The 288,358-nt window shown below is 45.1% G+C and overlaps 2 protein-coding genes and 2 long non-coding RNA genes across 9 annotated transcripts; 1 reads left to right on the top strand and 3 right to left on the bottom strand.

Moving 5' to 3' along the window:
- Positions 1-65,692: 65,692 nt before the first annotated feature.
- LOC119954518 lies at positions 65,693-73,167 on the bottom strand. Of its 2 annotated transcripts, XR_005458254.1 has the most exons (4): positions 72,221-73,167; positions 69,729-69,821; positions 69,097-69,139; positions 65,693-68,182 (listed from the first exon to the last, which is right to left on the bottom strand). It is a non-coding gene; the product is annotated as an uncharacterized LOC119954518 (long non-coding RNA). The 2 variants fall into 2 exon arrangements; XR_005458253.1 differs by lacking the exon at positions 72,221-73,167 and having other exon boundaries at positions 69,729-70,260.
- Positions 73,168-76,921: 3,754 nt separating this feature from the next.
- Positions 76,922-164,611, bottom strand: sumo1 (small ubiquitin like modifier 1). 2 transcript variants are annotated; one of them, XM_038778441.1, is made up of 5 exons: positions 164,502-164,611; positions 88,863-88,934; positions 88,668-88,745; positions 82,664-82,735; positions 76,922-79,646 (listed from the first exon to the last, which is right to left on the bottom strand). In XM_038778441.1, the coding sequence occupies exons 1-5, from the start codon at positions 164,517-164,519 to the stop codon at positions 79,578-79,580; spliced, it is 309 nt and encodes a 102-aa protein (XP_038634369.1). In that variant the 5' UTR covers positions 164,520-164,611; the 3' UTR covers positions 76,922-79,577. The 2 variants fall into 2 exon arrangements, with proteins under 2 accessions (XP_038634369.1, XP_038634370.1); XM_038778442.1 differs by lacking the exon at positions 164,502-164,611 and adding an exon at positions 107,303-107,431.
- Positions 164,612-164,739: 128 nt separating this feature from the next.
- Positions 164,740-287,582, top strand: moto (minamoto). Of its 4 annotated transcripts, XM_038778437.1 has the most exons (8): positions 164,743-165,011; positions 171,134-171,259; positions 173,821-173,969; positions 213,109-213,213; positions 213,624-215,544; positions 230,644-230,778; positions 272,207-272,387; positions 285,327-287,582. In XM_038778437.1, exons 1-8 carry the CDS (start codon positions 165,006-165,008, stop codon positions 285,569-285,571), a joined length of 2,868 nt encoding a protein of 955 aa, XP_038634365.1. In that variant the 5' UTR covers positions 164,743-165,005; the 3' UTR covers positions 285,572-287,582. The 4 variants fall into 4 exon arrangements, with proteins under 4 accessions (XP_038634368.1, XP_038634367.1, XP_038634365.1 ...); XM_038778439.1 differs by lacking the exon at positions 173,821-173,969 and having other exon boundaries at positions 164,742-165,011; XM_038778438.1 differs by lacking the exon at positions 230,644-230,778.
- On the bottom strand, positions 233,425-274,717 carry LOC119953860. Its single transcript, XR_005458127.1, has 5 exons — positions 274,667-274,717; positions 270,778-271,013; positions 257,885-257,980; positions 253,672-253,792; positions 233,425-233,960 (listed from the first exon to the last, which is right to left on the bottom strand). It is a non-coding gene; the product is annotated as an uncharacterized LOC119953860 (long non-coding RNA).
- Positions 287,583-288,358: the final 776 nt, after the last annotated feature.

The raw sequence follows: 288,358 nt of genomic DNA, 5'->3' as shown, positions 1-288,358 counted from the left end.
AGTCCACAGTCTCTCTTCCAGTTCCGCTCGTCATGTCTGTCCCAAGCCTTCTGCCCTCACGAACGCCTCAGCCGCCTCCGCTGTCTCAAAATAAAAGCCTTTGGCGTTATACGTGACCCTCAGCTTTGCCGGGTACACCATACCAAATCGCACCCCCTTTTTGTACAGTGCCACCTTCACTCGCCCGAACACGCTCGTCTTTTTGCCAACTCCACCGTCAAGTCCTGGTAGATCCGAACTGCAGTACTATCCCACTGCACCTCGCACTTCTGCTTCGCCCAGCTTAACACCTTCTCCTTCATGCAGAACTTATGGAAGCAGATAATTACTGCTCTTGGTGGCTCGTTCACTTTGGGCTTCGGCCTTAATGACGATGAGCTTGGTCTAGTTCATACCAAGAGGGGTTCTCGCCCTCCCCCATCAGCTCCGCCAATGTCTTAGCAAAGTATTGTGTTGGCCTTGGGTCCTCTGACCCTTCGGGCAAGTCCACAATTCTCAAATTGTGCCGCCTTGAGCGGTTCTCCAAGTCTTCGAGCTTTGCTCGGAGTCCTCTGTTGACCTCCACCACCCTCCGCAGCTCGTCCCCCATCGAGGTGACCTGGTCGCTGTTCTGTGACACGGCCTCCTCCACTTCCTTCATCTTCTCGCCCTGCTCTCTAACCTCAGCCGATGTCTTTGCCACCGCCACCCTCAACGGGGCGATTGCCTCCTCCACCAATGACTTCAATGCGACCACCGTCTCCTTCCTCAAGTCCTCCATGTGCCTCGCAAACTGATTTTCCAGCTCCACCGCCATCACCTCAGTCATCTTCTCCACGGTAAGTATTGTGGTTCCGCCTTGCGGTTCAGCTTCCGCCATCCTGTCAGCACTTTTGCTCGTTCTCTCATTCAGCGGCGAACCCGCGTTTCCTCCTTTCTTCGACGCTGCTCTTCGCATCCTTTCGCGGCTTATTGTTTTTCCTTTCTTTTCTTTCCCCTTCCACCCTCCTGTCCTTCATCAATCTGAATTTTAAAAAAAACTATTTTCTTCCTTCACGCAAGAAAAAGGGGAGTAAAAAAAACTTTCATCAAACTTCTTTAAACCTTACTTCTCTTCTCCTCTACATTCCCCCAGAACTCCCCTGGGACTGGACTTCAGCCTTCTTACTTCATCCCAGGTGGGAGCCATCCGATGTAGGACATCCCACCTACATCGTGCCCTGGCCTTGGGCCTGCCGCCTCGGCCTCCTTTTAGCTCCGCCCCGGCTGCTCCGACGTCCGCGACGCGCTGGTTCCAGTGCCTCAGTCCCCGCCGCCCGACACCCCTGCGGGGTTCTTCGCCAGTTTTTAAACCGGCCCCGCTAGCTGCCCGTGATGGCCCCAAAGGCCAACGATAGTCGGGGGGGGGTGAATGATGACTCGGGGAAATCCCCGAAAGTGCAGCAAATCGTGGCCACCGGCAGGAGCCGATTGATGTGGCTGCTCTGCTCGCATAAGCCAAGGGAAGTCGATTGATTTGTTTTTTTGCATTCTGGTGTCCGTTGTCATTACTGAACTTCTGCCCTGCTAGGGCTGTGAACATATTTTCAATCAATGGTAATGGGTATTGATCCGTGTATAGAACTGGATTGATTATTGTCTTTAAATCATCACAGATACAAACTGTGCCATCCTGTTTCATTACAGGCACAATAGGGGTTACCCTGTCACTAGTAATGATGGGTTTTAAGACTCCTGTTTCCACAAGTCTCAATAGATCTGCTTCGACTTTTAGATGTATGGCGCAGGGTACGGATCTAGTCTTGTGACATTTTGGCTGGCTATTTTCCTTAATCTTCACGGGCACTTGTACGCCTTTCATGGACCCCAGTGCGTCTTCAAAAACACTGCTGTATTTTCTTTTGATCGTCTGTAAGTCCAGCTGTGAATCAACTAAGCTGTTGATAGCGCTCCAATTCAGTTTAATTCTTTCCAGCCAAGGGCAGCCAAAGAGAGCTGGAAAACCTCCTCGCACCACATGGAGGGGTAACTCGGTAGTTTATCCACTTAGCTCAACCTTAACTGTGATATAACCTCTCTGTGGCACTATCTCTTCAGTATAAATCCTCAAGATCACATCTGCTAGTTTTAAAGTTAGCTGATTAAGTTTCCTTTCATAGATGGTCTAAGGAATTAAGGCGACGACAGCCCCCGTATCTACCTCCATTTTTATAGATTGTCCATTCAGTATAGCACTACCCAAAAATGGTGTGACTCACTCTGGACTAAGAGCATTTTCAACTTCAATTCTTCATCAGAGTGCTTCATGTTAATTGTGGCTATTGTCCTTTTCTTCCACATTTTGAATTTTCTTAGTTGAATTCACTTTGTTTCATCCTTTAAATGAGTTCCGTATCTTTCTTTGAGGGTTCTTCTCTGGAGAACTCATTTTATTCCAGCAAGCTCTTGCTGTGTGGCCAGTTCTGCCACAATGTTTACATCGGCGGTCCTTGTTCCAGAAATCAGCCTGTTAATGGCCTGTTTTTGCACAGCAATGGCACACCTGTTGCTGGGTAGACTTCTTCCGGGCAGCAGCCAGTTTATGGATCCTTCTGTTTGCCCCAGGCCGAGAAGTTTCTTTAGCTGTGAGCTCCATTGATTTAGAACACTGGGCTAAATCGCTGGCTTTCAAAGCAGACCAAGGCAGGTCAGCAGCACAGTTCAATTCCTGTACCAGTCTCCCCGAACAGGTGTCGGAATGTGGCGACTAGGGGCTTTTCACACTAACTTCATTTGAAGCCTACTTGTGACAATAAGCAATTTTCATTTTTAATTTTCCTTTCAACTTTTACCCCAAATTCCTACTGGTTCCCATGCCAGTGATTTCTGACTTTCTGTCAATCTGCTAATCAATTGATCTGTTGAAGCTATTGATCTATTTTCTGCTGATCCTGCTGCAACATTAGACTAACAGTACAAAAGAAATAGATTGCCATAGCACGTGAGTTTTTTTGCAAGATCAACAGAGGTTTAATGAATTGGTCTTCACTGTGCAAGGTTTGAACTCTCCAAAAGCCAGTGAAGTAGCCAATGATGTCATGCATGTCACGTGATTGGGTTCTTAAAGAGACATTTCACACAACTACAATAACCCACGTCTCCAACATTTCTCCTTTCCTCTCATGAAGGGACAGGTTACTGCTCGTGCTGGCTGTCCCTTCATTATCTCAATCAGATAGTCATTCTTCATGGTTAGACTATGAGCATTGATAGAGCATTCAACCATGAGAAGACCTGTAAGCAAATTAGCTGTTTGATTTAGCCAACAAAGTACTCATCACAACCCACACCAGGAGAGCTTGCTGATAGCCCCTTTGTCCTGGGGACTTTGGAGCCATTTTTGCAGCTTAGGCCTCAGGCTGCATAATCTAAACTTGATCACTACATTCAGATATAGAGGACCATCAGATAACCTAGCCTTATAAAGGAAAACCCCGAAGCCGAGTGAATGCTGGAGTGGTAGCAGTCCAGATTTTTTGAAGGGCTTGAAGCATTTAAACGTGACCTTTTCAGCACTACCTAGCCATGGTGTGCACAATGCACATTCAGGCCAGTTCAGTCCTCAAATGACTGTCAAACAAATGCGACAAAGGAACTTGATTTGCATATTTAACGATGTCTACCATGTGAAACAAGCAGGTGGATCAACGTCTTAGCACTGGGCCTCTGTAAAATGGCAGTGGGAAGAGCATTGGTGTTAACAGGGTATTATTTCTACCAACTCCATTTTGAGGCAGTTGCCTCCCCATTAATACCAATTCAGCAAATTATAATTGACCAACCCACTCACACCACTTCCCCTACCCAGAATCTAAGCACATGACCCAGGATGATGCTTCAGTACAGTTCTGAGGGAGTCCTGTATTGTCAAAGGTGCTGTCTTTATAAGCAGAGCTTGAACTGAAGCTGCCGTCAATACTCTCAAGGGGACGTAAAAGATCCCATGATATGATTCATAGAGTAGGGAGTTTACTCTGTACGCAAGGCAATGCTTATGCCTCAATATCACGACCAAAAATAACTAAGCTGATCATCTACCACTTTGCTCTTTGTAGGATTTGCTGTTGTATTTGCTTACATAACAACAGTGAATTGGCTGTGAAACATCTTGGGAGCATCCTGGCAACATAAAAGGTGCTATATAAATGCAATTTCTTCATTTCTCAATACCCAACTGCATACACCTACAACAAACTGGTATCTACTTTCAGTGGAATGTTTGTCCATCTGTACAGAGCAAATTCTCAACCATAATACTTTCATATGAAAATCTGAATTGTATTTGAACCAATGGCTTCCACCATCTGCTGGTCTCCTTTGGGCTGTTTATGCGGAATGAATAGATAGCAATGTCGACACAGGTATATTTAACAATATTTTAGTATTCCGGGATTCATCCATGTGGGCCATTGTTGATATTTAATTTTAGCATACATTAAACTTGGTTTTGAACTCTGCAAGTTATGCATGATTTTACAAAGGATGGGAAATATGCCAGTGTTAAGTAGTGGCACTGGCAATATCTGTCAAAGTACATGTATAAGTTTTCCTTCAGCATCAATAAATCTATAACAAATCTTGAGCCTCTGCAGATATTTCAAAACTGGAAATCTAACTGGCATTTGCCTCCAAGCGCAAGTAGATTGAAATATTTCCACAATATTAGGGAAAAAATCCAATTTATAAACACTGGCGCTTTTTCCAACATTAATTTAAAAATATATTTATTATCAAGACCATTTTCTTTCCTTGTCTTCTGAAGGCAATGATCCTTACTGGGTATTGTTCCATATATGTCACAGCCATCCAGTAGTTTTCATGGGTGAGATGGCATTGTTTCACCCAACACATACATGTATACTTCCCTGCAGAAATCACAGAAGGCTGAGAAGGAGTGTGAGCCTGGTCGTTCTTCTCCCTTACCTCAGGGCACTGAAGCCACACTGTCACGTTATTATGTTTGAAATCGCTAACGCAATTCAGCTAACGAGATCAAACTCAAGACTTGTGGGTATGAATGAACCTTTTGGCCACGCGGGGTCACGTCCTTATCCAAGTGGCCAATGGCCAACCTCAAGCTATGTTTTCTAAGAATTTGTGAATGGGGAACTAGCATGTCACCCAATCTATTGCTTCCCGGACAACATCATTGGCAATGTGATTATGTAATGATACCATTAATCAGTTACATAGGCAGGGTGGGTATAGAGGGAAGTGGGCCAAATGTGGGCAAGTGGGACTAGCTTAGCGGTAGAAACTGGGCGGCATAGACAAGTTAGTCCAAAGGGCCTGTTTCCATGCTGTAAACATCTATCACTCTGTGAATCTATGACTCTATCATGATGACAGTTAATTCAGGTATTTTGTCATCCTTAATCTAAATCTGCTCCCCCCCCCCCCCCCCCCCCCCCATCTACTAACATCTACTCATCTTAATCTTGGTCCCTGGCCTCCAGCAATGATGCTCGGTAGCCAGAAATAAGGCTGATCTGAGTTAACTCTTCCGCCAGTTTGTCACCGCGGCTCGACTGTTTCTGGCACCAACGGAATGCCTAAGCTGAAGAGCTCTGAGGGGAATGTTTGGTGTTTCAATTGTAGCGATTTGTTTCAGTAATTCCAAGAATTCGCTGAATTGGGACTTGAAGGAAAGCATTTTTCTCATTATCTTTATACAATTTATAAATTGTGTTGACCCTGTATCATGTATCACTGAACAATTTACAGAAGATTGTTCAAACATCACATCAGCACTGACCTTGTAAAAGGAGGAAGTGATAGTGAATATATTAATTAAATATTAGTATAAAATGTAGTGAATTTCTCCTTTATTTAATACATTAGGTTATAACTGTAGATTAATGCAACAAAAAGCACAGTAGGCAATATTAGATTTTTAATGCTTTGAAAATATGTCTTTAATTACAACAAACGCTGTGTATAATTGGGAAGCTTTTGGGCAGGAACCAAATATCTATCATATTTACTAAGAAGGCACAATATGGAATGTTCACAGCATGTGGCAGTGAGATATATCATTAGTCAGTAGATCAAAATAATTTGAAATGTAGGCAATCCATAATGAGTGCATTAAGGATTATTTGTATGTCATATGCCCGTCACACTTAATCAAATCCTTGCATCTATGTGGAATATTGTAACGCAAAATTCGTAAAATAATAACTTGGATTCTAATAACCCCACTATGGGAGGCCGAGATTTGTCATGTTGATAATCCTTTTGAGAACTAAAATGAACAGACAGCTTTCAAAATATAAACCTCCTTGCTTTCACGTGTGGATTCTTAACATTCTGATCTACAAAGTATAGCGAGAGAAGCGTATCGGACCAAAGAATGTTTATTAATTCAGGGTATTCACGGAATTACTGAAAAAATGTCTTTTATTATGCTTTTTTCCATTTGAGTGTACTGATAAGGGCTTAAGATCTACGTTCCACGTTTTTTACTGATAGCAATTTCTTTCAAACTTTAATTGTGAATAATAGGCAACTTCAATCATCTGAGTTCACTACTATTCGTTTCCTCTTTGCTCAAGCGCATCATCAGATTGACTGCTGGTCCAAATAACCAGCAATAATAAGGCACATACCGGCTGGTCACCACTGTTCATTTCAAACTATTTCATTGCCCTAACACAACACGCCATTCCACCAGAGCACTATATAAGGGCAAAGTGGTACAGTGGTTATATTAATGGACTATTTAGACAGAATATGAGTTAAATTCCAGCACGGCTGGTCCGATAATCTGGAAGCTGAACCTGCTGTGAAAATCCAACTATTTTTATGAAAGGGAAACTGGAGGCCTTACCCAGTAATTCTAGACACACAACATTGTTAACCCTCAATACTTCCCTAAGCGATCAAGCTAGATGTCATAACCCACCACACGGGACCTACGGGGTGGGGATGGTTGTCTTCCCCGTGTCCCCTGCGGAGTACGAGCTCCCTCATTAACAGGGTGGGTTAAAAGGTATCCGTATTGTATATAAGGTCGGCCAGTTCGGCACTGACCAGAATAAGACCCGGTTGGGACCTACCAGGAGCTGTGTTTTGTAAATAAACCCACGTTTCTTAAATGCAACTCGGTATGGATTCTCCGTGACCTCATAAAACTGGCGACGAGGAGTAAATTAGCTTTCAGTCGACGCTGCATCCCTGTTGGTTGAGCCACGTTCCTGACTGGGTGGATCCAGGTTGGAACCCGTTTCTTTCACCATGCATTTGTTTGGGCAGTTGGTTGCGTTCAACGCTGGAGTCGAGGACTGGAATCAATATGCAGAACAGATGTGCTCCAGCCATTTAATTGCACAAGGAAAATTCAGGATGAAAAATAAATGCCGTGGATGTGATGCTCACATCTCAAGAATTATTAAAGGAAAATAAATCCTCCATTATGTTCATATATTTCTGGAATAGTGTAATATTTTCCAGTGTTGGTTTATCGAGGCTATCAGTCATTCTTAATCCAGTTGCGGAGCTGCCATTTTTATTTTTTTAAGTTTTCTATGATAATACTGCAGAGAACAACATTGTAGGACTTTCAAGTTCTAAACCCAATCTATTTCTCATGAAGTCTCTTATTTAGAGCGTTTAAATACTATCAGTCATTTTGTTTGCACTAATGTTAGCATAAGTTTTGTTTTCATTGGTGCTAACGTATAGTTGATGGAGAGGGGTCATTTTCCAAGTGGATGTCAACACAGTGACTTATGATCATTTTACCCAAAGCAGTTGGGAGAAATGTTTGCTTAAATTGTGGGTGCATATCAGAGCGGTATTAGGAAGCTAGTTCTCATCCTATCAACATTTCTGAGGCATTTCTGCAAATCAGGACTGCTCACTTCAGCACCAATTTTAGATTTCCATCACCTCCAACAGGCAAACACAAAATTGTCACTGACTCCATGGCAGTACATAACGATTTATGGAACTTTTGTGGTAACACATTAGTGTGGACTTGTCCTTGGGTCCAGAATCTGACAGCGCAACCAAGCACCCGAATCTGGCCTGAAATTGGGCATCTGTCCTTATTTCAAAAACAAAATAAACCAGCGGTGCCTCAGGTGTGGGTGACCAGTGAACAACAACAGTGAGAGGGGAACTGACAGCTTGCAGACTTGTTTGGAAACAGAACCTTGCAGCTGTCTAGCCCCTCCTGGCTCCATATGATTTTTTAAAAGCATTTTTAACTTAACCTTTTTGCAGTGTTGCATCCACAGCTGGAAAGCCTGAGCAAAGCAGGCCCAGAGAAACCCAATTTCTTTCAGGATGCCTAAAATAGATGTCAGGCCACTCATTTACACATGCTGAGGAACCCAGCCATTGATTGTGTCTGCAAATCATCTGAAGCCAGTATGACATTGGATGTCATTCAGATTTGGATCAAGGAGATAGCCCTGTGATAGTGATCATTCTTGGCTCTGCTTTCCGTCTGGAAAAATGGGTATAAACATTTCTACCCTATGATCCTTTTGAAGTTGCAGACTTTTAACTTATTGGCCTTACCCCTGAAAGCCTCACTATCATTTGTTCCTATTGCTGAGCTAATGATAGAGGGAATTTTTTATAGTCAGACAGCAACTGTCATTGGCTCCAAAGATGTGCACACATTGTCTTGGAACTGGAATTGACGCTTTCCTGCTTAACTACATCTACAGCCCCTCAGCCACTGAGGTTTCTGAATCTCAATCAAAGGAATAAAATTAACGAATTAAGTCTGGTCCACACACCCAGCAGGGTGCCAGCATTTGAGCTGTTCGGGAGAGTAGGCATAAGAATTGTGTCCTCAGTATTATAACCCAACTGACCAATTCTCCACATGGATACAGCTCCCAATCCAGAAGGCTAGTATCGTAGAATTAGCCTTTTACAGGGTTGTCCTCTGTGAGAGGCTCAGAAAATTATCTGGAATTTAGAAGAATGAGAGGTGGTCTCGTTGATATACAGGGTGCTTGACAGGATAGACACTAACAGATCATTCCACAATCTCAGGATAAGGGGCTGATTCTTCGGGACCGAGGTGAGGAGGAATTACTTAACTCAAAAGGAATTCTTTGCAATTCTCCATCCCAGAGCATTGTGAATGCTCCATGGTTGAATCCCAGTTAGGGATGGACAGATTTTGGTCTCTCGGGGAATCAAGGTATATGGGGAATGGACAAGAAAGTGGAGTTGAAGTCCAAGATCGGCCATGATCATATTGAATAGTGGAGCAGGTTCGACGGGCATTTTGGCCTACTTGTTTCCTGTGTGCTTCCACTGTTTGACTGGAATAATTCTCCAGTGCTAACTGCATTTGTGATAGGCTATGATTTATTCACACTGATTTTTATTTTTACCTTTGTCTTTTTTTTTTAACCCTGAAACTTCTTGAGATGTCTTCCCAGCATCTCTTCGTACATAACCTTGCATCGATTTCTATATGATGCTCTCCCTCACCTACTTCATATTTCAGGACATTAATGGTTTGTCCTCTGCTCAAAGAGAGCAATCACGTCACTCAGCTATCATGCCACCTTCTATGATTCACAGACCCAAACCTGCGAATCTTTATTTAGGCCATCTGTATTGAGCTATAATTAATAGGTGCCTGTTCATGCTTGGTGTCACATCTGATCCTGAGATGAGCATCCAAACATCTGTGTCATTAAGACTGCCTATTTCCAGCTCTGCAACATCACCCTGCCCCTGTCTCAGCTGAAATTCTCACCCATGCCTCTGTTTCCCCTGGACCCATTTAGAATACTGTGAGCAATTTTGGGCCCCACACCTCAGGAAGGACATACTGGCACTGGAGCGGGTCCAGCGGAGATTCACACGGATGATCCCAGGAATGGTAGGCCTAACATACGATGAACACCTGAGGATCGTGGGATTATATTCATTGGAGTTTAGGAGGTTGAGGGGAGATCTAATAGAAACTTACAAGATAATGAATGGCTTGGATAGGATGGACGTAGGGAAGTTGTTTCCATTAGCAGGGGAGACTAGGACGCGGGGGCACAGCCTTAGAATAAAAGGGAGTCACTTTAGAACAGAGACGAGGAGAAATTTCTTCAGCCAGAGAGTGGTAGGTCTGTGGAATTCATTGCCATAGAGGGCGGTGGAGGCCGGGACATTGAGTGTCTTTAAGACAGAAATTGATAAATTCTTGATTTCTCGAGGAATTAAGGGCTATGGGGAGAGAGCGGGTAAATGGAGTTGAAATCAACCATGATTGAATGGTGGAGTGGACTCGATGGGCCGATTGGCCTTACTTCCGCTCCTATGTCTTATGGTCTTATGGTCTTATGGATCCCAGCACACTCCTGGCCAGCCTCCCACATCCTGCTACCTGTAAACCTGAGGTCATCCAAACCTCTGCTACCTGTGTCGTAACACACACACCACATCTCATTCCCCGCTCACCCCATTGTGCTCGCTTGTGGACTTTAGTTTTAAGGCCTTAAGCCCTGGAATTGTCTCCCCAAACCTCTCTGCCTCTTTACCTGACAACCTTCCTTTAAGATACTCCGTAGAACCTACTTGCTTGGCCATGCCTTCCGTCATCTGCCCTAACTCTATACATGGTTCAGTGTCAAATGTTGGTTTATAATGCTCCTCTGAGGCAACATGGAATGTTTTATTATATATATATAATACATTTTGCTGTTGTTTTGTGAGTTAAGTAATATTTCTGCCTGTGCTTTCTGATTGTCATTTAATTATATGTTACTTTTAACTCAATCTAATGCATACAAACTTGCTGAAAACACATTAGAGACTAGTTCCTATAGAAAATTGGAAGAAAATGTTTAACTACCAGTCAAATCATTGCCCGTGCAGCAAGAATAACTTCACTCCAACCCCCATTGGGAGTCCTGTCTAGCTCTCTCTGTGGTATTCTGTCATTTAAGGCTGTTTACAGATAGATTTTTCAATCACCAGAGACGGATATCTGATCTTCCTTTGTCAGATGCGGACTGTTCATTTTCAGTGTTTTCTGTTTTAATAGCATTATCTTGTCTGACTAGCTGCTACGGAGGTGGCCTTTACTGCAGGCCATTCAAGTAGCAGTCAGACACTGACTGTGGTTATTGTAGCCAAGTTATTACCAAAGTCAGGTTTCAGTTTAATTGAAAGTAAAATATTCAGACACCTTCTACAGGAGATCGCCCATCTTACAAATCATGAAGGGTCACAATATGTCATGGGAAACCAAATATTATTGTCTGAAATAATGTGAGACTGCGAAGAATGTTACAACTCAAAATATGGGAGCCTTTACACTGCACTGGTATGGCGGCCCCTATGGATTATTTTGGTCCTGTTCTATTTCTTTTCAAACACACACGATTAGCAATGTCAATTATTTAAAATGAAACATTTGTTCACTATGTAGCTGATGTTTATCGCTGTTCTACATGGGAAATTAGTACGTTCACAGCATGTTTTATGTCAGACAATTGTTGGCCTTTTGTTCTGTGGATACATTTCCAGCTATTTGCCCATATGCTAACTTTGAAGCTGTTACAATTTAATACACTTTGAATTGGAGAGGGATAGGTGCGTGCAACAGGGCAAGGTTTATAATTGGGGGAAGGGTAAATACAATGCTGTCAGACAAGAATTGAAGTGCAGAAGTTGGGAACATAGGCTGTCAGGGAAGGACACAAGTGAAATGTGGAACTTGTTCAAGGAACAGGTACTGCGTGTCTTTGATATGTATGTCCCTGTCAGGCAGGGAAGAGATGGTCAAGTGAGGGAACCATGGTTGACAAGAGAGGTTGAATGTCTTGTTAAGAGGACGAAGGAGACTTATGTAAGGCTGAAGAAACAAGGTTCAGACAGGGCGCTGGAGGGATACAAGATAGCCAGGAGGGAACTGAAGAAAGGGATTAGGAGAGCTAAGAGAGGGCATGAAAAATCTTTGGCGGGTAGGATCAAGGAAAACCCCAAGGCCTTTTACACATATGTGAGAAATATGAGAATGACTAGAGCGAGGGTAGGTCCGATTAAGGACAGTAGCGGGAGATTGTGTATTGAGTCTGAAGAGATAGGAGAGGTCTTGAACAAGTATTTTTCTTCAGTATTTACAAACGAGAGGGGCCATATTGTTGGAGAGGACAGCGTGAAGCAGACTGATAAGCTTGAGGAGATACATGTCAGGAAGGAAGATGTGTTGTGCGTTTTGAAAAAACTTGAGGATAGACAAGTCCCCCGGGCCTGACGGGATATATCCAAGGATTCTATGGGAAGCAAGAAATGAAATTGCAGAGCCGTTGGCAATGATCTTTTCATCCTTGCTGTCAACAGGGGTGGTACCAGAGGATTGGAGAGTGGCGAATGTCGTGCCCCTGTTCAAAAAAGGGAATAGGGATAACCCTGGGAATTACAGGCCAGTTAGTCTTACTTCGGTGGTAAGCAAAGTAATAGAAAGGGTACTGAGGGATAGGATTTCTGAGCATCTGGAAAGGCATTGCTTGATTAGGGATAGTCAGCACGGATTTGTGAGGGGTAGGTCTTGCCTTACAAGTCTTATTGACTTCTTTGAGGAGGTGACCAAGCATGTGGATGAAGGTAAAGCAGTGGATGTAGTGTACATGGATTTTAGTAAGGCATTTGATAAGGTTCCCCATGGTAGGCTTATGCAGAAAGTAAGGAGGCATGGGATAGTGGGAAATTTGGCCAGTTGGATAACAAACTGGCTAACCGATAGAAGACAGAGAGTGGTGGTGGATGGCAAATATTCAGCCTGGAGCCCAGTTATCAGTGGCGTACCGCAGGGATCAGTTCTGGGTCCTCTGCTGTTTGTAATTTTCATTAACGACTTGGATGAGGGAGTTGAAGGGTGGGTCAGTAAATTTGCAGATGATACGAAGATTGGTGGAGTTGTGGATAGTGAGGAGGGCTGTTGTCGGCTTCAAAGAGACATAGATAGAATGCAGAGCTGGGCTGAGAAGTGGCAGATGGAGTTTAACCCTGACAAGTGTGAGGTTGTCCATTTTGGAAGGACAAATATGAATGCGGAATATAGGGTTAATGGTAGGATTCTTGGCAATGTGGAGGAGCAGAGAGATCTTGGGGTCTATGTTCATAGATCTTTGAAAGTTGCCACTCAAGTGGATAGAGCTGTGAAGAAGGCCTATGGTGTGCTAGCATTCATTAGCAGAGGGATTGAATTTAAGAGCCGTGAGGTGATGATGCAGCTGTACAAAACCTTGGTCAGGCCACATTTGGAGTACTGTGTGCAGTTCTGGTCACCTCATTTTAGGAAGGATGTGGAAGCTTTGGAAAAGGTGCAAAGGAGATTTACCAGGATGTTGCCTGGAATGGAGAGTAGGTCATACGAGGAAAGGTTGAGGGTGCTAGGCCTTTTCTCATTAGAACGGAGAAGGATGAGGGGCGACTTGATAGAGGTTTATAAGATGATTAGGGGAATAGATAGAGTAGACAGTCAGAGACTTTTTCCCCGGGTGGAACACACCATTACAACGGGACATAAATTTAAGATAAATGGTGGAAGATATAGAGGGGATGTCAGAGGTAGGTTCTTTACCCAGAGAGTAGTGGGGGCATGGAATGCACTGCCTGTGGAAGCAGTTGAGTCGGAAAAGTTAGGGACCTTCAAGTGGCTATTGGATAGGTACATGGATTAGGGTAGAATAATGGAGTGTAGATTAACTTCTTAAGGGCAGCACGGTAGCATTGTGGATAGCACAATTGCGTCACAGCTCCAGGGTCCCAAGTTCGATTTCGATTGGGTTGCTGTCTGTGTGGAGTCTGCACATCCTCCCCGTGACTGCGTGGGTTTCCTCCGGGTACTTCGGTTTCCTCCCACAGTCCAAAGATGTGCAGGTTGGGTGGATTGGCCATGAAAAGTTGTCCAAAATTCTATGATTAACCTAGGACAAAAGTTCGGCGCAACATCGTGGGCCGAAGGGCCTGTTCTGTGCTGTATTTCTCTATCTATCTAATACTTTAACACGGTAAAAATACTGAAGCATTTACAAATATATTGAACGAGTACTGTGTGGCATATTGAAGGCTCATGCTAGTGTAGGTTGTTCAATCCATTTGTATTTTCTTTGAGCCTGAGATAGGCCAGCCTGTTTCCATAGCAACACATAGTTCTGACAATACAGATAAAACAAATATGTACTCTGAATGCAAGAGTCTCGCCCTCAGGAAACCAGAGATGGGCACCCTCGAAATTCTGTCCATTAAAATTGCATATTGATCTATGATAAGTAACAGTAAAAATAATGAGAATAGTGCATTATGAAATGAAGCAGCCTTTTTGAAATAGCCCAAGTAATGGGTAAACAAGAGCAGTCTGGAACTGAGTATATACCTGGCGGTAAGGTGAGTGGGGTCGTTAGGTGAGAAGGGGAAAGGACGTGGTCCTTTCCTTTTACCATTTCTAACTATTTCACCCTGAGGGAGCTGGTTCTTACTCGACCACATGGAAAGAAGCAATCTGTTTGGTAAGTATCGAGCAAGTGGTTATGGTCTGTTCTATTTCTAAAGTTTAAACTAGAACCGGAACTGGTGGCAAATTTAATAAAATATATGAAAAAGGGAAATAAGTAATTGAATAATATTATTAATTAGCTAATTATAAGGCATTGAGGGTGCGATATGTCATATGTCATGTGGGATGCCAGTGTGATTCATGGCAAATACGTCTGCAGTAAGTGTTTCTGCCTCGAGGATCTTTGGCTCAGAATCAGTGAGCAGGAGGCTGAGCTGTAGACACTGTAACACATTAAGGAGGCGGAAAGTTACCTGTATGCTTTGTACGAGGAGGCAGTTATAACCGCTTCTGATTTGGTCACTGGTCTGGAACAGGAGAGGGTGACTGTGAGTGAGGCAGATAAGGGGACCCAGAGGGTAGGAGTGCAGGAGCCTCAGCCTTTGTCATTGTCCAATAGGTTGGAGGTTCTCTCAGTTTGTTTGGATCAGAGTTGGGGCTGATGAGTTGGGTGGTTGAGTTGACTGACCATGGTATTGAGTGAAAGGAAGCCCTTGAAGTGGGGGAAGCAAAAAGAAATGTAGTAGTAGTGGGGGACAGTACAGTGGGGAATACTAACACGGTTCTCTGCAGCAAAGAGCAAGAATCCAGATGTTTGTATTGCCTGCCTGGTGCCTGGCTTTGGGGCATCTGCTCAAGGTTGGCGAGGAACTTTCAGTGGGGCAGGAGGATTCAGTCATTGATCCATGTACGTATCAAAGGGTGGTAGAGGATGGAACTCTCTCTCACAAACAGCTGTTGAAGCTAGGGCTGGTTTAGCACACTGGGCTGAATCGCTGGCTTTTAAAGCAGGTTAAGGCGGCCAGCAGCACGGTTTAATTCCCATACCAGCCTCCCCAAACAGGCGCCGGAATGTGGCGACTAGGGGCTTTTCACAGTAACTTCATTTGAAGCCTACTCGTGACAATAAGCGATTTTCATTTTTCATAGAAGAGTTGTTAATTCTAAATCTGAGATAGATAGATTTTTGTTGAGCAAAGAGATTAAGGGATATGGGCCAAAGGAGGTATATGGAGTTAGGCCACAGATCAGCCATGATCTCATTAAATGGCAGGACAGGCTCAAGGGGCTGAATGGTCTACTCCTGTTCCTAAGTTCCTATGTTCCTACCAACAACATGGTTCAACTACAAAAGAGGGTCTGCATGGGGAGTATGAGGAGTTGGGCACTTCTTCAAAAGTAGAACTTCAAAGGTAATAATCTCTGGAGCCACATGCAAATTGGCAAAGAGTGCCGAAGGAGGACATTCTGCCCATTGAGTCAACATTGACCCTCCGAAAGAGCATACAACCAGGCCCCTACCCCATCCCTGCAACGCCAATTAACCCATACATCCCTGGACAATAAGGGGCAATTTAGCATAGCCAATCCACCTAACTTGCACACTGTGGACTGTGGGAGGAAGCCGGAGCCCCCAGACAATCATAGAATCATAGAATTTACAGTGCAGAAGGAGGCCACGGCCCACCGAACCTGCACCAACCTCTGGAAAGAGCACCGCACTTATGCTCACGCCCCCACCCCATCCCAGTAACCTAGCAACCCCACCAAACGTTTCTGGATACTTATGGCAATTTAGCATGGCCAATCCACCTAACCTGCATATCTTTGGACTATGGGAGGAAAACGGAGCAACCGGAAGAAACCCACGCAGACACGAATGAGACTGCATGTCAAATTACTACCGGAAAAGTTGCAGATTGTGGAGGAGTCCACCATAACTTACGGTGACGGGGGTGTTCTGGAACAGGGCAATGTCACAGTTCAGGAAACTGTGGAGGATATGGTCACCACAATGGAAACTGCAGCTGGACCGATGCGGCCCCGGTAGTGGCATCTCACAGAGGTGTTCTTCCTGGGGCCATGCGAGCTTTGGGGTCCGTCACCTCCTTCATCTTGGACAGGCTGGTGGTTTGAATGGACCCAGACTTCACTCAGATCACAGCTCTTCATTGATCTACTCTTCAGCAGATCAGTGCTGAGCGACAGTCCCATAACAGGGGAAGTCAAGTGATAGTAATCAACTTGGAGGGGTTTCGATGCTCCATCGCTGAATGTACTTAAGGCTGAGATGGAAAAATGTTTCTTAAAGAATCAAGGGATAAAGGGAGCATATGGAAAAGTGAAGTTGAGGCAGGAAATCAACAGTGATCTTATTGAATGGTGAAATAGGAGCACGGAACCTTGTGGTCTACTCTTGATCCTATTTCTTTTGTTCTTATGGAATGTGTTGCCCTCAAAAGACAACACATCTGCATATGGCCCACCCCTCAAACTAGTGTCCACTTTGATCCAGAAAACCAGCTGTTACAACCCTGGCACCCATAAATGCTGCCGTCTGTAATGCTAGGGTTCACCGTCCTTGAGGATGCCAGCCATGTGAATTTCTCAAGACTCCACAGTGACCTTCAAAGTCCCATACAGAAACCATTGGGATGCAGTACATAAGAATACACAGTAAGAAATAAATCCCTTAAAAAAGGCACCAGGGTCACACTTATTAAAAGTCTCTCTCTTCCTTCTCATTGTATCCTGAATGTCTCTGGTCATCCATGTTTCTCTGGGCTTGTTACTCCTCCCTATTACCCAAGAGGGAATATGTTGAGCTTGTATCCTCCCCATTTCCTTTTTTAATGCCCCACACTGCTCTTCTATAGATGTCCCCACAAGTAACTCTTTCCGGTCTACATTCGCCAGAGCCTGCCTTATTTTACTAATATCAGCTCTCCCCCAGTTCAAAACTTTTTTTTGCAACTTGTCTATTTCCTTGTCCAGAACTAACTTAAATTGTACCATGTTATTGTCGCTAACACCAAAATGCTCCCACACCAACACATCAATCACCTGTCCGGCTTAATTTCCCAGAATTAGGTCCAGCACTGCTCCTTCCCTTGTTGGACCCTCTGTGTTGAGCTACAAAGTTCCTTGAAGTGTTGGCTAGTGTAGACTTGAGAGATGAACAGACACTTCCAACACTGATGAAGGTTCAACTCAATTTTATTAACTACTTCTAACTAACTGACACACGATGACTGTGGGTCTAAATGATGCTAACTTAAACTAGAGACCTAAGCCTTGTCTGAACCAGTTGATTCTCTCAGCACGTGGTGTAAGTCTGTGCTGGGCTGGATGAGTTCCTGTTACACTCAGAGGCAGCACCCAGAATGAGCGGGAACCGTGGTGCCCTCTGCCTTTATAGTGTGTGTATTCTAACTGGTAATTGGCTGCGGTGTTTGTACATGTTGATTGCTCCCTGTGTGTGCCCATCAGTGTGTGTCTGCACCATGATATACTGGTGTATATTATGACATTCCTCTGTATACATTTTAAGAGCTCCACTCCATCTAAACCCTTAACATGATGACTATCCTAAACGATGCTGGAAATGTTGAAATCACCTAATATCATTCCTTTATTATTATTATTTTTACATACCTCTGCGAATTACGCACATATTTGCTCCTCAATTTTCCACTGAGTCTCTGGGGGTCTATAATAAAGACCTAGCAATGTGGCCGTCCCTTTTTTATTCCTAAGTTCTATCCACAAATCTTCATTTGATGCCCCCTCCAAGATGAAGATGCAGGAGAGCATGCCAGGGGCAGCACCAGGCAGACTGAAAAATGAGGCATCAACCTGGTGAAGCTACAACACAGGACCAATTGTGTGCCAAACAGCATAAGCAGCAAGTAATAGACAGAGCTAAGCGGTTCCACAACGAACGCATCAGATCTAAGCTCTGTAGTCCTGGCACATCCAGCCGTGAACGGTGGTGGACAATTAAACTCACTGGAGAAGGAGGCTCCACAAATATCCCCATCCACAATTATGGAGGAGCCCAGCACATACGTGCAAAAGACGAGGTTGATTAATTCACAGCAATCTTCAGCCAGAAGTGTCGAGAGGATGATCCATCTCGGTCTCCTCCAGAGGTCCTCAGCATCACAGATGTCAGTCTTCAGCCAATACAATTCACTCCACGTGATGTCAAGAAACGGCTGAAGGCGCTGGATACTGCAAAGGCTATGGGCCCTGACAATATCCCAGCAATAATACTGAAGACTTGTGTTCCAGAATTGGCCGCACCCCTAGTCAAGCTGTTCCATTTCAACTGTAACACTGGCATCTACCCGGAAATGTGTAACATTGCCCAGCTGTGTCCTGTACACAAGAAACAGGACAAATTCAACTCAGCCAATTACCACCCTGTCAGTCTACTCTCTTCATCACCAAAGTGATGGAAGGAGTCAATATCTTTGAAATGCAAAACAAGTTCTCCCGGTATCTGTGCATCTGAATATTCTTTGGACTATTCCTTAATCACATGGTAGTCAGACAGTGCTATCAAGGGGCACTTACTTAGCAATAACCTGCTCACGGTCACTCAGTTTGGGTTCTGCCAGGGTCACTCAACTCCTGACTTCATTACAGCCTTGGTTCAAACATGGACAAAAGAGCTGAATGCCAGGGGGGAGGTGAGAGTGACTGCCCTTGATGTCAAGGCAGCATTTGACCGAATATCAAGGAGCCTTAGCTAAACTTGGGGGAAAACTCTCTTCTGGTTGGAGTCATACCTGCCACAAAGGAAGATGATTGTGTCCGAGGCCCAACAATCTTCAGCTGCTTTATCAATGACCTCCCTTCCATCATAAGGTCAGAAGTGGGGATGTTTGCGAATGACTGCACAATGTTCAGCACCATTCACGACTCCTCAGATAATGAAGCATCCATGTCCAAATGCAACAAGACCTGGGAAATATCCAAACTTGGGTTTGAACCAAGGCTGACAAGTAGCAAGCTACATTCACACCACACAAGTGCCAGGCAATTACCATCTCCTGCAAGCAAGGATCTACCCCCCGCTTCATGACATTCAATGACATTACCATCACTGAATCCCCCACAATTAATATCCTGAGGTTACCATTGATCAGAAACTGAACTGGACTAGCCATATTAATACTGTGGCTACCAGGGCAGATCAAAGGCGAGGAATCCTAAGGCGAGTAACTAACCTCCTGACCCCCAAAGCCTGTCCATCATCTACAAGGCACAAGTCAGGAGTGTAATGGAATACTCTCCACTAGCCTGGATTAGTGCAGCTCCAACAACACTCAAGAAGCTTCACAGCATCCAGGATAAAGCAGCCTTCTTGATTGCTCCCCTTTCCACAAACATTCAAACCCTCCACCACTGATGAACAGTGGCAGCCATATGTACTATCTATATGATGCACTGCAGTAACTCACCAAAGTTCCTTAGACAACACCTTCCAAACTGACAACCACTACCATCTAGAAGGACAAGAGCAGCAGATACATGGGAACCCCACCACCTGGAGGTTCCCCTCCAAGTCACTCGCCACCCTGACTTGGAAATATATCGCCGTTCTTTCACTGTCACTGGGGAAACATCCTGGAATTCCCTCCCTAACAGCACAGTGGATGTATCTACACCTCAAGAACTGCAACAGTTCAAGAAGGCAACTCACCACCACCTTTTGAAGGGAACTAGGAATGGGCAATAAATGCTGGACCAACCAGCGATGCCCACATCCTGTAAATTAATTTTTTTAAATAATCTCTCCTTCCTGTGGTAACTAATTCATTAACTAATAATGCAATGCCTCCTCTTCTTTTACCCCCCCCCCCCCCTCCCACCCCCCCCCCGCCTCTCCTGAAGATTCTATATCCTGGAATGTTGAGCTGCCAATCCTGCCCCTCCCTCAACCACATCTCTGTGATGGCTGCTATATCACAATTCCATGTGTGAATCATCACCCTTAACTCATCCGTTTTACCTGTAATACTCCTGGCACTAAAGTAGAGGCCATCCAGCCTAGTTTTACACTCTTGAAGCTCGCTACCGTATTTCCTCTGACTTGATTATTTTTCTGTGTTATGCTGTGTCGCTATTCTGCTAACAGTCTGCGTCCCCTCCGCCTGCCGAGTTAGATTAAACTCCTCCCAACAACACGAGCAAACCTGCCAGCAATGATGTTAGTCCCGCTATGGTTCAGATGTCGACCATCCCACTTGTACAGGTCCCACATTCCCCAGAAACACTTCCAGTGGTCCAGGAATCTGAAACACTTCCTCCTGCACTAACTTTCAAGCCGCGCATTAATCTGTGCTGTTCTCCTATTTCTGTATTCGTTGGTATGTGGCACTGGGAGTAATCCAGGAATTACAACCCGAGAGGTCCTGCTTTTAAGTCCACAGCCTAGCTCCCTGAATTCTTGACCAAGACATCATCCCTCTTTCCACCAACATGTAACATGACCTCTGCCTTATTTCCCTCCCCCTTCAGGATGCCCTGCAGCCATTCAATGACATCCCGCACCTTGGCACCAGGGAGGCAACACACCATCCTGGAATCACGTTGATGGCCACATTAGTGCCTATCTGTTCTCCTGACTATAGAGTCCCCTATTACTATTGCTCTTCATCTCCCCCCCCCCCCTCTCTCTCTCTCTCTCTCCCCCCCCCCCCCCCCCCCCCCCCCCTCCTTTCCTGGGCATACAGGCTGCTTGTGGTGCCAGAAGCTTGGCTCTGTCCCCAATCCCTGGAAGAACCAGAATCTCAGGAGCTGTGCTGAGAGAAAGTATGGTAGGTTATTGCAATATGAATGTGTCACAGAAGCTGCCAGGGACATGGGCATGCACTCAGATGATGCATTGTTGCTGATCACACAGCACATTGATGGAGTGAAACCTTTTTATATCACAAAAGCAGTGAGCTTGTCTGAAGGAGCTTGCAGGATAAAATGGGTGCTGGCAATGGTGTGCTGAACTGGAGAGAAGTTTGTAATGTGAACAAATTTAAGAGCTTTATCTTGCTGTTTGTAGTTGTCCATGGGAAATGTGATGAAAGTGTTTTTATTAAATTCAGTATCAGTGAACTGCTTCACGCAATCATGGACAGCCAGTTAATGTTGCCGCCATCTCCTGTGCTGTCTGGAAAAAGTAAAAACAAACAGGCTAAATTCAATCCGAACAAGAACCACCCCATCAGTCTACTTGTGCTCATCAGAAAAGAGAATGGAAACTGTGACCAACAGTGGCATTTACACAACAATAACCTGCTCACTGAGGCTCTGTTTGGGATCTGCCAGTGTTACTCAGTTCCTGGCCTCATTACAGCCTTGGTCCAAACGTAGACCGAGATATTCTAGCCCCATTGTGGCAGCACCACATAATTCGAGAATCTGCAACCCAGTCATAACTCCACTGACTTTCAGCGGGACCAGAAGATCCTGGCAGTGGGTGGGGCTGGAAATGCCCATCCATGAACAAAAGAGTTGATCGCAAGAGGTGAGGTGAGAGTGACTGACTTTGACATCAAGGCAGCATTTGCCTGAGTGCTGGCAAGGAGTCCTGGCAAAACTGAAGTCAATGGGAGTCAGAAGGAAAACTCTCCACCTGTTGAAACCATAACTTGAACAAAGAAAATGGTTGTGTTTTTTGGAGGCCAATCACCTCAGAACTAGAACACACAGCAGGAGTTCCTCAGGATAATGTGCTAGGCCCAACCATCTTCAATTGTTTCAGCAATGACATTCCCTCCATCATAAGGTGAGAAATGGGGATGTCCACTGATGGTTGCACAATGATCAGCATCATTCATGGTGTAGCAGATGATGAAGGAGTCTGTATCCATGTACAGCAAACCTGCACAAGTAACATTCATGCTACACAAGTGTCAGGCAATGACCATCTCCAACAAGTGAGTACCTAACTATTTCCACTTGAATATCAACGACACTACCATCACTGAATCCTCCACTATTAACATCCTGAGGGTTACCATTGACCAGAAACTGAACTGGACTAGCCACATAAATAACTAGGTCAGATGCTGGGAATTCTGCAGTGATTAACTCATCTCCTGACTCCCCAAACCAGGTCCACCATCTGCAAGGCATAAATCCGAAGTGTGATGGAATACTCTCCACTTACCTGGACTCATGTGACTGCAACAGCGTTTAAGGTGCTTGACACCAGTCAGGACAAGCAGCCCACTTGGTTGGCACCCCATCTACCACCTTAAACATCTCCTCACTCTCACTGGCACACAGTAGTAGCACTGTGTACCATCTAAAAGATGCACTTGCCAAGCCTCCTCTGACAGCACCTTTGAAACCTGTGACCTCTACCAACTAGAAGGACATTGGTAGCACATGCATAACAACACCACCAACTGTAGGTTCCCTTCTAAGTCACTCACCATCGTAACTTCAGCATCGTGACTTAGAAATATATTGCCATTCCTTCACTGTCGCAGGGTCAATATCCTGGAACTCCCTCCCTCACAGCACTGTGGATGGACCTACACCACGTGGGCAGCAGCACTTCATGGAGGCGATCACCTCCAACTTCTCAATGGCAATTAGGGACGGGCAATAATTACTGGTCAAGGGCAGCACGGTGGCGCAGTGGGTTAGCCCTGCTGCCTCACGGCGCCGAGGTCCCAGGTTCGACCCCAGCTCTGAGTCACTGTCCGTGTGGAGTTTGCACATTCACCCCGTGTCTGCGTGGGTTTCACCCCCACAACCTAAAAAGATGTGCAGAGTAGGTGGTTTGGCCACGCTAAATTGCCCCTTAATTGGAAAAAAATAATAATTAGGTACTCTAAATTTTTTTTTAAATAATTACTGGTCAAGCCAAAAAATGCTCATGTCCCACCAAAGAAGAAAAAGAATAGCAAATTGAAAGCAAAAAAAATAACTATTTCAATGCAGCAGTGCCAGCAGTGGTATGGGGTGAAGGTAGCAGTACAGGAGGTGACACAATTCTGTGACAGTTTCCCTAGAGAAGTGTGGCCTCCTTATGCAGTCCTCCTCAGAGAAGTGCAATTTTGTTACCTGAGCCTCTACACTCTGTTGCGAATGCTAAAGATTCTTGTGAGCTGATCTCCCTCTGATTGGGCTCCTTGCAACTTCAACTTCATACATCCCTCCCAAAAATTGCTGGTTCTCCTCTTCTTATAGGCAGAATGGAATTGCGAAGAAGGATGTCCATTTTGGCAGGGGAGCAGTTAAAATGGAGTGGCTCCATTTTCCGCTCTGTTCCCGCTAATTCCCGGGAATTAGGTTCTCACTGACTACATGGGTGCCTCACTAATACATGAAAATCAGGATCTGGCACAATTTTAACCCAATCCTGAGTGGAGTGCATGTTGAGACTGCCCAGCAGACAATAAAGTCATAAAACCAACCAAATCAAATAAGGTTGCTATCATAACCCCCATGAGGGCCATGGGGAAACAATCATTAATTTCCCCTTGGGACTCACGGAATATGAGCTCCCTAGGTAGGGGTGGAGGCCAACCACTTGGGGCTTTTCAAGGCAGGGGATAAATGCAGGCCCAACTCAGGGCCAGATCAGATCTATCCTCCCAGTGAGGTCAGAACTGGGAGGGCGATGCTGTGCTATAAGCATGCAATTGTAAATATGTAAATAAATTCACCTTCGTTTCCAACAGCTTCCTTATGAGTTATTATAGTTACTTTTTAAAAAGTCTTTCTTCATGGAATCCAAAAATAAAGTCAATAATGTTTCTGCTTCCCCAAGGCTCCCACTATCCTTCACCACCCCCAGTCACCATCACCTAATAACCCTTGCAACATCTGCCCTCCCCTTCTCTTTGTCACTTTCTGCCGAAAGCAAACCATACAAATCAGCAAGGCCTGCAGCCAAGGGTGGGATTTTCCGGCCATTCCCGCCAATGACCAGCCCCCACCGCGGATTCCCCAGCAACAGAGGATGCGAACAGCGGGAAACGCCGTTACAGTGGCGGGACTGGAACATCCCGCCATTGGCCGAAGAATCCCCATGTTACACCAATAGCCATCCTGCCTGACTGACTCCCCACCTGAACTTAAAGTCAGCCTTTACTTTTCCTCATAATGCCGTGACTGAGAAAAGAAAGACCTTTAACTGCAGTGAACTCAAAACATAGAGCGAAAACGAAATACATTCATTGTTCAGCTTTCATTGTAAATAACGGAGGGAACAGTTATTCCTCCTCTCGCCTTCTTGAAAAGCAAATTTAACCAGTTTCAATTGGGGGGGTGTGACTAAAATGAAAACCAGAGTTAACATCAGTCCTCCAGTATACCTTAGAATCAGAAATGTTATCAGAGGGCAAACAGGACTGCGAGCATCCTGCTGACGTACGGTGAGAGATCATACACACCACAGAACCCTGAGATTGTTATGTTGTGTGGAGGCTCATGGAATGATAGGTGCAGGGCAAAATGTAGGGTGTAATCTTTCGGCCGCTCCCGCTGACGGGATTGTCCAGTCTCACCAAAGCAGCAACAGGGGCATAAAACTTTGCCAATAAACTTCGAGCCCTGTTTATGCACAAAACGTAAAGCAGTAATAAAGCTTCATAAACCTAAAAAATGCAGGTTTATAATTCAAACCATTGCCAAATATGTATGTGTTTGTGTTTTTTTTCGCATTGAAATCTTTTTTAAGATTAACCATAGAAATTTCAGTCACTGAGGAAAAGAATGATGGAAAAAGTTTGAGTAATATATACACTTAATGTAGGCCAATCAGCTGCAAGTGTTTGTAGCATAAATGTATAAAATAATAAATTTAATTACAATTAAATGTTACCTTGAAGCATTATGCAAAGAATGTTACAAGTATACTTTGCAAATAGATACTTCCCTTTGTCTTGGCTGCCCATCATTCGAGAGGGGATGGGCAGAATTTAATGGCCTCCCCTGTGGAGAGCTTGGTGGCGAGGGCAGGGTGGCATTTAATCAGATGGGTGAATGGCCAGTGCGGATCCCATCATCTCCCCACCTCTCTCCCAATTATGTCCACAGTGGGATAGTCTGAGAATGGCCTTCCTCCCCCCCCAATGCCAGTTGAGGACCTTAAGTGAACAGTTAATGCCCACATTAGGGCCTTATCCTGTCACAGCTGGAATTAGCCCAGCGACAAGCTGGGGGGCTCACTTTCCAGGCAGCATGACGAGCAAACCTGAGTGCTGGTGCTTGAAGGATCCCGGAGCAGGGGAAGGGGGATGTGCCTCATGCAAAAGGACCCATTAAGGGACCTTAATTGGATCCCTTAATTGGCCTGATTAAGGGACCTCACATCAGCCCTTGCTGCTGGCCTCGTCCTGAGACCCCCTACCCTGCAAAAACATCCGCCATCACTCATCTATCGCCTGGGATCCAAGACTAGTAGCAGCCACCTATTCATGTACTGATAGATGCAGGCCAAAATATAACCTTCAAGCCCAGGCCTATGGCACTGCCATTCATAAAGCTGGCTGCCGGATTCTAATTGACTGCTCTCGGTGGGTGGTATCTCCGCCCTCAGGGTCCTTGATCCCAGGAGAGGTCTGCTGCTGTCCTTGAGTGCATAAGTGACACTAAATTCAGTGGCCCATCCCTAAGAGAGGTGATGCAGGTCTGCCAACAGCTCTCCAGCCAGTGGCTGAGACCCAAGTCGCCTTTATTAACTCCAGCCTGATGTGTGGACCAACAGGCCCCATGGGTTCCCACTGAAGATTACAAAGTTTGGCGAAACTAAGAAAAATGGGAGGAAATATACTAAAAGGAAGGAGGGCTTTGAAAAATTAGAACAAATGAAAAGTAAATGAAGAATTGAGTCAAAAGCAAGGGAAAAATAAGGGGCAGCACGATGGCGCAGTGGTTAGCACTGCTGCCTCACTCCGTCAAGGATCCGGGTTCGATCCAGGCCACGGGTCACTGTCTGTGTGGGGTTTGCGCATTCTTCCCGTGTCCGCATGGGTCTCACTCCCACAACCCAAAGATGTGCAGGGTAGGTGGATTGGTCATGCTAAATTGTACCTTAATTGGGAAAAAAAGATTTGAGCACTTTAATTTTATTTTAAAAAAGCAAAGGGAAAATTAATCAATAAAAATATAAGGAAATTAGACTGGCTGGAGGGTTTGCATTGCATATAATAGTATCTTGTCTTGTTTCTTCAATATCCTGGGCTTCCTGCCAGATGAAAATCTCCTGTATTATTAGTTACAGTTTATTTAGCACTGACACATCTAGGTTTGTGTCACCCTGAGCATTAAAAGGGAATATATCACCCTGGAAATTAATCCTAAAGCAGTAACATATCACAGAGACCCTCTGACAGCACTGCTTCAGAACATCGTCATTTTAGCCACATTGCTCTCTAAATAGTTTTAGAAATGGGATCTAAATTATAATGTTTCCATGGCTGTTGTAAGGTGTTATCACTTGGACAATATGTTCTGTAAGCACTTAGAACAGTGCGATCAGAAATGTGATCATCAAAATTCCAAAAGCTTATCACTCGACTTTTCATTTGTAGCACAATCGCTTGCAATACCAGCACTCCCCATTGAGCAATATTAAAACATTACAGCCAAACATTTGGAGTCCGTTGGTTTAAGAATGAATGCTAAGCTCACTAAACACGGAGATTCTATTTGCCATATCCTCTTATCCCACATATATTTGTCATTTTATTAAAATTAAGGCCATATTTGTATCACTATCATGTCCAATTAACAGAGATGTTACTGTTAATTCCAATCAAACTCTTATTGCAGGAGTAAACTTGGAAAGTATTCAAGGATATAGAGACTAGGTGCATGCACTTGAGTATTGTCCTGGATTCTTAAAAGTGATATCCTGCAGACAGGCTGACAGATGGATTTCAACCATGCAAGGGGCCCTGTTTTGGTAAGCAATACCGAGCATTCCACTCATTCTTCAAGTGAATAAGTGGAATTTAGACATTTTTTGAGGTCTGGAGGAGCACAATACCTTCCTTTCCATTGTGATTTCAGCAAGCCATCTGTTCTGATTATTGTTAAGCTGAAGAGTAGCTGAGATTCAAAGTATGATTTTGTCTCAAAACATGTCAATAATAATTGATACATATCAAAATACAATTGACAGTTCATAGATCCAGATTAAAGAAATAGCATTCCTTTTAGCTTAGTCTATATTAACTGCATGCTGTGCATGCTTCCTGATGTAGTTTCCAAGAAGCGTCGAGCTTGAATAAGTGTAACAGTGGTGAGAAAAACCTATTAAACTAATCTGGCTTACACAATCCATGTATGAACATTCTAGCATAAACCTCCTGGGCCAGCATTTATTGCCCATGAGGGCATTTAAGAGTCACATGTAGGCCAGACCAGGTAAGGATGACAGATTTTCTTCCCTAAATGACATTAGTGAACCAGATGGGTTTTTACAACAATCGACAATGGTTTCATGGTCATTTAGACTTTTAAGTCCAGATTTTGATTCAATTCAAATTTCACCATCTGGGTTTCAAACCCAGGACTCACAGCACCCCACAGGTCTCAGGATTACTAGTCCAGGGACAATACCACTACACTACTGCCTCTCCTTGTCTAATCAGAAGAAAACTGATCTCTATTAGAAGGAAAACAATGGAATAGAATAGAATAGAATAGAACAGTACAGCACAGAACAGGCCCTTCGGCCCTCGATGTTGTGCCGAGCACGTATCCACCCTATACCCTTAACACAAACAACCCCCCCTTAACCTTACTTTTTTTTTAGGACACTATGGGCAATTTAGCATGGCCAATCCACCTAACCCGCACATCTTTGGACTGTGGGAGGAAACCGGAGCACCCGGAGGAAACCCACGCACACACGGGGAGGACACACGAATAGTTGCTGCTTTTTTCCTATTAGCTATTCAAATGCAGTCTATGAACATCAGCTATGAAACATGATCATTGGAATATACGAACAGCCTTGGAAAGACACCAAATTGTTTTATTATGCTGTGCTGTGAGAAAATAAAATAAACTGGATCGTGGGAGGTTTATCACCAATACTAATCCACAGGAAGAATATCCCTTAATTACACTGCACCAGCGCAATGTAAATCAAGGCCATTCAGTCCATCGAGCCTGCACTAGCTCTTTCCCAATCCTCTTCTTTTTCTGTGCACCCCAGAAAGTTAATCTCCTTCAAGCTTTTATCCAATTCCATTCTGCAAATAAGCCTTTCATGAGTTTAAACAGCTTCATCAAATCTCCTGTTGGTTATCCCAGCTCATAGAACAATAAAGTTAGTCAGTTAGAAGTAGTTAATAAAATTCAGTTGAACCTTCATCAGTGTTGGAAGTCTGTTCATCTCTCAAGCCAACACTAGCAAACATTTCATGATACCAGGAGTAGAGGAATGCTCGCACTTCTGAGACCTACCCTTCAGTGATCTGCCTTCCACCAATCTCGCGCCATCCTACAGAATGGACTCCGTTCGCCCGCCGCCGCCTCTCCGCATTGCCGGGAATCTGGGCTCCAACTGGAAACTTTTCACACAGCGCTTCCAGCTGTACCTTGAAGCCAGGGACATTGAAGCTGCCTCGGACGCACGTAAGATTGCCCTCTTCCTCTTCACAGCCGGTGACCACGCTCTGCACATTTACAACTCGCTCACTTTCGATGAGGGGGGGGACAAATCGAAGTTCAAGACCATAATTCTGAAGTTCGACAGCCACTGCGCGGTCAAGGTCAACCAGAGTTCGTCGCCCACCTCAGAGACTGAACTTATGAACTCTGTGCTCATGTGGGCTCTCTGAAATGTTTTTTTCCCCTATATACTTTATTGTTGCATTTGTTATCCAGTTATTTGTAAATAGATTTGTTAGTTTTTCCAGTTCATGGTAGTTATCTGCACCAGGCACCTTCCTCTGTAAATAGTCTTGTTCCCTGTTTATAGCTTTGTACATATGTCTTCGCACCTCACACGTAGCTAGGTACATTCTCCACACACCCACACTATTTATTATCACATGCCTAGATCAACATTTTTTATAAAAGGGGGATGTCATAATATACACCAGTATATTATGGTGCAGACACACACTGATGGACACACACAGGGACCAATCAACATGTACAAACACCGCAGCCAATCACCAGTTAGAATACACACACTATAAAGGCAGAGGGCACCACGGTTCCCGCTCATTCTGGGTGCTGCCTCTCAGTGTAACAGGAACTCATTCAGCCCAGAGCAAACTCACAACACGTGCTGAGAAAATCAACTGGTTCAGACAAGGCTTAGGTCTCTAGTTTAAGTTAGCATAATTTAGACCCACAGTCATCGTGTGTTAGTTAGTTAGAAGTAGTTAATAAAATTGAGTTGAACCTTCATCAGTGTTGGAAGTGTCTGTTCATCTCTCAAGCCTACACTAGCCAACACTTCACTTCCTACCAAAATGCACCCCACAGTTTTATATGTTGAATTTCAACTGTCTTGTGTCTACCCATTCCACTTGTATTCTCTTGAAGTCTATCACAATCTTCCTCATTGTTTACTGCATCTCCAAGTTGTGTCATCGGTAAAGTTTGAAATTGTACCCGCACAAGTCCAAGACATTAATGCAGATCAAATACCAATAGCTTTTGGTAATAGGTGATAGAGAAAAAAATTATTGGTGATAATCACCCAGTTGGCCTGACATCTGTTGTCTATAATTGAGGATAGGGTGACTTGAACACCTTGAAAATGTTCCGCTGATCAGAGAGAGTCAACGTGGATTTGTAAAGAGTAGGTCATGCCTGACAAACCAGATTGAACTTCCGGAAGAGATGACTAAAGTAGCAGACAGGAGAATGCCTCTGGATGTTATTAATATGGACCTGCAGAAGGTGTTTGTTAAAATCCCCAAATGCGAGGCCGTTAGCTGAAGTTGTAGCTCAGGGAATTGAAATTAAATTATTGGCCTGGTTCAGAAGTTGGCTGAACGGCAGGAGTTTCAGGGTAAGGATAATGAGCAGCGACTCTAATTGGCAGGAAGCGACTTCTGCTGTCCTGCAAGGATCTGCATTATTAGGCCCTCAACTCTTCTGTGTATTTATTAACAAATGAAATGAAACCCACGTATTCAAATTTGCTGGTGTGACACAAAAATAAGCAGCATTGTGAACAGTGTAGCTATTTTTTTATATAAATTTTTTTATTGGGTTTTTGAACATAGTATATTTACAGTTATGCACACAGATTAAAATATATAGGTAAAACAAAACTGATAGGATATTGTACACCAGCTCAAAAACAGCAACTCTGTGCAGTTAGCAATATTACGTTTAACAAATAGGTAGGCACATGTTGGGGGGGGGGGGGGGGGGGGTCGGAACTGGGGAGGTATATATACATTTGGGTGCCAGATAAACAATTACAATAGTTATGTTGCTGCTGTTGTTGTTGCGCGTTCACCTCCACTTCGGCCGTTAACAGTGTAGCTATAAATATAACATTACAAACAGTTATTGATAGCTTAGGTGAACGGGAAAAATTGTGGGCGCCAATGTGGGAAAATGTGAGGCCATCCACTTTGGATCTAAAAAGGATAGAACAGGGTACTTTCTAAAAGGTAAAACTAGTAGAGGCCCAAAGAAGCTTTCGGTGTTCCGACACATAGATCTTTAACATGTCGTGAACAGGTAGAGAAAATAATCAATTTGGCAAATGGAATGTTGTCTTTTTTATTTAGAGGACTAGAATGCAAGAGTCTAGGTAGATGTACAAACCCCTGGCTAGACCACACCTGGCGGATTGTGGGCACTTCTGAGCAAAACATCTTCTGAAGGGCGTATTGGTCTTGAAGGAAGAACAGCATGGTTTACCAGGATGATCCCTGGACCTCAAGGGTTAAATTGCAAAGGAGCAATTACAGAAACTAGGGATGTATTCCCTGGAATTTGGTTGAGGGATGATTTGACAAAGTATTCAAGATGTTAAGGGAAACAGATAGGTAGATAGCGAGAAACTATTTCTGGTGGTTGGGGCGTCTGGAACCAAAGGGCACAATCTATCAGTTGCGTTGTGCCCCCGGAGGCATTTTCTAGAATCTACCAGCTCACCTTGCCTCGCGAGATCTAATGGGATTGCGCAAGACATCGCGATCAGTATTTAGCAAATCTGCAAATTAGAGTGAGTAGTTAGTCTCACTCTAATATACATTTCGCCTAAACTGCCCCCAAAGGGGACCTAACCCCTTCCCCTCAGAGACTTTAGGTGTCTGCCTTCAGGACTGGTCCCCACATATGGGTACCGTGCGGAACGGCACTTGGGGGGCCTCTGGGCAGGGCAGCACCCTGACACTGCTGGTGCCACCTGGACACCTTGGCACTGTGAGCCTGGTACCCTGGCAGTGTGACAGTCATGGCACAGTTGGCACTGTCAGGCTGACAGGGGCACTGCCAGGGTGCCAAGCTGACAGTACCAAGGTGCCAGGCTGGCATTGTTCCATGCCAGGGATCAGGCCTGGGGTGCCCTGTCCATGTGTGTGTGTGGGAGGGTGGGGGGGGGGGGGGGGTGCAGCAGGGGGCCTGAGGCCCTCCTTATAGGTGAGTTGGTGCTTCAGGGGGTCCTATTTCCTGCACTGGGGATCTCCGTTCGCAAGAACTCCTCAATGCAGGAGGAGATTGAGACGACATTTTTAAATAGCACCCTGATCTCTCAACCCCCTCATCAGGGAACGCTCCACCAAGGGTTCAATTCTGGCCTCGGGTGACTGTCTGTGCGGAATTTGCACATTCTCCCTGTGTCTGCGTTTTCTCAGTGCCTTACAGTAAGTGCACAAACGTTAAAATGAGCTAATTTGTGTCAAACTCCAGATGTCAAAGAATAATATTTTATGCCATTTCATCATACAATCATTAGTAGAATCTTATGTTTCTATCTATTTTTTCCCCTCGTTTGAAGAGTAATGAATTGTCATGAGATAGTGCAGGCCATGAATGTCTTCACAGCTGTAGTCCATACTCCTGAGTAGAACAACTGCCACCAGTTCTTGCTGAGTGAGGTGAGAAGCTATTTCCGGATGCGAATGTATCCCCTTAAGCATGTTGCATCACCTAATAGCCTGGCCAAGATGTAACACAACTCTACAAAGTATGGAAACTCTCATCAAGCAAAGATCATCCCAGGCAATTTGAACTCACAGCCATCTGGTCAGGAGGCAGGCTCCCCACCAGCCATGTTCCAGGCCTCACTTGAGTCATTGTGAATATTTAACAAACGGAATTCCAGTTGAATTATTTTTCTTGTTGGACTTTAAATTTCCTTTATAAATAGTTCTGTCATAGATAGCTCTGTTGTAATTGGATTTTAATGTGCAGCTTGTAACGGCCAGATGTGATATTAACTCCTGGAACACACGGGAAAGCAAGCCACATTGGATTTGCTAATGAGCGGTGAGTCAACTTCAGTTAACAGCCTAACAAACGTGTGAATATTTACCTGGTTGCGATTATTATGTTGGAAAAGAGAAAACACGAAAGAGATGCTAATATTCGAGATTTAGGTAAGGGTGGCTTCAATGGGACGAGACGGAGACTGTTCAGAGGAAGCTGGACAAATCTATCATTGGGATGATAGAACATAGAACATAGAACATAGAACAGGCCCCTTGGCCCTCGATGTTGTGCCGACCAATGATCACCCTACTCAAACCCACGTATCCACCCTATACCCGTAACCCAACAACCCCCCCCCCCCCTTAACCTTACTTTTTAGGACACTACGGGCAATTTAGCATGGCCAATCCACCTAACCCGCACATCTTTGGACTGTGGGAGGAAACCGGAGCACCCGGAGGAAACCCACGCACACACGGGGAGGACGTGCAGACTCCGCACAGACAGTGACCCAGCCGGGAATCGAACCTGGGACCCTAGAGCTGTGAAGCATTTATGCTAACCACCATGCTACCATGCTGCCCACAAAGTAAGTCATGCCCACTTTTTGTTAGAGTGAGGGGCAGGGTGGAGGGATGGTGGTGAGGAATGGTGTCTCTCATCTCCCTGGGGTAGAGGTGGATCTCAGATGATAGTGGGAGGTGTTCAAATAGAATTAAACCTGATACAGAATGAGGTCATACTTGAAAGGGGCAGAAGATCAAATTGCTGAAAGAAAATAAACATGGATGACAAAAAGAAAGCATAAAACACTTGCAACGGTGCAAACATTAGCACAGATTCTTGTGACTGCGAGAAGTAGAAAGAACAAAAGGTGGTAAAACAGATAACAAGACCCACGTACATGGATTTGAAAAGAAAGTTAAAAGGAATATCAAATTTATTACCAAATCTTTTTACATTGGGCAAAAGTGGAATGTCGGGAGCAATGGGGGGTCTTTGGAAACTAATAACAATTATATTGTAAATGAAAATAAGGAAATGGTGAGAAGGCTGCAGATTTCCTGATTATACTCTCCCAAAGTTCTCGGTATTCAGGAGCCGTTCCTCCAGATTAGACATTGTGACATGTCAATCCACTATGTAAGAAAGTCGAGGAGGGGCAGCAACAAAATTATAAATAGTTAGCCTACATCTCCTTTGCTGGGCTGGTAGTAGAGTCTTAAATAATGGATAGACTGATTTTTTTTCAAATGGTGACTGGAAGCCAGCGTAGATTTGTAAAGGGTTGGTGATTGTCATAAGGCTTCTTTACTCTTGGTCAACTCCAGTTTCATATGCTTCTTTCTTCCTAATTCACACACGGGTTTCACTTTTCCAACATAATAATCGCAACCAGGTAAATATTCACACATTTGTTAGGCTGTTAACTGAAGTTGACTCACCGCTCATTAGCAAATCCAATGTGGCTTGCTTTCCTGTGTGTTCCAGGAGTTAATATCACATCTGGCCACTACAAACTGTACATTAAAATCCAATTACAACAGAGCTATCTATGACCGATCTATTTATAAAGGAAATTTAAAGTACAACAAGAAAAATAATTCAACTGGAATTCCATTTGTTAAATATTCACGATGAATCAAGTGAGGCCACGGGTACCGAGGGTAGGGACCCAACGGACTATGAGGGCCAGATGCTGGGCAACCTGGTTGGAACAGCTTCCCCAAACCGTCGGAGATGAACTAGCTACATAGATCACTCTGACCGAAGCCCAAAGCGGGGGAGCAGCCAAGGACAATAATTGCCAATAATTGCTTCTGTGTGAGGACCGAGGCAGGATCCTATGGTGGACACAACAGATAAAGGCGAGCAACTGAGAAGGACACAGACTCCGTGTGTACATTAGGGCCGACCAGGCAAAATCGGCCCTGTACAAGAGCGGAGTAAAGTTTGGAATGTTATTCCCAATCAGGTTTTGGGTCACGTTCCAAAATAAAGAACATTATTTCGACACCTCGGCAGAGGTGGGCGAGTTCATGCGAATGAACGGCCTGGACAAGGGGCAGGCGCGACACCGCTGAGGGTGAAACGGAGGAAGGAAAAAAGGAGAAAGAGAAAGAACTTACAGGGTGAAATGTTTCCTCGATGGACTGGACATGCCAGTCGTTGGGAATGATAGACAGAGGGAGCTGGAAGCACCAATAGAACTTGGAGAGGTCATGTAAAGCATCAGCTCCCTGCAGACAAGGAAGGCGCTGGGACCTGATGGGTTTCTGGCGGACTTCTATAAAAACTTCACACAAACCCTGGCCCCCACATCTACAGGAGATGTTCACAGATTCGCTAGCGAGGAGCACTCTACTTCCAACATTAACACAGGCCACTATATCGCTGATACACAACAAAGACAAAGACCTAATGAATGCAGATCATATAGACCAATTTCGCTGCTCAACAGAGACAGGAAAACACTTGTGAAAGTCCTGGCCAAGACACTGGAGAACTGCGTACCAGAAGTGGTCACAGAGGACCAGATGGGCTTTGTCAAGGGTAGACAGCTAACTGCGAACATCAAATAGCTGCTGAATGGGATACTGACCCCATCCAGGGAGAGAATACCAGAGGTGAACATCTCCCTGGATGCAGAAAGGGTCTTCGACAGAGTCGAATGGAAGTACCTCATCAAGATACTGGAGCTGTTTGGGCTAGGAACGGGGTTCACATCATGGGTGAAACTCTTGTACAACACCCCCAAGGCGAGCGTTCGTACCAATAACACCAGCTCTGAATACTTCCAGATGCACCGAGGCACCAGGTTTGATTCCTAGCTTGGGTCACTGTCTGTGCGTAGTCTGCACGGTCTCCCCATGTCTGCATGGGTTTCTTCCAGGTGCTCCGATTTCCTCCCACAAGTCTCGGAAGACGTGCTGTTAGGTGACTTGGACAATCTGAATTCTCCCTCTGTGTACCCGAACAGGCGCTGAAGTGCAGTGACTCGGGGATTTTCATAGTAACTTCATTGCAGTGTTAATGTAAGTCTACTTGTGACAATAGTAAAGATTATTATTGTGATTATATCAGTGATTTTCTTTCACACTGTGGCCATGCCACCCTGGACTATTTGTGGTACCTAAAAATCTTAGGGCACTTGCAGTTTTCACCTTGATAGTACTCCCCACATTTAAGCACAGAAACATGCACCAGAAGGAACCTTGGACGTCCCCTGTGTAGTCTGAATCTAAACCTCATCACTTGCCCAACTTTCCTCTCCCCCCCGCCATTGCCCAGAGGTCAATTGTGCCATTTGCAACAACAGCCTTTTCTCATCACCGGTGCCATTTTCCCAGGGGCAGGGGTGAGCGGCTCTCCACTGCTTGGGGCAATCACCTGGTGAACCTCGGTGACCCCCAGTGAGCTTGGGAGGAACCCTTCTATCGGCACCCTGTGGCCCATGCAGATACCCCACTGCATTAATGGTTGCCTATATGGCAACAAACCTCTCCCTCCCTCGCTAACTTCTGAACCCCTCACCCTTTCACTCACTAGGACCTGCTCAACAGTCCTGGCCACCCCAACCCCACTTACATTGTCCTGAAAGTGGCATCTGTGCTGCTTTTTCAGGTTGGGTTCAGTCCCATGAGTGGAGCTCCCATTGGCACCACTGGGACTGAAGAGCTGCCAGCCCTCCTTTGGCCCTAAAAGGATGGGAGGCCCAAAGAATCTGGCTGGAATTCTGGGGAATGTTCAAGGCAGGGTTGCCTCCCCTGGCTTTCAGGCCCAGGGTTGGGACTACCACCAGGCCAACAAAATCCAGCACTGTGTGTGCACACACTGGGTTTCTGGTGGATGTTCCTCAACTGTCAGTGCTTGATATTTCTGCACCCATTTATATCGTGTCGCTACTTTGACGGATTCCACTTATTGAATGGTTTACAGTAATTCTCAATGAGAGCAGAAATTCCTACCTAGAATAAGCAGCACGGAGAATCTTTTCAACAGACAGGTTTGACAGGACATGTTTATAGAGAGAGGACAGAGACCGGCCATGGTGCTATAGACAGGAAAGCACCAGCATTAACAGAGTGGCTTGAGGAGGAGGAGAGGAATCTCATTTTGAACTAAGAACATTGAAAGTGAGAAGTTTCAGTTTGAACTAGGAAATCAAGAGAAATGTCAGCTTGACCTTGGAGAAATTTATAGAGAATAAATTTACAGAGGGTAATTTTGACTTTGTGTGAATCAGATGATAGTGAATTGGCAGCCAGTTTTAATTACACTCACTCTCTCTTCTCTAACCCTCTCGGTTCATAACTGCACTTGTCCCCCTTTCTCTCAATTCAGGAGTATCCCAAGAAGAGACATTGGGCAGGTTTTTCCCACGGGCTTCGGGACCCCAATGTTGGGACCAAATGGGGTTCTGAACCCACACCTGACGGCAGTGAGACAAGCAGAGCAATCCTCCTGGACGTGGTCTCCTACTAAGAAAAGCGAGCGGGCTCCCAATGTTGCTGGCCTAATCAGAGGACTGGAAGCTCCAGAGCTTCAGCAACCTCACTGGGAGATCTGGAGAGGTGGGCACTTTTGAGGTAGGCAAGGACGCCTCAAGAACACAAGAAGTGGCTGGTGTGGTATTGCCATAACTGTCAGTACTGCAAGGGGTAATGAAGTGTTGCGAGTAGCCACTAGAGGGAGCTACAGTTACAACTATATAAGGCAGTGATGCTAAGCCTTGTGGGAGAGTATGTGCAGGAGTTAGCTAATGAGAGTCAGAAATACAGATAGTGTAAGTGAGTATAGATCAGGCATTGTCAAATTCAGGGGCGGGACCCGCAGGTGAGTCGCAGGCGGGTGTCGGGAGGGTCGCGGAGCCATCCATCGCGGCGCTCCCGATCGCGCAAATCCGCGTGCAACAGCCGCAGCAGCCGGCTTTTAATAACACCGGCTGCAAGCGGCCTTCAAAATGGCCGCAAACTTGTAAAAACAAATTCGGCCACACTGCGCAAAACTATACGCATGCGCCGGTGATCCGGCACGCATGCGCAGTGCGGCCGCTTTTTTTTTCAAACAGCCGCAGCTATTTTTGTACAAGTTCGGTGGGGGGATATTCATTTTGCTTTATTCGTTTTATTTTTATCTTTTACATTTATTTAATTCACCTTATTTTTTTTTTACAAGTTCAGGGTGGGTTTATTTGAGAAACCTTTACAGGAAAAAAATGCAGAACTTTGGACAGATGGAGACTCCATACTTTCTGACACTGGAAGGCTTCACTTTCATTCAACAGGTTCCATTGGAGGAGCGTGTACGAGGGCCAAAGGGACCCTAAACCATTTCCTCCATTTTTGTCAGCAGCAAACAAGGTAAGAGAAAATGGTGGGTCGCCCAGGTCAGCTGGCGTAGGCCGCGAAGGTCAACTGGCGTGGGTCGCAAAGGTCAGCCAGCGTGGACCGCGAAGATCGGCCGATGGCCCGTGAAGGTCGGCCGGCGTGGGTTACGAAGGTCAGCCGGCACGGGTCGTGAAGGTCGGCCGGGTTGGGTCCCGAAGGCTGGCCAGTTGGTAAAAATGGGTCCCCGGAAAAAAAGTTTGAAAAACACTGGTATAGATCATAGTTTAAACCAGTAGTGAGATTAGCTGTAGGTGAGTGTAGTTCAGATGTTATTAATCAACTGTGCATTCTTGAGGAGTACGTGTCGAATCCAAGTTAGTACTGTTAATAAAGTTATAGCTTTGTTTAAGTTCAAGCTATTTTGTAAACACTACGCCAACCATCCTGAAATAAGCAACACATTCTATGTCTAAAGCACAGCATTGGAGGAAAAGTATTCAGGAATGTGATTGTGGCTTTAACTCCCTTTCCGGACATCCCCCCCATAACACTTAACTCCCTAGCCAATCAAAAATCTATCTACAAGAATACAACATAATTAATTCTGCAGGAAAATGTTAAAGTCGTGAATGATATGTACTGCTGTCAGGAAGATTCAAACCTGCATGAAGGGACTCCAATGAAGTTTAAATCCATTGCCTCAACCACTCGAACATGACTACAGGCCCTCAAAATGGAGATGCCGACAGAGGCATAAATTTAAATGTATAATTCAGAGGGGCCAAGGTGCTTGTAGCGGAAGGGAAACCCCACCGGTAAAAACGTTTGAGCCATGCGTGCGCCTTTCTTAACTGCAGCATGTTATTTGGGAGATGGAGACTCCAGTTCCAATTATCCACCCCCCAACCCGTCATCTCCCAGCCTGCAAGAGGGAGGCCTGCTCTAATGAGCTAGTGGCCTTCACTGGTAGGGGGAGCGAAATGCCATCAAAGCCACAAAATCGTCTCTGTTGGAGCCCTTAAGTATGTAAATTTGCTATTCATCGCCTTCCAATGGGCTGGCAATACACTTCATAGGCCACCCCTGGGCAATTTCCACAGTGGTGGGGATATGTCGGGGAGCCATCCCAACCTATCTCCCATGTATTCTTCCAGCAATTGCAACTCTCCCACCGTGCCTCTCCCCGCCAAACCCCTCCACTCCCAACTCCAAGCCTGCCATTATGGGGCCAGGATAAAGATCAGGACAGCATCTTTACAATGAGGGTGAGAACAATTGAAAATGCCTTCAGAATTGCAAAAAATATAAATCAGTGATGTGAGACAGTGAGACTGCAGTGAATCTGCATTTGTTTTTACAGAAATGCCCTCTTTCACTGGTGATTTTGATTAAAATCAGCCCAGAGAAAAGGGTGAGTGTTTCCTGTCTTTTAGGGCTGGTCAGTGTTACAAGCACAATGAGCACTGGAATGTTTTACTCTATTCCCAATGGGCATGAGTCTGTAGCACAGAGGTATTCAAAATCGGACCTCATTTTTCAGTTTTCAGGCAGAACTGCGCTATAAGTATGGCACTTTAAGATCAATACACCAAACAGAGAGTTTTAGGTGCAGGCTTAATACACTGAAAGGTATTTTTAGGCACACATTTAAAATAAATCGAGTAACACTTTCCTAAAAACTGAACACTAAGAATATGATTTATATGAATGTGTTGAGCATTGCTACCTAAACTTCGCAAATTGGAAAATACATCTGTTATGTATTTCATGATAACATTTTCACCATCTCTGTTCAGCTATATGCTCATTTATAAAGGTAGGTTAATGTTTGGGCATTAAAAGTGAAGTTCTTGTTGTTTTCAGGTCTTCAGGATTCGCAGGTTGATTAAATCTGGCAGATAACAACCTGAATGCTCCATTCATGGCCAGAATCACACTTATGCCAACCCATTGGGCATTTTTTTTTTATAGTGCGGGGAATTTATGGAGACCCACCATTCACAGAGCGAGGGAGGTGACCCACACCCACCCAACTTGCGTATCCTACTGGATGTCAAGACAGAATGCACAGCCGGACATCCAGCCTCCACTCATCTGCATTATTTGGAGAAGGGTTTGAACTTTGCATTTTCTGACACAAGAGGTGCTACCACAAAGCCAAAGGTTTGCTCTAAAAGAAAGATGGGGAAGAGGGATGGAGGCATATATGTAAATATATGGATGCTGCTGTAACTCACTTTGAGACGTTCAGTCACTATTCCTATTCTGGACTCCCTAGTGCCACTCAGCTCTTGTTTGCTCCCAGTCTCATGTTCACTCTCTCCAGCTCCAAAAATCCTAATCCTTTGCTGTCTATGGAACAATTAGCATTCTCAAATTGAGGAATTTACTAATTCTTGCATGTCTTTACTGATTGATGGAGGCTGTAGGTTTTTTTCATGTTATTTGGTTACAAAGTAGAGGTAGTATCTTATATGTGTATCACCTTAAACGCAATTAATGGTACAGCAACTTGTATATTCTTTGGTTAAGTACAATAATACATTTAGCACTTCTTGATTCTTGAGCAGGATTAGAATATGCACACCAATCCAATAATTAACCCTCAGGCAAGATTCCAAAAACAGACCATCTGGTCATGGGGCACGATTTTACAGCCACGCTGCGCTCTAAGAGCAACACGCCACAGCACAGTGTGGGCAATACAAGCCGAGAGACCCGGCTCACAATGCCTCGCGAGATCCATCTCCTTCGCCTTGCAGACCTTGGGAAAGTGTCAATCCGTATTGGTCTCTACATATGGGGACCAGACGGAATGGCACTGGTGGGCGTCTCCCAGGGGATCTGAAGCCCATAGGTGCATGCCCTTTGGTCAGGGTGGTACCCTAGCACTGCTGATGTCACCTGGGAACTCTGCCACTGCCACCTGGGTGCCAGCCTGGCACTGCCAAGGTGCCACTGTGGCACTACCAGGATTCCAGATTGGCACAGCCAGCGTGCCCAGGTGACACTGCAGCTGGCGGGTGCACTGCCAGGCTGGCACTGTCAAGGTGCTAAGCTGACATTTTTTGCATGGTGGCGATCTGGCCGGAGGTGCCCTGCGTGGGTGTTGGGAGGTGGGGGTGGGGCGAGCGGAGATCCTAAGTGCACAAAACGGGGCTATGTGCGGTCTTGGCCGCGCGTTCCCCGCTGTGCGTTCCCCGCTGAGGCCCCCCATCTAACGTGACTGCCATTTTATAGCATTGTGCTTCTCAGCGCTGCGGGCGCCAGGAAATACGCGGCTAAATGTGCTCGCTATGTGATTTTGTTCCCATTTAGTTAAATCCCAGGAGCCCATCATCTTATTGCTGATGTAAGATCATGCTGAACATAAATTGACTATGTTTCCTACATTACAGCAGTTACTACACTTCAAAAGTACTTCATTGGTTATAAAGTATTTTGGAATGTCTGTGATAACCCTCACAAAGGCAACGGGGTGAAAGCGCTGATCGATCGGCCCACAGGCTTTGTAAAATACAAGTTCACATGGTGAGCGGACAAAGGCCCACCCAGCTGGGACTCGTTCGTGGGACCTTTAAATGTAGCTCCCACACCTGGACCGGCAGTTCTCGATAATTCTGGGCTGGGGCATTTGTCTTGTGTGCCGTGGGAGCAGATTTATTTTCAGCTTAAAATAAACCAGTTTGGCCTTTCACTCCTGGAATTATTACAGTGTTCAAAGTTGTGAATGTTACTTTTTACATAAAATACTGTTTTCTTTTTACCAAGCCAGCTTTTGCTCAGAAAAGTTTAGACTAAATTGAGTAAAATGGGTGGAAAGTCAATTATGATTCAGTCGGATATTATGATACTATTATACTGGGGGCTGAGGGTTGTACATTAACTGCATACCTTGTAACTGGTAGACTACGTTTCCAGTCCAATGGTGTGTAATATTATCACTAAAAATATAGTGAAAAAAATCATTCTCCATAAATGTGGAGGAACAAAGAAAAAATAAGCAAATGCATTTTTCTCTCTCACTCAATATTACATCCAAAAGCTGGGCATATGACAGAATCCAAAATGGTCCAGGGATTCCTCCAGTCACAATCTATACATTTTGAATACTTCAATCTGCATCCAATTACCCCTCTTGTTCAGAGGAGAGGAAATTCATCATTTCTTGTATATTTGTGTACATGAGATCCATGAATTCTGATCTGCTTTACTGACAGATGACTGCCTTTGGCATGGGAAAACAGACTTTCCTAATCAATTCAGTGACAAAGTTCCAAAGAGGCTCTTTTAACAGATCATTTAACTTGATTTTACTTAAAACAATCTCTACTCAAAGCAGCTGTTTCATCAGAACAAAGGGTCATGAAGTTTATTTTTGAGCTCGAAAGGTTTTTCTCAGGGGTACAACAATGGGTGATTAGCCATATGTTTCTTGCCACAGGAGAATTGCACAAACGTTCACTTTGAGAGTGTTTATCCTTTCGAGAAATATTTATTCGAATGCCAAACGCGGTGAATGTAATTTAAAAACTTTGGTCTGATCAGATGTGTGGTTAATTGCTCCTAAACAAATATGTTAGATAAATTGTTCGCTTCAATAAATAAGTCAGATATGTTTTATCAAATATCACCTGTTCCTCTATTCATACCTGTTGATTTAATGTTTTTAGCTATGAACATTTTTCATGTCATGAATGCATTCCTGTTCATACAATGTTAAGTGAGAGCCCAATTCTATTTTAAGTGCACGTATGATCATTTATTGTATGACAGCTGCAACAATCTGGACAGATAAGAGTATAAAAATTTGGGATGAATGGATATTAATAATGCTGTCCAATTTTTACAGCTTGCAATGTTAATATTGGCTGTGGTACTAAAAGATAAAACCTTACAGCATTCCCATTGCGTTCCTCATGAATTAAAATTAGAGTAGGCAAAAGCATTCTACATGACACCACAAAACTGGACCTTTCTATTTGGATACAGAGTAGTTCTGAACTGCCTTGATTTTAGTACTTTTCTCTCTTTCCGATTTATTTTGCGGAGTGAGTCCAGTGTGCAAAATGCACTAAAAGTAAGTAATGCTGAGAACATTTAGCAGGTAGAATAGACAAGTTAATGATCCATGTGTAACACTTCATCTGAACTATGTAAGAAAAACTTTGACGTGCCACAAATGTGGTCTTATTGGCCCATAGGTGTTTATGGTTGTGGCCATCCTGAGAACCAGTTGTGGAGACATCTTTATTGTGGAACAAAAGCCTATTGTCACAGACAGAATTTATACATTATTTTTTATTGCCCCGATGAATATGTAAAAGGTGTGTGTGTGTGTTCATACCCTCATAGTGGTTGTATAATTTCCAGCAACAAGCTTTTTTGTGAGTTTAAAAACAAACAAGGTTATTTATTATCACACACTTGCACCGGAATTTAAAATGTGACGTCTCATTCACTCGACTTACGTGCACTAGCACACAGACAAAACTAAGATTAGGCGCAGATGACAAGAAAACAATACAGTTACAATTATGACAGTCTCAGTCTCTTTCATGTCAGGCCTATATTTTCTTTGATGAGTTCATGCTTTAGTTCAAGTGAAGGTCTTGTATAGCAGAAGATTCCCAGTAAGCTACAAGGCTTCTTGTAGCCATGTTTCTCAGGAGGTTGGCTCTCAGGTGACTCGAAGTTGCAACAGGTTGGTAGGAGCCCTTCCCTTACTTTCAGCATACTGCTGTTTATTACTTTGGCTGCTGAGATAATTTACAACTGGTTTGATGGCTTTCGGATGGAGTTTTGTCTGCAGGACAGCCTCTTGTTGTTATTCTAAGTGCAAACAGAAAGGATGGTTGTCACATCACCTGACCTGTTCCAAGCCCAAAGTCCTTTTCCAAATAAGATGGGTGGTTGGATTGATTAGATATCGGGTGTTGTGAATTCCATACCTTCAGAATTTGAGACAGCCAGTGTCTTTGAATGCTAATGACCCATTCAATTTGAAATTACCCTTTTAGATTAGTTTTAGGAAAAAAGCATTGGATCAACATGAGCTGGAATTGAACCCAGTACCCTGGAGCTGTGGGGCAACAGTGCTAACCACCGTGCCACCCCCTAAGGGTGAAGAATCCATTTAGCACCCAGAAAACAGAAACAGCACAACCTAATTTCTGGGCCAATATTTCTTCGGTTTTAAGGATACCATTCTTTTTGTTTCAAAGTCTATTTTGGGTTCAGGGAGATTTAGTATTTTGGGTCCATATTTCCCCATTGAGTTTTTCTGGTCATGTGGATCACAGGGTTGGCTGAGACAGCTACACCAATATTATTGAGAGCATTAGATTAATTCAGAGATGTTCAAATACTCGAGTGGATATGCTTCTTTGTAGGATGAGACAGCTCCAAATCAACCCTCTTCTTCTGGAGGTTTAGTAATAAATGTGGGACACTGCCTTGACCAAGATTAGTGGAGCAGAACACAGATCAACAATGTCTCTTCCAGCTAAGTCTATAAATGAATGCAAATAAAAGACAAATTTGCCGAAGAGCGATGCTGCCACTATGTCCATTTTTCACTGGCCCACCCTGGCTTTCAAATCGTTGCTGGTTGCCAAGTGTTTTTTTTGAACTGTTGGTTCAAACTGATTTATCCAATGAGAGGCAGAGCGAGATATAGGGCTACTCTGGACAGGGATTATTCCCCACATCTATCCATCTTCTTTAATGTAAATTATAATATAAATAATATGATAAAGAATACCAACAAACTATAGATAATAAATTTTCTGCGATTCCTTTTTCAATTCTACGAACCAATTCTACTCAAGGCTAAGAGTCTGAGAAGTACTACATTACAAACTTCCATTCTGGGAGGCTTCCCAACATACAGTATTGCTTTAAATCAGGTTTCATCAATGGTATTATGGCCAATGAAAACACACCTGTCTTTTGCTTTATGACCTTCACTGAAATATAAACCTTATTATGTATGAATTATAAAAAAATTCACTGTACATTGTAAATATTGCCAGATGTGTCTCAGTGACATTAATAATGTAATCCAATTTTGGGGTTCATGGACAAGCCCTTGATTCTAACTGTCTCTCACGGCTCATTTCTTTAAAGAATAAGCTCTTTGAATGGCATTTGAATTGAGGGAACTGCATTAAAGGTCCCAAAATGTTCTGTAAGTAATTTAAAGTACTGTCTCAAAGAATTCTGTAATTTTAATAATACCTCTGTTCCAAACACACAGAAGAAGGAAATACCCTCAACATCACCAACGTTCAATACAATAAGGCACCAAGGAAGCCTTGCACAATTGAAGTCAATGAGGGTTAATGAGAAAACCCTCCAATGGTAACTGACACAAAAAAGAGGACTTTGGATGTTGGCGACCAGTCAGCACAGATCCAGAACAATAGGAAGTGTCCTTTCCCCATCCATCTTCAGCTGCTTCATCAATAATCTTCCCTCCATCGTAAGGCCAAGGTTAGGCTTGTTTGCTAATGACAATGCTTGGCATCATTCACAACTCCTGCAATAATGAAACAGCCTGAGCCAGTCGACAGCAGGATGTATATCCTGGCTTCAGCTGAAAAAGGGCAGATAACATATATGTGCCACAAATGGTAGATAATGACCATTTCAAACAAGAGGAAGCCCAATTCTCCCCACTTGAAATTCAATGGAACCATCATGGCCAAGTCCCCTGTCAACAACACCTTGGATGGTCATCATTGACTAATGAACCAGCCCCAATAACGACAAGAACAGGCAGAAACTGGAGACTTTTTAGTTCATCCAGTCACCCATTCAGACCTCTGCATCACTGAAAAGGTCCAAAGCAGGAGTGTGAGGGACCACTTATTATTCACCTGGATGGCACAGCTGCAAAAACACTTGATAAGCTCAACAGAAGCCAGGACACAGCAGTTCATTTGAACAGTGCATCTGCCACTCGGCTCAATATCCACCAAAATTACTTCAACATCCCTGCAAATGTCTGTCGCCAGAAGGAACAAGAGCAGCATCAGGCGAATACCATCACCTCCAGCCTCCCCTTTAAGACACAAACTTGGACAAACATCAATGTTCTTTCTTCATCACTGCAGCGTTCTGAAATACTCTATTTAACATGATTGTTGGTGCACTGTCGCTATAGACACTGCAAGGATTCAAGGAAAAGGCCAAGTAAATTTCCTTAAGACAATTTAAAAAAAATAAATTTAGAGTATCCAATTCATTTTTTCCAATTAAGGGGCAATTTAACGTGGCCAATCCACCTACCATGTTTATCTTTGGGTTGTGGGGACGAATGTCCAGCGAAAGGGATACATTGTTCCAATTGTGGTCAACTGAACAACTTCGCAGCAGTGTCGTTTATCAGCAACTGTTCTAGTAAACAAATTTAAACAGTCGTATAGTGATTGCAGGCGGATCCAAAGTGTACAAAGTGCAGAGAAAAAATACAAAATCACAGCGGATACAGAGGATTTCTCACTATATTCAAAGAACAAAGAACAAAGAAAAGTACAGCACAGGAACAGGCCCTTCGGCCCTCCAAGCCGGTGCCGACCAGGTTGCCCGTCTAAACTAAAATCTTCTGCACTTCCGAGGTCCGTATCCCTCTATTCCCATCCTATTCATGTATTTGGCAAGATGCCCCTTAAACGTCACTATCATTCCTGCTTCCACCACCTCCTTCGGCAGCGAGTTACAAGCACCCACTACCCTCTGTGTAAAAAACTTGCCTCGTACATCTCTTCTAAACCTTGCCCCTCACACCTTAAACCTATGCCCCCTAGTAATTGATCCCTCTACCCTGGGAAAAAGCCTCTGACTATCCACTCTGTCGATGCACCTCATAATTTTGTAGACTTTCGGATACCTTCATGATTGAGCTATCACTAAGATTGATTTACTGGATCGCAAAGAAAGACCAGTAAAAGCACTCTCATAGATAACAAAGAAGTGGACTGTCTCATTAGAAATAAATGGAGAATAGATCCCATTTAAGATACAGGAGTGCACGCAAGTATTATCAGGTACCGATCTGTAACGCAAACAATTCTAAAGCCTCTGATAAAGCAGTCCACATGTAAACTCATAGATTACAATGGTAACACGGTAGCCACAAAGGGGTCATGCTGTCTCGTCCTGAAGAATGGGGACATCGAGATACCCATGGCCTTCGAAGTGGTAGAGGGTGAGAAATTGTCATTAATTGGAGTGGATGCTTGTGAAAGATTGCAGCTAGTTGAAGTATTCACTCAATCAGTACTTCAGATGACCAAGGTGAAGAATCCAGGGGAGACTTAAGTGTTATGAACGACCTCTGCAAAGTTATCACTGATGCTGACATTTCAGAAAACAGGGCAACTACTGATGCTGAAATATCAGAACACGAGTTAGTCCAAAGAGTAGAATTTCAAGCTTGTTTAATTTCCGAGATACGACCAGTATCTGACCACAAACTACAGATCATAAAAGCCGAAACTGAAAAGGACTTGACGCTCCAGAAGGTGAAATAATACCTCAGAGAAGGATGGCCGGCTGGATGCAAATCACCCTTTCAAGATAGAACAGATGGTCTTGCTACACGGGCAGCACGGTGGATCAAATGGATAGCACTGTAGCTTCACAGCGCCAGGGTCCCAGGTACGATTCCCCGCTGTGTCACTGTCTGTGTGGAGTCTGCGTGTTCTCCCCGTGTCTCCGGGTGCTCCGGCTTTCTCCCACAGTCCAAACACGTGCAGGTTAGGTGGATTGGCCATGATAAATTGTCCTTCGTGAACAAAAAAGTTAGGAGGGGTTATTGGGTTACGGGGATAGGGTGGAAGTGAGGGCTTAAGTGGGTCAGTGCAGACTCGATGGGCCGAATGGCCTCCTTCTGCGCTGTATGTTCTATGTACAATTGCTGGTGTCCTGCTAAAGGGAGATATGCCAGTTTACGTTTAGGGATTCTGCAGCAGATTCACAAGGGTCATCAAGGCATCGAAAAGTGTCGTAGCCGAGCCATACAGTTGGGAATAAACAGAGATATTCACCAGTATGTTCAAGCATGTCCAATTTGTCAGATGCATCAGCCTACAGACAGCAAAGAAACCATGCAACAGACAGAAATTGTTACCAATCCATGGAGCAAAGTCAGCATGGATTTATTCTATTTCCAGGGTCATGACTACCTGATAGTCATAGATCATTACTCCAACTTTCCAGAGGCGATGATGCTGAAAGATTTGACTGCCAGATCGGTGATAAAGGCAACAAAATCGATTTTAGCACGCCATGGTACACCTCTTAATGTTGACTCTGACAATGGTCCACGTTTCTCATGTTTGGCGTGGACGCAGTTTGCAGAGCAGTATAATTGCAACCATTTAATGTCTAGCTCGTGTTATCCTCAGTCTAATGGGAAAGCAGAGAAAGAAGTAGGGCTAATTAAGAAGTTATTCCGCAAAGTGAGTGAAGATGGTCAACACGTGTCATTTGCATTGTTAGTATACCGAGCAACAACATTATCAACGGTTCTCTCACCTGCTCAAATGTTGATGGGGAGAAGACTAAGAACCACTTTACCAAAAATCATGAGTCCAGAAACTGATAAGAAGAAGATACGTGAAAGAATCACGACAACAAAAAAGAAGCAACAAGAGGTTTACAATAGATATAGAGATCTGGGGCTGGTTTAGCTCACAGGGCTAATCGCTGGCTTTTAAAGCAGACCAAGCAGGCCAGCAGCACGGTTCGATTCCCGTACCAGCCTCCCCGGACAGGCGCCGGAATGTGGCGACTAGGGGCTTTTCACAGTAACTTCATTGAAGCCTACTCGTGACAATAAGCGATTTTCATTTCATTTCATATACAATAGAGGGGCTGTTTAGCACACTGGGCTAAATCGCTGGCTTTGAAAGTAGACCAAGGCAGGCCAGCAGCACGGTTCGATTCCCGTAACAGCCTCCCCGGACAGGCGCCGGAATGTGGCGACTAGGGGCTTTTCACAGTAACTTCATTGAAGCCTACTCGTGACAATAAGCGATTTTCATTTCATTTTTCATTTCATTTTCATATACCAAACCTCTGGCTGAACTTGAAGAAGGTAACTTTCTGAGAATTCAGAATCCAGAAGGTGACTGGCAAAAAGGTTGCAATGGTTCTGAAACAGGTAGAACTTAGGTCCTACTTAGTGCAAACAGAACAGGGATCACTGCTCAGGAGAAGCAGATGAGCATCGCTGCATATCAAGCACAAGGAGTAAAGTCAACATGTAAATGTTGTAACACGTGATGACATATTCAAAGACATTGTCTTTCCAGATCCGTACTTTGCACAAACACAGCTAGTAGATGTGGCAGAGGAATTGAATACCTTGAATATTCCACTGAGATGATCTACGAGAAGAAGATGACCACTAGAACGTGATTGTATAATGAACCCATTATCATGTGAGAGTACCTTTAAGAAATGGGTGTTTAAGAAATGTACCTTTAAGAAAAGGGTGTTTATCAGTGATGTCAGAATGTGGGTGGAGCTGAGCTGTCTGTCAGCTTTTTACTTTTGTTTTAGGCTGTTTGCTACGGGTGTATTTTAGTTTTGGTTTCAGTGTTGAAGCTGGAGCCAGAACAAGCAGGTGTCCTGCTGTTCTCTCTGCCATCAAAAGACTATCTATTGATCATTTGGTGAATTCAGAATTATAAATGTTCTCAGTAGTGAGTGTAAACCTAATGTGGTTCTGTTGAAAGGTGTTTCTTTTGTCTTCTGGAAGTTGTTTGGGAAGTTATTAAGCATTACTTAGTGTTGTATTCTCTGGGGGTTGTATTTGAATTAATGGTTGCTGAGATGTTCACTGTATGTTTTAAAAAGGTTAACTTGAGTTCATAGAATGAACATTGTTTTGCTATAAAAATACTTTTCCATTCCTGCTGTACCACACCTGTAGAGTGGGCCGTGTGCTCCCCATACCACAATCAAGTAAAAGTTGTGGGTCAGGTGAACTTCATGATACACTTTGGGGTTCTCTAAACTCTGGCCCATAACACTATACTCGTCTAAGTGATGTAATAGTCATTACAAATTACTGTAGTCATGATAGTTACTAACTATTAGTCAGAAATACACCTGTAAGGTCAGGGTGATAGAAAATATCACAACCAATGTTATAATAATTTTCTTTTACGTAGAAAGGGGGATGTGGAATTGTCATAATGATCAGCATTACAAGGGTTAATGTAGTGTCAAGAGTAGCCACTAAAGGGAGCTACAGATACAACTATATAAGGCAGTGATGCTAGACCTTAGGGGAGGAATGTATGCAGGAGTTAGCTAGTGAAGGTCAGAAGAGCAAATAGTGTGAGCAAGGTTAGATTATAATTTATATCAGTATGAGATTAGCAGCAGATGAGTGTAGGTAGATGTTATTGATCAGTTCTGTATTCTTAAGGACTAAGTGTTGAGTCTCAGTTGAAATAAGCAACACAAAGAACACCACAGACTCCTCAAATGGTCAATATGCTTTTTGACAGTCCTTCCATTTACATTCATCACGTATTACATGGGCCCAGACTGGGACATAATCCATCCAGCTAACCATAGTGCCCCTTGAGACAAAGCTATGAACCAAGACTAGGTCTCCCACCCAGAATTATCTGTTGCCCCTCTGCATAACTTGCTGACGTCTTTGGGTCTCCACCTTCCCCACCAAGTTAGGAAGCACTAAATCCAAATGAGCTCTGAGACAACACCCATCAGCAACTCGGCAATTGTGACCCCCGTGGTGGTGTCGACTTGTATGATGACAAAACACTAGCAAGCCATTGGTGCAACAGTTTGTCAGATTGTTTCTTCATGGTGTTTTTAAAAGTCTGAATGGGACTCTCAGCCAATCCATTGGACGTAGGGTAGTATAGGGCCATCCTAGTGTGGAGTATGCTTTTCGCTTGAATGATATTCTGCACGTCCCCTATGAAAGGGGTGACCTTGTCAAAAACAATGGATTCTGTAAATCCCTGTATAGCAAACACTCGGCATAAAGCGCCCACTGTAGCCGCTGAGGCTGTAGTCCCCTTGTCCTGTATCGACAGCCACTTGGAGTGGGCATCCACCAGAATTAAAAACATCATGACCAAGAAAGACCTACACCATTTCTCAGTCCATTGATTCTGGTCCAGTTCTGAAGACCGTGCCCAGCACTCTGCTGTGCCCGCTGATCGTGCCGCACACCACGCAGCCATAACGCCCCATACTTAGTTTGCTTCCCCTTCAGCCATGCTTTGGAGCTCAGTGGCACCATTTTTTTTGGTACACTCCATCGCCTAAGCTCTCTTGTTCACTTTACCCAACGTTATGGTGGTTTCAGCCAGGAATTTCTTTTGGATGTTGAGATTATGGATTCCATAAACTAACCTGTTATGCAGCAAGTCATTAGGCATATTCCCAAACTCAAAATACTCAGTGAGCTGGCAAAGTATGGCTATGAAGACTGAGATGAACACCTCAGAGTCCCTAAGAGTAGAGTTAAATGGATATCGTCGGAGGTTAATGGGTTAACTTTGGGTTAAAATGTTCCTTAATTAATTTAACTTTCTGATCAAAAGTGTTTGAGTCGGGTGCCTCTGGGGACATGAGGTTCCTTGTCAGATTGTAAGTTTGGGCCCCACAAACTGTCAGCAGTATCACCTACTACTTATCTTCCCATGTGATCTAATTTACAATGAAGGAATAGTGAAATAATTCGATGTATTCGCTCCAATCTTCACCCCCTTGGTCAAATGAGTCGAGTTTACGCATTAAGGCATTTATTTTTACGATTTGATGAGTCTTGACTCCGTTGCACCTTCTCTATTTTTCCAATAGCTTTTTCCTTTGAATCACAAAGTACTGCAGGCTGTGATCGAAACTTTCACCTCATCGCCGATGTAGTAGCTCGAGAAACACTCAGGAGGTTTCCAGTAGTAACGGAAGGGTTTATTGATGAAAGGCCAAGCCTGGTAACAATACAGGGACAGACACAGTAGGGTGGATCTAACTCTTCGGCTCCAGGATCCACACTACCCGGGGCCCTGCTCCCTATGCTAACTCGCTATTGGCCAGGGTTCACGTGCTCCTGTGTGATTGGTCCAGAGCCGGTCAAGTGGGCTGCCAGGCCCGTCCACACTACCAGATAAAGAATGTCACAGACAACTCACTGGCCAGAAATAAATCAGTATTCACAGGAAATGTCAATCATTTGCATGATCTGATGACATAATGCTGGGTAATAGGATGTATCCTCATATTCCACCCTTACGCTAATTTGACATAACACTGGAATTCTGTTCTTGGAGAAACTAGTTGTTTTCACACCAGTTTTGCATAAGGCAATGTGGCTTAGAAGCATCTTGGTATTCTCCTTCCAACGAAACAGACACTGCTTCAGCTGTATCAATGACTAAAGTAAGTTATGAATCTCTGACTTTCATTTTTAATGTGGGTGCTGGAATTACATCTTTAGCCATTTTATAATCCGTGTACTGCTTTTCTTTCTTTTTAACTGGCTGCAACCCTTGATACACTTCCTGCTCAATGTAACATAAACCATTGTTTGAACGTCTGTCATATTCACATTCAAGGACTTCCAAACTCCTGAACTAGCTTTCGATCTACCATGACCTTGACCTAATGCATAGCTATCACATGAAAGCTTGCATCATTATTTCCTCTTCTGCATGGTGTCTGTATATGACCGACTTTCCCACACTTCGGCTGCAAAAAAGGGTGTTTAAGTAGTTGGTGGCTTCAATGCCAATGGTGGCACCTAACATTCTGATTCTGAGACAGTGAGCTTGGCTGCTGTGGCCTGGTTCTCATTGAAATCTGGTGGATTATGCCTCAGAAAAGAACTCCCTTCCAACCTGCAACTGCCTCTTTCTGCCATTTCCATGGATGTGAACTCATCACAAGCCTCCTTCCACATCAGCTTATTGTCTTTGCTCAAAAGATTGACCTGAAATTCATTATTCTTTAGGCCTCCTGCAAATGTGTCTCTAAAGTCGATTTTTAGGTTTGTGCCATACGAACAGTGATGAGAGTTTCTTTAATTCGAGGATGTAATCTGCAAAAGTCTCACTTGACAAATGCTTCCTTTCGCAAAATGCAACTCTCAGTGCAATCTCACTCTTAGTTATGCCTTAACATGAGTCCAGATTTTCATTAATTTCAAGATGGTTCTTTGATCTGGGGTCTTTTGGACAACATCAATTAAAAACTATGACAAAGTCATCTGACCCCATTATGGTGAGGAAAACATTTATTTAATCCTCATCACCTATTTTATTTGCTTTCATGTAAATGTAAACCCTTTGTAATTATATCAGACCTCTTTGTTCGAGATGCATCCCCCCCCCCCACAGTCCCTAAATATATCCTCAACACCATTTTTAAAAATATATGCTGAGCCACTGTGCACCTGCACCTGAAGGGGCTGGTTTAGCTCACTCAGCTAAATCTCTGGCTTTTCAAGCAGACCAAGCAGGCCAGCAGCACGGTTCGATTCCCGTACCAGCCTCCCCGGACAGGCGCCGGAATGTGGCGACTAGGGGCTTTTCACAGTAACTTCATTGAAGCCTACTCGTGACAATAAGCCATTTTCATTTTCAACATATTGTGCACATGGAGCAATCTTTCAAACAGCAAACATTCTCAACTTTAGAAGTTCCAAAAATGTGTGACAATATTCTTCAATACTTAATTTCTCAAATGAAATGAAAAATAAAAATTCTATCCCAGTCTCATCACCATCTTTCTGTTGAGTATTGCACTAAACGGGACAAACACATGCGCAGCTGCAGGCAGCCATTATTAAACTAACTTTATTTACAGCTCCCAAGTAGAGACGGCACTGAAGAGGAATATGCAATAAAATGCTCAGATCTTGCAATATACTACAATGTGGGAAAGAAATGTTACTTCTAATCACGAGTCTCATTTGACTCTTATAAATTTTACACTGAAAAATTAGGGAAATGGTGTAAATACAAAATAAGCAAGGCTTGAGATATTAAATCAAAACTAAAACAATGATATCAAAGTGGGATAACAGAGGCCAAATGATATTTTTGAATTAAAAAAGATAAATTTAACAGAAAGGTAAATTAAATATCTCACTGGAAGAGTTTACTCCTGCATATTTACCAGTTAAGGTTGCTGAGTGACTCAAGTTCTTGTCAAACTGCATCATTGTGAATTGGCTGCAGATGGTCTGATATCACATACACCTGGAGAGAATGCTCTTGTTTTCCAATTTTACTGTAGAAGGCATTTTTCCAAGAATGACCATTTTATCCACCTCAGGCTTTCCGGCTTAATGCTGCCTAAGAGCTATGACCACCCCCTGGTGGTAGAGTAATTGGTACTGCAGGGAAACTTGCATAATATTGAAAGTGGTACAAAGGAGAGCAGAGTTTTGTCCCAAAAAATTAAAGAATGGTGTTTTTCAATGTAAAAATCATGATGGCGATGAAAGTGAACGCAGTCTCTTATATTGATGTAACAAAAATCAGATTTGTGTGACAATTGGTATCAAGAAAATGAAAGAATATGTACACTGGCACTCTCTCTCTTTGTAGTATCCTCATTGATGAAGGGCTACTAATCATGATACCACTATGGAGCAAGGCAAGAAGGTAGGCCCCAAGAAGCATCTCAACCGGTACCATGTTGTTGGCATTAGTCATTTAGATCACTAACCACCTACACTGATACTAAATATCATTAATCAGGACTTTAACATTCCTAATTTCATTAGCAGTTTTGCTATGTAAATCACAACATTTGCAAGGTTGTAATATCTGTGATCTTCTTAACACATCAACAATTTAATCCTGATTTTAGCTTCATTAATTGAATTAAGATGAAACTGGTTTACTGCAAGATCATACCTGCTTCAAATGACACAAAAGTTCATTTTCAAATGGATATGATTTTGTGAATTTGGTTATTTTTATGGATGATTTAGTATCTGTTCGTTAATATGAATTTTATCTTTATCCTAAGAAACAAAGGTTTTTGACCATGTTTTACTTATATTTTCTTGGCTTGTACAGTCATCAAGGACTCAGCGGTAGTGTATAGTTAGAACTCAGTCCTCTCACCTCTGGGAACATGAATTTGAATTCAGCCTAGACTTATGGAATGAAAGTTTTCTCTTCCTCTCCACCCACAAGCAATAAATTTTGAACCGTTTCCTTTCGGTTTCTAATGGTTGCATGTCTACGCCAGAACATTAATCATAATTTGGTAACAACTGGCTTTAAACTGTATAGTAGCGGGTGATCCAGAAGTTTCGAAAACGTAATCATTCAGCACAATAGTGGAGACAGTAGAGGGAGCTGCACTCAACACAGGGCCCATAGGTGACACGTGAGTACCAATAGCTGAAGCTGGACACACAATGGAAACCGTTCCTTTCCGGCATTTTACGATATTCTACAAAATAAACACTACAAGCTAAATTCGCAGAATTTTAACCCCAAACTAAATTTCCAGTCTATCAACACATGTTGATATAGGCAACTAACCAACCCTTTATTAAATCAAGTGTTCACTACGGGATATTGCTTCCCACCATTCTAACGAACAGGTAGAGCAGGTAAATCTAGAAACATTCCTGGGCTTCAGAATTTGACATTGACAATGAAGCATTCCGTTTAATCAAGGAAGAACTACGTAGATATTTAGGAGTACAGAGGGAGGAACGTAGATTTTTTCACAATGGAATATGTTCTGAGTCAGAATAGTTTAATGCAGTGACCGATCATTTGTCAATATGGACAACATAGCATTAGTCTGTCAGTAAACCAAATCAGATCATCAAAACGTGAAATGCTTTATGCTTCAATTAACCGCTGTGCATTTACACACAGTAAAATTTAGTGTTTGGTACATTTTTTTAAACTTCTTCTTGGGCAGTCCCTCAGCTTCGCGGATGACTTGCTTCCACTCTGGGGAGATGGGGACTGTGGTGGCTGAATTGTCCGATCCTGGATCCACAGACTCTGCCACTGGTTTGGCAGGTGGTGCTGGAGGGGTGAATGGGTGGAACACTCTGGATTCTGTGCTCGCCTTCCACCTTTTGCGCTCCACCTTCGACACAAGAGATGTTTGGAGCCTTCGCGGATGCTTTTTCTCCAGTTTGTGCCTTCTAAGGCAAGCGATTCCCATGTGTCAGTGGGGATGTTGCATTTATTTCGGGAGGCTTTCAAAGTGTCCTTGTAGAGTTTCCTCTGCCTCCTAGTGACTGGTTGCCATTGCGGAGATCGGGGTAGTGCACTGTTTTGGAGTCTTGTGTCGGACATGTGGGAAATGTGGCCAGCCCACTGCAGCTGGTCAAGCCTGACCAGTGCCAAAGAATGTGGAATCATAAGTAATTCAGCCTCTCTCCTGTTATATCATAGAAGGAAGATCATTGCTGAAATTGTTGAAGATGGATAGGCAGACAACCCCCCACTGATGATTTGGTGTGCTTGGGGTTGCAATGATCAGTGTCCAACTGCTATAAGTATTTATTTTTTCATAAGACTTGTCACTGGTTACTGGAGGATTTTCCCCTTGACACTAGTTGATAATTGCATATCACTGTGCCCCAACATTGGTATGGCTATCCAACCAGCAGCACAGGACTTATCAAGGGTTGGGAATGGAGGTTTCTGGATTGCTGGTTTATAGGTATGATTATGTGAGTACCTCCATATCAGATCATTGCTTAACGAGACTTTGCAACAATTCAAAAGGCTTTATGGGGAAACTGCAAACTCTGCGACTGAAGTCAAACACCTACCAGACAGGGTAAAGGGAGCAGGCTGCGGAAAGCAAGTGGATCAGATCGGTTTTAACAATTTGGACCCTTTCATTATAAATTTATCTGCCGCTAAACAATGTTTCTTCTTAACTGCAAGCCAATGTGGAATTGTTACAACACCCTGGGTTAGTGCATGGTCAATTCCAGTCCCACGTGCCCAGGAGAACACATAGAACATACAATGCAGAAGGAGACCATTGGGCCCATCCAGTCTGCAGTGACCCACTTAAGCCCTCACTTCCACCCTATTCCCGTAACCCAATAACCCCTCCTAACCTTTTTGGACACTAAGGGCAATTTAGCATGGCCAATCCACCTAACCTGCACGTCTTTGGACTGTGGGGGGAAACCGGAGTATCCGGATGAAACCCACGCAGATATGGGGAGAACGTACAGAATCCGCACAGACAGTGACTCAGCGGGGAATCGAACCTGAGACTCTGGCGCTGTGAAGCCACAGTGCTAGCTACTTGTGCTACTGTGCTGCCCACGAAGTGGGCACAAGTGGATTAACTAAGAATTCTTATGAAAATACCTGATTTTCTTTGGCCCTTGGCTGCCCAATAATTACAGTCACCAGGTTTGTAAATTTAAACACAATTACTATTTATTTATAACAGGAACTATGATGAAATATGCAGCAAATATAGCTGGAAAACTATTAACTAATACTTACTTCCTACTTTAACCTGCCCCCACCCTCTACACACACAAGAGTTAGACAAACACAGAGGAAAGGGATAAAAATCAGAGTGAAAGGATAAAAGTGTATTTGTTTCAGATGATGGTTCTTAGCGCACATTTCTTCACAGCAAGCTTGCAGATTAAAGTCTTTTGTTTACAGCCTGAAATGACCTTCCTTGTATATTCATTCATTCAGGTTCTCTGTCATTTAGAAATACATTACTCACAGCTTTTGCTGGAAAGCACCTTATTTCCGTTCAAACTTTGCTTTCAGTTCGAGATGAGCATTCAAGCTTCTGTAGTTTCAGGAAAACAGCAATCCGGCCTTCTGGAGCGTTACAGCACTCACAGAAGGCTTTCTGGACTTTGCGTACACAGCCTGTAATGGTTCTCCTGTAAATATATTCATCCAGGCTCTCTGCCAGTTTAGAAACACAACCTTTCTGGAGAGAAATGGAGAGGTTCTTGCCTTTATGCAGCCAGGAGTCAAACAGAAGCCTTGGACTTCTGAAAAGCATCCCAATGGGATCAGGCAGAGCACAGGCCTTTGGGCCAATTCATTGGCCACCAACCAAATCAATCAAACTGAGTCCCAACCCATCTCTCTCTTTGGAGCCAGCAAGTCTGTAACTTCTGTTTGAACCAGCACAGCCTTCTGGATTCTTGTGTTTGAATTAAAGATGCAGGCTGCTGGCCTTAAAGACACATGTCCATTAATCATCCATAGACCAAAAATGTAACAGGAAAAATAACAAAGGGGAAATAGGGGAATAAACAGGAAGGACCCTTACAGCGTGCGGCATCATTAAAGGGCTTGCGCACCTAAATGAATAGGCCAAGCACAACAAAAAAATTAGAAGGGATGTTAGTGTTAGCCAATATTTCTTTGTAAATGTTATTTGCTGTGTGGTCCATATTTCTTTCGATATGTGGTCCTTTTATATATTTTATATACATTTGCTCATCTGCACACCCACAAAACTTTTTTTTATTAAATATTTTTATTAGGGTATTTGCAATTTTTATAATAACAATAACAGCGACATAAACAATAAACATTTCCATCCCCATCACAATTTGCACACACTCCAACCATAGAACAACAATCTGCACCCCCCGCCCCCCTCCCCTTTGGCATTCTGCTTCTGCTGACATTTTAATTTTCTCCGAGAAAGTCGACGAACGGCTCAGCGCCACCTCTGGGTGAATCCTAACATTGACCCTCTTAAGGCAAACTTTAATTTCTCGAGAATGAGAAACCCAGCCATGTCACAATCCCAGGGCTCTGCACTCGGGGGCTTCGAGTCCCTCCACATTAATAAGATCCGTCTCCAGGCTACCAGGGAGGCAAAGGCCAGGACGTCGGCCTCTTTCGCCCCCTGGACTCCCGGCTCTTCCGACACCCCAAAGATCGCCACCACCCACACAGACTCAAGGAGACATTGCTGCTGCCACAAATAACTATATTTATTGAATTCAGTTTCACAACCTGCACAATAGGATTTGAACTCACAACCTCTGGGTTACCTATGCAGTCCTATGAGTTCTGGGCCCTGATACATGGTTCACATTATTTGTCATTCCTGATAATGATAGTCTAAAGGTGACCATCCCAAATAACAATGACTAACACAACACAGAACAGTGGATTGTCTCTGGAATCTCGATTGATAGGACAACAATCGTGTTTACCAAGTTAGGCATCAAAGAGGAAAAATATTTTTTAAAAATTCAATTTGGTGAAGATGAAAATATTATTTCAAATGATTATTGGGGTTAAATGCCTGCCCTCCATAGTTCATATATAAGGCTGGAGCACCCTCTGCTGTACTCTTACTATCATTACACTCCTTCACATTTGCACTTTTATTTTATACACTTTTAACATGAATTAAAAATAGATCATATATTATTTTCATCCACATCGGGAGTCTTCTTAAATAAACAATGATTTATATTTGTATTTATAAGTAACTAACTGTCCCATGGCCCCCAGAAACAACGATTTACAAGCATTGAAAGTGATCCTGTAATCTGGGTTTCTGACAGAGTGTAACCAAGAGGCTATTAAGAGTGAGGAACTTCAGGCAATTATTATCAGCAGAGAACAAATACTGGAGAAACTTAAGGGCTAAAATTTGGCAAATCCTCAGGACTTATTGGCCTATAATCCTAGGGTTCTAAAATAGGTAGTTGCAGAGAGACTGAATGTGCTGGTTTTGATTCTGAAAATTCTAGAACAGTCCCAACAAACCCAATGTTAGCACATGCAACTCTGCTATTCCAGAAAGGAGGGCGAGAGATTCAGTGAACTGCAGAACAGTAAGGTGATCAGTAAGTCTGACATCCGTTGTTGGGTATCTATTATGAAGAAAGTCTTAAAAATGCACTTAGAAAGTTATGTCATCAGATAAAGTCAACATGGCTATTCACCAGGCAACTTTATTGGTCTTTTTTGAGGTTAATAATAATAATCTTTATTATTGTCACAAGTAGGCTTACATTAACACTTCAATGAGGTTACTGTGAAAACCCCTAGTTGCCACACTCTAGCGCCTGTTCGGGTACACCGAGGGAGAATTCAGAATGTCCAATTCACCTAACAGCACGTCTTTCGAGACTAATAGGTAGATGTGACTGATAGGGTAGATAAAGGGGAACAAATGGATATTGTGGGCTGGATTCTTCGCACCCCAACGCCAAAATCGCGTCAGGCACTGGGGCGTGGAATCCAATTCCACATATGGAATCTTGACCGGCACCGGTTCCTCCAATCTCCGGCCCCCAAAAGGCGGCGTACCATGGAGTACGCTGCACCGCATATCCCCTACCTGCCCCATTGCCAGAGGCCCGCCCCGCTATTCTCCACCCCCGACCGGCCGATGTCCCGATGGCATGGACCACTCATGGTCCTGCCATTTGGGATAATCGCATGGCGGCTGCGGGCTCAGTATTTTTGAACGGGCGGTGCGGGTTGGGCATGCAGCCAATCGGGGCACTATTTGCGTGGTCCAGCTCCGCGGTCTGAGTCATCATGGAGCACGGCGCGGCCACTGGAGGCTCCCTGCTAGCCCCCTGCAGGGCTGTGAATATGTGGCCTTTCGACGTCAGTTTTTCTGGTGTAAAAGGCCACAGTTTCATGACAGTGTGGGGATATAGTCGATGAAACGGAGCAACCAGCCCTGTATGCTTGGATTTCCAAAAGCAGTCAATAAGATGTTAAATGAAAGGTTAAAAGGGAAGATAACGGTTTATGGAGTTGAGGGGGGGGGGGGGGGGGGGGGGGGGGGGTAATATATATGAATGGTTAGCTGAGTAGTCAATGGACAGGAAGCAAAGGGTAGCGATAAATGGGTCATTTTGAAGTTGGCAGCCTTTGACGAGTTGATGTGAAGATCAGTGCTGGGGCCCAAGCTATTTACAAACTACATTAATAACTTAGAGAAAGGGAATAGGAATTATGAATCTAAGTTTGCTGGTGTAAAAATGTTAGTTGGAATGTAAGCTGTGAGGAGGGCTCATAGAGACTGCAAAGTTATATGGGCAAGTTATTGAATGGACAATAAGTGGCAGGCGAAACTGAGTGTGGTGAAGCATGAAGTTATTCATTGAGGAAGTAAGAATAGGAAAGCAAAATGTTTTTCAAAAGGCGCAAAACTTCTATATTGATATTCAGAATGGCCTGGGTGTGCTCATACAAAGAACATGGACAGCATGCAGGCAGAGCAAGCAACTAAAAAGGCAAATTGCACATTGGCCTTTATTGCACGGGATTCGGAGTACAAGAATAAAGACAACTTGCTACAATTGTAAGGGACTTTGGTAAAACTACACTGGAGTATTGTTTGGGTTGGTCTCCATATCTCACGAAGGAGGTACTTGCATTGGGCATGTTACAATGAAGGTTCACCAGATTGGTTCCAAGGATCGGAGGTATGTCTTATGATTAAAGACTGAGTAAGACCTCTCTGGGGTTTAGAGGAATGAGAGGCAATCTCCTGTTATAGTTATATAGTGATAAATTTATAGTAGGACAATCTAACTCCTCAGAATGGGAACAAAATAAACAACAGGATATTAAAGGAAGTATCTACAGAGATAGTGGATTCACTGGTAGTAAACTTTCAAGAATCCTTAAATTCTGGAAAAGTCCGAGAGGACTGGAAACTACCAATTATTTACAATACATATTAATGACTTGGACAAGGGAAGTGAATGTACTAATGCCAAGTTTGCAGATGACACAAAAATAGGTGTGAAGGGAATGCCGAATATAACATAAAGGATCTGCAGAGGGATATAGACATGTTAAGTGAGTGGGCAAAAATCTGACAGATAGAATATAATGTAGGAAAATGTGAAGTTATGCACTTTGGTAGGAAGAATAAAGGAGCTGAATATTATTTAAATGGAGAAAGAGTGCAGAAAACAGCAGCAGAGAAGGGTTTGGGAGTTGCGTGCAAAAATCACAAAAAGATACCATGCAACTCCGGGCAATAGGGAAGGCAAATGGAATGTTGGCCTTTATTTCGAAGGGAATGCTAAATGAGAATAGATAGAACATAGAACAGTACAGCACAGAACAGGCCCTTCGGCCCTCGATGTTGTGCCGAGCCACGATCACCCTACTCAAACCCACGTATCCACCCTATACCCGTAACCCAACAACTCCCCCCCTTAACCTTACTATTAGGACACTACGGGCAATTTATCATGGCCAATCCACCTAACCCGCACATCTTTGGACTGTGGGAGGAAACCGGAGCACCCGGAGGAAACCCACGCACACACGGGGAGGACGTGCAGACTCCACACAGACAGTGACCAAGCCGGGAATCGAACCTGGGACCCTGGAGTTGTGAAGCATTTATGCTAACCACCGTGCTGCCCTAAAGATAAGTTTTGCTAAAATTATACAACATATGAGTTAGACCATACCTGGAATACTACAAACAGTTTTGGTCCCCTTGGCTATGGAAAGATTTGCTGACAGTGCAGAGAAGGTTCACTGGGTTACTTCCGGGTATGGGGGAATTTTCTTACGAGGAGAGGTTGAGTGGGCCTGTACCCGTTGGAGATTAGAAGAATGAGAGTCACCTTATTTGATAAAGGTGCTTCATAGAATCCCTACAATCCATTTGGTCCATTGTGTCTGCATGACCCTCTGAAAGAGCACCCTACCAAGGCTCACACCCCCACCCTATCCCTGTAACCCCACCTAACCTTTGGACACTAAGGGACATTTAGCATGTCCAATTCACTTAGCTTGCACATCTTTGGACTGTGGGAGGAAACCGCAGCACACGGTGGAAACTCACGCAGACACAGGAGAATGCGCAAACTCCACACGGCCACCCGAGGTCAGAATCGAACCCAGGTCCCAGGCGCTGTGAGGCAGCAGTGCTAACCACTGTGCTAATTTATTTTTTATTGAGGCATATAGGATTCCCAAGGAGCTTGACAAGGTAGATACTGAGAGGTTGTTTCCCCTTGTGGGAGAGTCTAGGGACAGAGGGCATAATCTCAGAGTAAAGGGTCAACCATTTAAGACAAAGGTGAGGGTAGTGAATCTGTTAAATTCTTTACTGCAGAGGGCTTTAGAAGGTGGGGTAGTTAGTTATGTTCAAGGCAGAGATAGATTTTTAATCATTAAGGAAATGAAGAGTTATAGGGGATAAGGGAGGAAAGTGTAGTTGAGGATTATCACATCAAATCAATCATGATCTCATGGAATGGTGGAGCAATGTCGATGGGCCGAATGACCTACTTTTGCTCCCAAGTCTTATGGTCTAACAACAAATATAACAAAACATTTCTCTTGCTTTATTGCTCATGCTTTATCTAGGAGGTGTTATGATCCCAGCTGATGTTACCACTGGAGAGTCAGGTCCCAGAATGGAAACCTGGCTCAATAGAACATAACCCGCGAGACGTGGTCAGTACTTAACGTCAACTAGGGCCGGAAATTATCCCCCTCAGGTTTCACATAATGCACAACCCACCCATACCTGGCAGCAGTGCCCATGCATGTCACCTGCCATAGACCGCACCCCTGATGCATAAGGCATGTGTCTCATAATGCCCTCTCTTTGTCCTCGCAGAAGTCGGCATACAATAGGCGGGAAAGGACCCAGGTGGGAGGCAGGGCGCCAGACATTAGATTCCCCACCCCACTATGAGAAACAGGCCCTGGAGATCGCGGGGTTATAGAACATCGAACATACAGTGCAGAAGGAGGCCATTCAGCCCATCGAGTCTGCATCAAGTGTTGACCGAGGCTAGAGCAGTCACCGCAGCAAGATTGACCAGCGCCGCCGAGGTGAGGATCCACTGCCCGATCACCCAGATGACCTGTCTCAAGTGAATTGCACATGTCAGGCAAGGTGGTCCTTCCCTCTCACTGACCACATGTCCTTTTTCTCGAAGGATCTCCATTGGATGGAATCGGGCCCTCCTCCCCGCCACCCAAGAGAACACCTCGGAGGAGAGCTCCGAGGATGCCACCATTGATGCGTCACAGTTTTCACTTCTACCAGTCCATAGACGCACACCTCGGTGGGCAACAATCTGGTGAGCTCCACACAGTTGCTGATGCCCATCGGGTGGAGGCAGGAACATCCCAGGACTCAGCTGAGTCCCAGTCAGATGCCGAGCATCTGGACCAGGTTATGCCGGAGCTGATACAGACGCTAGGGCCCGGCCGTGAGATTCAGAAGGGGTTGTCAGTGACATTCCAGCAAGTGTATAGTCAATTGGAAGAGTCCCAACGGCTACCGGCCAGGAAAGGACGGTGGAAATGTGAGGCACCGAGGTCCAAACTGCTAGGGTGGTGACCGCGGAGGGGTGTGATAGGAGAGCCTGGAAAACAATGCCAGCGCCATGAGTGGTGGTGTCCAAGGTGTGGCTCAGTCAGTGACGGCCATGACTGAGGGACTCGACAGCATGTCCCAGCCACTGAGGGACATTTCTCGGATGCGGGTGGACATTGCCGAGGCACTCCAGAGCATGTCCCACTGAACGAGGAGGATCACTGAGGGCACCAAAACCATGATGCCCACAATGGGGAGGTGCCAGGACCGGCAAGGCAGATGACACAGGGACATCTGGAGCTCAATCCAGCTTTCACTCCGTCCCATGGAGTCCCCCAGGACTCTTCGAGCACCGTCCGGGAGGGGGTACTGGAGGCCGACCAAGAGCCTCCCTGCAGGGAGACGATGGCAGTCTCCAGTTTCTCCGAATTGCCGCCGCTCCTTACCCCGGCATGTCTCGAGGTCAGCAGGCAGAACAGAGTAGCACGGCGACACCAGTGTCACCAATAAATGGCCGGTGCCCTCCGGCCCCAGGACGTCCAGAGCACGCCTGCCAGGGCCAAAGGCCAAAGGATGTAAAAAGCAGAAGGATGCTTTCACCTCCAGTGTGCACCCTGAGGACACACCTAGATGTAGCGGTGAGTGAGGATCACAGGGTGGGCTCTGGGGGAGGGGGGGGGGGGGGGGTAAGACGATCGGTAGTGAGGGACTGTTAGGATTTTGTAAGTGCACAATTAAAACATGCTACACCTGATACTGGAGAAGCCTCTGTCACATTATTCCACACAGTGGGCCAGCCTGCATCCCACCCCAATGTTACTCTTTGGTCTCCCATCCCCTGTCCACCGGGCACGGTAGTCCTAGATCAGGAGCCTCCGATGCATGCCACGAGTAGATGATGGGCGTGCACGCGCTATCAGCAAAAAGACAGGAGTTGACTATGGCATAGATTGAGAAGCTGCAGAGCTTATCTCACAGTGTGTTTTCATCACCCTCCTGCCCTGTGTAATGACCTGCTAACAGTGCCGATGCCCTGTAGTGCTGTTACACAGACCCTTGGAGGGGGCAACAAGATAGTTGGGGAGTAAAGGAAGGGGAATGGACAGGAGGATGGAGGAGGGGCATAATGGGGGAATGGGGGGACGGGGGGTTTAGAGGGGAGGGAATGAGTTTTAAAATATTTTTATTGGGGTATTTGCAAGTTTTTATAAAATGGGAGGGAATGAGCTGATAGACAAAGGCTTGTCCTATGAGAAGCGGGCGAGGATGAGGGCCCTCCTGGCATGCTGGACCCTTACCGCCGCCATCTGCCCTCCTTCTCCTGGCTGATCCCGCAGGTCATCCCCGGTCTCATCATCCAGTCCCTCCTGGTCTGGCCCCGCCTCCTCCCCAGATGAGGCCATGTGTCCCTCCTTCTCCATTTCCAACATGTCGCCCCGTTGCTGTGCCAGTTTGTGGGGGGGCACAGCAGACCACCACAAAGTGTTATCCTGGTGTGGGTCCTCGAAGATGCCACGGAACTCAGGGTATTCCAGGATGTTGCTGTTGTGCACACTCCCTGGGAATTGTCCACATGTGCATGATCCAGAGGTGGTCGTTGAACACGAGTTCCTGTTAATGAAGGATGATGTCCCAGTGAGCGCAAGGCGATTTGTGTGCCATCTATTCTCAAAGGAGGACTCTCAAAGCCCCAAGCCTTTCCCACCCGTACTTCTCTCATCGTGCCATCCAACGAGCTGGGTATGCTGGAGGGTCCCACCCTGCACGTACACCTGGCCACTGCAGAGGCCCATAATCCTGGACCCCAAACCCATGCCAGGAACATTAGAGGGACCGAGCTCAGGTGCCCCCCACCCCGGTCCACACACTCACCCTCTGGTCGTGGGTATATCCCCAGTGCTGAAGTTGCTTGCTGGCTGCTGCCTCTGTGGTGCTAATACCTCCAGGGATCAGGAGTTGCAGTTTGACTCACAGAGTATTCAAGCCTCACAGTTTGATTGGAATGCTGGGTAATAACACTCGTCTGAGACGTGACATGTGTACCACAGGAAAGGACTTGACAATATTTTGTTTATTAAACAGTCAATAATATCTTTATATAGAAAGATGAAAATAAACTACTTAACAGTCAATATATCACACTAGCCATTAACCAACAAGGAAAAGGAACAAACCATGTACATGCAAGCACCTTTTCGCTACAGAATATTGGTACAAACACAAACAGTTCATATGAACAAAGAAAACCAAACATACTATCGCAGGTCCTCAACAGAACGGAGGATCCTTGCTCTCAGTCATTTTACGAATCAGTCCATGAATCAGGGGTTATGGGGAGAAGGCAGGAGAATGGAGATGAAAAAATATCAGATTGAATGGCGGAGCTGACTTGATGGGCCGAGTGGCCTAATTCTGCTCCTATGTCTCATGGTCTTATGAGCCTCTGTTGCACAGACTTTCATATACGGCTAATTTCATTGGAACAAAAGTTCGGTATCCACATGTTCCACTGGCGTTCAAGGTGTCTTGATATCCAACGTGTTTGACTCGCAGCAATATGCTGGTCAACATGCAGCACTTACCACACGCACAATAAAACCTTCAGCAATCTGTAAAAGCATTTTTTCGACACCTTTATCAAGTTTCTCACTTGGATCAATTCTCACTTGGATCAATCACCCCTCCCCCTCTCTCCCTCCTGCAGCTCCCAGCAGCAGACTCCTCAACATTGGAAAATCGCACCTACCCAGGGCACACCAGAAGAGAGAAAGAGCACCCCTTCCCCTTCCCCTTCTCCAGTGCTGGCAGCAGGTCATCTTCCAATCTTCCCTTTCCTTACTCCAGGCCACAAAAGCAAAGGGGCGGCAGCAAACAAACACACAGCCTCCAGGCAGTTGCAGCAACAAACGGCAAACACCACTCATTCAGATCAATCTGCCTCTCTCTCCCCCTCTTGCATCTCCCCCCCCAGTAGATTCAGCAGTGGAAAATCACACCGACCCAGAGCACGGCAGGAGAAAGAAAGAGATCTTCTTTACCACCCTCGGCAGCAGGTCATCTTCCATCCTCCCTTTCTTTACTCCAGGCTACAAAAAAAGGAAACAACAGCAGCAGTCTCCAGGCATTCGCAGTTACAAGCAGCAAGCAACAAACACAACTTGAAGCACTAGAGTATTTTTAAAAATTAAACAGTCAATATTAACAAAGATTTCAAAATTGACCACGTAACATTCCACATGAACTGTTAAACAAGGAAATGTCACCATTCCACATTGTACCAATAGAAAGCGATATCAGCTGATTTTCACAAAAACAACCACATGGTATTGCCCCTCTCAGGATCCGCAACAGAAACGGAGGAGAAGCCTGAGAATGTGTCATCATGTCCAGATCATGTCGTGGAAATGATCTATTCATCAATGCGTAACTTATTGGTTGTTCCATGTACCAGTGCCATTCTCCGTCCCTGAGTCACAGCTATGCAGGCTCTCCCACATCGAAGCCAAATCCTGGCATCCACACATTCCACTGGCACTGAAGATGCAGTTGAACATCCTCAACTTCCAGCGTGTTTGATCCACGGTGAGGTGCTAGTTACATGCAGGACTCAGTGTTCCAACAGCACAAGCAGCAGCAATGAGCAAAAGCATTTCTTCAATGTCTCGATTAGGTTTCTCATTTGGATCAATGTTGCGCACCAGGTCCCGCAGCGTCTTCTTGCTTCAAACTGGATTGCCTTCTGGACTCGTACGTCTCCCTCAGCCCGATGTTCCCGGTAACTTAGAAAAAATTGTCCTTCTTTCTGGGTACAGAAAAAGAAGGAAACAACAGCAGTAGCCTCCAGACATTGGCTGCTACAAGCAGCAGCAAACACAAACTGCAAATATTTTAGCTTATTGACAGCATAACAATACAGAAGGCAATACAATGAGGACAACAATCATTTGGCACCCAGAGCACACTTTCCTCCCCCCCCCCCCCCCCTACTTTCCTCCTCCTCCCCCCCCCAAACGATCTACAGCAGCAGAAAGACACGCCAACCCATGGAGCATGGTGAAGAGAGAGACAAATATTCCACCCCACCCAAGAGGGGCCCAGAACAGGTCTGGCACATAATAAGCCAAACCAAATACCAAGCAATAACGGAAGGAGAACATAAAACAGGCCGCAAAAGAAAGTCACCAGCCATACACCAAGGACAAAAACCAAAGCAAAGAGCAAAGGAACCACAGCATCAGCTGCTAAGGCAGCGCACCCCCCCCCTCCCACCCCCCCTCCCACCCCCCCCACCCACCCACCCACCCACCCCCCCCCACCCCCCCCCACCCCCCCCACCCACCCCCCCCCATCCACCCCCCCCCCAACCACCCCCCCACCCCCACCGCGCCGCAGCAGACCTACGACGGTGGAAAGACATGCGTGCATATCAGTGAGACTGCATGCAAAAAGAGTGTATCCATGAATGACTGCACATGCGTCCCAGTTAGAGTACGCATGCATGAGAATGAGCAGCACAGACCACCGGAAAAGGTCACACCAACATGGGACACAGCGGAAGAAGCGGGCGGGGGGGAGGGGGGGGGGGGGGGGGGCACCCCATAAACACAAAACAGTCAGAAATATTTGAAATATTAGAAACTGAACTGGACTAGTCATATTAATACTACGGCTACAAGGACAGGTCAAAGGCTAGGAATTCTATGGCGAGTAACTCACCTCCTGGCTCCCCAAAGCCTGTCCACCATCTGCAAGGCACCATCTGCAAGGCACAAGTCAGGAGTGTCATGGAATACTCTCCACTTGTCTGGATGAGTGCAGCTCCAACAACACTCAAGAAGCTCAACACCATCCAGGACAAAGGAGCCCACTTGATTGCTCCCCCTTCCACAAACGTTCAAACCCCCACCACCAATAAACAGTGGCAGCCGTGTGTACCATCTACAAGTTGCACTGCAGTAACTCACCAAGGTTCCTTAGACAACACCTTCCAAACCTCCGACCACTACCATCTAGAAAGGCAAGTGCAGCAGATACCTGGGAATCCCACCACCTGGAGGTTTCCTTTCAAGTCACTCACCACCCTGACTTGGGAATATATCACCGTTCCTTCATTGTCACTGGGGCAACACCCTCCCTAACAGCACTGTGGGTGTACATACACCTCAAGGACTGTAGCGGTTCAAGAAGGCAACTCAGCATCTTCTGAAGGACAACTAGGTATGGGCAATAAATGCTGTCCTAACCAGCGACGCCCAAATCCTGAAAATTAATAATATATATATATATGAGGAGGGCACCAGTTGCACCCCAAATAAAAATCGAGACAAGAAACAAAAAGGATACAGTACCACCAGCTGCCGAGTCAGCGCATATCCCCACATCTTCTCCTCTCAAGCACTGGCAACGCCTCGTTCCACAGGCCACAGAGGCAAGGGCTGCATCTGACAAAAAAGATAAACCAAGGTTACATGGTATCCATCATACAATTCCCCCTCTCCACCCCCACTACACAAACACAGACCAATAGCAGAACAAAAGAAAACCAAGGTACACCAGCAACCTGTATAGCTCCCCTTTTTAAAAAAAAATGTTTCAAGCTTTTTTACATATGTCCACAAAATATGAGAACACATCAACCGAAATAAACAACCACAAATCCCCAACCTTGCGTGCTACCAACACCCCACCACATCCCACCTACCCAATTTATACCTCCTTATCTCCACTCCTTCTGACCCCTCAATCCTCTTTGAAGAAATCAATGAACGGTTTCCAGATCTGGGTGAACCCCTCTACCGACCCCCACAAAACAAACTTGACCAACCTCAGGAATTCAGACAGGTTGCTCACTCACACGCACTCACCTCGGCAGCTCCAAGTCCCACCACACCCACACACCTCGGCAGCTCCAAGTCCCACCACACCCACACACCTCGGCAGCTCCAAGTCCCACCACACCCACACACCTCGGCGGCTCCGAGTCCCACCACACCCACACACCTCGGCAGCTCCAAGTCCCACCACACCCACACACCTCGGCAGCTCCAAGTCCCACCACACGCACTCACCTCGGCAGCTCCAAGTCCCACCACACCCACTCATCTCGGCGACTCCGAGCCCACCACACCCACACACCTTGGCAGCTCCAAGTCCCACCACACCCACACACCTCGGCGGCTCCGAGTCCCACCACACGCACTCACCTCGGCAGCTCCAAGTCCCACCACACCCACACACCTCGGCAGCTCCGAGTCCCACCACACCCACACACCTCGCCAGCTCTGAGTCCCGCCACATCCACACACCTCGGCGGCTCCGAGTCCCACCACACCCACACACCTCGGCAGCTCCGAGTCCCACCACACCCACACACCTCGGCAGCTCCAAGTCCCACCATACCCACACACCTCGGCAGCTCCGAGTCCCACCACACCCACACACCTCGGCGGCTCCGAGTCCCACCATACCCACTCACTTCGGCGGCTCCGAGTCCCACCACACCCACACACCTCGGCGGCTCCGAGTCCCACCACACGCACTCACCTCGGCAGCTCCAAGTCCCACCACACCCACACACCTCGGCAGCTCCAAGTCCCACCACACCCACACACCTCGGCAGCTCCGAGTCCCACCACACGCACTCACCTCGGCGGCTCCAAGTCCCACCACACGCACTCACCTCGGCAGCTCCTAGTCCCACCACACCCACACACCTCGGCGGCTCCGAGTCCCACTACACCCACACACCTCGGCAGCTCCAAGTCCCACCACACCCACACACCTCGGCAGCTCCAAGTCCCACCACACCCACACACCTCGGCTGCTCCGGGTCCCACCACACCCACACACCTCGGCAGCTCCAAGTCCCACCACACCCACACACCTCGGCTGCTCCGGGTCCCACCACACCCACACACCTCGGCGGCTCCGAGTCCCACCACACCCACACACCTCGGCGGCTCCGAGTCCCACCATACGCACTCACCTCGGCGGCTCCGAGTCCCACCACACCCACTCACCTCGGCGGCTCCGAGTCCCACCACACGCACTCACCTAGGCGACTCCGAGTCCCACTACACCCACACACCTCGGCAGCTCCGAGTCCCACCACACCCACTCATCTCGGCGGCTCCGAGCCCACCACACCCACTCACCTCGGCGGCTCTGAGCCCCACCACAGCCACACACCTTGGCGGCTCTGAGTCCCGCCACACCCACACACCTCGCCAGCTCTGAGTCCCACCACACCCACACACCTCGGCAGCTCCGAGTCCCACCACACCCACACACCTCGGCAGCTCCGAGTCCCACCACACCCACACACCTCGGCAGCTCCAAGTCCCACCACACCCACACACCTTGGCTGCTCCGAGTCCCACCAACACAACAGAATCAATCTCCGGGCTATCAGGCAAAGGCCAATGCATTGGCCCCTTTCTCTCTCTCTCTCTTTCCCCCCCCCCCCACCACCACCGGACTGTCCAACATCTCAAATATCGCCATCTCTGGACCCAGGGCCACCCTTACACCCAGAATCGCAGACAGAACATCTGAGAATCTCTGCCAGAACCCCCCCAGTCTTGGACACACCCAAAACATGTGGATGTAATTGACAGCCCCCAGAAGGACTGCACAGCTCTCCTCGCAAAATTCCTCACCTGCAGATACCGAAAGCTGTTCCCTTTGGGTAACTCATACAATTCCTCCAACTCCTCCAGCCCCGCAAATTTTCTCCCCATAAAGAAATCCCTGAAATACTCAATCCCCACCTATCGCCACCCCTGGACTGTGCAGCTCCCATAACCAGAGCAGCAGATGGCTACTGAACATAAAATGTCACCGGTAGTCCATTAAAGTGTCCGGAAGTAATCGAGCCAGGCCACCACTTCTTCTCTCCTGCAGTAACGGAATCTGATCTTCCATCACCACCCTGCCTGAGGATCGGGCCACGAGAACACAGGGGACATTAACAAGTGACCTACGGGTCCAGAACAGAACAGTCAATACACAAAACAGGCCTTTGAAAACATCCACAGACTGTTCGAGGAAGTCCTCCTCCATCCTCAGCCCTTGTAGGCCCACCAAAATCCTCCCCTCGCCGCACTCCAGGTAAAAGAGACCAAAAGGCAACTACCTTCTTTCTTCCTTCTCTTCATGTAGAAAGCAGCAAGTCCAAGGGGAAGAGGCAGCAGGCAAGCAGAAATGGTAGCAGCAAACAGCAAACAAACTCAGTTACAAAAACCCCCAGGCATTTGCAGCTAAGCATCAGAAAGCAGCAAACACAACCTACAGCTCTGAAGTGTTCACATAGCTAACATTGTCAATTCTCTATAAGCAATTGACTTCAGCTCTGCGCCAGAACCTGCTCACAGTCAGAGGGAGTTAAATTGACATGCAGCATACTACCATGGACAGGACTCAGTCCTGGAAGTGTTCAGTGGAACATAGGGCAACTGCAGCTACTGCCTGTTATATACGCAATCTGCAGGATGGCATGTAGGACCTACGGTGCTGAGCTCCCACACCCTCCCGGCCCACGGGCGACCCCTGACCGATGGCACCCAGGCCCCTGACCGGGTGCCCCCTGACCTGGCAGCAGCTCCAGTGTCCCTGGGCTGCATGTCCGATTCCAAAAATGACTACTCACCTCAACCTAGGACGTGGCTCCTCCCTCTGCAACTGGTTCCTCGACTTCCTGACCCATAGACCACAATCAGTAAGGATAAACAACAGTACCTCCTCCACGATAGTCCGCAATACTGGAGACCCACAAGGCTGCGTACTTAGCCCCCTGATACTCCCTATTCACGACTGTGTGGCAAAATCTGGCTCTAACACCATCTACAAGCTTGCTGATGACATGACTGTAGTGGATCGGTTATCAAACAATGATGAGTCAGAGAACATGAGTGAAGTAGAGAACTTAGTAGCGTGGTGTAACGACAACAATCTCTCCCGCAACGTCAGCAAAATTCAGGAGCTGGTCATTGACCTCTCCACACCCCTGCCTGCATCAACGGTGTCGAGGATGGTTGACAGCTTTGAATTCCTAGGTGTGCGCATCACCAACAATTTGTTCTGGTCCACCCACGCCGACACAATGACCAAGAAAGCACAACAGCGCCTATACTTTCTCAGAAATCTAAGGAAATTTGGCATGTCCACATTGACTCTTACCAATTTTTACAGATGCACCACAGAAAGCATCCTATCTGGCTGCATCACAGCCTGGTGTAGCAACTGCTCGGCCCAAGACCGTATGAAACTAGTCATAAACACATTCTAGTCCATCACGCGAACCTGCCTCCCACCCATTGACTCCGTCTACAACTCCCGCTGCCTTGGGAAAGCGGGCAACATAATCAAAGACCCCTCCCACCTGGGTTATTCTTTCTTCCAACCTCTTCCATCGGGCAGAAGATATAAAAGTCTGAGAATACATACTAACAGATTCCAAAACAGCTTCTTCCCCGCCGTTACCAGACTCCTGAATGACCCTCTTATGGACTCAACTGATCTCTCCACGCATTTTCTCTACTGAGTAGCAGCACACTCTGCAAGCTTCACTCAATGTCTATGTATTGTATGTCCTGTTTTTCATGTATGGAACAATCTATCTGGATTGTACGCAGAACAATACTTTTCACTGTGCCTCGGTACACGTGACAATAAATCTAAATCCAGCCATTGTGTTAGGTTCCTTTTTTTAGATAGGGATGCTAAAGGGTGCCCACATGACCACTCGTTGTGGAGCCAGTTAGATCCCAGGAGGCTGTTAGATAGGGAGTACACCTGAGATGGAGATTGTCCTCAATTGGTGTTACTAGGTACCTCGCCATGTCCGGCTTGGAGCCAGATGCAGATGCGGATTTCAGCCTCTCCCACACTCTTAACCGGCTTGCATGGATCACGCTGTGCGTCCGTTAAATCGCGCCCATACAGTATAACAGCAAGGAAATTAAGGTGAATCTTTATGAAACACTGGCTCAACTTCAAATGCAGTAGTGTGTCCAATTCTGGGCATCACACTTTAGGAGGGATGTGAAGGCATTAGAGAGGGGACAGAGAAGATTTAGAAGAATTTCCAAAGGATGAGGGACTTCAACTAAGAGTATAGATTGGAGAAGCTGGGCTGTTCTCCTTAGATAAATTTGAAATATTTGATAAAAATCATAGGATGTTTTGTCCAACCATAGTTTCAAGTTCAAAAACTGCATGGCTAGATGGCTCACAACCTTACTATTGTAAGTCGCACCCATTTATGGCTTCAGTTAAAGCTAGAAATGGGCGAGTTTGAGAAAGCTTTGGGTTGGGAATGAATGATTTTTCAGGCTTTTAACCACTTCCCCCAATCTCACTTCCACTCACAACACAAACCTGGGGCTGGATTCTCCGATTCTGGGGCTATGTCTCCACGCCAGCGTGGGAACGGTGGCATTTTACGCCAGAAAGAATGCGTAAGACGGCCACGGATTCCCAGTTTTTGCTGGGGGCTAGCAGGATGGCAACTTAGAGCTGCCGATACACCCCCGAGAATTGCCGTGGCCGCGCATGTGCACGGTGGTGGCCTGCAGCGGCCATGTTCAGCATACATGGAGCCGGCTGCTCGCTGACCCGGCGCATAAAATAGTCCCCCCTTCGGCCAGCTCATGCACCTTGGACCCCCCCCCCCCCCACACACACAAACACACAGTGCCCAGTCCCGAATAATGACCCACCCCGCCAGTGGATTGGCCCTCCGCTGACTGTAGCGGCGCTGGACTGAGTCCGCAGCCGCCACGCCGAGTTCCCGACTGGTGAGACCACACGTGTCCCATGCCGTCGGAAACTCAGCCGGTCGGGGGCGGAGCATCGGGAGCCATTGCCTGAGGCCGTGGATACGTGAGGCGGCGTACTCCTAGAGCACGCCGCTTTGGTGGGGCGGAGAATCGCGAAAGCGGCACCGCTCCCTATTTCGTCGGGAACTCTGATTCTCCGGCCGGTCATTGATTTCGCCGACGGCGACCAGAGAATCCAGCCCGTTTTTTTTTTAGCCAATGGATGAGATTCTCCGTTTGGGTGGCTGTGTTCTCCCGCTGGAGCTGAATTATAAATGATTTGCATTCCCAGTAATTCCCAATCCGACGACATGCAAAAGGATTACCAAAGATTCCAAACATCGCAACTGTCTTTTATTATACTTCGGTCAGCATCAGCTACAGCACTCACTATAAAAGATGCAGTCCTTTGACAGTGACTCACTACCTGATTGTATGGGGAAATACACAATTGAACCCTATGCTGCCCTCAGACATATACCTCCAGCAGAAGGTACCTTCAACCATGTTATCTGCCTGTTTCCTCTTCTCTAATGCAGGACACTCCAGCTAATTGTGCCTTTGTGTTGATGGACATCACTTTAGAAGAGGCAGAAACTGATCTTCTTGGACCGTGGTTAGCACTGTTGCTTCACAGCACCAGGGTCCCAGGTTTGATTCCTGGCTTGGGTCACTGTCTGTGCGGAGTCTGCACATTCTCCCAGTGTCTGCGTGGGTTTTCTCCGGGTGCTCCGGTTTCCTCCCACAAGTCCCGAAAGACGTGCTCGTTAGGCAAACTGGACATTCTGAATTCTCCCTCAGTGTAGTCCCTCCGAACAGGCGCCGTAACTTCATTGCAGCGTTAATGTTAGCTTACTTATGACAATAAAGATTATTATATGGTTCAATTACTTGCTGGATAAACAAACATTGGATACACCATTTTCTAAGTCTTGATGAAACCACCTCGAAAATAGATTAAATGCTGTAAAGGAAGTCTAACCTGGTACGTGAGTGTTCAGGCTATACACAACAAATTGCTTTGCTGATTGAATTTTTTCCTCTTTCCTCCTCTTTCCCATTACACAGCATGTGCTCAAAGCATTAGTGACATTACAGTAATATTTATTTTCTTACTTTTAAGAGCTGAAATATATTTATATTTAAAATTTTTCCAATTAAGCAGCAATTTAGCGTGGCCAATCCACCTACCCTGCACACCTTTGGGTTGTGGGGGTGAATCTCAGGTAGACACAGGGGGAATGTGCAAGATCTGAAATATATTTTGATACAAAATGACAGTGGTGAAATTAATCCAGGACCATGTTGTACTTTAGAACAGAATACCTTTTGGATTAGAAATGGCAGGTGTGTTTTATTATCATTGTCTATTGCAATTTACTTCAACCAACATCAGTGAACTTTTAAAACAACCTCCAGTGGTGGGAATTTCACTTCCAAAAATGGAGTAATGCTACATTAATGTGCAAAATCAGATAAAATTTTGCAGAACCCCAGTGAAAATCTCTGCCTCCATAGATCATTATTAATCAGAGATCGCTATTACTCAAGATAAGCGTTTTTAAAATGCTTGTTACATCCACTGAAAACCGAGCTTTACCTTTCCCTTACATTTCATGCAATATGTGGAAAATTAAGTTGTTCTGAAATTGAAACCATACACTATTTGCAGCAACAATCACTATTTGTAGCAACAAAAACAAATGTGAAATAAACAAGGAATGGACCATCCATAGCATTTATTGTACAATTAATCTTTACATACTTCAAACATGTCAAATTTTTGAGTGGGAAGATTTACCAAAGAATAAAATGTTTTTACACTTTTAGCACCAAGTCTTAGTTTTGAGTATTCCTGGATCAGGTACAACATTGGGTAGGTGCAAGCTTCACTTTCTTGTAACTCTGACCAGTAATGTGCTTTATCTTGCCAATTCAGAAGACCAACTCCTCTGAAATTAGTGTGAATCTTCCATTTCCCACACAAGTTGAATTTAAATAATGCTTTTAATATGGTCAAACATCCCAAGGCGCTTCACAGGAGCATTGCCAAAAACTAAAACTGACATCAAGCCACACAAAAAGATATTAGGTCAAATGACCAAAAGTTGGGTCAAAGAGGTAGGTTTGAAGAAATGTCTTAAAAGAGGAGAGAGAGGTAGTGAGGCAGAGAGGTTTATGTAAGGAATTCAAAAGCTTACAGCCTAGGCAGCTGAAGGCATGGCTGCCAATGGTGGAACAATTAAAATCAGGGATGCACAAGGGGCCAGAATTGGAAGAGTACAAAGGTGTTGAATATGTGGTTGGATAGATTGGGATTTGTATGAAGAAATGGGTATGTATATCAGCTATTTTTATGATTTTGGTCAACATATTTCCATATTATAGGAAGCATTGTGCTGCAGACTCAATACTCATCAGGAAACAAGGTTGCGACTATGCTACACTCATTTCAATTAGAACCATCAGTTATTATACCAAAGGTTTTGATCATATCTGTTTGGGCTGAATTTGAACTTGGGGCCCTATATCTGAAAGTGCTTGAACTCACTCCTAGTTATTACAGATAACAGCTGGAATTTCATTGTGAGGATGTTGTTAAAACAGAAACGAAACTACCATGATCTGAATAAGTGTTCTGGTCGCTATTTTCTTAACATGTTTTTATTCAGCATCTTAACATAAGATTATGTACAAAGTTGAACAACCCTCATTCATATCTTCTTAAAAACTATGCAAGAAATTTTGGGGAAATCATGAGCAAAAGGAAACAAATTAAAAACTGGGTAGCTTTACGCTTTAGACCAAATCAAATGATTTTCAACAATTATTTTTTAATTAAAACTGCCCTTACAACATTGTATCCGTTGGTACTTGCAATAAACAAGGCACTTTGCTTGTTTAAGCAAATAGTTACAATTCTTGTGATGGCATGGTTGTAATGGCAAAGAACTGCATTGGTAGTCTGCATACTGATAATCAGAAAACAGCTTCTTCTCTCTTTCTGTAGCACATCCGTTAAATTGAGCCCGATTGAATCACACCTATGAAGTAGTCAAAAATGTTTCCCAAATTTTATTAAGCACAGATTTCTAAAATCCATTTACAGCTATTTATATCTGTTCTCAAAAATTCTCAACACTGGTTCTTTCCAGTAGATGAAGCGTGTGGAATTTGTGGCTTTAGAAATTCCTAATGCATATGAAGTACAAAGACATAAAAATTGAATTAAATTGCAACTGCTATGACAATTATACAATGGCAAACGAAAAAGCAAGTGAACGATTGTGAGAAAATTATGAGGTATTCGCTTAAAAGAAACCCTCTCCTGAAATTAAACTAGATCAATTGATATCTACAATGAACAAGACCAAACAAATCATAATTGTTTCCTGCCAGTGCCTTCTATGAGTAATCTCTACGTAATCCTTTCACTGGCTGATTTCACTGAAATGCTTATTGTGGCAGCAGTCTGTCTGCCATACACTTTGTCTTGAAGTATCTATTGGGCTGCACAACTTGTGTCTATTACATAAACTAACCATCTTATTTTTTTAAAAAAGAGATACTCGTGCAAAACGTTCAATGTCCTGGAAGCACTTTGCTCCAAACTTTAAATAGGTCTAAGTTGTTGAAAGGGTTAAATCGGGAACAGCAGGATGAATAATGATCCTTGCACAGTCAGCCACTTTGTTTTTCACCAGGGTGTTTTTTTGTAATACAAAGGCAGCACTGTAGTATGTTAACTGCTGCTGCACTACATTTTTAAAAAAACAGCCTGTGAGTTCACAACCACCTTCTGAATGGTACAGCGTCTGTGCTTTTTCTTTTCCATTCCCTGCAAGTTTCTGACGGGGAAACGTTAACATTCTGTCTGGCCAAATAATAAAGGAATCAAAGCAGATGTATTTAAAGGTAATTTGCTGCTTTCAATTTATAATTTCAGAACGATATTTGGGAATGTCTGTATTAGAACATAGCTTTGTATGAAAGAAAGCTTTATATGAAAGAAACCGTCACAAAACATTCTTAAATCCATTTTTCCTACAATTTGAAAAGAAGAATTTCCAATATGGTCATTACGTAATGAAAAATATGAATTTATAAAGCCAAGGTACTCAAGTCACAAGCTTCTATTAAAAACAAACCTCAGTTAGCATTTTGTTGCCATTTATGCTAAATATATGGAATTGCTTGTATTATAGTACACACTGAAAATAAGAACTTCCAGCTGGGCATCAACCTGTCGTACAAACCATATGAAAGAAAGTTGTTTCATTTTTTTTCTTTTTTTATATATATAAAATCAGTGATTACAGCCGACAAGAAACAATAAAGAAATTATACAGATGATCGGGATTCTGATACAGGGATCAGTAGTTAGGCTCTCAACCATCCTCCTGTCTGTTCCTGATAAACTTCAACCACATCTTCATCCTCCATGCCAAGCTGTGGAAGGAAAAAATAAATAATTTCCACATTCTGTAATTGAAAGTTATCCTTATTTCTCAAGATGCATTACTAAAATTCCTACGTTCTCAATTTCTGTTTTCTTCAGTTCCAACTGAAGTCTAAAAATAATCAGAAATACATCTTTCCGCTGTTTGTGGCTGTAAAATTTTAAGACTCCTGGGTAAAGCATAACATTGATTTTCACAAATTCCAGAAATATTACACGTCGTCTCTCCCCCACCGCAAACCCTAGCTGCTGCTATTGTGTCTACGTTTTTATTTTCAAGTAATAAATTTGTAATATTGTAAACTTGACTTTTTTAAGTCCGTTCACGAGATGTGGGCTTTGCCGGCTAGGCCAGGGTCCATTGCCGATTTCTAGTTTACCTTGAGAAGGGGGCGGGGAGCTGTCTTCTCGAACTTCTACAGTCCATGAGATACTGGTAGTAATTGCATTGATTAAATATATATTAAAACCAAAATTTAAAAAATGAAAAATGTTCATTAAATGTTTAATCGTGCTTATTTTTCAAAAATTATTTGATAGCCTTGGGTTGCATTTGTTTGGACTACAATATTTTGCCCAGTTGCATTCATTTATAACCTACAAAACTAATTGACAGCTTTGAAAAAGACTCATAACGTTAGCTTCCTTTTCTCTCCACAGATGCAGTCAGACTTGGTGAGATTTGTCCAGTATTTTGTGCTTTTGTTTCAGATTTCAGCATATACAACTTTCCATATAATTGAAAGTTTCTAACAATTCAGACGTTTGCAATCTCTTTTAGAGGTTCGGACATCTGGTTGTGTAGAAACTATCCATCATGATGCTTTTGCACTTGAAATTAGACTGAGGAGTTTGTTATTTGCTACTACTGCAAGAGGCATTTAGTTTGTACCTCGCTTTGTGACAATCTACTTGGAGGAAGCAAGCCAAATACTCAAAAGCTGAAAACTTGAAGAAGTCACTGGGTTATTAAGCTACAGTCCTTGTTAGAATAACTGGGCTCTTCTGCATCTAACTGAGAAAGTAATATCGCACCCAAAGGTTGGTACCTCAGACAATGCAGCAGCACCTCCCAAAGTGTCAATCTAAGCATACAGTATGGAGTCTTGAACCCCTGAGACTCAAAGATAAAGAGTTCTGTCAACATTGATTAAAAATATCAGGACAATGATGCTTTAATTGGGTAAGCTGCAGATCGACTGACTTTCTAAAAATTATTAGTTTATTGTATTCTATATTCAGTTTAATTTGTGCCTTTTTCATGGAAGGTGTGCTGAGCAGCATGAGTATCCCACTAGAGACAACATCTTTATTAATGCAGTGGCTTACTCCAGCTATTTTGCATGGAATCACTACTCTTTTTCAGTCACCTCAATGTGTTGTCATCCCAAAACCTGAAACAAATAATTTCTCTGACCGTACTTTGATGCTCATCACTGAGTGAATCTAAATGTCATTTTAACCAATCTTTCCACACCAGTCAAGATTTTGATTTGATTTGATTTATTGTTGTCACATGTATTAGTATACAGGGAAAAGTATTGTTTCTTGCATGCTGTACAAACAATGCATACCATACATAAGGAAGGAAGGAGAGGCTACTTTTAAAAACACAATGGGCTGAATGGCCTCCTGCTATGATACAAGATTCTATTTTATATAAACCCAGTTACAGAAAGCACAGAATCACAGATCACTTTGAAGTTCCAAGAGAATCTCTGAATTCAAGTTACTTCTAGAATTAGCTAACCCAATGTGGGTTTAACCACTAATTGGCTGTGATGTATAGCAATAATAGCTCAAATATTCAAGTCTGCACCGGGTGGGCGGCACAGTAGCACAGTGGTTAGCACTGTGGCTTCACAGCGCCAGGGTCCCAGGTTCGATTCCCAGCTTGGGCCACTGTCTGTGCGGACTCTGCATGTTCTCCCAGTGTCTGCTTAGGTTTCCTCCAGGTGCTCCGGTTTCCTCCCACAAGTCTAGAAAGACGTGCTGTTAGGTAATTTGGTAATTCTTCTGAATTCTCTCTCTGTGTACCCGAACAGGCACCGGAATGTGGCAACTACGGGCTTTTCACAGTAACTTTATTGTAAGTCTACTTGTGACAATAAAGATAATTATTACAAGTTATCTGACTGCAATTGGGACAGCAATAAGAGTGCTTCAAACACCTACAGTTCCCTGGTCAAAGAGGAAGATTCAGTTGCATCTGATCACAATCCGGTGACTCTGCTACAAACGTGTTCAGACAGATGTCAGGGGAAGACTGGGCCAGACTTGCAAAAGTGACTAGCATGACTAAATATCTTGCCATAAGACATGAGTAATGGTCACTCAGGTACTGGAAAATGCTTGATGTTCACAGACCCACAGCTCAACAACACTAGAGACGAATTGGAAAATTACTGCAGACAAGAAAAGTTTTTAGGGGACTGTGTCATGGTGGGTTAAGAATTTGTGCTTGAACTGTATACTCAAACATGGTTCAAAATAATAGGATGAAAAGTTCATCTCTTTGTTTGCTGCAAGTGTCGATGATTAAATAATTTAATGCAGTTTCCACTCAGCACCTGCAATTACAGTATAAAACTAAACACAATACCTCGCCAAACGTCACTAAATTGATAAACTGACCGTTCAGAGAAGCTCCAAAGACCATCGGTGACAAGACAAGCCTTGTGACAAGTGAACATTTTCACACTGATCTGATACAAAGTCATCTGTCTACATTTGGGGTTAGGAAAAAAATCGGCATGGAGTTCAGGAAGCTTCACTTTCTTGACATGCAATAGTTGACCAGGAGTGTTTGATGCCGATACTTGGCGCATGACATGGAAATATATTCCAATCTCCAGCGTCAACATCTCTCACCAAAATAAAATAGCATTTTTAAAAACCCTTTCCACAAGGTGCTGCTGCAATCTTCGGCAGCTCTGACAATCTTTTAGCGGCTACCCAAGATATTTGAAGTTTCTCAGTAAAATGTCAGAAAATAATGCTCTCATACCTCTTTAGGTGTTTGGTGATCTGTGATTCGCTGACCCTCAAACAAAAATCGAAGTGAATTTGGTGGAACACCCTACATCAAAGGACAGGCAAAAATATATAAGTTAAACATAGTACTTAATTGAAAAAATCATTACTTAACAGAATAAACTATTCTTGTACTATTTGTCACTTGTTAAAAATAACTTTTTAAAATATAGTAGGTTTATGCCATGATTCCTTGAAAGCTAAATAATTCCTCAACAGGAAAGTAAGAAAATTAGAGGTGAGTCATTCTATTTAATCTTTCCTTGTAAATGGTTGGCTCAGAAGCTGCACTGGCAGAGATGTTTGCTTTTTTTTTGGAGGGGGGGTACGATGAAAAAGAAATTGAGCTTTCTTAGGAATTTTCAAAACAAAAACATTGCTTTGTCCTGAGAAATACAGCTGACCACTCTTTGATACAAGAGTGTCCATTAAGCTTTTACTGTTTTAGGCCTGTTTAGATTTGTACAAAGGAGTGTCATGTACCATTTAATTGAATATTCTCATTAAGTTGCCTACATCTCAAGTTGCTGATACCAATAAAAGTAGCAACAACAATTTGTATTTATATACTGCCCATAGTTTAAAAAAAACATGCACATCACAGGAACATTATCAATCAAAACTTGACACGGAGGCACACAGGAAACATGACGGCCGATAACTAAAAGCTTGGTGAAAGAGGTACAGTTTACATATTATGTAAGGTATACTGCACATAATCAGAACAGGCATAAGATTCTGCCCAACCAGTACAAGTTGGGGTTTATACTCCACTTGAATCTCCTCCCATCTAAATCTAACCATCCATTTCCTTCTCCCTCAAATCTTCCCCTGAAATACCTTTACACTATGCACTTCAATCACTCCCTGTGGCAGGGAGTTCCACATTTTAACCAAATTTCTGCTAAATTCCCGACTTAATTTCTTGGTGACTGTCTGATATTGATCGCCTTTTGTTACCTTTTTCCCCACAAAAGGGAACATTCTCGCGGTGTTCACTCTACCAAAACTTTTCAGAATTTTAAAGACACTGAGGTCACCCCTCATTCAACAGCCTTCGAATGCTCGCCCCTGGTCACAGCCAGAGTGTCGTTGTAGCAAATCTCTGCTTGAACCTCACCTATAACCAGTCACACATGTTCCCAGCACCTACGCCAACAGCTTCGCATCCACATTTAGCAGTGATATGGGGCGGTACAATCCACATTCCTCGGAGTCCTTTTCCTTTTTTAAAATAAGTGAAATTTAAGCCTGAGATAGGGTGGGTGGGAGCTTCCCCTTACCGACTTACTCATCATACATCTCCACTATTTGGGATCTCAATTCCGTGCAAAAGCTTTTATAAAACTCTGCCGGGAATCCGTCCGGACTTGAGGCCTTCCCAGACTGCACCGAACCCATGCACCCCATTACCTTCCCCAACCTGATCGGGGTGCCAACCCCTACACCATCCCCTCCTCGACCATAAGACACAGTAGAATTAGGTCGTCAGCCCATCAAGTTTGGACCACCATCCAATTATGGCTAATATGTTTCTCATCGCCAGTCTCCTGCCTTCTCCCCATAACCCCTAATCCCCTTATTAAATCAAGAACCTATCTATCTAGGTCTTAAAGACACTCGGTGATTTGGCCACCACAGCCTTCTGCGGCAATGAGTTCCACAGATTCGTCATCCTCTGGCTGAAGAAATTCCTCCTCATCTGTTTTAAAGGATTGTCCCTTCACAGTCTGAGACTGTGCCCTCAGGTTCTAGTTTCTCCTACTGGTGGAACCATCCACTCCACGTTCACTCTATCTAGGCCACTCAGTATTCTGTAAGTTTAAATGAGATCCCCCTCACCCTTCTATATTCCACTGAGTACAGACCCAGAGTCCTCAACCACTCCTCATATGACAAATCCTTCATTCCGGGGATCATTCTTGTGAACCTCCTCTGGACCCTCTCGAAGGCCAGCACATCCTTCCTTAGATTCGCGGCCCAAAACTGCACAATATTACAAATGGGTCTGACCAGAAGTTTATACAGCCTGAACAGTACATCCTTGTTCTTGTATTCCAGCCCTCCCAACATGAATGCTAACATTGCATTTGCCTTTCTCACTGCCAACTCAACCTGCATGTTAACCTTAACAGACTCCAAAGTCCATTGGTACTTCTCATTTCCAAAGCCGGTTTCCCATTTAGAAAATAGTCTATGCCTCTATTCTTCCCAGCAAAGTGGATAACCTCACACAATTCTACATTGTATTCCATCTGCCACTTCTTTGCCCATCTCCTAGCCTGTCCAGGTCCTTCTGTGGCCTCTCTGCTTCCTCAACACAATTCTACACATCTTTGTCCACCGGGAAATCCAATCCATCCATAATCGTCTCATGCCTTCAACCCCACCGGAGGCTCCGAGCTGTGCAACCTCAAATAAAAGGCCTCAAATACCCATTTTACCTACCCCGACTCAAGTGATCACCTGCACTGCCCCCCCCCCCCCCCCCCCCCCCCCCAGATTCTTTCATCTGACCAATCTCCCTGGTCTCCGCCTGCGCCTCAACTGATGCCCAAGCATCCTGCTGACTTTATCCCCCTTGTTCATGTATTTTCCACCCTGACCCGATGTAACTGGACTACCGCCTTCCCCGTACAGATACGCTCAAAACTCCATCTGGAGCTTCTTCCATTCCTTTAATAGAGTCGCCTCAGGGGCCGCAGAGTACGTCCGGTCCACCTCCTGAATGGCCTCCATCAATCTTTGCCTTTCTAGTACCTCCTCTTCTCCCTATGCGCCCGGATCGAGATAAACTCCCCTCTGATCACCGCCTTCAATGCTTCCCACAACAGGGAGGCGGAAACCTCATCTGTTCTATTAAGCTCCACATCATTTAGTATAGCAACCCCTATCCTTTCGCAGACCTCGTCAGCTAACAGCCCCATATCTAGCCTCCACTGCGGCTACTGGGAACCCCCTCTCTCCACACACAGGTCCACCAGATGCAGTGCATGGTCTGACACCATGAATGCCGCATATTCTGTCCCAACTACCCCCAGCAGTAACGTCTTGTCCAAATCGATCGGGAATACACCCGGTGAACATTTGAAAAGGAGAATTCCTTCACCCTCGTCCTCCCAAACTGCCACGGGTCCACCCCTCTCATCTGCTCCATGAACCTCAACAATTCCTTCGACATTGCCGACAGCTTCAGGGACTTGGGGCACAACCGATCTACCTTAGGATCCATAACCGTAACTGTTTATGAAGCTCCTCCAGGCCCACGTCCTGCCCACCTCCTGGGCCTCCTGAGGATGGCAGCCACCATCTCCCCTTAACCAACTGCACCACACCAATGCCATCTATGTTAGCAGCCCAATCCTCCCTTGCCCTTCCCCCAGCCCAAACATCAAATGCCCCACCATTCCTCCAGCCACAAACAAAGAAAACCTTCCCCACCCAGCATTCGCCACCCCATCACTCTACTCCCCACTTCACTTCCGTTAACTAGCCGTCTTGCTAGCAGGGTGACCCCCACCCGAGGCAGCAGCTTCTTCTCTCCCAACACCTCCATCTGCCCCTTCTGCCCAACTCAATCTCCGTGCCCTCCCGAACTCCTTCAACCTCACCCCGAAAGGCAAGACTCCAGTCACCTGTATTAAATTCCATCCCAGTTTCCTAATCAATACTTTTCCTTCAACCAACATGGTTAGAACATTTATCTAATTGTGTTCATTGGCTCTTGCTGTGTGAAAATTGGTGGCCACGTTCCCTAAGTTATGACAGTGACTATATTTTGAACGGTCATCATTGGTGAAAAAGCATTTTCAGAAGTGTCAGTGCCATGAGAGGCATGATAAAAATGCGAGTCCTTTCCTTTACCTCCTCTACATCCATACATTAAAGAATTTTAGAATGCCATGAGGAGGTGATGGCATAGTGATATTGTCACTGGACTAGAAATCCAGAGACCCAGGGTAACAATCTGAGGACTGTGGTTTGAATCCCACCATGGCAGGTGGTGAAATTTGAATTCAATAAAAAGAACACTATATATGGGATTACTGTACAATCATTTATTGCATGAAATCATGTTGCTAAAAATAAAAACTTCAAAGTCAGCCAACAGCCATCAGCCAACAGCCCAGCACAAGGGACACTGGGGGAAGGGTCATTTTTGTTCATGCAAAGGGCAGCACGGTGGCCTAGTGGTTAGCACAGCTGCCTCACGGCGCTGAGGTCCCAGGTTCGATCCCGGCTCTGGGTCACTGTCCGTGTGGAGTATGCACATTCTCCCTCTGTCTGCGTGGGTTTCGCCCCCACAACCCAAAAATGTGCAGAGTAGGTGGATTGGCCACACTAAATTGCCCCTTAATTGGAAAAAATAATTGGGTAATCTAAATTTTAAAAAATAAAAATAAAAAAATAAAAAGATTTTTGTTCATGCAAAAAACATGGCTTGGCTAAAGTTAATGCAGACTCTCTAACCCCTGGATCCACAGTCCAATGTTTGGTGGAGGTAGAAATAGGACAGTAATTTAGGAGATTTCCTGATGGTTCAACTGGTAGAACTACTTTCCAACATGAAACTATGCCAGAAAGGCCTGGCAGAGCTCAGATTTGAACGCTGGTTAGTGCTGAGACTGATTATCTCAGTCAAAGGTATCACAATTTCCCCGAGTGTGTTTGCGCTGGGAAACACAAACATCAACAGGGTTCAACTCCAATTGCTATCAAGTGACCCGCACACCAGGTCAGAGCGGAATCAGTCTTTACTGAGTTGTACGCGAGCCATTCTGCACCAGATGTGAATGAATTGTCTAGATTCATTTGCTATGTACTTTGCTTCAAATAGCAGTATGTCTCTTTAGGGTTCAATTCTGTAACCGTTTGGATCAAAGTGTCATAATCCCCAGTATTCAACATATTTTACATCAATTTCAGTAAAGTATTACAGTAGGTGCATGAAACTACCATGAAACTATATTGCATCTCTTCAATTACAATAAACATTTCACGCTGGCCTTCTAAAGTTATATCTGAGCTGTGCAACACTAAAAGCTGAAATGCACCATTAATTACATTATCACTGGTGGCAATACTAGCAGCAATTTGAAGTTATAAATTAAGAATCTCCCAATACTGGGCTAAGCATGATTTCCTCTATTGGTGCCGAATAAAATATTCAGGTGAAAACATTATTGAATATCCCATTACAATTGCATTGTTATCATAGAATAATAGAATTTACAGTGCAGGAGGCCGTTCGGCCCATTGAGTCTGCACCGATGCTTGGAAAGAAAACATAAGAATGAGGAGCAGGCCATCTGGCCCTTCGAGCCTGTTCCGCCATTCAATGAGATCATGGCTGATCTTTTGTGGACTCTGCTCCACTTTCCCGCCCGAAAAAACTATCTATCTTTGAAAACATTTAATGAAGGAGCTTCAACTGCTTCACTGGGCAGGGAATTTTTTAGATAATGAAGGAGCTTCAACTGCTTCACTGGGCAGGGAATTCTATAGATTCACAACCCTTTGGGTGAAGAAGTTCCTCCTAAGCTCAGTTCTAAATCTGCTCCCCCTTATTTTGAGGCTATGCCCCCTAGTTCCGCTTTGAACCACCAATGCAACCTGCCCGCATCTATCCTATCTGTTCCCTTCATAATTTTAAAAGGGCACACTACCCAAGCCCAGACACCTCCACCCTATCCCCGTAACCCCACCTCCTTCTGCACTGTCTGTTCTATGTTCTAACCTTTTTGGACACTAAGGGCAATTTAGGATGATCAATTCACCTAACCTGCACATCTTTGGACTGTGGAGGAAACCCATGCAGACACAGGGAGAATGTGCAGACTCTGCACAGGCAGCGACCCAAGCTTGGTATTGAACCGGGGGCCTTGGCGTTGTGAAGCAACAGTGCTAACCCTGTGTTGTGTGAGTTTATTTTCTGCTTGTAAGGGAGACAGTAACAAGACTTCTCTCTGTGCTCTTACCTGTCGCTGGCAGTAGGACTCCTTCAGCTTTCTTAGCTGTGTGGTCATTTTCACTTTGAAATGGATCTCACTGTTGTCCTTTAAAAAAATAAACATTTATTTTGTAGTCTTTAGTTTTCTTTAGTTGCTGTACAGTAAGTTAAATAGCCTGAAGCAGAACTAAACAAGACAAAAGATCAATGATATGACACTTACCTGGCCTATAACTTTTAACTTAATGTATTCTCCATCCTTTTTCTCTCCTGATTGGCTGGAAGGCTTTGCCTCCTGTTCACAATACAAAGGAGAAATTGGGTCAGAACAATAAATTTACCCAAATCACTTCCGACAAAATCCTGTTTTCGCTAGATCAATGATCAGCTCAATTTCATCTGGTCAAATCTTGTTGATTTCTTGATAAAGTAATAACTAGGTTTTTTTTCTGTTGAATACACCAAAAACATTAAATAAATCATATCACAGAATAATTTAATTCTTAATTTGGCAAACAATATAGTTTAGGCAATACATTTAAAAAAATTTAGACTACCCAATTGTTTATTTGTCCGATTAAGGGCAATTTAGCGTGGCCACTCCACCTATTCTGCACATCTTTTTGGGTTGTGGGGGTGAAACCCATGCAGACACGGGGAGAATGTGCAAACTCCACACGGATAGTGACCTGCGACTGGGATCAAACACAGCTTCTCGGTGCTGTGAGGCAGCAGTGCTAACCACTGCACCACCATGCCATCCAGTTTAGGAAATACATAGTACAATATCGCAAAATGGTATGTGCCAGGAGATACGAGTTGAATGTTTAAATGTAGCAGGCCACTCACCTAAGTTGCAATTACAAAATGCTGCTTTGCACCATACATAAAATTTGACTTTATGCTATGCTTACTAGAGTAGCATCTAAACAAGTCCTGTTGTCGCAGCAGCTTCAGCTTAAGTTGCCACTAAAGACAGGTGTATCAAATGTGTATATTTTTCAACTTGAGTGGCATATTAATAATCAAACTTGCGCTGAACCAGATGATTTGCTTCCCCAGAGATCCTGTGAAGCTCACCTCCAACCTGGCACTGCTGCTTCACTCCCAGGAAAAGTCCGACTCACACACACGAGGCAGGAACTCCTGACCTTGTAATAATTTCTCCCACCAGCAAAACACAGTCCAATGTAAGAGGAAAGCAACAATGCAAGGAAGGAGTGGAGCCAGGACCAGCGGCAAATAACACGTGAAGAAGGGGAGTACCCAGTCTGTGAAGGAGGAAGAGGTATATTTATGTGAAGCTGCGGGCGGCGGGGGTGATGGTGGTGAGGAGAAGAACGTCGAGTAGAGTGCCTCTTACAAGTGACTGCTTAGCTAGAATAGCCAAATGTCATTCATTTTTCCTTCCAGTTAAAAGAACTGGCAAGGATGAATTAATAAAATGCTAAATTCAAACTTTTTCAGCACTTATATGCCTGGATCACTTTAGATAGGTGTGCAGAGTGCCTCAATTGGGTATTTGCACTAGTCTAGATTTGATAAAGATACCCCCAAAAGACACAAAACAAATATTTTTTACATCCTGAACTGAAAGTCTCTGTGGCGCAATTGGTAGCGCATTCAGCTGTTAACTGAAAGGCTGGTGGTTGGAGACCACCCATGGACAGTGTTTTCTCTAACGGGCTGCACAGTAGCACAGTGGTTAGCACTGTTGCTTCACAGCGCCAGGGTCCCAGGTTCAATTCCCTGCTGGGTCGCTGTCTGTGCGGAGTCTGCACATTCTCCCCGTTTCTGCGTGGGTTTCCTCCGGGTGCTCCAGTTTCTTCCCACAAGTCTCGAAAGATGCGCTGTTGGGTAATTTGGACATTCTGAATTCTCCCTCAGCGTACCCAAACAGGTGCCAGAATGTGGTGACTCGTAGATTTTCACAGTAACTTCATTGCAATGTTAATGTAAGCCTACTTGTGACAATAAAGATTATTATTTTAAAAAAAGGATATTCTAATTAAACACAGAGTAAATATAAAAATAAAAAGTCATCATAGTCCCAGATGCCATAGGCTGCTTTCCCCTTTGAGTGAGAGAGAGCGGATTGGTGGGGATTTAATCTGAGAATCTCCACAACTCAGGCAAGGGGTAAGGTTGAGAGGGCGGGGCCTTCATGGATAACCTCAGGTGAGGGGTCAGTTTAGCTCAGTTGGCTGGATAGCTAGTTTGTGATGCAGAGCAAGGCCAACAGCGTGGGTTCAAATTCCCACACCGGCTGAGGTTATTCACACACAGGTGCTCACTAACATTGCAAGAATAACTTACTCAGAAATCATAAAATGAAATGCTTCAGGTGTAACATGCAAAATTAGTTCACTTATCATTACATGGCAGTCTTTCAAGCCTGCATAAATAATATTTCAATTTTTCTATTTGAAAAAAAGAGTGCCAACAGTTTGCTGAATTATGCTTGACAAAGGATGAACAATAAGATGGGAAACAGTTCACACCCAACAAGTGAACTACTGAGTGGTGCAGGAGTCCAAAACCCACAAGTACTGCACACAACACAAAAATTGTGCTCATTAAGTTACAAACAGGCTATCTGATAATATTCTTTTTGTATCATGTTTCTACATTTATTTAGTTAAGCGTAATACAATACGATATTCACAATTAATAGTTGTATTTTTAATTCTTTGAAGATGATGAATGGGTCACAGTTTAACATGGTGATGATGTCAGTCACAATTCCTTCAAGCAGTACATGCTGGCTGTGTCTTCATAAAAGCCATTTGTTTTATTGTGGAGTTCTCTCCAGGGGTGGACGAGGAGAGGGACGCAAACATAAAAAGCAGTCTCGGGGAAGATGGCAAACTCAAGGTGACGATCAGGCACAGAAAGCAAAGAAAGAAAAATAAAAGAGAAAATGATGTCGATGAATACCACTGCTGGGCTCAGCACACGTAGAAACAAAGTTTTCTCTCTGTTGCTTTTATGAGAAAACCAGCTTTATTTGCGTATCCACTGGTTTTTTTTCAAAATTGCATTGTGCAGAAGGGTCTATTTGTAGAACATATTCTTAAAGTTGATCAGATATGAAATCAATTATAAATGTAAAAGGTAAACATAATTTATATTCTAGTAAGTATAAAGGATGGTGCTGACTGAGAAACATATCAATACCCAGCCAACTTCTCCATGGCACCAACAGGAGCATTGTGGAAAACATAAAGGACTATGTTTTCGAAAAGGCTGGCAAGTTGATTGGCTACTACTTTCACTGCATGCTTTCAAAATCAGTAGTGGAGGAATAACAGTTTCTTCAAAAGAGTTCACCCTATTATTTATCAGAATTTACCCGGCTATTTTTATTACACCCTGGTATTTGTTGATTCAAGTTAAGATCCCAGGAAGGTGAAAAGCCATAGCAAATATAATTTTTCATTCAGCACCTTTCATTGTTCTGCTTTACAGTTGCTGATTGTTAAGGAATAGGTCAAGAAACATACTAATTGCTTGTCTCATTGATCCAATAATTAGCACTGATATGTAAAGAGGATACAGGTGGCCTTGGGAGCATGTGATGCGATGAGCAAAGTGAGTGGGCAAAGTTCTGGCAGATGGAGTATAATGTCAATAAGTGTGAAGTCGTGTATTTTGGTCGGAGTAACAATAGAACGGATTATTACTTAAATGGTAAAAAGCTGCAGCATACTGCTATGCAGAGGGTCCTGGGTGTACTTGTGCATGAGTCACAGAAGGTTGGTCTGCAGGTGCAACAAGTAATTAGGAAGGCAAATGGAATTTTGTCCTTTGTTGCGAAGGGGATTGAGTTTAAAAGTAGAGAGGTAATGTTGCAGTTGTACAAGGTGCTGGTGAGGCCACACCTGGAGTACTGTGTGCAGTTTTGGTCTCCACACTTGAGAAAGGATGTGCTAGCACTAGAGGGGGTGCAGAGGAGCTTCACTAGGCTGATTCCGGAGTTGAGGGGGTTATCGTATGAGGAGAGGCTGAGTAGATTGGGATTATATTCACTGGAATTCAGGAGGGGGGATCTAATAGAAACATATAAAATTTTGAAGGGAATGGATAAGATAGAAGTAGAAAGGATGTTTCCACTGTTAGGTGAAAGTAGGACAAGAGGGCATAGCCTCAAGATTAGGGGGAGCAGATTTAGGACTGAATCAAGGAGGAACGTCTTCACTCAGAGGGTGGTTAAAGTATGGAATTCCCTACCGAAAGGAGTAGTAGATGCTACTTCATTGAATATATTTAAAGATAGGGTAGATGTTTTTTTGAAAAATAAAGGAATTACGGGATATGGCGAGAATGTGGGTAAGTGGTTCTGAGACCACGAATAGATCAGCCATGATCTTATAGAATGGCGGAGCAGGCTCGAAGGGCTGGACGGTCTACTTCTGCTCCTAGTTCTTATGTTCTTATGATAGCGTTTGGTGCTGAGCGTGTTCAAGGAAAAATAAAGGTGTTTGGGAAAAGGAGCAGATCTCTTGACTCTTTACTCAACAGCAGCCAGAGGCAGCCTTGAACACACTCCGCACCAAACGCTATCATCAATAAGACATCTAATTGGAATGTTTCTTAACCTATTCCTTAACGGTCTCCCCTTCCTTGGAGAAAAAAAATAATTTGGTGAAAACAAAATTACAAGAAACGCAAAAACACACACATTGATGAGTTTGAAAGCCACAGAACACACCAGGAGATAGACATGAACTCAGCTGAATGGTGGAGACAGATAGCTAGAATCTAAAGATCATTATGGCTCAAATGTGTATCGAGGTCCAATTTTTCCACTTGTCATTTGCTTGAATTTGCTTTAATTCCTGGACTACAAATCCACCACATCTGTGATTTTCTGAAAAATGCAAAATCTGAATGATATTTTAAAATTAGTCTGTACTAACATTCAGTGTTTTTCAAACTTTTTTTGCCCAGGACCATTTTTACCAACCAGCCATCCTTCGCGACCCACCATTTTCACTGTGACAGGTGAGCAAGCCTGCTTGGTCCTCACGATCTCACTTGCTTTATCATTCATTGTATATTTCTGCTAAGGACTTCAGCTAATGATTTAAGTTCTCACTGCATCCTATGAAATAAATTAAGAGTTTGTCTTCGAACTTGCCATGCTTACTCTTCAAATGCCTTTGAAGTTTTGAGGGTTTTAATCTTTCAATTGCCAGTACTCCCCTGCATATTACACACATGAGCTTTGCATCTTGATTTTCATTGGCACAATTAATAAACCCAAATCTCAAGACATCATCTTTATACTGCTTTGTTCCCTATTTCAGCTTCTTCTTAACGTGTTCTTCACCAGAGGCACTGGAATTCATGCCAGCACTGCCGGCAGCTACAAAATGGAGGAATCTGTCTCGCGCTCAGAGCAGTCAGTGCATAAGGCACGTGAAGTACTTTCTGCTGCCGCTTCCGGGGGGAAGACTCCATCGATTTTTTAAAAGAATCTGCTCCTGGATCAGGGCACTGATGTCAGGAGGCGGCGATCTGCCTCGCTGGACTCCGGGCCTGCGCACTGCCAAGGGGGCACGCTTGCATGGGACGGCCGGCATTTTAAAAATCCGGTCGTGGCCATTGGGCACTTCTTCCCACAATTGGGAACAGTGCGATTGACAGCCCCATGACCCTCCCGACAGCTGCCCACCGGTCATGACCTGGCGTTTGAAAATGACTTCACTAGATGATGTACCTGTGACGAGGAGCTGGTGGAAGCTAGGTCACTTAAGTTTTTTTTACGGCAGAGGTAATTTGATTCCCTTGCCCAACAAGAATCTATGGTTACCTGATGGAGATGGGAATGTGGAATTCAAAACACAAACAGATCAGCCATGATCATATTGAATGACGATCATAGAATTTACAGTGCAGAGGGCCATTTGGCCCATCAAGTCTGCACCGGCCCTCGTAAAGAGCACCCTCCTTAAGCCCACACCTCCACCCTATCCCCTTAACCCACTTACCCTTTTTGGAAACTAAGTGCAATTTAGACGATATTGAATGACTGAACAAGCTTACTTTTAATTTGAACATAAAAATGGGAGACCAGTGAAAATACATTGTTCTAGGGGCAGCACAGTGGTGCAGTGATTAGCATTGGGACTATGGCGCTGAGGACCTGGGTTTGAATCCAGGCCCTGGGTCACATTCCATGTAGAGTTTGCACATTTTCCCCATGTCTGTGTGGGTTTCACCCCCACAACCCAAAGATGTGCAGGCTAGGTGGATTGGCCACGCTAAATTGCCCCCTAATTGGGGGAAAAAATAATTGGGTACTCATTAAAATAAAAAAAAGAAAATACATTGTTGTCCTGAAACTGTATATAGTTTAAACATAAACATGAAGGCATCCTTCAGAGTTTGCAAAATAAAATTATCGTTCAAGTTCAAGGAGTTGGGGTGAAGTGGCTCTGTAGGGTGCCTGTTTAGGGGCAAAATAATAGATACAGAATAATATGATATTGGGAAAGCTTTTTACAATTTCTGAGGAGTCAAGGGAGGGAAAAAAAATCATATCCTGGTTTTCATATTTTATTCTGTACTTGCAAATTTAGTTAATTCAAATACAAGAAGGAAACTAAATTTATAAAACATTTTAAAGTATTGACATTTATTTACATTTGATAAAATCACAACACTTGACAAACATACAAAATAGGAGCTGAAGTAGGCCATTCGGTGTCTCAAGACTGCTTGGCCATTCAATATTATCATGGTGGATTTGTTCGTGTTTCGAATTCCACATTCCCATCTCCACCTTTGATTCCCTTGCCCAACAAGAAGCTATCTACCTCTGCCTTAAAAAATATTCAATAACCTAATTTCCACCACCTTTCGAGGCAGAAAGTTTCAAAATAGCACAACCCGAGAGATAAAAATGATCCTCGTTTGTCCTAAAAGGACGAATGACTCATTTTAAAACCGTTGCCCCTAGTTCTGGACTTGGCAACAAGAGGAAGCACCCTTTCCATGTTTACCTTATCAAGACCATTCAGGATCTTACGTGCCTCAATCAAGTCACCCCCTCACTCCTCTAAATCACAGTGGAAATAGGCCTAGCCTTTCCAACCTATCCTCACAAGACCAAAGAAAGGTTATGGTGCAGAAAGAAGCTATTCAGCCCATTGTGTCTGTGTCAGCCGAAACCTTGCAGGTTACAGCACTTCAGCCTCAAACCTCAACGTAAGTGATGAATTCCAGACACGCACCACCCTCTGGGCAAAAGGTTTTCTTCATGTTCTTTTAATCCTTCTACCAATCACCTGGTGACTACCCCTCAGCTAGGGGAAATAAATCTTTCCTGGCTACCCTATCTAGGCCCCTCATAATGTTGTGCACCTAAATTAGGTCACCCCTTAACCTCCTCTGTTCAGAGGAAAACAACCCTAGCCTATCCAATCTCTCCTCACAGCTGCAATTGAGCAATTATATTCTACTGGTTATGTGGTGAGCAGAACTGTACACAAGTCACCAGCTGTGGCATAACCAGTATTTTATACAGTTCCATCATTATATCCCTGATTTTGTATTCAATACCTCGTTCAATAAGTAAAGCATTCCATATGCTTTCCTTTTTGAAATAAATTTAGAGTACCCAATTAATTTTTTTTCCAAGGGGCAATTTAGCGTGGCCAATCCACCAACCTTGCACATCTTTGGGTTGTGGGGGGCAAAACGCACGCAAACACGGGGAAAATGTGCAAACTCCACACGGACAGTGTCCCAGAGCCGGGATCGAACCTGGGACCTCGGTGCCATGAGAAAGCAGTGATAACCACTGCGCCAATGTGCTGCCCATCCATATTCTTTCTTGACCACCTTGTCCACATGTCCTGCCACTTTCAAGGATCTGTGGCCATGTTTTCCAAGGTTTCTCACTTCCTCAGTCCCTCTCAAATGTCTTCCAGTTTATTGAGTATTCCTTTGCTTTGTTTACCTTCCCAAATACATTACTTCACACTTTTCCGGATTGAATTCCATTTGCCAATTCTCCACTGGCTCAACCAAACAATTGATATCATTCTGGAGTTAATAGCTATCCTCTTCATCATCAACTACACGGCCAATTTTTATATCATTGCAAAGTTCCGAGTCATGCCCCCCACATTCAAGTGTAAAATCATTTATAGAACAGCGAGGGCCCCAAGACTGAACCCTGTGGAACACAACTGCAAACCGTTTTCCATTCGTAAAAACATCCATTGACTGTTACTCTTTGATTCCAGTCATTGAGCCAATTTTGGTTCCAACCTGTCACCTTCCCCTGTACCCCATGAGATCTCACTCTTCTGACCAATCTGACATCTGGTGGGACCTTGTCAAATGCCTTACTGAAAATCAATAGACAACATCCACTACGCTACCTTCACCAATCCTCCTCACTTTCTCAAAAATTATGAAGTTAATAAGACAGGAACTTCCCCTTAGAAAACCATGCTACCTATCCCTGATCAATCTATGCCATGTGATAGGTTATCAGTTTCTTAGAATTGTTTCAAATAATTTGCCCACTGAAGTCAGACTGACCGGCCTACAGTTTCCTGGACCATCCCGCACACCCTTTTTGAACAATGGGTCAACATTCAGACCTCCAATCTTCTGGGACTATGCCTGTATCAAGTGAGGATTGGAAACGATCTTCAGAGCATCTGCTATTCCCTCCCTGACTTCCTTCAACAGCTTAGGATACAATCCATCTTGTCCTGATGATTTATCCACAGTCAAGGATGCCAGTATTTCCTCATTCATTATGCTTACTGTATCTAATATTTCACATCCTCTTGAACTAGAATGTTGGAATTATCTCTCCTTAGTGAAGACAGAACCAAAGTACTCATTAAGGACCCTGCCCACATCTTCTGAATTAACCCTCAAGTTATGTACATCTGACAGGTCCTAATTTTCATTAGTTATTCTCTTGCTCTTAATATATTGGCAAAACATTTTAGGATTCTCTTTGATTTTACCTGCAATATATTCTCATATCCTCACTTTGCTTTCCTAATTTCCATTTTTACTTCATCTCTGTACTTTCTATACTCCTCCAGGCTTTCTGCAGTATTATGCCTTAGTGACTGTCATAAGCTTTTGTTTTCTGTCTTTTGGTCTGTATGCATCTGAACAACCTGGGGACTCGAGACTTGGCAGTACCACCCTTTTTCTTTGTGTAACATGTCTACACTGTGTCATTTAGTGTATCTCCCTCCTTACAATGTAATTGATTCTTGAATCAATAATGCTGCACCCCCACGTTTTTTTAATCCCCTTCCCTATCCTGCCTGAAAAATCCATATCCAGGGATGTTCAGCTGCCATTTCCCCTTTCCTAAAATCAAGTTTCCATTTTAGTGATGATATTATGCTACCATGTGTTTGTCTGTGCCCTCAGCTCACCAGCTTTATTTGCAATGCTCCTTGCATTTACACATATACTTTTTAAACACAGCCAAATTCTTGCGCTGTACACTTTTTAACCTGTGCTACTTCGGTCTTTCAGTCACTCAATAATTCTCCATCTTCCATTCCTGCTCTAAATTTTCCCTTAGGATTCCATTCCCCTGACAATCTACTCCAGCCACATGTTTAATCAATCAACTCTCCTATTTTTATACTTGCTTGCACATGGGACTGGGAGCAATCCGGAGGTCCTACTTTAGAGGTCCCATTTTTCATTTCCTTACTAGCACCCAAAAGTCTGCTTTCAGGACCTCATCCCCTTTCCTACCCAAGTCATTGGTACCAATGTGGGCCACTACCTGTCTGATCACCCTCCCAGAAGAATGTCCTGTAGTCACTCCGGGACATCCTTGACCCTGGCATCAGGCAGGCAACATACCAATCTGGAGTCACGTCTACTTCCACAGTAATGCCTGTCCGTTCCCCAACTAATGAACTCCCCATCACTACCCCTCTTCTTTGTTCCTTCCTGTACAGCAGAGCCGCCGCTGGTGCCACAATCCTGTCTCTGACTGCACTCCACCAAGGAATCAATGCCCTCACCGGTATCCAAAGTGGAAAACCAATTGGTGAGCGGGACCCCAGGGGACTCCTGTACTAACAGCCTAGTTTTCTTGAACTGCCTGGTGACCACCCATTCCCTTTTTGCCTTCAGGCTCCCAACCAGCAGTGTGACCATCTCTCTGAATGTGCTATCCACGTAGCTTTTAGCCTCATGGATGCGCTACAGTGACGCCAGCCGCCGCTCAAGCTTCAAAGCTCAAGGTTCTGCAACTGGCGACACTTCCTGCATGTGGTCATCGAACACCATAAATCATAGAATTTACAGTGCAGGAGGCCATTCGGCCCATCAGGTCTGCACTGACTCTTGGAAAGAGCACCCTACTTAAGCCCACGCCTCCTCCCTATCCCTGTAACCCAACCTAATCTTATGGACACTAAGGGACAATTTGGCATTCCAATCCACCTAATCTGCACATCTTTTGACTGTGGGAGGAAACCGGAGCACCCGGAGGAAACCCACGCAGACACGGGGAGAAAGTGCAAACTCCAGTCACCCGAGGCCAGAATTGAACCCGGAACCCTGGAGCTGTGAGGCAGCAGTGCTAACCACTGTGCCACCCAGTGTCCACAACATCCACGAATTACAAGACAAGCATTCTATATGACCTACCGTGGCTCAATTTATTTCCCTTATGTTAACTTTGGCCTCGATTTAACTTTATTTATCTATTATTTGCGTTTCTTACTCAAAAATAAATATCCCCTTCTTTAAAAAAAAAGGTGTTTTTCTAATTCTCAGTTACTTGTTGACCCTTCCTAACAGTAGTTTATCACCAACCAATGAATTTGGGTTCCTCGCATGATGTTTGTTGCTGTCTGCCTGACCCGGGTGTCTCTTACCCTCTAGGTGCTACTGACCGTCTGTCCCAGGGTCCTCCGCTTGCACTCTGGTTGAGACTATTCATGAAGGCCCCATCTTCTTAACTTTGCCTCTCACCTGAGGTGTGGTGATTCTCAAGTTGGCTCCACCGGTCAGCATTGAAGGATAGCATTAGCCTTCGTGATCATGTGCTGCACCTGCATACTAGTATTTTGTGACTCATGCACGAGAACATAAACCCTTCTGCACCTCGGAATTCTACAGCCATCCTCCATTTATGTAAAACTCGACATTTTGTTCTTCCTGCCAAAGTAAACAGCTTCACCTTTTCTCACATTACAGTCACTGAACCTATCCGCTTATAAAATTCTTCTGTCTTCTTCACAACAAACAACCTGTCTTTGTTTCGTCTGTAAATTACTCTGCCTTCATTAAAGTCATTGATAGGGCGGCACGGTTGAGCAGTGATTAGCACTGTTGCCTCACGGCACTGAGGATCCAGTTAAATTCCGGCCCCGGGTCATTCTCCTGTGTGTGTGTCTCACCCCCACAACCCAAAGATGTGCAGGGTAGATATGCAGAGTAGATGGATTAGCTATGCATAATTGCCCTTTAAAAAAAAAAATTAAGTAAATTGTAAAGACGCTGAGGCCCCAGCAGATCCCTGCAAGACTCCACTCATCACATCATGACCCATTCTATGCATACTATGTTTTCTGCCAGCCAGCAAATCTTCTACCCATGCATTACCCTCTTTACCATGAACTTCTATTTTCAAGAGTAAACCTTTATGGGTTACCTCATAAAATTCCATCTGGAAATCCAAGTACAACATTTCTACAGGCTCCTCTTCATTCACAGCATGTTATTCCTCCAAAAGCACGATTTCCCTTTCAAAAAACCATGCTTACATTGAGTTTTTCTAAGTGCCCTCTCTTTAATGATCAATTCTAACACCTTCCCTCGACAGGCATAAACTGGCCTATAGTTTCCTCTGCAAAAAAAAATTGCCTCCTTCATCCACCATTTCCTTCGCAAGTGTCAAGGATTCAACTTGCTCACCAACCTCCTCCACTGACACCTCGGTGTTTGTGACTAAAAACAAGCAACAGCTTGACATAGTAGATAAACAATTTAGATTTTAATATTGTGTAATAACACTAAATGTTTTGAAAAGATTATAGAAAAGTATTTGTTCTCCGCTAGGTTAGAGAATGGCAGGAATCTTTTCTGGATGGCAAGTGGTCAATCAGAATCGTGCCATCAAAAGGAGATGCCAAACACAACCCTCTACACAGGGATGCAAAGTAGAAGTTACCTTTGACCAATCTGGGCTTTCCCTAACAACCCGAAAACTTTCGTCTCAGCTGTGGTATGATTTCAACCTTGAATAAATCTCAAAGAGGAAGCACAAATATATTAAATGGAGAAAATTATTCCTTTATTAAACATGCCAACTCTCTGAGGGGAACTTTACTAATTCTTAATGCCTATTACTTGTGTAGCAGATTTTTGGTTTTGTCACTTTCCCTCTTCCGATATCTCCAAGTTGTACAGAAAGAGCACCCTGGCTTTGTTAAAAAGTTATGTTTGGTTATGTTCCAAAGAAGAGTCATATTGGACTCCAAAATGTAACTATTGGGCTTGCTCAGTTTTTCCAACACTTTCTGTCTCGGATTTGTTTGTAGTCACGTGTACCGAGGTACAGTGAAAAGTATTGTTCTGCGTACAGGCCAGACAGATTATTCCATACATGAAAGAAAACATGGGAAAACATAAATATACAATGTAAATTCATAGACACAGGCATTGAAATGAACAATGAAATGAAAATCGCTTATTGTCACGAGTTGGCTTCAATGAAGTTCAATGAAGCCATTGGTCGCCACATTCCAGAGCCTGTTCGGGGAGGCTGGTACGGGAATTGAACCGTGCTGCTGGCCTGCCTTGGTCTGCTTTAAAAGCCAGCTATTTAGCCCAGTGTGCTAAACCAGCCCCTTGGGTGAAGCATGCAGGAGTGTAGTGCTACTCAGTAGAGAAGGTGTGTGAAGAGATCAGAACAGTACATAGAAGGGTCGTTTAGGAGTCTGGTGACAGCAGGGAAGCTGTTTTTGAATCTGTTAGTGCATGTTCTCAGACGTTTGTCTCTCCTGCCCGATGGAAGAAGTTGGAAGAGTGGGAGGGGTCTTTGATTATGCTGTCCGCTTTCCCAAAGCAGCGGGAGGTGCAGACAGAGTCAATGGAAGTCATCCACACAATGGTCTGGGCTGTGTTTACGACTCTGTAGTTTCTTACGGTCGTGGGCTGAGCAGTTGCCATACCAAGCTGTGATGCAGCCAGATAGGATGCTTTCTGTGGTGCATCTGAAAAAATTGGTAAGAGTCAATGTGGACATGTAGAATTTCCTTAGTTTCCTGTGAAAGTATAGGCGTTGTTGTGCTTTCTTGATCGTAGCGTCGACATGGGTGGACCAGGACAGATTGTTGGTGATGTGCACACCTAGAAATTTGAAGCTGTCAACCATCTCCACCTCGGCACCTTTGATGCAGACAGAGTGTGTACGATACTTTGCTTCCTGAGTCAATGACCAGCTCTTTAGTTTTGCTGACATTGAGGGAGATTGTTGTCGTTATACCACTCCACTAGGTTCGCTATCTCCCTACTGTATTCTGACTCATTGTTGTTCGAGATCTGACCCACTACGGTTATGTCATCAGGAAACTTCTAGATTGAGTTGGAGCCATATTTTGCCCCACAGTCGTGTATATAAGGAATATAGTAGGGGGCTAAGTTCTCTGCCTTGCAGAGCCCGGTGTTGAGGACTATCGTGGAAGAGGTGTTGTTATTTTCTGTATTGATTGTGGCCTATGGGTCAGAAAGTCAGGGATCCAGTTGCTGAGAAAGGAACCGAGTCCTAGGTTTTTAATCCTGATCTCCAGTATCTACAATATTTTACTTTTATTTTGTTTGATTAATCTATTTGAGTTTAAGTCACTATTAGGATAAACAAGGGATGGTCTATTGGTGTCATCTATTTGACGATCAGAAGGCATTCAATAAAGTACGAGACAAAAGGTTGTCATGATATGCAGACATACAGATAATGATTTATAGACAGGCAGCTAATGAACATAAGAGAACAGGACATGACCAATGAGCAGGCAGGACACTCAGGGGTGGTATCTCACTATAAAAGTCACGAGGCACTCACACTCCGCCTCTTTCCACTGATGAACATCTACAGAGTGAGTCAGGATGTATGTACAGTATCACACCTCCAGCACATGGCTAAGAGCTAGTCTGGTTCAGTCAGACAGAGTAACCACACTTAGGTTAGCAGAGAGTCGAACTCATAGAGAACTGTGCTACTGGTTCAATAAATCAGATTGAACTAACTTCAAAGGTCTGGAGTATCTTTTGGTTAAAGCTGCATCCAGTTGCAGCCTGTGTTATCCCAGAGGAGTACGGAACACAACAAAGGTTATTGGAAAGAATGAGAACAGTAAATAGCCTTTTGACTTGGGAGGTCAGAAAAAAAGTGGCAATAAAGGGTAATGTTTGGATTGGCAAACAGTTATCCCCAGGGATCAGTTTTAAGTCTCAACTTTTCATTATATTTATTGATAACTCGGATTAAGAAATAGGATTGTGCATCCAGGTTTACAGATAACAACAATTAGAAGGCATATAGTGAATAATTCAGGAAAGAGCAACAAGTTAAAAGGGACGTAGTCAGATTCAGTAAGTGGACAAAGGTAGTTATAAAGTTTAACATGGCAAGTGAGAGTTACTTTGGACCCAAGAATGATAAATCGGAATACTAGCTAAATGGGGAGAAACTGGAAATGTGGGGGAACAAAAATATTTGGGGCTACAAGTACAAAAAACACTTATACTGAGCACATTGTTGTTCGTATCTGTCTGCTCAATCAAAAAGACTAATGTAATGTTGGCCTTTCTCAAAAGGGCTGGATTACAAATGGGAGGAAGGGGTGTTTCAGTTGTCTAGAGTCTTAGTCAAATATCATCTTGAGTACTGCATTCAGTTTTGGAACCTGCAACTCAGGAAGGAGAAGGAGCAGCACAGATTCCCAGAATAATACCAGGTTGAGAATGTTAAATTATGAAGACACATTGCATAAACTTAGCTAGTATTCTCTTGACTGTAGCAGAATGAAGAATAATCCTAACTTAATCAAGGTTTTTAAAATGTTACAGCGGTGTCAGCAACACATTTAGCAAGGCTGCACACCTAGTGTAGTGCTGGTCAGCAGCACAGTTCAGAGACTAAGATCCACAGTATTATAGCTCAAATTTGCTCACCATCTCAATCTAAACAGAAATTTGTCTCAATTATGACTGTGTTGATTTGTCAACCTCATCTCCAAGGTCCTGTAACCCAGGGGCCTCTGATCTTACACCCAAAATCAACGGCAATATGTTCTCTTTTCCACTCTAACAAAATGGTTTTGGATTACGTAGATAGCACCAAAGGTTCCACTCTTAACCACAACCAATAAAAGTTGCTAAAGGCACGTGTGTGCTGAAAAGATGTATCCACAACCCTCATATACAAATACTCGCACATTAGTAGAGAGATCCTGTGGTATTACTTGTGTTGCATCATAGAATACAAGAGTTATCTAGTGGCTGGTCTGCAACTGTAGTGTCACCAAACCTCATTAGAGAAAATCACATTTCAGAATCAGGCATTATCCACCGCTTTGACAAAGAGTCATCCAGGCTCGAAATGTTAGCTCCCTTCTCTCTCCACAGATGCTGTGAGACCTGCTGAGATTATCCAGTATTTCATGTTTTTGTTTCAGATTCCAGCATCCGCAGTAATATGCTTTTATTATCCATGTGTTTAATATTTTATCTATCCCGGTGCATACTGCCCATCAAAGTTTTATAAATTGCCCTTGTAAAAAAAGTGTCACGTTGTAATCGCATCTTCTGGTCAACTGTAGCCCGTGCCTCAGGCTCCCACCAAATGTTTCAGCCAATTTCACTCCACTGCTTCTCAAACATTGTTTCTGAAACAATGTAAAATCAAAAATTAAATAAAAATCAGTGTTATGACCAAGTGAGGACACTGTCAAGACTTGCCCTTCCTGTCCCACTCTTCAATTGATCATATCAGGTTTTTAAAAAGATTTATCAGGGCAAAGGTGTAAATTCAGTGTCTGCACTTAACTGTTTACATGCTAATTGAAAATAGCTGTCTGACAGGCTTTCTTGAGTTTAAACACAAAACATTGGGTTAGATTCTCCCCAGAAACCCACATGAGAAAATTTTATATTTTTAAAAGGTGAACATACGACACACACACACAATACACATAAGATTCAGTGATAAAAAAGCAAAAAAATAAGAGTTCACTATTTGTGAATCCTTTGCTGTTGTTCATGGTTGATGCAGTTCTTTGTTGTTATTGCTTTTTCCTCTGTAAAAGCTGTTTTGGAATTTTAAAGTGTCCTCTGGAATCCCTCTGTCTGTTTTCCCAAGTATGGTATAAACAGGCAGAGTTACTTTCTATTGAATTTCTCTGTGATATATTTCAAAATGTAACAACGATAAGGCTCTGAACTTGAGACAGATAGGAGTGAAATGGTGTTACTGGTCCATTTGTAGACCTCTTCTTCCGTTCCAGTAACAGACAACTTTAATACCGTGGCTCTTCACAAAAGGTATTTTGATATTGTGACAGCTATTATTGGGATAGAATGAAGAGGGATCCATTATGAAATAAGCTTTGATTTCCTGTTGTCAAAGCTATGAGACAGGTGCTCAGTACCCTCCTTGCACAATAGCTTGGTTTGTCCTCCATTGTTCTTGGTAGTTTCCATAGTCAGAACATCTAGTGGTCCAGTCTCCTTATGTGTCGTTAATTATAGATAATGGCAGGTGTGAAGTCCATCAGTGAAATTGCCTGTAGCATGCCCACGTTCGGGGGTTTCCAGACATGGACAATTTTTAGGTCAGGTGACTTCAGCAGCCATTTTAAAGTCAGTGTCTTTTCTTGGCAAACCCTTTTAAAACTTTAATATACATATCTGACCAGCCAATTAAATTAAATATTAACATTCCACATGCATATATCAAATAGTCATGACAACAGGACTTCTGCTGTTGTACCTATCATCAAGATTGGGTTTACCTGATTTCCAGACTCACTGTGGAACTACAAAGTGGCTCTATAGAATCTGATAAAATTAGAACCAGAAAAATGGCCAACCATACAATAACTCGCAATGAATTCTCTCACTGATCTGTAGCTGATTTCAGTTGTACCTCACCCTTTAATCCTGAATGAGAACTTGCCATCAATTCAAAACAATTCTTGATAAATGTAATTGTGTGAGTGTGTCTGTGTATAAAGGACAGTGATGGGGGCAAATCACCATACTGAAAGAACTCTCGCCATCATTCCTATGTTTATGTACTGTAAGACTTTGTAGACTCATAATTTCACTTTGAATGAAAACGGAGAGAATGTCTGTTTCTCCATGATTAACCATCTAAGAACTAAAATCACATTCTGAAAAATTAAGACAATTCACATTTCTGCACTCTCACGATTTTAACTTTTTTTCAGTTATAAAGAAAAATGAGCATTCTTCACTTTGAAATTGAAGAGAATTTCTGACATTAAATGGCTGGTCAACATGGCTTGGTTTCCTCAACAATTATGGTTATGGCATTTTCAATCAACCGGAATGTTAAAACACCTGGAACTTCAGAAACAAAGCTTTCAGGCTCACCTCAACAGAGTGATTAAGATAATAGTGAGCTTGCTATCAAACCAACCAGTACAACATGGATCTGGGAGGAGTCTCTACATTAATGTGCTCAGACATTACTGTGAGTACATAAACAAAATAGACTCATAACTTAAGTTAAAATTTGGTTCACTCATCAAGTGCTGTATTCCTCAGATTCAAGCTATTATGTACATTATAAACTTGGTAAATTGTATGAATTAGAGTAGGATAAATTATGTTGGTGACAGAGGAGTTGGTATCTAAAAGAGGTGTAAAACCACAGACTCTAAATATTGTCTGTGCAGTCACAAATGACGTAGAATTATACTGGAGGCATTGCTGGGGGAGAAATCAGATTCAGGCTGCAGTTATTAAACGTAAGCACACATATTACAGGATGTAGGCACCTCACACTTTTACTGTTCTTTGTGGGATAGTCTGATTGGGAACCATTTGCTCACCAGTTTCAGTAAACTATTTTAATTAAGTAATTTCAAAATCCTCGAGCAGGAGTTGACTATTTTGATTTTGAGAAACACAACATTAATATACACAATACATTTTATGAAAAATTAGTCTTTACGATTATTACTCATGGATTCATTAATTGCTCACTTTCCAAAAGTGTATTGGCTATGCGATTCACGAATTTTGTCGTGAAAAGCTCAATACCCAACTACAACATACATACTGTACATACACAAGGCTAGGCCAACAATAATAATCAAAACTGAGCTGCAATCTAGCTCCAGCTCATCTTCACTGTTCTTCCCTTGAGTAGCATTCAAAATTCCTTTAAAGTTGCATTTTCACTATAAGTACAGTATGCCATGAATTTAGACCAAAACAGTGCTGCAGGGCGCGTCCCCGATCCATTAGGCGCGCACCCCAAGCCTCACTCAGCTTCCTTTCCTTCCGCCTCCATTTGAACCCCGTGTTTGGACGCAATGTTACACACAGCGACCGAAACACAGCGTCACCCAACAGCCCGATGGGTGTGTGTGATTTTTAAAAATTGTAAATACCTACCTGATCGGACATCTTAACGCCGGGCAGATGTGGTTAAAGAGGAACCCAAGCACCAATAAATATCAACACTCTCACCGACCACTTCTTGCGCACCGACCAAGAACGGTAACGTCATATGCGTCATGACGCATCCAATCATCTACGCATGACCCTCACCATTCGATGCATTCTGGAAGTTGTAGTTCTCCCCCCGCCCCCGCCATATTGCACTGTCCACATCACAGCGCCCCCTCGTTGCAGGATGAGTGACTAGTTCCGGATGCGCTTCTTTCCGCAAAAGAGAAACAGCACTTCACAAAAAGAACCATGGCGTAAGGTTTATTTTAAATGCTGCTTGAAAGGCCCAGACTGATTCCAGTTCTCGCACACGTTTCGCCGTATGAATGATCGTTTTTTTTGTGTGTGGGCTTGATACAGAAGTACCAATTGCAGGGATTTTTAGTTTTCATTTGTGGAATGTAGGACAGCTAGACGATTCGGTAGATTCCTGACGTGCTCAAAAAGTTGATAGTTGTGGGAGTGGCAGGCAGTTCAAAATATGGGGTTGATAATGTTGGAGACAGATCTGATGTTTCAGGTGGATGATATAGAGATAAACAGCTTTTATCTCTGTATAAGGCAGGATACAGGGGAACAAGAGAAGATTGGATTTGATTATTGCCATATGTACTGAGGTACAGTGAAAAGTATTTTTCTGCATGCAGCTCAAACAGATCATTTAGTACATGAAAATAAAATAAAAGAATTACATAATAGGGCAACACAAGGTACACAATGTAACTACATAAACACGGGCATCGGGTGAAGCATACAGAGCTTTGTCTTTATCAGGTCAGTCCATAAGAGGCTCGTTTAGGAGTCTGGTAACAGTGGGGAATAAGCTGTTTTTGAGTCTGTTTGTGCATGTTCTCAGACTTTTGTATTTCCTGCCCGATGGAAGAAGTTAGAAGAGTGAGTAAGCTGGGTGGGTGGGGGTCTTTGATTATGCTGCCCGCTTTCCCCCGGCAGCGGGAGGTGTAGATGGAGTCAGTGGATGGGAGTCAGGTTTGTGTGATGGACTGGGCTGTGTTCACGACTCTCTGAAATTTCTTGCGGTCTTGGGCCGAGCAGTTGCCATATCAGGCTGTGATGCAGCCAGATAGGATGCTTTCTATGGTGCATCTATAAAGGTTGGTAAGAGTTAATGTGGAACGCTAAATTTCCTTAGTTTCCTGAGGAAGTATAGGCGCTGTTGTGCTTTCTTGGTGATGGCGTCAACGTGGGTGGGCTAGGACAGATTTTTGGAGATGTGTACCCCTCGGAATTTGAAGCTGCTAACAATCCCCACCTCGGCACCATTGATGCTGACAGGGGTGTGTACAATACTTTGCTTCTGTTTGCATGCCAGAAGGAGCAGTCTTATGGTCTGATTTTCCAAAATGTGGTCAGTGGATGGAACAGTAGGCGCCCTTGATTTTTGTGTTGCAGTGGTCGAGAGTATTGTCGTCCCTGGTGGGACAGGAGATGTGTTAGTGAATTTTGGCAGTACACATTTGAGATTGTCCTTGTTGAAGTCCCCAGCCACGATGAACAAGGCCTCCGGGTGTTCTGTTTCATTGTTGTTAATAACTGTGTGCAATTCGTCCAGCGCCTTCTTCACTTCTGCCTGGGGTGGGATGTAGACTGCTGTGATAATGGCTGAAGTGAACACATAGAATTTACAGTGCAGAAGGAGGCCATTCAGCCCATCAAGTCTGCACCGGCCCTTCGAAAGAGCACCCTACTTAAGCCCACACCTCCAACCTATCTCCGTAACCCCACCTAACTTTTGGACACTAAGGGCAATTTAACATGGCCAATCCACTGAATCTGTACATCTTTGGACTGTGGGAGATAACCGGAACACCCGGAGGAAACCCACGCAGACATGGGGAGAATGTGCAGATTCCGCACAGACAGTGGCCCAAGCCGGGAATTGGACCTAGGTCCCTGGTGCTGAAAAGCAACAGTGCTAACCATTGTGCTACCGTGCCACCAACTCACGTAGAAGGTAGTACGGGCAGCACTTCACGGTCAGGTATTCCAGGTCCGGGGAGCAGTAGACTGTAAGGGTCGCCATATCCGAGCACCAGGAGGAGTTGATGGGAAGGCAAACCCCTTCACACTTTGCTTTGCCTGATGATGCCCTGCGGTCTTGCCGGTGCATTGAGAAGCCTTCAGGTTTATGGCACAGTCCGGTGAGGCAGGAGTGTGCCATGTCTCTGTGAAACTTCTGTCTGAGAGGTAATCCCAGCATTAAGTTCGTCCAGCTTGTTTTCAATCGCTTGGTCATTTGCCAGGAGTATACTAGATAGAGGACTCTTGAAACCGTGTCGCTTTAGTCTCAGCTACAGACTGCCGCGTTTCCCTCGCTTCCTCGGTCGGCGGCTGCGTCTGGATGGTCCCAGGATCTGATGAGAGAAGTCTGACCTTGTGGAACGTAGGTGGTTGTGTCTGTCTGGTATCATTTTTGGGGTCACGTCTAGCAGGGTCCCGGGCGCTAGTTGCAGTTTTGGGGTTGCCGGAGGGGCATGTTTGTGATCCGGTCAGGCCCTGTTATTCTGCGAGTACAGGAATACCTTGCAGCGCATTCGGGATCTCCGCCGTTTCAGGGGTCTTGGGTTGCAGTCACGGGTCTTGGGTTGCAGGCTGGGGATTCCTGAGTCAGGTTGGGCTGGGTCTCGCGGTCTGCTCCATCTTTGGTGGTCTTGTTGGGTGCCCCTGGAGTGGGGCCTTGGAGTAGGCCTGCCCAGGCCTCCACGTGGATTCTCCTTACAAATCTCATTAGTGGCTTATTTAATCTAACAGGCAAACACTTCACAAAATTTATATTATTACACATGAATTTTTTTTCCAGGTTTTTAAAAAAAAACGTTATCTTGTGCATTCTGTTTCAGCAGAGGAGTTTGATGACCAGCCTAGTATCTCTAGTTTGAGAATGAAGCTGGTTTCTATGGAATGTCCTAATTTCGTTCATAGTTCTGCAGTCCTTCTGTGCTTGCAAAGTCAAATGCTCACTTCCATCCTTGCTCTTAAATTCTGGAGTGACCCGAGCCAACCAAAGTATGGCTTGCTCAGGCAAACTGGCAAGCCCAACACAACTATTAGGAAGAAACAAATCACTACTGTGATTAAAGAAACAATTAATCCACAATTGGCTTTAGTAGCAACTTGTAAACAAGCTCAACAACAGTACTAGGCAATCAATCCATAATTTAAGCGGAAAAAAATTGATTTCTACCAACAACACTGCTGAGCTTAAATAAAGCAGCAATTGATATTAACTACGAAACAAAGCACAGCCAAAGATCACCAATATCCAAGCAACAATCAAATTCAGACTACAAACAATTCCAGCAACATCGGGCCCAGGACGCAAGTAGCTTTAAACTATGGGCAAGGCAGGTAGCAAATAGTTTCAGGCACCTGGTAAGGCACGAGATGGGCAGCAAGCAGCTTCAAGACTCCAGGTAAGGTAAATCAGGCAGTAAAGCAATCTCAGGTTTCAAGTTCAGCAAATTCTTTCCCGGGCCCCACTTCCAGTTTCTGCCACAGGTGGCTCTCAGGAGTCTGGCTTCATGCTTGTGCACAAGTGACCAGATGCAGAAAGACTGGTAAAAATTGCAATGATGTGGAGATGCCGGCATTGGACTGGGGTGGGCACAGTAATTCTTACAACACCAGGTTAAAGTCCAACAGTTTTGTTTCGAATCACCAGCTTTCGGAGCGCAGCTCATTCCTCAGGTGAATGAAGAGGTGGGTTTCAGAAACACATATATAGACAAAGTCAATGATGCAAGACGATGCTTTGAATGTGGTAATTAAGTCTTTACAGGTCCATACGGAGCAACTGAAGAGAGGGATAATCGTTAAAGAGGTGTTGATTGTCTCAAGCCAGGACAGTTGGTAGGATTTCAGCAAGCCCAGGCAGATGGTGGGGGTGAATGTAATGCAACATGAATCCAAGGTCCCGGTTGAGGCCGTACTTGCATGTGCAGAACTTGGCTATCAGTTTCTGCTCGACGATTCTGCGTTGTCACATGTCCTGAAGGCTGCCTTGGAGAACGCTTACCCGAAGATCAGAGGCTGAACGCCCTCAACTGCGGAAATGTTCCCCAACTGGAAGAGAACATTCCTGCCTGGCATTTTTCGCATGATGTCCGTTCATCCGTTGTAGCAGCGTCTGCATGGTCTCACCAACGTACCACGCCTCGGGACATCCTTTCCTGCAGGTATGAGGCAGACAATATTGGCCGAGTCGCACGAGTATGTACCGCGTACCTGGTGGGTGGTGTTCTCACGTGTTCTCATGGTGGTACCCAAGTCGATGATCTGGCACGTCTTGCAGAGGTTGCCATGGCAGGGTTGTGTGGAGTTGTGGTCTCTGTTCTCGTGAAGGCTGGGTAGTTTGCTGCAAGCAATGGTCTGTCTGAGGTTGTGCGGTTGTTTGAAGGCAAGAAGTGGGGGTGTGGGGACGGCCTTGGCAAGATGTTTGTCTTCATTGATGACGTGTTGAAGGCTGCGAAGAAGATGCTCCAGGAAAGCACTGGATGATGAAGGGTACTGTCGGTTGTGTCCCATGTTTGTTTTCTGAGGAGGTCGTTGCTGTGGCACATTGGAATTGTCGATCGATGAGTCGAGCTACCCTTTCGTCTCTAGATGTCTGTTATGTTCCTCCTCGTCTGAGCAGATCCTGTGTATACGGAGGGCTTGTCCATAGGGGATTGCTTCTTTAATGTGTTTGCAAGATCATGAATGAGACTTCATTTTATGCAGAAATTGCATCTCTTGCCATCAAGTTGTGAGTTGGCATGAATGCAGCAGTGCTCAAATGGCAAAGAGATGATGGTGCAATCCAGCATTGACGTCATCTCAAACATCTTTAGCTCAGAATATTTAATTACTTCTTGCAGCTCCATTTTTATATCCACTGATTTCTTTGTCACTCAGTTTAAGATCACACAAGCAGCTGCCTGTGCCATTTCCCTCCCTTTCTCTTGTCCGTGGGCCAAACATTCTCTAAGGTTTTCCTCTGCCTTAGCCTTGAATTTGCATCTTTCATTAGATTCCCTCCCATCTCCCCTCATTCCCTCTCCCAGCTCAACTCATCCATGAGACCCACCTCCTTCTTCTTTGACCCTAAAACTAAAGTGTTGACCCACCCAACCTCCCTTTCTAATCCTGAAAGACGTGCTTGTTAGGTAATTTGAACAGGCGCCAAAATGTGGCGTCAAGGGGCTTTTCACAGTAATCTCATTGCAGCGTTAATATAACAGTGTTAATGTAAGCCTACTTGTGACAATAAAGATTATTATATATAATAGTTTTCATGTTAGCTGGTATTAATAGTTCACTATCAAAGTTTGCTGATTATGCCAAGCCAGATGGGAAGGGTGTGGGGAAGTCACAGGCTGTAAATAGATATAGGCAAGTTAAATGAGTGGGCAACAAGATGGCAGATGGGAGTATAATGCAGGGAAGTGTGTAGTTATTCACTTTGGTCGTAATAGAAAAACAAAATACTTTTTTAAAGTATGAAACTTGAAAGAGTTGATGTTCAGAGGCTTGGATGTGCATCTACAAGGAACTCAAAAGTTAGCATGCAGACACAGCAAGCAATTAGGAAAGCAAATGGAATGTCGGCCTTTATTGCAAAGGGGTTGGAGTACAAGAGTAATATTTCAACTGTTTACAGGGTTTTGGTGAGACCACATCTGGAACACTGTGTGAAGTTTTGGTCTCCACATTTAGGAAAGGATTTACTTGCATTGGCGGTAGTAGAATGAAGGTTCACTTGATTGGTCCCTGGGATGAGGGGGTAATTCTACAATGAAAGTCTGAGTAAATTGGGCTTATATTCTTTGGAGTTTAGAAGAATGAGAGGCAATCTCATTTGAAACCTACAAAATTCTGAAGTAGCTTGTTCAGGTAGACGCTGGGAGATTGTTTCTGCTGTTCGGGGAGTTCAAAACGCAAGTGCACAGTCTCGGGATACAGGGCCGATCATTTAGGACTGAGATGAGGAAAAATTACTTTTGTCAGGTGGATGTACCTTTAAGAAATGGGTGTTTATCAAACAGCTGCAGTGATGTCAGTGTGGGTGGAGCTCGGCTGTCTGTCGTTTCCTTTCGTTTTGAGCTGAAAAGCTGCTTTGTGGCTCTGTTTAGTTTTGCTTTCAGTTGGAGAGCTGCATTTGGAGAACAAAGCAGATGTGTGTATTGATCTTTCTCTCTACAAGCAAAAGAATATCTTCAGATCATTTGATGATTTCAAAGTAATATCTGTTTCTGTAGAGAATTTAAGCGTAGAAAATACAGTGCAGACGGAGGCCATTTGGCCCATCGAGTCTGCACCGACCCACTTAAGCCCTCCCTTCCACCCTATCCCTGTAACCCAATAACCCCTCCTAACCTTTTGGACACCAAGGGAAATTTATCATGACCAATCCATCTAACCTGCACATGTTTGGACTGTGGGAGGAAACCTGAGCACCTGGAGGAAACCCACGCAGACACTGGGAGAATGTGCAGACTCCACACAGACAGTGACCCAGCAGGGAACCGAGCCTGGGACCCTGGTGAGTGAAGCCACAGTGTTAACTGCTATGCTATCGTGCTGCCCTAACCTGCTTCCTTTGTTTAAAAAGGGTTTAACTTATGGATGTTGCTAGGAAAGGTATTAAGGGTTACCTATAGAGTATTGTATCTGTGGGGCTACATGTGTTGGTAGTTGATGAGATGTTTACTGCGTGTTTATAAAATATTAACTGGGTTCATAGAATAAACAGTATTTTGTTTAAAAATACTTAAGGTCTCTGTGGCATAACACCTGGAGAGTGGACCCTTGTGCTCCCCATAACCAAAATCTATTAAAAGTCGTGGGTCAGGTGAACTCCACGATATACTTTGGAGTTTTATAAACCCTGGCCCATAATACTTTACTGAAAGGATTTTGACTCTTTGGAATTCTCTACCACAAAGGGATGTGGATGCTCCATTGTAGAATACATTTAAGGCTGGGACAGACAGACTTTTGGTCTTGCAGGGAATCAAGGGATATGGAGAGCAGGTGGAAAAGTGGAGTTGAAGCCCAAGATCAGCCATGATCGTACTGAATAGTGGAGTAGACTTGAAGGGCAATTTGGCCTACTCCTGTTCCTATTTATACTGTTCTTTCCTGGAATTCCACATTGGAATCCCTCCAGATTTTCACCCTTGTCAAAATATTGGAACACCTATCAAAGTCTCAAAGTCACAAATGACAACCAATATGACAAATGTAAATTATTACTCATTGACCTTGTCAACCTTTCTGCACCCTCTGACAACTTGGTCACACCATCTTCCTCCAACGCCTTTCTACCATTGTATACCCAGGCGGAACTAATCTTGTCTGGTTCCATCCTCATCTGCCTAATAATAGTGAGAATATTACCTGCAATGGTTTCTCTCTAGTATCATTATCTCTGGTGTTCCCTCAAGGATTGATTCTCCCCATTCTATATCCTCTGCCTCTCGTTAGCACCATCCAAAAATACAATATCAGTTTCCACACTGACAGTATTCAGCTGTGCCACGCGGCCACCTTTCAACCCCTGCATAGGCTCTAAATTGTCAGGCTGTTTAGTCTCCCATCCATCATGCAATAAGCAGAAATTTATTTCAACTAAACATTGGGAAGTTCAGAGTCATTGTTTGTGGCTCCGGTTAAAACTCTGTTCCCTAGACCAGTATTTTTCAAACTTTTTTTCCCGGGACCCATTTTTACCAAACGGCCAACCGTCGGGACCCAAGGCGGCCGACATTCACGAGGCAGCATTTTCTCTTATCCATAATGCGACAAGTGAGCATGCTTGATCATCATTTACTTGTTTGCTTCTGACAAAATGGAGGAATCGCAATCGCGGCCAAAGCACGTTACGTCGACTTTCGGTGGGGGAGGGGGGGGGGGGGGGGGGGGGGGGGGGGAACACCTGCTCTATGCCTCCCTTCAGGCAGGAAGATGAAATTGAATTTTTTTTTTAATCCCCTCCTGCGTCTCACTGCAGGCACGGTGGTTAGCATTTCTGCCTCACAGTTTCAGGGTCCCGGGTTCATTTACCCCCTCTGGTGACTTTGTGGAGTTCGCACTTTCTCCCCGTGTCTGCGTGGGTTTCCTCCGAGTGCTCCGGTTTCCTGCCACAGTCCAAAGATGTGCAGGTTAGGTGGATTGCCGATGCTAAATTGCCCCTTCGTGTCCAAAGGGTAGTTGTAGTGACTGGATTACGGGGATAGAGTGCAGGCCTGGGCTTACGTTTTAGTAGGATGCTCTATCCAAGGGCCGGTGTAGACTCGATGGGCCGAATGGCCTCCTTATGCACTGTAAATTCTAGGATTATATCAGTGGAAGGTGAAGATACAAAATGATTCAAACGTGTTTTACAAGGAGACCATGGAGTAGGTGAAAGGAGATTGAGGAACAGGTTCCCATATCTCATTACATTCTGCAGAAACCCGCGTGATCTAGGGAATATCTTGGAAGAAGCTTGGAAATCTTCACTGTTAGATAAACAGGCAGATGTTTATGTTTTGGAACACTTGATTTGAATTCATGGTTCCAAATATTAACCACTAATTTTTCAAACATGCTCATGGAAGAAATCCATGGGAGAGGTAGGGTTTTTCTCCCGCCTCATTGTTCGAGATTACAGTTGATATTAATCGTGATATTAATGGTTAAAACAAATTTGACTCCAGCTCAATTTAATATCCACATTTATAATATTAATATCCCGTGTCCAATAATTCAATAACCTAGAATAAGGTGTTTAAAATAGTTCAGTTCGCTGTACCACACAGCAGACACAGAGCGGTTCCATTTAGAAATATCTTTGCCAAACCTGTGGGTGCACTCTGTAGGCAGTAACTACAGCCTTGAGTCAGCGACTTAACGAACATCCAAGGATGCAATACAATCTATTCTAACAATGACGGCACTCTATTTGTAGCCGGGTCAGTTGACCTCGAATTTCAATTCCAGCTATGTCTGCACAAAAGCCGCAGCAGAACATTTTAAAACTACCTCACCATGTGAGTTACAGTCAGTGTTTACTCTGTATTTGAAATAAATACTGTTGACACATTTAAAGTATCTGTTAATCAGATGCAAGATACACAAAATATGACGCTGCTGTGATTATAGATGGAAAACTAATTCCCTATTTGAAGACAACATATCATTCCATAAGATGCATGATTTTAACGTGACAAAAAACATCAATATCAGTGCAGGGCCGATTGTCGGCACTTGTTATTGATAGTTAGTGATTAAAAACTTTAACTGAAGAGACTCATTGGGAATAGCGAGGAGCTAAACCGACTCATCGGCATAAAGACTCAGCACAAATACTCGAGATGAGGAAGTGAATGAAGGAACAATTCTGGAAATGTCACTAAACACTGCCTGGGACACAGGAAAAGTGAAAATGTGAAATGAGTTTGAGCAAATTCGTTACCACATGACAAACAAATAATATAAACATTGCAGAGAAATACTAATTTATCACAACGTGGTTTGTAGGAAATAATTTCTGAGCCTCTTATCAACAGCATTCACAAAGCAAATGCTGTCATTTTGAAGGCCGTTCACAGCCGGCATTGTTAAAAGCAGGCTGCTGCACAAATTTGCGCATTCAGGAGCGCCGCGCTGGACGGCTCTGAGACCCCCCCCCCCCCCCCCCCCGACACCCGCCCGTAACCCATCCGCGGGTCGCGACCCCGACTTTGAAAATGCCTGCCCTAATCTCCCTGGAAATGCCTGATGCTGACCAAGTCTGTTCAAAACCTTAGCATTGTCTGACCCATAACATGGGTTTCTGACCATACATTCAAGCCAGCCCCAAGACTATCTAGTTCCACCTGCATAAAAGTACCCACTCCACTCCCACCTCTGCTCATCTGCTGTTGAAACCCTCTTTCATGACTTCCGGTGGTGGCCACGGTGTGAGTGGTTACACAAAGGGCAGCTCCTATTGAAGGCGTCGAAGAGAGCTTGTTTTACCCAAAAATCGGGTGCAACTTCAACGGAAAAGTGTAACTGAAGGTCGGAAGAGAAGTTCCCCCCAGGAGTGATATGTCTGCTGGTTATCAAACCCGGTAGAAGAAGGTGAAGTTCTTGGCCAAGAAGTTGGAACGGGCCTGGGGCGCAGCAGCCCCTAGAAGGATGGCGGAGGGGGAAGGATCAGTGCAAGTCGCAAAGCCCCAGATGGAACAGTTGATGGCCTTCATCAAGGAAGAGTTCCGCCAGCAGAGGAAGGAGATTCAGGAGAATCACTCAAAGGTCTTCGAAGGGGCTGTGGCACCCTGAAGGGATCGATGGAGAAATGCTTGGATGCACAGGGGTCGCAGATCTGAGAGATTGAAAGGGTGATGTCGGACCACAGAGATCGGGTGGTGGCATTGGAGGTGGAGGTGGGGCTATTAGGAGACCTTTGCAAGACGTTGAGAGCAAAGGTGGAGGAGCAGGAAAATAGATCAAGAAGGCAGAATGTGCGAATAGTGGGCCTACCTGAAGGAGTGGAAGGTGCGAGTGCCACAAGGTATATGTCAAAGATGCTGGCGGGGCTGGTGGCGAAGGGGGTGCTGGACAAGGACCTTGAGGTGGACAGAGCGCAAAGGTCTCTGAGACAGAATCCTAGAGCAGGGGAGCTGCCACGGGTGGTGATCGTGAGGCTCCACAAGTTTGTGGAGCAGGAGAAGATTCTGCAGTGGGCTAGGGTGAAGCGCAACCACGAATGAGGGGAACAAGGTCCGAATATACCTGGACATTGGAACTGAGCTGGAAAAATGGTGTGCGGGGTTCAACATGGCCACTGTGGTGCTGTATTGACAGCGGATCAGGTTTGGGGTGCGCTACCCAGCGAAACTATGGGTGACCAATGAAGGCCGGGCATATTATTTTGAGACCCCAGAGTGGCCAATTGCTTTATCAAGGAGCATAAACTGGGGGAGAACTGAACTGAACAATTTTGGGAGATGGACCTCCTGGCACTTTGAAGTAATTGCGAACACGGGTAGAGTGGGGATTGGAGGGAGTGGAGTCTTCTTTTCGTCCGATGTGGAGATTTGTTTCTTCTTTTTCCTGTTGGGTCGACAAAGGGTAGCAGGGGTAAAAAGTTTGTAAGGGGACGGCTGTCCCCATCCCCCTCTTGCTGCCTGGGGCTGTGTTTTTTCTTTTTGTTTGTCTTTGGGGGAGGTGACCTGTGGTTTGCGATGAGTCTTGTTTGGGTGGGGAGGGTGAGGTCAGCAGGAGTCTTCAGGCAGCAGTTGCCAAGCTGGCAGGTAATAGTGGTGAACGGAAGTGAGGTGGAGGAGAAGTCTGAAAGAGGTGGTGTAGTGGGAGAAAGGTGGTGGATGAACGGAGGGTGGTATGACGAGGCGAGGTTGGAGAAGAAACATGGTCAGGGGAGGATATAGGGGCCACCTTGGATGGGCCAGGTACCGGGTGAAATTAATGGGGGTAGAGCTGAAAGGTGAGGATGGCGGACAGTAGAGGGGAATGGAGGTATAAGCCCCCGGTACGGCTGATAATATGGAACGTGCGAGGGCTCAATGGACCGGTGAAGAGATCTCGGGTCTTTGCGCACCTAAGGAGTTTAAAAGCGGAGGTGGTCTTCCTGCAGGAGACGCACCTCCGCTTGAAGGATCAGGTTATGGCTGAGGAAGGGATGGATGGGTCAGGTTATCCACTTGGGGTTTGATTCAAAGTCACGGGACGGGGTTTGTGAGTGCGAAGGAAGTGAGGGACCTGGGTGGGAGAAATGTGATGGTGAGTGAGGTATTAGAAGGGACGCCGGTGGTATTGGTGAATGCGTATCCACTGAAATGGGACATGGTAGGTTTTATGAGGCGCTTGCTAGCAGCAATCCTGGACTTGGCCTCGTACCATTTGACTTTGGGAGGAGATTGTAATTGTATCCTAGAGCCGAGGGTAGATAGGTCGAGCCCCAGGTCAATGGGTAGAATACGAATGGCAAAGGAGCTGGGCGGGTTTATGGAAAAGATGGGCATGTTGGACACCTGGCGCTTCAAAAACCCAGGGGGAAGGGAGGATTCCTTTTTCTCACATGTGTACAGGATGTATTCAAGAACCAACATTTTTGTGGTGAGCCGGGAGGTTTTGGTTGGGGTGGACGGGACAGAATACACGGAGGTAGTAATCTAGAACCATGCGCCCCACTGGCTGGAGATTCGGTTTAAATTAGGATGGGAGCAGATGCCGAGGTGAAGACTCAATTCAGGGTTGTTGGCAGATAGAGGGTTTTGTGACAAAGTGTGGGCTGTGATTAAAGATTGTGTAGAATTGAACCAACACAGGAAAGTGTTGGCTGTCACATTTTGGGAAGCGCTAAAAGCGGTGGTTCAAAGAGAGATTTTCTCATTCAAGGCACATGCAGATAGGGAGGGGGAGGAATATGAATGGCTCATGAACGATATAGTGGAGGTAGGTAGGGAGTACTTGAGGGTGCCCACCATGAAGAAATTGGCGAGGAGGAAAAGATTACAGGAGCAATTTGATAGGTTGACGACGGGGAGGGTGGTAGGACAGCTGCGTAGGGCAAGCGGGGAGCAGTACTAATACAGGAAGAGGGCGAGTTAAATGTTACCGCATCAGCTACAGAGGCAGGTCACATCCAGGGGAATATTGAAGATACAGACTGGGGATGTCGGAGTCGGGGAAGATAAACAAGGTGTTTATGGATTACTATAAGGAGCTATACAGGGCGGACCCGGGGGTTGAAGAGGGGGACATGGACAGTTCTTAGACGAACTGGAGTTTCCAAAGTTGGAGGAAGAGAAGAGGCAGGGGAAGTCGGGGAAAGCCCCAGGGCCTGATGGTTACCCGGTGGAATTCTATAAGGAGTTTGCGACGGACCTGGCATCACATCTCTTGGCGGTGTTTAATGAGGCATTGGAGAATAGGGAGCTGCCGGAGATGATGATGATGCAGGCAACAATCACATTAATACTGTAGCAAAAAAGAGGAAGGACCCCTTGGAATGTGGGTCATATAGGCCTATATTGTTCTTAAATACGGATGTGAAAATACTGGCTAAGTTGGTGGCGGGGAAGATGGAAGGTTGTGTCCCAAGGGTGGTTGCGGAGGACCAAACAAGCTTTGTAAAGGGCAGGAAATTTTCTAGTAATATAAGGCGGCTGTTAAACATGATCATGACCCGTTGAGAGCACAGGTACCGGAAGTAGTGGTGTCCATGATGCGGAGAAGGCATTTGAGAGGGTGGAGAGGTGGTACCTGTTTGAGGTCCTGGGAAGGTTCAGGTTTGGACCAACGTTTGTGGCATGGTGCGCCTGAGATACGTGGCACCCATGTCAAGTGTGCAGACCAATGGCATAGGTTCACAGAACTTTCAACTGCACAGGGGAACAAGGCAGGGGTGCCCACTGGTCGCCGCTGCTGTTTGCGCTGGCAATAGAGCCTCTGGCAATGGCTCTTAGGGGGTCGGCAGAGTGGTGAGGGGACAAAGGGAACATCGGATGGTGCTATACGCGGACGACCTACTATTGTATGTTTCTGACCTGCTGGAGAGCATGGGAAGGATCATGGGCCTGTTGGGGAAGTTTGGGGCATTCTCGGGAGATAAGTTAAATGTAGCGAAAATCAAAGTGTCCCCGGTGAACAAGTTGGGTGGGCGAGCCAATCTAGGGGGGATGCCAGAGGCAGGTGTGGCAGTAAGGTTTCAAGGTTGCAGGAGTGTACCGGCAGGCAGGAAGGTGGTTTAAACTGTGTCTACTTCAACACCAGGAGGATCCGGAATAAGGTGGGTGAACTTGCAGCATGGGTTGGTGATGGAACCATCAATTCACGAGACACGTGCTTTCAGATATGAACAGTGGTTTTAATCTACTTACTTCAGAGCCAGCCTGTTACCCGTTGAACTCTCGATGAACTCAGGCTGGCTCTGGACACGGTTATTTATACAGCAGTCTAGGGGGAGGAGTCGTGGGCGGAGCCAAGGGTGGAGCCCTGTACAAACCCCTGAGCATTCCCAGAGCTACTCCCCCTAGTGGTCGGATAACGCTACTGCGCTTACAATAGTATTGGTAAATACAGTGTGAATTACTAAGTGACATTCACCACAGTTGGTACCTGGGACTTCGATGTTGTGGCCATTTCGGAGACATGGCTACAGCAGGGACAGGAATGGTTGTTGCAGGTTCTGGGGTTTAGATATTTCAGTAAGCTCAGGGAAGGTGGTAAAAGAGGGGGAGGGGTGGCATTGTTAGTCAAGGACAGTATTACGGTGGCAGAAAGGATGTTTGATGAGAACTCGTCTACTATGGTAGTATGGGCTGAGGTTAGAAACAGGAAAGGAGAGGTCACCCTGTTGGGCGTTTTCTATAGGCCTCCGAAAACTTCCAGAGATATAGAGGAAAGGATTGCAAAGATGATTCTGGATAGGAGCGAAAGTAACAGGGTACTTGTTATGGGGGACTTTAACTTTCCAAATATTGACTGGAAACGCTATAGATCGAGTACTTTAGATGGGTCCGTTTTTGTCCAATGTGTGCAGAAGGGTTTCCTGACACAGTATGTAGATGGGCCAACAAGAGGCGAGGCCACATTGGATTTGATACTGGGTAATGAACCAGGTGCTAGATTTGGAGGTAGGTGAGCACTTTGGTGATAGTGACCACAATTCAGTTACGTTTACTTTAGCGATGGAAAGGGATAGGTATATACAGCAGGGCAAGAGTTATAGCTGGGGGAAAGGCAATTATGATGCGATGAGGCGGGATGTAGGATGCATAGGATGAGGAAGGAAACTACAGGGGTGGGCATAATTGAAATGTGGAGCTCGTTCAAGGAACAGCTACTGCGTGTCCTTGATAAGTATGTACTTTTCAGGCAGGGAGGAAGTGGTCGAGCGAGGGAACCGTGGTTTAGTAAAGTAGTTGAATCACTTGTCAAGAGGAAGAAGGAGGCTTATATAAAGATGATACGTGATGATACGTAAAGATGATATGTAAAGAATGACTAGGGTAAGAGTAGGGCCAGTCAAGGACAGTAGTGGGAAGTTGTGCGTGGTGTCCGAGGAGATAGGAGGTGCTAAATGAATATTTTTCATCAGTATTCACACAGGAATAAGACAATGTTGTCGAGGAGAATACTGAGATATACTGAGATACAGGCTACTAGACTAGAAGTGCTTGAGGTTCATAAGGTGGAGGTGTTAGCAATTCTGGAAAGTGTGAAAATAGATAAGTCCCCTGGGCTGGTTGGGATTTATCCGAGGATTCTGTGGGAAGATAGGGAGGAGATTGCTGAGCCTTTGGCTTTGATTTTTATGTCATCATTGTCTACAGGAATAGTGCCAGAAGACTGGAGGATAGCAAATGTTGTCCCCTTGTTCAAGAAGGGGAGTAGAGACAATCCCGGTAACTATAGACCAGTAAGCCTTACTTCTGTTGTGGGCAAAGTCTTGGAAAGGTTTATAAGACGTAGGATTTATAATCATCTAGAAAGTAATAATTTGATTAGGGATAGTCAACACGGTAGGTGGTGCCTCACAAACCTTATTGAGTTCTTTGAGAAGGTGACCAAACAGGTGGACGAGGGTAAAGCAGTTGATGTGGTGTGTATGGATTTAAGGTTCCCCACGATAGGCTATTGCAGAAAATATGGAGGCATGTGATTCAACACGATTTAGCAGTTTGGATCAGAAATTGGCTCGCTGTAAGAAGACAGAGGGTGGTGGTTGATGGGAAATGTTCAGCCTGGAGTTCAGTTACTAGTGGTATACCACAAGGATCTGTTTTGGGGACACTGTTGTTTGTCATTTTTATAAATGACCTGGAGGAGGGCGTAGAAGGATGGGTGAGTAAATTTGCAGATGACACTAAAGTCGGTGGAGTTGTGGACAGTGCGGAAGGATGTTGCAGGTTACAGAGGGACAGAGATAAGCTGCAGAGCTGGGCTGAGAGGTAGCAAATGGAGTTTAATGCAGAAAAGTGTGAGGTGATTCATTTTGGAAGGAGTAACAGGAAGACAGAGTACTGGGCTAATGGTAAGATTCTTGATGGGTGGATGAGCAGAGAGATCTCTGTGTCCATGTACATAGATCTCTGAAAGTTGCCATCCAAGTTGATAGGGTTGTTAAGAAGGCGTACGGTGTGTTAGCTTTTTATTGGTAGCGGGATTGAGTTTCGGAGCCATGAGGTCATGTTGCAGCTGTACAAAACTCTGGTGCGGCCGCATTTGGAGTATTGCGTGCAGTTCTGGTCGCCGCATTATAGGAAGGATGTGGAAACATTGGAAAGGGTGCAGAGGAGATTTACCAGGATGTTGCCTGGTATGGAGGGAAGATCTTATGAGGAAAGGCTGAGGGACTTAAGGCTGTTTTCGTTAGGGAGAAGAAGGTTAAGAGGTGACTTAATTGAGGCATACAAGATGATCAGAGGATTAGATAGGGTTGACAGTGAAAGCCTTTTTCCTCGGATGGTGATGGCTAGCATGAGGGGACATATCTTTAAATTGAGGGGAGATAAATATAGGATAGATGTCAGAGGTAGGTTCTTTACTCAGAGAGTAGTAAGGGCGTGGAATGCCCTGCGTGCAACAGTAGTGGACTCGCCAACATTAAGGGCATTTAAATGGTCATTGGATAAACATATGGATGATAAGGGAATAGTGTAGATGGGCTTTAGAGTGGTTTCACAGGTCGGCTTAGCATCGAGGGCCGAAGGGTCTGTACTGCGCTGTAACGTTCTATGTTCGCAACAATTTTGGTGGCATGAGACAGGTTTAGATACCTGGGATTCAGATACTGAGGAAATGGGTGATGCTACACATATGGAATTTAACAAAACTGGTGGAGGAGGTTAGGAAGGACTGAAGAGGTGGGGCATGCGGCACTTTACTTTGGCAGGGAGGGTCCAAGTGGTGAAGATGAACATTCTGCTGAGGTTCCTGTTCATATTCCAGACACTCCCAATCTTTGTACCGAATGCCTCCTTTTGAAAACTGGATATGATTAGTTCAGACTTTGTATGGGCAGGGAAGGTGCCAAGGGAGGACCCTGTTACAAAGTCAGAGGCAGAAGGGAGGGTTGACATTGCCGAATCTGCTACATTATGACTGGGCGGTGAATGTGGCGAAAGTGAGGTGGTAGACTGGGTTAGGATGGAGGAAGAATCTTGTTTGGGGTCCAACTTGAGGTCTATGGTGACAGCGGCATTGCCAATAGCGCCATGGTAACACGTGGAGAACCCTGTAGTGCAGTCTACGGTGAAGGTCTAGAACCAGTTGAGGAGGCACTTTAGGATAGAGATGATGTCGGTGTTAACGCATTTGTGTGAAAACCATGGTTTGGGGGCGGAGGGATAGATGGCATATATAAGTGGTGAGAAGTGGGGTTGGTTAAGCTGAGAGATTTCTACTTGGAAGAAGGCTTTGCCAGTATAGAGGAACTGAAGGAAAGGGTAGAGTTCAAGAGAGGAAGTGAGTTTAGGTACCTGCAGGTAAGGGACTTCGCGCGGAAAGTTGGAAAGAGTTCCCCAGGTTGCGGAGGTACACCCTGTTGGAGCGACTGCTGCTTCTAGATGTGGAAGGAGAGGGCAGGATCGGAGACATACAAGAGTGGTTGGGAGAGCAGGGAGGTGAGCAGGTGATGAAGATTAAGGAGAAATAGGAGGGGGAGCTGGGAGGGGAGATAAACGGAGGAGTATGGAGGGAGGCGCTACGAAGGATAAATGCGACCTCCTTGTGTGCAAGGATGAGCCTGATACAGTTCAAAGTGGTACACAGGGTACACATTACTCAGGAAAGAATGAGTGGGTTCTTCCAGGGAGTGACAGAGAAGTGTGAGAAATGTGGGAAAGGACCAGCGAATCATGTTCATATGTTCTGGGCCTGCGAAATGTTGGGGAGATTTTGGGTGGGAGTATTCGTGGCACTAACGAGGATAGTCGGGGTGGAGGTTGAGCTGGACCCATTGGTGGCGATATTTGGGATATCAGAGAAACCGGAGCTGATGGAGGGGAGGAGGGCCAATGTTGTGGCCTTTGCCTCTCTGATTGTCCAGTGAAGAATTCTGCTGGAGTGGCATTAAGCAACCCCACCGGGGGTGGTGGCATGGCTGAGAGACTTATATGACTTTGTTCGGTTGGAGAAGATTAAATACGAATTAATGAATTCAGCGGAGTGCTTCGAGGCAAGATGGGGGATGGTAGTGGCCATGTTTGAGGAACTGTTTGTCGCAGAGGGGTTCGTTTGAGGGGTGAGGGAGGAGGGGTGTAAAAAAGGGGAACATTTGTACAAACTGTATAGTTGTGTGTTAGGGAGTTTGTTCCCTGAATTGTTTATGCTTTGTAACGTTTATGTACGTTTAGAATCAAATACATTAAAAAAAAACCCTCATTCATACCTTTATTACCTTAAGACTAAACTATTTCAATGCACTCCTAGTTGGCCTTGCATGTTCCACCCTCGGTAAGATTAGGCTCATCCAAAACATTGCCGCCCATGTCCTAATTCGCACCAAGTTCCTTTACCCATCCTGACTGAACTCTCATGCTTGTTTTTAAATACGGTGGCACAGTGGTTAGCACTGGGACTGCGGCGCTGAGGACCCGGGTTCGCATCCCGGCCCTGGGCCACTGTCCGTGTGGATTTTGCACATTCTCCCCGTGTCTGCTTGGGTTTCACCCCCACAACCCAAAAGATGTGCAGGTTAGGTGGATTGGCCATGCAAAATTGGCCCTTAATTGGGAAAAAAAAATAATTGGATACTGTAAATTTATTTTTAAAAATGCTTGTTTTTAAATCCTTTTCTCCATAATCTCTTCCACTCCAACCCCCAAAACTTCAAGATATCTGCACTCTAACTCTGGACTCTTCAGTACCCTAATTTTAATTGGTCTACCACTGATGACCATGCCTTTAGCTGTCAAGGCCCCATGGTCTGGAATTCCCTCCCTAAGTCTTTCTGCCTCTCTTCCCTGTTTTATAGGATGTGTTTTAAAACCTACCTATTTGACTAAAACTCTGGCCAATATGATGCAATGAAATGCAGATCAATTAGTTGTGACATTTTGAAATGGAAAATTAAAATGTTGGGCCTTTCAGCTTTGATGTCAGTATAAGCAATCAAGCCGACTCTAGTACACTGATGCAAAATGCCGCACCAGCATACCTGCTGAGATGGGTGCCTTCCATAAATATTTTGATCTCACTATTTTGGGTTTGGTTCGTAACAGGCCTATTCAGTTACAGAGGGCACTTTCAGAAGAGCAGGGAATAGTCTGGGGACTTTTTTGTCTAATTCAAGAGCGTAAAAAGGTCATGGAGTCAAAAACAGTGTGAAAAACATTGCTTGTCCAATTTTGTGCTGGGTGTTAATTCATGATTAATAGTTATTTGAAAATAGATTAAAGCTTTTTTTCTGCTAAGTTTTGTACTATACATTTTACAAAAGAAGATGAGAGTCCCTGATGTACACTGAGAAATTAATAGGGTGAAAAAGTGGGGTAGAAGTTGTCTGCTCTCACACTGCCAAAGTAATGTCAGTGCATGATATATACATGAACATTATAATCAATGGTGATTTGCAATGTATTTCTATCATTTACACACGAGCAATGCTAGGTTCCCAGACTAAGCATCCAATGTTGCCATGTGGCGCCCATGGTGTTGCTGATGGCAGGGGAATTTTAATTTTGAAATCCAGTTCCAGAGTGATCAATTGCATTATGAAAACTAGATGTTCCACATTTCTCATGAACTTGAACTTATTTAAGTTGTACCAGGGCATTGCAAGGAATTTTGTTTGTTTTCCCACCCCTGCAATCTGTGGTGGGTATCAAAAATAATGCTGACACCAACCTAAAATCTTCAAACATCGTTGATCCACGGATATGGGCTGGGGTCATGGATTCAGACAATTTGACATCACACCCTAGTCAATAGCCATTACAAAGTGACCTTCCCTATAAATTCTGACCTAAGACCTTTATTTATAGAGATTATTTCTGACTTCTGAAAAAAACGTGACAAGTGAGAATGTATGATACCCTAAATTCCATCACATTTCCACGCTCCCTCAACACAAATGTTACGACACTCTGGGCCAGTGCACGGTCAATTCCAGCCCCACGTGGCCCAGAGTCACAACACAATAAAATTATCGTTTATTTTAAAATACCCCAAGTCTTTGGCTCCCCAATAACAACAGTTGCTAGGTCTGTAAATGTTAACACAATTACATTTTTATTATTAACAGTAACTCTAATTAAATAGGCCACAAATACCATGGACGCCGTTCAGTACTGGTCCACATAAATGTGGACGAGGAGGAACGGCCCCCAGGGTTCCCCCGGGCCATCAGAAGTCAGGGATAAGGCAGGGTGGCCCCCTGGCCCTCCTCTGGAATGTGGACACTTTGGCACTGCAACCGTACCAAGATGGTACTGCAAAGTCAGCAGGAGCTCCCCTAGGGATCCTGGGTGCCACAGTGGTACTGCCATGGGTCAGGGCCTGAGGGGGGGGGGGGGGGGCATACCTATGAAAGGAGGGTGGAGGAGTGCAAGGCAGATATGTAGAGGCCTCTAGAAGGTGGGGGGGGGGGGTGATGGGTGGGGTCCTGGAAGGGGGGAGGTCCTCAGGAACCCCAAGCAGGCTGTCCTCATTTGGGATGTGTGTGTGTGTGTGGGGGGGGGGTGTAATGCCTATATGTGTGGAGGTGACATTGCCCTGGGTGGGGGATGGGGGCGTTGGGGACCCTCAAGCTCACCTGGAGATCGGGGTCACCCTTTCAAAATGGTGCCCCGATCTCCAAGGAACCGATCTGGCAAGAGAGTTCAGCTCCCCAGTGATTAATTTAATTCAACATGTGGGCTAAACTGGTGAGAAACTCCCCAGGGCCTAGAAAACTGATTATGTGTGGTTAGATAGCGGTAGGGAACTCGCTGACAGGAAACTCCCAGCAAAACTCCAAAACAAATGACACTTAGAAACTTTTCCGTTAGATTGTGCCCTCAGTCTTCAGACAGTAGGCAGCAGAGCAGAGAGAGAGCTCCTTCCACCTGGAGGGTTCTTTCCAAATAACCCCACCTATCAGGAACCAATCCTGTTGGTTGCCAGGCAGAATACTATCTCTGACCAATCCATTGTCCACCAACCAGCCAATCAAACCCCTCCAATCTCTTAGGTTCCAGTGTCTGGGTTCTTCTGCCCAAAATATAAAACTTTATAACACTGTATACTATTTTGATACTTTCAGTTCCTTACTTCCTCTGCTTGACTTAAAGGTATGTCTCCATTTATGATCGATGGACCAAAAACGATAAGGCAGGGGGCAAGATCCCACTGCCACGAAAGCCGGGAAACCCCGCTCCCAGATCAATCCGGCTCGCAACACCTCACATGATTCAATGCAATCTTGTGAGACACTGTGATGTGAATCCCGCCCACAATGAGAGGGATCACTTTTTTTAGAAAATCTGTATATTAGAGTGAGGCAGTAACCTCATTCTAATGTGCAGATTCCTGAGGTACCTGCCAGCTGATACGGGCACTGCCAAGGTGTCAGGTCGGATTTATTTTCACATGCGCAATCGGGCAGGCATTGCCCGGTGTGGGTGGTGCGGAGACCTTCCCATATTGCATTCGGGCTTGGGGGGTGGTCAAGGATTGTTTCGGGGGCCTCGATAATCGGGACGCCATGTTTAAACATATTTATCATAGAATAATATAGGTTTATATCACAGAATGAGACCTTTCTGTCATCATTTCTGTGCTGGCTGACAAAGAACCATTCAGCCTAATCCCATTTTCTGCTATAGGTCCGTAGGTAATGGGAGTTCTAGTGCACATCTAAGTACTTTTTAAATGTTCTGAAGGTTTTTCTTCTACAGGTTGAGCATGCCTGATTCGAAATTCGAAAAGCTCGGAAATCCACACTTTTTCCAGTGTCAGCCACGTGTGCATGTGTGTGTGTGTGTGTGTGTGTGTGTGTGTGTGTGTATCCTTTCAATTAACGCACAAGTGTGTTGCACCGAAAGAGTTGAACCCGGTACCTGATTCCCTCCGGAAGGGAAACTCCCATCAGACACAGCACTGACCGGCGACTTTGTGCAGTGTCCGAGGGTCTTTGCAGCTTGGTATTCCAAAATTTGTAAAACTCTGGAATCTGAGACACTCTCGGCCCCCAAGCACTTTGAATAAGGGATACTCAACCTGTATTACCCTTTCAGACAGTTAGTTGCAGAGCCTTACCACCCTCTGGATGAAAAGTGTTTCCCTCGAATCCCCTCCAAATCTCTTGGCCTTACTATAAACCTATTCCCCTTAGTAATGGACCTTAACTAAGGGGAAAAGGGGCCTTCCAATCGAATCTACCAAGACCTCCTCATCATTTTATCCATTTCAATTAGGTATTCCCTTGCTCTCCTCTATCCCAAAGAAAACAACAAAGCTTCATGTTACAGCATAGCTAACATTCTCGAGTTCAGGCAACATAGAGTCAGCAATATCCTCAAATATTCTTTGTACCCTCTTTAGTGCAATCACATCTTTCTTATAGTGTGATGATTAGAACTGCATGCATTACTCCAGCTGTGCTCTAACTAATGTTTAATACAGTTAACTTCCCTGCTCTTATATTCTATACCTCAGCTAATAATGCTCTTGTATTCATTCCATACCTCAGCTAATAAAGGCAAGTATCCCAAATAAGTTCTTGACCACCTTCTGCACCTATCCAGCCACCTTCAGGGGTTTGTGGACCGTTCCTCTAAACTTTTCAGATCCAACTATTTATTATTTATTCCCTTGCCTTGTTTGTGTTCCCCACTACGTGTTACAAGATAGTGACACATAAAAGGGTTCATCCACAGAAGAATGTTTAAATGTTTTAGTAGCTCCATATATGATGCTCAGGGTAGTTCAGTTCCTTGAAACGTGTGCTTTGTATATTTAACTTCATGTTTTATAAAAACTTATAGAAGGCAGAGTGATAATTCCCAGATGACAGACATCTGCAATTGTATCATATGACTTAAAACTGCAATAATATTACACATGACATTCCAAAGTGGAAAAAATTAAAACAGTAAATAAAGCAGCTTCAGTAATTCACCACCCAAAGTAACTAGGTATTACTGCTCTAATCTTCTGACATGCAGTGCACAAAGGTAAGGAATACCAAATTCCAGAAATACCCATTCTATTGTATAGTAGAACTCACTATCCATTGCCGATATTAGAGATAATAATGGAGGAAGTGATCCTATCCTCAGCCTCCAGTCGCTGGCTCTTACTTTGTTACAGGGAAAGCCCATAAAGCAGTCGGAGTTCAGACCAAGACCTGGGAGTTTCATAGAATCATAGAATCTACAGTGCAGAAGGAGGCCATTCGGCGCATCGAGTGTGCACCGGCCCCCGGAAAGAGCATCCCACTTAAGTCCACTCCTCCACCCCATCCCCGTAACCCAGCAACCCCACCCAATCTTTTTGGACATTAAGGGCAATTTATGATGGCCAATCCACCTAACCTGCACATCTTTGGACTGTGGGCGGAAACAGGAGTTTACAGACAAAATCTAAAAGTGATACCACAGGAGTCCTATAAGTTGATTGATTGCGGGATGTGGGAGGTTGTGCTGGTACAAAGTGCTCTCGATGACTACATCCGCAGGAAATGTCACCAGCTGCAGAAACCTGAGCTCCAGCTTGCAGAACTTGAGAGCAGCATTTGAAATCACTGTGGTGCATCTGCAAGGCTGAGGATTACATGGATAGCACGTTTAGAGAGGTGATCGCACTGCAGCTAAGAAGTACACAGACAGGGGTTAGGTCACCACCAGAGTATCGAGGAGAATCAGGCAGGTAATGCAGGAATCCCCTGAGACTATGCCCTCTCCAACAACTTTTCCATTTTGGATACTGGTGAGTGAGATGGTACCTCAGAGGACTGCATCAGGAGCCAAATTGTGGCACCATGGGTGGTTCAGTTGCACAGGGCAGGAGGGGAACCATGGAAGTGCTATTGTAGTAGGGGATTCCACTGTTGGGGGAGCAGGCAGGCATTTCTGCAGCCGTAGACATGACTCCAGATGGCATGTTGCCTACCTGGTTCCAGGGTCAAGGATGTCACAGAGCGGCTGCAGGACATTGTTTTTCGAACAGCCAGAGGCCGTGGTCCACACTGGGACCAATGACATAGGTAGGAGATGGGATTTGATCCTGAAAGCAAATTTAAGGAGTTCAGAAGGGAATTAAAAAGCAGAATCTCAAGAGCAGTAATCTCAAGATTACTCTCAGTGCCATATGCTACTGAGCATAAGAAGACGAAGATTGAGCAGTTCAACATGTGGCTGGAGAAATGGGGTTAGAGGGAGACCTTTAGATTTCTTGAGGTATTGGGACTGGTTCTGGTGCAGGTGGGATCTGCACAAGGGCAGGTTACACCTCAACAGGACTGGGACTAATGTCCTCAGGGGGAGGTTTGCTAGTGCTGTTGGGAAGGGTTTAAACTAAATTGGCAGGGGTATGGGAGCCGGAGGGGAAATTCAGTGGAGAGGGGAAAAACTGGCAGTGGGAAGGAAAAAGGTATTAACTGATGTGGAGGATAGGTCAGAGAGTAGTATCAAAGTAAATAAGATACTTGGAGAGTTTGATACAATTAAGAGTAGAATCATAGAATACCTACATTGCAGAAGGATGAATTCGGCCCATTGAGCCTGCACAGACCTTCTGAAACAGCACCCTACCTAGGCCCACTCCCCCATCCTAAACCCATAACCCCACCTAACCTGCACATCTTTGGACTGTGGGAGGAAACCAGAGTACCCAGAGGAAACCCACGCAGACACAGGGAGAAAGTGCAAACTCAACAGTCACCAAAGGTCGGAATTAAACCCCGGGTTCCTGGCATTGTGGGCAGTAGTGCTAATCACTGTGCCACCCAATAGTAGGCAATAGTAAGGCATTAGATGGGGTCAGAGTAAGAGGAAAAGTAAAAACGACTAAATCAGGGTTAATGTGTATGTCTGTGAATGCATAGTATTGTTTAATAAACTACAGGTACACATTCAGAAATGGAAATATGGTGTTATTTCTATAACAGAGACTTGGCTCAAAGAAGGGCATGACCAGGAGTTAAATATTCCTGTGTATAAGGTGTTTAGGGGAGTTAGGAAGAAAGGGAGTGGGGGTTGGTCGTAGTAATATTGATTAAAAGAAGTACGCGTATGCCACATGTCAGGTAATGAAATGAAAAAATGAAAATCACTTATTGTCACGAGTAGGCTTCAATGAAGTTACTGTGAAAAGCCCCTAGTCGCCACATTCCGGTGCCTGTCCGGGGAGGCTGGTACGGGAAGAACATATAATGTTCTGGTAATGGCTGGTACGGGTAGAAAATATAATGGAGAATCAGGCTAAATATAGAAGAGCAAGAGCAAGGAGAAAGCATGAAAACAGACTGGCAGCTAAAATCTTCTATAAGCAGATAAATAATAAAAGGTGGTAAAAGAAAGAGTGGACCATTTACGAATAGGAAAGGGTCCTTGCATGTGGAGGCAGGAGAAACAGTGGGAGGTATCAAATTAGTACTTTGGCATTTGTCTTTACAAAGGAAGAAAGTGAAAATTGCAGAGGCACTAATGATAATCTTTCAGTCTTCTTTCAACACAGGGATGGTGTACGAGGGCTGGAGAATTGCAGCTGTTACACCCTTGTTGAAGAAAGAAGTGCAAGGATAAAACCCGCAACTACAGACAAGTCAGTTTCACTTCAATGAAATGTCTGGAAACAATTGAGAAACGCAGTTTGGGACAAAATCGGTGGTCACAGGCTAGTGGAGGATGACTGAGGAAAACCATTAAGGGAAAATCATGTTTAACTAACTTAGAACATAGAACAGTACAGCACAGAACAGGCCCTTCGGCCCTCAATGTTGTGCCGAGCCATGATCACCCTACTCAAACCCACGTATCCACCCTATACCCGTAACCCAACAACCACCCCCCCTTAACCTTACTTTTATTAGGACACTACGGGCAATTTAGCATGGCCAATCCACTTAACCCGCACATCTTTGGACTGTGGGAGGAAACCGGAGCACCCGGAGGAAACCCACCCACACAGGGGGAGGACGTGCAGACTCCACACAGACAGTGACCCAGCCGGGAATCGAACCTGGGACCCTGGAGCTGTGAAGCATTTATGCTAACCACCATGCTACCCTGCTGCCCCCAAACTTCTCAGAATTTTTTGAGGCAGTAACAGAGAAGGTTGATGAGGACAACACTACTTATGTGGTGTATGTGGATTTTCAAAAGGCATTTAATACAGTGCTACACATCATACTTACGAGCAAAATTCTAGACCATGGCATAAAAGGGAATGTAGGTACTTAGATAAGAAATTGGCTGAGTGACAAAAAACAGAGAGTAGTGCTAAATGGTTGTTTTTCAGATTGGAGGAAGGTTTGTAATGGAGTTACCCTGGGTTGGTGTTGGAACACTTGAAAGTGTTTTTCAAACTTTTTCCCAGGATCCATTTTTACCAATAGGCCGACCTTCAGGATCCAGCATTTTTCTTACTTTTAATGACCCACCACTTTTGCTTACCTTGAATGTGACAGGTGAGCCTGCTTGGTCCTCACAATCTCAGTTGCTTTGTCATTTAATGTTACATTTCTGCTAAGGATTTAAGCTGATGATTTAAGTTCTTGCTACATCCTTTGAAAAAAGTCAAGGTTTGTCCTTCACTCACCATGCTTATCTTCAAATGCCTTTGAAGATTTGAGGGTTTTCAACTTTCATTTGCCAGTCCTTCCCTTCATATAACACATATGGGCTTTGCATCCTGATTTGTATTGGTACAATTCAAAGCCATACCTCAAGAAAGCATCTTTATATTGCTTTATTCTCAATTTCAGGTTCTTCTTATTTGGCTGTTCACCAGAGACCCTGGACCTCTGTATACACCTCACACTAGCCCTGTTCGAGGCCAGGTGGACTAAAGCCTTATAAACATAGTTGACTAACTACCCCATTGGCAATCTAGACTCCATTTGCTCTCCAACAGGGCAAAATTAATATGGTGTAGGTCATAGCAGGACATTCACATGGGCTTGGAGAATGTGCCGGGCCAATGTAACAGAACTGTGCCTCCTGCAGACCTGGAGTGGAACTGCACTTCAGGGCGGGTCTAGTGTAATGGAAGTGGGGCCACTAACAGAGCCCACCCCATCCCTCAACTACCTACGCAGACACAGGGAGAAAGTGCAAACTCCACACAGACAAGCATCCAAGGCCTGAATTGAACCCGGATCCCTGGTGCTGTGAGGTAGCAGTGCTAACCACTGTGCCACCCATATTTGCTTATATCAGCCACGCCATCAAGTATTACGTCTGATGAATCAAAAGGACAGGCAGGACAGAAATGTTCAGTGAGGATGAGAGGAGCTGAGAATTCTCTTTTTCATATTACATCAGGAAAAAATCCAGAAAATCTCAAAATGTCTTCTAACAGTACATGAAAAACAATATTCCAGCGAATCCAACCTTCACCTGAATACCACAACAGGAATGGCAACTGTAAAAAATGAATCATTCTTCAGAGGGAAGCTTTAAACAAAAACAAGAAGAGGAGACTCCTCTAAATTACAAAGGAATAGGAAGAGTGATCATAATGTCTCATGAATGTGTGGATAAACAAGCCTATTTAAATAATCTGGCATTCTAACCAATGTCTTTAGGCATTGCATAAAGCTTAAACATCCTCTATTACAGACCAAGGCCTATCCAAAACGTAATCATCTTTAATTGAACTAAATCAACTGGTTAATGAGCTGGGGGATACCAGGGAGCCATTGGACCTGGCAATCAAGGAAGGAGCAAGACTGGCCATTACAGCGAAAAGGGGTATATGTGAAGAAAAGACATGTGGCTGGTGGGGGAGGAGAGGCCGTTGCAGCAAGGGAAAGGGTGACTTACAGCAGGAAGAAGAGGTCACCATGGCCGTGCAAAGAGAACATCGCAGCAAGGAACAAGAGAGTAATGTAGTGGGGATAGAAGATATCTAGCACAAAAGGGAGGGCATTGATGCAAAGAAAGAGAGGATATTGCACCAGTGTAAAGAAGGGGCATCACGGCGGGAGACCCGTGAACATTGTGGTGAGGGCAGGAAGAAAGAATATTGGGTATTGGGGCCTGTAGCAAAAGAGGCGATCAGGTCTGGAATACAGGATGTAGGAGATTGGGAAGGGTGAAAGAGGGCTATGATCAGAAGACAGGAAACTGACCGCATCCTTGAGGAACTGAGATGGGCATCCTTGAGGAACTGAGATGGCCGACAGGACTGCTGGCAACAGTGTTTATTTAATGGAACAGGCAGCACTTGCTACCTTTTCACTGTGAAGTTGTTCTACAACTGGGAGACCCACACATCAGCTCTTAAATACATTATTCTGTGTCCTGCCTTTTCTTGGTGGGCACCTGGATGCCAGTAAAGCTGCCATATTAAGAACAGCAATAATTCTGTGCATGGTGGGTGAGGGCCACAATTGATACACTTGATAGTTAGATTCCTCGCTCCAGGCCATCTTCAGATGGGAGGAGGGCAGGAGGATGAGTTACTATCAAAGCCTATGGGTGGAATTTTATGTGCCTGGGACAATGATAGCTAGGACCTACCCAGCTATAGAGGTAACCGCCCCTAATTGGTGGAGATTGATTGAGGGTGATCAAAAGCCCTATCGATCCATTGAACCTAGAGTAAGGACCACCCAAAAGGGCACAAAAGAGACGAAGGATAAAAGCCCTGCGCACTAGAGATCTGTCTCTTTTGGGACCGGCCTGAGTGCGACCAACTGCAGCAGAACAACCAAGTTCAAGGACCTGCGACCATTCCTGAAGGATGAGCCCAGCTGAGACGAATCCAACAACTTCCAAACCGACCACGTGGATAAAGGCCTTATCTCGCACAGTGCCGGTCAGTCGAAGTTAAGTAAAGGTCATCTTAGTCGTTCGGTGTAGTTTAGTACGGAGCCGCGTGTGTTATTGCAGATACAAGTCTTGTGTTATTAATAAATTGTGTTTTTGAGCTAACTTATTGGTTGTGTGGTCATTTGGTCGATATAAGAAACAGCTTGTGTTTCACCTCAAAGTAAAGAAGGCAACATTTATTGACTCTGGCGGAATCTCGATTAGAAGTTACTTTGTTACTCCGCGGGATCCCACAACTTAGCATTAAATTAGGAAAGAGAACGCACCACAAGAGTAAGTTTCATATCGGCCAAATAACCGATTTTCGGAAGTGTGCACTAACCACATGCGTAACTAACAGGGAAGGGTAAGGTAAACTCGTCAGACTTGCATGCAAATCTAGAGGGATTGTGAACCGGAATATAGCCGTAAGCCGTACCCGTTGTTCGATCGACTCCTTATTCCCCCCATTTCAAATTTTAAGTAGAGAAGAGATGGCAGCGCAGATGATAGAGAAGTTGATGAACCCACAGCAGCAATCCGAGGTTACAGTAGTTGATAAATCAGAGGAGTGCCCCATATGGGAGGATGTGTTGAGAAAGTATTTAAAGGGGAAAGGATGGTCCCTTTGGTCGAATTTTTGTGCAAACACCGAGACAGGTCCAGGAAAGATAGGACAGACTTCATGGGAGAATCTTTGTGAAATATATAAGAAAAATGTAGCAAAGTTTCGAAAGCCAATGGCAATAGTGTGCTGCTTGGCACAGTTGCGAGGCACCGCAGAAGTCGTCGAGACACTCCACAGACAGTTAACAGAGAAGGAAGAAGAGAATGAGGGAAACAGTAAAGAAAGTGAGAACATGAGAACATTATTAAGGAACTCCGGGAGAAGTTAGCCGCCAAAGACAGGGAAATCGCCGATGATAAATGCGCCCACCAGTCTTGCATAGTACACCTTACAGCTTCCAGACCCAGTACGACAAGGCCTATCAGGATACACAGCGCGCAGTCTTCATAAGAGAGGAGACTGAACACCAGGTCACCCAATTAACAAAGAAATGCACTGATTTACAGGCAGCTTTAAGAGCGCCCCACCAGTCCACTAACGAACAAAGACAGAGCACCGTTGACCAAGTTAAATGCCAGCAGAAGATAGATAAGCTCCAGTCATTACTTTCAGTTCAGAATGGTTTTATGTGTACCTTCGGGACAGATGAGGAAGAGATGGCAGACTGGGCAGAGTTAACTGAAAGCGCGCAAATGTACATTAAAGGAACGTAAAGTGAAAAGCAGCCGCCACGCATCCAAAAAGAAAGGCACCGGCAGCACCGGCTACACAAGTCGCACCAACCCGCACAGCTGCCCCGACACCCATGAATCCGGTCACCACGGAAAGAAGGATAAGGGATCAGGCAGGTCCAGATATCACCTACACCACCTTACCTTTGGTAACTCAGTTGAGGGACGCTTGTAGTAAAATTATTCCATTTCAGCCCACCGCAGGTCTGCATAGCTTCTTTGAAGAGGTGCGGCAACAAAAGGTTATGTACGGATTAGATGAGCGGGAGGAAGTTAAATTGATAGTAATGAGCCTCAGCCAGTCGGTAAGGTCAGCTTTGCCAGACCCCCAAAACGTAGGAGGAGGAAATGAAGGCTGCAATATTGGACGTTATCGGATACAACAAAGGGGATCCGGTAGAGGGTTTGAACAATTGCAGGCAAAAGAAAGGGGAACGTCCGACCGCCTTTGCCGGTCGCCTCTGGATACATTTCAAGGCAGTATATGGAAACTTAGACCACGCTCACCTCGATGAGGAAGATACCACTAAATGGTCCCCGTACATTAGAATCACATGCCATTGAAACAGGTAAAAGGGCTTGCGTGAATTATGACCTGGCACATACCACGCATAATGAGATTTGGGTACTTAGGGCATGGGAACAGTCACTTCAGGATCAGATGGATCAGAACGCAGTAGAAGCCACAATGTACCCAGTCAGAACTAGCCAGGAACCCGCATGGATAAATGAGGGCAGGGAACATTTCCCCCGCGATCAGTACCCCAGAGCACAAACCCCAGCCCACACACCACGAGGTCCATGTTACACTTGTGGACAAGTAGGACGTTTTGCCTGCAATTGCAGACAAAACCCCCCACACCACCAACGACCCCAACAGCCCAACCCCCCCACCCAGAAACAATAGGCCAGACCACGATCGCCAGTCGAGACAGCTAGAAGGCAACGCTCGCCCCATGTATAACATAAACGCCCGTTCAGATAACCTCGCTTATAACTCCTCAGATTGACAGTGTCCGGAGTCTCCAACATGGGTCTGTGACACGCGCTGGGATAACGTAGGAAGACCGGTAGTCACAGGCACAGTCCAGGGACAAGCAGTTGATTTTCTTTGGGACACAGGAGGATCACGAACCAACTAAACTCCGCAAACCTATTCCAAAACACACCCTGGCCCACCATAGATACCATCACACTCAGTGGATTCTCAGGCCACATGCAAGAGGAATACATCACAGCACCTATATCCGTCCAAATAGGAAATGTAACCACTACCCACCCCCTTGTTCTAGTAGAACTACTCCCGACTGCGGAACACATCCTAGGCATAGACTTTATGAACTCACATAACCTCTCCTTCGACCCCGTAAACAAGTGTGTCTGGCAAATGTCCAAAACAGCTAGAGCCCCCACAATGCTCTCAGTGGGAGATTATGAAAACAGGATTTGCTCAGTCGGGGACTATTGTTTTAACCCTTCGGCAATTAGCACAGATGACACCATTAGACGGGTATTAGCCACACACAAAGGTGCATTTGCCCAACACCAAGCACGACTGCGGGCACATTCCAGGTACGATTATGATCTCAGGTCCCGACCCCAAACCACAGAAACAGTATGGATTTCCACAGCAGGCTAAGGGAGAAATTTAAAACATTTTGTTTTATAAATTTATTGTACCCAATTAATTTTTTCCAATTAAGGGGCAATTTAGTGTGGCCAATCCACCTATCCTGCACATCTTTGGGTTGTGGGGGGCAAAACCCACGCAGACACGGGGAGAATGTGCAAACACCACACAGACAGTGACCCAAAGCCGGGATCGAACCTGGGACCTCGACGCCGTGAGGCTGCAGGGCTAACCCACTGCGCAACCGTGTTGCCCTTGAGGGAGAAATTTTAAAGGTAATTAACAGTCTGTTAAAACAAGGAGTGATTTGACCCGTAGCTTCCACTAATAATGCCCCGATTTGGCCTGTAAAGAAACCAGACGGTTCATGGCGACTCACCATTGACTACCACGAACTAAACAAAGTTACCCGTTTAACAGCACCAACCGTTGCCACGAGCCCCGCGATCATGCTTAAGCAGGGGGTGCAAGCAAAGTATTTCGCCGTGTTGGATATCAGCAATGGTTTTTGGTCCTTTCCCCTAGATCGGGCTTGCCAGTACAAATTCGCATTCACTTTCAAGGACAACAGTACACGTGGATGTGTCTCCCCAGGCTTCCATAATTCCCCCTCAATTTTCCACATACAGCTAGCTGCTGGTCTTTCCAAATTCTCCCGCCGCGGATGCCTAATTCAGTATGTAAACTAACACCAGGGAACAGCACGTGGCTCTATTGGCCGAATTACTAACCCTGCTCCAGTCCATCGGATGTCAGGTAAACCCCAAAAAGGCACAGATATTGAGGCGCTAGGTACAAGTACCCGCTTTACAAGTTCCCGTCCCCGCCTTGCCCTTCGCCATAGAAGTAACAACCACTGACCAAATCCTCTCAGCAGTGCTCCTACAGGAACGCCACGACCGATTAGGCCTGGTAGCCTATGCCTCTAGAGTTTTAGACCCCGTAGAACAAGGATTTTCTGCCTGTGAACGACACTTGCTTGCAGTCTTTTGGGCAGTCCAGTACTTTGCCTACATTACAGGTCTCAACCCAGTCACGATATTAACCGAGCACACCCCCACCGAACTGTTGTTAGACGGCAAACTAAAGGATGGTTCAGTTAGCCAGATCAGAGCAGCTCGCTGGACACTCTTATTACAAGGCAGGGATATTTCTGTGAAACGCACCAAGACCCACACGTTCTTAGCAGATCATTTACAATATGCAGGGACCCCACACGAATGCCAGATAATTGCAGCCACACACCCCACAGGACCCTTTGTTCCCAAATCATTACAACCACGTGTAAATGGTGAGACACAAAGTTCCCGAGACACAGTGGACACAGTAAAGATCAACGTAGATGGCTCCTCCACTGTTGAGGATGGAGTAAGAATCACAGGATGCGGGATTTACATGGCGGACTTACAGGGACGCCCACTAGAAGAGATATCTTTAAAATTACCCGGCCACTTGGGTTCGCAGGCAGTCGAACTGGCAGCCATAGCTTATGTAATTGATCACCTGGACTCCTTTCCAATGCCTGCGGACAAACACTCCGACAGTTTGTAAGTCTGCAACAGTCTAACAGAATTCCTTCCCCTATGGTAATCTCGAGGTTTTGTATCCGCCGACGGAAAACCCTTACCATCCGCCCCTCTCCTGAAACATATTCTTAAGAAAGCCACCTGCCGCACATACGGCATCATTAAAGTAAAGAGCCATCACCACCCCCCCCACCGGGAATCGCAAGGCCGACGCATTAGCTAAAGCTGGATCACGCACTGGTCACTTCTGGCAACCTCCCCCCACCCAGTGTGAAGGTCTCCCAAACAGAGGATTTATCTCGGGCACAGAAAGCAGACGACTCCCTCAAACAGGTACTGAACGGCACCTACCCAGCCCCTATGATAAATGGAAGGACACACTCACAATACAGGATGGAATAGTGTTAAAGGACGGAATTTATGTGGTCCCCACCCAAGACAGAAACCAGTTAATCTACCAATTCCATGACGGACACGGGCATCAGAGAATAGACACAACCATTGTCATTTAAGACCCTTGTGCTGGTGGCCCGAATTAAAAGCGGTGTCACACTTTATGCAGACAATTGCCTCATTTGTGTCCAGAACAATCCAGAACATTATGCAAAGAAGGGTCAATTAAGACACACCCGACCTATAGAAGGCCCCTGTACAAATCTGCAACTTGATTACATTGGTCCCCTCCCCCCACCCCCCCCCATGCAGAAACGGTTTCAGGTACGTGCTAGTCGTCATAGAAACATTTACAAAATGAGTCGAAGCATTCCCCACACATTCAAACACGGCAAAGGCCACCGCTAAAATTTTGACCCAACAGATCTTTACGCACTGGGGTCTTCCACGCAGCATTGAGTCAGATCAAGGTTCCCACTTCACCGGCAGAGTAATGCAAAATGTTATGACCATTTTTGGTATCAAACAAGAATTCCACATAGCCTACCAGCCCCAGTCCAGCGGCATAGTAGAGCGCACTTTAAAAATGACCATTCGGAAGACAGTACAGCAGAACAATTCCACTCGGGACACGATACCAACCTTTGCTCTCATGATTATCAGGAACACAGGTTTCACCCCCCACACCCTTATGACAGAGAGACCCATGAAAGGCATTGAATATTTATTCGGGCTCGATTTGGCAAATCCCGCAGTAACAGCGCTCACCTAAGAAAAAGCAGTGCAACAGGTCACAGAAACATTAAAGCAGCACAACTAGTTGCTGCTGTCCGACCAGGTGCTAGGAAAAAGCAGAGTAAAGCCAGCTTTGACAAAAAGGTTCACCGCATAGAGGATACAGTCGGCCAGCAAGTTATGATCTTGTTGTACAACCCCAGCTCCTTCCTAGCCCCTAAATTCGCAGGCCCCTGCTCCATCTCTGACAAAGTAAGCCCCTCTGTGTACAAGATAGTGCACCCCAACGGTAAGACTGGTTAGTTCCACATCAGCCAACTCAAACTCTACGGATCACAACGTAGCCACGCCCACCACTTAGCCTTGGTAATGGGAGAGGATGGTGGTCTGCCCAGACGATTCAGCCCGATGCCCGCTCGAACCCTCCCCCCCCCCCCTCAGGACGACACTCTCCCCTCGACTCCGCCCATACTCACAGGTTTGAACCTTGAACTTGACTCTGATGAGAGCCTCCCGGATTTGACTACCATCCCTAACGATCTCCCCACCATCAGCTACCCGAGCCCCCGGAACAACGCCTTGGATTTTCTCGACCCCTTGTACGACCGTCTCTGCCTAACGGCTCTTCCTACGCCCGCTCCCGATAATGGTGCTTCCACTTCCAGTACATTATTTCCCGGCTACACTGCCACACGACAACCCCGATACTCCCTTTTGGCACCGTGACAATTCCTACAGGTTGGTAAGACATGACAAATCGGACCACCCACAGGCCTACCCAGCTACCGCCCGAATCTGCAGACATGAGTCTTGCAACCAGGAGAAGGTGATGATTTAAGCGATGATCCCCTTCTGGGAAATGATTTAACGGAACTAATGCACGGTGTCCAGATGATGAGAAACGGACACTGTCTGAGAATTAAGGCGTCCAAATTTCTGATAGAGCCTGCCCGTCTTCTTGTTTTAACCTCCACTTCTCTCCAGCACATGGTTGTAATCTCTGTCGGCACGACACTCAATTATATAGTCATCTCCTCTGATTCAACCGTCAGACACGGTCTCCTGACCAATGGCAGTTGAAGGCACTACAAATATGACAAGTCTGCACATCCTCCCCGGGTGTGCGTGGGTTTCCTCCGGGTGCTCCGGTTTCCTCCCACAGTCCAAAGATGTGCAGGTTAGGTAGATTGGCCATGATAAATTGCCCTTAGTGTTGGGTGGGGTTACTGGGTTATGGGGATAGGGTGAAGGTGTTAACTTTGGGTAGGGTGCTCTTTACAAGAGCCGGGGCAGACTCGATGGGCCGAATGGCCTCCTTCTGCACTGTAAGTTCTATGAATCTATGAAATTCTTTCCGTTCATCCCGGTCACCCAGGTAGGGAGTCACGGCACTGATCCCCACCTTACCTGGGGATCCCACCCATTCTTGTCCCGCAGCGGCCCGTACGCACCCCACATTTCACATCATGCTCTCTGGAATGGTTTACTGCACCCTTTTGCTGCTTTGGGCAGGTCTTGAATCTTCCTCCCAGCTCCAAATCTAAACCCTTCTTTCTCCCACAGTTCTTCCAGACCCCTTCGGGTCACCTCCAAATGCTATTTACACGTAAAAACACAACAGTTGCTGATCACTGTTGCTACCTCTGAGCCCCTGGGATAAAACTCTATAAAACTGGCCGCCCTGAAATTCGGCTAGTTAAGCAAAGCCTCAACCTCCTTGGTTGCTAGTAAAGATGGAGAATGGTCGAAGAAAAAATCCACCCACTCCTCATATCGACCACACAAGCTGTGAGACACTTGAATACTTAAATTGAGACACTTGGAGTACCTCTCCAAATTTAAAAAAAAAAAACAAAATGGGGGAGTCACACATGGTGACAATCATAAAGGGAAATTGGAACTAAGAAAGAGAGACGAACACACACAGGTATTAACCAACAATACTGACATAATACTATGCTTGATTCCCTCGGAATACACAGAACCCAGACACCGCAGGATGAACCGAGCCCTCATGATCGCACTCTGAATAGTTGCTGCACTTACAGGTCTCCAAGCACAAGATACCCAGGACTTTCAACAGCCCGGCGGTCTGTAGTACCGTCCCCCAGATGTAGGGGAATGTGAGAGTGGCAGCCTATGGGTGCGCAAGAACAGAATCATCATATTTGGGTGCAATAACCAACGGACAATTTACAGAAAGCCCAATGGGTCCACATCAGAATGTTACATTAGCATAACCGGAGCAGAAGATTGGTGGGAACTTACTAATGAACGGTGCCCCGAAATTGTATGTTTAAATAAAATTGCAGGGAACACAATGAGGATCGGACAAAATTGTCCCAGGACACCCACTAAAGGTAATTTGGCAATACACACAATTAGCGTAGATCCTAAGCCAGCCCCGAGCGACACCAACGTACAGACCACCTCCAGTCAGGATACCACACAACTGTTAGAGATAGAGACCAAAACCCCCACCTGGTGGGAAGGCATTGCAAAATGGAACCCACTCACATACATAACAGAGACCCTCCTCCTGATTGCAGTAATCTATAGTGCAGTCCTCACATTCAAACTCCGCAAATGGAAGGCAAAACCCTCCCGGCCCCCTATATACACAGTTCGAGCCCCTCTCTTTGGAATCCAATAGAACTCTACTAAAAATGTACAACTTACAAATCTGTGATAACCGCTGCTAAATGGACCCTTTATACCTACCTATGAAATGTGATAAGACGAAAGAATGTGGTGCTGCTGTTTAAGTTTGTAGATTTTGTGTGAGAGATAAGTTCTTTAGGTAAAACCAGCAGCATAAGTGCAGTTTAGAATGTTTAGTTAGAAACCAACTGTTTTATATGTTAATTTAAGTTAAAATGTTTTGTATGGATCCAATTTTAGGAATGAAATAGCTATTAGTAGCGAATTGTTTTAATTAATGTATGTAATATCAAATGAATTAGGTAAAATTGTACAATACATTTAGGACAGAGTACAGTAGGACCTGAACTGACCGACCAGTGCCGGTTTGATAATGTGGACTACGGGATCAAGACTGCGATCCACTACGCTTCGCTTTCAGGATCAAGAGGATGGAATGTAGCCATGTAAAATGGCCACCTGCAAAGGACCATGGGAATTGTGATCAAATTAGGACAAACAGGTACACAGCCTCTGTGTATTGCGCAAAGAAACCAGACTTGGCTGAAACTTGTATCCATTAAGAGTAATCACCATTTCCCCCAGGACAATGGAGTTTGAATCAAGGAGTTACAACAGTAGCAGACTAACCGCCGCCACCCCCACCCCCCTGCCTTTTTTGGAAAGGCCTACGTGCCTGGGACAATGATAGCTAGGACCTGCCCAGCTATTGAAGTATCTGTCCCCTAATTGGCTGAGATCGATGAGGGTGATCGAAAGCCCTTTCGATCCATTGGACCTGGAGTAAGGACCGCCCAAAAGGGTGCGAAAGAGACAAAGGTGAAAAGCCCTGCCCATTAGAGATCTGTCTCTTTTGGGACCGGCCTGTGTGCGACCAACTGCAGGAGAACAATCAAGTTCAAGGACCCGCAACCATTCCTGAAGGACGAGCCCAGCTGAGACGAACCCACCAACTTCCAATCCGACCACGTGGACCCGGTCAAAGGCCTAATCTCGCACAGTGTCGGTCACGCGAAGTTAAGTAAAGGTCATCTGAGTCGTTAGGTGTAGTTTAGTATGGAGCCACGTGTGTTATTGCATAGAGATACAAGTCTTGTGTTATTAATAAACTGTTTTTGAGCTAAGATATTGGTTGTGTGGTCAAAGAAACAGCTTGTGATTCACCCCAAAGTAAAGAAGGCAACAGAGGATACAATTCTCCAACCAGTAGGTGAGGCACCTGTCGCTTGGATTAAATTTCCCTCTGTGTCAAAGGCTCTAAAGCCAACAAGGATAGCTGACTATTCAAACAAATCTACAGTAGGGTTTTTCAAAGTGCAGGTCGTGACCCACAGGTAGGTCGTGGGCGGGTGTTGGGATGGCTACAGAGTGATAAGTCGCACCATTTCCGCAGTGGTCTTGATCGCGATAGAAGCATCCAACGGCCGTTACAGGCTTTTACATCGAGAGTGGCAGCCGCTGCCGCCTTTTAAATTAAAAGAAATGAGACTGTGGGCAGTCTTCCTGCCAGAAGCGCAGCAGAGAGCAGGTCATGCGCCCTGCACATACACTTGTCGTAAACCGCCCTGCATGTACATGCTTTTGGTGTCAAATCAAGGAGCAGAGCAGAGCTGCTTCCATTTTTCAGCTGCTGGCAAGAGGACTGTGAATAGTTTACTTAAGAGATGGCCATACACTGCATATTTGAGTCTATCTACTGGACAGAATCTCACAACAGAATCTGCTGGAGAGAGCTGCTCAGAAGAGTCCAGGGCAGGACAGCACAGTGCTAGCGTTGCTCTGTACAGAGCTCCAGGGCCTCTGGTTAACAGCCTACAAAGAAGAAACTTAATTTGGGAACATTAGAGGCACGGTGGCGCAGTAGTTAGCACTGCTGCCTCACAGCGCTGAGGACCTGGTTTCGATCCTGGCCCCGGGTCACTGTCCGTGTGGAATTTGCACATTCTCCCCACATTTGCGTGGGTCTCACCCCCACAAATAAAAGATGTGCAGGGTAGCTGAAGTGGTCATGCTAAATTGTCCCTTAATTGGAAAAAAAGAATTGGGTACTTTAAAAAAAAATTATAAGAGAAGTAAAAACTCAGGAACAAAGCAGTATAAAGATGATTTCTTGTGTTTTTGGCAATTGTGCCAATGCAAGTAAGGATACAAAACCTATGTAAGTTGTATGCGGGGAAGTACTGGCAAATGAGAGGAGAAAAATTCATTTGGAGGTTAAGATTCCAGAATGAGTTATTAACTTACTGATTCCAAATTAAATTGCTATGCTGCTGTACCTGACCTGTGATACCACATTAAAAAAACGCCAAAAGCCCATGAGGCAGTCAACATTCTGGAGTAGCATCTCCTAGGAGTATTCAGTGCTGAGTAAAACAAGCATTTTGTTGCTATTGCCCTTCACAACAACCTACATGTGCGAGGTTGGATTTCCCGTTTTCATAAGGATGAAGACAGCACAAAGGAACTGGCTGAAGTCGGTACCTGATATGCGAATTGCCCTCTTCTCCATTGAACCGGATTCAAGTGAGATTGTGAGGACCAAGCAGGCTCACCTTTTGCATTAAAGGTAAGCAAGGTTGGCCAGTTGGCAAAAGTGGGTTCCTGGAAAGAAAGTTTGAAAAACACTGATCTACAGGATTGAAGACATGAATCTGTCCAGATTGAAGCAAAGTCAAAAATACTGATCGTCCTGATCAGAGTACTGTTCAGCACTAATCATGCTATGCTAGTCGATCCACAGAAACACACTACAAAGATTCATGAATTGTCCCTCCCATACCTATAATTTCTTCTTACCAACCATAAGCATCAAGAGAACTATGGTTATGGGACAAGCTGTGGGCAGCACGGTAGCATAGTGATCAGCACAATTGCTTCACAGCTCCAGGGTCCCAGGTTCGATTCCCGGCTTGGGTCACTGTCTGTGCGGAGTCTGCACGTTCTCCCTGTGTGTGCGTGGGTTTCCTCCCGGTGCTCCCGTTTCCTCCCACAGTCCAAAGATGTGCCGGTTAGGTGGATTGGCCATGCTAAATTGCCCTTAGTGTTGGGTGTGGTTACTGGGTTATGGGGATAGGGTGGATGTGTGGGGTTGGGAAGAGTGCTCTTTCCACGAGTCGGTGCAGACTCGATGGTCCGAATGGCCTCCTTCTGCACGGTAAGTTCTATGAATCTACGAATCTGTCAGAGCTCTGAACTGGAACACGTTTAACAAAACTGTGTTAGAAGTGGTTAGCACATTCTGTTGCCTTGGATCGATTTGGCAGATAATTTGCAGAACTCGATATACGCATAGGGAAAGCAGCCACCTCCTTTGGCAGACTCAGGAAATGTGCATGGAAAACAACAGAATGTTGTTGATTTATGAGGCCGATGTTCTTAGCATTTTGCTGTACAGCTGTGAAGCATGGGTGGCTTACTGCTATAAAAAAAGGTCAACAATTTTCATCTTTGATTTCTGCGACACATTCTTAGCATCTCAGGGATGGACTCAATCATGGATGAGACAGTTCTCTTAAATGCAAATCTCCAAAGTATACTAGCACTGATCAAACAGAGGCGACTCCTCTGGTTCGGGAAGCTTCACTGAACTGAAAATGGATGCAATCTCAAGGATATTCTATATGGTGAGTCAGTGGAAGTCAGGAGACCAGTAGGACACCCAAAACTCCACTTCAAGGATGCCTGGAAGGCACAAGGCCCTAAACATCAAATTTTCACATGTGGAAACTTGAGACAACAATAGAGGGAAATGGTAAGATTACCTGTGGGTTAGTGTGCGCCACCATATAGGCAATCAGTGACTTCAGCAGCTTGACAGCAAATGTATGCCAAAGCAGCACCCCACAACAACACTTGATAATTACTTCATGTACAGCACTTGTGGCAGAACCTGCCTCTCATGAATTGGCCAAGAGCAAAAGTGCACCACTTGAAACCATCCCATCATCAGTGGGTTTGCTGCATGTCCATCATCTTAATGATGTCAACGACACTAGGATGAGGAGAACACGCCTTGAATACTGTGTACAGTTTCTGTTTCCAGAATTTAAGGATATACTTGCAGTAGAACTAGTACAGTCTAGGTTCATTGGATTGGTTCCTGGGGTGCAAGGATTATCCTCTGATGAGAGACTGAATGAATTAGACCTTTAGGGCAGGTGGTTGCATAGTGTGTTGCTCTGTTTACTTGCTATAAATATAACAGTCAATATGGTCGCCTTCCTCAATCCTAATTATGTTTACTTTCAGAGTCCCCAGGTATCTCTCGATACTGCTACAAGGTTCGAACCGAATACGATCAAAGAGTCAATACACCAGTTAGTTAGTTCAAGGTCAATACTATTTATTTACACACACAGCAAGATCTACTCATGCACAACAGTACTACAAACTAAACTATCTCGAACGCTAACACCTATACTTAACTTTGGGTGTCCACTTAGTCAGAGGAACAATGGCCGTTGTTCGGATCTGAGGATGTTGGGTTCGAAGAGATAACAGGAGAACAGCTAAGTTCATCCGTCTGGTAGCCAGCGTTGACTGTGAACTTACTTGCTTCTGGTGATGCTGGTGGATGTGGGTCTCCGCTTGAGAGCCAAATCCAAGAGAGCGAATCTCTCGTGGGGGTTCCTTCTTATACTTGGAGGGGCTTAAATTTTCTCCCAATTAATTGGGCCGCTTCTCAATCACTATCGATCATGACCAATAAAGGGGTGGGTGTCCTGATGGCTGGGCGTGTCTTAGGTGGCCGTTGGCCTTGCTTTGTTTGTGCTTTTCGGTTGGGGAACTGACGCCGGGATGTCTGCAATAGTATCGGTTACCTGAGTGTCATTCCTTTGTTTGCCGGAGATGGGCCATCAATATGCTAATCGACCCATAGTTTCAATTCCGTCTGGGAGCTGTTTCCCAAATATACATTCAGGCTCTGTGCCTGCTTGCTGTCTCGCATTGTCCACATTTCCCTACATTCTCTGTGAGCGTCCATTTTTGTGTTCTGGAAGTGGCCATTCCAGATGGCTACACTCCCTCCTTGTGATCCTGAACGCGAAGCGTGAAGGATCATATTACTGCATCTTCTTTGTTCTCTGCCTAACCCGCGCACCCGCAATCACGGACAGGCTCTACTCTAATCTATCCTGTGGATGGGAACTTTACCTAAATTGTTTTATATACACACGTCATTATAAAATTCTACGGGGCGCTATGACATTCAGGCATGCATTACAATTAAAACACGGGAACCTCTAACTATTCTTATCTCAACTATTCTTAATCAATGAAAAGCATGTACACCATTATAAACTATACAGTAACAGCAATACATGTTTCTGTGGCTTGGCAGTCAAGCACAGAGTTTTGCATCTTTTTTTTAGAACAAACAAAAATAGGTCGATGCATTTTAATTTACTTAAAGAGAGTGGGGGGGTGGGGGGTTTGCTGAAGTCCGAAAATAGGGGGTCTGAAGGTATATACCGGAGTGCGGGAGGCTTTCCTTTGCCATTTCCTAAGTCTCAGTGTCTGGATGAGACTGCAGAGTATTGCAATGACTAGTAGTGCTTCTACAACGTAGGATAGGGAATACCAGGTGATAAACTTGTCACACCCCAGGTTGGTGTATCAGTTGCTGTCTCTGGGTGTAATGTATGGCAGGGATGGGCAACATTCACGGCCTGTGGGGTAGGGGTCAGAGGGGTCGCGTCCGCGCGCTATAGGGATCCCGCAAAGATCCAAATGTAGACCATGATGTCTGTCTTCATGTTCTCTTCTTTCTTCCGTAGTCTTCCTGTGGCTTCTGTGGTTCTGGATTTCTGTGGACACAAGCATAATATCTGTTATTATCTTGCTTAAGATATTGTATGCCTGTCTGTCCTTCATTATCAATTACCCATTATAATTGGTCACCATCTGTGACTCCCTCATTTTTTATTAAACCAAATATTTTGGGGACAAGACATCCGAGAAGAAAATACTGTCACAGCGCAAGCCATCTCGCAGCCTGTGTGGTCGATGCGATGAGTGTACCATCCCAGTGTTCGAGGATGTAAATAGCATATGGAGAGCAACCCAAGGGTCGCCGGAAAACAAACAAAAGAGTTTTGAACCAAAAGGTCCGTATGGGATGCGTATGGGCCGCGGTGGGTGGAATCCCCGGGTAGGACGGTGACCAGTGCCGTATGTGCATTACCCGAGCGTAGCTGACCAGGGTGTCCTCAGGCAGGGCGGGGACCAGTGCCGTTACTCCGCTGCCTGAGTGACCGGACAAGAATGGAAAGAATTTGTGTTCGCCGTGGATGTTTGTGATTACCTTCGAATCAGAAGAGCAGCTATGATCGGTTGTCTGCCGACAAACTTGTTCCTTTAACTGCCAGTGGGTGTTTTAGAACAGTACAGCACAGAACAGGCCCTTTGGCCCTCGATGTTGTGCCGAGCAATGATCGCCCTACTTAAACCCACGTAACCCGTATACCCGTAACCCAACAATCCCCCCATTAACCTTACACTACGGGCAATTTAGCATGGCCAATCCACCTAACCCGCACATCTTTGGACTGTGGGAGGAAACCGGAGCACCCGGAGGAAACCCACGCACACACGGGGAGGACGTGCAGACTCCACACAGACAGTGACCCAGCCGGGAATCGAACCTGGGACCCTGGAGCTGTGAAGCATTGATGCTAACCACCATGCTACCGTGAGGCCACCCATGCTACCGTGAGGCCACATTAAAAGAGTGGTGGCGTGGGGGCCATGAAAAAAAAAGTGAACAAACAACATTTAACATGTACAGTAACAAATATTTTACGTAACACACAAACATAACAAATCGTGCAGGTTCCATCAGAAAGGACACCGTAAATCTCCATCGGTTCCTTTTTACCATCATCTGGACACCTCATTGCTCACTGTAATGTCCCGTCCCTGTAAGAAAGGGTCCATCGGGCAGCACGAATTTGGCTGACTGTGCCGTCCTTTAATCTACCATCAAGTAGGAGGTGGGTTGGGGTGTGCTCAGTAACAATGGTGAAGGGGTTGAGTGCTGTAATGTAGGCGAAGTATTAAACTGCTCAAAAAACTGCGAGCAGGTGCCTTTCGCAGGCAGAAAATCCTTGCTCAACTGGATCAAGTACTCGTGAGGGGTATGCAACGGGGCCTAAACGATCATGTCTTTCTTGGAGGAGTACAGCCGAAAGGGTTCGGTCGGTGGTTGCAACTTCAATTGCGTATGGGGAGAGTGGATCTGGGACCTGTAACGCGGGGGCTGTGCGGAGAGCTCGTTTTAATGCATCCACAGCATCCGTTTGCTGTGGAAGCCATTCCCATGGGGCGCGCTTCTTTAGGAGTTCGGAGAGGGGCACTGCCTTTGTGGCAAAACCGTCGATGTGATTCCTACAGTAGCCAACCAGTCCTAGAAATGACCGGAGGGCTGTGACATTATGGGACAGGGGTAATTTGACAAAGGAGTCGATGCGTTTCTGCTCGACCTTGCGTTTGCCATGGGTGATGACTGTTCCTAAATAAACTACTTTTTCTTGTAGAATTTGGGCCAATTTGTTGAAGCAGTCCTAATAATTTGTCGAGAAGCAAATGTGCTCTTTCTTAGTATCTGTCTGTAGAAGCAAGTCACCTACGTATTGGACCAGGCAATCGGGTCGGGAAAATTTGGCTAAACCATTCGGCAGCTGTCGGTGGAAAATGGAGGGGGAGTTGTGGAAACCTTGTGGAAGGCACGTCCACGTGTATTGCTGTCCCTGGAAGGTGAAAGCAAATTTATATTGGCACGCTTTATCCAATGGAATGGACCAAAAGCCATTGATAATGTCCAAAACCGAAAAAATTTTTGACTGGAGTCCCTGCTTTAACATTGGCTGGGACTCATGGCTACGGTGGGGGCTGCTACTGGGGTGACTTTGTTTAGTGCTCGATAATCAATGGTCAGTCGCCATGATCCATCGGGTTTCCTGACGGGCCAAATTGGGGCATTGTTTGTTGAGACTACTGAACGGAGTACGCCTTGTTCAAGCAAACTCTGGATAATCTTCGCAATTTCTCCCTCTACTTCTTGGGGAAAACCGTACTGCTTTTGGGGTTTGGGGTCGGGTCCTGTAATGTTCACTAAGCCAGCGATCTTGCCAGAGTCGTGCATGTGCTGGGCAAAAGCTGCTTTGTGTCGCTGCAAGACATCCCTAACTTCTCTATCCTGACTAATGGCTCGAGGGTTGAACCAGAAGTCTCCTACTGCGCTAATTCTGCTTTCGTAGTCTCCAACTGTGAGCATGGCGGGGGCTCGTGCGGCCTTAGCCATTCTCCACACACATTTGTTTACTAGGTCGAATGATTGTGGAGCTCATAAAATCGATACTTAAAATGTGTTCGGCTGTCTGGGGTAGATCGACTAGAACTACGGGGTGTTTGGTTTTAATGTTCCCTATCTGAATCGCTATAGGGGCTGTGATGTGTCCCTGCTGTAAGTGCCCTGTAAAACTGCTGAGAGTAATGGTGTCTGTGGTGGGCCATGTGTCTCGCTGAAACATTGTGGAGGAGTTTAGTGTGGTACTGACCCTCCTGTGTCCCAAAGAAATTCCACGGGGTGTCCCCGGACTGTGCCTGCAACTACCGGTCTTCTGGACTTGTCCCAAAGAGTGTCGCAGACACATGTTGGGGAGTCCGAACACCGTCAACCGGTGCCGTTCATGTCTGCGTTATCAGAACAGGCGCTAATATTATGGATTGGCTTGGCCCTATTCTTATTCAACGTGCCTGCCTGCTGGTTGCGCTGGTGCTTCTGGGCGTTCTCGTGCGTAGTGGCCTAATTGTCTGCAATTGTAACATCCTTGGGATTTAGGCTGCTGTGGGCCGTTTCTTCCCTCATTTACCCATGGAGGGTTCTGATGTGTCCTAACTGGATACATGTTAGCATTTGCCTGCTCTTCCTCTGCTTGACCGTAAGCTGATTTTCCCTGCATGGACTGTTCCCTAGCGCAGGACAGTCTCTTTAGTACCTATTTCTCATTGTGGGCCTCGTCTGAGGGGTCGTAATTTGCGCAAGCTCTCTGTCCTGCTTCTGTCGCACGAGACTAGGATTCGAGTCCATTTGGCCATATTGTCTGGGATCAAATGGGCGCAGGCTAACTCTCCAAATACCGCTATGAAATTAATCCACAGGCATCCAGCAAACGCTGTGGGGTCCTCTGTCTTTTTCTGCCTACATTTATTTAGGCCTTCTCCTTTGTTGTAGCCAATCGCATCTAGGATCGCTGCATGCATTTCTTGGAGGGTGCCTCCTCCTACATTTTGTGGGTCGAGAAGGGCTGCCACGACTGAGGGGTCGAGGCTCAAAACCGTGAGCTTCACTTGCTCTTTTTCATCCAGGCTGTACATGGTCGCCTGTTGTTTTACTCTTGCGAAATAATGGTGTGGGTCCACTGTGGGTAGGAACGATGTTATCTTATCACACGCGTCCCTTAATTGAGTGACGGTTAATGGGGTGGTGTACAGAAAATCTGGGTTTCCGTCTGTTGTGGCCCTGCGCTTTGTGGTGACAGGGTTCATGGGGTTGTGCTCTCCCTGTGCAGTCGGGGGTGGGTGTACTTTTAGTTTCTGTGGCTTGTCCTGTGTACATGTGCCATGTACATATCTATGGGCAGTCTCATTTAACTCCTGTCAATCGGGGCCATTTTCTTGGTCTAATTGGGGTCCAAACGTGCTCTGGAATCCATTTTGTACAGAAAGCAGAGATTGTAGGTCTGCAATTTGCATTCGGCATTTAGCGTGGTCTACCGAGCTCTGCCTTTCTTCTGTCGTGGAACTATGGAGTGCTCGTAGGGCTGCTTTTAAATCGTTACATTGTTTCTGTAATTGCTCGACTTGGTGTTCTGTTTCTTCTCATATCAACACCGTGCGTTGCGTGTCTTGGTAGGCCTTATCATATTGCGACTGAAAGCCGCTTAAATGGGCGAGACAAGATTGGTGTGCCCATTTGACATCCGCCATCTCCTTGTCCTTTGCCGCTAACTGCTCTCTCAGTTCCTTGTTTTCTTTCTCATACTCAATCACGTCTCCTTCGCTATTCTTATCTCTCTTCAATCTCTATGCGGAGCATCCTCACGACCTCCTCTGTGTGTTGCAATTGTGCCAAGCAGGACATGATTGCCATCGGCTTACGAGCTTTCCTTAAGCTCTTCTTATGGATCTCTGTCAGGTTCTCCCACCTGTATGCCTTACACTTCCAGGACCTGTTTCTTCATTCGCATAAAATTCACTCCAAAGGGGCCATCCTTTACCTTTGAGATATTTTCTGATTTCCTCTTCCCATTCGGGACACTGTCCTACTGTACTGATCGCTGCGATCTCAAATTCTTGGGGGTTCATAAGGCGTTCCATTGCCTTCATTGTCATTTCTATCGCTATCTCTGGGGTTTTACCGAATTTGGAACAGGAGGTAATAAAGTGGTGATGTAAACACGGGTACGGCTTACGCTATTTTCCGGCCTACAAAACTCCCGACAGTTTTACACAACAAAATCTCTCAGGTTTGCTTTATATCCCTGTTAGTACGCATGCAAATAACACACTTCCGAATCTTGGTGGTTTGATCAGTATTGGTCTTACGCTTGTGGTTTTTCTCTTTTCCAATTGGACTTCTAATTCAAATTTGGGTTCTCTCGGAGTGACTAGGCCACCTCTAGGTCCGGTCCCGTCAGATGGCGCCAGTAATGTTGCTCTGTTTACTTGCTATAAATATAGCAGTCAATATGGTCGCCTTCCTTAATCCTAATTATGTTTACATTCAGAGTCGCCAGGTATCTCTCGATACCGCCATAAGGTTCGAACCGAATACCGATCAAAGAGCCAATACACCAGTTAGTTAGTTGAAAGTCAATACTATTTATTTACACACACACAGCAAGATCTACTCGTGCACAACAGTACTACAAACTAAACTATCTCGAACGCTAACACCTATACTCAACTTTGGGTGTCCACTTAGTCAGAGGAACAATGGCCGTTGTTCGGATCTGAGGCGGTTGGGTTCGAAGAGATAACAGGAGAACAGCTAAGTTCATCCGTCTGGTAGCCAGCGTTGACTGTGAACTTACTTGCTTCTGGTGATGCTGGTGGATGTGGGTCTCCGCTTGAGAGCCAAATCCAAGAGAGCGATTCTCTCGTGGAGGTTCCTTCTTATACTTGAAGGGGGTTTGCGCGCTTTTAGGCAGGCCTTAAACTTGCTCCCAATTAATTGGGCCGCTTCTCAATCACTGTTATCGATCATGACCAATAAAGGGGTGGGTGCCCTGATGGATAGGCATGTCTTGGGTGGCCGTTGGCCTTGCTTTGTTTGTGCTTTTCGGTCGGGGAACTGGCGCCGGGATGTCTGCAATCGGTTACCCGAGTGTCATTTCTTTGTTTCCCGGAGATGGGCCATCAATATGCTAATCGACCCATAATTTCAATTCCTTCTGGGAGCTGTTTCCCAAATATACATTCAGGCTCTGTGCCTGCTTGCTGTCTAGCATTGTCCACATTTCCCTACATTCTCTGTGAGCGTCCATTTTGTTCTGGAAGTGGCCATCCCAGATGGCTACAAGGGGTATTGTGACTGGATTAGTAATCCAGAAATGCAGAGCAACCGTCTTGGGAACCCAGGTTTGAATCCCATTTTGGAAGGGGCAGGAAGAGTCCACACCTTCTTGGTCGAAAACAAAACTTACTTGATTTTACACTTATGTACAGCTCCAGTAGTTCCCTCCTGGGTCTTCTCTAGTCAGTGCCTTACTGGCTATAACTCTATTTATACAAAGCAAATATTGTTAATGATCCCCTGCCCCCCCTTATTGTGGGGAGCTCATATTCTGCAAGATCAACGCCGTAGTTGATCATAACCGCACGGTAGGAATAACACCCATCAAGCAGATGATGAAATTTGAATTTGATAAAAATCTGGAATTAAAAGTCTAATGGTGACTATGAAACCATTGTTAATTGTCGTAAAAATCCATCTGCATCACCAATGCCCTTTTAGGGAAGAAAATCTGCCATGTTTGCAAGGTCTGGCCTGCATGTGACTCCAGATCCACAGCAATATGGTTGACTCTTGTGGTGAATGAGATTCACACGGTATTATAAGTTACCAATGTCACTCTGTTCCCAGTATATATATGTACCGATATTGTAAGTGCAGTTGCACTACCTGACCACCAGGGGGAGTAGCTCTGGGAGTACTCGAGAGTTTGTACTGGGCTCCCCCCTTGGCTCCGCCCAGAACTCCTCCCCCTGGAGCTGCTGTATAAAGATCCGTGCCACAGAGTCAGCCAGCCAGTTCACCGAAAGTTCAACGGCTAACAGGCTGGCTCTGTTGTAAGTATATTAAAACCGCTATTCTAATCCTACAAGCACGTGTCCGTTGAATTGACGGTTCCTTCAACTCTTAAATGCCCTCTCATTCAGTTGTAGGGAAATTAAGGATTAGCAATAAATGTTGGCCCAGCCAGCGATGCTCACATCCCGTGAATAAATTTAAAATAAAATTCTGGAGTTTCGAATAATGAGAGGTGATTACATTGAAACAGGTTTCTGAAGGAGCTTGGCCAAGGAGACTCAGAGGTTTGTTTCCCTGGCTGAGGAATTCTGAACACCACGACACAGTCTCAGGATAAGGATGGATAATTTAGGGACCGAGTTGAGAAGCAATTTCTTCACTCAGTGTTGTGAATCTTTTAGAATTCTCCACCCCAAACTGTTGTGATGCTCCATTATTGAGTATATTTAAGGCTGAATTAGACAAAGAATTTCTTAGGGAACCAAGCTATATAGCGAGCGGACATGAAAGTGGAGTTGAGGCACAAGATAAACCATGATCGTGCTGAATGACAGAGCAGGCTTGAAGGTCCCTATGGTCTACTCCTGCTACTAATTCTTCTACATTTCACACAATACAGGACGTAAATCAAATATTTAACCAACATACCAGAACAATTTGGAACACAAACTGGAAGATCAATGGATGAAATGATAAAATCTACTTGCATAGATCAAGTAGTTTCTTACAATCATTCACATATGAAAATGATCATTTATAACCTTAATTTGTCACTTAATTTGATAATGTATGGAAACATTTAGTGAATGAATCCTCAAGGTTTACCTGATTCAAGAATGCACTCCACACATTCACAGAATTTCCTCTGACTGAAAATCAACCTTGTGCGAGACAAAAGAAAGCCTCAACCTGGATCCAACTTTGTGAAAAATGTATTTTTGTTAATTTCTAACATTTCATTCTGTTTTTAGTGTCACTTGTGTTGGGGCAGTTGTCTCACACTGTCTGCTAAGTCAGAACTAGAGTAGGAAATGTGGTAATTTCATCACTGAGAAAAATCCTATCACGACATCGTGGCAAGTTACATTCGCCACACAAGTGCCAGGCAATGCTCATCTCGTGCAAGAGAATCTGACCATTGCCCCGTGACATTCAATGCCATTACCATCGCTGAATCCCTCCCTCGCAATCAACATCCTGGGAGTTACCATTGATCAGGAACTGAACTGGACTAGCCACATTAATGATCTACGAGGGCAGATCAAAGGCTATGAATCCTACGGCGAATAACTCACCTCCTGACCCCACCCCTCCCTCCCCCTCCCAAAAGCCTGTCCACCATCCACAAAGTACAAGTCAGGAGTGTAATGGAATACTCACCACTTGCCTGGATGAGCAGCTCCAACAACACTCAAGAAACACACTATCCAGGAAAAAGCAGCCCGCTTGTTTGCTATCCCTTCTAAAACATTCAAACCCTCCATCACCGACAAACACTGGAAGCAGTGTATACCATCTACAAGACGCACTGCAGTAACTCACCAATGTTCCTTTCGACAGAACCTTCCATGACCACTACCATCTAGGAGAAGAGCAGCAGATATCTGTGATCCCCACCACCTAGAGGTTCCCCTCCAAGTCACTCACCATCCTGATTGGAAATATATTGCCATTGCTTCACTGTCCTGGGGCAACACCCTCCTGAACAGCTCTCTGGGTGTACCTACACCTCAGGGACTGCAGTGGTTCAAGAAAGCAGCCTGCCACCACCTTCTGAAGGGCAACTAGGAATGGGCAGAACCTGTGACACCCACATCCCGTATATGAATTTAAAAAACAGCTCCACCATCATTTTGTTGAGTGGGTTGACTAATTTCCCACATTTTCTTAGGCTCCTATGGCAGAAATCATTAATTCCCAGCTTCGTATTTGCAGTAGGGTAAAACTTTGTTGGGAGGAGGGTTGTGACAAAAATTACATTTAATCTATTAACAACAATGTTGCTGCCTTTAAAATCTAGTTACCAATTATCAAGTTTTGCTTGCAAAGTCTAAGAGCTGAGCAACATTCAAATAAACAGACTGACTTTTTCAGTTATTTTCATGACAATCAGTTAGTTTTGAGCTTGATAAGAGTTATTCAAAATCCAGAAGCTCTGGGGCAACAATTGTTTTAGAATATTTAAAGTATTGGAGCTGTTTGGATGTATAAGTTGGTTTGGAACTTTCAAAGAATGGTTTAAGCCAATTACATCTCCCATCGAGTGGTGGTAAGAGTAGGAAAAGAAACACATATATAAACTTATTTTATAAAGGAGCAACTTAGCATTAGACAAAAACATTTTACTTTAAGAGGAGGATTTAGGAGTCATTTTAATGTTCACCAACTGCGATAATACAACGGATGGGACTGCCCATCTGTTACAAAGCCAAACACATTTTAATTTTCACCTTATCTTTCAATGGAAATAAGGTTGAGGGGATGGAAACCTATAATAAGCAGTTGACCTGCCGCCGTTAGCAACAAAGGTGAAAAATATGCTGTATAATTTACACATATATTAGTGTGCACACATACTTATATTATTAATATGAAGGAGGTCTTAACTTATGGCCAGGGGCTGGTTTAGCACAGGGCTAAATAACTGGCTTTGAAAGCAAACCAAGGCAGGCCAGCAGCGCGGCCCATTTCCCGTACCAGCCTCCCCGAACAGGCGCCGGAATGTGGCGACTAGGGGCAGTGGCGGACTGGCCAGGGTGTCAGCTTGCCCGATGGCAAGTGGGCCCCTGATGAAGAGGGCCCCTATATCAAATAAAAATGCAATAAAGAAACAAACACAGACAACTGTTTTAGTAATAAAAAGGAATAAGAAAGAAAAGAGAACAGGACACAAATAAGCAGTGCATGAAAAGGAACGAAGCAGGGGAGGTAGTAGAAGGATGTGGAATAGGGGGGCTCGGGTCGGGCATAATTAAGGAAATTCCATGTTTTCAGCAAGAGCGTGTGAATTTAAAGATAAAGTTACAATTCGTGATTTGAGATGGTCGGCAACTTCAAAGGATATCAAGCAGTAGTCTTGGTTCAGCCGGTACATCGGTCCGGGGCCCGGAGAGCCAAGAAGGGGCCGTGAATCTCTTAAGGGCCCTTAAAAATTATAAATAATTAGATAAATAAATCTTCAACTTCTTTCCTGTGATTTGTATTCTAACTTAATAAAATATAATTGTTTTTAAAAAGAGCAATACCAAATAAAAATGCAATAAAGAAACAAACAAATAATCACTCAGTGTATGAAGGAATGATGCAGTGTTAAACGGATGTGAAAAGGAGTGGAGGGGGAGGGGGGGCTGGTTCACCCGGGTCGGACATAGTTGGAAATCCACGTTTTCAGCAAGAGTGTGTGAATTTAAAGATAAAGTTACAGTTCGTGATTTGAGATGGTCGGCAACTTGAAAGGATATCAAGCAGTACATAGGATCATGAGGTCACCGAAAAGGAGAAGCGGTACCTTTGACCGTGAATCATGAGGTCAATGATATTGAAGTGATAAGCCATGATCGGTAAACTCAAAGGGTTGCGACTTGTAACACTACACTGGTATCAAACTGGGCATGTTAACTTTGGTCATGGGACCATTCTTAATGTCTTACTATAGTCGGACCAAACTTCTAAGTTTCAACAATTGTCTCAGTTGCTTGCTGGTGTGAACACTGGACAGTGGATTGTCTCCTCTTCTGAAGCTGCATAGGCCACAGTAGTATTGACTAATGAACATAGCCTATTGAAGTGTAAGTAAGTTATTTTATATTTTTTATCAAGTAGGGGTTTATCTGGCGTTCCTTCAAGTTATTCTTGCAATCATCAATATTCATTTTTCCCAATGTGGGTTATTTTTAATTAAGTTTTTATTTCAGGAATATTACCCCTACCAGCATGGAAGAGATAAAGCATAAATCTGGGTCACTAAAACGCAAAGAACAAAAAGAAGCAGAAAGGAAGGAATCAGCCAAGCGATGCAGGCCTATTACAGAGTTTATAATACCACAAGCACAATCCATATCAATATCCAGTTCTGCAACAAATAATCAAGAAGCAAGAAACAATGCTCATGGTGATGATGCAATGACATGCGAGTTACAAGAACAGAGAAGAGCTACTTTGAATGTAGAGACAAATACAAGTGCATCCATTACTAATCAACCCAGGCCCAATATTTCTTCTGGCTTCCTTGTTCCGGTATCTGTACTGCCTGTAGTTGCAACATCTGAACACATAGCTTCAACTAGTGACAGGAAATCAGATATTCCTTCAAGCATAAATGACTGGGTTTCTGAAGCACATCCTGTAAATGAACCTACGCAAGAAAATGAAAGATCAATTACTGGAATCTTCCAATATCCATCACGAGCAAAGCTAAAACAGTTTTTTGCTGAACATCCACTTCAGCCACTTGATGATCTGCCATTTGATGCTCGTTTGTATGAGAGGAAAATTATGAATGACTCAGTCCCAAGAAAATGGCTAACATATAACAAAGAAAATAGATGCTTATATTGTTCATACTGCTTAGCCTTTGAGTTTCCCAACACTTGTAATCCATCACCCTTTGTACGTGGCTTTAGTGACTACAGGCATATTAGCCAGAGCTTGACTTTACATGAATCGACAACAACACATGTCAGAAATGCTCAGTGTGGTTAATGATGGCACCTTAGATAAATTTTTTACAGCATCACTAATTAAAAGGAAAGAAGTATTGAAGCAGAGAAGTATTGTCATGAGGATTATAGACATCATAAAGATGTTAGGCAAGCAAGCACTTCCTTTTCGAGGTCACAGAAATGAATCGGCCTACACTCTAGATAATGAGGTTCTGAATCATGGCAATTTTTAAGCTACAGTGCAGTTGATGGCAAAATATGACCCCATTATGGCAGCTCACGTTTCTGCAGTGCAAAACAAGTCTAAACAAAGAATCAAACGATTCGATGAAACAAGGAAAGGCTCAAAGTAAAGACCGTGGTGGACTTGTTACATACCTGAGTAAAACAACTATAAACATGTTAATCAAAATTATGAAGAATACGATACATGGAAGAATTAGTCATGAAGTTTCTCAAGCAAAATATTATTCTATTCAGGTTGATTCAACACAAGATAATTCATCCATCGATCAGTTTAGCATTATTATTCGGTATGTGCTTAAAGGTATTATCTGTGAGCGACTACTTTCAGTTGTGCCAAGTAATGATGGTACAGGACAGGGACTTTTTGATCTATTGATTGAAACATTACAGCACCTTAAAATTGACCCCCAAAAATGTTTATCTGATAGCACAGATGGCGCTGCAAGCTACCATGGCCAGTATAATGGTTTACAAAGTAAAATTGTTGATGTGGCTGATCAACATGTTCATATATGGTGCTATGCCCATGGCTTGAATTTGGTGATAACTGAAACAACAAAATGTTGTGTGCCTGCAGTTTCTTTTTTCAATTTGCTCCAGAATATAGCAACTTTTGTGAAAGCATCATACAAGAGAATGGCTGTATGGATAGAAGTTGTTGGAAAACATCTAGGACAAGAAAAAATGAAACGATTAAAGCTAATTGGTGAGACCAGATGGTCAGGAAAATCCAATGCAGCAACAACTATATTTGGACGTTTTGATGATGCCGCTGCCAGTACTTTTGTAAATCTATTGACATGCTTATCAATGATACAAGATTCAGAAAAGTTTGATGCAAAAACAAAACATGAAGCAAATGTTTTACTTCAAAGTCTTCTAAAGTTTGAAACCACATTGACAGCATTTACTTACTTGTATATATTTGAAACTACAAGTTATCAAGTTATCTACACACAAGTGGTTTAGATATGTTTACTGCATGGAGTTTGGTAGATTCAGCTACAACAAGGTTGAAGGAACAGACAAGAACATTTGATAACGTTCACAGCAAGGCTTTGGAATTTGTAAATAAATGTAATGACAGGATTTCACAGATGAATATGGATGAAAATCAAACATTGGAAATTGATGCATTGGAAACATCATTGCCAGTTAAGAGGCAGAGGAAGAAGAAAAGAATAGCAGATGAGCTTATTGATGATGAAAGAAATTCCTCAGATTCTCTAGCTGATTTTCGAGTAAATGTGTTTAACCTAATAATGGATCGCATTGTCCAGTCACTAGAATCACGCTTTTTACAACACAAACAGTTGCATAAAGATTTGTCCTGCTTGGACCCAGCAAAGTTTAAAACTATTGCAGAGAAGGGCCTTGACGATGAAGCATTGGAAGGTATTATTAAGCTGTTTCCACACATCAGCAAAGATCAAGTAATATTGGAATTGTTTTCTTTTGCTTCAAACTTTGATGTATTAAAGCTATTGCTTAATGATGGTGAGAATATGGATTCCAGTTGCAACAATTGTAAAATTTGCAGCACTTGCCCATCGTGTGTACTAAAAATTCTGGCATCCAACAGACTTCATGACAAGGCATATGATAACCTTTATGAACTTTATAAAATCATCTGCACACTATCAGTTACTCAAGTCCAATGTGAGAGGACATTTTCAAAGCTAAAGATCATAAAGACAAGGTTAAGAAATTCGCTGTCTGAGGAGAATTTGGAATCATACATGTTGCTACCATTGAAAAGGAATTGTTAGATGAATTGGATGCAGAAGCAATTATTGGCAGATTCGCACAATCATCTAGCGAACACAAACGATTGCTCTTAATATAGTGGACTGCATGCAATGCCCTATTGTGCTTTTGAACTATCTGTTAATGTGTAAATTGTGCAGTAAACTATTTAAAAATATCAACCAATTACTTAAAAAAAAAATTTTAAATTTCAATTATAACATTCTGTATTTACATTTGGTATCTACTGCCAGTAATATGTACAGTACATGTACACTGTAATTACTAAGAAATACACATTTTTTCCACAAAAATTTTAATTGTACCCTTTTTTCCATATGTATTTTTTGACATTTTTATTTATTCGTTATGAAAATTAAATGATAGCATTGTAGTTGTGGGTGGGCCCCCTTTGTCTCCTGGCAACCAATATTTTTAGACCCAGTCCGCCACTGACTAAGGGCTTTTCACAGTAACTTAATTTGAAGCCAACTTGTGACAATAAGCGATTTTCATTCATTTCATCCATTAATTGTCAAAGACAGAGAATATGTGGAAGCAGTGGATGATTCCAATTGCTAAAATTCATGATTATTGGAAAGATTGTGGTCATCCTGGAGCATGTTCTTAGAAAGCGTGTCTACATCTCCAGGCGAGGTTACAGGTAGTGCTTTTCCAAGCATCAAGGATTGCAGCCGCAAAATCAAGGCCAAGAAAAGCCGCAAAGATAACGGGGCAATAAATTCAATCAAGAAGTCTGGATCCACACACTTTCATCTCCATTTCAAAATGGTTTTATCGTGTTTTGTTTTGGTCGTTGCTCCGATGGGCATGTTTACTGCGTGTACAGACGTCAACGCGGGCAACTGGTGTTGACCAAAGCTGCCTAAAATTTACGGACCGTGTGGAGGATAAAAGCAAGCTAATGGCTCTGTTTTTGAAAATTCAAAGCGCTTTTTAACTGTCGAGCGACTTCTTACCTCGCGAGAGGGGCTCATCAGTTGGGAGCCTCGCGCGCTGCCGCTTCGCCGGGTGGGTGGGGTGGAGGTTTACATCTCAGCCGATAGGAGGGCGTCGTGGCCTGCCACCTCCGTCCCCGCCCCCACTACATCAGCTCGTGCTCGTACCGCTGCTGCTGCTGCCTCTCGCCTTGGCTGGCTGGCTCCTCCTCCTCCTCTGCGCTCGCGCTTCTCCCGCCCGCCCCAACAAGAGCTCCTCACTGACCAATGCGATGGACGCTCGCGCCGAGCGCGGGAATGGGCTCGAGGGGCGATCGTCCGTTCGGCGCGTGAGCGCGGGCGCGAGTCGGCGCAGCCTTCAACCGTCCCCGGCCGCCAGTCAGTAAAAGGGCAGCAGATGGGCGACTCCGGCGTCGAAACTCAACCCACTCGCGATCCACGGCTGATCCCCATCCCCCGCCCCGAGAAAACGCCTCAGCAGTCACCCCATTCCCCCCACCTGAGGAAAAACACTCTGTCGCACACATGGAGGTGAGGCAGGGACTTGGGGCAAGGGTTTGTTCTCCGAATTTCAAATTTATTTAAATGTTCAAGTTCTCGCCTCCGGCACATTTATAGCATCATTGCGCGGGGGGGGGCGGGGGGAGGCGATCAATGGACGGCTTTTCGGCTCAAACCACCTAGTTATTTAGAATAAAAAATGCCACTCAAACCCGAGTAAAGAGAAGACAACAGGGTTTAATTCGCGCCGTCGTTATTGATTCTCCGGAAACCTAAAGAAAAAATCTCGCACTGTGCATTTCCCAGAACAGCTGAGGAGTGTTTTTAAAAACAAATCGTGGCTGTCAGCGGGGCGGGGGTGAAGTGTGAAGCGCGATGGTTTAAATGTAACACCTCGTGGAAATTTAGCCAGAGTCTGGGCGTCGAACAAATGCGGAACGGTTGAAATTGACGATGCGTTTTTATTCCTCTTTGAGACCTGGGTGCGAGTTTTCGCTCATCTTCGAGGAACTGAGGGCATCGGTGAAGAGGGTGTGGGAAATATTTGTTTTTTTTGGGGAGGGAATCAGCCGCGGTCACTGAGCTCTAATGACTTGGACTCAGAAGTTCCTTTTCCAAAGGAATACGTGTGTTTTTTTTTAAATCTCCCGTGTTGCTTAACCAAGCAAGTGGGGGGTTTGTTTGGATGGGCCCGGACGGCTCTCGCCCGTCTCCGGGAGCTACCGCCTTCCAGCCAACCAGTCCGCGCCGCGCGAGGTCTCTGACCTCTTGAACCTGCTCCCGAGTCACGTGGTCAGATGGGCACACCCACCCACCTCCCCTCGCGGACAGTGAGTTACTTCCTCTGGACTGGAAGCCCAAAGGCGGCTGCTGATCCTCCTGACCCACCGATCCCATGAGTTGAATTTAAAATGTTCCTAGAACAGGTCGCCAGCTTGTCACCAGAGCCTTACAGCTTGAGGGGCACTTCTCTGCATCAAGCATGGCTGACGAAGGGGTCTCTCCCGCACTTACTGCTTGCCATTGGCATGTGCTGGAAGCATTTTGAAGGCTGATACTCAACTCGTTTGGCCACATGCGGACATGCCTTTCTTGACCACCAAGTCCTGAGGTGGGACTGTAGCCCAGAGCTTCCTGCTGAGGGGCAAGGGCGCTACCCACTGTGACACAAGACCTCTGCCATCCTGTACAGGAATTTTAAAAAAAAATTGTGCTACAGAAGTCCTTGATGAGCTCTTTAATGGCATGTAGAATCTGCACTTATCAGCAGCAAAGACTGATGGTTTCCGGCATTAACATAAGGTCACTGAGTTTGGGGATTTCACTCAATTAGATATTTGGATTCAACAAAAGATTATAGCAAAGTTGTCACTGACCCCTGTCAAACCTTAACACTAAATTACCACAACCAACCCACCTTGAGGAAGCGAAGGATGATAAATTTGAAAATTTAACTGAACAACTGTTGACCAGTTAGTAAAGTTATTTGATGATTTAATTACCAAGGTGACTCAGAGCTTAAATATGTAAACTCTGGACCTTATAAATAGAACATTTCCTCGGGATCTTAAAAGGGCCCCAGGTGTTGCCCTATGTAGAATTTGTTCTACTTTCTCAGTGCTCCTTGAATAGTTTGAATAGACATTTGTAAACATCACTTTATTTAATCCAAACTAGGTAAATTTATCATGCTTTAATTGTTTTTCTGCATGCATCTCTTGACAGACGATTCAGCAACTTTTTTGGGATGCTCAGTTGAGGTCTATGAAGTCAAACGTGTATTTAACTAAAAGTGAACATTTAATTCATGAAGCAGATAGCCTTTACACAGGTACCTCTAAAACCCAACTATCAAATTTATTGGGTGGATTTTCTCATTAATGAGCAACCTTTTTTTTTAGGCAAGCTTTTCAGCATTTGTTTTGAAAACAATCTCTTCTGTTGATAGACAATCTTTGACTTGTCACACTGCAGGAACTCCAAAATAGCCAATTTTCCACTGTATAGTGATCTGCAAGGCTTTGTAGCAGCAAATCTTAAGATTCACTGAGTTACTGCAGATGCCCTTAAACAGATGGGGTATCGTGACTAAATGGAGAAGCTGCTCGAGGGCCATGAATGTTATCAACAAAGCCTCAACTTGATTCCACACGTGGGGTGGGATTCTCCATTGCCCGATTCCGAAATCGTGTTCGGCGATTGGTTGGAGAATGGACTCCCAACACCGAAATCGGGGCCGGCAACAGTTTGACGCCATGCTCTGCCATCTCCAAAATGGCGTCATCGTGACACGCGCAGTCGCAATGCCATTGGCGCCTCATCAGCCGGCCTACCCGCAATGCCCAGCCCATGATGGGCCGAGTTCCCGAGGGCGCGGGACATGTGTGGTCACGAAATGGTGAACCCGATGTGGCGGCTGCGGACTGTGTCCAGCGTTGCCAAACTCAGCCAGGATCCGTGCCGCTGGCCATGGGGGTATGTGCTGTGGGGTTTTGGATGGCGAGTTGGGTACACGCACAGCTGGTGCCATGTATGGTGCGACTGCTGCGGGTCGTCAGCCGTGCACATGCGCAGCCCTGGACCCGGACCTCCGTGCGGGAGGTAGGAGTTTCAGTCAGCACCAATTGAGAGGTTCGAACCCATTTGCCAGTCGTGAAAACCACAGGTCCCACACAGGCGTTGACACTTAGCCGCATAAATGGAGAATCCAGCTCGTGGATGTTCGATGAAGAACTGCAGACTGATCTGCCCATCTATGGTATTTTATTGGACATTACACCATGGAAACAGAATCCAATGTTTATGCCTAAACTGGCAGAATTTTCTTAATGTCTCCTCTATCTCATGCCCGCAGAGGGCGTGAGTTATAGTTAATTAATGACATTTTGTAGCCTGAAGAGAGACAACAGGCTTAATGCTTAAGTTAGGAATAACATCAATAAAGAATATCTGATTTTGGTAGCATTTTCAGCTCTAGCATTTGTAACGTCCACAACTAGTACTAGAAATGATACTGGCAACCAAGATATATAATTTTCTACCATCTGTAACAAGCAAATTTATCCAACTCAAGAAAAACATTTTATTTTGATTTTCAATTTCCAAGAGAATGCTTCCTGATTTTGGATCTTAGAAGCAACTAGAAAACATTTAAGATGGTGATCAATCGAGCATTGTGTCCATGCAATAAAAACATAAAGTGCTAGAAAAACTCATCAGGTTTGTAAGCATCTGGAGAGAAAAATACCACCGGCGCACGGGCATGTGGAAAATCCACTTCTGCTATTTTGTGCGCCGACACATCAGAAAAAGGGGGGACTGCTGCCCACCTGAAGTGTCCTCCCAACTGCAGTGGCTTCCTGGTGCTGCTGCTGCCATGATGCAGACCAATCCGTCTGCATTATCCGTTGTCTGCAGCCGCCTTTAAACTTCACGCTGGCCCGCCATTGTACCCAATAGCCAGCCGTGCTCACAGCCCCACTGACCATATCTGGATGTGTTTTACGCTGGCCGCCACTTAAATGGCCTCTCAGCGTAATATTGCGATCGTTAATTTTTCCGGTGCGAGACTAGGAAACCTGGCTGCTTCCAGTCCGGTCCACTGCGCTAAATTCTGGCCCATGTGACAGATTAGTCGAAAAGGACCCGCAGTTGTATATTTTTAAACTGACATCTATCATCATCATTGGAGATTTTTGGGGTTTAACTTCAGGGAATGGCTACTGATATGAGATTTTATTCAGCCTCCAGGACGTGCAAAAATATCCATCCATATTTGAGGGTTATTAAAGGCTGCAACATTTGCAGTTCCATCCATCCTTAGATATGTAATTTTGTCTCCGAATACCCAGGCTGCGCAATTAGATGGAAATCACGTTACGGCAGTCAGTTGGTGCTGAGTTATCAACACTCTTTGCTATTGGGTTGCCCCATAGATACTGCACAACTGAGGTGAATCCATCACCTACTGCATGAGGTTGCATTGGGTGATGGTCAGGACTCAGCAGCCTTCTTTGGCAACCTCCCCATCTGGGCTCAAACTGAATAGAATGGTTTGTTTTTGAGACTGGTCATTAAACTAATCGTGATACAATAGTGCTATGGATTCACTTTGATTTTCTCTGCTCTGCCCAATAGATTTTGCAACTTCTGAGTTAGGTGTCAACATCGGAGGAAGATGAGGCTGCTCAGTATACCTACAGTTTTATCATAAGTCCCAGTGTCAAAGATTTCATATTTTAATATGCAGGGGAGGTAGAGAAGTACCAGATACACTGTGGTTTAGGTGCACTCAATTCTGTTAGATCAGGTTTCTGGGATTTGGAGGTGAACTTGGTGATGGTGATTTTCCCTACACCTGCTGTACTTATTCCTTATTAGCAGTGTAGATCACCGGTTTGAAAGTTGCTTTTGAATAAGCATTGGAGAGTTGCTGCTGTGCATGTTGCAGATGTTACACTGTAGCTATAGTGTGCCAGTGGTGGAGGAAATTAATGTTTAAGGTGGTGGATGGGGTGCCAATCTAGTGACTGCTTTGTGCTGGATGGTGTCAAGCTTCTTGAGTGTTGTTCAAGGTGTTGTTCAAGGTGGACACAGTCAGGCAAGTGGGGAGGTATTCTATCATTTCTAATTTGTGTCTTGTAGAAGGTGGAAAGGCTTTGGGTAATCAAAAGATGACTTACCATTGCAGCATACCCAGCTTCTGAATTACTGCTGTAGCCACAGCATGGAGCTAGTTCGGTTTCTATTCAGTGCTGACGCTAGGATGTTGATGGAGGATCTACAACTTGCTGTAAGTCAGCAACAAATATTCTCATGTTATTTTTGGGCTGGAACTTAAAATTTGATTGTTATTTCTGAACTCAAAACGTTTTTAAAGAAGAAAGACATGCTTTACTTTCTGATAAGTTGTGCACAATCAACAGCAAGATGTCTCAAGTAATCGGGTCATTTTTGACATACTACTTAATATGATGAAGGATTCAGCGATGGTAATGCCATTGAATGTCCAAGGGTGGTCGGTGGCAGACTCTTGTTGGAGATGGTCTTTTGCCTGGTTCTTGGTGTGGTGCAAATGTTACTTTGCATTTGTCAACCCAAGCCTCAATGTTTTACAGGTGTCAATGGGTCCTCCCATTGTTGCAGCAGATTTCCTATTTGCTGTAAATGCATGCTTATATTTGGATGAATGTTGAAGTGCTCCTTGCTTGGGCAGCTATCAAGGCTTCATTATCCATTACTGTAAGACTTGGTACAGGAAATCATACTTTACTTTCATTTTAGGTTCTCTTTTTCCAGCTATATTGGGAAAAGTCTTGCTGTTCCCAGACCAGTCCATTTGTTTTCTACCCTTTGCCATGGGGCAAGAGCAATACAGAGTTATTTTGTCTGCAAAGTTTGCTTAATTGTTCATTAGCCTCAACGAGGCAGAATCAAAAGTAATGGAGCAAAGTCAAAGAAGGGACATTAGAATCGATGTTCAAATTAGTTTGATTTTGAAAATGCTAATTATTTTGTGAACTTAATTTAAGTATTAAAACAAATGAAAAATATTGTGAAATCTGAAATGAAAACCATAAACGCTGGAAATATTCATTGGGTCAGATGGCAATTGTGATAAGTCATTAAACATAATCTCTTCTCTCTCTCTCTCTCTCTCTCACACAACTGCAGCAACTTGAAGTGGCTTTTGATTTTAAACCATTTGGATCATTGCTGTGTTTGTATAGTGCACAGTGTTATTGGATAAATGCTGGTAATCCAGATATTGGTCACAAGGGATGGAAGCATGCAAAAGGCATGATCCACATTGAATTGAAGGGGGGTGGTCCTGGCAGGTTCTCTGCTAATCCCTATGTGGCTTCTCAATGCTGAGGAGAAGTTCACTGACCTCACCAGGAAAATCAAGGTAGTAGGAGGCAGTCATACTTTATAAAAACACACTGTAATTCACTCATAGCTGAACATATGTAATTCACTCACAGCTGAATATATAAGGAAACAGTGAAAGACTTGAAGGTAGGTAATCATTGGGATTGTATATTTCCCCAAAATTCAATATACTAACAAATAAAAATTATTGTTAATTCTAACTGAATATTTTTTAAATACCCAAGGTCAAAAGTACATATGGGTTTTCGCTTATTTTTCAGCCTAAAGCTATTTTGAAAAGCGTGAATCGTTACTACAATGGTATTGATGCTAACAGCAGATCAACAGATGTATTCAGTGATTCGTTGGTCAATTGCAATTCATTCTTCAGTCCTTACAAAGCACACGTAAGTTATTTTCTGTATTCTAATTGGAATACATTATGTCTTTGGTTACAAAAACAGCATTTAAAATAGTGCAAGTTAACACAATGGAATTCAAGTGTGAGCTAAATCTACCTGGTAAAATAACAGCAAGTTCATGACTTATGCAGTTACTATTGTACAAATCAGCCTGTTACTACTGCACAAATCAGCCTGTAAGATCAGGGAAGAAGAGACATGTGGATCTTCAGAAATTCCAGGTTGATACTCCTTCCCTCCCCATTTTTTAAATATTATTTTCTGGAATCGCTTTTCATGGTTAGTGGGAAAATGCCAGTGGGTTGGCATTGTGACTCTACTTATGGAAGCCGAACAGCGTCCAGCCTGCTCTTACTCCCACAGCAAGCGTCTAGATATATATGAACATGCAAATTCTGAGAGTGAATAGGTCACTCAGTCCCTCTAGTCTGCTTCACCATTCAATACGATCATGGCTGATTTGATTTCTCCATATTCGTGCCTACCCCTATAATCTTTCACTCCTTACTTATAAAGAATCTTATCTACTTCTGCCTTAAAAATATTAAAAGACTCAGCTTCCATCGCCTTTTAAGGAAGAGATTTCCAAAAATTCACAACTCTGTATGAGAAGAGAATTTCTGTTTTAAATGAGTGACCCAAACATTGACCCCTGATTCTAGATTCACCCACATGAGGAAGCATCCTTTCCTCATATACCCTCAGGTTCTTGTGTTTCAATCAAGTCACCTCTTCTAAACTCCATCATACAGATTGAACCTGTCCAATCTTTCCTCATAGACAACTTATCTGAATTGCTTACATCCTTATATAAGGAAACCAATACTGTACACAATAGTGGTCTCGCCAATAGCCTTGAAAGTAACCTAATGGCCAGAATATGTATGCTGCAAGCATCTTCCACTCTGTAATCGGGAATTTTAACCCGGGTGCATTGTATGCCAAGTTCACCTTCCATCTTTGAAGAAAGATGGGGACATTATAGGGCAGGATTCGCCGACTCCCCGCCGGGCCGGAGAATCACCGGGGGGGGGGGGGAGGCGTGAATCCCGCACCGACGGCGGCTGCCGGATTCTCCAGCGGCGATTTTTTGCTGGGGCGGGAATCGCGCCAGTCAGGAGCTGTTGACGGTGGCCGCCCCGTCGATTCTCCGGCCCACGATGAGCCGAGTGGCCGCTCGTTTTCGGCGGAAACCGCTGACGTAAAATACACCAGGTCCGTACCAGCAGGACCTGGCTCTGCAAGCGGCCTGCGGAGTCCTCGGGGGTGGGGGTGCGCAGGGGAATCTGGCCTGAGGATGGGAGGGGGGGGGGCACGGTGGCCTGGCCCACAATCGGGGCCCACCAATCCACGGGCGGGCCTGTGCCGTGGGGGCACTCTCCCTTTGCGCCAGCCGGTGTAGTTGTCCGCCATAGTGGCGCGGAGAAGCCTTTCGGCACGGTGCCAACCCCGCCGGCCTCGCCCCTGAAGGTGCGGAGGATTCCGCACTTTCTGGGCAGCCCGACACCGGAGTAGTTCATGCCACTCCTCGGCATCGGTACGGCCCGCCCTGCCGGGTAGGGAAGAATCCCGCAGTATATCTTTTGGGATTGTCACTTAGCAGCTGCATGAAAGGGATATTTGATTCTGTCATGTTGTTGGATTTCCCCGATTCTAGATTGCTACAAATGCCACCAGTTATATTGCATGTTCCTATTATGAAGCGCTGTTCAATTTCCTGAATAGAAACTGTTTTACTTGTTAATGTTCAAATTATTTAGTGATCACTGAAACTTAATCCTGAATGCTACTGATAAATTTTGAAACAATTTTCACTATTTCATGAGAAACTCCACCCGCTAATATTATGTAGAGAGGATAGGAAAATGTAGCAATGGCTTCTAGGAGCCGTGGCTTCTCATCTGACACTCATCTGACAACCCAAGAATTTCAAACTTCAAAACAATCACAAAAATTTATACTACAGATGAATTTCTCTTCCTTTGAATCAGCATGGACATAACAGGCCGAATGACCTTTTGTGTTGTAACCATTCCATGATTCTGTGACATCAGCATTTGTTGCAGATATCTATTTTTGTGACTGTTGTACCTTGTTTTAGAAAGTAAAGTTGCCATAGTCCCAGTTGTCTGTAAGTTGCTTTTCCCTTTGAGGGGGAGAGCTGACTGGTGGTGATTTGACCTGAGGATCGCCACACCTCAGTCGAGGGGCAAGGTTAAGAAGGCAGGGGCTTCATGAATAACCTCAGCCGGTATGTTAATTGAATCCGCGCTGAGCTAATCCGGCCCCCAGTTCCTGTGAAGTGCCTTTTGAGCATTTTATTAAGTTAAAGGTGCTTTATAAATTTAATTGTTTTGTTCAGTTTTTAAAGCTACTCTTTTTGACAGTATGGACAGTTTTGCTGATTTCATTTAACCAGCGCTATGTGGAGAATGAAGATGTAACCTGTCTTTATACTTTCTGAAAAAATCTTGGAAGGACTAATATTTAATCTAGATCACTGCATTTCAATAGGTTTAAAATTTTTGGTCTTGCATCTGGATTAGGTACCTCAATATGAAGAGAATATTGATTCACATCAGCCTTACAATGCATCAGTGTCGACCACTCCCGATTCCTCTTTGTTCTATGTTCCTTGGTCAACATCTGGAGATGATTATAAGCAACTTGCTGGGTCTCAGAACAACCCTAACCGGTATGAGTGATCTATTTCCATAATTAAATGTAGTAAAGAAATGTTTTGATGCCTGGTAGATGATTGACCTGATATTTGGAATGATCACATTCCTGTAAAATTATTCCACACAAAACAATTAGTTTACTCATTTTGTTTTGTTCTACGCTTGACACAAATCAACTTATTTTCAAAATGGAAAATACTTGTACCTGTGTTAACAGAATGCAAACCGGTTGGTTAAGTCAAAACCAAGACCAGAGTTTTTCTGTTAGTCTAAAATATGTCAGAGGAAAGTGCTAGAATTCCTAATTAAGAAGATTATAACAGGATACTTAGGAATTCACAATGTGATCAGACAGAGCTTTGTGAAAGGGAAATCATGTTTAACTAATTTGTTAGTTTTTTGACAAAGTAACATTCAAGGTGGATAAAGGGAAACCGCTAGATGTAATGTACTTGGATTTCCAAAAGGCATTTGATATGTTGCCACATTACATGTCACGCACAAGAGCACATGGTGTAAGGGTTAACATATTAGCACTGTTAAAGGAATAGCTAACTAACAAGAAGCAGAACATGGAGATAAATGGGTCTTTTTGGGATTGGCAAACTACCCAGTAGACTGCCACAGGGATCAGTGTTGGGTCCTCAACTATTTACGATCTATAATCAATGACTTGGATGAAGGGATAGAATATATGGTAGACAAGTTTGCTGATGGCACCAAGATAGATAGGAAAGTAGGTTGAAAAAGGATATAGATAGGTTAAGTGAATGGGCAGAAAATTGGCAGATTGGAGTATAACTTGGGTAAATATGAACTTGCTCATTTTGGCAGGAAAAATAGAAATACTATTTAAATGGAGATGATTACACAACTCAGTGGCACAGAGGGACCTGTGTGTCCTGATACATAAATCACAAATTTAGTATGCAGGTACAGCATACTAGTGATTAGGAAGGCAAATTAAATGTTGGTAACAGTGGTGCGAAGTGGTTAGCACTGCTGCCCATGGCGCTGAGGACCCGGTTTCATTCCCAGCCCCAGGTCACTATCTGTGTGGGGTTTGCACATTCTCCCCGGGAGAATGTACAGCTGTACATATGGCAGCTGTACAGGGCACTAGTGAGACCACGGCTGGAATTTTCCCACCATCCCGCTGCATGTTTTTCGGCAGCGGAGACAGCTGCCAGTGGGATCTACCGGTCCCACTGTTGTCAACAGGATTTCCCATTGACAGCACCCCTTTTCGCAGGCAAACCCGTGTGCCGGCGTGGGACCGGAATTTCCCGCCGGCTTGGAACAACCAGTAAATTCTGTACTCTGTACAGTCTTTGGGTGTGATTTAACCGGAATAAAATCTATGTCCAGGTTTGGTCACATTCAGTGGGGTGTTTATCGGCAGCTGCCGGGCCGAGAAACACCCCACTATTTAACGGCACTTTGCCGGTTTTTTTGGCCTCAGGGAGTTTCTCTCTGCCAAGGCCGCACTTCCAAGAGCCATTTCCTGCTGGCAAGCTCAGCAGGAAAGGTTCCTTTGCAGATTGAAGTGCCATTTTGTCCAACTTCCCTGATTCATCCCGCCTGGTTCCTGGTGTGGCCTCACAAAGTCCCTGTATAATTGCAGCTCTTGTACTCAAATCCTTTCGCTACAAAGGCCAATATACCATTGCCTTCTTTACCACCTGCTGCACGTGCATGCTTACTTTCAGCAACTGGTGTACAAGGACACCCAGATCTTGTTGCACATTCCTCTCTCTCTTTACTGCCTGCTGCATCTGCATGCTTGCTTTCAGCAACTGGTGTACAAGGATACCCAGATCCGGTTGCACATTCCCCTCTCTCAATCTGTAGCCATTCAGAAAATCTGACATCCTGTTTTTGATACCAAAGTGGATAACTTCACATTATATTGCATTTGCCCACTAACTCAACTTGTCGAAATCACACTGAAGCATCTTTGTATCCTCTTCACAAGCTCACAACCCAGCTTTGTGTTACCTGCAAATTTGGAGATTTTACATTTAGTTTCCTCACCTAAATCATTAATAAAAATATTGTGAATATCTGAAGTCCTAGCACTGATCCCGGAGGTACCCCACTAGTCACTGCCTGCTATTTGGAAGAAGACCGCTTTATTCCTAATTTTTGTTTCCTGCCTGCCAACTAGTTTTCTATCCATCTCAATATGCTACCCCCAATCGCATGCCCTTTAATTTTACACGCTAGTCTCTCGTGTGGGACTTTGTTAAAAGCCTTTTGAAAGTCCAAATAAACTGCATCAACTGACTCCCCTTCAACCCTACTAGTTACATCTTTGAAAAATTCCAGTAGATTTGTCAAGCTTTAGTTCGCTTTCGTAAATCCATGCTGAGTCTGTTTGATCCTGCCACTGTTTTCCAAATGCTCTGCTATTAAATCTTTTACAATGGAATCTTATGATTTCCCTCACGACCAAGGTCAGGCTGACACATCTACAATTCCCAGTTTTCTCTATTTCTCTCTTTTTAAATAGTGGGATTACATTATCTTAGCTACCCCCCAATCTGTAGCAACTGTTCCAGAGTCCATAGAACCTTGGAAGATGACCACCAATGCATCCACTATGTTTAGGGCCGTTTCCTTAAGTACACTGGGCTGTAAATTATCAGGCCTGGGGATTTATCGGCCTTCAATCCTATCAATTTCCCCAACACCATTACCCTACTAAGACTGATTTCCTTCAGTTCCTCCCTCTCATTAAACCCTGTGTTCCCCAACATTTCTGGTATATTATTTGTGTCCTCCTTAATGGAGACAGAACCAAAGTATGTATTTAGTAGGTCAGCCATTTCTTTGTTGTCATTATAAATTACCCTGTTTCTTACTGCAAGGCATCTGCATTTGTATTCACCAATCTTTTTCTCTTCACATACCTATAGAAGCTTTTACAATCAGTTTTTATGTTTCCTGTAGCTTCCTCTCGTACTTTCTTAATCAATCCTTTATGGCCTCTTTTGCTGAATTTTAAACTGTTCCCATTCCTCAGGTCTGCTGTTTTTTCTGGCTAATTTGTATGCCTCTTCCTTGGATCTAATACTGCCTCTCATCTCCCTTGAAAGCCATGGTTTGGCCACCGTTCCAGTTTTATTTTTGCGCTCTTTGAATGTTTGCTATTGCCTATTCACCATCATCCCTTTAAGTAATGTTCCCTAGGGCAGCAGGGTAGCGCAGTGGTTACACTGCTGCCTTATGGCGCCGAGGTCCCAGGTTCAATCCCGGCTCTGGGTCACTGTCCGTGTGGAGTTTGCACATTCTCCCCGTGTTTGCGTGGGTTTCGCCCCCACAATCCAAAGATGTGCCGGGTAGGTGGATTGGCCATGCTAAATTGCCCCTTAATTGGAAAAAATGAATTGGGTACTCTAAATTATTTTTTTTAAAAAAGAAGTAATGTTCCCCAATCCATTATAGCCAACACGTGCTTCATATCATCTTAGTTTCCTTTATTTAGATTCAGGACCTTCGTCTCAGCATCTACGTCACACTGCATCTTGATGGAACATTGTATCATATTATGCTCGCTCATCTCCGAGGTATATCGCACAACTAGATTTCCAATTATTCCTTACCCATTACACAATACCCAGTTCAGGATAGCCTGTTCTCTGGTTAGTTCCTAAACGTATTGGTCAATAAAACCATCCCGTACACACTCCAGGAATTCACTTTGATAGTATTAGACCATAAGACAAAGGAGCAGAATTAAGCCATTTGCCCATCAAGATTGCTCTTCCATTCAATAATGGCTGATATGTTTCTCATCCCCATTCTCCTGCCTTATCAGGAACCTATCTCTCTCTGTCTTAAAGACACTCGGTGACTTGTTCCCCACAGCTTTCTGCGGCAGTAAGTTCCATAGATTCTCCAGCTGAAGAAATTTCTCCTCATCTCTGTATTAACATAGAACGTGGAACTTACAGTCCAGAAGGAGGCCATTCGGCCCATCGTGTCTGCACTGACCCACTTAAGCCCTCACTTCCACCCTATCCCCGTGACCCAATAACCCCTCCTAACCTTTTTGGTCACAGGGCAATTTATCAAGGCGAATCCACCTAACCTGCGAGGAAACTGGAGCATCTGGAGGAAACCCACACAGACAAGGGGAGAACATGCAGACTCCACACAGACAGTGACCCAGCGGGGAATCGAACCTGGGACCCTGGCGCTGTGAAGCCACAGTGCTATCCACTTGTGCTACCGTGCTGCGGTACTGAAGGATCGTCCCTTCAGTCTGAGGCTCTGCCCTTGGGTTCTAGTGGAAACATCCTCTTCACGTTCATTCTATCTCGGTCTCTCAGTATTCTGCAAGTTTCAATGAGATCCCCTCTCACCCTTCTGAACTCCATCGAGTACCAATTTGATTTGTCCAATCCACATTAAAGTCACACATAATTACAGATGATCTGTTTGCGCCATTTCCTTTTTGGCTGTCCTTCCTAAATTCTGAATACCCCTTGATGATCAGTTCCCATCCCTGGTCATCCTGAAGCCATGTCTTCATAATCCTGACCATATCATACCCATTTACGTCATTAATTAATTCACTTTATTGCGAATGCTCTGTGGATTAAGGCATAAAGCCATAAGGCTTGTCTTATTAGATTCCTGGTCCCATTCCCATTATTTTTCACCGTGGTTCTGTTTGATTCTGGCACTTGATTTATCTGCCTATCACTTTTTACTCCCCTTTCTGTCTTTTGTTTGTATCCATGTTTCCCCTCTGATTCCTTGCATAGGTTCCCATCCCCCCCTGTAATTTTAGTTTAAACCCGCCCCAGTCATCTAGCAAATACTCCCCAAGGACATTAGTCCTGGTACTGTTCAGGTGTAACCCATCTAGTTTGTAGTGGTCCCAATTCCCCAGAACCAATCCCAATATCCCAAGAATCTGAAACCCTCTCTTCACCCAGGTATTCATCTGATATATCCTGCTATTTCTGTTCTGACTACCACATGACACTGATAGTTATCCTGAGATCACTACCTTTTGAGGTTCTATTTTCAACTTACTTCCTAACTCCCTATATGCTGCTTTTAGTACCTCATCCCTTTTTTTAAACCTATGACGTTTGTACCAATGTGTACCACAACCACTGGCTGTTCACCCTCCCCCCTCCAGAATGTCCCGTCGCTGCTCTGAAACACTCTTGATCCTCGCACAAGGGAGGCAACATACCATCCTGGAGTCTCATTTGGGGCCACAGAAACACCAACCTATTCGCCGACAATTGTTTCCCCTATAACTATTGCATTTCCATACTTTCTATACCTTCCCTGTGCAGCAAAACCAACCATGGTGCAACGAGTTTGGCTGTTGCTGCTTTTCCCGGAGATACGATTTCCACCCCCAGTAGCATCCAAAACGGCACATCTACTTTACAAGGGAATGTCCACCGTCGATTCCTGCACTGGCCTAGTGGTCACCCAATATCTTCCTATTTGTGAAGTCTTAGCCTGTGGTGTAACCACGTATGTATCCGTGCTATCCATAGTATTGTTTGTGTCACAGTGTCCACAGCCACCACTCCAGCTCATAATCCCAAGCTTCCAGGAGCTTCCGCTAGAGACCCTTAGAATCATAGAAAAGTTACAGAACAGAAGGAGGCCATTCGGCCCATCTTGTCAATGGCAGCCAGAGGACACCCAGATGTCCTTTCTAACCCAACTTTCCTGCACCCGGTCCATAGCCCTGAAGCTTAGAGCACTTAAGGTGCAGGTTCAGGTACTTTTTAAAAGAGTTTGAGGTCTCTGCCTCCATCACCAACTCAGGCAGCGAATTCCAGACACCCACTACCCTCTCCATAAAAGAAATTCTTCCTTATGTCCCCTCTACACCGTATAGAATTCTCCACCAAGGGAAACAATTTAATCTTGTCCACTCTATTTTTTCCCCTCATAATTTTGTACACCCCAATTAAGTCAACCCCCAGTCTTCTTTGTTCCAAGGAAAATAACCCCAACCTATTTAAATCTCCCACTAGCTACACGTTTCCCCAAAGAAGTCGATAAACAGCTGCCACCTCTGGGCAAACCCTAGCATCGAGCGTCTCAGGGCAAACTTGATCTTCTCAAACCTGAGAAACTCAACCATGCCACCAACCCACACCACCGACTTTGGGGGTTCCGAGTCCCTACATGCTAGCAAGATCTGTCTCCGGGCTACCAGAGAGGTAAAGGCCAAGACATCGGCCTCTCTTGCCCCTGAACCCCTGGGTCTTCTGGCACACCAAGTCACTGGACTCGGCACCACCCTTATCTTCAGTACCTCCAACATGACGTTGGCAATCCCCCAAGCTTCGGACATGCTGAAAACATATGGACATGATTCGCAGGATCACCCACACACTGGCCACACCCATCCCCCTCCACACACTGCCCATACCCATCCCCCTCCACCCCTTCAAAAAACCATCTCAATCGGACCACAGTCATATGTGTCCTGTGGACCACCTTAAATTGTATAAGGCAATGCCTGACACACGATGAAGACGCATTGACTCTCCTCAGGGCCATAACCCAGCCTCCAACTCCCAACCCAGCTTCCGCTTAACCTCCCCTATCGGGGCTCCATCCCAGTCCATCCATCAGCTCCTTATATATTTCCGATACATTCTCCTCCCCTCCCACTCCCGTTTTCAACACTACCTTATCCTGTAACTCAGGGTTTTTCAAACTCGGGGTCGTGACCCTCGGGTGGGTCGCGGGAGGGTCACGGAGCGATTGCTTGTGGCGCTTCGATCGCGGGAAGAAGTCCCCATCAGTGACCACCTGATAGATTGCTGGCTGCGTGCAGTCTCCGATTGGTTGTGGTGTTTGAGGGGGCGGGCAGCGCAAGGCTGGGCAATGTGCTGGTCAATGCCAGACCAGGTTTGTCGGCGTGTAATACTGATCAAACGAGGCCAGTCAATAGGGCTGACACATGTCAACCCTGGAAGGAACCGAGAGTCATCACTTTGTGTCACCACTCTGTGGAAACCAGGAATTAAGTGTTTTGGTGAGAATGGAGAAGGAGATGACTTGGATGTTTGGATAGTGCAATGCAATGGAGCCAGTAAAAAATAATGTGACATTTTATGTGTTTGACAAGTTACTTCATCTCGTCTAAAGTCATAGTTTGTAAATGAAAATCAAGATTGCAGTTTTTCCACACTTGTTTAAATTTCAGAAATAGGTATACATTTAAAACAAAAATTGTTTGTAAATGTAAGGATGCGCATGTTCAACTGAAATTGTTTTAATTTTCAGTCGTAAAAAGTCATAAACTTGAAAAAATCAGGGGTGAGATTCTCCCAGCCCTGGGCCGGGCTGGAGAATCCCCGCGACCAGGCCACGCCGCCCCAACGCCGGCACGTGATTCTCCGTTGGCGTGGCGCCGGTCAGGGGCTGTTTTGTGCAGCCTCCCGCGATTCTCCGGCCCAGATGCGCCGAGCGGCCGTAAGAAAAAAACCATTGTTTTAAAAAATCTTTGCTCAATAAATTGATGCACTATCAATTACCACAAAGACGAGAGTAGTGGAATAATCGAGGCTTTATTGAGCAAAGATGTTGTGCCTCCTGTAGCTGGAGCCAGAATGGCTGCAGCACCAGCGATCACACACACATGGGCGAAGCCAGCAGGCAGGGATTTACCCATGTATCTCTACTATACGGGTCGTACCGTAATACATATAAGACTACTAGTGGTGACTACCACACCCTGCCCCTAAATTCCCCCTTCATCTCCTCCACAAACCGAGCCAGATTTAACTTATGCAGCTGCTCCCATCCCCACTCCACCTGGATGCCCAAATATCGAAAACTTTCTTCCACCACCACCTTGAACGCCATCTCTCCCAGTCTCTTCTGCCACCTTGCCTAGATCGGAAAGACCTTACTCTTCCCCATGTTCAATTTATACCCCGAAAACTGTCCGAATTCCTCTTAAGGTTCCCATAATCCCCCAATACCACCCAATGGGTCCAGGATATACAGTAAAAAATTGTCAGTGTAAAGCGCAACCCTGCGTTCCATTCCCCCCCCCCACCACTATCCCCTGCTAGTCCCTCGACGCTCTCAGTGCCATCGCCAACGACTCCATAGCCAGGGCAAAGAGCAGTGGGGAGAGTGGACAACTCTGCCTCGTTCCCTGGTGCAGCCTAAAATAGTTGGAACTTAACCGATTCGTCCGCACACTCGCCACCGATGCCTGGTACAGCAGATGGACCCAATCCACAAAACCCTGCCCAAACCGCCCCAAAATCAATAGTCCCACTCCACCCGATCGAAGGCCTTCTCCGCTTCCATGGCGACCTCCACCTCTCGTCCCTTGGGGGGCATCATTATCACATTTAATAACCTGATATTAGGTGCCAGATGCCTCCCCTTCACGAACACCGTCTGGTCCTCCCTTATCACCCCAGGCACACAGTCCTCAATTCTTGAGGTCAAGATCTTGGCCAATAACTTGGCATCCACATTTATCAGTGAGATCAGCCTATACGATCCACACTGCTCCGGATCCTTATCCCGTTTCAAAATCATGGAAATCGAGACCTGCAACGTCTTCTGTGGGGGGGGGGGGGGGGGGGGGGAGCACTCTCTCTCCCCTCCCACTCTCTCAACTTGTTAAATGGCCAATGGCCTCACCAACAAGGGCCCCAGGACCCCCCCAAAAACATTGTATAGAACTCCACTGGGTATCCGTCCAGGCCCGGGGCCTTGCCCGACTGCATCATCTCCAGCCCTTCCACCACTTCTACCAGCCCAATGGGAACACCTAGCCCCTCCACCATTTCCTCTTCCACCCTGGGGAACTCTAACCCCTCCAGAAACCACCTCATCCCCGGCCCCGGGGGGGGGAGGGGGGGGGGGGTCTAGCTCATACAGCCTACTGTAAAAATCCCTTAACACCCCATTAACCCCCACCTGGTCCAGAACCACGCTCCCCCTATCCTTTACTTTCCTGATCTCCCTCGTTGCCTCCTGCTTCCTCAATTGGTGCGGCAACATCTTGCTCGCCTTCTCACCATATTCATAAACCACCCCTCTCACCCTCCTCAGCTGCCGAACCGCTTTCCCCGTGGATAACAATCCGAACTCCATCTGCAGAAGGCAGTCCCACCTCCGGGTCCTCCTTATACTGTTCCACTTGAAAGAGGACACTACAAGCAAGAAACTGTACAACAGTTGATCAGTGAAAAAGGGTACGATAAACTTCCTGCATGTCGACTGTGACAAGTTCCGTCATCCTCTTCTGCTTATACAGAAGACACCAGCAGACTGCCCAGTTATCACTTTGACAGTTTTAGGCATATGTATGTCTTCCCAGACTTTAAAGATTTAGTGCAGGATCTCCTCCACTAGACTTTCCATCTCCACCCGCTCTGCCTTTTGTTAAGGAATAGGTTAAGAAACATTCCAATTAGATGTCTCATTGATCCAATAATTGACACTGATATGTAAAGAGGCTACAGGTGGCCTTTGGAGCATGTGATGTGATGATAGAGTGTGGTGCAGAATGTGTTCAAAGAAAAATAAAGGTGTTTGGGAAGAGGAGCAGAGCTCTTGACTCTTTACTCAACAGCAGCCAAAGGATAACGGTGGTAGCAGAGGATGGTTTCTGTGTAAATGTAAAGGGTTGAAAGGTACAACTTTTCCAGAAGAAAAAAAATTCTGCATTAACCAAGGAGTGAGTGAGAAGGAAAAAAAGTATAGCTGAACCTCGGATAAAGATGGCCGGATATAACTGTCCGGCATTATTTTCTGAAAGGGTATCATACGACCAATGGAGAAGTGCAGTTGTTATGTGGACTAAGGTAACTAGAACATTACAGCGCAGTACGGGCCCTTCGGAACTCGATGTTGCGCCGACCTGTGAAACCATCTGAAGCCTATCTGACCTACACTATTCCATTTTCATCCATATGTCTATCCAGTGACCACTTAAATGCCCTTAAAGTTGGGGAGTCTACTACTGTTGCAGGCAGGGCGTTCCACACCCCTACTACTCTCTGAGTAAAGAAACTGCCTCTGACATCTGTCCTATATCTACCACCCCTCAATTTAAAGCTATGTCCCCTCGTGTTGGTCATCACCATCCGAGGAAAGAGACTCTCACTGTCCACCCAATCTAACCCTCTGACTATCTTATATGTCTCTATTAAGTCACCTCTCAGCCTTCTCCTCTCTAATGAAAACAACCTCAAGTCCCTGAGCCTTTCCTCGTAAGACCTTCCCTCCATACCAGGCAACATCCTAGTAAATCTCCTCTGAACCCTTTCCAAAGTTTCCACATCCTTCCTACAATGTGGTGATCAGAACTGCACGCAGTGCTCCAGGAGCGGCCGCACCAGAGTTATGTACAGCTGCAGCATGACCTTGTGGCTCCGAAACTCAAACCCCCTACTGATAAAGGCTAGCACACCATATGCCTTCTTAACAGCCCTATTAACCTGGGTGGCAACTTTCAGGGATTTATGTACCTGGATGCCGAGATCTCTCTGTTCATCTACACTACCAAGAATCTTGCCATTAGCCCAGTACTCTGCATTCCTGTTACTCCTTCCAAAGTGAACCACCTCACACTTTTCCGCATTAAACTCCATTTGCCAACTCTCAGCCCAGCTCTGCAGCTTATCTATGTCCCTCTGTATCCTATAACATCCTTCAGCACTATCCACAACTCCACCGACCTTCGTGTCATCTGCAAATTTACTAACCCATCCTTCTACACCCTCTTCCAGGTCATTTATAAAAATGACAAACAGCAGTGGCCCCAAAACAGATCCTTGCGGTACACCACTAGTAACTGAACTCCAGGATGAACATTTGCCATCAACCACCACCCTCTGTCTTCTTTCAGCTAGCCAATTACTGATCCAAACCGCTAAATCACTTTCAATCCCATACTTCCTTATTTTCTGCAATAGCCTACCGTGGGGAACCTTATCAAACGCCTTACTGAAATCCATATACACACCTGTCTTGGGAAAGAGGAAACAAGGTATTGGATTGGCTCTTTCTCTACCTTTTGAGAGTAAAATCCGAAGCAAAGTATTTTCTGAACTGGAACCGAAGAAGGTCTGGAGACTCTATTATGGATTATGGACAATATTTATCAAAAGGATGACCTGTTAAGTGCATATGAAGCCTGGTCAGAATTTGATAGATTCCGGAAAACAGAGGATATCTCTATGGAGGAGTATATAATAGAATTTAGCAGACTATACAGAAGGCTGCACATACACCGCCTGGAATTTCCACAATCTGTGTTGGGAATTTAATTACTGGACTGTGCAGGAGTCCAGTAAGGACAGTAAGCAATATGGATAGGCTCCTGGTTTTGACATTAAAGCAGCAATAAAGCAGACTATGGAAGATACACTACTGACAGGATGGCGAGATCATACGGCTCCGACCAGATTCCGAGAGTATGGAAGGAGATCGGGACCTGGAAATTGAGGACAGAAACTCATTTAAAACCTATAATAGGAGGAGGGACATGGAGAATGGAAATAAGAAAATGAACCCCAGAAATGCCCGGGGTATGATAAATCAATGTTTTCGGTGTGACTCTCAATGCCATTATGCTTTCAACTGTCCAACACGTTATAATAGTGTTTGAAGCTACACATGACATGGAAGAGGGAAAAGGTAAGTGACCAGAAAGAAGGCATTGTCTTATTAACAAGCAATTTTACTCCGGTAATGAGGGTGTTGGTTGCAGAATCCTTCAATCGTGCTGTATTGGACAGTGGCTGCACATCTGCTGTGGGGAATTGACTGGTTAAAATGTTACCTGGACTCTTTGAATGCTGAAAATCGTAACAAGGTTAAGGAATTTGAAAGCTCCTAAAGTTTCAGGTTTGGGGATGATAATACTCTAAAGTCGCCGAAAAGAGTGGTGATCCCTTACAATATTTCATTAGCACGGATGTTGTATCAAGTGAGATACCTTTGCTTCTGAGCAGACTGCCGATGGAGAAAGCACACATGAAACTGTGGAAAAGATGCCATCAAATACCGTTTTTCAGCAAGAAGACATAGTATACTATAAGAGAGACAATTTTAATGAATGAAAAGGTCGAGTGAAGATCACAGACATAGATGGCAAAACAATTATTTTGAAACATGGCAATCAGACTGTTAGGGTACATTCATCAAGGATAATGGGTACAGATTACAAATTTTCAAATTTAGACAGAGCGGACAGACATGATGAGAAACTAGGGTCATCTGGTAGGCACGTGTTACAGCACTGAGGACCAGTTAACTGATATAGACAGGGGGCGGAATTCTCCGACCCCCCGCAGGGTCGGAGAATCGCCCAGGGACGGCATAAATCCCGCCGTGGCCGGAATTCTCCGCCACCCGGGAATTGGTGGGGGCGGGAAGCACGTCGCGCCGATCGCGTGCCCCCCGCGGCGATTCTCCGGCCCGCGATGGGCCGAAGTCCCGCCGCTGACAGGCCAATCCCGCCGACATGGTTTCAACCACCTTTGGTGGCGGCGGGATTGGCGGCTCGAGCGGGCCCCTGGGATCCTGGGGGGACGCGGGGCGATCGGACCCCGGGGGGTACCCCCACGGTGGCCTGGCCCGCAATCGGGGCCCACCAATCGGCCGGTGGGCCAGTGCCGTGGGGGCACTCTTTTTTTCTTCCGCCGCCACCACGGCCTCCACCATGGCGGAGGTGGACGAGAACCCCCCTACCGCGCATGCGCCGGTGGTGAAGTCAGCGGCCGCTGACGCACCGGTGCATGCGCGAACCGGCGAAGGCCTTTCGGCCAGCCCCGACGCCGGCCGGCGTCAAAGGCCGTTGGCGCCGGTTTTGGCGCCAGTCAGCGTTCTGCCATCCACACCGGCACGGGCCTAGCCCCTCAATGTGAGGGCTTGGCCCCTAAAGGTGCGGAGAATTCCGCACCTCTGGGGAGGCCCGACGCCAGAGTGGTTGTCGCCGCTCCGCTACGCCGGGACCCCCCGCCCCGCCGGGTAGGGGAGAATCCCGCCCAGGGCTTCTGCAGAGGAACGCAATACTACTATTTTTTTAAATAAATGTTTTTATTGGCATTTCCCATATTTATAAGCAGACATCACATTTTCTCGTCCGGGCTAATTTCCTTTATTATACAGAGAGGTTTAGTTTGTCCTTCATTTAACTAACCCTATGTGCATTTCGTTGCCCTCTGGATCGGTCTATGGTTCCATCCCCTTCCCCGTTGCCCCCCCCACCCTTTGGTACCTCATCTATCTTGGTGTTTTAAAAAAATTCTTATTAGGTTATTCCTCGTTGCTGACCTCGAACAGGTTTTGGAACAGCCCAACAAACTGCTTCCGAGAATGAAATGAATAAATGAAAATCGCTTATTGTCATCCAGGAAGCCTTCCGCTGACCCTCTGGTGGCATACTTAATCTTCTCCAGGTGGAGAAATTCAGCAAGGTCAGCGAGTCAGTCTGCAGCTGTGGGTGGTGCTGTCAATCGCCAGTCGAGCAGGATTCTCTGGCGTGCGATTAGGGAAGAGAGGGCGTTGGCCCCCTTCCCCATGTGTAACTCTGGCTGCTCCGATACCCCGAAGATTGCCACTAATGGGTATGGCTTCGCCCTCACTCCCACAACCCTGGACATTGCCTTGGAGAAGGCTGCCCAAAACCCAGCAAATTTGGGGCAAGCCCAAAACATGTGGGTGTGGTTGGCCGGGCCCCTCTGGCACCGCTCACATTTGTCCTCCACCTCCTGGAAGAACCTGCTCATTCGGGTTCTGGTCAGGTGCGCTCTGTGCACCACTTTGAACTGTATTAGGCTTAGCCTTGTGCAGGAGGAGGTGGAGTTCACACTGCTCAGTGCTTCACTCCAGAGTCCCCATCCTACCTCTGTGCCCAGTTCGTTCTCCCATTTTTGTCTGGTCTCGTCCAGTGGAGTCCGGGCTCTGTCCAGTAGCGGTCCGTACATTTTCCCACATACCCCCTCCCCTTCTCATTGCTTGTGCCTATCAGGTCCTCTAGTAGTGCGGTTTCTGGGGCCCCGGGGTACCATACCGTCTCTTTGCGGAGGAAGTGTTTTATTTGGTGGTGTCTCATTTCCAGTCCTTTTGCTAGCCTCCACTTTGTCGTCAGTTCGTCTAGTGTCGCCGGTCTGTGCCCTACGTAGAAGATCCCAACCGTCAATGTGCCCCCATCCCGCCTCCATCTTTTGAACGTGGTATCCAGCATGCCTGGGGGAATCTGTGATTGCCGCATATGGGAGCCATGGGGGACATTTTGGCCATCCCGAAGTGTTGTCTCAGCTGGGTCCACGTTCTCAGCGTAGCCGCTACCACTGGGCTCGTTGTGTATCTTGTTGAGGAGGATGGGAGTGCTGCTGTGGCCAGGGCCCGGAGGGTCGTTCCTTTACAGGATGCTTCCTCCATTTGTACCCAATCTGTGTCGGGTTCTTGTACCCATCCCCTTACTCTTTCTGCCTTTGCTGCCCAGTGGTAGTATTGTAGATTTGATAAGGCCAAACCCCCTTTGATTTTCCTTCTTTGCAGTGTCTGTTTGGGAATTCTCGGGTTCTTACCCCCTCCACACAAACGGCATAATTAGACTGTCTACGTTTTGGATAAAGGCCTTGGGGATGAAGATCGGAATGGATCTAAACAGGAAGAGGAACCTTGGCAGTACGTTCATCTTGATCATCTGCACTCCCCCCGTCAGGGAGAGTGGGAGTGAGCCCCACCTTTTAAGATCTCTTCTTACTTCCTCCACCAGGCTGGTCAGGTTCCACTTGTGGATCTGTGTCCAGTCCCTGGCTATCTGGATCCCAGGTAGCGGAATCTGTTCTGGGCTGTTTTGAACGGGAGCGCCTCCAGCTCTCTCCCTTCCCCGTTTGGGTTCACTGTGAATGCCTCACTTTTGCCCAGGTTAAGTTTGTAGCCCGAGAAGGTTTCAAACTCTTTCAGTATTTGTAGTATTGCCTTCAGTCCCTCCTGTGGATTTGAGACATGGAGGAGCAGGTAATCTGCATAGAGTGAGACTCTGTGCTCTCTGTCTCCTCTCCGGATTCCCTTCCAGCTTTTCGCGTCCCACAGGGCTAGCGCCAGGGGTTCGATCGCTAGCGCGAACAAGAGTGGGGACGGGGGCAGGCCTGTCTTGTTCCTCTATGCAGCTGGAAGTATTCAGAGCTGGTGTTGTTAGTTCGGACGCTCGCTTTGGGAGCGTTGTACAGGAGCCTTACCCAGGCGGTGAACCCCGCTCCTAGCCCAAACTGTTCCAGTACCTCGAGGAGGTATTTGCATTCGACTCTGTCAAAGGTCTTTTCTGCATCCAGGGAGACTATCACCTCTGGTGTTCTCTCCCCAGAGAAGGTCATTATTACATTCAGCTGCCGCCTGATGTTCGCTGTGAGCTGCCTACCCTTGACCAAGCCCATTTGGTCCTCTGCAACCACCTCTGGTACACAGCCCTCCAGCCTTTTGGCTAGTACCTTTGCGAGTATTTTCACATCCACGTTCAGCAGTGAAATGGGTCTGTATGATCCACATTCCGTCAGGTCTTTATCTTTTTTGGGTATCAGTGAAATTGTGGCCTGCGCCAGTGAGTCCGCGAACATGTCCCTTAAGTGTGGGGACAGGACTGGTGCGAATTTATTGTAGAAGTTCGCCAGGAACCCATTGGGTCCCGGTGCCTTCCCTGCCTGTGTGGAGCTGATGCTCTCCATGATTTCTCCCAGGTCTATTGGTGCTTCCAGCTCTCCCCGTCTGTCTTCCCCCACAACTGGTAGTTCCAGTCCGTCTAGGAACTATTTCATTCCTGCGCCCCCATTGGGGGGCCCGGAGGCGTAGAAGGTCTCAAATGCCCGATTGACCTTCTTTGGTTCTGTTACCAGTCTGCCTCTGCTATCCTTTACCTGCACTATTTCCCTGTGGCTGCCTGCTTTCTCAGCTGGCGAGCCAATAGGCGGCCAGCCTTGTCTCCTTGTTTGTAGAAGGTCCCCCGTGTCTGGCGGAGTTGGTACACTGCTTTCCTAGTGGATAGCAAATTAAAGTCCTTTTGCAGCTTTTTCTCTCCACCAGCAGCCCTACAGTCGGGGCCTCGGAGTATTTTCTGTCAACTTGCAGGATGGAGTCCACCAGTTGTTGCCTGGCCACCTTCTCTTCCCTATCTCTGCTTGCCTTGTAGGGTATGATCTCTCCTCTAATCACAGCCTTCAGTGCTTCCCAGAACGTGGTGGGTGAGACCTCAACGTTTTGGTTGTTACTAACGTAGTCACCTATGGCCCGCGATGTTTTTTGATAGAAGGCCTTGTCGGCCAAGAGGTCCGTGTACAGCCTCCACGTGGGGCGCTAGGCCCGGCCTCTCTCCAACCTCACATCCATATAGTGTGGAACGTGGTCAGAGATAACGATCGCAGAGTAGTCCGTTCCCATGATGCCTGGAAGCACAGATTTTCCCACTGCAAAGAAGTTAATACGGGTGTATACCTTGTGTACTTGTGAGAAGTATGAAAATTCCTTCTCTCCCGGGTGCAGGAACCTCCATGGGTCCAGCGCCCCCATATTCTCCATAAATGCTCCTAGTTCCCTAGCCATGCCAGTCGTTTTCCCTGCTCTGGGGTTTGACCGGTCAGTCAGTGGATCCTGTACACAGTTGAAGTCTTCCCCCCATGATCAGTCGGTATGTGTCAAGGTCGGGGATTTCTGCCGTGGTCTTCTTTGTGAATTCTGTGTCGTTCCAGTTGGGAGCGCACACATTTACCAATACGACCAGTGTCCCTTCCAAGACACTGCTGACCATGATGTACCGTTCCCCCTGGGTCCGTAACTGTCTTGGTTTCCGTAAACCTTGTCCTCTTGCTAATTAATATTGCCACCCCCCTAGCCCTCGTCCCGTAGCATGAGTGGTATGTCTGTCCCACCCAACCCTTTCTTACCAGCAGTCGGTCCTTCTCCCTTGGGTGTGTCTCTAGTAGGTCGATTATGTCTACTTTTAGGCTTCTTAGGTGGGTGAAGACTCTGGATTTTTTCACCGGGCCGTTGAGTCCCCTTACGTTCCAGGTAACCCCTCCTGGTGGGGGGTTTTCAACCCCCCCGGTCCTGCGGGATCACCCATACTTACCTGGTGGCCGCGCCCCTGCACTTCGGGGTTTCCCTTCGTTAGGGGCCGTCCCAAATGGCCACAGTCGCCGCTCTCGCCATGAGGTCGGGCCCCAGGACTCCGGGGTTTCCTTTTGTCCAGGGGACATCCAACATGGCCGCCAGCTGTGTGTATGCCATGTGGCTGCGCCCCTGCACTCCAGGGTCTCCCTCCGCCCTGCAGCCCTCCCAAGTGGCTGTTTGTGGTGCCATCTTGATTCGTGCTGTTTATCAACCTCACCCTTCTCTTTGCTGCTCTGCGCTCTCCCCCCGACTCCTCTTCCCCCCCCCCATAGTCCCTGTCCCTCTGTCTCCCTCCGTCCCCGTGTTCTTCCCCCTTTGTGCCCCTCTCCCCTGAGAGGCACGCCGCGGCCCTCCTTTCTTCCTGCCCTCCCGTGTTGGCCGTCCTCACTAGCACGGTGGCCCCCCATCCCAGTACTTGCCCTGCTCTGGTCCTGTTTTACCTTCCTTTTGCTAGCCCTTGTCTTGTCCTCCTGCCCGCCTTTCTCACCCTCATTCACCTTGCTCCGCTCCCCTCCTATTGCATTGAGAGATGGAACGAACCTGGGAACGGGTCAATACAGTCCAGCACAGTACACCCAACACATGTGGAACACAATACTTCTGATGACTTAGAACAGGTCATTTTTCCGTAAGGACAACTGCCAAAAGCTGGTACAAAAGTGACATACATACTTGCCTGAAAGGTCTAATCAATGGAAGAGAAGAGCAGGGAAGGCCACTGGAAAGTATAAACACTGGTTGAATGTGCAGCATACAGGGGAGGGTGTCAAGGCAAAGTTCAAAAATGGAAGGCACTGAAACACAGTGCCAGTTCAGATAGTACATCGGATAGTGAACAGGTTCACAGGAAAAGGTTGAGAACATATTAAAAGGACATCCCACAGCAGAAGGGAAAGATCAAGTAGTAGCAGTACAGAACGAGATACCAGGCGGGATAGGGGACGTAGTTTGTCAAGGTCTCGGAACATGGGTAAGACTAAGAATGCTACTAGGAGTAGAAGCCCACATGCACATGAGATTTTGATGGCCTCCAATAAATTAAATGAAAAAGTTATCAAAGATTCTAAGCAGCAAGAACTGCATAGTTGGAGTAAATTTGGAGTATACACGGAAGTACCTGATAGGGGACAAAGTGCTCTGTCCCACAGATGGATTTGCATGGAAAAGGTGCTTCCGGGTGGAATTTATAAAGGCAAAGGCCAGGCTTGTGGCAAGGGGATTTGAAGAAAACGTAGATTAAAACACAGGATTTAAGGGTAGATTCACCTACGGCAGGAAAGGTTATTTTAAAGATTTTCTGGCTATATTGGCCACAAAGGGATAGGAATGCAAATCTATAGATATAAAGCTGCCTTTTGCAGGGGTGTCAGCTTCAGAGAGACATTTTTCTCTGTCCTCCTAAAGAGGCAGCTAACACAGAAGGGATACTCTGGAAGTTGAACAAATGTGTATATGGATTAAATGATGCGTCGAGAATCTGGTATTTTTCGCTAAGGTCAGTTTTGTTAAAGTTAGGCTGTTGCCAGTTGAAAGCAGATCCGGCACATATGGGAAATCTTTCTGGCATCTTTATGATGCACGTCGATGATTTTTTGTGCGGTGGGACTGGTGATTTCAAAGCTATTGTAATCTCTGGGTTGAGGAAAGAATTCAGGGTTGGAAGTCAGGCTTCCTGTGCATTTAAAAATACTGGACTGGAAATTGGACAGACGAAGTTAGGGGCAACTTTACGTCAGCAATCTTATTTGGAGAGCATCAGCCCAATAGCAATTAGTTGTGGTTGGGTTTCACAAAAAGACACAGTGGTTTCAACGGTGGAAAAAGAGCAACTGCGAAGTTTAATTGGGCAACTGAATTGGTTAGGCAGAGAGACTAGACCGGACGTTAGTTTTGATGTCTTAGAGTTGAGTACAAAAATGAACGATCCTAAAGTGGAAGACATAATGAGAGCAAATAAAGCATGGTCAAACTAAGAATGCAGGAGTGTGTTTTGAGGTTCCCGGTTTTAGGTGATCTTAGGCGCTTGAAACTCAGTTTATAGTGATGCGTCCTATGCACATTTATGGGACGGGGTTTCAAGCGCAGGAGGTTTTATAATTTTCCTTTTGGGGAACAATGGTAAATGTTGCCCTCTTGTGTGGGAAACAAAGAAAATAAGGAGAGTGGTCAAAAGCACTTTGGCTGCTGAGACTTTAAGCCTTGTAGAGGTGGTGGATATGGCTTTTTATATATTTCAGATATTGACAGACATTTAGGGATATGGGGATTTGGGTAACATACCCATTGAGTGTCACATTGACAATAAGTCCCTGTGGGAAAATGTGCACTCTACAAAAAGTGTCAATGAGAAAAGGTTAAGGGTAGACATCGCAAGTTTGAAGTAGATGGTGGACAAACGGGAGATAGCAAAAGTTAAATGGGTTGACGGTAGCTATCAAGTTGTCTGAATGTTTAACAAAAAGAGGGGCTAGTTCACAGAATCTTTTGGATATTGTTAATGAAGGGCACCTGTTTCTGTGACTTTGTTTTTTTTTCCTTCCAAAAAAAATTGTGTTTTCACCAAATTATTATTTTTTTCTCCAAGGACGGGGAGACTGTTAAGGAATGGGTTAAGAAACATTCCAATTAGATATCTCATTTATCCAATAATTGACACTGATATGTAAATAGGCTACAGGTGGCCTTTGGAGCATGTGATGTGATGATAGAATTTGGTGCAGAGTGTGCTCAAGGAAAAATAAAGGTGTTTGGGAAAAGGAGCAGAGCTCTTGACTCTACTCAACAGCAGCCAGAGGATAACACCTTTTCCCTGTGTGCCCGTATCTAGATCTCACCACTGCCTTCAATGCTTCCCACAATGTGGCCGCTAAAACCTCCCCCACCCCCCGTGTCATTTAGCTCCACATACCCCTGCATGGCCTCCCTCACCCGCTCACATAGCTCCTATTCTGACAAAAGCCCCACATGTAGCCTCCATTGCAGGCGCTGGCCCCCTCCCTTATTCATCCTCAAGTCCACCCAATGCGGAGCATGATCCTGTAACAGAGCCACGTCCGCCTTTAGACTCTTTAAATGTGCGAATACGCAGGCCCTCTTGACCAGCCCATTCAATCTTCTCCCATTCCATGTGATCCGCCTGGTCGGCGAGCAAACCCCCCCCTCCAGATCAACCACAGCCCCTCCTGGGCCACCCTCCAGCTTGCATCCCGCACCTCCTGGGCCCGACCTTCCTCATACCACATTTTAGAAACCCCTCCCCTGTCAGCAGTATTCCCCCACACCACAAAATAACAACCCCAACCCCCATCAACACGCTAACCACCTGCTCACCCCAACCCCCCACTGCGCTTCCATGAACTAGCCCGCCCAGCTAGCCTGTTAGCCCCGCCCATGGCGTCTAGCATTCTACCCCCCACTGATTCTCTCTCACTCCCCGCCACCGCTCAAACACTATCCCCGTGCAAACTTAACAACACCCACGGAATACACAAAGAAAACACCGAGCAATGGTCCCAAACGCAATACAAAAATAACCCAAACAAACCCAAAGGAACAGAAAGAGAACATCTTCAAACTTCAGTGCCCTCCATCTCCTGCCAGTTCATTGTCCCTGACAAATTCCATCACCTCTTCTGGCGTCCCGAAGTACAGCTCCCCACCCTTATAGGTCACCCACAGGTGTGCCGGGTAGAGCATGCCAAATTTCACCCCCTTAAAAAGTCCGCCTATGTTTTGTTGAAGCCCGCTCTCCTCTTGGCCAACTCTGCACCCAAGTCCTGGCACACACGCAGCTCGTTACCTTGCCAGGTACAGCGCCTTGTCTGCCTGGCCCACCTCAGGATCCACTCCTTCTCCAGGAAACACCACCGCCCTCAGCAGCTTTTTCCCGTGCGGCTTCCTCATCAGTGCCTTATGCGACCCTATCTCTGCTGCCATCGAGGCATGCTGCTTCTCATGCTCGCCCGCTGTCCCCTCGACCTTCTGGATCACCTGGCTCTGGGCCTCCAACCTCGTGTCCACACAATCGATCCCCGCTTTTATTGGGTCCACCACCGTAGCCAGGTCCTCCAAATCCTCCTTCCTCTACTGGGTCAACTTCTCATTAAGGAAGCCCACCAGCTGCTCAGTCAGGGCCGATCCCTGACCCTCCACTATCTTTGCCTGTGTCGCAGGCACAACTCCAGCTATCTTCTTTCTTTTTAGACTACTTCTGGTCCACAAATACATCCACCAGTGGGACACTCTCTCCTGCCGCCACTCCTGCACCTTTTTAAATCAACAAATTCACCATCAGCCAGGGAAAAGGTCCAAAAGTTCCACCACGAGCGGAAGCCACCAAATGTGCAACCAATCACACCATGGCCGCCACCGAAAGTCACCCGTGGCATTTTCTTTTACGGAATATCTATCCATCCTCCTAAATGTATCGAAGTCAAACCATGCCTCATTTGAATTGAATTGATTATTTTTCTCAAATTCATCCTTAAATGTTAAGATATTATCCAAACCTTCCTCAGTGTCCAAATGATGAGCCTCTAACTCTGAAAATACTTTGCTCCTGATCCTGCTTCTATTGGGAAACAGAAGCTCCAATTACAACCTACCATCGGAAAAGATATCTTGGGTTCCAATCTTCATCTTGCGTCCAACCAATTCCCAACTATCAATGTTAATAGCTATAAGCCAGTTGGTGAAGTTGAAACTCAGATACAGAGCCTTTCTTCAAGAGTTTATTGACTTTGTTCAGTCTCTCCCTCTCTCTCCCACGCCAGTGTCACAGCTATACCTGTGCTCAAAGCACTTAATTAAACAATGCCCTTCATCTGTGTATCCTAACAATAATTAACATACGATTAAACACCTGTACTCATTGAAAATGTTCGAAATGTGTCTTCTCTGCCTCGTGTTCCAAGTCACACATTTATGAACAGATTTCTACGATAAAGTTCTGGACATGATGACACATTCTCAGGCTTATCGCCCGTTTCTGTTGAGCCGGCAAGGGGTGATGACAGGTGAGGACCTTGAGAGGATTGTTATCACTAAGGAGGGAGTGATGGGCAAGCTAATGGGCTAAAGGTAGACAAGTCTCCTGGCCCTGAGGAATGCATCCCAGAGTGCTAAAAGAGATGGCTAGGGAATTGCAGATGCACTAGTGATAATTTACCGAAATTCACTAGACTCTGGGGTGGTCCCGGTGGATTGGAAATTAGCAAACGTTGACGCCACTGTTTAAAAAAGGAGGTAGGGCAGAAAGCAGGAAATATAGGCCAGTGAGTTTAACTTCGGTAATAGGGAAGATGCTGGAATCTATCATCAAGGAAGAAATTGCGAGGCATCTGGATAGAAATTGTCCCATTGGGCAGACGCAGCATGGGTTCGTTAAAGGCAGGTCATGCCCTAACTAATTTAGTGGAATTTTTTGAGGTACATTACCAGTGCAGTAGATAACGGGGAGCCGGTGGATGTGGTATATCTGGATTTCCAGAAAGCCTTTGACAAGGTGCCACACAAAAGGTTGCTGCATAAGATAAAGATGCATGGCATTAAGGGTAAAGTAGTAGCATGGATAGAGGATTGGTTAATTAATAGAAAGCAAAGAGTTGGGATAAATGGGTGTTTCTCTGGTTGGCAATCAGTAGCTAGTGGTGTCCCTCAGGGATCCGTGTTGGGCCCACAATTGTTCACAATTTACATTGATGATTTGGAGTTGGGGACCAAGGGCAATGTGTCCAAGTTTGCAGATGACACTAAGATGAGTGGTAAAGCGAAAAGTGCAGAGGATACTGGAAGTCTGCAGAGGGATTTGGATAGGTTAAGTGAATGGGCTCGGGTCTGGCAGATGGAATACAATGTTGACAAATGTGAGGTTATCCATTTTGGTAGGAATAACAGCAAACGGGATTATTATTTAAACGATAAAATATTAAAGCATGCCCCTGTTCAGAGAGACTTGGGTGTGCTAGTGCATGAGTCACAGAAGGTTGGTTTACAAGTGCAACAGGTGATTAAGAAGGCAAATGGAATTTTGTCCTTCATTGCTAGAGGGATGGAGTTTAAGACTAGGGAGGTTATGTTGCAATTGTATGAGGTGTTAGTGCGGCCACACCTGGAGTATTGTGTTCAGTTTTGGTCTCCTTACTTGAGAAAGGACGTACTGGCACTGGAGGGTGTGCAGAAGAGATTCACTAGGTTAATCCAGAGCTGAAGGGGTTGGATTATAAGGAGAGGTTGAGTAGACTGGGACTGTACTCGTTGGAATTTAGAAGGATGAGGGGGGGATCTTATAGAAACATTTAAAATTATGAAGGGAATAGATAGGATAGATGCGGGCAGGTTGTTTCCACTGGCGGGTGACAGCAGAACTAGGGGGCATAGCCTCAAAATAAGGGGAAGTAGATTTAGGACTGAGTTTAGGAGGAACTTCTTCACCCAAGGGTTGTGAATCTATGGAATTCCTTGCCCAGTGAAGCAGTTGAGGCTCCTTCATTACATGTTTTTAAGGTAAAAATAGATAGTTTTTTGAAGAATAAAGGGATTAAGGGTTATGGTGTTCGGGCCGGAAAGTGGAGCTGAGTTCACAAAAGATCAGCCATGATCTAATTGAATGGCGGAGCAGGCTCGAGGGGCCAGATGGCCTACTCCTGCTCCTAGTTCTTATGTTCTTATGCCATGTGTTTGGGTTTTTCTTTGTGAAAATAAAGTGATGTAGCTTTGTATTGGTACCAATATGGAACAATGATGCTTTCTTGTTGTTATTGGTTAGTGTGATATGTGGAATGTTACGTAGTTGATTTTTAAATCTTTGTTGTTGTTGACCATTTAATAAACAAAATATTCCTTGTCACTTGATACATCTTCAGATGTATTAGATAAGTTATCTGTAAAACAGACAATGAATTTTTTGCACTGTTCATTCAGTTGTTTAAACATTAACAATGCAATCAGAGAGCACTACATAGAAGTGTAGAATATGGGATCTAAAGTTATTTTTCAAATACAGTACTTCATAAAGCTATTGATACTGTTGATGATTTCCTGATCCTAGAAAAATTAAATCAGCTTTAGTACCTGCAAGCACATTCACACAACTGGAATGAGGAGCTAACATAGTTGTTTTAATAATTTTCTGGATGCACCCTGCAACTTAAGCCTTGCACAGCAGGATATAAGAAAGGGTGGGCCGCTGTTAAATCCGAAGCAGCCAACTTCTCCAAACTAAAGGTGAAAATGGCTGGACTAAATCTGAAAAATGTTGCAGCAATTTACATATTTTATGAGAAAGTAAGAGATGATGCTGAATTTAAAATGACATAGATAGGGTGCTCTTTCCAAGGGTCGGCGCAGATATGATGGGCTGAATGGCCTTCTGCGCTGTAGATTCTATAAATCTATAAGGCAATGGCGGCATAAAATGGAGTCTGAAATAATAACAGCATTGCTGGCACCACTATGGGATGACAAAGTGAATATGCTACTTCAAAAATTAGTTTGCCCTATTGGCTTTCTCGGACACTGCCCCCAGAGATTGGCTGTGTGCTCATGCCTGGCAAGAGGCGTAAGCCCCATACAATGCTGCCTGTAGGACCTAGAAACAGGTGGTGGAGTTAATGGTACATTCTAAGGATAACATTGAAAAAGAATATTAGCCTTAATTTTTCGGATTGATTGACCCCTTAAGGGCCTTAATTGGGCAAGGGCAGGTTTTCCATCAGAGGCCTTGCCCACTCCAGTGTAAAATCGATGTCTGGTCCAAGCAGGTGGGAACCCAGATTGGAATCCCGTCATGCAATTTTGCACCCGTCCTCTTACCCCCACACTGCCCAACAATCAGCTGGTTGGGAGCATAATAGTCAGGCCATGATATACCAGGTTCCTGATAGGTGCCACAATGTTTCCTGTTCTGCCATGTTAGGATTTCATGCAACCATACAGCTCTTTGATTTTCATCTAATCCATACCTTTACCTTAGCAAAGCAAGGAATTAAGGTACAGCATACCATTGGTCGCCTTGCCACATTTCTCTTTCAACTTCAAGTCCGAGATGTTGGTGCACTTTCCAAAATAACCTTTACTCGTTGGGAAATGCACAAATGTTTAACTTGTTCCTGTGCTGTATTGTTCTTCGTTCTTCAAATGTAACAATTGCGAACATTTGATATTGCCAACATGGAGTGTTTATGTTACAAGTTTGCTGTGCTCATGCTGCATATGGCACAGGCTTTGTCCTAACCTGCAATAAGCTGAGGCATTTGTCACCAATCATAGGCAGGTGGATATGCCATGATCTGCATTATAATCTGATGCTTGCCAATCTCCTTGCCATGTCTTCCTCTATCTCTTTACCACAAAATCCAACAAAAATGGCTGTTAATGTTTTCATGGGATCTGGAGATTAATTTTTACAGGCATGGGGAGATGTATTTGGGTATGAGCAGGTAGTTGAATCCCCTGAATCTGTGGGTCAGGATTGAAGGCAGCTGGTGAAAACATCTTGGATCTGAGGTAAGTAATTAAGGTACTTAAAAAGTCAATTAAGTATTCTAACCCTCAATTCCTGAATTGACAGCCAGGGCACCCAGTGTCGATCTGTCAACCACATGCTAGGGTCACTGAGGTGAGTTCACAGCAGAAAGAATTTCAGTAAAGCTGAGAAGACTTTGATCAGTGAAACTGAAGAGCTCCAACCATAATGAGATGCTGCCTTTCTCAGAGTACTATTACTGCTTGACAGGTGACTACTAACATCTAGAAAGACACTACACCTCTAGCACTTCACTTTTTTTCAGCTGCACTTCCATACTGCCAGCCATCGCTATGACATGGGAGCACAGTATGCAGCTCCACCTTGCAGCATCTTCTCCAGTTTCTCTCTCAGTTGCTTTCCCCTCCCCAGGCAGACGGGATGGATCCAAAGATCCAATTGGAAGGAGGCAAGACATCATCACAAAGACTACAGGTAGAGAATCAGCTCTCTCGACATGGCTGAGTATCATGCCTCAGGAGGCTCAAGCTGTCATGGCAGTTTGCTGCTAACATCTTCAGTCTCCTGCAACAAGACCTCCTTCCTGGTGGAGCAATTGTCAATGGCTGATAAAAAGTGCTTGCCACTGGAGGGTCTCGCCCCCCCCCCCCCCCCCAAGATCTTTACTCCTCACCAAGTTGAGTGTTCACTCTGCAAGGAAAGGAATTAGAAGTGCGAGTGTTTGAAATGGTTTGTGTGCAGCCAAGGGAATTGCAGCATTTGTGGAGGATGATTGAAAGCATGGGTACAAGAGGGAAATAGGATGAGGATGACTGATTTTGACTGTTCAGATAGGGATGTGAAGTGACTGTTCTGACAGGGATGTGAGGTGTCTGTAGATAGAGGAATGAGTGGTCCTGCAAGGTGTATTGTTCTGAGGAGCACTGGGCTGTAGATTGTTGGAAGTCACAGTGTGGGGTTTGGCACCTGAAAGTTACGCCACTCGCCTGCCCTGCCCTCCTGAGGTCCTGGATCCTCTTGGTGCACCTACCCTGCCCTCCTGAGGTCCTGGATCCTCTTGGTGTCCCAGTTGGACAGACAACACTCTTGCTGTAGACTTCCTCAGCCATTTCCATCCACACCTATTCAGTTCAAAAGACTGTCCTTGGGAGAATTCACCTCACTGCAGCTCCTCGGATTCCACAATAAGAGTGAGAGCTTTTGAACAATCTTCCCTGGTTTTTACTCCATTGCTGTGGTTGCTGCACCCTCAAATATCCATTAGCCTGTGAGCCCTTGTAAACCATGCTTTGGTCCTTCCTTTGATAGAATAGGTGTATCACCCTGCCTGTTGTTCGGAATTGGTCAGGAAACCTGGAGGCATGATACTAAGGTAGTAGCTCTGGGAAAGAGTCTTAGCAAATCCCATCCCTTCACTGTTCAGGTTCATGACACTCAATATGCCTGCTGTTCTGGCAGAGACTAAATTGATAAAATTCTGCTCCAAGCAGAATTCCTCCTTTGGTGTTGTGTCTCTCAGATCTGAAAGAGTTTATTGCCCATTCACCCTGTGGGTGAAGGTCCTGATAGCAGATTGGCAGTGTAGTTTGTGGAAAACACAGGCATGGGTTTGCTGATAGTAAAGATCCATTGGTTGGAGGCTGGGACCTAATCAACACCTGGGTTCTGAATGTGACTGACAAAATCTTGAATGGTCTGGTCACATCTGGAACACCCAAGGGTTGAAGCGATAATTTCCACCGTACAGAAGAGCAACTGATTTAGGTTGGGTGTTCCTCCTCCCTGTGAGCACTCTTGTGCTCCAAGTACGTCTTCCTACATTTCAGAAAAGTGGTGTACTGAATAATCAGTGCAGTGGGTCATTATCAGTCATTAAGATTGTGTTTTCAGTTGATTGTAGTATAATACAGCTGCCATGCAAGTATGGGTTAAGTGGCAAGTTTGCCTTGATCCCCTCTGTGGGCACAGCTTTAGAGATACATTTGGATTGGTCTGATTCAGGCTTGAGTCAGGCATGCAACAGATAATGGGATCCTAGATTTTATCAAAATTTAATATGCTTGTACGTTTGCCTGGAAGGAGGAAGGACTACAACTGCAAATCGGGGGAGGAGAAATGAGGACAATTGCTATTTCTTGTTTACAGGGTGAGTGGTCTGGTACAGTTTTGAAAAAGATGTCTGGAGTAGTTGCATTTATCCCTTTTGAGGATGAGAGTCTAGAAATACTGTTGAAGGAGGTGCATTGGAGGAAGGTGACAGTTTTTGGGGCCAAGAGACCCCTCTTATGTAAGGTAATGTGTAGCAAGCGTGGAGGTAATATCTACCACAATGATAGGTCATGCAAGTAAGTGAGTTGTTACCTGGTCTGAGGAGGAATGCCAAGGTGCACTTGATTGACGTGGGCCTTATGAAAGAAGAGGAGTTCCTGGACTATGCAAACCCAAGTACTCACCTATGTTAATAAAAGCTAGGAATTCTCTAGTCCTACATTTTCTATCTGCCATCTACCACTATGTAAAACTGTTTGTTTAAAATTGCTGGCTGACAAAGGGAAAGGCTTCTGTTATCTTGTATAACTGTAGCAAATTTTGTCATGAAGGTGGTGTAAATTTAGATGCCATCAGAGCTATCAGGTTGATGAACCAAATGGACCCTGACCACTTCTCAGATAGGAGTGTGTTGCAGTGAAGCTACCACAGGCTCTATTAATATCTAATGAAGAGAAACTTCCCTGCCAATTCTGAAAAAGATGTTAAACTTTTACACTGGTTAGATCTCAACTAGGTATAGTGGATAGCTTTCCCTGATTTCAGTTTTGTTGGGGCTCTTTGATGCCACCCAGTCAAATGCTGCCTTGATGTTAAGGATAGTCCCTCTCGTCTCACCTCTGGAATTTGGCTGTTTTGTTCATGTGGTGAATGTCACTTAGTAATTCACACTGTATTTACCAATACTATTGTAAGCGCAGTAGCGTTATCTGACCACTAGGGGGAAGTAGCTCTGGGAATGCTCAGGAGTTTGTACAGGGCTCCACCCTTGGCTCCGCCCACGACTCCTCCCCCTAGACTGCTGTATAAATAACCGTGTCCAGAGCCAGCCTGAGTTCATCAAGAGTTCAACGGGTAACAGGCTGGCTCTGAAGTAAGTAGATTAAAACCACTGTTCATATCTGAAAGCACGTGTCTCGTGAATTGATGGTTCCATCAGTCCACATTTATATAAAGACTGTAATGCCCCTGTTGGAACCCAAACTGAGCACTGGTGAGCAGGTTATTGCTGAGTAGATTTCACGTGGTAGTACTCTCAATGATGTCTCCTATCATTTTAAAATAATTGTGATTGGGGTGTGTAATTGGTAAGACTGGATTTAAACAACATACTTGCATGAGTTTCACAGGGCGCAATCCAATGGCTATGCTGCGCCCAAAAGCAGCTCACCACGGTGCAACGAGGCCGTTGAAAACCGGGAGACCCCACTCCCGGGGTCCACCCGGCTCGCAACGCTTCACGAGATCTAAGGCAATTTCATGAGACATTGCAATGTGAATCCCGCTGTGATGTGAGAGTACCTTTTAAAAATGGGTGTTTATAAATGGGTGTGTATATAAATATCTATAGTGAGAGTACCTTTAAGAAATGGGTGTTTACTACTGCAGTGATGTCAGAGAGTGGATGCAGCTGGGCTGTCTCTCAGCTTTTTACTTACGTTTTTGAGCAGGCTGCAGGGTGTGTTTTAGTTTTGTTTTCAGTGTTGGAGCTGAAGCCAGACAGAGTAGGCGTACTGTTGATCTCTCTGCCATGAAAAGACTATCTCTTGATCATTTGGTGAATTCAGAATTATAAATGTTCTCAGTAGTGAATGTAATGTAAACCTAATGTGCTTCTGTTAAAAAGATGTTTCTTTTGTCTGGATGTTGTTTGGAAAGTTATTAAGGATTACTTAGTGTTGTATTCTTTGGGGGTTGTCTTTGAATTAATGGTTGCTAAGATGTTCACTATGTTTTAAAAAGGTTAACTTGAGTTCATAGAATAAACATTGTTTTGCTTTTAAAAAATACTTTTCTATTTCTGCTGTTCCACACCTGTAGAGTGGGCCATGTGCTCCCCATACCACAATCTATTAAAAGTTGTGGGGGTCAGGGGAACTCCATGATGCACTTTGGGGTTCTCTAAACCCTGGCCCATAACAAATTGGGGGCTTGAGTGGGATAAAAGTCTATCTGTTGGATTGTCTTAGCTTAAAGACAGTGCGGGGTGAGCATATTGTGGTTGCTTTTCAGGTGTGGTATTCTAGTTTAAGTATGGAGTGTGTTGTGGACAATGGCTCTTTCAGAGGCTCTGAAGTTTTTGGGGGTGGAGATGGTCACACGCAGTACCTTATGGACAGAGACTAAAAACAGACTTAGATTTGGCAAAAACATTGCAGTTAACATTACCTGACAAAATGCGAAAAGATGAGGTAATTATGGTGGTGGCTAAGCATTTAAATTTGCCTGAGATACAGTTTGACTCATTGGAAATGGCAAAAATTCAGTTGCAAATTAAACAAATGGAACAGGAGAGAGAATTAAAGCAGCTTGAATACGAAAGAGATAGAGAGGAAAAAGAAAGCAGCTTGAATATGAAAGAGAAAGAGAGGAAAGAGAAAGGGAGATACAGATCAGGGAAAAAGATAAAGAGAGAGAGTTTGAACTTCAAAAAATGGCCATGAAACATGACAGTCAGTTAAAATTGGTAGGCATAAAGGGAAACGTACAGTTGGATGATAGTGATGAGGATAGTGAGAAATAGCGTCATAGTCGAAGGCTTCGTGGGGATCTATTTAAATATGTCCAAGCATTGCCAAGGTTTGACAAGAAGGAAGTGGAAGCCTTTTTCATTTCATTTGAGAAGGTAGCTAAACAAATGAAATGGCCACAGGACATGTGGGTATTACTGATTCAAACAAAGCTCAACAAAGTTGGCCTAGTGAAATGTTTGCATCACTACCGAAGGAGGTATCTGAGTCGTATGAGGAGGTGAAAAAATTCATCTTAGGTGCATATGAACCCGTGCCTGAAGCCGACAGACAACGGTTTAGAAATTTAAAGAAAGAATTTGGTCAAACATACATGGAGTTTGAAAGCAAAATTACTTCAAACAAAGTAATTTTGATGGATGGATAAGAGCTTTGAAAATAGAGCAAATGTATGAAGCTCTCAGAAATTATACTTTTGGAGGAGTTTAAAAATTCAATTCCTGATGTCGTGAGAATTCATGTGGAAGAGCAGAGGGTTAAAACTGCGAGATAGCAGCAAAAATGGCAGATGATTATGAATTAGTTCATAAATCAAAGCTTGGTTTCCGACATCAGTTTCAGCCTGTGAGGGATAGAAACTGGGAACATGAGAAATACTCAAGTGGTAAAGGTAAAGGTGATCTGATGGGAGATAATAAGAAGAGTGTACCTCAGATTAAAAAAGAAATCCAGGAGGTGGAAAAGAAATTAAAAGTTTCAAACGTTTTCACTGTAATACACTATGCCATGTAAAGTCAGTGTTGGTGGTTGAAGAAAAGCACTGGGAAGGCTGATGTGGTAAAACAGGACAAGACAGTGAGGTTTGTTCAAGTGGCAAAGGAAAACCCAAGTGAAGCGAAGGAGGTGCAAAGGATTGTACAGCCTGATCAAGAGGTGATTGATAAGAAAGCGCCAGATCTCTTTTTAAATAATTTACTTGTGTGGGTAAAGTTTACTCATGTGTATCAGGAGGAGCAGGTAAAGAAGTCACAATTTTAAGAGATACGGGACCTAGTCAATCTTTAATGGTAAGAGATGAGGAATTATGTAGTTTGGGAAGAATGTTGCCAGAAAAAGTGGTAATATGTGGAATTCAGGGTGAGAGGAGTTGTGTTCCATTATATAAGGTAAGGTTGGAAAGTAGTGAAGAGTGGTGAAGTGCTAGTAGGAGTAATAGAGAAACTATCTTGTCCATGAATACAGTTTATCTTGGGTAATGATATAGCTGGATCACAGGTGGGAGTGATGCCTACTGTGGTTGATAAGCCAGTGGAAAATCAGACAACTGAAGTGTTGAAGGACGAATATCCTGAGATTTTTCCAGATTGTGTAGTAACAAGGTCGCAAAGTCACAGGTTAAGACAAGAGGAGAAATCAAAGAGTGAAGATGGCGTTGAAGTGCAATTATGAGAAACTATTTTTGATCAGATGGTTGAAAAAGAACAAGAACAGGTGGAGGATGAAGCGGATATTTTTAGTTCAGAAAAATTGGCGGAGTTACAACAGAAAGATGTAGAAATAAAACGGATATATCAGACAGCATACACGGAAGAGGAATCTGAGTGTATACCAGAGTTATTACCGCAAAAGTGATGCCTTGATGAGAAAATGGAGACCTTTACATATGCAGGCAGATGAAAAGTGGGCAGAAGTTCATCAAGTAGTATTGCCGGTAGGGTTTAGAAAGGAGGTGTTGCAAGTTGCACATGAGGTACCAGTGGGAGGTCATTTGGGAATAAGGAAAACTCAAGCCAAAATACAAAAACATTTTTATTGGCCTGGACTACATAAAGATGTAGTTAAATTTTGTCAATCATGTCACACATCTCAAGTGATAGGGAAACCTCAAGCAGTGATAAAACCAGCGCCCTTAATACCCATTTCAGCATTTGAGGAACCTTTTACAAGGGTCCTAATTGATTGTGCAGGACCGATTCCTAAAACGAAAAGTGGGAATCAACATCTTTTGACTATAATGGATGTGTCTACTAGGTTTCCAGTTACCATTCCAGTACGTAATATTACAGCCAAAAAGATTGTGAGGAATTACTTGTATTCTTTACTAGATATGGACTACCCACAGAAATACAGTTGGATCAAGGATCAAATTTTTACCTCCAGGTTAGTCTAAGAAGTTATGGATAGCTTAGGAATAAAACAATTTATATCAACTGCGTACCATCTAGAATCACAGGGAGCGTTAGAAAGGTGGCATCAGACATCAAAGACAATGTTGAGGGCTTATTGTCAAGATTATTCACAGGATTGGGATAAAGGAATTCCATTCGTACTGTTTGCAATTAGGGATGCACCTAATGAGCCTACCAAATTTAGACCTTTTGAACTAATTTTTGGTCATGAGGTAAGAGGACCACTTAAATTGATTAAGGAAAATTTGGTGAGTGAGAAATCGGAAATTACATTATTGGATTACTTGTCAAATTTTAGGGAATGATTAAATAGAGCAGGTGAATTGGCTAGACAACATTTAAAAGTTGCACAAAATGTGATGAAACGGGTATCGGACAAGAAATCCAAAGTTCGTAGTTTTGCCAGTGCAGATGATGTTTTAGTATTGTTACCGGTGGTAGGGGAGCCTTTAAAAGCAAGGTTTTGTGGATCTTATCAGATTGAAAGGAAATTAAGTGACGTGAATTATGTGGGAAAAACACCAGATAGAAGGAAGACTCACCGAGTGTGTCATGTGAATATGCTTAAAAGGTACTTTGAAAGGGAAGGAGAGCAAAAGGAGGAGGTATTAATGATTCTAACTCAAAGTGACAAACCAAATCCAGATGAATGTGAATTTGACATACTTCAAATTAAATTGGAAAATGAGAATGTTCTTAAAAATTGGGATAAATTGTTGAGTTACCTTCCAGAGGAAAAACGGACTGATCTGAAAGAGTTATTGATATCACATGTGCAAGTTTGTAGAGATAAACTGGGAAGTACTAAAAGGCTATACATGATGTAGATGTGGCAAATGCTGTTCCAATCAAACAACATCCATACAGACTTAACCCTTTAAAATTGGCACAGGTTAACAAAGAGATTGAGAGTATGCTTAAAAATGGCATAATTGAAGTGGGTTGCAGCCAATGGAGCTCACCCATAGTGATGGTACCTAAACCAGACGGTACCCAACGGTTATGTGTGGACTATAGAAATGTTAATGCAGTTACAAGAACGGACTCTTATCCTATCCCACGTTTGGAGGATTGCATTGAAAAAGTGGGACAATTTATTTCCAAACTGGATTTACTTAAAGGTTGCTGGAAATTTCAGCTTTTGTGACTCCAGATGGTACATACCTATTCAAAGTTATGCCATTTTGGCATGAAAAACGCATCAGCAACATTTCAACGGTTCACTAACAAAGTTGTTTCAGGATTACCCAATTGTGCGGTATACATCGACGATCTGGTAATTTTCAGCCAGACATGGACAGAACATTTGAAACATCTGATGGAGTTATTCAATCGACTTCAAGAGGCGGGTTTGGTTATAAACCCTGCGAAAAGTGAATTTGGAAAAACCCAAGTCACTTCCCTTGGCCATACAATTGGACATGGTCGAATGGTCACACAGGATGTGAAACCAACAGTTATTGATGAGTTTCCAATACCCTCAAGGGAAATAAAGTGATTTCTTGGCATGAGTGCATTTGATCGAACATTTGTGCAAAAGTTTTGTAGCATGATTGCTCCACTCATGGACTTGCTGAAGAAACATCGAAAATTTCAGTGGACAGCGGACTTTCAACAGGCATTTGACTGCCTGAAAGCTGTGATAACCAATGCTCCTGTGTTGGGGAATTACAAGGGACTCTGTGATCAGGTTGAACTAAAGTATCTGACTTTAAAGAGAAATGCCGTGACGTAGAGAAATGGATGGATCGTGCAGAGACCTTCTTGCTCAAAGAGACTGTCAATCGAGACGGATTTCAGTTGGAGGAAGACGAAGGGAAAAAAAATGGACTATATTGTACCTGTTTGCGTGCGTTGTTTTTTTTTAAACGAAAAATATATTTACTATGTGCATTTCTTAAAGGATAGTGAAAAATGAAACCATCTTGAAGTTGATGGTTTCTTTTTTTTTCTTGGCGGGAGGTGTTATGTGAGAGTACCTTTAAGAAATGGGTGTTTACTACTGCAGTGATGTCAGAGAGTGGGTGGAGCTGGGCTGTGTCAGCTTTTTACTTTTGTTTTTGAGCAGGCTGCAGGATGTGTTTTAGTTTTGTTTTCAGTGTTGGAGCTGAAACCAGACAGAGCAGGTGTACTGTTGATCTCTCTGCCATGAAAAGACTATCCCTTGATCATTTGGTGAATTCAGAATTATAAATGTTGTCAGTAGTGAATGTAAACCTAATGTGCTTCTGTTAAAATGTGTTTCTTTAGTCTGGATGTTGTTTGGGAAGTTATTAAGGATTACTGAGTGTTGTATTCTTTGGGGGTTGTCTTTGAATTAATGGTTGCTAAGATGTTCACTGTATGTTTTAAAAAGGTTAACTTGAGTTCATAGAATAAAAATGGTTTTGCTTTTTAAAAAAAATACTTTTCCATTTCTGCTGTACCACACCTGTAGAGTGGGACGTGTGCTCCCCATACCACAATCTATTAAAAGTTGTGGGTCAGGGAAACTCCATGATACACTTTGGGATTCTCTAAACCCTGGCCCATAACACCGCCCAGAATGGATGGGATCACTTTTTGGCAAATCTGCATAGTAGAGCGAAGCAGAAGTCTCACTCTAATGTGCAGATTACCGAGGTACCTGAGGCTTTGGGATTAAACCCCTTCGCCTCAGATACCCAGGGTGAGTGCCGTTCAGTACTGGTCTCCACAAACAGAGGCCAGATGGAATGGCACCCGTGGGTGTCTCCCAGGGGATCGGAGGTCGCCAGCTCCATGCCCTTTGGCCAGGGTGGTATCCTGCCACTGCTGGTTCCACCAGGACACCCTGGCAGTGCCAAGCCAGCATTTTTTTGTGTGCATCATAGGGCCGTGGTTGCCGGGCATGGGTGTTTGGGAGGGGGGGAGGGGTCATGGACCCTCCCGTAGTGCGCCCAGGCTGGGCCATGGACCCTCCCATCGGGCATTCAGGCTGGGGGAGGAGGTCGGGGATTATTTTGGGGGCATTTGAGATCGGGACAAGTGCTGGCAAATGGAGCTTCCAACTACAAAACGGGGCCAAGTGCGGCCTTGGTCGCGCGTTCCCTATTCAGGCCCCTTATACACCACGAGTTGCATTGAGTTGCCATGTGTTGCTCGGTAATTTGAGTGCGAGGAAACTCGCTCACTAGGGGACTTTGTTCCCATTTGAGAGAATCGTGGCCACAATATTTGGTAACTGCCAGTGTTGTAGCTGTAATGGAACAGCTTGGCTACGACGCAGCAAATTATGGAGCACAGGTCTTTAGTACTACAGCTAAGATGTTGTCGGGGTCTGGCTTTGCTGTATCTGGTGTCTTCAGTCTCATATCTGACTTAAGTCTGACCCTGGAACTGTTCCTCAAATACTCTTTTCTTTTGGCAGATGTTTGAATTCTGGGTCTAAAACCACAGGCTGGAAAAGTGGCAAATTGTCACTCATTATCCATTACTTCTAGTGGGGCACGATAGCATAGTGATTAGCACAGTTGCGTCACAGTTCCAGGGTCCCAGGTTCAATTCCCGGCTTGGGTCACTGTCTGTGCGGAGTTTGCACTTTCTCCCCGTGTCTGCGTGGGTTTCCTCCGGGTGTTCTGGTTTCTTCCCACAGTCTATAAATGTGCAGGTTAGGTGGATTGGCCATGCTAAATTGCCCTTAATTTCCAAAAAAGGTTGAGTTGGGTGGGGTTGCTGGGTTACAGGGAAGGGGTGGGGATGTGAGTTTATGTAGGGTGCTCTTTCCAAGTGCCGGCGCAGACTTGGTGGGCCGAATAGCCTCCTTCTGCACTGTAAATTCTATGATTCTAGTTTTATTATACTTTTCAAATGACCTAATCTTGCTTCAGCATTGATATCTTATTTCCTAGCGTCTAGATCAGTGGTTCTCAACCTTTTTTAACCCATGGACCCCTTTTACTCTTAATTTTTTTTGTGGACCCCCATAGTGAGTAATTAAGAAAAAAATGCAGATTTATTCAATGAGATCCCTGTGGTTGATGCTGCTCAGCGAGTTTTTTTATATTCGGCTCCATCGAGGTCAATGATAGTCGAAGATCACCCTTTTTCACAATGTCGAGTCTATTACGAGCTTTTGATAATAAGTGAAAAACACGACTAAATCCTGATTCAACAAGGTAAGATTATGGAAAAGCTATAACGTAGAGCTGTGCTTTATCCCAGAGTAGTGGGTACTTTTTAGCAGTGTCATTTGTTTTCCATATATTATGCTTTCCATCTTTGAATTTTGCGTTCAATATTTCATCACTTTGTAATTCAATGAGGGTCTCCTGTAAAGAAATGTTATTCATAACTTGAGTTAGGATGAAAAATCTGAAAGAAAAATAGTTTGAATCGAACTATGAACTTTATTAAACATATGAAAACTGCGTTCCAGGCAAAGCAAGGCATATTCTCTTCACCCATAAGTTTATGAATCCCAAGGGAGATTAGTGGGACAATTAGGGCCACAGCAAATGCACCTTTTTGGTTCTGAACCCCTTCAGCCCTCAAGGTAAATTAGATAGATTATAATCTCTCTTTGACCTTTGTCAGTGCGAGAGAGAGAGAGAGAAAGGTGAATATTCATCATGAAAACAAACATCTAAGGTCGCTGCCTGTTCTAGGTAACTTTAAATTTACGACACTGTCAAATGTAAAGTTTTTTTCTTCTACTTGATTGCCATAAAAAATTCATAGCTACATGAATATTTCTACTTTTAGTATTTTAATATGGCGTAGATTACTGTAAAAAAAAAATTCTCAGTAATAACAATTGTTCTGAAGTAGAATTGCTCTATGGACCATTAAAATATCACCGTGGACCCCCAATTCGGTATTTTTTTTGTGTGGACCCCCGGTAATGTTACATGGACCCCCAGGGTCCATGTGGACCCCGGTTGAGAACCACTGGTCTAGATGAAGTGATCTGGTGTGTTGGAGTAAAGAATCAAGTAATGCAGGGGGATAGTTCAACAGGCATTGGGGCAGAGGAAATAGAACATAGAACATAGAACATAGAACAGTACAGCACAGAACAGGCCCTTCGGCCCTCGATGTTGTGCCGAGCAATGATCACCCTACTTAAACCCACGAAACCCGTATACCCGTAACCCAACAATCCCCCCATTAACCTTACACTACGGGCAATTTAGCATGGCCAATCCACCTAACCCGCACATCTTTGGACTGTGGGAGGAAACCGGAGCACCCGGAGGAAACCCATGCACACACGGGGAGGACGTGCAGACTCCACACAGACAGTGACCCAGCCGGGAATTGAACCTGGGACCCTGGAGCTGTGAAGCATTGATGCTAACCACCATGCTACCGTGAGGCCCCAAATGGGCCAGGGGTCTCTATTGTATTTTACGTTACCTCAAAAAGAAATGCCTAAATTAAAATTTAATTTACAAACCACAAAACAAACTCCCTGAACAACATAATTAGCTTCTTTTTCATCTCCCGAGTAAATAATAAAGGGCCAATGAGGCGCTTCAGGAGTATGGTCACAATAGTATCTAACTATAGAGCTCATGAGTTATGAAAATAGGTTCCAGAAGTTAGGATTATGTTATTTGATAATTGCAAACCTGAATATTTTCACACTTTTAAAATTGATGAATGGATTATTTCTTGTAGATGAGCAATTTGCGATTAATAGGTTGAGTAAGAAGTTACGAAGATAAAGTCTACGAGCAGAGTAGGATGCCACAAATGTTTTAATTTCATAACATTTCAATGCCCTCTGGAACAAAGCTTGGAAATGAAATGTGCAGTAGAGAAGGAGTCTGTACTTTCCTATTAAAAAATATACCGGAAGTCCTGAGAAAATAATCTATTTCCAGTTTTGTATATATATACAATTAGTTATGTATATGGGGTACTACCTGGAACTTATTCGATTGGCTTCAGTAGTTAAGCCTGAATTGGCTGCATATTTCCGGTTTTTTTTTTTTCATTCTTCAGCCTGGTTAGACCATAAGACACAGGAGCAGCATTAGGCCACTCAGCCCATCGAGCCTGCTGCACCATTCAATCATGGCTAATATTTTTCTCATCCCCATTCTCCTGCCTTCTCCCCATAACCCCGATCCCCTTATTAATCAAGACCAGGTATTGGGTGAAAGTCATAAACTGCTCTGAATAGGGCTGGCTTGATGGTATTTTCTCTGTCCCTTTTTCAAAAGTTCAAATATAGGCATCACTTTTTTTATTTAAAAAAATATTTTATTTAACCTGAAGGTTTCTGCACACATAACTGCAATTTAGTGGCAGATTAGAGAGAGTGTTCATTCCGTGGCATAATGCTGCTCCCTATCAAAATATCTAACTTACTGGGTTAGATTTAATAATGTTTCAGAATTTGTCTGAAATTTAGCTTTTAAAACAATTGTGTACTTATTCCGAAGAGGGTCTAATTTAACTTGTTTGTATGTGTTAGTCTCAATCAATCCAAACCTTGTTTATTATTTACTGACTCATTTTACTGACTCATTTTGAATTGTATCATTGATCCCATTGATTCTAACTTGAGGTTTTGAGCACAGTGATCATAAACATAATTCCTTTTTTGGATATTCTTCTTCCTGCATAGGTCTCAGACTGAAATGAGTGATTTTGGAAGTGCTGCAGACTTGTATGGGCTTGTTTCTAACATTTTAGAAGAACCTGATCAATCACAATCCCTGTTTGTTGAAGGGTAGGTTTATCTATATATGTATTTTATTTAATAAATGTACAAAACTTTTAGGGACGTGGGGGCTTCTGATGTTTTAATTTTCTATTCCTGCTGGCCAATCTGGGTACAGCTGAAAAGCTGAACAGCCTACTACTGTCAGTGCCACTGTGAGCTGGTATAAGACGTTACATCATATTATTTTCGGCTGACTTTTCCAGTCACCTCTTGCTCTAATCTGCCTCATTGCCGCTGAATCAATTCAGTGGTGTAATGCCTGCATTCCTCCACTACTGTGATACAGTGCATTGGTTGCTCGGTGTGCTGTTTTATCACGCCATACAAAACAAAATGTAATATTATAGTGTATATTTTCCTTTAAGACTATTTTAATATTATCTAATCAGTTCCTTGCAACACATCTTTTGTTTTAGAAATACCTCCTCTAACTTGTTAAGATCAATATGGTCATCCACAACCAGCAGATATACAGAACATCTAGATCATTCATCTGAGTCCAAGAAGCCAGGAGATACTTCATATTCACAGCCAGTTTTTAATACAAAAGAATCCATAGCAGCTTCTGACAAACCACAATACCAGCAGGATAGTCACTTAGTCTCACAGCAAAAAATAAATATGGAAGATTTTTTAGGATTTGATGACTTGGATCTGACAGAGCAATGGATGTTTCCTTCAAAGAAAGAGGCTACTGATTGCATTCCTTTTCAGTCTACTGATGGCACCAAGATGAACTTTCAAGAGTTTCCCTATGTGAAGAATTGTTCCAAACTCCAGGTAGGATTACCAGTATCAGTTAGAGAACCAGGAACAGATATACACATGTATGGCAGAGATGGGGGAGATTTTAAAGAAGTTGGTGCTCCATCCAGCCAGACGTCCACAGAGCTGTTTCCTTTCCTGCATAATTCCAGAAATTCTTACAATAGCAATACTGGCAACAGATACATGGAACAATTACATAGCAGTAAATTTCGACAGAACAAATTTGTGAATTTTAACATAGCTGATGGAAAGACCTCGGCTGATTGTATACCAGAATTACCAGTGATCGAAATGGATAACTGCACTAGAGTGTCCAAAGGGAAACAAACACAAAAGGGGTTTGATGAATTAAACATTGACCAACATACCTTAAAATACTGTGTAAAATCATCAGGCTTGAGTGAGAAGCAGCTTTCAAAGGAACTGGGATTAGGTAGTGATTTGGGGCAAAAGTGTACATCTGAATGTGGAAGAAATCCACATACATTTTGCCCAATTAGAAGTGACTTTGAGAAAGCCTTTGAAAAACAACAACACTCTAATTATGATCATTTTTCACAGCAGTCTGAATATGTTCAGCCATTAAATTCATTGCCAGTATCTGTATATTCTGGAGAGTCTTACCAAAATAGACAATCCTGGACAAAATTGGCTACTTCTGGTTCTGAAACTACCACTACTACTTCATTTGGGAAACCAGACAACTCATCAGATCTCGGTAATCAAGCATCTCCTGCCTCTAAAACATCATCCCATTCTTTCTGTCCATCTTCTCATCAGTCGTCCATGCCCTTTTCTCAAAATAGTAATGCATACTTCCAGAGATCCACTGGAATTTATGGTCAGGACAACCACCCCAAGGTTCCTAGTAGTGAATTCACATATAATGTGGAACGGGTTCAGCCAGGTACACATATTGAAGGGCAAAACAAAGCTAGTGGAGATATGTACTTTGAATCGCCCATTGAGAAGAATTGTCAAAATGGAAAGCAAGTAAATGGATTTCATGGGAGTTCATCTCAGCAATACGTTGCAAACAAATATCCCAGCTATCAAACTAAACAGCAAAACTGCCATTATGATTTGAATGAAGATGTTAAAAAAAAAGATGATGAATTTTCCCAGAGCATGTACAGAGATTTAATAGGTGCCCAGTCTTATTATTATAATCACAATTCCCAACAAGGAGCTGGAGACAGCAACAATGTAGCAAATTATATGACTCGTTCAGCTTCTTTTTCAAGTCCCTACATGATGGGTGACTTTAGACGGAACCACAACATTTCACAACTTGGTCCACGCAGTGTTGCTTCAGGAACTAATCTTCAGTTTGGTCACCCTGTTGTTTCATTAATGGATCCCAGTGAATTATTTCCTTATGAGGAGTTCAGTCACTTGTACCCTCTTTTCAATGATATGTTTTATGGAGATGCATCCCTTTATGGATTTATACCACCCTTTGGATTTCCAAGACCTATGAAAAATCGTAGCGGTCCAGCCAACGAACTTCATATTCGGTTGGAGGAGTGCTACGAACAATGGAGGGCTTTGGAAAAAGAAAGAAAAAAGGTAAATGAGTTTATTGAAGACATTTAAACTTTAATTAGTTTAATTCAAAGGGGAAGAAAGCCTTCGGTAGTACTTTTATTCTTAGTACTTTTTTATGAAAGAAAATAATGATCTTACATACATTTCTTGACTACATTTAAAAATAAATCGTGAATATTATTGTCAGCATGGAAACAAATCCTCGCTGTTTGAGTTGTTCAAAGAGATCTGTCATAAGGAACATCTCGGACTGCCTTAGTTTAAAAAAGCAAAACATGTAATTTTGTTCCAGCATGAGAATTGTTCAGGAGCTCTGGAAAATCATAATACGGGCTGGAGGCAAATATTCCATATGACACGCAACATACATCAAGTTTCTTTCACCCAGGCAAGGTGCTGATTCATTAGTACTAATATTATCAGGATGGTGGGGTTCGGTTTGGGTGCAGTTTTGCATTTGGGAAAATTGGGAGAATGGGTCTATCTCCAGATTCTGCCATTGGCACGTTATGGCTCCATTTCCTGGCTGCAGCTAACCAAATTGAAAGGCTGTCAGGTGTTGGTTAAGCCTTTGGCATCAAGCCACAGCCAGGGACCACATAGGAGGGAGTGATCAGAAAGACCTGGGCTTATTGAGGGGAAAACTGGGCATTCTTGCCCCAAGGCAATGCCATAAGGCAGTCTTCAACACCGATATCTTGGGAAACCCAGCTGGCTGATCAAACCTGAAAAATCCTCGCTGTCTCAATACACTATTTAAGTGAGGAGACCCCCTCCTACTCGCATTAAGACCAGAAGTAGACAGGTTGAGTTTGGATTTGACATTGATAACATTTTAACATTCCACCTAACCCAAACCTGTGCTAGGGGTTAAACAACCTCTCAAACCCATTAACCCCTCCACACACTTAATGTCACGCAATCTTCTGGGAGAGGCAATTTCTAAAAAATACACTTCAGAAATTCCTTGCAAACTCCAAAAGGCAATCAAGTAAGCTCTAGGAGATTACAGTAATTTATGGGCATCATGAATGCTAGCTACCCTACATTCTCATGTTGTCTGTAAAGATCTACAGAGTATTATTACATGTCATACACGTTGCAATCTGTTCCAAAACTCACAAACACTTTATGAAAAGAAATACTTTGTCCTTGGATCTAGCTAACTCTTTGTTTTATTTTCACACTCCATATCTAGCTCAACCAGAGCTAGATCTGTTCCCTTCGTCATTTTAAAGATCAGTTGTACCTTTCCTAATGCTGCACTGCTCTAATGAAAAAATGTATTCCTTTTAACTAAACTTTAAAAGTTAAATCCACTAAACTTGTACCATTTTGATCACCCTATACTATACCAGAGCCGTGATCTTCCTCACCAGTATAAAGGATGATTTTTAAAATTTGGCTGTTCCCAGCCTTTGTACGACCTCTGTATTAAATTGTTTTTTTTATTGTACAGTCTGATTCAACCTGAAACACATTTGTTTTCTCAAATGCCTTGTTATTTGGCTTGTGGACCTTTAATGTACTATCCACCATGAGCCCAGATTCCTCTCCTGCTCTGCAACCCTAAAAAACGTAAGCATTTGTAGCATATAAGCTACATACAAGCACATTTCCCTGTTTTATTTAAATTCACCAGTAACCCATATAATGCAAATTGCTATCTTGCATATATTAGCTGACTTGTAAATGGCTCCATTGATGTCTTCATCCAAAACATTTCAGGATGTTGAAAAGGAGCAATCCATTCATGCGTTCCTGTCGGACCTCCATTCATGATTTGTCCAATGCAGAACCATGTCTATAACCTCTGTCCCTAATAATGCAATCAATTTGTCAATCTCACTGATTCAATTTTCCCCAATAGTTTTCTGTGTGGCACTTGACTTTCTGGAAATTGAGCTGAACACTATAAATTAGACTAGCATCAGCCATTAATCTTCGAACAACCTGTGTTTCCTAAATTCATGCTGGGATTTTCTAATAACTTCCAATCTCTTCAGATAAGGATGCATTACGTGCCTAATATCTTCCATCACCTTTCCCAAGTGACATGCAGTTAACTGACCTACAAGTCCTGGGATCTGATTTCTTCTGCTTTTTAAACAGCAGAACTGAATAATCCTCCCTGTATGCCATATGAATTATCACAAAACTCAAATAATTTGTTTTGCGTATGATCCATTGGCTTAAAGTACATTTTTCATTAATTTCAGCATGTAGTGTAAATGTTTCCTTGTCCAGCAATGCAGTGAACCTTGACAGTGAATTAGACAGAAAACTGCTCGCAGACAGCCTTAAAAACAGGCATCTGTTTAGAAAGAAAGCAGACACTACTGATTATTCAAAACAATTTACAATAAGATGGATACAAACTGCCCCTTGAAACCACACGCACTGAAAAATTACAATTATCGACAGCCTTCGGGCAGCACGGTAGCACAAGTGGATAGCACTGTGGCTTCACAGCGCCAGGGTCCTAGGCTCGATTCCCCGCTAGGTCACTGTCTGTGCGGAGTCTGCACCTTTTCGTGTCTGCGTGAGTTTCCTCCGGGTGCTCCGGATTCCTCCCACAGTCCCCAGACGTGCAGGTTAGGTGGATTGTGCATGATAAATTTCCTAGTGACCAAAAAGGTTAGGAGGGGTTATTGGGTTATGGGGATAGAGTGGAAGTGAGGGTTTAAGTGGGTCGGTGCAGACTCGATGGGCCGAATGGCCTCCTTCTGCACTGTATGTTCTATGTGCAATACACCCTTTATCGCTTTATACAAAGGGGACAGGGAGACAAGTGCAAAGTGGCACTGGGTTTTAAAAAAAATACAGCTTTTGTGTAAGTGGTGAGTGTGGAACTCACTACCTCAGGGATTGATTGAAGATAATAGTATAGATGCATTAAGGAAGCAAGGCAAGAGTACAAAGTAGAAGGAAATAAAGGGTTATAATAGATTTAGATGAGAAAAGATGGGAGGAGGCTCAAATGAAGCATAAACACTGGCACAGACTGGTTGGGCGGTGGCTTATTTCTGCTATAAATCCTATGCTATGTTATCTAACGGTGGTGTTTGTATCCTCTGTGCATAATGACAGATAAAATCCTCTATCTCTGGGATTCAGTGTTTAATAGAACAGTACAGCACAGAACAGGCCCCCCGGCCCCCGATGTTGTGCCGAGCAATGACTACCCCACGTAACCCGTATACCCGTAACCCAACAATCCCCCCCATTAACTACGGGCAATTTAGCATGGCCAATCCACCTAACCCGCACATCTTTGGACTGTGGGAGGAAACCGGAGCACCCGGAGGAAACCCACGCACACACGGGGAGGACGTGCAGACTCCACACAGACAGTGACCCAGCCGGGAATTGAACCTGGGACCCTGGAGCTGTGAAGCATTGATGCTAACCACCATGCTACCGTGAGGCCCAAACATCGCTCTATTAAAAGATAAAGGCATTTCTCTGTCGCTATGGATGCTGGAGAAAAAGACTGAAGATTGACAAATCCCCAGAACCTGATGGTTTCCAAATCGGTGCATTAAAGTAAATAGGTGCGGAAATTGGAGATGAAGTCCTGTTCTTCCAAAACTCTTTTGATTAAAGAATTGTTCCCTTTGATTGGAAAATTCTGAAGATAACTCTCTATTTAAGAAGGATTGGAGAGAGAAACTAGGAAATTATAGACTTGCTAGTCTCATGTTGGTTGTGGGGTCAGGTTGGTCGTGGAGTTGTTACTAGATGATTAGCTGAGTACCTCAACAAATAGGAATTATTCAGAGAGCCCACATGAATTTTCAACAGGTAATATCTAACCAATTTGGTTGAATTTTTTGAGGTTAATGACATGGAAAATAAGGGAGATGTCAACTGATGTTGAATGTTTTGGAGGTGTATATAAATAACAAGATCATGATTACAGAATCATAAGCAATAGGAGCAGTAATAGGAATAGGCCGTTCGATTCATCTTCATGGCTGATCTAATTGTGGCCTCAACTCCACTTTCCTGTCTTTTCCCCAGAACCATTGACTCACTTGTCAATCAAAAATCTGTCCAACTCGGCCTTGAATATATTTATTGACCCGGTCCCCACCGCTCTTTGTGGAAGAGAATTCCATAGATCAGACATCCTCTTGTGAGAAGAAATTTGTTCTCATCTTAATATTGAATGGGAGATTCAATACTTTTAAACTGTGTCCCCTAGTTCTAGATTTCCCACAATTCTTAAGATTTCACATGAGAAGCTGTTAGAAAAAAAATAATGGAATGGAATTGGAGGCAACCTTTAGACATGGGTTGAAAAATAGTTTGGAGACGGGATAAGAATAGTGGTTATAAATTCCATTTGACACAGATATTCAAGATCCATGCACAGAACTTACAACTACCTAGCTGACAGGTGGCTGGAAAAGAAAAGAGTGGAAGTTATGTTACAGTTGCATATAGTTATTGTTGACTGCATCTGCCGAATACAGCATTCAGTTCTCTGCATCAATGCTCTGTACTGATGCATTGAATTTGGAGGGGATGCAGAAATTCACCAAAATGATACCAGTGCTGAAAGGATTAAATTGTGATGAAAGGTTGCATAGACTAAGCTAGTATTTCCTAAAGTATAGAATATTAGTGAGTGATCTCATTGAGTTATTTACGATTATTAATGTGGGTGTTATCTAAGGAGCAGTTGCTGCGAGTGCTGGATAGTTTTGTCCCACTGAGACAAGGAAGGAATGGTAAGGTCAAGGAGCCTTCAGTGACTAGAGAAGTGGAGCTTCTAATCAAGAGGAAGAAGGAAGCTTACGTAAGGTTGAGGAAGCAAGGATCTGGCATGGCTCTAGAGGGTTACAAGGTAGCCAGGAAGGGCTCAAAAATGAACTTAGGAGAGCTAGAAGGTGACATGAAAAAGCCCTGGCAGGAAGGATTAGGGAAAACCCCTATGTGAGAAATAAGAGGATGATCAGATTGAGAGTTGGGCCGATCAGGGATGGTGGAGGGAACTAGAGTCTGAGGTGGTAGGGGAAGCCCTAAATGAATATTTTGCTTCAGTATTCACTAGAGAGAGGAACCTTATTGCTCGTGAGAACAGAGTGAACCAGGTTAATAGGCTGGAACAGGTTGATATTATGAAGGAGGATGTGCTGCACATTTTGAAAAGCATCAGGATAGATAAGTCCCCTGGGGCAGATGGGATATACCCAAGGCTACTACGGGAAGCGAGGGAAGAGATTGCTGTGCCGTTGGAGATGATATTTGCGTCCTCACACTCCACTGAGTGGTACCGGATGATTGGAGGGAGGCGAATGTTGTTCCCCTGTTCAAGAAAGGGAATAGGGAAATACCTGGGAATTACAGACCAGTCAGTCTTGCGTCTATGGTGAGCAAAACACTGGAAAGGATTCTGAGATAGGGGCCGGGATTCTCTGAGCCCCACCGTGTCGGAGAATCCTGCGACGCCGGGCCACCGATTCTCCGGCGAATCGGCACCAATCGTGTCTGCGCGCTCGCCACGGTGCCGGTTGGGGCCGTTGAAAGCACCCCCCGCGGCAATTCTCCACGCTCGACTGTCCGAGTGCCCGCCGCCGTGGTTCACATATGGTCCCACCCAGCGTCACCTCGGCGTTCTGGCTGCGGGAGCCGTCCTTGGTAGGGGGGGGGAGATCCGACACCGGTGGGGTCCTCCACGTTGGCCAGGCCCGCAATCGGGTGCTACCAATTGGCGGGTGTGCTCATTCTGGGGGGGGGGCCTATGTTCCTCCGCGCAGGGCCCCTGTAGGGCTCCGCCATGTTGCGGGGGGACAGCACGGAGATGGCAACCATGCGCCAGCGCACAATGCGCGGGCCCACGCTGGCCATGCAGGGCCGGCTTTTGGCGCCGGAGCAGCGCACAGCACTCCGGTGCTGTTCTAGCCCCCGGAGAACAGGCGAATTACTGGGCCTGGAGGCCCGTTGACTCTGGTGTCAAAGCTTGTCCGCGATATCGGAGAATCCCGGCCAGTATTTATGACTATTTAGAAAAACATAGTTTGATTAAAGATAGTCAGCATGCCTTTGTGAGGGGCAGGTCATATTTCACAAGCCTCATTAAATTCTTTTGAGGATGTGACGAGACACATTGATGAAGGTTGGGCAGTGGATGTGGTGTATATGGATTTCAGTAAGGCATTTGATAAGGTTCCCTATGGTAGTCTCATTCAGAAAGTCCGGGGGCATGGGATACAGGGAAATTTGGCTGTTTGTCTACAGAATTGGCTGGCCTAAAGAAGACAGCGAGATGGAAAATAATCCGCCTGCAGGTTGGTGACCAGTGGTGTCCCGCAGGGATCTGTTCTGGGACCTCTGCTCTTTGTGGTTTTTATAAATGACTTGGATGAGGAAGTGGAAGGGTGGGTTAGTAAATTTGTCGATGACACTAAGGTTGGTGGAGTTGTAGATAGTGATGAGAGCTGTTGCAGGTTATAACAGTACATTGACCGGATGCAGAGCTGGGCTGAGAAGTGGCAGATGGAGTTCAACCTAGATAAATGTGAAGTGATTCATTTCGGAAGGTCGAATTTGAATGCTGAATACCAGATTAAAGGCAGGATTCTTAAAAGTGTGGAGGAACAGAGGGATCTTGGGATCCATGAACATAGATCCCTCAAAGCTGCCACCCAGTTTGATAGGGTTGTTAAGAAGGTGTATGGTGTGTTGGCTTTCATTAACAGGAGGATTGAGTTTAAGAGCTGCAAGGTTTTGCTGCAGCTTTATAAAACCCTGATTAGACCACACTTGGAATATTATGTCCAGTTCTGGTCACCTCATTATAGGAAGGATGTGGATGCTTTGGAGAGGGTGCAGAGGAGATTTACCAGGATGCTGCCTGGATTGGAGGGCATGTCTAATGAAATGATGTGGAGATGCCGGCGTTGGACTGGAGTGACCACAGTAAGAAGTCTTAGAACACCAGGTTAAAGTCCAACATGGTTGTTTCAAATCACTCGCTTTTGGAGCACTGCTCCTTCCTCAGGTGAATGAAGAGATAGGTTCCAGAAACATATATATAGACAAAGTCAAATATGCAAGACGATACTTTGAATGGAAGCATTTTCAGATAATTAAGTCTTTACAGATTCAGAGAGAGGGGTAACCCCAGGTTAAAGAGGTGTGAATTGTCTCAAGTCAGGACAGTTGGTAGGATTTTGCAAGCCCAGGCCAGATGATGGGGGGTGAATTCAAAGTATGGCATTCAAAGTATCGTCTTGCATCTTTGACTATATATATGTTTCTGGAACCTACCTCTTCATTCACCTGAGGAAGGAACAGTGCTCTGAAAGCTAGTGATTTGAAACAAACCTGTTGGACTTTAACCTGGTGTTAAGACTTCTTGCATATGAAGAAATGCTGAGAGTGCTAGGGTTTTTCTCACTGGAGCGATGAAGGAAGAGAGGTGACTTGATAGAGGTGTACAAAGTGATGATAGGCATGGGCAGAGTGGATATTCAGAGACTTTTCCCCAGGGCGGAAATGGCTGTCACGAGGGGACATCATTTTAAGGTGATTGGAGAAAGGTATAGGGGAGATGTCAGGGGTAAGTTCTTTACACAGAGAGTGGTGGGTGCGTGGAATGCGCTGCCAGCGGAGGTGGTGGAGTTTGAGTCATTAGGGACATTTAAGTGACTCTTGGACAAGCACATTGACAGCAGTAAATTGAAGGGGTATAGGTTAGGTTGATCTTAGATTAGGATAAATGGTCGGCACAACATCATGGGCCGAAAGACCTGTACTGTGCTATACTGTTCTATGTTATAATTTATAGGCTAGAAAGAAACTATTTCCTTTGCTAAAGGATTTTAGAACAAGTGGACATGACTTTAGAATTAAAGCTCGGCCATTCAGGGGTGATGTCAGGAAGCACTTCTTAACACACATAATAGTGGAAATCTGGAACTTATTCCCTCAGCAAATCAATTGATAAATCAAAGCTGAAGTAGAGAGATTTTTGTCAGATAAATATTTGAAGGGTTACAGAGAAAAGGAGTTCAGTCATTATCTAATTGCGTAATGGAGTAGGACCAACGGGTGACTTCTACGTAATGTCAGCCATGGGCCTAGTTAACCATGGAAGATCTCTGAGAGTGACCCTGTTTGAGGATTTCTGTGCAAGCAATAATGTTGTCATTTTCTTTTAAAAGCCAAATAAATTCATGGCGGGGCTTAGTTATCCTACTAAAAATGTGAAAAACAAAAGTACACGTAGGCTTTTCTTTCACTTCAATATATTGTGAAAATGCTAATGTAATAAACAAATTCATCAACTTTTTGTACAAGTAGAGAAGAATGACTAAATTAATTATTTTCATTAGCTTACGGATATTCATAGATATTTTCTATTTATGGGCATAGATTTTCACCACTGTTGTGTCTTAGTATATTGGATCACCGGATCTAACAAATAGAGGAAACCCAGAACAGAGGAGTATTGTAGTCCAACAAGGAAGTCCATCCGAATTTCTGCCTTTTTGTTTAAATAGATGGAAGATTAGATGGGCTTGATGCAGTCCTCCGCTCAGGAGATCCAACATGACAAGGCCATAAAAAGAAAGACTAATCCAACACGGCCATATACCATCCCAGGAGACTACTCTCGATCATCAGCAAAATGATGGAAGGTGTCATGGTTAGCAATAAACTGCCCACTTGTACTCAGTTTGGGTTCGGGCAGGGCTTCTCAGTTCCTGACCTCATTACAGCCTTCGTCCAAACATGGACAAAACAGCTGAATTCAAGCGGTGAGGTGAGAGTGACTGCCCTTGACATCAAGGCAGCATTTGATCAAGTATGGCATCAAGGAGCCCGAGCAAAATTGAAGTCAGTGGGAATTGGGGGAAACACTCCGCTGGTTGGAGGAGTAACTAACACAAAGCCAGATAGTTGTAGTTGTTGGACGTCAATCTAGTGTCAGCACAGCGCTGCAGAAGGTCTTCACAGTAGTATCCTAGACTCAAACATCTTCATCAATGACCCTTCCCTCCATCATAAGGTCAGAAGTGGGGATATTTGTTGATGATTGCACAATGTTCAGCACTATTCACAACTCCTCAGATACTGAAGCAGTGTGTTTCCATATGCAGCAAGACTGGACAATGTGAGGTGTGAGTTGATTAGTGGCATGTATCATCGTGCCATACAAGTGCCAGGTAATGACCATCACCTGGAAGAGAGAATCTAACCATCTCCCCATAACATCCAATAGTATTACCGTCAATGAATTCCCAACTAACAACATTCTGGGACTTACTATTGACCAGAAACTGAATTGGGCTAGCCATATAAATGTGGCTGCAAGAGCAGGTCAGAGGCTAGGTATCCTGTGGTGAACATAGGAGCAGGAGTAGGCCATCTGGCCGCTCGAGCCTGCTCCGCCATTCAATGAGATCATGGCTGATCTTTTGTGGAATCAGCTCTGTGGTATTGTGCGAAGCAAATAATAGCACGATGGGAAAACTAGTCAAGTTTTCTTGGTACAATTAAATTTTAACTGACTTCGCATAACCTAAGGCACAAATACAAGCAGGCCAAGGTCAACTTGACCCGAGAACTGGCTGACTCTAAACTCGGATAAAGTTCGTTCGTCATAAGACCAGAGCAGTCTAAATACATACGATAAGCTAAAAACTTGTCTCTGTCGATACATAAACAAATTTGCTCCATCTCTTAAAACATGTACCAAAAGACAAGATAATGATATGAGACCCCGAGTCCTCTAAAGGTCAGCAAGGTGACGCCATTGTAATGATTATTACTTATGTTTTACTTTTGATCAAATTCCTGACCAAGCTGTATTCATGTTATCTTGATCCTATAATGTATAAAAATCTTCTTATTCTTTTGTGATATCGCAGACTTGGAAGGGAACCAGCAGTTTGTACTTGACTGCCTTCCGACTTCAAGTCTCAGCCATACAGCTAGCAGTTTTAGTCCGTAAATAAAGCTTAGTTTTGCTTACCTAATGAATCATGGTTGAATCTTTCTATCACAGTCCCGGGGAAAATATTGACTACGACAGCTCCACCTTCCGGCCCGAACACCATAACCCTTAATCCCTTTATTCTTCAAAAAACTATCTATCTTTATCTTAAAAACATTTAATGAAGGAGCCTTAACTGCTTCACTGGGCAGGGAATTCCATAGATTCACACCCCTTTGGGTGAAGAAGTTCCTCCTAAACTCAGTCCTTAATCTACTTCACCTTATTTTGAGGCTACGTCCCCTAGTTCTGCTTTCACCCGCCAGTGGAGACAACCTGCCCGCATCTATCCTATCTATTCCCATCATAATTTTATATGTTTCTATAAGATCCCCCCGCATCCTTCTAAATTCCAACGAGTACAGTCCCAGTCTACTCAACCTCTCCTCGTAATCCAACCCCCTCAACTCTGGGATTAACCTCGTGAATCTCCTCTGCACACCCTCCACTGCCAGTACGTCCTTTCTCAGGTAAGGAAACCAAAACTGAACACAATACTTCAGGTGTGGCCTCACTAACACCTTATACAATTGCAGCATAACCTCCCTAGTCTTAAACTCCATCCCTCTCGCAATGAAGGACAAAATTCCATTTGCCTTCTTAATTACCTGTTGCACCTGTAAACCAACTTTTTGCGACTCATGCACTTGCACACCCAGGTCTCTGCACAGCAGCATGTTTTAATATTTTATCATTTAAATAATAATAATCCCTTTTGCTGTTATTCCTACCACAATGGATAACCTCACATTTGTCAACATTGTATTCCATCTGCCAGATCCTAGCCCATTCACTTAACCTATCCAAATCCCTCTGCAGACTTCCGGTATCCTCTGCACCTTTTGCTTTGCCACTCATCTTAGTGTCGTCTGCAAACTTGGACACATTGCATTTGGTCCCCAACTCCAAGTCATCAACGTAAATTGTGAACAATTGTGTGCCCAACACTGATCCCTGAGGGACACCACTAGCTACTGATTGCCAACCAGAGAAACACCTATTAATCCCCACTCTTTGCTTTCTATTAATTAACCATTCCTCTATCCATGCTACTACTTTACCCTTAATGCCATGCATCTTTATCTTATGCAGCAACCTTTTGTGTGGCATCTTGTCAAAAGCTTTCTGGAAATCCTGATATACCACATCCATTGGCTCCCCGTTATCTATCGCACGGGTAATGTCCTCAAAAAATTCCACTAAATTAGTTAGGCACGACTTGCCCTTTATGAACCCATGCTGCATCTGCCCAATGGGACAATTTCCATCCAGATGCCTCGCTATTTCTTCCTTGATGATAGATTCCAGCATCTTCCCTACTACCGAAGTTAAGCTAACTGGCCTATAATAACCCGCTTTCTGTCTACCGCCTTTTTTAAACAGTGGTGTCACGTTTGCTTATTTTCCAATCCGCCGGGACCACCCCAGAGTCTAGTGAATTTTGGTAAATTATCACTAGTGCATTTGCAATTTCCCTCAGCACGGTAGCATTGTGGATAGCACAATTGCTTCACAGCTCCAGGGTCCCAGGTTCGATTCCGGCTTGGGTCATTGTCTGTGCGGAGTCTGCACATCCTCCCCGTGTGCGCGTGGGATTCCTCCGGGTGCTCCGGTTTCCTCCCACAATCCAAAGATGTGCAGGTTAAGTGGATTGGCCATGATAAATTGCCCTTAGTGTCCAAAATTGCCCTTAGTGTTGGGTGGGGTTACTGGGTTATGGGGATAGGGTGGGGTTGTGGGCTTGGGTAGGGTGCTCTTTCGAAGAGCCGGTGCAGACTCGATGGGCCGAATGGCCTCCTTCTGCACTGTAAATTCTATGATCTATGATAATCTCTTTTAGTACTCTGGGATGCATTCCATCAGGGCCAGGAGACTTGTCTACCTTTAACCCCATTAACTTGCCCATCACTACCTCCTTAGTTATAACAATCATCTCAAGGTCCTCACTTGTCATAGCCATGTTATTTGTGTCTTCCAATGTGAAGATTGACCCAAAAAACCTGTTCAGTTCCTCAGCCATTTCTTCAGCTCCCATTATTAAATCTCCCTTCTTATCCTCTAACCGTAGCCACTCTTTTTTGTTCTATATATTTGCAGAAACTTTCACTATCTGTTTTTAATTCTGAGCAAGTTTACTTTCATACTCTATCTTACTCTTCTTTATAGCTTTTTTAGTAGCTTTCTGTTGCCCTCTAAAGATTTCCCAGTCCTCTAGTCTCCCACTAATCTTTGCCACTTTGTATGCTTTTTCCTTCAATTTGATACTCTCCCTTATTTCCTTAGATATCCACGTCGATTTTCCTTCTTTTTACCGTCCTTCCTTTTTGTTGGTATAAACCTTTGCTGAGCACTGTGAAAAATTGCTTGGAAGGTTCTCCACTGTTCCTGGGGAGTTTTGGGGAGTCAGATGAGTAATTCATCTGACTCCCCAAAGCCTATTCACCACCTACAAGGCACAGGTCAGAGCATGATGGAACACTGCCCACTTGCTTGGATGAGTGCAGCGCCAACAACACTCAATGAGCTTGATACAATTCTGGACAAAGCAGCCTGCTTGATTGGCACCCCGTCCACCACATTAAACATTCACTCCCTCTGCCACTGATACACAGTGGCAGCAGTGCATACACCTACAAGATACACTACAGCAACTCATAAAGGTGCTTCAACAGCACTTTCCAAACCCGTGACCTGTAATACCTAGGGGACAAGAACAGCAGATACATGGGATCACCACCACCAAGGTCCTCTACAAGCCACCACAATCCAGCCTTGAAACTATATTGCTGTTCCTTCACTGTTGCTACGTTAAAATTCTGGAACACCCTAGCAGCACTGTGGGTGTACCTACACCAAATGGACAATAGTGCTTCAAGAATGCAGCTCACCGTCACCTCAAAGACATATAGGGATGCACAGTTAAAAGCTGGCCTAGCTAGGGCACCCACATTCCATGAAATAATTGTTTTTAAGTACAGAAATAATGAAATAGGTTGCATAGTCTCCACCTAGATTTATTCCAGTATGGACAAGGAGAGAAATGCTTCAAATTCTTTAACTATTTGTGTAGTTAATATTTTGTTTTGAAAAAATACAGTCTAGCTGTACTATTTCAAAACACGCTTCTCAGTGGCGTTTGTTTTCAATTACTATCTGAGGTGGTTTTCAGCGTGTTTGATGTGAATCAGGACATTTACTCCTCAAATTGTTACACATTTCCCTTAATTGCTATATTTAAACAACTTTAAGAACAGCTGCACTATGTTATAGGAAGGCGGTGGCATAGTGGTATTGTCACATGACTCGTAATCTAGAGACGTAATGTTTTGCTCTGCGGTCCCAGGTTGGTGAAATTTGAATTCAATAAAAATCTGGAATTAAAAAGTCTAATAACCATGAAACCATTGTCAATTGTTGTAAAAACCCATTTGGTTTACTAATGCCCATTAGTGAAGGAAATCTACAATCTTTAGCTGGTCTGGCCGACATGTGACTCCAGATCCACAGCAATGTGGTTGACTCGTAACTGCCCCTTCAAGGGCAGTTAGGGATGGGCAATAAATGCTGGCTTAGCCAATGGCGCCTACATCCCATGAACGAATAAAAATACGGTATGTCATTGTCGGGTGTTTTGCTTACATTGTTTTGGCATTTTTTAAACCGTACTCTATTTCATCCTTTTGCCCATGGTTGTGCTACACACTATAATTCAAAAATCTTAAATTCGCTTTGTATATTGCAGTATCATTTGAATTATGGTTTGATGTATGTTTATTCTAATGAATGGATTTTATTAATTCAGCTTAATCGATTCTTAAATCATTGTTTAAAATGCGTAGATCTGAATGTTTTTCGAGTCTGAGTAAGATTTGCACAATAAGTAAAATTAATTCTTGTTTGTTTTATTCCCTCTATTTTGTAATCACAAAATAACAGGAATCTAATTTTCCCAGGTTCAATCCATGATGCAGAGCATGTTGGCGTATGTCAGAAAATTGGGTCCTTGACCTTGTGCTCAATTCGCACTCTGCCTGATTTTCCAACAGGCATTCTTGGGATGGAATGAAGAGAAATTTTCAATCCAGATTATATATTATCGCAATTCATTGTCCGTGCCAAATTTTACAGGTTCTGACAAAGTTGTAGATTATTGCTTGCCTGTATTGGGCATATTACAGGGAAACATTTCTCAGCATTTCTTAAAGCTAGTTTGCTGTTTGTTCTATATTGAAGCCCACTTTTTTGACGAGTTAATTTCCTTTGCATTAAACATTTGGAATACTTCTATTGCTCTCCATATTTATGCCTTTTTAAAATGTGCTTGCAAGATGATGAGGGTTAGTGCTGAAAAATTGGCATTTTTCCTATTTCAGGTACTCAATGCCAGAATCTCAGATCAGATGGCACAGTCAGACTGAAACTCTTTTTTGCTCCGGCACCATGCCTCAGTCTAAAATCAGATAAAAACCCCTTAATGTGCGAGTATGACATTTTAAATTCCCCACACCAGCTGAATGGAGCCCAAAATAGCACAAATTTTACATGATTTATGAAAGAATAGACTTGATGGAATTAATGTTTTTTCTTTCTTTGTGGATTTTGTTTTGAGGGGGCAGCGTGGTTGCACAGTGGTTAGCACTGCCTCACAGCGCCAGGGACCCGGGTTCAATTTGGGCTTCGGGAGCCTCTCTGTGTGGAGTTTGCACATTCTTTCCGTGTCTGTGTGGCTTTCCTCCAGTTGCTCTGGTTTCTTCCCACAGTCCAAAGATGTGCAGGTTCGGCGGATTGGACATGCTAAATTTCCCCTTAGTCCAAAAGGTTAGGTGGGGTTACGGGCATAGGGTGGGGATCTGGGCCGAGGTAGGGTGACCTTCGGAGGGTTGGTGCAGACTCGATGGGCCAAATAGCTCCCTTCTGCATTGTAGTGATTCCACGATTCTGTGATATTTTTCAGCTGTGCCATTGCCATGTTGTATGAGTGCCTGGTTTATAGCTTGACACATCAGTAAACACTTGAGCTAAATTGTCACATGAAAATCATTTTTTCTTTTGAAGTTTAATCTTGTCAACTGGTGTTCCTTATGATGATTTTCCCCTTTTCCCCTTTTAAGACTGAAGCAGCACTTGCCCGGAACTACCCAGGAAAGAGAGTGACCAGTTCAAATAATACACCCATTCCCAGGCTACCATCAAACCCTTCCCGGGTTGATCGTTTGATTGTTGATCAACTGCGTGAACAAGCAAGAGTACGTTTCAATTATAACTGGTAGATTGGTTAATTGACAATATTTCATATCCCTTTTATTGATCTGCTTAGGTATAATTCAGACAGCAGTAAATGTAGTTACAGATAGAACAAAATATACTTTATTATCAGTAATTAGCCAAATCTACTACTATTATGTACATAGTTATATTATTCCTTAATTGGAATATTTTGTACCTTGGCAGTTAGTAACTTTTTAGCTAATTGCAAACAAAATAGTAACAAACTAATTAATTCAGAGTTGAGCTCACCAGGAAAATAGAAGAATAAATAATGAAATAAAGGTAAATCATTTTTAACTCCTGAATGTTTTCTCCCTTAAGGTAGGGGATGTCAGTGCGAGGAATAAGACATTAGACATTAAGCTCTTCAAAGTCGGACAGCACAGACAAACACAGAAAATACATTTCGCTCTACCCAGCTCAAACAATGGAGTGCATTTTGAGGCATTCTGCCAGGTGGAAATGGGGCAATAGCATTTCAAAAATCGTAGCGAAATAGTTAGCATCTAGCTTCTGTTGGTGATGAAATGGTACCATTTTCCTGGGGTGCTCAGATTACGCAACCTAAATAGCCACCTGAGCAACTATAGTAGACTAATAATCTTGTGCAAATTGGGGCCCTACAATGTAAATATCACCCACAGGCAAAAATGGTGACCTAAATTTCACGGTGCCCCACCGGTGGGTTTTTAGGCAATGGTGGAACATGAAATAGAAGGAACTGTCTTGGTTTCTGCCCGCCTTGACCTTGCAGGGGTTTTACATTGGTGTGGGCAAGGCCTTAGAATTCCCTTGCCCCAGGGGACGCCTTTAAATGGTCAATTATTGTCCATTTAAAGGCCATTTCCTACCCAGTCTCAATTTGTAGGCTGCTGCGAGGATTTCCCTGTGGGGAAGCCCAAAAATGAATGGGCTTAGGCATTAGCCGAGAATGGGGTTGGTGTGAGTGCGTCGTGGGGCGCACATTCATCAGAAGCTCTTGTTTGTAACTGATGATGCCCCCCTTAAAGTCTGGTGGCTGCTGGACCCCCTTTCTTTCCCCCCCCCCCCCACACAACCCCTGGCCTGTCCCCCAACACCCCATTTAACCACTTTCCATCTCCCCAGGTCCCCAGGCCTTCCCTTATCTTGCCTTGGGAGCCCAAAAGCGTATTTGCCGTCCAATCCTGGGACTTGGCTTCAGGCATCTTGAACGTCCTCGTCAGTCCACTGTAGCTCTTATTGCGGTGACTAGAGATATGCTGCTGGCCAATCAGATTGTTCGGCCGCTCTCTGTGCCGGGACTTCCTCCCGAATGAATGGCGGAGGTCTTGACCACCATCAATTGACACTCTCTTAAGCATGAAATGGCTTCACGGCAGGTAGAGTCGATGAGGATGTGCTCCCCACCAACATTTTGAGTGGTGGGAAGGGGAACCATGTCATCCAAAATATTCAGACCAGTGAGTACATTTGTTGAAATTCCTAGTTGAGTGGTGTGGTACTGAATAGAGTAGAGATATTTTCTGAATATTTTTTGGCAATTTGTTAGCCTTCAGGGGAGGTGAATGCCGAGACTAACAATCGGATTAGTTTTGACAACCTAAGTATGCAAAGAAGAGAACAGGAAGCTGCAAGGGATACTATTGTTGCTCTTTATGAATATGATGTTATATCCCAACAGTGTCGCCAATACTGTGGGTATTTCTATTTCTCTTACTGAACCGCAAGCCTTCCCTTATATCGATCAAACTACCACACAACCAGCTAGTCAGTTAAAGTTCAAAGATGGTTTATTTACACACAAGGGTTACTTCGACATTCAAGCACAATATACTACAAGTTAAACTATACCTATCAGCTACAATAACCTATACTTTACTTCAGGGCGACCAGCACTGCAAATGGATATGGCCTTTATCTGGATTTCACTTGGCTGGTTCGAAGAAAGTGTCTCTGTCTCTGCTGAGCTCATCCGTCACGTAGCGATCCTTGGTCTTGAACTTGGCTGGCAGTTCTTGCTACAGTTGGCAAAAGCAACTGGCACAGGCCAGATCCAAAAGAGACAGAACACATGGCTGTGTCCTCTTTTATCCCTCTGGGATTTTGTGCTCTTTGGGGCGGTCCTTAACCTTGGACCCAATAGTTCGACAGGGCTCTGATCACTGTCTTCGATTTCAGCCAATAAAGGGGCGGGTGCCTTGGTAGCTGGTCCTTAGCGGTCATTGACCTTGCAGTTGGGCTCTCTGAGTAAAGGGAGTGGCGCCGATCAGTCTGTGGCTGTATCGATTTCTTGATTGGAGTCTTATTGTCCTGGGAAATGGACCATTGAGAATGCAAACGAGCGGGGGTTTCGATGATGTCTAGCTACCTGTGTTTCAGATACACATAAGCTCTGTATCTGTCTTGAGTCCTGGGTTGGCCATAATTCCCATGCAGGTGGCCATCTTAGATGGCTACACCCCGTCCTCTTGATCCTGAACGCGAAGCGTGGTGGATCACACTATTGATCCCTGTTCATCCTTTGTGCATCGGTCACCCTTGGTCAAGGCAAGGTTCTACTCTACTCTATCCTATGGTTTGGGACATTTACCTAATATTTCGTTTACATTCATAAATTAATTCATCTTTAATGGTCACTATAAAACATTTAATTTATCCCCACAGTTGATCTCTAGCTAACACTATCTAAGCTACTCTCATGCTGCTGGTGGATATCAAAGAACTTACGTACAGTACAAAATTTAAAACAGCAGCATCACATTTCTACTTAATCCTAATAAAGTTAAAGAGGTACATGGTTGATTCTTAGCAACAATTAATACATGCGTTCAATTTTGTTGAATTCCAAAGAAGGGGGATCGGACTGTATATATCGGGGAGCGGGAGGCTTTTGCTCACCATTTACAGAGTTGAAGTGTCTGAACGACACTGCAGATTATTGCAATTACTAGAAGGGCCTCTCCTATGTATGAAAGGGGTACCAATTGACAATGTTTTCGCACCAAGTGTGGATGTCAGTGTCTATCTCTTTGTGGGGTGTCATGGTGTGGTGGTATTCAGGGCTGGTGTAGTGTGCGTTAAAATAGTTTGTTGTGCGCGCAGTTGCAGAAGTCCATCGATGATCAAACCGTATGTCAGCGGTCCTTGCTTCATCTTGTCTTCCGTGTTCCGTGTGATCCTGGGGGTGCAAGCATAATATCTGTTATTAACTTTGGTTAATATCTCGTTTTACTTGTCCTTAATCCAATTTCCCATTATAATCGTCACTATGTGTGACTCCATCATTTAAAAAAAAATAACATTTTGAGAGACAAGACGTGCCAAAAAAAATTATTTTTAAGTGCAGAGATTCTCGCAATTGGTGGCCGATGTGGAGAGTGGACGGACAATTTCTCCGACCAGTCTTTTCTTTCCTGCAACCATTGATGGTTGAGGCTCATCTTAACCAGCCGAATTTTAGGGCGGCCAGTTTTCTAAAGTTTCTTCATCCCAGGGTCCAGAGGTTCGCGTGTAGCAGCATATGTGGCAACCAAGTGTGTCAAACGTGTAAATAGCAGGTGGGGAACGACCAGAGGGTCAGGGAAGGTAAAGGAATGAGTGTTCAGACTGGCAAAAGGCATTCTTTAAACCACAATAAAAGAGCAGAGAAGGGAAAATGAAGACCTGCCAAAGACAGTGAAAAGTGTAGAGAACCATTCCAGCGTACTCGAAGTGACGGGAACATGAGGTGCGTGTGGGCCGCTGCAGGGCAAGAATGGGTGGAATCCCCGGGCGGTGATCAGTGCCGTTGCTCCACTACCCGAGCTTAACTGACTGGATGCATTTGGTTCCTCGGGTGGGGTGGGGATTAATGTCGTTAACTCCCTTTCTGGGTGACCGAAACGAGCGGAAAGAATTTGTAGTCATATGAGATCCAACAATTATACCATTAACGGCCATTGGTCAGTAAATTGCGTCTGTGTCTCTGTGAGAAGAGTAACTATGAGTGTATCAAGAAATTGGCTGTCAGGCCGACATCAATTAAAACCATGTGACAAGGAGGAAAAAGGGGGGCAGGCTCCATCAGAAAGTAGGACACCGTAATTCTTATGCGGCGTCATTTCCTCATCATCTGAACACCTCAGGGTACCAAACAACGTTGTAAAAGGATACCAAAACGAGAGTCAGTATCTGAATTATCACCATCTCCCGGTTGCCAGATGCGTGTCTGCTGTTTTTGTGCTATGGCCGCGTGAGCCGTTGTAGGATCCGAATCTTCATGTCTTACCAGTCTACAAGAGTTGTCGTGGTATCAAAGGGGGGTTCGTTTGTCGTGAGGCTTAGGGGCGGTGGTAGTGAAGGGCAAGTTACTGTCGTCGGGCGGTGGTTGTGGAAGGGGAGGTGGGGTGGGCGAAGAATCCTTGTCGTGGTTCCGGGGCCTGGGGTGACTGGGGGCAGAGATCGTACCACTGGTCAGGGATAGCAATCAATTCAGGAAAACTGTCTTTGTCGTCGGAGTCAAGCTCAAGGTCGAAGGTCACACTTGTGGGCGGAGACTAGGTCGGGTCTGTGGATGTGCTGGCATGGCTGGGGGAGGGTTGGACTAAGTTGTTGATGGGCGGGGCGGAATCATCTCCTATTGCCAGAGAAATGTGGTGGGAGTGGCTACATTCGGTTCCATAGACTTTGAGTTGGTTGATATGGAACCGACCAGTTTTACCATTGGGGTACGTTATCTTGTACACTGAGGGGCTCACTTTGTCCGAGATGGAGTAGGGTCTTGCAAAAGTGGGGGAGAGGAAAGATCTGGGGTTGTAGAGGGAAACCATTACTTGCTGACCGACTGTATACTCTACGGGGTGGACGGTTTTGTCAAAGCAGGCTTTACTCTGCTTTCTTCTGGCGCCTCGTTGGACAGCTGCAGCGAGCTGTGCTGCTTAATATTCTCTGTGACTTGTTGGACTGCTTTTTCGTGGGTGAGAGTGGTTACTGTGAGGCTTGCCAAATCGAGACCTAATAAATATTCCATTTCCTTCATGGGCTGTCCGGTCATGAGAGTGTGGGGGGTGAAACCTGTGGAACTGGAAACGGTGTTCCGAATAAACATAAGAGCAAATGGGAGAACTGTGTCCCATGTGGTATTATTCTGCTGCACCATCTTCCTAATGGTCGCTTTTAAAGTGCGACTCATTCGTTCAACAATTCTGCTGGATTGGGGGTGATACGCTATGTGAAATTTTTGCTTGATTCCAAAAATTGTTAGAACATTTTGCATGATTGCCGGTGAAGTACGAACTTTGGTCTGACTCAATGCTGCGGGGAGACCCCAGTGTGTAAATATCTCTTGGGTCAAAATCTCAGCTGCGGCTTTCGCTGTGTTTGTCCGTGACGGAAATGCTTCTACCCATTTCGTAAAGGTGTCTATAACAACTAAGACGTATTTGAAACCATTTCTGCAAGGGGGAGGGGGCCAATGTAGTCGAGTTGCAAATTTGTCCAAGGCTATTAACATGTCGGGTGTGGCGTAATTGTCCTTTCTTTGTGTATCGTTCCGGATTGTTTTGTGCGCAGATAAGACAATTCTCTACATGATGTGTTGCATCGGTATTTAAATCGGGCCACCAACACAATGGTCTTAAATGGGCAACGGTATTGTCTATCCCCTGGTGTCCGTGTCCGTCATGAAACTGGTATATTATCTGGTTTCTGTCCTGGGTGGGGACCACATAATTTCCACTTTTCAAAACTATGCCGTCCTGTACCGTCAGTGAGTCCTTCCATTTATCGTAGGGGGCTGGGAAGTTGCCATCTAAAATCTGTTTGAAAGTGTCGTCTGCCTTTTGGGCCTGGCTAAATCCTCAATATTGGTTTGGGAAACCTGGACTGCATGTATTGGTTCGCTTTCGGGGGGCTGCCAAAAATGACAATGGCGTGATCCTGCCTTGGCTAATGTGTCTCCCTTTACGTTACCGGGTGGGGACAAATGATGATGGCTTCTCACTTTAATTATACTGTACGTGCGGTCTGAGGCTGCCCTAAGAATGTGTTTCAACAACGGGGCAGAGGGGAGGTGTTTTCCATTGGCTGAAACGAATCCTCTAGATTACCACAGGGGCAGGAATTCAGTCAAGCTATTGCATACATAGACACTGTCCGAATGTATGTCTGCGGCGGTTGGGAAAGAATCTGGGTGTTGCACTACATATGCTATGGCTGCGGGTTCTGCTGCTTGTGAACCTAGGTGGCTGGGCAATTTTAAAGAGATTTCTTCCAATGCGCGTCTTCTACATAAATTACACAACCAGTTATTATCTTTCCATTTTCTATCGTGGAGGAACCGTCGACATAAATCTTTAAGGTGTTGCCTATGGTCTGGGAATCCTGGGCAGAATTCTCCGCCCCCCCGCAGAGTCGGCGAATCGCCCGGAGCCGGCGTAAATCTCGCCCCCGCCGTGGCCGGAATTCTCCGCCACCCAGGAATCGGCAGGAGCGGGAATCCCGCCGTGCCGATAAGCTGCCCCCCGCGGCGATTCTCCTGCCCGCGATGGGCTGAAGTCCCGCCGCTGACAGGCCAATCCCACCGGCGTGGATTAAACCACCTCTGGTGCCGGCGGGATTGGTGGCGCGAGCGGGGTCCTGAGGGGGCGCGCGGCGATCGGACCCCGGGGGGTACACCCACGGTGGCCTGGCCCGCGATCGGGAGCCACCGATCGGTGGGCGGGCCAATGCCGTGGGGGCATTCTTTGTTTTTCTTCCGCTGCCGCCACGGCCTCCACCATGGCGGAGGCGGAAGAGACCCCCCCCATACCGCGCATGTGCCGGTGGTGACGTCAGCGGCCGCTGACGCACCGGCGCATGCGCGGAACGGCGAAGGCCTTTCGGCCAGCCCCAACGCCGGGCGGTGTAGCGCCAAAGGCCGTTGGCGCCATTGGCGGAGCGGGAGCCACTCCGCACCTTTGGGGAGGCCCGCGCCGGACTGGTTGGCTCCACTCCGCTACGCCGGGACCCCCAGCCCCGCCGGGTAGGGGAGAATCTCGGCCCCTGTGCTTTACTGCCTGCACGTGGGTGTAGTGACCTTGGAATAAAGGGTCCTGTGTGGTGTTGGGCTGCTGTGATCTGGCACTCATGTGGGGTCCCTGCATACGGAAGATTGTCAGCCAGAAATGTGTGGGCCTTGATACGTTTGACTGTAATGTCCCTTCCTTGTAACAGCTGTGTCCAGTGAGCTGCTCTGATTTGGCTGGCTGAACTGTCCTTTAATCTACCATCTAACAAGAGTTGCGTTGGGGGGGGGTGCTCGGTTAGGATCATTACTGGGTTAAGGCCTGTGATGTACTGTACTGCCCAAAAGACTGCGAGCAAGTACCGTTCGCAGGCTGAGAATCCTTGCTCTATGGGGTCTAAAACTTGTGAGGCATAGGCTACGGGTCCTAAGCGATCATGTCTTTCCTGCAGGAGTACTCCTTATAGGGTTCGGTCGGTGGTTGCTACTTCTATTGCATAGGGTGAGTGTGGATCTGGAACTTTCAAAGTGGAGGCTGTGCCTAGGGCGCGTTTTAATTCATCAATGGCGTCTGTATGCTGCGGAAGCCATTCCCATGGGGCGTTCTTTTTAAGAAGTTCTGAGATTGGGGCTGCTTTTGTGGCAAAACCATCTATATTGTTCCTGTAATATCCTACAAAACCTAGGAATGACCGGAATGCAGTGACATTGTGGGGCAGGAGCAATTTAACGATTGATTTGATTTGTTTGTGTTCAATTTCTCTTTTCTCGTGGGTGATAATAGTGCCTAAGTAAAGGACCTTTTCTTTTAAGATCTGGGCTTTTTTGGGGTTGACCTTTCATCCAATGGATTGCAAAAGACCTAGTAATTCCGAAAGGAGCTTTACATGCTCTTCTTTTGTGTCCGTCTGTAGAAGTAAGTCACCCACATACTGTATAACACATTCAGGTCGGTAAAATTTGGAAAGTGTGTTGGCCAATTGTCAGTGGAAAATGGAGGGGGAGTTGTGGAATCCTTGCGGGAGGCATGTCCATGTATACTGCTGCCCTTGAAATGTAAACACAAACTTATATTGACAGGCCTTGTCTAACGGGATGGACCAAAAGCCATTGCTAATGTCCAGCACTGTGAAGTATTTTGTACTCCCTGCTTGAGCATGGTCTCGGGACTCGTGGCAACGGTGGGGGCTGCTAAAGGGGTTACCTTGTTAAGTTCTCGGTAGTCGATCGTGAGTCGCCATGAACCATTGGGTTTTCTTAAGGTCCAAATTGGGGCATTATGTGTTGATGATATGGGCCGAATAACTCCTTGTCTAATAAACTATTGGTAACTTTAGAAATCTCACCCTCGGCTTGCTGTGGGAAACCATGTTGCTTCTGTGGCTTTGGATCGGGTCCTGAAACTGACCGTACCTGGGATCTTCCCACAATCGTGTTTGTGTTGTGCGAATGAAGCTTTGTGTTTCACGAGGACCTCTCTAATTGTTTGGTCTGTACTAATTGTTTGTGGATCAAACCAATAGTCCCCTACTGAGCAAATCCTATGTTCATAATCCCCTACTGAGCGTAGTGGGGGCTCTAGCTGCTTTCTCCATACGCATTTATTCACTGGATCAAAGGAAAGATTATGGGAGCTCATAAAATCGATTCCTAGAATGTGCTCAGCTGTTTGGGGCAAATCGACTAAAACAACGGGGTGCCTGGTGCTCATGTTCCCAACTGAATATCTACGGGGGCTGTGATGTATCCCTGTCCGGTAAATCCACTAAGGCTGATGGTGTCTGTGCTGGGCCATTTGTCACGGTGAAACATGGTGGAGGAGTTAAAAGTGGTGAGGGACCCTCCTGTGTCCCAAAGAAATTCGACAGAATGTCCCCAGACTGTGCCTGTGACTACTGGTCTGCCTGATGTATCCCAGAGTGTGTCGCAGACCCAAGTTGGGGAGTTCGAACACCGTGCAACTGATCGCTAAATCGTCTGAACGGGTGCCAACACAATGCATGGGCCTAACATTGTTCCGAGGTGGGGGTTTGGTTGTTGGTGCCGGTACTGGTTCGGGGGTTCTGTCAGCATTCGCGGGTAATGTCCCATGTGTCCACAATTGTAGCAACCTCGTGGTGCCTGTGCTCTGGGGTGCTGTCTTTCATGTCTGCCCTCGTTTATCCATGCTGGGTCCTGGCTAGTCCTAACTGGGTGCATGTTTGCTTCTATCTCGTCCTGATCTGTCTGTCTGTGTAGGGATTGTTCCCATGCCTGGAGAGTCTCTTTAAAACCCAAATTTCATTATGTGTGTGGTCTGCAGGGTCGTAATTCACCCAAGCCATTTGGCCTGCTTCTGTGGCATGCGAGACTAAAATGTGGGACCATTTAGTGGTGTCGTCCTCATTTAAGTGTGCGTGGTTCAAATCCCCAAATACTTCCTTAAAATGGATCCAAAGGCGACCTGCAAATGCGGTTGGATGCTCTCCCTTCTTTTGCCTACAACGGTTCAAACCCTCAACTGGATCTCCCTTGTTGTACCCGATTGCATCTAAAATGGCCGTTTTCATCTCCTGCAGGGTTCCTCCTGCTACATTTTGGGATTCAGGCAAAACTGATCTTACGGACTGTCTAAGGCTCATAACTATGAGTTTAACTTCCTCTCTTTCGTCGAGACCGTACATAACCTTCTGTTGGTGCACTTCCTCAAATAAGTTGTGCGGGTCTGCGATGGGCTGAAATGGAACAATTTTGGTGCAAGCATCGCAACTGGGTTATGGATAGTGGGGTGGTGTAAACCAAATCAGGCTCATCCTGATCTGATGACTTGTGCTGTGTGATGACCGGATTCATGGGGGTGTATGCTGCCTGTGCAGTCGGTGGTGTGGGTGCTTTCCTTTTTGGGGCATGGGGGGCTCAATTCTGATTTCCTGTATCCTCAATATATCTCTGGATGCTTTCATTTAATTCTTGCCAATCGGGGGCACCTTCCTCATCTAAATTTTGTCCAAAGGTATACCTAAATCCATTCTGCACTGAAAGCAGTGACTGCAATTTGTTTATCTGTTGTCTGCATTTCGCGTTGTCGACTGTGCTCTGTCTCTGTTCTGTTTTGGAGCTGTGGAGTGCTCGCAAAACTGCTTTTAAATCCGCGCATTGACTCGTTAACTGTGCGACCTGCTGTTCTGTCTCTTCTCGTACCAAGACTTTGCACTGTGTAGTATCTTGGTAGGCTTTATCCTACTGGGACTGAAAGCTGCTACGGTGAACTAAACAAGATTGGTGTGCTCGTTTCATATCAGCCATCGCCTTATCTTTAGCTGCTAACTGTTCCCGGAGTTGCTCAATAATCTTTTCGCTTTCACTATTGTTTCCCTCATTCTTTTTGTCTTTCTCAACTAACTGCCTGCGGAGCGTCTTCACGACCTCTGTGCCTCGCATTGTGCCAAATAGGACACTATTGACATCGTCTTTCGGACTTTCGCTGCATTTTTCTTATGGACCTCAGTTAGGTTGTCCCACCAAGTTTGTCCTATGCTTCCTCTGCCTGACTCGTCATTCGCACAAAAATTGGACCAAAGGGGCCATCCTTTCCCCTTCAAATACTTCCTCAACTCTTCCTCCCATATGGGGTATTGCTCTGCTCTGTTGGTCGCTGCGACCTCTGGTTCCTGTGGGTTCATTAAACGTTCCATCGCTTTTGTGGCCATTGCTTCTATTATCTCTTTTCCTACCGTTAATCTTTGTTTCCTATCATTAATTTGGGACAGGGGGATGAGGCGGCGATTTGAACTGCGGGTATGGCCTAAGCTAATTTCCGGTTTACAATTCCCTGATAGTTTTGACACAATCTAACGAGTTTATCTTATATCCCTGTTAGTACGCTTGCAGGTTAGTACACACTTCCGAAATTCGGTGATTTGTTCAATATGGGCTTGCACGTGTGGTTCTTTCTTTCTCTCGTAATTGGATTTCAAAGTTTTGTGGGTTCTCTCGGAGTGACAAAATCACTTCTAAATCGAGTCCCAACGGAATCGCCAATAATATTGCTCTTTATGATATGATGTCATATCCCAACAGCATCGCCAATACTGTGGGTATTTCTATTTCTCTTACTGAACCACATGCCTTCCCTTAAATCGATCAAATGACCAAAAACCAGTTAGTCAGTTCAAGTTCAAAGATGGTTTATTTACACACAAGGGTTACTTCGACATTCAAGCACAATATACTACAAGTCAAACTACACCTATCAGCTACAATAACCTATACTTTACTTCAGGGCAACCAGCACTGCAAATGGATGTGGCCTTTATCTGGATTTTACTTGGCTGGTTCGAAGAAAGTGGCTCTGTCTCTGCTGAGCTCATCCGTCACGTAGCAATCCTTGGTCTTGGACTTGGCTGGCAGTTCTTGCTACAGTTGGCAAAAGCAGCTGGCACAGGCCGGATCCAAAAGAGACAGAACACATGGCTGTGTCCTCTTTTATCCCTCTGGGATTTTGTGCTCTTTGGGGCGGTCCTTAACCTTGGACCCAATAGTTCGACAGGGCTCTGATCACTGTCTTCGATTTCAGCCAATAAAGGGGCGGGTGCCTTGGTAGCTGGGCGGGTCCTTAGCGGTCATCGACCTTGGCAGTTGGGCTCTCTATGGAAAGGGAGTGGCGCCGATCAGTCTGTGGCTGTATCGGTTTCTTGATTGGAGTCTTATTGTCCTGGGAAACGGGCCATTAAGAATGCAAACGAGCGGGGGCTTCGATCATGTCTAGCTACCTGTGTTTCTGATACACATAAGCTCTGAGTCCTCGGTTGGCCATAATTCCCGTGGTCCTTTGCAGGTGGCCATCTTAAATGGCTACACTATGAGAGTACCACACAGAAAGATGGTTGTATGGAAGTGACCCTGTTGTAATAACTCTCACGAGAAGGACAGGGACGACTGGATTGATCTCCCCATGGGACTCGTGAAATACGAGCTACCCCGCTAATGGGCGGAGGACCATCAGCTGGGGCTCATAGATTTAACCCTTAAAATCCATCCCGGACTGGGACACGCATGGTTGGCACATTGTGCTGTATGCCACATTGCGGTCTTTTCTTTTGGCTGAAGATAAACTACCTTTTTGATCTACTCTCTCTGGTCTCATGAGCTTTCATACTGATGACGAGGAAAAACTACAGCTGCGATTCTGGACGCCTGGGCCGCACGTGACTTCCTCAGCGTGAGAGCAAGGTCAGAGAGAATTTTAAAATGCCGTTCTTTGGAAGGCGTGCAAGATTGGGCCCAGCCACACTGAACTAATGCGGTATTTCTTCCAGGCGAATGGAATTGCAGGAGTTGACAGCAAACGGTAATAGTCTTGGCCGCCTGCAGAGCCCAGAGTTAAAATATAATCGAAAGCCTTGCCTACCCAGTAGCCCCAGATTCGCGACCTTTAGTGACCTTGTGGAGCTTGTTGCTAATCATTGCAACCCTAAATCATCAGTGATTGTACAGAGATACTGGTTCAACATAGCCAGGCAAACCCCTGGGGAATTGGTCATAGAATTCCTGATGTGTCTTTGCAAGCTGGCTGAACATTGTGACAATGGCCTATCATTCCCAGAGATGTCGAGACCGCCTAGTGTGTGTCATTAATAACATGGCGATCCAATGGAAACTGTTGCCAGTGTCAGCCTTGGATCTAAAAAGGGCCATAGAACAATAACTCTCACGTGAAAATGTGGTCCAGAGCTTCATGGACTACGACTTACACAGCGTTAACCACCCCACACCCCATTCCGAGTAATGCCTCCCAAGAGCAAGGCCGACTGCAGTGTTTTTCAAACTTTCTCCCGGGATCCACTTTTGCCAACCAATTGACCTTCGGGACCCACGCCGGCCGATATTCGGATATTCGCAACCCACGCCAGCCAACCTTTGCGTCACACTCCATGTTACCTTGAATGCAGAAGGTGAATCTGCTTGGTCCTCACGATCTCTCTTGAATCAGATTCAAAGGAGGAGGAGAAGGCAATGTGCACGTCACGTGCAGACTTCAAGTTCCTTTGTCCCATCTTCACCTTTATGAAAACTGAAAATCCATCTTTGCATATGTAGGTCGTCATGAAGGGCAATAGCAACAAAATGCATGTTTTACTCAGCACCACATACTCCTGAGAGATATTACTCCAGAATGCTTACAGCCTCTTTTGGTGTGCTTTTAATTTGGTACCAGGTGAACAACAACAGCGTAGTTTTGTAATTTGTAGTCAGCTCTAAGTTAATAACTGGCTCTGGGGCTCACCCACCACTTCTCTTCAAAATTTGAAACTTCTCTCATTTGCCAGTGCTTCCCTGTATAACACACATGGGCTTTGCATCCTTATTTGCATTGGCATAATCGATAAAACGATACTCAAGAAAGCATCTTCATACTGCTTTATTCCAGAGTTAAGTTTCTTTGTAGGCTGTTAACCAGAGGCCCTGGAGCTCTACACAGCTAACACCAGAACTGCTCTGTCCTGCCCTGAGATCTCTTGAGCAGCTCTCTCCAGTAAATTCTGTTATGAGATCCTGTCCAGTAGGTACATTGCCTATTTGAGTCTCTGGCCATTTCTTACTTTTAAGAAAATGATCCATCTTCACAGTCCTCTTGCCAGCAGCTGGAAAATGGAAGTAACTGCTGCATGATTTGATGACAAAAGTACGAAAATGGGAGAATGCTTAACATCAGGTGTACATACTGGGCGGGTGAGCTGTTCACTGGTGCCACTTCTGGCCAGAAGACCGCACATGGTCTCATTTAAAAGCTGGCAACAGTTGCCATTCTCGATATAAAATCCAGTAGTGGCCATTGAATGCTTCTTCCGCAACCGGAACGTGGGAACGGTGCGACCGATCACTCCGTGACCCTCCTGACACTGGCCCATGACCCAGGTGCGGGTCGCGATCCGCACTTTGAAAAACCCTGGCCTACAGGACCCAGTCACCACATGAGCAACGCAGCAGTCAGACCCGTTGGCCGAGAACTGCCACAACCTGACGAGACATCTCCCCTGATGACAAGGAAGAGGACTCCAAACATTGCTGCACTTGCAGTCGCAGGAACTATGAGGGTCGAGGGCACCAGAGTCAAAAGTGAACGCATCGCCCAGGTTGGGTAACACCAGCTTCCCGAGCCTGGGCTTTACGTATTGCCCAGCCCGATAGGGATGATTGCATGCAACTAAATTGCCTTGGGACACCTAAAGTAACCCCAATTAAGATAACCCCCCAAGTGTACGACCACCCGTTTGACTTGAAAATTGATAGGAGAGCTGCTGTGTCGGTCATCGGACAACATAAATTCACGAAATCTCATCTGGGGATCCGGCATCTGGATCTAAAGGATGTTAAGGCCTGGCTGGCAAAATATACCAGGGAACCATTGATATTTATTGAGTCTTTGATGACCCCGGTTACCTGTGGACAACAAATAGTTCCACTGGTAGTGGTGCAGAGACTTGGACCCAGCCTTCTGGGCTGCTACTGGTTACAGAGACTCCACCTAAATTGGCAATAGATCTTTAGATTGGATACAGGCAGGTTGTAAGAGACCCTAGGAAAATACCCAGAAATCCTCCAGGAAGGCTTAGGGAAGTTAAAAGGGACCACAGCTCAAATGTAGGTTGACCCGGATGCCCAACCCAAGTATTTCAGGGCCCGCCCAGTACCACACACCCTGCTCTCAAAGGTGGACAACGAGCTGAGCCGGCTGGAGAACTTGGGGATTATATTCTCGGTCCAATTCGCAGAGTGGAGAGCACCAGTGGGCCTGGTGCTGAAGCTGGACAAGTCCGTCGGCTTGTATTCTGATTATAAAATAGCGGTCAACAAGGCTTCCTGTTGGGCAGCACGGTGGCCTAGTGGTTAGCACAACCGCCTCACGGCGCTGAGGTCCCAGGTTCGATCCCGGCTCTGGGTCACTGTCTGTGTGGAGTTTGCACATTCTCCCCGTGTCTGCGTGGGTTTCGCCCCCACAACCCAAAAATGTGCAGAGTAGGTGGATTGGCCACGCTAAATTGCCCCTTAATTGGAAAAAATAATTGGGTAATCTAAATTTATTTTTTAAAAAACAAGGCTTCCTGTTTGGATAGATACCCAATGCCACGTTGAGTCAGAGTGGCCAATAGCTTGAACATCAAGAGCCTTGGCTGATACAGAGCATTGTTACGTTCAAATTGAAAAGTGAGGATTTTCTATGATCTTTGCAGTCAAAAGGTTTCACTAATATATCTAAGGATGTCATTTCTTAATAATCACAGACCACAAACCCTTACTCGGCCTTTTCAAAGAGAATAAAATGATACCGCCAATAACGTCAGCCAGGATTCAGCGATGGACATTGTACTATCCAGGTGTACAGATTATGCAGGGGGCTGCCCTTAGCCAACTCCCGTTGCCTGTATATCATCCGTATCTGCGAGTCGCGGACAAAGTTGAGTTGGCACTAAACCCCATGGACACGTCACCTGTCATGGCGCCTCAAATTTGCACATGGACTCAAAAGGACTCTACATTGGCAAAACTGCACCACTTCTTCCTACATGGGGACTACAGTGGAAACGTCCGGAAGAACTGTGCGCATTCGCAACAAGGCAGCAAGAGCTCAGTGTAGAACAATGGCATCCTCCTCTGGGAGCCCATTTGATTGTCCCAAGGCAAGGCTTGCAGGACTTGCACAATGGACATCCGAGGGTTTCCAAACTTAAAATGCTCACCAAGAGCTACGTGTGGTGGCCAGGACTATGGTGATATTAAGAGGATGGTGCAGCAGTGTGCCGATTGGCGAGAACATCAGAGCCTTCAGCCTTCCGCTTTGCTCCACCAATTGGGAGTGGTCGGGATGCTTTTCGGAATATGTGCACGCCGACTTCGGGCCCTTGCTAGAGTAGGTGTCAATGTTTTTGCTGCTGATTGATGCCCGCTCATGGATAGATGGATGCCGGTTACTTCCCACCATTTTGCGACTCGCCATCGAGAAGATACGCCAATCATTCAGAATCCACGGTATTCCAGAGGTGATTGTCACCGGTAATGGTACCCTTTCACATGTGAAGAATTTCGGAGGGTTTTGCAAACGAACGAGATGAAGCACATTCAAACTGCTCCGTATCACTTTGAATGGTCTGGCTGAGTGGGCAGTGCAAATGTTTTTAAGAGGGACATGTAAAAACCAATTACAGTGTCAGTTGAAAAAAAACGGCACATTGTTTATTTAATTAATTATCAGACCATGCCACATGTCAGGACTGGGATCGCACTGGCGGAGCTACTGATGGGTTGACAGTTCCGGAACTATCTAAGCTTCACATTTCCCAACTTTGGCGGGAAGGTGGAGAAGAAATAAGGCCTCCAGAAGAGGTATCATGACTGCTAGAAGCAGGACAGAGAATTCAAACCCAGGGACGCAGTATATGTTCGGAATCTTAGTCACTGCGCCCTGTAGATACCGGGGACCATAATGGAGAAAACAGGACCAATCTCCTATACGATCAAAACCAGAGAATCGACTTTGGACCACCTCAATGGCAGGGAGCCTGCAGCAGGTGTTGCCCTACCAGATGAATCGGTCCCTCGTTCCCCTTGCCTACCATCCATTAACCAAGGAGCACAACTCTCCAGGCACCTGAGCCCAGGTCAATATGGGATGGAAGACTGAGCATCATATATAGATACGGTATCCTCAATACCTTTGGAGGACAATATGGTCAGAGATGGACCTCCAACAGGACTTTTCTGCCCGTCAGTGCGAACACAACGCTCCGCATATTAAGAGGGCTGATTTGGGGTGACCAGCCTTTGACTCGAGGGAGTGAGGGGCAACACTGGAGCGGGACCAGGATAACATTAGTCGGGGGCGATCAGGGAGTTGACTGCAGGTTACCTAGGGGAAAACTCCAGGGTACCAAGGGGAAAGGGCTCTAGGCAGAATGGGCACTTGACTCCAGGGTACCAGGGGCTTGTTGGAAGAGATTGGGGTAACACTAAAAGTGTACCGGAGGTGGGCGGGAGGATGGGGGAGAGGGGGGAACTAGTCAAGGGAAGCCAGGATAACACTGGAAGGGTAGCGGTTTCTTAGATAGGGGTATGTACTGATGGCCGACATCCTAGGGTGTTAAAGGAAGTAGCAGCAGAGACAGTGGATCCATTGGTTATGATAGTGGATTGGAAAAATGCTAACGTAATGCCCTTTTTCAAAAGGCAGGGAGGCAGAATATGGGAAATTACAGATTAGTTAAACATCATTTGTTGGCAAATTGTTAGAATCAATTACAAAGGACGTAATATCAGGACATTTGGAAAGCCAAAGCGCTATCCATCAGAGTCAGCATGGTTTTATAAAAGGAAAATCGTGTTTGACCAATTTGCTTGAGTTCTACAAAGATATAACCAGTAAAGTGGATAATGGGGATCCTGTAGATGTAGTATATCTGGACTTTCGGCAGGCGTTTAATAAGGTGCCGCACAGAAGGTTAATTTACAAGGTGAGATCATATGGGATTAGGGGTAACTTATTAGCTTGGATAAAAGACTGGCTGACGGACAGGAGACAGAGTCAGGATAAATGGGTCTTTTCCTGGATGACAAGTTGTAACTAGTGTGGTGCCACATGGTTCAGTCCTTGGGCCCCAGCTATTTACAATCTATATTAACAACTTGGAAACAGGGATAGAAGGTTCTATAGCCATATTTTCAGATGACACAAAAATAGGTGGGATAATAAGTTGCAATGAGGAAATAAGAACTGTACAAATGGATATAGGTAGGTTATGAGAGTGAGCCAAAATGTTGCAGATAAGAGTTTAACGTGGATAAGTGTGAGGTCATCCATTTTGGTCGAAAAAATGGAAAGGCAACTTATTATCTAAATGGGGAGAGACTTCGGGGTGCTCCGATGCAGAAGGATCTGGGTATCCTTGTGGATGAGTCACATAAAATGACCATACAGGTGCAGCAGATAATAACGAAAGTAAATGGAATGTTGGCAACTGTGGCTGCGCTAGGCACAGTCCGCAGCAGCTACGCGAGGTCCCTGAAAGTTGTGAGGACGTGTCCCACGCCGTCGGGGACTCGGCTCATCGGGGTGGAGCTTTGGGGGAGGGCCTCAGGTGACGCCCTGAGGCCATCCGAACGGCGCGCGGCGTACGCCTCGGGTACATCACTTGTGAGGAGGTGGAGCATCGGGAAAAGGCGCCACCCCCGATACCAACGTAACATTGGATTCTCCGGCTGATTGCCAAACGCGATTTCAGCATCAGCGATCTGAGAATCCAGCCCATGGGGTTTGTCGTATGAGGAGAGATTGAACAGTTTAGGCCTATACTCTCTAGAGTTTAGAAGAATGAGGGGAGATCTAATTGAGGTATACAAGATGCTGAAAGGTATGGATAAAGTAGACATGGTGATGCATCCTGTTGTGAAGCATTCTAAAACGAGAGGTCATAAACTTAGAATAAGAGGTAGCAAATTTAAAACAGATTTGAGGAAAAACTACTTCTCCCAAAGGGTTGTGAATCTGCGGAATTCATTACCCCAGAGTGTGGTGGATGCAGGGACAGTGAGTAAGGAGGAGTTAGACAGATTGCAATTGATAATGGATTGTAGGGCTATGGAGAACGGGCAGGACAGTGGAATTGAGACCAGGATGGGATCAGTCATGATCTTATTGAGGGTATTTAGGCTCGGGAGGCTAAATTACCTACTCCTGCTCCTAGGTCATGTGTTCTAGGGAGCTCTGGATGATTTTGCAATCTAGCCCTTGGTCTGTAACATTGTAGGTAGCTGATAAGCGTAACATATCAGCCATGATAGAATGGCGGAGCACACTCAATGGGCCAAATGACCTAATTTTGCTCCTAAAACTTATGAACTTATGCTGTCAGTCAGCTTTTGGGACATAAATTAAATGATTGCACATTGAGTCATATTCTTTCAGGCATTATGTGTTTGAGACTCAAAAAATTTCAGTATTTATTTTGCTTTTCCTTGCTGTCTGTATTTTTCTCTTAATTGAGTCCCTTTTCTCTTCCTTTCACTTTCTGTAACTGATTTGACATTGAATTTATCCACTCTTTATACATCCTTTACAGTTCTTCCACTACTCATTTCTCACTGTTGGTTAGGAGATACACAGTTGATTGCCCTATGCTTTCAGATGCCCTGTTTTCCTCACCACATCATTATCAGATTGTGCTTCAAGCAATTTGTGATGAAAACATTTTTGAAATTAAGTGTACACAACAAGCCTAAATAATGGCAGACATCTTTAGTTGTCCACGATAACAGAATCTGGGCCATTGAGATTGACAATTAGCATCTCCGCAACCTGATATATTCCATCTTGAGTATAAGAGAGGTAGGTGAGGAAATTGCTGGTCTTTCTAAACTCTCATGATTTAGATGAAGGAATAAACACCCTTACATCCAAATTTGCAGGTGACACGTAGGCCTGAATTTTTTTAAAAAGGGAGAAGGTCTCATGCTTAGTCAGAATAGTGCTGTAGACCTAATTCTGGGAGTCTGCCCCTGAACCTAGCACCCACCGTTCTCTTTTACAAAACTGGGATGTCCAAACCGCAATTTGTTGGCTTTAAACCATTCAAGAGACGGTCTAAAGCAGCTTTGGATTGATGGGGTACCCCTTTGTAGAGGTAGGGTAAGCTAGGAGAGGCCAAGTACCCTTTGACATTGTAAAAAGTAAACATGAATGTGTGTAAAAAGTGGATAAACTCATTGGATCTGTCAACCTGAAGGGAACTGTCATGCCATTTAAAACGCCTAGCCTTTAAATTCAAAATTATCAGTGCTTGCTACTTCACTCTGTTGACATAAGCCTGATGGCAGGGCTAGCATTATACAATATGTGTTACATGACTGATTTCACAACCTATCATTATCACAGTGGGATGTCTTGTCAGTTAACAGTTTGATTGCAGGCTCCAAGTCATTATAAATGTGCGGCTGTGAAGACAAATGCTTGTTTTTACAAGGGATTAAGCATTTGAATGAAGTATTTGTTTTACAAGGTGTTTTTTCATGAAAATAAAGCCTGTAATAGGTACGTGGAACAATATTTTATTTCATATCACATGGTTCCTGAGGTCTGTCCATGGTGGATACCAGGTGAGTTGGCATGGAAGATGTATGAACCAAAGGTAGTGGGTGAGGAGCATGGCTAGACATAAATTGGTGCTAAGTTGTCATAGGGGCTATAAAGAGCCACAGGTTGGGCACACATTAGCAGTGGGGATAGGCCATTCGATCCCTTGAGCCTGCTGTGCCCCACATTCTACCAATCATCCATGACCTTTGACTCCCTTCTGTATTATGGGCCAGAGAACCTAAATTTTGCTTATGGGGAGCACAAGCGCCAACTTTGCAGATGTGATGCAACAGAGATCTAAAGTATTTTTAGACAAAAACGATGTTTATTCTATGAATCCAGTTAACATTTTATAAACACACAGTAAACATCTTATCAACTACCAACACTGATACTCCCCCAAAGATACAATACCCTTAGTAAGTGATCTGGAGTGATGTCAATGTGTAGGTGGTGCTGAGCTCTGGCTCTGCTTTTTACATTTGTTTTGAGCTGGAAGCTGTTTTGTAGCTGAGTTTTAGTTTTGTTTTCAGTTGGAGAGCTGCATTCAAACCAAGAAGGTATATTTTGGGTCTCTTTGGAGGGATGGAGAGACCCTCTCTTTGGAGAGACCCAAAATACACCTCCTTGGTTTGAATGCAGCTCTCCAACTGAAAACAAAACTAAAACTCAGCTACAAAACAGCTTCCAGCTCAAAACGAATGTAAAAAGCAGAGCCAGAGCTCAGCACCACCCACACACTGACATCACTGCAGCCACTTGAGAAGAAAAAACGTTTTTTTTTACAACTTTGGAGTACCCAATTCATTTTTCCAATTGAGGGGCAATTTAGCGTGGCCAATCCACCTAGCCTGCACTTTGGGTTGTGGGGGTGAAACCCACGCAAACACGGGGAAAATGTACAAACTCCACAAGGACAGTGACCCAGAGCCGGGATCAAACCTGGGACCTCGGCGCTGTGAGGCTGCAGGGCTAACCCACTGCGCCACCGTGCTGCCGACAAACATTTCTTAAAGTGACATTCCCATGACACTTATTAATCAATCTATTTACATCTGCCTGAAAAGTATTCATTGACCCTCTCTGTCTCCACTGCTCTCCAGGGAGGAGAGTTCCAAAGATTCCGGACCATCTTGAGAGAGACGTTATTTTCATTTCTGTCTTAAATGAGAGATCCCTTATTTTTAAACTGTCCCCCTAGTTCTACTAGTCTCCCCCACATCCTTTCAACATCCACCTTGCCAAGTGCCTCAGGATTGTTTGATTCAATAAGAACACCTCTCAATCTTCTAAATTCCAGTGGATACAGACCCAGCCAGTCCAACCCAGATAACCCCCCCCCCCACCACCCCAGGTATCAGTTGAGTTAACTTTCTCTGAACATCTTCTAATGTAGAGGTGCTCTTAAATAAGGAGATAAAAACTGTACACAGTACTCCAAGATATGGTCTCCACCAATGTCCTGCACAACTGTAGCAAGACATCCTTACTTTTATATTCCATTTCTGTTGTAATAAACAGCAACATTCCATTTGCCTTCCTAATCGCTTGCTGCAACTGCATACTAACTTTTTCTAATTCATGTACCAGAACACCCATATACCTCTGTATCTCAGACTTATGCAATCTCTCTCCATTTAAATAATATGCTGCTTTTCTGTTCTTCCTGCCACAGTGAACAAGTTCACATTTTCCCCATTCTCTGTCATCTTGGTTGGCAGAATGCCTGTAAAGGGCCATGAGAGCATGTAAAGGGGCATAGGATTTAGAAAGAACCATGGGGGGCAGCACGGTGGCGCAGTGGGTTAGCACTGCAGCCTCACGGCGCCAAGATTCCAGGATCTATCCCAGCTCTGTCTGCGTGGGTTTCGGCCCCACAACCCAAAGATGTGCAGGGTAGGTGGATTGGCCACGCTAAATTGCCCCTTAATTGGAAAAAATTAATTGGGTACTCTAAATTTATTTAAAAAAAAGAAAGAACCATGGGGGCAGAGCAGGGACATAGTTAGCCAAGGGGCTATAAAGGGCCTGGGGAGGTGGGTAGAAGGACATAGGATGGCATGGATGGTGGGTGAGAGCTAGAGGGTTTTTCTTTTTAGTTGGGACAAAGTCCCAGATCATCGAGGCCGGCCTTGCTCGCAGCCTACCCCTGCACTCAGCAGCCTTAGTGGCTGCCTCTGAACTCTTTTCCAGGGGTTAAACTTCAGCATGTCACTCCAAAACCCCCCCAACCCCAGAACAAAAATTCAGAGATCCGGGGCACTTTCTCCCCAGTTGGGTTTGCTGAGTTGAGAATTTTCATGACGAGCAGGAGCGAATTTTAAAATGTTCAGATGAAATTTTTATTCTCTGTCCTTCCAGTTTTCCGTGAGTGTACTTTATAGTGCTATTACCCAATGCATAATGACAACAGACAAATGGAAAATTGATCATGGCAAAAAATTTTAAATAATGAGGAGGGCTTGGAAAACTCACTGTCAAACCTTCCTCAGCAACTTGAGTTAAATGTTAAGTGAGTCAGACTGTCAGATTAATTTTAAAATAGAGCTGGAAGGTGTCCAGTCAGCCAGCTGGCAAGGAGGGTTCGCAAAAATGGCAGGAATTCTAGAGAGGATGGGGATAACAACAGGTAATTCCATTTAAAAAATGCATCTCTGTAATTGATTCCTTTGACAATGGGAATTAGTGTAACCAATTTTCCCTATGCCAGTGCTTTTCAAGCTTTTTTTCCCGGGACCCATGCCAATTGACATTCATGACCCACGATGGCCAACCTTAGTTAAACACGCCATGCTCGCTTACCATTAATGCGAATGGGGAGCTTACTTGGTCCTTCCATCTCACTTGAATCAGGTTCAAAGAAGGAGAGGGCAATGCACATATCAGGTGCTGACTTCAGCTAGTTCCTTTGTGTAGTCTTCATCTTTGTGAAAAGGAAAAATCACACATGTAGGTCATCATGAAGGGTAATAGCAACAGGGCTATGAATCCTTATTTGCATTGGTACAATTGACAAAACCATACCTCAAGAAATCATCTTTATACTTTATATAAATTTCTGTTCACCAGGGGCCCTGGAGCTCTGTACAGAGGTAACACTAGAACTGCTCTGTCCTGCCTTAGACCCTCCTAGTAGCTCTCTCCAGCAGATTCATAGCCCTGTGTGTTATATTCAAGGAAGTACTGGCAAATTTGAGACGTTTCAGATTTTGGAAGAGAAGTGGTGGGGGAAAAATTCCTTTTGAGGTGGGCGTTAATTTCACAGCGCTTCATAGAGCAGGACCGCAAGTCAAATATATTGTCAGAAGCACCCAGAAAGAACAGGGAAAGAGAAGGTAACAAATGATAGATCGTTTTTCATGTTTTTTCCTTGAAGTTGAATTCTTCCTTGCTCAATTAGAGATGGATAGCAAATAGTGGTCAAGCAAGTGACGCCCATATTGGGATCCTCGGCTGCAACTTTAACATAACTTCATATTGTGTGACTCTAAGAATGAACAGCAATTCGCCATGTTTCTGACAAATTCACCAGGTGGTGAGCATATTCGGATAACACTGGTGTTAATGCTGAGGACGCTCAGTTCTGGATAGTGCACCTCAGGATGGATATGTTAGACTTGAGAGGGTGCAATACATGATACTGAGGCTAAAAGGCTTACATAACCTATTTGTATTCCTTCAAATATGGGAGATTCAGGAATAATCTGATCAAGGTGTTTAAGATAATGAAAATATTTGGTAGGGTAGAAATTATTTCATTTGGTGGGGAACTCTACAACAAAGGACATAATCTTGAAATTAGAGAAAGGCCATTCAGGGAATGTCAGAAGCAACTTCACAAAAAAGATGGAGAAAAGGTGAAACTCTCACTCTAAAGAATTTCAAAAATGAGATTGCGAGAATTTTGTCTGTTTGGTAAGGGTATTAAGGGAATGTCAGACCAAAGCTGGTCAGTGGAGTTAAAATGCAGCTCAGCCGTAATCTAATTGAATGGCAGAGCAGGCTCAAGGGGCTAAATGGCATATTCCTTGGGCTGGATTCTCTGTCGGCTGGGTTCCTCCATTTCGCGGGAGCACACTCACGCCCGCTGATTTCCAGATGGTGGGGGGTGCCCACAATGGAAAACTCCATTGGCCCGCTGCTAGGATGAAGGATCCCGCTGCCGACGGGGGACGCACTGCAACAGAAAACGGGTGCAGCGGGATGGAGGATCCCGCCCCTTATCTGTTAGAGCCCAAATTGTATCAGTCAAAGCTTCCATCAATGCTGCCGAAGCTAGTAACACAGACACCATGGTAGATTGCAGGCTACTGAGATCACTGGCTAGAATGTTGCATGCTCTCAAATTAAACTCTTCCATAGTATAAAACGTGTTATGGTAATTCACAATAGTAGCACTCATAGCCTAATACTCCCAGCAACTGCTTGTATGTGTCATGGACTCTCCTTTCGTAAACTGAGCCTCTGACGACAATTCAAACACCTCTAGTAAAATTAGGAACATAGCTTCCCTTTCCATTGACCCCTGTTCCCTCACAGGCTCTCGGAGGTCCAGAGTGGCCCTGGCCACTTAAGCTCTTGATGCACCTAGCCATAATTTAAAAAAACAAAGATACATGAAAACAAAATAGGGCACCAAAAAAAATATACAATTTTTTTTTATTTAACAAATGCTTTTCTAGCCTTTTTCTATGAAAATGCACTAATTATTGAGGGAAAATCTAGCTTTCGTGAAATGTCACAGTTGATATTAAGCATGGGCAAACCGTTCAAAAACTCTTATCCCATAGTTGAATGGTGGTAGTTCTTTACTTGCTTCAACACGTTGAAATTGTGTTCGCCTGAAGCCACATTTACAGGCAAACTGACAAAAATATGCAATGCAATTGTGGTATCAGGAAACACCCAAGAGAGTCAAGTGTGAGTATTTCTTGAAGCAATTCCTTTGGCTTGCAATCCAGAGAAGAGTGTTTTGGGGGATTTATGTTGAAACATTACCCATTCTAAAGAGTTATTGGCAACGAATAGTACGACAACTTCAACCATGTGCTAACCCTGCTGCCTTAATTTATGCACATACTTGCACTTCCATCACATACCAGTAGGATTAGCTGCGCAGAAGCTGCCTGATTTACAATACATAACAGCAAAACTTTCTTTTCCTATATTATTTTCTTGCGCGCATAAAAACTAGTTGCAAAACTTATCAAATGCCAAAAATTTAACAAGTGTCTAAATTTGAGGCCAGGCCAAATGGCCTTCCTGGCCTCCCCTTCTGTTTGACCCTGCCTGTTCACAAGAGCTTTGCAAGTTCCTTTGCGCCACCTCCTTCTGCCCCACTAACCATCATAGCCAGGTTGCTGATCTCTGGCATTTGGAAAAGCTGAGGTGAATGAAAGTATTTTTCAGAGAGGGTTCTATGTTTCTCCAAGCTATGGCTTCATCTTCCGAAAGATGATGAGAACCTAAAGGAGGACAGAAATTATGGATAACTTCGAGTGGCGGCATGGAGTGAGTGGTTGCACACAGGGCAGCTCTGCCTCGAAGGCATTTATTGGACACTTTGTACCCGTTAGTGGGGTAGCTCCGGCTGGAAAGTGGTGTAGAGGGAGAGGTTCTCCCCAGGATTGGCATGTCTACTGGCTACCAGACCCGGCAAAAAAACAGGCAAAGAACTGGCTAAGAAATTGGAGCGGACCTGTAGCGCAGCAACAATTGAGAAAATGGTGGAGGGGGAAGGGTTGATGCCAGTGAGAAAGGCCCAGATGGAACAGTTGATGGCGTTCATCAAAGAGGAATTTCACCAACAAAGGAAGGAGAGGCACAGTGACTGGTCAAAGGCCATTGAGGGAGCATTAGAACCTCTGCGAGCATCGATGGACCGTGTGGTGAAGTGCCCTGAAGCACAAGGGGCGAAGTACGAGAGGTGGAAATGGTGGTGACTGACCTAAACGATTGGATGGTGTCCTTGGAGGTGGGGATCCTAGGGGACCTATGCAAGTCATTGAGGGTGAAGGTGGAGGAGCACAAAAACAGATCCAGGCGGCAGAACCTGCGGATTGTGGGGCTGCCAGAAAGTGTGGAAGGAGCGAGCGCCTCAAAATATGTGTCAAGGATGTTGGCCATGTTGGTGGAGGAGGGAGTGCCGTATAAGGACCCAGAGTGAACAGGCCCCACAGATCTTTAAGGCAGCGTCGAGAGTGGGGGAGCTGCCGCAGGCCGTGATTGTGCAGTTGAAAAATTTGTGGAGATGGAAAAATTCTACGATAGGCCAGGGAAATTGTGAATGGGAGGGGAATCATGTCCGAATGTATCAAGATATTGGTGCGGAGCTGGCGAAGAGGCGTGCAGGATTCAACAAAGCCAAGGCCATGAGAAGTGGCCAGGTTTTGGGGCGGGGGGATTACGACATGGCAGAGTTGGAGACGGAGCGTGGTTATGGATGAAGGTGGGGGCCAACTTGGATGGGCCCCGATTTGGGGTGGTATTAGAGGATGCAGAGCCAGAGGGGGATGATGGCGGACGGTAGAGAGGAGTGGAGTGGTAAACTTCACGTAAGAATTGTAACATGGAATGTCCAGGAGTTAAATGGGCTGATCCTGGATTTGTGCGCACAGTTTCTATTCAGAGAAGTTTCAGGTTTTGAAAGTGAAGAGATGGTTGAAAGATCCCTTTGAGTTTGAGACCAGAGTCAATTATTAACTTATAGCTGACTTCAAATGAGGAGAGTGAACTTCTGCGCCTCACCTATAGCAGCACATTAAAAGCACGCCACAAGTCTTTGAGGTTGTCAGCGTTCTGGAATAGCATCTCCGAGGAGATCCAGTGCTGAGTAAAATTAGCATTTTGTTGCTATTTCTCCTCACAACGACCCAAATACGTGAGGTTGTATTCTCCATCCTCACAGAGATGAAAACAGCACAAAAGGAACCGGCTGAACTCTGTACCTGATATGCGCATTGTCCTCTTCTGTAAACGTGATTGGAGTGAGATTGTTAGGACCAAGCAGGCTTACCTGTCGCATTTAAGATGAGCCGAAAGTGGTGTGTGGTCATGAATGTTTGGTCGGCAGATGTGGGTCCCAAAGATCGGCAGGTTGCTATAAATGGTCCTGTGGACATAAAAATTTGAAAAATACTGTTATAGATTGATATTATTTTGCATCTTATTTTAATCCATTGCTGATGTCATCAGTAAGTACTGTGATGTCATTAGTTGTTGTTACCTATGTTAATTTATATTTAACTCATATGTTCCAATTCTATTTTGTTACTGTAATTTCAATGTTTAGTGTGTTGCTCCTATTTTTGAATCCATACTGTATTTTAAACTTTGTTACTTTTATATATTAAAGAATATTAACTTTAATTTTATTTTTAAAAATATTTTATTAAGGCAAATATAATTTTAACAATTTTCAAGAGGAAAAAACAACAAAGCAAATAACACCCAGCCAACATGGCTTGCATACAGAATTCCTCAAACCCCCATTCCCACTAACTTTCCCACCTCAACTGCCCATGCTATCCTCTTTCCCTATACCCCCCCCCCCCCTCTCTCTCTGCTGACAGCTTAATTTTCCCCAAAGAAGTCGATAAAAGGCTGCCACCTCCGGGCAAACCCGAGCGTCGTTCTCCTCGGGGCGAACTTGATCTTCTCAAGCCTAAGAAACCTGGCCACGTCACTAACCTATACCCCGATTTCGGGGGTTCTGAGTCCCTCCGTACCAACAAGATCCGTCTCCGGGTTACCAGGGAGGCAAAGGCCAAAACATCAGCCTCTCTCGCCCCCTGGACTCTTGGGTCTTCTGACAAACCAAAAATTGCCACCTGGACTCGGAACCACCCGTACCTTCAATACCTGCATCATGACATCACCAAATCCCTGGCAAAATCCCCTAAGCCTCGGACATGCCCAAAACATGTGGACATGATTTGTGGGCCCTCCCGCAAACTGCCCACACCTATCCACCACCCCTTCATAGAACCTGCTGATATAGGCCACAGTTATATGCGCCCTGTGGAGCACCTTAAATTGTATCAGGCTAAGCCTTGCACACGACGAGAACACGTTGACTCTACTCAGGGCATCCTCCCACAACCCCGCCTCTAACTCCCTGCCTAATTCTTCTTCCCACTTTTGCTTCACCTCCCCTATCGGGGCCCTTGATGGAACCATCAATTCACGAGACACGTGCTTTCAGATATGAACAGTGGTTTTAATCCACTTACTTCAGAGCCAGCCTGTTACCCGTTGAACTCTTGATGAACTCAGGCTGGCTCTGGACACGGTTATTTATACAGCAGCCTAGGGGGAGGAGTAGTGGGCAGAGCCAAGGGTGGAGCCCTGTACAAACTCCTGAGCATTCCCAGAGCTACTCCCCCCTAGTGGTCGGATAACTCTACTGCGCTTATAATAGTATTGGTAAATACAGTGTGAATTACTAAGTGACATTCACTACATTCACCCCCTGCAAAAAAAATCAAGTCCGGCGGGGGTGGTGGTCTACTGTCCGGTGGTCGAACTGTCCGCTGTGATCTGCGGAGCACCGGGGTTGCAGCCTCTTGCGGTGGCTGGATGGGTGTTGTGTGCTGGGCTCCAATGGTGGACTCCAGGGAGGGTTGTGTCCGAGCTTCATACTCCTCTGCGGGCGCTGGGGGCTGGCCGGCGCGGGTGCACGGAACTGGTGGAGCGAGCTCGTGGGCTCGGGAGCGCGAGGGGGCGGCAGCATGGGGTGTAGGGTGAGGGGTCCTTCTGTGGGGGTAGAGGGGGCATCCGGAGGCTCGTTGAGCTTCCCGGGTCGATACTTAATATCGTAATTATAGGTGGAGAGTTCGATCCTCCACCAAAGAATTTAATCATTTTTTATTTTGCCCCTTTGCGAGTTACCAAACATAAAGGCAACCGATCGTTGGTCGGTGATGAGGGTGAACCTCCTATCTGCGAGGTAGTGCCTCCAGTAACGAATAGCCTCCACAATGGCTTGTGCTTCTTTCTCGACTGAGGAGTGTCGGAGTTCTGAAGCGGAGAGGGTACGGGAGAAAAATGCGACTGGTCTCCCTGCCTGATTTAGTGTGGCTGCTAGAGCTACCTCTGAGGCGTCGCTCTCAACCTGGAATGGAGTGGATTCATCCACCGCCCGCATGGCCGCTTTGGCGATGTCCTCCTTGATGTAGTTGAAGTCCTGGCGTGCCTCAGCTGACAGGGGAAATCGTGTGGCCTTAAAAGAGTAGGCGGGCTTTGTCCGCATATTGAGGGACCCACTGGGCATAGTAGGAGAAGAAGCCCAAGCACCGTTTGAGGGCCTTGGGGCAATGGGGGAGGGGAAGTTCTAAGAGGAGGCGCATACGGTCCGGGTCTGGGCCCAGGTCTCCGTTTTCCACGACGTAGCCGAGGATGGCCAGTCTGTTTGTGCGGAAAACGCATTTCTCTTTGTTGTAGATGATGTTTAATTTCTGTGCCGTCTGGAAAAAATGGTGGAGGTTGGCGTCATGGTCCTGCTGGTCATAGCCGCAGATGGTGACATTGTCCAAGTACGGAAACGTGGCCCGCAGCCCGTACTGGTCCACCATTCGGTCCATTGCTCGTTGGAACACCGAGACCACATTAGTGACGCCGAAGGGGACCCGGAGGAAGTGGAAGAGGCGGCTATCGGCCTCGAATGCCGTGTAGTGGCGGTCCTCCGGGCAGATTGGGAGCTGGTGGTATGCAGACTTCAGATCCACCGTGGAAAAGAGCCGATACTGGGCGATCTGATTTACCACGTCTGCAATCCTGGGGACGGAATACGCGTCGAGGAGCGTAAATCTATTTATGGTCTGACTAGTCGACAACCATGCGGAATTTTTCCCCGGTCTTAACGACCACCACCTGAGCTCTCCAGGGACTATTGCTGGCCTCTATAATCCCCTCACTGAGAAGCCTTCGAACCTCTGATCTGATAAATACCCTATCCTGCAGGCTGTATCGCCTGCTACGAGTGGCTACGGGCTTACAGTCCTTTGTGAGATTGGCGAAGAGAGGAGGGGGGAGATTCGCAGCGTAGCGAGGCTGCAGATAGTGAGTGGGGGCAGGGGCCCGCCGAACTTGCGGGGCCCCGGTGATGAGGACTATTGTGGAGGAGGTGCTTTTACCGATAGGCGCTTCTGTGGATGCGAAAGAGACTCTAGGATACTATGTTTCCTCCTGGTGCCAGGGTCCAGGATGTCTCTGAATGGGCAGGAAGCATTCTGAAGGGAGAGGGTGAACAGTCAAGAGGTCGTCGTACACATAGGTACTAATGGCATAGGCAGGAAGAGCAATGAGGTCCTTCAGAAGGAGTTCCGGGAGTTCGGCACGAAGCTAAAAAACAGGACCTCTATGGTTGTAATTTCAGGATTTGTCCCTGTACCCCGTGCCAGTGAGGCGAGAAATAATAGGATAAGGCAGCTAAATATGTGGCTAAACTGGTGGTGTAGGAGGGAGGGTTTCAGATTTCTGGACCATTGGGATCTCTTCCAGCGGAGGTGTGACCTGTACAAGAACGATTGCATCTAAACTGGAGGGTCACCAATATCCTGGCTGTGAGGTTTGCTGGAATCACCTGGGAGGATTTAAATTAGTGTAGCGGGGGGGTGGGAACAAGAGTGTTAGCTCAGAAGGTATAATAAATGAAGGAAATAGAGAATAACAATATCAACCTGTCTGCTGAAATGCAGTGGTTCGAAGTTCATTTCTTTCAATGCAAGACGTATAGCAGGTAAGGCAGATGAACTTAGAGCACTTATTAGTACTTGGAGCTATGATGTTGTCGCTATCACAGAAATATGGTTAAAGGACGGGCAGAATTGGCAGCTGAACGTTGGAGGATAAGATGCTTGAGGAGAGATAGAGGGGGATGTAAAAGGGGTGGGGGAGTAGCATTACTGGTTAAGGAAAATAGAGCCGTACTGCAGGAGGATACCTCGGAAGGCTCATACAATGAGGCAATCTAAGTAGAGCTCAGGAAGAGGAAGGGAGCAATCACAATGTTGGGGGTTTACTACAGGCCCCCTAACTTCCAGCGGGAGATAGAGGAGCAGATAGGTAGTGATTTTGGATACGTTAAAAAGTAACAGGGTTGTTGTAGGGGATTTTAACTTCCCCTATATTGACTGGGACTCACTTGATGCTAGGGGCTTGGATGGGGCAGTGTTTGTAAGGAAGGCTTCTTGATGCAATATGTAGATAGTCCAACTAGGGAAGGGGCCGTACTCGACCTGGTATTGGGGGATGAGCCTGGACAGGTGGTTGAGGTTCCAGTAGGGGAATCTTTTGGGAGTAGTGAGCACAATTCCATAAGTTTTAGGGTACTTTTAGATAGGGATCAGGGTAACCGGTGATAAACTGGGGAAAGGCAAATTATGATAATCTTAGACAGGAATTTAAGAATTTGGATTGGGTGCGGCTGTTGGAGGGTAAATTGACATCAGACATGTGGGAGTCTTTCAAGCGACAGTTGATTAGGATTCAGGAAAGTCACGTTCCTGGGAGAATGAAGGATAAGTATGGGAAGTTTAGGGAGCCTTGGATAACGAGGGATATTGCGAAACTCATCAAAATGAAAAAGAAGGCTTTTGTATGGTCTAGAAGGGTGGGGATAGTCAAAACCCTTGAGTATAAGGAAAGTGGGAAGGTACTGAAACTGGAAATTAGGAGGGGTCATGAAAAGTCCTTGGCAAGTTGAATTAAGGTGAATCCCAAGGCTTTTTATGCATATGTAAAAAGCAAGAGGGTGACCAGGGAAAGGATTGGACCACTTCAGGACAGTGGGGGGGGAAGCTTTGTGTTGAGTCAGAGGAAATGGGTGAGGTACTAAATGAGTACTTTGCATCAGTGTTCACCAAAGAAAAGGACATTGTGGAACATGATTCTTGGGTAGGGTGTGTGGATAGTCTGGGTCATGTTGACATCAAAAAGGAGGAGGTTTTGGGTGTTTTAAAAGACATCAAGTTAGATAAGTCTCCTGGGCCTGATGGGATTTACCCCCGAATACTGAGGGAAGCAAGGGAGGAAATATCCGGGACCTTGACTGACATCTTTGTATCCTCATTGGCTGCAGGTGAGATCCCAGAGGATTGGAGAATAGCTAATGTGGTACCACTGTTTTAAGAAAGATAGCAGGAATAATCCAGGAAACTATAGGCCAGTGAGCCTTACATCGGTAGTAGGTAAATGGAGAAAATTTTCGGGGACAGGATTTATACCCATTTGGAAACAAATGGACTCATTAGCGATAGGCAGCATGGTTTTGTGAAAGGAAGGTCGTGCCTCACGAACTTGATCGAGTTTTTTGAGGAGGTGACAAAGATGATTGATATGGGGAGGGCGGTAGATGTTGTTTACATGGACTTCAGTAAAGCCTTTGACAAGGTGCCTCATGACAGACTGATACAAAAGGCGATGTCACAGGGGATCAGAGGTGAGGTGGCAAGATGTATGCAGAACTGGCTCAGTCACAGACGGCAGAGGGTAGCAGTAGAAGGGTGTTTTTCTGAATGGAAGGTTGTGACTAGTGGTGTTCTAAGCCTGTGTTGTTTCTAGTATACATAAACAATTTGGAGGAAAATTTAGCTGGTCTGATTAGTAAGTTCCCGAATGACATCAAGGTTGGTGGACTGGCAGATAGTGTTGAGTATTGTCAGAGGATACAGCAGGACATAGATAGGTTGGAGACTTGGGCAGAGAAATGACAAATGGAGTTTAATCCGGACAAATGTGAGGTATGCATTTTGGTAGGTCTAACATAGAGGGAAAATACAGTAGTCCCCCGTTATACCACGCTCCGCAATACCGCGGTTCGCGATATACCGCGGGGGGGTTTATGGACCCCAACTGTCAGTTGTGTCAATTTCAGCGGCCGGCTGATTATTTCAGTGAGAGCAGCTTCCCTCTCTGGATCAAAGTGAGCCGGCCGCTGAAATTGACACTGCCCGCTGCTTTCTCCCTCCAATCAGAAACATTAAAACTTAAAAGTTGGATTGGAGGGAGAGAGCAGCGGGCAGTGTCAATTTCAGCGGCCGGCTCATTTTGATCCAGAGAGGGAAGCTGCTCTCACTGAAATAATCAGCCGGCCGCTGAAATTGACACTGCCGAGGGGGGGGGGGGCGGGTATTGGGGGGGAGAAGAGGGGGGGGGGGCGGGTATTGGGGGGGAGAAGAGGGGGGGCGGGTGGTTGGAGGGGGGGGGGGGGCGGGGTTGGATGGGGGGGGAGAAGAGAAGAAGGGAGAAGAGGGGGGGCGGGTGTTGGTGGGGGGAAGAAGAGGGGGGTCGGTGTTGGGGGGGGGGAGAAGAAGTAGGGGGGGCGGGTTTTGGGGGGAGAAGGTGGGGGAGAAGAGGGGGGGAGAAGAGGGGGGCGGGTGTTGGGGGGGAAGAAGAGGGGGGCGGGTGTTGGGGGGGGTAGACGAGGGGGGGTCGGGTGTTGGGGGTGAGAAGAGGTGGGGCGGTGTTGGGGGGGGAGAGGTAGGGGGGCGGTGTTGTGGGGGAGCGGAGGGGGGCGGTGTTTGGGGGGGAGAGGAGGGGGGCGGGTGTTGGGGGGGAGAAGAGGGGGGGCGGGTGTTGGGGGGGGAGAAGAGGGGGGGCGGGTTGTTGGGGGGGAGAAGAGGGGGGCGGGTGTTGGGGGGGGGAGAGGAGGGGGGCGGGTGTTGGGGGGGGAGAGGAGGGGGGCGGGGTGTTGGGGGGGAGAGGAGGGGGGCGGGTGTTGGGGGGGGAGAGGCGGGGGGCGGGTGTTGGGGTGGAGAGGAGGGGGGCGGGTGTTGGGGTGGAGAGGAGGGGGGCGGGTGTTGGGGTGGAGAGGAGGGGGGCGGGTGTTGGGGGTGGAGAGGAGGGGGGCGGGTGTTGGGGTGGAGAGGAGGGGGGCGGGTGTTGGGGGGGGAGAGGAGGGGGGGCGGGGTGTTGGGGGGGGAGAGGAGGGGGGGCGGGTGTTGGGGGGGGGAGAGGGGGGCGGGTGTGGAGGGGGGCGGGTGTTGGGGGGGGAGAAGAGGGGGGGGCGGGGTGTTGGGGGGGGAGAAGAGGGGGGGGCGGGTGTTGGGGGAGAAGAGGGGGGCGGGTGTTGGGGGGAGAAGAGGGGGGGCGGGTGTGGGGAGAGGAGGGGGGCGGGTGTTGGGAGGGGGGAGAGGAGGGGGGCGGGTGTGGGGGAGAGAGGGTGGACCTGCGGGTGTTGGGGGAGAGAGGGGGGCCCTGCAGGTGTTGGGGGAGAGCGGGTGTGGGCGGGTGTGGGGAGACCCCCCCTGTGGGTGTGGGGGGGGGAGAAGAGGGGGGGCGGGTGTTGGGGGGGGAGAAGAGGGGGGGCGGGTGTTGGGGGGGGGGGAGGAGGGGGGCGGGTGTTGGGGGGGAGAGGAGGGGGGCGGGTGTTGGGGGGGAGAGGAGGGGGGCGGGTGTTGGGGTGGAGAGGAGGGGGGCGGGTGTTGGGGGGGAGAGGAGGGGGGGCGGGTGTTGGGGGGGAGAGGAGGGGGGCGGGGTGTTGGAGGGGGGCGGGTGTGTTGGGGGGGGGAGAAGAGGGGGGGGGTGTTGGGGGGGGAGAAGAGGGGGAGCGGGTTGTTGGGGGGGAGAAGAGGGTGGGGGTGTTGGGGGGGGAGAAGAGGGGGCAGGTTGTTGGGGGGCGAAGAGGGGGGGCGGGTGTTGGGGGGGAGAGGAGGGGGGCGGGTGTTGGGAGGGGGGAGAGGAGGGGGGCGGGTGTTGGGAGGGGGGAGAGGAGGGGGGCGGGTGTGGGAGGGGGGAGAGGAGGGGGGCGGGTGTTGGGAGGGGGAGAGGAGGGGGGCGGGTGTGGGGGAGACCCCCCCTGTGGGTGTGGGGAGAGAGGGTGGACCTGCGGGTGTTGGGGGAGAGAGGGTGGCCCTGCAGGTGTTGGGTGGGAGCGGGTGTGGGCGGGTGTGGGGGAGACCCCCCTGGGGGTGTGGGGGAGAGAGGGTGGACCTGCGGGTGTTGGGGGAGAGAGGGGGGCCCTGCGGGTGTGGGGGAGACCCCCCCTGGGGGTGTGGGGGAGAGAGGGTGGACCTGCGGGTGTTGGGGGAGAGAGGGGGGCCCTGCGGGTGTGGGGGAGACCCCCCTGGGGGTGTGGGGGAGAGAGGGTGGACCTGCGGGTGTTGGGGGAGAGAGGGGGGCCCTGCGGGTGTTGGGGGAGAGAGGGGGGCCCTGCGGGTGTTGGGGGGAGGGGGGGGAGGGGGCGAGCCGGAGGGTGTGGGGAGGGGGCGAGCCGGAGGGTGTGGGGGGAGAGGGGGCGAACCGGAGGGTGTGGGGGGAGAGGGGTCTAGTTGGAGGATGTGGGGGAAGAGGGGGCGAACCGGAGGGTGTGGGGGGAGAGGGGCCGAGCCGGAGGGTGTGGGGGGGGAGAGGGGGCGAGCCGGAGGGTGTGGGGGGAGAGGGGTCTAGTTGGAGGATGTGGGGGGAGAGGGGGCGAGCCGGAGGAAAAAAAAAGAAATTGACACTGCCAGCTGCTCTCTCCCTCCAATCAGAAACATTAAAACTTAAAAGTTGGATTGGAGGGAGAGAGCAGCGGGCAGTGTCAATTTCAGCGGCCGGCTGATTTCAGTGAGAGAGCAGCTTCCTTCTCCGGATCAAAGTGAGCCGGCCGCTGAAATTTTAATTGGATCCACGATGGGGGTTTTAAATTTATTTTAAAATCTATGCTAGCGCTTCCCATTGTGAGTCTACGGGGGTCTGACTCTCTCCCCCCGCCCCCCCCCCCCCCCCCCGTAGACTCACAATGGGAAGCGCTAGCATAGATTTTTAAATAAATTTAAAAGCCCCATCATGGATATCCGCGGCTCGGATACAACGCGGGTGGCTGTCTTGGACCCCAACACCCGCGTTATAAAGGGGGACTACTGTATACAGTAAATGGCAAAACTCCTCGGAATATGGAAAGTCAGATATCTGGGCATACAGGTCCACAGATCTTTGAAAGTGGCAACACAAGTGGGACATTGAGTATAAAAACTGGCAAGTCATGCTACAGTTGTATATAACTTGGTACAGCTGCACTTGGAATATTGCGCACAATTCTGGTCGCAGAGGAGGTTTACCACGATGTTGCCTGGTCTGGGAGGTGTTAGATATGCGGAGGGGCTGAATGGAGTCGGATTGTTTTCATTAGAACAATGGAGATTGAGGGTGACCTGATAGAGGTCTACAAGATTATGAGAGGCATAGATAGAGTGGATGGGCAGACACACTTTCCCAGGGTGGAGGGGTCAATCACTAGGAGGCATAGGTTTAAGGTCCGTGGGGCAACTTTTAGGTGATGTGCGAGGCAGAGTTTTCACACAGAGGATGGTGAGTGTCTGGAACGCGCTGCCAGGGGAGGTTGTGGAAGCAGATACATTAACGGCGTTCAAAAGGCATAGAACATAGAACACTACAGCACAGTACGGGCCCTTCGGCCCTCGATGTTGCGCCGACCTGTGAAACCATCTGAAGCCTATCTGACCTACACTATTCCATTTTCATCCATATGTCTATCCAGTGACCACTTAAATGCCCTTAAAGTTGGTGAGTCTACTACTGTTGCAGGCAGGGCGTTCCACACCGCTACTACTCTCTGAGTAAAGAAACTGCCTCTGACATCTGTCCTATATCTATCACCCCTCAATTTAAAGCTATGTCCCCTCGTGTTGGTCATCACCATCCGAGGAAAAGGACTCTCACTGTCCACCCTATCTAACCCTCTGACTATCTTATATGTCTCTATTAAGTCACCTCTCAGCCTTCTCCTCTCTAACGAAAACAACCTCAAGTCCCTGAGCCTTTCCTCGTAAGACCTTCCCTCCATACCAGGCAACATCCTAGTAAATCTCCTCTGAACCCTTTCCAAAGCTTCCACATCCTTCCTATAATGTGGTGACCAGAACTGCACGCAGTACTCCAGGTGCGGCCGCACCAGAGTTATGTACAGCTGCAGCATGACCTTGTGGCTCTGAAATTCAATCCCCCTGCTGATAAAGGCTAGCACACCATATGCCTTCTTAACAGCCCTATTAACCTGGGTGGCAACTTTCAGGGATTTATGTACCTGGATGCCGAGATCTCTCTATTCATCTACACTACCAAGAATCTTGCCATTAGCCCAGTACTCTGTATTCCTGTTACTCCTTCCAAAGTGAACCACCTCACACTTTTCCACATTAAACTCCATCTGCCACCTCTCAGCCCAGCTCTGCAGCTTATCTATGTCCCTCTGTATCCTATAACATCCTTCAGCACTATCCACAACTCCACCGACCTTCGTGTCATCTGCAAATTTACTAACCCATCCTTCTACACCCTCTTCCAGGTCATTTATAAAAATGACAAACAGCAGTGGCCCCAAAACAGATCCTTGCGGTACACCACTAGTAACTGAACTCCAGGATGAACATTTGCCATCAACCACCACCCTCTGTCTTCTTTCAGCTAGCCAATTACTGATCCAAACCGCTAAATCACCTTCAATCCCATACTTCCTTATTTTCTGCAATAGCCTACCGTGGGGAACCTTATCAAACGCCTTACTGAAATCCATATACACCACATCAACTGCTTTACCCTGATCCACCTGTTTGGTCACCTTCTCAAAAAACTCAATAAGGTTTGTGAGGCATGACCTACCCTTCACAAAACCGTCTTGACAAATACATGGATAAGATGGGTACAGAGGCATACGGCACTAGGAAGTGCTGAGGGTTTTGGCCAAGGGTAGTATAATGACCGGTACAGGCTTGGAGGGCCGAAAAGCCTTTTCCTATGCTGTATTGTTCTTTCTTCTAATATCAGGGGCCTTGATCGCAATGGCTTGAAGGGCCAAATGGCCTACTCCTATTTTGTTTTTTCACTGGGAGAGACCAGAACCGGGTCACAGTTTAAGAATATGAAGTCTACTGTAAGATGGAGATGAGTATTGTTTCCTGTCAAAGAGGGATTTTTCTTTTCCCAGAAAGCAACTGAGGCTGGTTCATTGAACTTATTCATGACAGAGATTGATTTTTTTTTCTAGACAAGGGTTCCTGGGTTATGGGGGTGTGGCAAACGAGTGGAGACCTCAATCAGATCAGCCAAAGTCTTATTGAATGATGGAGCAGGCTATAAGGGCTGAGTAGCCTACTCCTTTTTTACAATTTAGAGTACCTAATTATTTTTTCCAATTAAGGGGCAATTTAGCGTGGCCAATCCACCTATCCTGCCCATCTTTGGGTTGTGGGGGTGAAACCCATGCAAACACGGAGAAAATGCAAACTTCATATGGATAGTGACCCAGGGCCAGGATTCGAACCCGGGTCCTCAGTGCCGTAGGCAGCAAAGCTAACCATTGTGCCATTGTGCTGCTCTAGACTAGCCTACTCCTGATCCTAAGTTTTAGATTCCTACTTCCTACAAACTGTAATATATTTTAAAATTGTAGGTTTTTTACACAGCAAGTAGGAATCTGAAATGCACTCTCTGAAAAGATGATGGAAGTAGTTTCGAAAGGAAATTAGATGAACGCCCGAAGGTGAAAATTTAATGGCTGTGGGGAAAGAGTGGAGGAGAGGGACTGGTAGCCAGCACATGCATTATGAAGCAAATGCCCTTCTGTCCTGTATCATTCTATGATGTGATTTTCTGAATAAACTTGGCTGTGTGAGCCGATATAGGCTTTATCCTCTGCTGATTGCTGATTCTACAGAGTTGTGAATCATTTATTTTTTTAAATGGACATGGAAACTTCATACAAATACATTAAACATAAATTCATTTTCTAACCTCGCCAATTGTGATCTTTAGCATGTATGTAGATAAATAGGTAGTACATCTATTAAACATTGAATGCATGCTGGTGAGACAGCAACTGACTGATGAGGGTCTTTAATATTATACCAAGAAGGAAATTTCCCATGTGGTGGGGTGATAGTCTAGGACATATATGTCAAACTCAAGGCCCGCGGGCCAAATCCGGCCCGCGGTGGAATTATCTTTGGCCCGCGAGATAATATCTAATTACTTTTTTTAAAAAATTTAGATTAGCCAATTATTTTTTCCAATTAAGGGGCAATTTAGCGTGGCCAATCCACCTACTCTGCACATTTTTGGGTTGTGGGGGCGAAACCCACGCAGACACAGGGAGAACGTTCAAACTCCACACGGACAGTGACCCAGAGCCGGGATCGAACCTGGGACCTCAGCGCCGTGAGGCGGTTGTGCTAACCACTAGGCCACCGTGCTGCCCTAATAATATCTAATTACTATTAAAGCTGGCCCCAGCAATTGAAGCGCCTATGGCGTATGATATGGCTGATGCCTGAGTTTATTCAGGTATAGTGTGAATCACAAAGTGTTGGCCTGTGGAAAAATGTTTTCATTAGAAATTACTCTGGAAAAGCTCCAGATAAAGCAATAAGAAATAAATGCAACTAATTTTTTTATTTATTTAATATTTAATGTTGTTTTTATAGGCAATAACCTAAGCTTTATTAGTTCCAGGTTCAATAAGTTCATTTCAATAAGTTTTGCAAAAAAACATTGAACCAGTCCGGCCCTCGACTTGTCCCGATTTTTTAATTTTGGCCCACGGTGTATTTGAGTTTGACACCCCTGGTCTAGGACCAGAGAACACAGCCTCAGTAGTAGGCTATTTAGGACAAAGATGAGTCGGAATTTCTTCACTCGAAAGATGGTAAATCTTTACAACTTTCCACCCAGAGGGCTGTTGAGGTTCAATCTTTGATTATGTTCAAGGCAGAGATTGATGGATTTCTAGATGGTAAAGACATAAGGGAAAAATGCGGGAAACTGACTATTAAGGTAAATCAGCCATGATCTAACTGAACAGCAGAGCAGGTTCATGAGACTGAATGACCTACTTCTGCTCCTAATTCCTATTTTCCTACATTTTATTCAATTATGCTCATACAACATAATGGTGATATTATAGTGTCTTACTTTGTCAAAACATTTTCTTGTGCTATCTCTGGAGGTTCCTGGTCTTAATAGGAAGCATTTGTAATTTCCTATCTTTTCCAAGTGAAATAATGCACAGTAGGTTCACTAAATCCTTCTGTTTTAATGCCTTCCGCCTTCCTCCTGGAGGGTTTTCCAATCTTCATTGTTCCTTTCATCACTGCCAATGAATGAGTTACTGCTTATGACGAGGATGAAAACCAGTGTTTGTTTCCCTGCTGAAAAACAAGATACAATGTTCTAATTCTCACAGTACAGTGATTTTACTGCATCATGTATTAGGTATAGGACTTTCTTATCAGAGAAATAGATGAGATGCAAGTTAGTGCACTTACATGGCCACCCAGGAGAGGTTATAGAGATTCTGTATATTATATGAAACACTCAATGCAACAGTTTTTGTAGGTTCAGGTTGTCTAGAAGGCTTTGTCAGGATGCTGGAAATCAATTTAAAGGGATTATCTGACATTCCTGCTCTAGCTATGGTTTTGAAAGTGATAGTAACCATTAATTTCTGGCAGCTTGCAACTTCCCATTCAGCAGGCGATGACTTCATTGGCATTGCACACATCATTTTCGTCTATATTTAAACGGTGATAGATAATTTACATGGGCTGTTAGTTCCACAACATCAAATAAACAGAACATATTTTTGATTTGATTTTGTGCAAGAGTGCCGCGGTGAGGATTTCAGTGTAAGCCATTCAAAGTGTGCAGTGTCTTTGTAGTGTGCCATGGAACCCTATCAGAAGGTAGTCTGCGAATTTATGTGCCTGGTTTTAAATGTGGTAAATTGACATAAGATAAGGAATGACTAATCTATTATGAATAAATTGAATCTTATTTTATTTGGGAACCAAGATTTGGTTGTCACCTTGGTACTCCTTCAAATACCCTTGCTGCTATTGAGAGCTAGTCATGTGGAGAAGTTCCATAAATTCATTTCACAGTGCTCGTCCTATCCATAGTTCTGCAAGTTGGGATATTATCAAGCCATCTCTCGATGTGCATTTTAACTGAAATCAATATATTTTCTCTATTTGCTGTTACTTTTTAGTCATTTCTGTTTTGGCAAAAATTTATTTTTTCAACACCTGAATGTTTTATCAGTAGAAGGAGATCTACATTTTTTTTTAGATCACATCATGATTGCAAATTATTATGCAAAAAATAAATCCCACGTTAAATTTTACCATCTTTCATTATCATCTTAAACACATAAATTTTACTCCGAGATGGGACAGGTGTAGTTATATAAATGTATGCAGAAATAAGTGTACAAGTTGTAACAACTCTCATTAACATATAGTTATACTTAAGTAGACATTTACAATACTGTATCAATAAAGTAACAGCACATTTTTTTGCTACTCTATTAGATGCATGAAATGCATAAATCTTTTATTAACAGGTTGTGACATTGCTTGGAAAAATGGAACGCCTCCGCAGTTCTCCTCTTCATGCTAATATTTCTACAGCTCTTGATCGACATCTGGAAGCCATCCACATTACACAAGCTCGTAGGAAAGATGAAATAGTAAATGCAGCTAATCGACAAAGGCAGGGAGCACCACGATACCAAGATGACAGAGGTAACATGTTAAATATACTCAATTTATGTGACATGAGGATTTGGTGTTTTTCAATTGATCATGCATATAGATCGGACTAATTTACGACGACACAGACAATCCAATACAGTGAACATCAATTATTCACTGCACAAATTGTGTATGGCTACACTACTTCTACGTGGAAAAGCCTCTTTTGGTGAACCAGTATCAGTATAGCAACAATATATTTGAAAGATATCAAGTATTGCCTATTTAGCTTACTTTAAGGAGGCTTGATTTGGTTACAATACTGATAAATAGAATCGCTGGTTGGTACTGCTTATCTTGAGAAGTTTCTTTATCAACATATTTTTATAAAAATCATTTTGTTCAATCCATTAGAGGTCGCCATTGTTTTTTTATGCACTTAAAAAATTTATCATTCTTCCAAAAAAGTATAAATGGTGGCCAAGGTTTTGCCAGCACATTGGAGAGAGGTTGGGAAGTAGTGGGGTGGGAGGAAGCTTGATGTGTTCACGCCACAAGGCAGCAGGCTGACAGGAGGAGGCAATTCTTGAAGGCGGCAAGAAGGTGCATGAAGAGTGCAGGAGAGCACACCAAGAGCAACACCAGGCATACTTGTGTGCCAAACAGCACAGGCATCAAGTAATGGACAGAGCTAAGCAATTCCACAACAAACACATCGGATCTAAGCTCTGCTGTGCTGCCACATATAATAATAATAATCTTTATTGTCACAAGTAGGCTTACATTAACACTGCAATGAAGTTACTGTGAAAATCCCCTAATCGCCACATTCCGGCACCTATTCGGGTATACTGAGGGAGAATTCAGAATGTTCAAATTACCAAACAGCACATTTTTCGGGACTTGTGGGAGGAAGCCAGAGCACCCAGAGGAAACCCATGCAGACACGGGGATCACAGACTGATCAAGCCGGGAATTGAACATCCAGCCATGAATAGTGGTGGACAATTAACTTACTGAAGAAGGAGGCTCCACAAATATCCCCAACCTCAAAAGATGGAGCAGACTAGCACATATGTGCAGAAGACAAGGCTGAGGCATTCGTAACAATATTCAGCCAGAAGAGCCGAGTGGATGATCCATCTCGGTGGTCTCCGGAGGTTCCCAGCATCACGGATGTCAGTCTTCAGCTAATACGATTCAATCCATGTGATATCAAGAAATGGATGAAGGCACTGGATACTGCAACGGCTGGGAGCCCTGACAATATTCTGGCAATAAAACTGAAGATTTGAGCTCTGGAACTTGCTGTACTCCTAGCCAAGCTGTTCCAATAAAGCAACAAAAGTGGCCTCTACCTGGCAATATGTAAAATTGCCCAGGTGTGTCCTGTACACAAAACACAGAACAAATCCAATCCAACCAATTCCCGCCCTATCAGTCTACTCTCCATCATCAGCCATGTGATGGAAGGAGTCATCAACAGTGCTATCAAGCGGCACTTACTCAGAAATAACGTGCTCACGGATGCTCACTTAGGGTTCCGCCAGGGTCACTCTGCTCCTGACCTCATTACAACCTTGGTTTAAACATGGACAAAAGAGCTGAATGCCAACGGTGAGATGAGAGTGACTGTCTTTGACATTAAGGCAGCATTTGACCGTGTACGGCATCAAGGAGCCATATGTCATGTGAGAGTCCCTTTAAAAAAAGTGTGTTTTATCAAATGGCTGCAGTGATGTCATTGTGTGGTGGGAGCTGGAATGTGACTCTGGCTTTTTACTTTTGTTTTGAGTTGGAAGCTGTTTTACCTCTGTGTTTTAGTTTCGTTTTCAGTTGGGGAGCTGCATTCAAATCAAGCGGATGTGTATTGATCTCTCTCTGCAATCTAAAGAATGTCTCCAGATCACTTGATGATTTCAAAGTAATACCTATTTCTGTAAGGAATGCAAACCTGTCTTTGTTAAAAAGGTTTTTTTAACTTATGGATGTTGTTAGGAAAGTTACTCAGGGTTACCTATAGAGTACTGTACCTTTCTGGGGGGTTATCAGTGTTGGCAGTTGATGAAATGTTTACTGTGTGTTCATAAAATGTTAACTGGATTCATAGAGTAAACATTGTTTTAGTTTAAAAATACTTTAAGTTCTCTGTTGCATCACACCTGTAAAGTGGGCCCTTGTGTTCCCCATAACCAAAATCTATTAACAATTGTGGGTCAGGTGAACTCCATGATATACTTTGGTGTTCTATAAGCCCTGGTCCATAATACATAGCTAAACTGGAGTCATTGGGTATAAGGGGGAAAACTGTCCACTGGTTGGAGTCATACCTGGCACAAAGGAAGATGGTTGACGTGATTGGAGGTCAATCATTTTAGCTCCAGGGCATCACTGCAGGAGTTCCTCAGGGTAGTGTCCTAGGCCCAAACATCTTCAGCTACTTCATCAAGGACCTCACTTTCATCATAAGGTCAGAAGTGGGGATGTTCGCAGATGACTGCACAATGTTCATCGACTCCTTCGATAATGAGGCAGCCCATGTCCAAATGCCGCAAGATCTGGACAATATTAAGGTTTGAGCTGACAAGTGCTAAGTTAAATTTGCGCCACACAAGTGCCAGGCAATGACCATCTCCTACAGGAGAGGATCTAACCATCACCCCTTGACAGTCAATGGCATTACCATTGCTAAATCTTCCACAATCAAGATGCTGGGGGTTACCATTGATCAGAAACTGAACTGGACTAGCCATATTTAAACTGTGGCTACCGGAACAGGTCAAAGGCTAGGAATCCTATGGCGTGTAACTTAACTCCTCCTCCCCCCCCCCCCCCCCCCCCCCCCCGTCCCCCCAAAGCCTGTCTACCAAGGCTTAAGTCCGTAGTGTGATGGAATACTCTTCACTTGCCTGGATGAGTGCAGCTCCCAACAACACTCAAAGCTCGACACCATCCAGAACAAAGCAGCCCGCTTGATTGCTCCCCCTTCCACAAACATTCAAACTCTCACCACCGACGAACAGTGGCAGCCGTGTATATCATCTACAAGATGCACTGCAGTAACTCATCAAGGTTACTTAGTTAGCACCTTCCAAACCCACGAAAGCTACCATCTAGAAGGACAAGAGCAGCAGATATCTGGGAACACCATCACCAGGAGGTTCCCCTCCAAGTCACTCACCACCCTGACTTGGAAATATATCGTTGTTCCTTCACTGTCGCTGGGGCAAAATCCTGGAACTCCCTCCCTAACAGCACTGTGGGTGCACCTACACCCCTGGGACCGCAGCAGTTCAAGAACGCAACTCACCACCACTTTCTGAAGGGCAACTTCCCACGTCCTGTAAATGATCAAAAAAGACTTAATGGACAATGTTGGTAAAATTCCAATTAATTGCCTGTTTATCATCATGCTTAATTTCCTGTTTATCTTACCTTTTTAAAAAAATTCATTTATGGGATCTGGGTGTTGCTGGCTAGACCAGTATTTATTGTCCATCCCTAGTTGCTTTTCAGAAGGTGGTGGTGAACTGCTGCAGTCACTGGGGTGTAGGTACATCCACAGTTCTGTTAGGAAGGGAATTACAGGATTTTGACCCACTGACAGTGAAGGGACAGTGATATATATTTCCCAGTCAGGATGGTGTAACTTGGAGGGGAGTCTCCAGGTAGTGGTATTCCCAGGTATATGCTGCTCTTACTCTTCTAGATGACAGCTCGTGGGTTTGGAAGGTGCTGCCCAAGGAACTTGGTGAGTTCCTGCACTGCATTTTGTAGATGGTAGACACAACTGCAAATATGTTTTGGGTGATGGAGGGATTGAATATTTGTGGAGGGGTTAACAATCAAGCAGGCTGCTTTGTCCTGGATGGTGTCTAGATTCTTGAGCATTATTGGAGCTGCACTCATCTAGGAAGTGGAGAGTATTCCATCACGCTCCTGACTTGAGCTTTGTAGATGGTGGACAGGCTTTGGATAGTCAAGAGATGAGTTACTTGCTACGGGATTCCTAGCCTTTGACCTGCTTTGGTAGCAAGTAAATTTATATGACTAGCAGTTTCTAGTCGATGATAACTCCCAGGATGTTAATAGTGAGGGGGTTCAGCACTGGTAATGCCATGGGACAATGGTTAGTTCCTCTCTTGTTGGAGATGGTCATTGCCTGGCATTTGTGTGGTGCGAATGTTACTTGCCACTCGCCAGCTCAAGATTGGATATTGTCCAGGTCGTGCCGCATTTTAACTACTTTTTAAAAAAAAACATTTTATTAAGGCATTTATAATTTTATAATAATAAACAATACAAATATAAACTTAGTGCAAAATACATCTCTCCATCTCTCACGAATCCCGCCTACCCTAAACACAAAGTAGCCTAACTCTCCCCCCCACCCCCCTTATTGCCTCTGCTGACAGTTTAGCTTTCCGCGAAGAAGTCGATAAACGGCTGCCACCTCCGGACGAACCCAACGTTGACCCACTCATGGCGACCTTAATTTTCTTAAAACGCAGCCATGTCGCAAACCCAAACCTCTGATTTTGGGGGCTTTGAGTCCCTCCATGCTAACATTATCCGTCTCCGGGCTACCAAGGAGGCAAAGGCCAAAACATCAACCTCTCTCGCCCCCTGGACTTCCGGATCTTCTGACACTCCAAAAATTGCCACCTCTGAACCCGGAGCCACCCTTGTTTTAATTTCCATGGACATGACAACCGCAAATCCCTGCCAGTATTCACTAAGCTTTGGGCATGCCCAAAACATATGGACATGGTTTGCTGGCTTCACACCTCACACACTTGTCCTCTATCCCGAAAAACCTGCTCATCCGGGCCACTGTCATGTGTGCCCAGTGAACCACCTTGAATTGTATCAGGCTGAGCCTGGCACACGATGAGGACTTGTTGACTTTGCTCAAAGCATCCACCTGCAGACCAGCCTCTACCTTCTCCCCATCTCTCTCCCCCCCCCCCCCCCCCCCCCCCCCCCCGGCCAAGGTCATCTTCCCATCTACCCGTTGGCCCATCTATCTGGGTTTCCTCCCACTCCATAAGCTCTTTGTAGATATCCAAAACCTTCCCCTCCCCCACCCCGTTTTAGAAACTACCCTACCCTGTATCCCCTGTGGCAGTAGGAGCGGAAAGGTCGAAACCTGCCTTCGCATAAAATCCCTTATCTGCAGATATCGAAACCCATTCCCTCCCGGCAATTCGAACTTCTCCTCCAAACAGGGAAAGCTCCCATCAATAAGTAGATCTCCCATCCTCTCAATCTCTGCTCTCTACCATCTCCGAAACCTCCCATCTTTTAAAAAAATAAATTTAGAGTACCCAATTATTTTTTTCCAATTCAGGGGCAATTTAGCATGGCCAATCCACCTAGCCTGCACATCTTTTGGGATGTGGGGGCGAAACCTACGCAAACACGGGAAGAATGTGCAAACTCCACACGGACAGTGATCCAGAGCTGGGATCGAACCTGGGACCTCTGCACCGTGAGGCAACAGGGCTAACCCACTGCGCCACCGTGTTGCCCTCCCTCCAGTCTCGTATGCTTCCTGCACTGCCCCCAGACTCTCAGGGTCGCCATTACCACTGGGCTTGTGGAGTACCCGGCCGGCGAGAACAGCAGAGGAGCCTTTACCAATGCCCCCAAACTTGTGTCTGGATCGCAAACACCTCACTTTTTACCCATACTCAATTTGTACCCTGAAAACCGGCCAAATTCCCCTAAGATCTGCATAATCTCCCCATCCCTCCTAATGGGTCGGAAATATATAGGAGCAGGTTGTCAAGTGTATTGCGAGACCCTATGTTCCACACCCCCGGACTATCCCCTTCCATTCCTTTGATGCTCTTTGCGCCATTGTCAGTGGCTTGATGGCCAAAGCAAACAATAGTGGGGAGAGAGGACATCCTTGCCTTGTCCCCCGGTGCAGTTTAAAGTAGTCCGGAGTCAGCCGATTCGTCCGTACGCTCGCCACCGGTGCCTGGTACAGCAACCAAACCCAGTCAATAAGGCCCTACCTAAACCCGAACAGTCCCAACACCTCCCACAAATAATTCCACTCCATCCGGTCAAAGGCCTTTTCCGCGTCCACCGCGGCCCTACCTCGATCTCCCTCCCCTCGGAGGGCAACATGATTACATTTAAGAGCCTTCTAACGTTGCCCGTTAACTGCCTGCCTTTAACAAACCCGGGCTGGTCTTCCCCTATCATCTCCGGGACACAATCTTCTATCCTTGAGGCCAAGATTTTAGCCAGCAGTTTGGCATCAACATTCTGTAGGGAGATTGGCCTGTATGACCCGTGTAGGTCTGGGTCCTTCTGCTTCAGGATCAATGATATTGAAACCTGCGACATTGTTGGGGGAAGGACACCCCATTCCCTGGCCTCGTTAAATGCCCTCACCAGCAGCAGACCCAGCATCCCATTAAACTTATAAAATTCAACAGGGTATCCCTCCGGGCCCGGGGCCTTGCCCGACTGCATGGCGTCCAATCCCACTATTACTTAGCCCCTACTACATAGGGGCAGCACGGTAGCATGGTGGTTAGCATAAATGCTTCACAGCTCCAGGGTCCCAGGTTCGGTTCCCGGCTCCTCAGGAAGGACATACTGGCACTGGAGCGGGTCCAGCGGAGATTCACACGGATGATCCCAGGAATGGTAGGCCTAACATACGATGAACGTCTGAGGATCGTGGGATTATATTCATTGGAGTTTAGGAGGTTGAGGGGAGATCTAATAGAAACTTACAAGATAATGAATGGCTTGGATAGGATGGACGTAGGGAAGTTGTTTCCATTAGCAGGGGAGACTAGGACGCGGGGGCACAGCCTTAGAATAAAAGGGAGTCACTTTAGAACAGAGATGAGGAGAAATTTCTTCAGCCAGAGAGTGGTAGGTCTGTGGAATTCATTGCCACAGAGGGCGGTGGAGGCCTGGACATTGAGTGTCTTTAAGACAGAAATTGATAAATTCTTGATTTCTCGAGGAATTAAGGGCTATGGGGAGAGAGCGGGTAAATGGAGTTGAAATCAACCATGATTGAATGGTGGAGTGGACTCGATGGGCCGAATGGCCTTACTTCCGCTCCTATGTCTTATGGTCTTATGGGTCACTGTCTGTGCGGAGTCTGCACGTCCTCCCCGTGTGTGCGTGGGTTTCCTCCGGGTGCTCCGGTTTCCTCCCACAATCCAAAGATGTGCAGGTTAGGTGGATTGGCCATGCTAAATTGCCCGTAGTGTCCTAAAAAAGTAAGGTTAAGGGGGGGTTGTTGAGTTACGGGTATAGGGTGGATACGTGGGTTTGAGTAGGGTGATCATTGGTCGGCACAACATCGAGGGCCGAAGGGCCTGTTCTGTGCTGTACTGTTCTATGTTCTATGTACTTATGCAATCCCGATCGGGGCTCCCAACTCCTCTACCAACCCTCCCTCCACCTTCGGAAACTCCAAACCCTCCAAAATTGCCTCATTCCCTCCACCCCAGCTGAGCGTTCCGACTCATACAGCTGACTATAAAACTCCTTAAACACCCCGTTCACCCCTGCTGGGTCGAAGACCGTATTCCCTCCTCCATCCTTCACTCTTCCTATCTCCCTGGCCGCCTCCCTTTTCCTTAGCTGATGCGCAAGCATCCTGCTGGCCTTCTCCCCATACTCATATATCACCCCCCTCTCCTTCCTCAGCTGCTGCACCGTCTTCCCTGTAGATAACAGACCAAACTCCATCTGTAGCTTCTGCCGCTCCTTCAATAACCCTGCCTCCGGGGTCTCCTAATATCTCCTGTCCACCTGGAGTATTTCCCTAACCAGCCTATCTATCTCTGCTCGCTCCACCTTCTCTTTTTCGAAATTAGCTCCCTCCTAACCACTGCCTTCAACACTTCCCACACTGTTGCTGCTGAGACTTCCCCCGTATCGTTTATTTCCACGTAGTTCTGGATGGCCTCCCTCACACGCTCGCACACCCCTCATCCGCTAGCAGTCCTACATCCAATCTCCATTACAGGTGCTGACCACCCTTCTTGCTCACCCGTAGATCCATCCAGTGTGGGGCATGGTCCAACATAGCAATCGCCGAATACACAGTATCCACCACCCCCGCCAGTAGAGCCCTGTTCAGAATAAAAAATCAATCCGGCAATATACTTTGTGTACGTGGGAAAACTCCTTCGCTCTTCTGCTCCATAAACCCCTTTAGTTCCTTTGCTGCGGCTGGCACCCTCCCTGCCCTTGGACTCGACTGTTCCAACCTCGGATCAATGACCGTATTCCCTAACACCCGCCTCATAAACTTTACATCGTCCCAATTTGGTGCAGAAATATTTACTAACGCCACCGGCATCCCCTCCAACTTCCCGCTCACCATGAGCGGGAAGCACGGTAGGGCAGCATGGTAGCACAGTGGATAGCATTGTGGCTTCACAGCGCCAGGGTCCCAGGTTCGATTCCCCGCTGGGTCACTGTCTGTGCAGAGTCTGCACGTTCTCCCCGTGTCTGCGTGGGTTTCCTCTGGGTGCTCTGATTTCCTCCCACAGTCCAAAGCCGCGCAGGTTAGGTGGTTTGGCCATGCTAAATTACCCTTAGTATCCAAATGCGTTCAGGAGGGGTTATGGGGATAGGGTGGAGCTGGGGGCTTAAGTGGGTCGGTGCCGACTCGATGGGCCGAATGGCCTCCTGCACTGTATGTTCTATATACCTACCCTCCTGAGTCTGCAATTATATTCCCTGTCTCAAATGACACCCACTTATTGATCAGGATCGCGACCCTCACCCCCGTCTTAGAGTCTAACCCCGAATGAAATACTTGCCCAACCCACCCCTTCCTTGGTCTAGTCTGATCCGCAACCCTCAGGTATGTCTCTTGTAGCATTGCCACGTCCGCCTTCAACCTCCTCAAATGCGCGAACACGCGAGCCCTCTTGACCGGCCCATTCAGCCCTCTAACGTTCCATGTGATCAGCCTGGTCGGGTGGCACCCCCACACCAATCAACCCTTCTCAGGCCAGCCCTAGGGCGCCCACGATCCTCGACCTCTAATCCCTCCCGTCAGCAGAGCAATCCCCCACATTAACAAAATAATCCCAACCCTCCTGAGCAAACGTATCACCTGCTCGCCCCCCACTGCGCTTCCGTGAGGTAGCATGCCCAGCTAGCCTGGTAGCCCCCGCCCATGGCGCCGAAAATCCTACCCCCCCCCCCCCCATTGTTCTCCCCCCCCCCCCCCCCCCCCCCTCCCCCCGCTCAAACATAATATTCAAAACATCACAATCCCCAACAAACAATCCTATTTGCAGCTCCGTGTCTGCTTGGCCCACCGCAAAATCTGTTCTTTATCCAGGAACCGGTTCATTCGCACCACCATTGCCTTCAGCGGCTCATTCAGGCATATCTTCCTTGCAAGTGCCCGATTGCCCAGCAGCTTTTCACACATGTGCACCACGTATGCCCCTGCATCCGATCCCTCGATGTCATCCGGGAGGCCAACATCCTCAGATTCTGCCTGTGGGACCTGTTCTCCAGATCCTTCATCTTCTGCAGCCATTTCTGGTGGTCTCTCATCAGCCCCATCTCCGCCTCCATCGCGGTTAGCAGTCCTCGTGTTCAGCCACCTTCTCTTCCATCTTCTGGATCGCCAGTCCCTGGGCTTCCAGTTGTTGTTCCACCCGATCAATCCCTGTCTTAATCAGGTCTAAACATTCCTGCTTTTGCTTGGCGAAACTCTCCTGTATAAATTTCACCAGCTGCTCTGTTGACCATTGGGCCGCCAATCCCAGCTCCTGTACCTCCGCCACGTTCTCCTGTGCTGTAGGTTCCAAACCCTTCTTCTTTGCCCGGCAATTTCTTCTTTTCAGGCCACTTCTGGTCCATGTCTCCACAAACTGGGGGGGGGGGGGGTTCCTCCTCTCTGCTTCACCCGCCTCCAATTGTACCGATCAAATCCCACAAAAGTCAGGAGACAAGGTCCCAAAAGTCCATCACGAGCGGGAGCTACCAAATAAGCAACCTCCTACTACTTCATGGCCGCAACCGGAAGTCGACTATTTCAGTTTCTGAGGGGTCGTAAATGGTGCTGAATATTGTGCAGTCACAGCAAACATCCCCACATCTGACCTTATGAGGGAATGAAGGTAATTGATGAAGCAGCTGAAGATGGCTGGACCTAGGACACTACCCCGAGGAACACCTTAAGTGATGTCCTGGAACTTTGACTGCCAACCATCTTCCTTTGTGCCAGGTATGATTCGACCAGTGGGGGTTTTCCGCCTGATTCCAGTTTTGCTAGGGCTCCTTGATGCCATACTCGATCAAATGCTGCCTTGTTGTCTAGGGCAGTCACTCTGACTTCACCTCTGGCATTCAGCTTTTTTGTTCATGTTTGGACCAAGGCTTCAATGAGGTCAAAAGCTGAGTGACCAGACAAGCGGCAGACAAGAGCATCATAGATTGAGAGCCTCTCCAGCTACAAGGGGTGGAAGCTCAGCAAAAGGTCAATTATGATTGTAGTCGGCAGATATTGAGAGGTGCGTGGCTTTGTAGGGAGAGTGAAACAGAGTGGACAGCAGCAGCAAAGCTAAGGATGGCCAGCTCAGCAGAAGCATTCTGGTTGAATGTTCTCCTTGACTGACACTTTTATGTGCTGAGTAGAGGTGGGGAGTGTTGAAATAGTAGAAGGCTCTGAGAACTGTACAGCAATTTGTTGTGGGCCTCATTCACTTAGGCCTTGAGATCATCTAGTGAGGGGATATCAGAGCCGGAGCAATGATTGAGGGGAGCTGAGCCCAGTGGGAAGTTGTGAGCACCTCTTGCCTGTAACATTGAAGGTCACCATTGTGCTGAATTGCTACACCTCAGGATAACTCCAAACATCTTCTGGAGATATCTATGGGATCTTCACATCTGCAGCTCAATCAACATGATGACCAGCCAAAATGTAGTTTCACACCCAACCAAGTCAGAGTAATGGAGTGCTGTCGCTGGATACCCCCAGACGTAGAGTATAATCGACTGCACACATATGGCTTTCAGGCTCTCGGATCAGGCAATGGCCTTCTGACATTTTCTCAATGTACAACTGGGCTGTGACTACCACAAATGGATCCCTGAAAGAGTCCCTGGAAGCTGTCAGGACTGTGGCAAATACGAAGGCAGTCCCAGGCGTCTCAACTCTCTAGAGCTCCCTAAAAAAATCACTCCTGCCTTCAAGTGGGTGATTTGGGCTATCTGCTGAAGAGATGGCTATGGATGCTTCTGTGGACCCAAGCGCAGGTACAGAGGAGAAATACATCAAATGCTTTTGGAGCAAATTGAGCAATCATCGAACAGACCACTGGACTTCTGAAGCTGTGGTTCCAATCTGTCAACACTTTAATATACCCAGCAAGGGTCTCTTATCTATTTATGGTACGCTGTGCACTACAGAGGTGAGAAGCATTGATCAATAAGGACAAAATGGAGAGCGATGTTTCCTCCAAGGATGAGGATATGAAAGGGGACGATAACCAGAGACAAGACAATGAAGATGATGGAGTGCAGGCAAGGTGCAGTGAGATACAAGGGAGGCTCGCAATTCATACCGATTTTTTATAAGCCTTCCTTCCACACCCATTCAATAAAATGATTTCCACCTATAATCATGTTTCCTCCTTGAATACCCTTATCCTATCTCTGGACCCATATTCACATGAGGGCACAGCATGGAAAATGGACTGACCTCATTCTGGGTGCTGCTTCCAAGCAAACCCTTTGTGTGGCCCATCCATCAGTGAATGGTCCAGTAGTGTGTAAACAACTGAGAGAATCTGGTGCAGCAGTCAGAATTCATTACAAATAAAATGACAACAAAATACATAATCAAACTCTGAAATGAATGTGCCGACAGATGCTGCTATTTGGTGTTCTCTGCACAATCAGTTGAGGTGGAGGCAGGCTTGTGGCTTGCTGCTTCCTGTTTGCCTTTTGATAGCCACAATATTTGACCTCTAGGTGTCCAAGGACACAGGCAGTTTGGGGGGCCTCCTGCACGAATGCAGGAGATGCCTGCTATGACAGCTTCCTTTGACATTCGTGGTCCATCATAGGGCCAAGGAGCCATCAACCATGTCAAGAGTGCCTAGAGAGTTCTGTTAAGAGGTTTAATTTTTTTAAATTTCCATGGCTCCTGATGTCTGACCAGAGTGGACACTGGGTGAGTGGCTGTGGAGGATATATGGGAAATATGCAGAGTATGATGGAGGTGAAATTTTGAGGCCTGCCATTTAATCATTAAAACTGGGCTAATATACCAGTAAATGGAAGTGGGCATTCTAGCCTGCCAGCCAGGCCATCTGCCAACCTCTCTTGCTACCTCGTGCCTAACTCCACCCTGCTCCCACCTCCCTAGAGCAAAAATGCAATAGACATTTATGGGAAACTGGTCTGCTGGGTTGGGAGGTTTGCCAACTGAACCTTCCTGCTATCTCCAGCCCTATTTGCTCAAATGGCAAGCTAAGGAATTTAACATTCATTTAACATAGAATTTAACATTTCTATGTAACAATTGTTTGTATTAAACACCTTTAACATAGTAAAACATCGCAAGAGTGTCAACTTCACAAAATTTGTCATCAAATTACATAAGGAGATATTAGGATAGACGACCAAAAGCTTGGTCAAAGGAGTAGGTTTTAAGGAACATCTTAAAGAAGGAAAGAGAGATCAAGAGCTGCACAGAGATTAGATACTTGTCTTTGCACAATGCAATTTCAAGATCTTGGTGATTCATCAAGCAATTATTTTTTGCTTACATGGTGGAAAGTGCCCAACCTCTGCTTGGCCTCTGCACACATCTTGACAGATTGAACATGGAGAAGTCTCATCAGTTTATCCTACCACTTAATGTGGCAACCTGTTACCAATGCAGTCCACTAGTGTACTACTAAATCGTTTCATTGTTGAGATAGACTCACCAACAAATCTTTAATTCAGATTGTATCTCTTTATGTACAGATGTTCTTGCTTTGGCTATTGCTGTCAAAGAAATGGCAGTAGCTACACGGAAAGCCCGGACTGCTTTGTGGTGTGCCCTCCAAATGACATTACCTAAAACACCAAATGCCAATCCAGATGACCAAGTTGAAGTAGAAAGAGAACTGCAGGATCTAGTAACTAATGGAGATAAAAACTATCAAAACAGAAGCAACTACTATAATAGCGGGGAAAAGAATGAAGTGGTGAAAACTCGTGTTGATTAGAAGACTGAGAGGACAAAATGATCGAAAAGCCTTAAAATAAATGATTCTATTATTACCTTTTGAACTACTAACATGTGAATTGGTTAAATTGCATTGATCACTAATTCAGATTAACTAAAAAGAAAGCATTCAGGGGGAAAAGACTAAAATGCATAGTCTCCCCTGAAAAGTAATTATAAACAGTGCAGCTTGTGGTCAAGCATGCATTTGGTTAGTGAATACATCTCTCTATATATTGAGACAAGTGATATAAAGATTATTTAAAAATCTCACTACCATAATTTAACAAGATAATTTTACCCTATGTTTTGGTGAATTGTTCTTGTCAAATCTTCCCAATCAGAGTGACTAAAGCTTTTTAGTCAGGAAATTTTAATCTAATGTTTGTTTTAGTTTCTGTAAGGTGTTTGTTATTTATTATATACAAAGTTTATAAAAGTGGTCATGACTTTCTTTGACATGGCCAAAAAGGAAAGGTAACCTCTTTTTGGTGAAAGTAAGCAATAAATGCACCAAAGTGCAGTCTTTGAGAGCTTAAAATCAGTCTTAATAAAACAAATTAATGCCACAACAGTAAGTGGAGGTTAATTAAATAAATACCGTATACTGCAATTATCCTGTTAAGTAAAAGGTTATCATAGTTTAGATTTAATAGTTCTGTTCTTATTTATATCACTCTAATCTGGTTAGACCCTCTAATTAAATACTTGAAGTTTCAGATAATGTGCAAAGGTCACAGACTTTGTATCACATAATTCAGAGACCTGGAGATATTAATCTAATAATATTAAAGATAATTCATTTGAAATACCATTCATTATTAGTGCAGTTTTTCACATTTTTGCAGAGATAAAAGAGATATCCAGGAGTAATTAGAAGGTAATAATTTCATTTTGGCATTTAGGTGATGTCAGATTCCAAATAACATTTATAAATAATCTGATTCCAGTGATGGAATTACAGTCTTAATATTATAAATTATTACTTTTAATTTCTTGGAACACTTTGATTAGAGTTGAGATTTTCTTTGCCGACAGTGAGTGTTACATTGATGCATAATAATATCGACACTAATATTTAACAATTGGGACATAAAGTGCACAATGGTAAGGACAAGACAGCCATACTGTTCGGAATTTTCATTTCCTAGACTTGAGACCACATCCCGCCCAGATTCCTCCCCATGCCGCCCTTTGCCTACTGAAGCTTCTAGCTTTTACTCTATTTACAAACAGCAGCTCTACACTAACTTGCCAAAGTACATCCTTCATATGTGAACCTAAGTGTAGTGTTTTAGCAGATCAGTTTGTGATGAGGGAGTCTGATTTTATTCCCATCTAATGTCCACAAACACACTTTCTGGAACTGGTCGATGGATAGCGATCAGGAGCCGGAACACTTCGCTAGCCCAAGGGATTATGGGGTGCCCCAAGTGCTGCCAAGGCTAGATCAACTAATTCAGCATGAATAGAATAAAATCTGGGATTTGTGGTCTGTATACCTTAGTGCTTTCTGGAAAGTGGCTTTAGCCATTGGGCATGCAATGAGTGGAAAATATTTCAAATATCACTGTTTGTTGATGCATGTTTTATTTATACAACAGGTTAAAAATCATTTCAGATAGTTTCAATTATTTTTGTTTGTGCCAATTTAGTGGGAGGCTACATGACGGCATTATATGATGAAATTGCAAACCCACAATTGTGTTGGTAATGCTATAATAGAATAACAGATTCTGTATTAAACAAACACCTACAAAACATAATTATAGGAATTAACCAATAGCATTTTGATAATGCTAATCACAGAAAGGACAGGAATGCAAAAAAAAATGCAACGGTACAAAACCTTGTAAAATGAAGCATGCAAGGTACTAATAGTTTGTACCTTTCCAAACTCAAAACAATATATTTGTTACAAGGATTACTGCTTCATTGACAAAAACCTGACAAGTACTATTTAATATGGAAATGACATTGTACTATTATGGATATTTGTAACACATGTTGTAGGTACCAACTATAGTATGTGTTTTATTTCTGTAGTATTGCTACAGAAATAATGCATTATTTAGCAGTATGATATAATGATTTTGTGGAATTATTTTGTATTTGAAATGTATTGTTAGCATTCACTAAGTTTGAAGTGAAGTTATTTTTAAATTACTGCTAACATACCACATTTAGTAAGAATATTAATTTACTCTGTTGCAGATATTTTGTTGATTGTATTTATGAGGCAACTTGTTTATAATGTGTACAATCTATAAATGTTGGTGGCTTATTTTCCATGTTGTGTAGATCTCTGGTACTGTTCAAAGTTTTTGTATTGAAACAGTGAACTTTCTACATTTCTAATTTGAAATCTAAAGTGTATAAATCTGATAAATGTGCCCACACAAATAAGTTTGATATTATGTCAGCAGATACAATAGTAGATGTTTATCAACTTTAGCAGAACACTCAATTCTTGTAATTGAAATAAGTTGCTTCAAACTTGACAGTATTGTATTTGGTTTATTGCTGTATTATTTGGGACCCCAAATTGTCATTCACTCTCAAATTCAATGATTGAATATGTTTGTAAATATCTTAAAATCATTAAATACATTAAATGATTTTGAGACATTTAATCTGAAATTACTATCAAGATGTCAGCAACTCATTCAAATTTGAGATACCTCAAACATTTAATTGGCCATATCCAGTGTAAATGTCATTTAGAAATACTGTATGTTGATATGATTTGCAGTGGATGGCATAAAATTAATAATTACTTCCAATTTCT

This window comes from Scyliorhinus canicula, chromosome 19, assembly GCF_902713615.1.
Source record: "Scyliorhinus canicula chromosome 19, sScyCan1.1, whole genome shotgun sequence".
NCBI classification, from domain to species: Eukaryota; Metazoa; Chordata; class Chondrichthyes; order Carcharhiniformes; family Scyliorhinidae; genus Scyliorhinus; species Scyliorhinus canicula.
Note: the sequence above shows the minus strand (reverse complement) of the source record. Positions and strands in the feature narration are given on the sequence as shown.

What these genes read in the sequence shown, in the direction of transcription:
- sumo1 (XM_038778441.1), bottom strand. An exon ending in AGTCCTACTGCCAGCGACAG is followed by an intron (nt 82,736 to 88,667) that starts GTAAGAGCACAG and finishes CCTTTGATGTAG; the next exon opens with GGTGTTCCACCAAATTCACT. An exon ending in ATCACCAAACACCTAAAGAG is followed by an intron (nt 79,647 to 82,663) that starts GTATGAGAGCAT and finishes TTCCTTCCACAG; the next exon opens with CTTGGCATGGAGGATGAAGA.
- moto (XM_038778437.1), top strand. An exon ending in TGGAAAAAGAAAGAAAAAAG is followed by an intron (nt 215,545 to 230,643) that starts GTAAATGAGTTT and finishes TCCCCTTTTAAG; the next exon opens with ACTGAAGCAGCACTTGCCCG. An exon ending in AACTGCGTGAACAAGCAAGA is followed by an intron (nt 230,779 to 272,206) that starts GTACGTTTCAAT and finishes TTTTATTAACAG; the next exon opens with GTTGTGACATTGCTTGGAAA.